A 263287-nucleotide genomic window follows, 5' to 3' on the forward strand; every position below is an offset into this window, starting at 1 on the left:
ACTCGACAGGCTTTTGAAGTTGGAATAGCCACTGAAGGAATCAGGCAGGATAATCTAATCTGTAATCTCTACTTTTAACAGCAAATAAAACCATTGCAATGCAACCAATTAAAATGGTGATTCAAGCATGGGATTCACCAGAAGTCTCCTTCTGAGGCTTTCTTTATGTCTACTGACAAACTTGACAACTCTCAATCATTTTCAGTGATATCATTAGTCATTTCTGGACAAAATACAAACTTTTATGCATTAAATTCTTAAATATGTTGTAATATAATCACTGAAAATTTCACTGAAATTTTGAAACTTTCAATAACCCTAATGCCTCATCCATGAGCTTTTGAAAAGCTTTCATTCCGTCTGTCAGTTTCATGTGAGATTCAGTGTCGGCTTCTGTTTACAATGGTTTTTCTTAGAAGGTAAGTGTAATTTGAAGAATTTTAATAACTTAAACATAAAACAACTCTAAAGGAATCTTTATCTTTAGCTGTTTAAAATATTAATTGCAGAAACAATTCGAAAATTGACTTTTCTTTAGAGCTCGGTTTTCTAACCCCACTTTTTTGTTTTTAGACTTCCATGGAATCTAATTGGTTCATGGAACAGACAATATGTTGCACCTTCCCGGAGGATTCACACAAATTTCGTGTATCTCAAACGAAGGAAGACAGCTGAAGAAAGGGTAGGGAAGTCTTGATGTTTAATATATAGCTAAGTAATTAAATTACTTTTGGTTTTGATGCAGAAATCCCAGCGAATAATTGAATATTCCCCGAAAAAGTCCAATAAGATCACACTGTCCGGGACTGTGGATGTTTGGCGCAACATGACCGTTGAGGAATTGGCTAAGTCTGCTCAAAAGTCGCTGGAGCACATTCAGGAGGTCATGCTATACGTCCCAGGGGCAGATGATTTAGAATCAGAAACAAGATTGCAAGATTTGAAGGTTATCAAGGAGATTGTGGAGAAATGTGGCATGAAAATGAAGATTGTGGCTCCTCCAGATAGTTCTGAGGTAATTGTCAAAGATAAGGATGTGCAGCCACGACCTCCAGCAGATCCTGAAGACATGGAGCCTCGTCATCCGATTGTCACTGTAATGGGTCACGTGGATCACGGAAAGACAACGCTCCTGGACACACTCAGGGGTGCTTCTGTGGCTGCTGGAGAGGCCGGTGGTATCACACAGCATATTGGAGCTTTTACAGTGGAATTGGAAAGTGGGGAAAAGGTTACTTTCCTGGACACTCCCGGACATGCGGCATTCAGCGCAATGCGAGCTCGAGGAGCCAATTGCACGGACATTATTGTCCTGGTCGTGGCTGCTGATGATGGAGTGATGCAGCAGACCAAGGAGGTCGTGCGTCTGGCCGAAGAGGCCAAAGTAGCAGTCATTGTGGCTGTTAATAAAATCGACAAGCCAGAAGCGGATATTGAGAGGACAAAACAAGGACTGATGCAGCTAGGATTGACGCTCGAAGGACACGGAGGGGATATCCAAGTGGTGCCAATTTCTGCGCTCAAAGGAACGAATCTCACCGAACTCACGGAAACCATCAGCGCTCAGGTTAGTTTTACCTTTAAAATCACTTTTCCTCTTCGTTCTCTGAGTTCTCTGACTAATAAAAACAAATTTTCTTAACGATTATTAACATTGCAACAAAATGATCAAGTAAAAAGAACTCTACATTCACTGATTATTGAGAAAAAATTAGATTTTTATGATGATGCGTCATCTACCTCACCATACTAGTATTACACTATTCCGGAAATCCATAAATCAAGATGGCGTAGTGAATATCGTGAAGCTAGCTGCGCATGGGTATAGAAAAATTAAATGTTTAGAACGCAACGGATTATGAGAACAGAAGACATCTAAAGAAAGTTACAAAAAAGTTCAATTATCTGTTTTTTTTACATTAATTCTCATTGTTTTGATCTCTAATTTATAATTCATTAAAAAATAGGAAAACTCTTTACTCTTTAGAAAGAATAAATACCCATCAGAAGTCACGTTTTTCATAAATAATTCTCATGAGACATACGAATCATTATCGTCCTGAAGTGAGGTAAAATTCACCCGAAAAATTATTTGTGGCTTGGTTAGACCAAAAGGCTTACCATCCGAAAAATGGTGAGTGTCTTGACTAACACAATAGACCTATCATCCGAAAAATGGTTGCTGCCATGGCTATATGTCGTTGATCACAGCGGCTGGCCCGAAAAAAATTATTTAAGAAGTAAGAAAGTGAGCCCAAATAGAAGTAGATGATTCTCCAATAGTGTCTTGCATAAAAGGTAAATTCAACTCTATTTGCACAAAAAGTTGTTGATTTTTGAACACTTCAAATTCAATTTCGAATTTTCATAAATTTTCGAACAGGGTGGGGGGGGGAACATTTATCAAATTACACTAAAAAGCTGGCAAAAGATTTACACAGTGATTATGGAGTGATTAAATAATGGAATAAGAACAGTAAGCTTCGTTGTTCTGTCTTTTTCCTCACAGCAAAGTGAAGACCAACACATTTTAACACTTGAGCACTTCGAAATTCGAACAAGATGTACCTCAGCCACCTTGCGGAATTATCAAGAAGTAAGAAAGTCTCTTTTTTGACTTTTTAAATAGATTTTCGAATGGCTTTTCTCTTTACCAAACTTTACTTCTGTACGGAAAGAATAGGTTTTACATAAAATAAATTATTTATTATGAAATTTTGGGTAGAATAAATACATTAGATCAGGGGTTAACAAGAACCGTTTGAAACAGAATAAACGTCAAAATAAATTTTTTTCAGGTAGCATTGTGACTATTGACGTATAATGTTTATCTGACGTTTGTTCGGTTTCAAACAGTTTTAGCTCACCTCTACATTAGATTAAGTCTTTCAGTTGGAATAATTTCCTTTTTGAGCAAGTCTCTGTTATAAGCGACATACAGGAAGTTCGCTTTGAAAGAATTTTTCTGGACCGATAAAAAGCCCGCGAATTAATTCCAGTGACACAGTAAAATTGCTTACCTTTAGTAGGAGATATCTTTGGAATAGCTTACAAGAACGTCATGATCTACAATTTTCAGCCTATTTTCAATGTAAACGATTCATAAGAAGTGCATTTAACTGTGGTGTCACATATAAGATTATAAGAAAATCCAGAAAGAAAGGTATATAGTATACAAAATTTTAAAAAGAAAATCCCGTGTGTTAGAAAGAGTCCACACTCTAGTGGAGTAATACGATGACTAAGATATTACTGTTCGTATCAATTGCTTTCTGAATCGTATTACAGGTAATTCGAGCAATTTGCCATACGTGCCAACTGCGATTCGGTCAGTTTTCGAGCGAGAGAGAGGCAAGATAAAGCACTTGCTATCTTTTTCGCCATTCTCGCAGTTCAAAAAGTATTAATCTTAATATTAATCTTATATATGACATGGTCATCAAATTTACCGCGTGAAAAATTTTTACATACATTTGGAAGAATTTTAAAAATGTACTTTTTTATAAATTAGCCCCAATAGTGGGCAATTCACATCAAATTATTTCAGTCCAGTTTACTCTTAAGCCGGAACTCCTTGTATCGTCAGAGTAGTAATTTCTTTGTAAGGTAAGTTATTTGGGCTAGCCAAGACACAAACCATTTTTCGGGTAATAGCTTTCCGGGTGAGACGAGACACTAACTTTTTCAGGTGGATTTCGGCTCAAATTATTTTCAAAGCCAAGTCAATGTTTGATAACAAGAGACCAAGCGATCCTTAGCAATTTTTGCATATCATTATAGCCAGCCATTAAAAATAATTCGGAACAGAAATGAAGTGTAAATCTTTAAACTTTCTAAACTCCACCTCTGAACAACACGAGAGTATTTTAACCACGGAATTATACGTTGCATAACAGTCATCTGTTTGTGTCTCGGCTAATTATTTTTTTTCTAGTTTGACAATTATTTATCTAAATGTGAGCCTAAAAAATAATTTGCTCTCAATTATGCAATAAATAATAAGCATTCTGTAAGCTTCCATAATTTGAGAGTTCCTTGCAAATTTTGGTTTAGTTAAAATAATTAAAGCTTTACCGATTCGAAGGTATACAAAAAACTCATCTTTGCTAATCTAAAAAAGAAGAAAATAAACACAAAGTCACCAATAACAAAAAATGTGTAATAGATCTCTTAAAAAAAATAATTTGTGAAAGTTATTAAGAAAATACCGAAAAAACGAAAACCTCTAATGGTTTCTACACACCAGAAGCAATTTTCGTCAAAAATTGCCTTTTTTAGAAAATTATGACATTTCTGCCTACAAGGATAGGGGAAATTTTCTTTAAGGACATTTTTTAAAGAAACTTCAGCTAGTGTGTAGAGGCCTTAACCCTTTAAAGACGAGAAGGTCAAAAATTAAGGGTCAGAAAAATCATTTATTGTAACTTTTTATAGCAAAATACAACTTTAGAAGGCCATAGGAAAAGTTTCATTTTTGGGTCATCGGTGACCCAATCGTCCTTAAAGGGTTGAGTGAATACTCTGTCAATTATCAAAAAATCGAAAGCAAGATCGAAGGTTTTAACAGAAACTGTCAGCTCTCAAACAGAGAGTTTAAGTTCCACTGTTGTGGACTTCCGGTGGATCTTCGAATATCCAGTTTAATTTCATTTTTTCGAATATTCGAAAATTACATATTATATGAACTTAATCTTTTGCCATAATTTACCTTCATATTGAATCTTATGCATCATCTGAATTTTGCAAACTCTGTATAGATTCGATCTTATGGAAAATATCGGAAATCATAATAATCTCACAATCTTCTGAAAAGTTTTAAAAATATTCATTATTACTTCTAGTACGAGAAACTATTCCTGTAAAATGAATTTCTTAAATATTTTCTAATGAAAATTCGGAGTTAAAGTCATAAGAATCAGTTTAATCACTCCACCTTGTATTCAAATACACATTTTGAGCTGGAAACAATTAAATTCATCATATTTTGAAGTAGAAGAGTATGATTCTGATGCGATATGGAACGGATACGGAGTCATATCTAAAAATTCTTTACACACGCTCCCTGAGAGATAAAAGTTGCCACAGAGTCTTGACCAAGTTTCAAGATTCTCCCATTAAATTTCCTTTAAGGCCACAATGATGGGGCTCAAGGCGGACTTCAAGGGATTCGTGGAGGGCATTGTGATTGAGTCGCGAATTGACAAATTCCGTGGAAAATTGTCCACGACAATCGTGACACGAGGAACTCTCCGAAAGGGAGCAATTCTCGTGAGCGGAGTGGCTTTTGCAAAGGTCAGGGGTTTATTTGATCACACGGGAAAACCCCTGGAGAAAGCGACTCCAGGAACGCCTGTTGAGATTCTGGGCTGGAGAGATCTCCCATTGGCTGGAGAGCAAGTTCTCGAGGTGGAGAGTGAAAAGAAAGCCGGTTCAGTTTTGAGATTCCGGAAAAATAAGCAAATGGAAGAGAAGGCTGAAGGGGATCGTGAGGCTATTCTCAAGAAGGAGCTTGAGCATCTAGAGAAGTATCGAGCAGAACGGGATGCAAGGAGGAAGGCAGGTTACTTCCGGAGCCGACAAAAGGGTCCGCGACAGAAAGAAATTCCTGACGATGATCCTACTCCCTGTGTCAATGTCATCCTTAAAGGGGATGTTCATGGATCCGTGGAAGCGATCCTCAATGTCCTAGACTCGTATGATGACTTTGAGAAGTGCAGGCTCAACATTGTCCACTACGGAGTTGGAAATGTCTCCGAAGGGGATGTTGAGCTATCCAAGACATTCAATGCGATCATCTATGCCTTCTCTGTGGACTCTTTCGTGGCTGCGAAGAGCAGAGTGCCTGTTCGGGACTTCAATGTGATCTATCATTTGGTCAATGATCTCAAGGAAGAGATCAGCAGCAAACTACCTCCTCTGGAAGTGGAGGAAGTTATTGGAGAAGCGAGTATTCTGCAAATATTCAAGATAACGGAAGGGAAAAAGGAGGTAACGGTCCTGGGATGTCGCTGTACTAAAGGAGTTTTGAAGAAAAAGCTGCAGTACAAGATAGTGAGGCAGAACGAAGTCATCTACACAGGTACGAAATTTTCATAATTAAACTTATATTTTAAACATTTTAACATATTTTTCACTTTACTTTAAAATCGCATAATGGTTTTAATTTGAAATTTCGAATAGTCTAATTTTAAATTCTAAACTTTTCAAATATTTTAACAGTCGATTGTCACGCCATCTCCATTGTCCATGCAAACGAAACTGATCCTTTTCCACAAAAAAAATTAATCTCCTGCTATTGTTTTCTTGAAATAGTTTTTCCAAACAATTTTAACCTGTCAAAGTACAACTGGAAAATCATTTTGATAACTTAAAATCATGGAAATGTTGACGTAAAAAAATTTATGCTATGATCAAGACTAGTTTAATTTTCTTCTTTTGAACATCACGCCAAATTCAATTTATAGTTCAATCTAATTTTAATTGTTTTGATTCCATTAAATTTAAATTCGAAATTCGAAGTGCCACTTATACAACAATTTACATTTGTCTGTCTTCCAGCGCATAAAATCTCCTCTTTTTCATCAGAAAAGTAAAACTATCTGATCGGTTTAACTTTTAAATTTCGAAACAATAAAAATTCCCTCATACATTACAGCGCTTCGAAAGAACATAGAAAGTATTCTACTCATTTTTAGCCAAAACATACTTGAGGAACAGTTTTTCCAAGACTCATTGATATAGGAGAACAGGAGATAGCTTTTAAAAAAATCTTTGTTTGAACAAGCTTATAAAAATCTATTAATCTTCAACTGTTTTTCATGAAATGAGACTTACGCTGCCTACGCTCATAAAACGTTTTTATGTGAAATATTTTTGAATAGTTCTGCATGTCAGGATCCACTATTAATCCTTACTTTCAGTTATTATCCTTTTGGATTTGAAAGATTTCCCCAGTTGACGTTTATCATGTACCGATTCGAAGGTATGTCAGAGGGAATTTAAAAAAAAACCCTTGGAAATTTGAAAATTTATACCTACGACGAGTTGGACAAAAGTTAATAAGTTCTTGAAAAGGAAACTTATTTTATACAAATAGAAATTCAAACGTCCTACCATCCTAAAATTCCACAAAAATTATCGAAAATTCCCAGTCATCGCCGAAGCGGCAAATAATGTACTTGCACTTCAGATTTACAATCCATTTATGGAATAGGTTTAACTTGGCATTGAAGTGGTTTTTTCTCTTCGAATTGATGGAATCAATAAGACAAACGGTGAATTGTGGAAAGGGGGACACTTAAGAAAAAGTTCAATTTGAAATGCATTTTTAAGCCGAATAAATATTTATTTTTTTCATGAGATCCTTTGTATCATGAAGATTCCTTGTAAAATATTCTAACAGTTCTTAACAGTTTAAATATCTTGACAGTTTTATTAGAAATTTCAAACAAATATATTGGAATATTCAATCAAATTAGAAAACAACACATTTTGAAAAGATGGACAAAATTTTGGAAAGTGGGACAAAAACTTTTGGAAAGATAGACATATTGATATTAATGACAAACTATTATACGAAATACGTGGAAAATCAAATATTGAGGTTTTTCTACGTATACTTGCACATTGGATAGTTATGCTAATGCCTCCTTTATGTCCGGGTAACGCTTGAGGAATCCCAATTAACAAGAACTTTTAAATTGTATTCTCGGTCTTTTATGGATAATTTTGAGTCAAGAAACACGGTATAGACCTTTTTATCATCATTCTGCGTCAAACCGTCCAAATGGTGACATCGTCCCAGAAAGTGTTTTATGAAGTCCAGGTGTATGTAATTGTTCAAGTAATTCCCCAGAAACCTGATAAGAGCTTCCCCATATCTACCCATACCTGAGGAAGGAGACAACCAATCTCCGAAACGTCGTAGCAGGAGGAAATAGAGAAGTTTTTAAAAAGGTCTATACCGTGTTTCTTGACTCAAAAGAACTTTTAACTTTAATATTTCACAAATATTTTTTATTCACCTTTTAAATGGATATATGTCCTGCGATTTTTACTGCAGACTTAATAACATATCACAAATTATGCCGAAAAATCAAGCAAAACACTTTAACATTTTCCTAGCAACTTTCATAAGAAACAGAGAAAATGTCAACTATCGTGTGAAGGTTATGAATATCACGCATGCATTACATTTTTAAAATTCTTCTTGCAAGTCACTCTTTGATTCTTTTATAACGATTTTTGCATTTTTAACTTCTCAAATAATCACAAAATTAGGTTTAATAATCTTTTTATCGTCTTTATCGAAAATTGAAATACTTAATTGATTTATTGTCAAGTTTTATGGAGGTGTCCCACATTCCACACTGCTTGGTCCCACTTTCCAAACTGTCTCGCTTTCCAAATTTTACCCTAAGAAATTAGAGTTTAATAAACATGTTAGCACAGAATACTTCAGAGAAAGGGGATTTTGTGCAATGTGAACATTTTCATCCTTAAATTTATTACCTTTTAAGTTATTTTAATTTATGAAACAATTAGTTTATTAATGTATAATATTAATTTATTACTATTTTAATTAAATTTATATTAACAAAACACATTTTAACAAAATTTTTCAAGATTTCGAAGAATTGACAGTGCCCTTGGCTTCGCATTTTAGACGAGTTGCGCCTTATGATGTTCTTTCATTGAAAAATGAACATGTTTTTCAGCACTTACTGTTCCCAAGTGTTTCTGCATTATAGACCTTCCTTTGAGTTGGTTCCTATCTTTACTGTTTTGTGTTTCGAAAACATGGCGAAGACGAGGATTGAGGAAATCATTCGAGACAGAAACCAACACGAAAAAGTCGATAATGCAGGATCACTTGAGAACAGTAAAGTGCAGATAAACATGTGGATTTTGTATTGGAAAAGCACCGATATTATTAAAAGAATTTCAGTTCAACGTGCTGCGCTTGCCGCCGACTTTGATAATAGTGTCCTACTGCGAGCACATCTCTTTTCAAAGTAAAGCTGTCTAATTTATTTCCAGAGTATTAGCCCATTATTATTATTATTTCCAGATTCCCATTATTTCCAGAGACTAGAACTAGATGATTTTGCATAATTTATTGAATTGAAATTGAAATTCCAAGACTCATCGGTGCATAGAACAGTTGGGTGTATTTCGAAATATTTCCCTGATCTCCCTATAAACGAGGCCTTATTTAGTTAATGAAAACGTATTTTAAAAGAATTTGGTTAATCAATTTATATTAATTTTCTGATATTTGGAGGTAATTATCATATTTTATTAAAGTTTAAATTCATACAAAACGGTCTTCAATTGGCTTTAACGGCCTTAAGTTTTTGAATAGTGAAGCATTATGCTTCGTGTAACTAGCGCCACGGAGGTGATCACGTGAAACACCAATATTCCCAGAAGTTTGAAAAAGGTATTTCTGTGCTCAGAAATGTCACAATGAACTTGTATGAACTTCCAGGAGTCCTGGATTCCATGAGGCACCTAAAGAACGAAGTGGACTCCGTCAAAAATGACACTGAATGCGGCCTGAAGCCCAGAGATTTGTCTTGCGAAGTCCAACCTGGAGATGTTGTTCAGTGCTTTACTGTCAACGAAAAGACACAAACAACATCTTGGGATCCTGGATTCTGATCCATTTAACGTCTGTGATTGCTGTAGAACAATTTCTAGCAATAGTAAGTATCACTTCTGTTCCGTGCTAAAAAAAAAAGAGTATTTCTGGAAGTTTGATGGGGAAGAAACAAGAAAAAAAATTGAAATTGTGTCAGAGAGGTCGAGGAGGAGAATCTCATTGAACGGATGTTGTGTTATCGGGTTGGAGATTTGTGGAGACCAGAATGAGAGGCTCATTGAGGAGTTTCACTGCTCCAATTTGGCTGTGAATGAAAATTTATTTCCATGGAGAGTATCAAGGCATGACAAATGGTTCAATGTTGCCTTCTCTCATAGAATTATGCTTTTGCTCTACTTTTGGCTTCTTTTCCTTTCGCATAAAAATTCTCCGTTTTTGCAGAGAGAGAGAAGAAGAAAAAAAAGCGGTCTCTAATCAGGGGATACGGAAGAAAAGCTACCAAGACTCTAATCGTGCTTAATTCTAAATTTGGATCTAAAATGTGTGAATGTAAGCTGATGATTGAAGAGAGAAACGCACATCTTGGGGAGGACTTTGGGAAGTTGTAAGTCGATAAAACTTGCTCTTTATCGCTATGTTTCCTGAAGCTTTTTCATCTCTTTTTTTTCTTTCGTCTTGTTCCTCTCGCGAGGAAAAGTTTTACATAATTTCTGCTACAGCTGTAGCTCAAATAAATACCAGAACTATTTGCTAAATAAAACAAATTCAATTAGGAAAATTTTAACTTTGTCGAATTAAACTTTTTCTGAAGATTTCATCGATTTCAGCAAAAACAATTTCGTTGAAAATTGAAAAACGACAGATTTTACAAGTTTAGTAAATTGCCAAGAAATCCCCAAGATTTCTCTAATTATTTTAAAATCATTTGTAACTTGAGTGTACGAAAAATTGCCATTATTAAAACATATCACACTCTATGAAAATATTTTATCAGCGTAATTCCGGTTTCTAAACTTGTGGCATTTTATTGTATGATTAAATTCATCCTCACTTCCATTAATGCTTCCTCTCTCATTTCCACAGGTTTTTTTCTGGATGTTTCGTCAACGAAAGTTTTTCCTTGCTTCTGAGGACCATTCAAATGAATTTTATTTATTTGCTCTATGTATAATTTAAGTTGAATAAAATAATAAAGAAAAAAGAGTTTTTTATTGAAAACATACTGGTAAGTATGAAATTTGTAAGGGCTAATGGTGATCTTCCAATGAAAAATGAACATGTTTTTTAGCAATTTACTGTTCTCAAGTGTCCCTGCATTATCGATTTGTCGTTGTTGGTTCCTGTCACGACTGTTTTGTGGTTTTAGTACACAGCGAGAACTATGAAAAACCGTCGAAATAGGAACCAACAGAAAAAAGTCGATAATGCAAAAGCACTTGAGAACAGTAAAGTGCAGAAAAACATGTGGATATTGTATTGGTAAAGCATCGGTATTATTAAAAGAATTTCAGTTCAACGTGCTGCGTTTGCCGCCGACTTTAAAAATAGTGTCATATTGAGAGCACATCTCTCTTCAAAGTAAAGCTGTCTAATTTCTTTTCAGAGTATTAGCCCATTCGCACTAGAACTAGATGATTTTGCATAATTTATTTTCGTAAAATAAAATGAATAGAATTTTAGTTGCTGTAAATCCTATATTAACATGGGACAAACAGCCCAGTATTACAGTGAGTGTCAATAGTTTGTTGCCTAATGCATGTTTGAGAAAACAAGTGAAAAAAATGATAGAATTTTTTTTTAATTTTTCTTTTTGCAGATGAGTTCCCTGTAATCCGTAGATATTATTTATATTTTTCAAAAAGAATTTATCAATTTTATTCCATATCAAAAATAATTGTTTTCCAAAAGTTGGTCATTTTTGAAAAATCAAAAGTTTGTTGCCTCATTTAAAAAACTAATTCAAAATGGTCAAAACATGCAACCAACTTAATGTAAACCGGTTACATTTTGAGTGTATGTCATTTGAGAGGCAATTGGTGGATTTGTACATTTTTAAAGTTGTCAATGGTAAAAATATGTGTATAAGATTGATGATAAATAACAAGAAATAATCTGTTTTTGATAATTTATAATTTAAGTTAAAAATGGCAAATTAGAAAAAGTTAAAAGGTGGCAAATCGTCCAGAGATACTGTTGGAATAAATCGGTGTCATTCAATTGCCAAATTTTATGGAAACTGACGAAAGGTTATACATATAATGGTCAAATATCATAATGATGAGGCACGAGTACATCTAAAAAACGCTACTGGTAGACACAGGATTTCGACTCAGAGATTCGATAACCGCATTGTAAGTATTACTAATAGTAACCCCATGATGTCTGCTCCAAAAATTATTAGTATTAAGACATCAACTAGGTTTTGGAAGGCAATAAATTTGGTTGTTATTTAAGATTTCGAAATTTTTGAAAACTGGTCTAAACCTTTAGTCTGAAACCCGTGTAATACGGGCTTCAGACCTAAGGTTTAGCCATATGACTTATCATCTCTAATTTTTTATCAGTCAAGATTTTTTGGAAAATTATCACTTAAGATTGGACAATATAAGCCAGCGATCCATTAAATTTTGAAAAACCAATAAACTTGGTTGCTATTTTGAATTTCGAGATCTTTGGAAACTGGGCTTAACCTTAGGTCTGAAGCCAGCATAACGGTCTCTAGGTCTAAGTCAGAGGTGTGCAAGAACCATTTGAAACCGAAAAAACGTCAAATAAAGCTTGTTTGTCAATGGTCAAAACGCTACTATAACAAACTTATTTTGACGTTAATTCGGTTTCAACGGTTTTTGCACACCTCTGGTCTAAGTGGTAAGACTAGAATGTTCTGCACCTTCTGCTCATACGATAAAAAATACGTAGTCAATACTTCTTCATCACCTCTCCTAGAACACTTGTCGGCATAGCTAATGCTGCCGAGAAAATGAGATTTATAGTAAATGAGATAAAAATGAAATACCCTTAACCCTTTATGGACGAGAAGGTCAAAAATCGAGGGTCAGAAAAAATCACTTTTCCTAACTTTTTAGGGCAAAGCATAACTTTAGAAGATTGTATGAAAAATTTCATTTTTGGGTCACCGGTGACCCAATCGTTCTTAAAGGGTTAAACCCAAGGGTTTTCGAAAAATAGTTTCAGTTCCAAAGTTTCTGAAAAAATCCATGGGTCTCCAAGAATTCCCTTATGTTCTCTGTTAGTTCTGACAGGTTTTCAGGATGTTTAAATGAATTTATAGAATTATTTTAACTATCTGGATCGTATACTTTGCAATGAGTTATACACTGAGAGAAATCCGAAAAAGTTAAAATAACATTCCGGAAATGTTAATTTTACCCTGCAGTATTGATCCGAAATCGGTGTTAATATTATGCTTTTTCGGTGCATTAGGGATTAAAGTTACATTTTTCCATGTTATTTTTACCATCAAAAAGGTGTAAAATTAACATTAAAAAATCTTGATATATTTTTACACCTAAAAAGTGTTAAAGTTATGAGAAAAAAAAGTTAATCGCATCCCTATTTTCTTCTCAGTCAGTGTAGTAATAGGAATTAGCATAAGCTTAATTTTTTATTTAGAAATATGCTCATATCTTTTTGTATTTTTCATATTTAAGATATTCATCGTTACATTTTATATACAGTTTAATTTTTACATGATCATTGGTGTGTAATTGATCTCAAATGTCTCTATCCTAGACTTGTAATCGAGCAGATCTTCATTGAAATCAAAAGTTAAATGCTATCTTAATGGAATCTTTCATCCCAGAGAAATTCCTTCTCTCTACAGTCCACTGCACAAACGTGATCTTGACCAAAAAGCACCTTACTTTAATGTGCAAGATCGTCAGCGGATAATGAAGGATCGCTGAATGGAGAAGCAAGAAATTTCCTCTGGAATTAGCATCAATTAGCATGATCTATCCGATGATCAGTTGATGTTGCGTGTGTCCTTTTTTCAGTGAATGGAAAAGATAAAAGTGATCTTCAGCGTGAAATGAAAACGATGAACCTGACGGTTGGGATCTCACAATAGTGTATCATTGACAAAGTATTTCAATGGGTAAATATTTGTAAAATGTGTGTTAGAAATTCTCTTTGGGTGAGAGTGAGGTGTTTTTTTTCTTTTCTTTTTTTGAAGACTGGGCACACTTCAGAGGTAAACAGACAGTGGCTCTGTTGAGATTTCGCAAAAGCCTTGTTACCCAGCTGAAGAGAGGTCTTCAGTTCCATAGAGTTCCATGACAATCACATTAATCATGCATCTGGTGCGATCGTGTGACAAATTTTCTATCATCTAACGATTTTCCCATGATGTTCCCAGCATTTGATCATCTCCTTTTTGTCTCTCAAGTGCCTTCTGTGGGAGAGACTGTCGTAGGGAAATTAGGTGAGATTCTTAACAATCTCACCTACTATAATCCTAACAAAATTTCATGTCGTCCGATCGACCTCAAACTTGGCCAAAATGTGTTTCAGCACTTCCTGATCACGAATATATATGTGGCTATTTTACGTTCCCGGCCGGCCGGCTGGCCGGCCGGCCGGCCGGCCGGCCGGCCGCTCTTTGGAGCTTAATAGCTCCTAAACTAAAAAAGATATCGACTTGCGGTTTTCGGCAAAGGTTATATATCGGGTGAAAATTGCAACTTGGTGCATTGACCCCCCACCCTCCACCCCTCCTTCCGCCATTTTGAAGACCCCCCTTTTTTTGTATTCTCAATAGCTTCGCCCCTATGGCATCGAGCAGGCTCAAATTTTAGTATGTTATAGCTGGACCTTAGAGCTTTCCATCAATACCAAACTTAAGGTCCCCCGACCCCCCTGACCCGAGCTATAAGGGTCCAAAAAAAATTTCTTAAAATGGCCATAACTCCGGTTCTAATTGTCATAATTTAAAAAGTGAGGGCTTTTTGGAAAGCTCTCGTGAAATGCCACCTCCCCTTCTAACATCGCAAGTTCATAAAACCACCGCTAGGGGCGCTATTATTAAAAAGAAAATTTTTAAATCTTATAAGTTAAATAACTCAAAAATTCCATTGTGCATCGGGCTGAAATTTTAGTATGTTGTAGCCGTTGATTATACCTATCAAACAAAAAAAACCTTAAGTCGATCCATAACCCCTGACCCGAGCTATAAGGGGTCAAAGTTCGAACATTGACCGGCCTCTATCTCCGGTTCTAACTAACATAGCGACCTAAATTTTACCTTTTTGGTTTCGTCTCAATGAGCACTTTCAGATGGAAGTTCAAAAAGTCACCATAGGTGGCGCTGTGATAGCGTCAAAATTCATCGAAATTCAAAGTCACTTTTATCAAAAACGGCATTGTGCAAGTTAATGAAATTTTAGTAGGTTGTAGTCCAGTCTAGGACGTTTCCAAAATGGTGCGTATGTGCGCTGTGGTTTCAATAGAACCGGAGATATGAGGGGTCAAAGTTCACAAAATTCAAAAAATCATATCTCCGGTTCTATGTGACCGATTTTGATGAATGAAGGCTTAAACGAAAGATCTCACCAAATACTACAACTTTCTAAAATATTTGAACTTCGTGGGACCAACACCAGGGGCGCCACAGTCGAAAAACCAATTTCAATATCACATAACCTCAATTATCTCGACTGTCGCTGAACCGATTTTGATGATTACTTCGACATAATTGTAGAGCAGATTTGTCTCTACATTTCGTCCATACATCATTTTCCACTCAGACTACGCTATCACTCCGATTTTGCCGTTTAAGTGTGAAAAAATTTATTTTTCCCATAATAACGCGTTTGAAATCACTCAGATGCCAATTTGACTGCCTCTACTCCACCAAGACACTTAAAATATGGTTTTAAATGGAAAGTCCCACAAAAGACAACAATTCTTTGATATAGTTGAAGTTCAACAAATGACTACTTGGGGAACTCTGGATAAAAAAACAAGTTAAGAAACAAAAAACCTCGCTTATCTTGACTTCTGAGTAATCGATGAGATCATGTTCTATGGGAAAATTATAGAGAACATTCTGGTCTACATTTCACCCATATATTACTTTTGTGCCAGTTCATCCAAATCCTTGATATTTTGGTTTAAATACAAAATTTGTATAATTTCACGAATTTGATTCAAGATAACTGAATGGCGTCTCCCAACTTCAGCTCCAAATCGAATTTGCATGCATTCCGAGTTAGCTCACGTTAAGAATCTCACCTACATAAGCCGGTTAGGATTATCTGTCCCTTTATGTCGATGCATGAGATGATCTCCTTCGAAGACAGCTTCGATGACTTGGTTCTTTTTTCATTGGGATTTTCTAAAATCGCACAGCTTCTGTGATCTGAGGTGAAACTCAATTCCATGATCGTTAGCAAATTCGAGAAATATTCTTTGACACTCAAAAGTACACTGTGAGAAAACAAAATGCAACTTTTTCCTTGCAACTTTAACACTTTTTAGGTGTAAAAATATATCAACATTTTTAATGTTAATTTTACACCTCTTTCAGGGTAAAATTAACATGAAAGAGGGTTACTTAAACCCCTAATATACCTAAAAATTGTAGGGTAAAATAAACATTTCCGGAATGTTATTTTAACTTTTTCGGATTTCTCTCACTCAGTGTACGATATTCTATCAAAATCGGTTATATTCGGTCACTTGTCACTTGTCACTGAGGTAAAGCTGTGAGATCTTTACTTTAAAAAGAAATTTCGAATCAAATTAATCTGTTTTAAATGGGTTTCAATATTCTCAAATTTCCAAAAATATTTCTAAAACCTAATTTTATAAATCTATATCACATTTAAGGAAATTACGTTTACAAAAAAAAAGCAAAATTCTATCAAATTTTGCTTTAGATTTTACTTATCGTTAAGACGGATAAGGACACGGGATAAGATAAATTCAATGAAAATCGTAAAATTTGCAAAATCAATAGATTAGGAGATTTTTTAGACCAGGAAAATAATCATAAAGTCGAAATTCGAATTCCTATCTTTCCCAAACGCTTTGCATAACTTTATTCACTTTTTTCGCTAAAAAGTTAATAAAAGTTTGTATTTTGCAAAAACCTTGTTCGTAACATGACCACTGACAACTTGACGAGCATTTTTTGTTCTGTTACAAACATGTGTTCGTACATTTTTCTTTTGGCAAAACTTTACAAACAAATTACAAAATTTGACGAACTTTTTTCTGAGTGTTTACGAACATTTCCGGACAAAGTAAAAAGACAAAAAGTGCTCATTAAGTGATCATGTGCAAACAATGTTTTAAAAAAAGAGTACAAACCTTTACAAATTTGTTTGTGAGTTCTCAAACATTAGCAAACAATTTTACGAAATATATTTTTTCTATGTAAGGCAACGTATTATTCTACTTAATCACCTTGAAATATTTATTAAAAATAAAGAGAACAATGGTCGAGAGCATGGCTAACGCATGTAAAGATGCTAATCTTTTTACCTTTGACAAACACTTATATTTAGGGGAGACTGGGGCAAAAAGTCACAAATTTAAAATTCAAAATTCAATATCTTCCAAGGTAAAAAGATAGCGGCTCAATTTTTCTTTCTATAGATAGCCTCCATAGACCTTCTTCAATGTCGTAAGTTTCTTAGAATTCGAACAAGGAATTTATAAAATAAAAAATATCAAAATTTTTAGCCCTATTTTTGAAATATTTTCCTTGCAGAAGATAACAATTATTACCTATTTATTTTCCAAAATTTATGCACTGGTGAATGTTTTCTAAATAATTTGGATTCTTGGAATACGAATCCGCTATCTATTTTAGAATTTCACAAAAGTTCTTTTCACCAGAAATCCTCTTATAAAAAAGACCACTTGGGGTAAAAAGTAACAAAAGGTATAGAGCAAAAAGTAACAAAAAAGCGAAGAAATTTCTGATGTCTCACGGAGAAAAGAAACGTCATTATCATGTCTCGCTGCTTGTTGTTTGCATTGGTCAAATGATTTGCAGTCTTTTGTGTGTGTTTTTTTTTTCTAAAATAGCTTGAAAAGCGCTTTTCTCGTTTTCTCACTTTTCTCGCAGAGAAAACGGTGTTTTACAAAGGTGTAGATGAATAAATTTTCTATGAAAATATGTCCTCTAGATGAAAAAACAAGAAGATGAATGAAGTGAATCAAAATATGATAATACCCAATATCTGGTACTGTTTGCCCCAGCATTTTTGAGAATAGTCACAAAATTACCTTTTAGAAATCTGCTCGATAAACGTACTTCCTTACAAAATAGAGGAATATTATTTTCGCAAAGTTGTAGAGTGATAAATTTCCTATAAAACTGCGCTAATTAGAAAGTTTTTAAACGCTCGAGTAGCTTGTAGAAAAATAAAATATCCGTTTTGTGACTTTTTGCCCCAGTGTCCCCTATTGAAAATTTTGCAATGTAAAAATTAACAGAGAACTTTTATAATTATAACCTATATGAGCAAATAACAAAATCAAAAATTCAGTAATCTGTATAATGGGTATAGTATGATATCCAAGTGTTGACATTAATGGAGTATTAATGCATTTTCAAAATTTGAAAGTCTAATATTTCAAAATCTACATAAACGTTTTTAATAAAACTTTAGTATGTTGTAGTACACCCCAAGACCTTTCCACTAATAGGTTGGTCCTCACCCTCGTAATATCCTGATCCGAGATATTAGAGTTCAGGGCTCATAATTTTTTAGGCTAAGCTAAGAATTGAGTTTGGTCGCATTCCCAGGTCGCCTGTTAAGAATCCCAACTACCAGAAGTTCATCAATGTTTATCAGTGGTGCTTTAGGCCTTGTTGAGCTCTTTCTTATCCATGTACTATATCCCGTGTGTCAGGGGACGATTTTCAGCAAGAGTTGGTGATCTTTTATGTCCCTGTGAGTGTGCTCATGCATTTTTGACTTTGTAAGATTACATGCAAGTTGCGTGGTGTCTTTCGGGTTTTGTACCATTGTAAAAATGTTTATGAGAGAGTCTGGTGAGAAAGAGAGAAGATGCCCCATCTAGTGATTTTTCTCCTTCAATGATGTCTTTTTTTTTTCTTCTGTCTCTGTAAACCTCTGCCTCCCGACCATCTCTATGGCCGGCTCTTCATTGAAAAATATGATGATCGGTTTTGGTCTCGCCACCAGTTAAGTTTTGTCAGTCCTTCTGCAGACGCCTGAGCATTGAGGCATTTTTGCAAGAAAGTTCGGACCACTGCGGGGTTTTCTCCTCTTTTATTAGTTTCCTATGTGATCTTCATCTCCGCTTTGGTTAATTATCAAATAAAAACGGACGCCAAGAGGAGGAAGAAAAGAAGAGAATTCGTTTTTCAGCGAAGGAGAAACTTGGGAATAAGTTTCTCTTCCTCCATTCAGTCGCGAGTGTTCCAATGGTGCGATCCAATTATTAGAACATTTTATTGAGGAAATTTCAAACTCAAGCAGTCAGTTTCGGTTTGGCTGTCGGCAGGACAGCACGGATTTTTTTTTTTGAAGTGATCTCCGCAGTTTCTGGCTAATCTTCAGCAATTTAAACTTGGATATTTACTAGTTCTTGGAATTGGATATGCAATTCAGTGAATTAATTCAGTGGTAACGAACACAAGGAGTTACAATTAAAATACCCCGTTTTAATATTTGATCACCAATCTGTGGATTATTATAACATAATTCAAGTTTTACAAGGATTTGTGTGAAAGAGGATTTTTCCATCATCTACAAAATAATTTTATGGTCCAACAATAAGGATGGGCCCATCAAGGCAATTTCAGTGAGTGAATAGTTTATTTTTTCTTAATGATCTTATGATGATCTTTATTGTTGAAACTCATGCGATGGCTACAAAAGTCTCAGGCAGAAAAAAATCTCTTGGGAAGTGCATTTTAGTCTGAATAAAATCTCTCATTCTCTACTAAATGGTTTCAAGTGGTTGATGAATAATTAACATGAAAGTTTATTGATAAAAACTCATACAATTTCAATAAAGTTCTCAGAGGAGCAGAATATTAAGTGATTGGCGGTGTCGTTTGAGTGTTTTCTGTGATAAAACACTTCTTCCCTCCAGACTAGACCAAAGGGATAATGAGAAAAATGTCGTATAATTTTTATGAGAGCTCAGAAAAAAAACTTCTGAAATTTCTGATGGAGGAATTTTAAGAAATATTTTCTCAAAGATCAAGTGGAAAGATCACTCAAAGATCGAATGAAAAAAATGTCCTTTTAGTGTGATCTCTTGCTTGAGAACTAGTGATGTTTGCTTTTAAAAAGAAAATGTGAAATATGTTGCGCAATTTTTATGAATTTTTGTTATTTTATAAAAATTAGATGGATCAAAATTTTTTATTTTTTTAATTGAAGGCTCAAAATCAGCGTAATAATAATTTTTTGAAAAACATCTATAAGACTGGTTTTGAATTTATTTCTTAATGGTCTTCTGGACAATTTCAGAAGTTTGATATTTATACAAATTTATTTAAAATTTAATGGTCGATTAGGGATATAATAAAATTTATAAGAAATAAGAAAATAATTAAATTGTTCGCAAAATTAGAAAAAGTGAAGATTAGTGAATAAAATTATTATTTAGTTTTCTAAATTAATTATATAACTATGATCAAAAAGTTTAACTTTTTCACCAGGGTCAGTAAAATTATTTGAAAAATAAAAAGAAATATCTGTTTTCAAATTTTAAAAACATTGGATCATTTAAGATCACTGAATTTTAAATCAAATGATAAAGATCACTAGTATTTTTATAATTTATTTGTTTTAATAATTGTTTTATTAATTTAATTTATTTTTCAATCCTAAACGTTTGTGTTATTTGTAATTTTTTGATAATACAAGTACAATCAAAATCAGTGATTAAATTTTTCTTCTCGCTTTATAATTGATTCAGTTAACGATATACTGAAAGTCAAGGGATTTTTTTTAAGTATCAACCAACAGAGCTCACTAGAAAGTGATAAAATCTTATAAAAAATTATTTCTGTAAGTTTTGAAAAAAATGTAGAACAAATAATATCACTGTGGTCAACCTCAAATCTATAAAAGATCAAAGAAAAGATCTTGATCTTGTGGAAACATTTGAAAAAGACGTCTAAGTTCCAAGATTGAATACTAAAAGTCTGAGTTGTGAAGAGAAGTCGAAATTATAATGAAGCTTTTCGGTAATTTATAAAAAATGCAAGATCAGTCAGATTTGAAATATTTTCAGATGACAAGTATAAGATCGAATATTATATTTTTTAATCATAAATATTTAAATTAGGATTTCAAAAAAATAAATGAAAAAAATTTTTTTTCACAAAACTTTGATAAAATGAGTTCCCATCCAACTGAAAAAAGAAAAATTTTTCAAACGTAAATTAAACTCTATTTTTTCAATTTTATAATGTAACTTTTCATGTAAGTATATAAGATCGGTAATATTTTTATTTTAAGTCTTCAAAGCGGTTATCATAAAAAAAGCAAAACTGTATAATCTTCTTTTATGCTGTATAAAGAAAAAGTAAATCTTTACAAATAAAATGAAAAAATAAAACTATTTTTAAATAATAATAAAATTTAACAAAATTTACACAAACCTTAGAATCGTGTTTTAAATTTTTTAAATGTTTTAGTAAATTCTTGAGCCATTTTTTTGCAGATTTTGCTCACATTTTTTATCAAATAAGACAATTAACTATGTCTTAGAATAAAATCAGGAATAAGGGAATGCTTTCAGGCTTCGCACACACTCTGGCTTGGAACATTTATATTTTTTCCATATTCTTTTAATGAATCTGACCTAATTTTTCAGGAAATATTTGACTTGATACTAGCTCTTTATATTGCCATATATCGGTCAGGTTGATTAAAAGTCAGAAAGCCTTCCCGTAGCAGGGGCAAGCGCGCTACATTTCGATGACTCAAGCTTAGATTTTTTTTCAATAAATTTTTAATGAATTTAACCCAGTATATTTTTATGTTTGAATAGCTAATTGAATGCCTCAAATATCCTTAAAAGAGCCATGGGTCAAATCAATTGAGGATGTAGAAAAAATTGTGATGTCTGAAGCTTAAGTCGTCCAAAGGTAGCAATTTCCCCTAAGAGTTTTTAACCTTATCAAAGACATTTTTTTAGTAGTCTATTTTGAATAGATATTTTAATAATCTTTCGGAAAATATATATTTTTATCTAAATTTGTAACTGTCTTGAATGATCCTTTAGTAAGCCTTGACTTTGAACCCCCTACTTACAAAGCAATTTATAAAAAATAAAAAAGACTATTTCTCTGAAAATATAAAAATAAAATTGCTTTTAACAGCTTCTCAATACTAGGATTTGTTGAAATGTTCCATATTAGTTTTGTTTTTCAGTGATTGCAAATTAAAAAAAAAATACAGATGATCGCTCAACAAGATCACCAATAAAATTCCCTTCAAGTGATCTTATGCAATAAAATTGACGTGTTAATTCGTAGACAAGTGTGTTACACGAAAATTAAAAAGAAAATTTAGGATTTTGTGGGTTTATTTCCCTAATGAGTTGTTTTAACCTTCGAAAAAATTTTGAAAAAAAATCATATAGAGTTTTTAGTTCAATATTTACACTCAAAAATTCTTTAATCAAATAATCAGCAATTGAAAATTACATCATTCATCTCACTTGTTCACTGTAAACTCCATACCATCGTCTGCAATATGCGATGAATTCGTTGGATGTGGCGTGATCCTCTGATGATCTCTGGTGGGATTGAGAATCCCTTAATGGATATTTGAGAGGTACTCACCTCACTTTTTGATGATGTTCAATGGCTAAAGAATAAGGGGAGGATGGTTTAGGAATGGAAATTGCATAGTATTTTAGCAAAATGAATTAATAATTGTTATAATGACGCTCCCTCAAAGGGCACCTCAAAATTACCTTATTTCTTTTGTCCATCTCTTCGATGATCTTCGCGTGCCATTTGAAAGATCGATCTTGAAGGGAGTTTAACTTTGATTGAAATGAGAACAATCCTTGTGGCGATTTTAGGGGCTTCTTTTCTCAGACTTTCCTGTTCCATCTTTCTGCCAAGACTTTTGTATGTGTCTCAATGGAAAAGATGGGCAGTGCAAAGAGATATGAGGAGAAGAATAAGCCAAAAAAAAGAAGTAACAGTCTAAGATAATCGTTTAAGAGATTGTCTGGACTCTCTCTCCAGAATGTGCAACATATGAAACAAAGTCGAGGGAATGTAAAAAAGTCCAAAAAACTTGTGCATTTCATTGTCTGGTGGAACCTTTTAAGCTATAATATGGCTTATATTAGTTTTATAGGTAGAAAGGAATAAGAGAGATAGACAATGCACTTGGAAGAAGGTTAAATACACATGAGATACAGCGAACAATGATTTTGTGCACTTTTTTTCTGAGTACCAAACCAAGCCTTCCCAATCTCTCTCTGTTTGCTCCTTCTGTCCAAATAACAATCACAAGCCCTTCCGAAAAAGAATGCCAAAAATGTGCCAGTCACATGTGATTCTTCTCATCTTTACAATTTATTTAAATTTTTCCACCATCTCTTTAAAACATCTTTCGCTTGCACTGCCCAGTGACCAATTCTACCCAAGATCTTTCTCACATTCAAGTGGAGAGAATTCAGCAATTAGAAGGGTGATTTAAAAAGTTCAGAATACCTCTTAAAAAAAATAGGAAAATTTGAATTATACGCAAAATTAAGCTCAAGATTTGCATATAATTGATTTTTAAATAATTACTTTTTTCTTGCTTTTCATGAAATTATTTAAAGGTAGCATTTTCTATTTTAACTAACTCAAAAGTGCTAAATTGTTTTTAAATAATGGACAAGAACAGGAATAACTCAATGATTTTAAATAATTACCTCATATGTTAAAACTGTTCCGAGGTCAAATCCGTTTTAGGTCACCAGGGATTTTTCTGGCACTAAAAAGCTTAAAATTGCATTCAGTGAGCTTTACAATCCCAACTGCACCATCCTAACCTAATAATTATCCAAAAATCCTGATTGAAAGCAACTAGAGTGTCCGTTTCCTCTATGTGATCTTATGCCAAATATTGATTAGTATATTTATATCATATTTTGAATATATTTTTTAAGTATAAAACAATTTCACTAATAATTCTTTATTTCGTAAACACTTTCCAATCCCAAGTGATAAAAGATGATTTTAAAGATTAGAGGAAACCGGGGAAGTTAGGGACACTTTTTCATGTTTTGACTTTACGGTTAAAAGAGCCAAGAAATTGTTTAAGACTTTTGTATATTCCAGAGTATACTCACAGGCATTGACTTTTATAAAAGAATTCGATAAAGCACCAGTGATCAGCAGTGTTCCTAGGATCATCAAGTTATTATCATATTGTTACTCCGAAATAAAATGATTTTTTCAATTATTCCGTACTTTTTGCCATATATCTCTCAAAAGAATGCATTGCATTAGCTCAGATTTATTTTATAAAACTGTGATACACTTGATTAAATTCATGACGATCTGTGGTAGGGGAAGTGCTCATAATTTTGGACACTTTGAGGATAAAATTGGACACTAATAGTAAATTAATTAGTATTACGGAACTTTGTTTGAATATTTGATGAATTATGTATTCTATCTAAATGTTTATTCCTTTTAAAAGATTTTAACACTAAATTCATTAAATTTTGAATATGATTTGAGTTAAAATTGCTTTTTTGAAATTTCAGTGTGAGCATTTGCTTACGAAAAATATGACAGAATTTCGTATTTTCCTCAGTCTTATTCAGTTGTGGTGAACTAACAATTTTTCCTCGCTTCTTTGAGTGATATTATTAAATATTCATTGAATATTGTATTGATTCACGCTAATGGTGATTTGTACATTTGACCTGAAGTGAGATTTGCTTTGTGAATTATACGTTTTTCGTATGAAAAATGGTCAATTTTCTCAGAGATTCACCAGTAAGGTGATACTTCTTATTTTGGACAGGTGTTTTTTTTCTCGAAATGTTGTAAAGTTTTAGCCTTTGTGATGACTAGATTGTATAAATACCTGGTGATACAAAGGAGCATCATCTCCTCCTCAGGACATGTAGTGAGAAAAACCTTAAAAGGCTCCCGGAAAGGCCAGGGGGTCGCGCTCACTTGGAGTATTGAAGTCAATTCGATTGATAAGATAGGTTTTTGAAATGAAGAACAATGGGTATCCTATTGAAGCGGATTAGCTGTCCAAAATTATAAGCAAAGTGTCCGAAATTACAATCAAGGTGTCTAAAATTACAGTCAAACTTACCTCTACATATAATGTCATTTTTAAAGGTATTAAGAATAATTTTAGTAAAAACAAAGACGATAAACAGCTTGCCAAATTTCTAAACAACCCTACTGAAAAGAGAGTAACAAAAAGATCAATTAGTATTGAAGATGTCACACTTCAAACCTAGAACATTGATGCTTATAATCAACCTGTCCAAAATTATGAGCCTTCCCCTAACTTAAAAAGTTGTAGGAAGAAAAATTCGATTGGTACACAGGTGTTCTAATCGTAATAAAGGGTTAATATGGCTTCAGATCTAAGATCTAGCCTTCCTTATAGCCTAACTGCTGTAATTTCTCAATACGCAATATTTTTAAGAAATTTTTTACTGAATATTGTACATTTGTAGCAATTATTCTGAGAAAGATTGAAAAGTTATTGCAATTGCTTGTTACAGGGCATCTAAGACCTTAGGAAACTGGGTTAAGCCTCTAATTTGAAGACCGCTTCAGACGCTAAAACAGCGTTCTAACGGATTATACATAAAAAAGAGTATCGAACTTAAAATATAAATCTTGATTAACCCTTAAATGTTGCAAATCGTTCCATATCTATCCAGGACATATCCAAAAAAGTATTATGACCCCATTTTAGACCAATTTGCACGGTCCTTTAAGACTTCCAAAATCGTAAATCACTTTCCAAAGTGGAAGTTTCGCGTACCCGAACCTCCCAAGTGACCCAAAAATGTATCTTAGGAGAGAAGATTGGCGGAAAAGATCGTCTGGCAACCGCTAATTTACTCGATAAACTCACACCCGAAACTCTTGCACATCTTTTCAAATCCCAAACGATCGCCTTTAATTCACTTCCATTGCTGAACACTTTTCATGTCCATCCTCCAAAATAGCTTTTTTTTTATAACATTGCCGTTTATTAACACGGTGATTTTCAGTGGTGTTTATATTATTGTGTTTTCGCAAAATATTCGCGAGTTTTTTTCTTAGCATGATATTGATCATGGCACAATTTTTCATCTGGAGCAAAAATCAGAAATATAATTCAAAGCACGTGCTTTTGCTCCATGAATTGTGGGTTTTTTTCTGGGGATCTTTTTATAGCTTGATTCCTCGATTAAATCCAGCTACTGTCTGGCTGAAGGATCACACAAAAGTTCCCGAGAATCATTCAACTCCGTTCTCTTGCATTAGTTTGCAAAAAATGTTCAAAGGGAGTTTTTTAGTCGCAATTCGCGGGGTGTTTAATGAATGCCGCGGGGTTTCTTTTGGAGGTTTTTTTTTATAAAGTTCTACTGCAAATTATCACGCAAGAAACATCACAATATATAATGTCTGAAATGATCTCTGAAAAAGTCTATTGATCAATTTGTTTTGAGTGGCTTTCAACAGTTGGTAGATTTATGTTTCTAGCTATCGGAAATTTTTAATGAGTCTGGAAAGATCTTCCTTGTACATCCAAAAAATTGATGGGTCTATTGAGTTACTCCTAAGATAGAAAACTCTCTAAGTTCATTAATAATATTCCAGTGGATAACATCTGTCGTGGAATTTCTCGTTGCTGGGAAATCTCTGTCTCCTCTATCCATCCACGATGAGAAATATGAGTTCAAGACACAGAAAAAAAGGAACAAGATTAAACCAGAGAAATAAAATCCCTTCTGTGGTTATTCTCTGTCCTATCACTTTTTATTTTTTTCTTCCTCATCATGTTGTCCTAAATGTTGTGTCACCCAAGAACATGAAATTGGGTCTGGGATAGGCAGAACACAAGGGACTTTATATCCACCCATGAGGCATCTTCATTATCTATTTAGTACGAAATCGTTGAGAAAAACAGGTTGCTTTTAGTGACTTCTGAGAAATCCCGAAAGGAAGAGGAGAGGCTTCTCTTCTGTGGCGTGTGTTGATGGTTTTATTTTCTTGTTAGTTGGATGAGCATGATAAAGAACTTGAGGAGCGACACCAAAATCCCAAATAACACTGAAGAGATGCATTTTAATTCTTTATTCAATCCACTGCATATGGTGCATTTAGCATTAATTCAATTTAACTTGCCTCCAAGTTGCCACTTGGTACACTGTTAGAAATCAAATGATAAAATTTCTACAAAAATAAATTTTAGGAAAATTATTCATAAAATGGAGCGTTAAGTCACATAAAAAAGTTTTAAGATTGATTGCATTTACTGAAAACATATGACCTTCAATACTTTTGGACAAGCACTAAAGAAGTTTAAGTTCTCAATTGTTTAATCTATTTCTTTTTTTTATATTTTAAAAATATAGCAATATTCTTATTGTATTTATGATTAATTTTTACATTTTGTATTACAAAAATCAAAATTTATTTTTTTTTTTAAAAAAACTAGAGACCCTTTTGGATATACTTAAGAACTAATACAGTAATAAAATCAGGCACAAGATCTTCGAGGTCTGAAAACATGAAAACCGATTCAGAAATGGATTTCTAATTGAAAAAAACGAATTCATGAGCATAAAAAATACTTTCATTATGAAATTAGTAATTTTAATCACATGTTTATGTCTTAAATCTGCTATTCTAAGCGTGTATATTTCAAAAAAGTTTGTTACTTATAAGGATAACAGATTTCAAGAACTGCATACCCTATAAAACATTTCAAAAACAATATTAGGGGAGACCGGGGCACAACTAGTCATGGATAGATTTCATCAGTGATGTGTAATAGTTTTCCTTAAAAAGATTATCGAGAAAACTCCTATTTATTTAGAGTAATTAACTTCCTCCCTCTTTTTTGAAGTATTTATCGATCTGACTCAAACAATTTTTTTCACAAAAAAATAACCAAAGAAAAATTTTATTTTCTGGCTAACTCTACTCCAGTTTCCGCTACCGAATTAAAAATTTCGCGAAAGAAAAAAATTAGGACAATTTAAGTGAGTGTTTTGAACAGACTTCTGTTCGCATAGTACGTAATTCCAATTCCATTCTTCAAATTTCATACAAGTAGTTAATTTGACATAATTTAAGAATTCTAAAATTAATTTCTAAAATTTCTAAAATTAATTTTCAGATTTTTAAATTTAAATTTAATTTTTAGAAGCCAATCTGTGAGAGATATCGACTTCCAGTTTTAGGTGATCCCTTCATAAAGGAAGTATCTCGAGGGAGACTTGTTATTTCTTTATCTAATCCATTTTAAATCATCTAATTTTGTGTTATCAAATCACTTAGGGTAAGTGTGCCAAATTTCGGCATAGTTGCATGCAAGCGCCAAAGTCTCAAGTTTGAAATGTAATATTTTTAATACAAATTGAATTTCTGTGTTACTTTTTTATAATGAGTGTTGCTTGGAACCTTGTAGACAATTTATTGTCTTTATTTTCTCTAAAATCATTCTTATACATTTTAAAATGAATAAAAATGTAGACATAGCATTGGTGGCCTATTCCGGCCACCTTCATTTTCATAGTTCTTTCCTTTCCGGAATTCTTCCAATGCATATTTCAGATCATCTTGCTCATCGAAGCGATATTTTTTGTTATTTTTTGCATTGTACAATCTCCAGAGTTTGCAAAAATTAAAAATTCATGGAAATTTGAGGAAGAAAAAATGTGGCCGGAATTGCAAACTGGCCGGAATTTGGTACACTTACCCTATATTGACCTATTTCATAATGTTCATAAAAATTTTCATTCTGTGTGCAATAATTTCTAACAGTGTATGACCTTTGTGAAGAGGATTTGCCAAGATGTTCTTTCAAGAAGTAGCAACTGGACTCGGCTGTCTTCTGTATGACATTTGGAATTAAAATCTCGTAATAAAACTTAAGCATAAATATCAAACATTAGAATCTCTCTCTCAGCAAAGATGCAATAAGATGAACGACCATTGAGAAGTATTTTACATAATAAATTGTGATTATTAATATAAGATATTTCTCAATAGTACCCCATTAATGGGCTACCGAGTGAAGGAGTGATAGAAAAAAGCCAAATTTCAGCTCTGCCTTTATTTATTTTACGTGATTTTAATTTTTGAAGAACACCTTCACAAATTCCCGATAAATTGAAAGAAAAGGGGAGAAGATGGAAAACAAATTGACTGGAGAGGGACTTTTGAACATATTTAGAAAATTTATATTTTTAGGTGCATTGGAGGAAAATGCATGAGTGATATTTGGTCTTCAGTAAATATTAATTCACTTGTAAAATCACTCAATTATCGCTGAAATGGTACATTTTACTTTAGGAATTTTTGCTTAGACGATTGTTTGATTATTTGGACTCCGTGGCAAATTTATAATCGATATATCGGATGTTCAATTTTTTTTTATCAGAAAGAAATCGAGATTTTTCTCACTCACAAGCACAACATGGAATAATCATTGAAACATGAATAGCACACAGAGTGAATTTTGTTAAAATAAACATTAGTCCAAAAAGTGCTAAGACTCCTCCACACTATGGACACCTTGTACTTCTCACACCGAATTCTTCAATATTTTTTCATCAACTTCTTAAATGTTTACCAAAAAAGGGTCTGTAGTGCACGATTATTGCGCACTGAAGACATATAGTTATATGCAAATATTTACAATTGGTATTATTATCAAATTTCTGAATGATTGTGCCATACGCGCCACTCTTTTCTGCGATGGCACATGAACACGCGCCAAAATCATCACAAATGGATGCTTCTTTTTGTCTTCTCTTTGCAATTCCAGCTAATTTTGGAATTTAATTACACACTAGCACTATTCTCTTTTTGGTAAGTTAAACATAGATCTTGTCGTTCAATGCTGATGTGACGATTGTAGAAATAATTCAGACATATTAAGTATATTTTCCGCATTCTCAACTGACTGGATATTCACTTAATGTTCCATAAAATACTCTTTGGAATAGTTTTAGTCTAAATGGATTTATGTAAAAAAATCACGGTAGATGGATTAAATTTAAAATGATCCAGTGACTAATAAATGATGCCTGATCCGTATAAGCGGACGACTTTGCATCCCTGCTTTTCGTAAGCTTTCCTATATTTTTAGGATTTAAGAATGTTCCAGTGTCCATTAAGGGCATTTAAGGATAGTCTAAAGATCATCCTCAAAAGCTAGAATTAAAGATAAGCTTAAGAAGAACTTATGGCCTCTACACATTGGAAGCAATTTTTGTCAAAAATTGCTTTTTTGAAGGAAATTCCCTGCAGCGTTGTAGGGAGAAACGTCAAATTTCTGTCAAAAACGCAATTTTTGACGAAAATTGATCCCAATGTGTAGACGCCTTTAGAGTACAAGTCAAATTACATTTAGAAATAATCATCATCATAATTTTCAACCCATTATCCCTATTGGGGTCGCGGGTTTAGGACGTCTACTAAGTTACCAACCTACGCCTGCCGATCCTTTTACTAAAGTATTCACAGTAAATCTCAAGGCTCTCCAAGGTAAGATCCTGAAATTGATTCAGTCACCTTGTCCTAGATTTTCTCCGAAGTCGAGACCTCTTCACAATGCTTTGCACCTTTTCTGGGGGATCTTCTCTTCAAGAAGCAGTAAGACCAAAAGCAAAATTTTGAAAATCTTTCAGTAGGGAAAACCGGGGTAAAATTAGCCACGTATATATTAGTATCTTATCACACAGATAGTAGTATCTTATAGTTTGCCTTCGAAGGAATATTGAGGAAACCACTCTTTATTCCAAATATATACTTCCCTTACTATTCATTGAAATATGTATCAGCCTCATACAAATATTTTTTGTACAAATTATAAGCAATTAATAATTTCATTTGGTGGCTAATTCTACCCCGATCTCCCCTAAGAAAATTCTGTTGAGGAATCCATCCCTAGAAGTATTCATTGCCAAATGGAAATTTATTTCTAACCTTGGTTTATTCTTTCGAAGCACCCCCAGGGGTCGACTGCACAAAAAGGTATAACAGTAGACTCTCGCTAATCCGTGGATTCTTTAACCGGGTGACATAAAAAAGTCCGTGAGACAGTTGAATTTTAAAAATTTTGTTGACATTGTAACCGTTTCGGGTTTTTTTCGGTTTTTTTGTTACAGCAAATGTGCTCTATCTACTGTAAATCTTCCTCACTGTAACTTTTTTTGGATAGTACGCATGTTTAGAGAGAATGTTGATTCAGTTAGGTCAGGATTCACTCCACAAATTTCCAATGTAAACAAAAAAATCGTTGGATTTCAAACAATCTGATGTGTATCAATCTAAAAATCCATTTGACATTTCGGTCCCGCTCTCACGGATAAGCGAGTCTACTATACTACCTTAAGAACTAATAACTTCAGACTCTTGAAAGGATGTTATTAAAGGCCGTTGAAAAACAGCCAGATAGCTAGATAGTTCACGCCAGAGTTCTTCCCCTAGCTTCGGCTTGACAACTGCTTCAAGCCGAAACATAACCGGAAAAAATCAAACTTAATCTGTAAAAAAGGGGTGGCAAAGCGTCCCAGGCTTTGCGAAATGCTCAAATTCATGACTTAGATGTTATACCGCAAAAGTACTTTCGCATCATTTACCGTTTACCGGTCCTCAACCGATTTGAACCGATTCATAAATCTCTCAAAAGATACCCCAAAATAGTTTTAATAGGATTGATTTTCAGATAAAAATTTTTATAGATTATAAACCGGTTCATTACCGATTCAAAACCGATTGGAACCGGTTCTGTTTTGTCGGAAATTCCAAACCTTTCCAACGACCCCAAACATGATCCAATTTGCTTGATAAATGCGCATTCTAGTGCCTTTTTAAATCTCTTAACGCAAAATCTAAAAGTTCATGGAAATTCGAGGAACAAAAAAGGTGGCCGAAATTGCAAGCTGACCGGAATTTGGCACTTACTCTATCACCTCACTGGTAAATGTCTTAAAAAATTTCCCATTTTTCACACGAAAAATCTAATTCACTAAGCAAATCTCATTTCAGGTAAAATGCACAAATCACCACTAACATGAATCAACACAATATTCAATGAATATTTAATAATATCACTCAAAATAGCAAAGAAACATTGTTAGTACTTCACCACAGCTAAATAAGACTAAAGTAAACACGAAGATCTGCCATATTTCTCGTAAGCAATTTCTCACAGTGAAATTTCAAAAAAGCTATTTTAACTCAAATCATATTCAAAATTTAATGAATTTAGTGTTAGAATCTTTTAAAAAGAATAAACATTTAGATAGAACACATAATTCATTAAATATTCAAACAAAGTTGCGTAATTTTAATCAATTTAATATTAGTGTCCAATTTTATCCTCAAAGTGTCCAAAATAAGAAACTGGACAAAATTATAAGCCTTTCCCCTAAATGTCTTACAAAAAACACAAGAAATTCATATTATTCGAAGGCATGAACGTTCAAAGGGAGAGCACTTTCCTCTACTTGTAGGAAAAAGTTCCAATGCTTCATGCGATCACAATCTTCGTTATTACTACTTTTTTCCTATTTTTCTCAATAAATGTTACTCTGCAATACATTTTAAAAACTGGGCATTTTCCTCTAGTCTTTAAAATATGAGTGCGATGAGTCACATTTATTGAGAAACATAAGAAGAAAATCTACTCATTACAAAGCTTGGGATCGTCCGAAACACTTCCTCTAGTTTTAAAAACTCCTCCACATTTAATGACATACGTGCATATGTATGATCACAAAATATACAACTTGAGAAGGGATTTTTCATCGTTTTCATCCCGGAGTAGGTTGGAATCGACACTAAGACGGCGATGGCTGCACGGGCGGTAGATCAAAAAATAGAGAGATGATAATAAATAAATAACATTATAAGGAAAATAGAAATAAAACTGAACAATTGGGTGATGTTAGGACAAAATCTGGGATTTTTGCGTCATAAAGTTCTTAATTGGTATGTAGTGCTACCGCATACAAAAAACAGAACGCTTAAAAATTTGACAGTTCTCAAAATACGCACTAGAGCTTGACACCTGTCAAAATGTCAATCAAACATATTAAAAGTAGTAGGAGTGTATGTAATGGGTGTAATGTGTTTATTTACATTAAAAATACACATCAAGACAAACGAATAGGACATAGACTTGAATATTATTCATACCTTTTTTGCATCAGAGTTGCAAAAAATGTTGATTTTTATAAACTATCCAATCCTCCCCTATTTACAAATTCAAATAAAGAGAATCTAACAAGGTCGTTAATTTTTAGTGTTATTCAGAAAATAGAAAAATCTAAAATTAAGCAAAGATTAAGACATAAGAAACATAAATTTTATCGATGTCTCACGGCAATTTTATTGATTGCCTGGAAGCAATAAAATGCTACATATTTCTTGGCATTTTTTACATATCACTCGCATATGCAGAAATGTGCAGAGATTTTCAACATGAGTGGAATATAGTTATTCTCATTTAGGGTTCTTTGCCTATTGCAGAAGATGCTCCATCACATGCGTCTGAATAAATTTAGTGGGAAATGAAGAAGTGCACTGAGCGTTTGCGCAAATTTTATTGCATTTTTATGACGATGAAAAGTTAATCATTTGTGTTCTCAAGTCAACATGCAAAAGAACTTATTTAATGCTCTTTTTCACAATCTCTTAGAACTTTGTTTTTTTTCTGCCTTTCAATTAAAAAAAAAATGAACAATGTGGTTTCACACCGTATGTAAACTATTCTATGCCCTGTACCCATTTTGTTACTTGTCGGGGATATTAGTTCAGATTTTATGCCTCATCTCTTGTCATGTTAAATTATTCAAGGAGCTAAGAAAAAGTCTAAGAAATCGCAATAAAAATATCCACAAGTCATCATAAACCGCAGAATTATTGACCAGACTAACGTCTGTAGAGCATTTAAATAAGAACTAAAGAAAAAAGATAATTCCCACAGAAAATTCTGTAAAGCAACCAAACGTCCAATTTAACGAGATTTAATTCATTTGGAATTCTTTTACCTATTTTTACTAATTGAAATGAGGTCGGGTAGCCTTTAATTGGTTAAGATTAGTCTGATTGTTGTACGTTAAACATTGCATTTTCTTCACGTTTGCCTCTCATCTCAATGTTTTTGAAGAACAAAATGTAATGTTGAAATTTGTTTATTGTTATAAACTTTCATCTTGTAATAGTTTTGTGTGAGAAAGTTCAGAAAATGAAGACATTTTCCGCCCTCAGTGTTTCTGATATTACATTTTAATTTTAGAAGAATGCTTATGCGGAGTTCATTGGAAGAATGTTATTGAATTCTTTGCCTATGCGAATTTATGATTTTTCCATTTTGTTTAGTTTAAATGAGCGAATTTATGGAAATTCTTAGAAAAATTTGCTAACATTTGCGATTTCTCTTTTTTGATCCTTGACGGTGAGAAATATTTATAAATACTTTATTTGTATATAAATGAATTCTTTTTCTTTTATTACTCATTTAGTGTAGTCACTAAATTTTCTGCAAACTTAAGAAGTTCTAAGTCAAGGGGTTTCTAAGTTGAAAGAAATTAAATAAAAATTTTCGAACTATTGCTGATAAATATTAAATTTAAAAAAATCAGTTAAATTTGAATTTGAATTTGAATATGATTTTGACAGCTGTCTGTAGAAATAAAACTTCGAGAAGAGCTTTAGGCTATTTGGTCCGACATCCATAACATAAACCGGAAAAAGAGAAGAATAAGCCATATTCTAAAAGAATAAGTCTAATGAGATTGAAAACTATCATTATGACAGAAAAGACTTTCGAAAAATACCTTTCATGTTAAAGCAATGCAAGCAAGCCATTGTGAGGAGGCATCGATCTCGAAGCAGACCTACGACAAGGTAGCTGAATGAAATTCAGAACCTTGCCTTGGGATCTTGGGATCGAATCCGAATATCTTCCTGAAGTGGAGGAGGATCGACAAGCGTGGGCTGCTAAATTGGATGTCATGGGCCCGCAACCCCAATAGGGATAAACGGTTAAAAATGATGATGATAGAAAATGATATCCTTTCATATTATGTTTTTTTTTCATTTTACTGCTTAAACTGAAATAGAAAGCAGTATATATAATCAGCTTTTTTTCAACTTGTTAGAACCTAAGCTTTAAACAATGAGAGATAACAGTTCCGTGCATCGGTAAAAAAAAACATTATTATCCTCAGACATTTTTTCCTTCTCTCTCACATTCCTTCTATCCTCGCCAAAACTATGTTTTTTTGGAAAAAAAAGAAAAGTCATACCTAATATAATTGACAGATATCATTAATATTCAGTGACAGCTGTCAAATTGACAGCAAAACAGTTTGACGAAAATAGATGACATACTGTATTTTGATCGGAATGTATTATTCAGCTGTTACAATTTTAATGTGCAAGCTTAGTGAGAAATTAAACATATCTAATTAATTAATTTGACTTATGTCTATGTGGCACACTTATAGCTATCACAATGAAAGAAATGTTTATGTACTTCAAATTGCAACATTGGAAATTTCAGTACCCTTAAGTCCTTTACACATTGAAAGCATTCTTTGCCAAAAATTACATTTTTGACAGAATTTTGACGTTTTAACATACAACAGAGTTTTTAGCAAGCTCTTGACACACTGTCAATTAAATCTGCGATTTACATATAACAATATAATAATACAGAGATTATACGAAAATAACTGATTTAGATGACAAGATCTCTTTTTTCAGGGATGTTTGATTTAACAAAAACATTTTACCAAGAAAACTTGGCGTGGAAATTCAAATTGAATTTAACACCTATCACTATGGCAGTGACAGCAAAAATGTTGTAAAATCTTCAGCATAAACTTTCTTGTCATTTTACATATGAGATTTTTTTATTGTAAAAAAATATGTGCAAAAATTGAGGTACGCATTTAATCTTTACATTATATCACAGCTGTCATTATGAATAAGTAACGGGAGACAATATGAGAGCAACCGCTCAAAAAAAAGCTCGAGAAAATTTTCAACAAAAATAACGAAAAAAATTAATTTCTCTGTAAGTGACAACCATTAAAAGTGACAGCAAAAATGGTTTACTTAGGTAAATAAATTGCCACTGGAGAAAAACTGTAGAAATTCCAATTATAAAGCGGAGGTGTGCAAGAACCGTTGAAACCGAATAAACGTCAAAATAAGTTTGTTCAAGTAGCGTTTTGACCACTGACATACAAGTTTCTTTTGACGTTTTTTCAGTTTCAAACGGTTCTTGCACACCTCTGTTATAAAGTATCATTGTCGTAATAATTATCAATAACAAATATTCCAGTGACAGTTCGAACATCTTAAGTGACAGTTGTCAGTTGGCAGTGACAGTTGACAGAGAGTTGAAGGAATTAACAGCCTCTCCCACAATGAATCGATAAACATTAAACTTTCACTGAAAAAATGGCGTACAAATTAAAATAATGAAAAATGACAATTGTCAATATCAGCTTTGACAGATCGTTTGTTGCATCGATCGTTGTCGTATCTGCATTTGTTTTGTGTGTGCATTTGATACAAGCTACGATACAGACATCGTCTCTTGTGTGAAATACTGACACAAGAAAAACACAAATACGACAACGATTGATGCAACGGACGATATATTCCCTTGACAGTTTAATTACCTGACAGCTGTCAAAGCGATAGGGACAGAAAAGTTTTTAATCAGACCTTTAGCCGTGCCATTTGCTCTCGAAGTTTGCTCACTCTGATAAACAAAATTTCGAATCAATTATGCAAAGAAATTCATAATTCGTGATATTTAACTTGGGAGCTGTCATTATTTCAACGACAGATGATCCTTTGACAGATATTTTAGATTGCGTTCTATTTCACTAAAAAATTCACAACTTCTTATAAACAATCAAAAAATATTGAAAAAAAAACATCCCAGTCAAAGAATCAACCTAAAAATGTAAATAAGTTTGACAGCTGTCACAGTGACAGTGACAACGTGACAAGAAAAATTTAGAATAGGTGCCCCATTCAAATATTTTACCTTCTTAAACTGATTTACTTAACAAAACATTTCATTCAATTTTTTTTATTGAATGTATCATCCATTATGATTCTTGTGATTAATGAATAAGCCCAAAATAATATGAATGAACTGGCATGTTTTGCATAAGTAAGTGTCCCCCTGGGTGGTGATTTCTCATTGAAAGAATATTTACTGTGAGAACTTTTTCTCTGGCACTTCATTGCTAATCACACACATTGGAACGAATAAATACTTTTCATTTTTTACACTTTCATTTATTTTTGTTTCTTCAGAATATTTCACTTTTTTTTCTACATACATTACTCATCTCTCTTGAGCACATAAACGCATATTTTCTCACAAACGCATGAATGGATAAAAGAACTATGTATGAACTCTCCATAACTCTTTGGCTGATTGTTGAAGAAGTTTAGTGGGTAGAAAAAAAGAAATTACAAAGTGCAATATTGTCGTGCAATGGTGAATAGTAAAGTGAAATGAAAGAGTTGAAGCTTAAACATACAAATAAAAGTGCAAAGTTTGTTTTCTCTCCATTCTTCAATTCTTTTCAGTCCTCGCTATGTACAAAAATTTTCAAATGCAACGTCCAATTGAAACTGTGGGATTTTATTAACACTTCCTGCCATCAAAAATCAATCAATCCATCAACCTATAAAATCTATGCAAACGTGAAAATATCGGGAAATTTTTTTTCGCCTTTTCTCTCATTTCATTTTACAGCTTCACTTGCACTATGTTGTATTGTTTTAACCCAATTTTCATTCCACTATTTGGAGAAAAAATACGCACAGAGTTTGTTTCATGGAGAAAAGGGCTCCAAAGATGAAAACATGCAGACTTTTCTCTCAAATGTTAGTTTATTTTGAGTATTTTATCGTCAAATTGTGATTAAGTGATTTATCATTTATCTGCGTGGTTGTTGATGTTGACCAAATGAACACACATAGTGTTGCAGGATGAAAATTTAATTTGGAGAACATGCCGAAAGAGTTTGGAAAAAATAACACTTTGCAATGACGGTTTACAATGCACATTAAACAGTGCTCAAGAGAAGTGTGAAAATATTTGTTGAATAAGACACCCAGAGAGATGAAAATGTGGACACAACACATTAAATCTTTAATGATCTAGATTATATAAAAAAAAGCTTGTCATAAGTTTGTTTAAGCTCATGAAAACTGTGATTCTTAAGAATTCATACATCAGTATATTTCAACACAATACCTAAGTAAAATGCATTTTTATGATTTTAGAATTCACTAAAATTGAAATAATTTTTTTACAGAATTCTTAAGATTCCAGAATGCGAATGCCTATAAGGATCTATAAAATACGATTAAGAAATTGTCATTAATGATTTGTTACTGTTTAGAACCTATTTACACTTCCAAATGATTCCAATACCTTTCTAAGAAATTGGATATAGTCCAAATTAGCTAAAAAATACACTTTCTAAAACAGCCTATCATTTGACCTTGAATATCCATTACAAAAAAATATCCAAAGCGATTGATCTATCAAACACCCGGTAACCTTGATAACATATTTGAAGAGAAAAACTGAGATAAATTTAAAACTATTTTTGTTTATAAAATATAATGTTTTGCAAGAGAAAACAAATACGAATACAATTTTAAAATTAAAAAGATATGTATTACATTTATTTGAAAGCTTTTCATTTTTTTTAATTTAAAAATTAAAAAAAATTAATTTAATTTAATTTAAAATAAAAGTTCTTAAATATACAACATTCAAACTATATTTTCTGAAATTTTTATTTAAAATGTTCAAGATTCAGACTTTGAGTCATGATTTACGGAGACATTTTTAAGAGAATTTACTTAGCCGTGGACAAGATTTCTCGAAGTATATTCATCTGAAATAAAAAAAAAAACAAATATTACCTGTTAGTTAATGAGTTAAACTCGTTACTTGTACAAAACAGTTTTTAATGCAATTTGGATTTTTAAGAGAAATGTATACAAGAATAATTTCTTGCGTGTTTTACACCACGTTTCGTTTTGTCAAATAAGTTGTGATTCAGGTAAAAAAGTTTAAGCGTTCAAATACAATTCTAAATCATTAACTAACAAGAAATTTTTGGTTTTTTTTTTAATTGAAGATGAACTTACTCCGAGAAATCTTGTCCACTGCAAAATAAGTTTCTAGGTGACATATTTTTTAAAGAAAATTTATTCCTCTACGTTTCGTATTCAAAGAGTCCAAATCATTTAGGAAATATTTACCAGTGCATCCATTTTGTAAAATAAGTAGGTCAAAATTGATATCTGCTGTAAGGAAAACATTTTAAAAATAGGGCTAAAAATTTCAATATTTTTTTTTTATTTTCTGAAATCCCTGTTCGAATTCTAAGAAACTTACGACTTTGAAGAAGGTCTATGGAGGCCATCTATGGAAAAAAATTTAAGCCGCTATCTCTTTTATCTTGGAAGATATTAAATTTTCAAATTTACAATTTGTGAATTTTTTCCCCAGTCTCCCCTACTCTACCAGATATCATAGTTTTTTTACAGAAATATCTTATTAAAGTGAAAAGGACCAGTTTGAAGAAAAATCCCAAATATTATTACTTAATGTTTCAAAGTTACTTCATGTCTCCAAGAAAAAAAAATATAAAGACTATTGTAGAATCACTTTTTTTTAAGATCGGGCTTAAATATAACGTTAGGCAAAGCCAAATTAGGACTTTTTTCCAGACAGTAGAGTATCTTTTTCTACTAAATCAGCATAGTAGAATATTATAGGAATTTCAAAATTACAAAATTCTGAATTAAATTCTTAATGATGTTGATCCAAGATTGTTTACGGGACCCACTGCATTGCAGTAGCTGCGATCATGAAAGGATCTCACTGAAGTGCAATATTAATTTTCAAATTAAATTTTCATATCTTCCTCATTTTCTCTTTGAATGCACTTGATTTATTTATCTTGATGCAGTTTATTTTCTTGCATTGTATATTATCAACACTACCGAGAGATAATTGAATGTTTTGCCTTTGCAATTGCTCTGCAAAATTGAACGATGTGTGAGGGTAAGAAACAAAGTAAATAAAAAAAAAGAATTCTTTTGCGTATGCCTTGTTCATTCACTAAATGAAATTGCATTACATATATTTATTTTTTCACTCAAACCACTATATTTGTTGTTGAAATCTCATGAGAGGCAGAGCAAATAAATGGGAAATTGCACAGAGGAAAAATCCACATGGGATGGGACTCTGAAGGCGAGATCTCAAGTTCAGAAACAGGAAGATAATAATTTGTCGCAATTAATGGTGATACGCCCTCGAAGCCACAAAAAAGTGCCACAATGAAAAAGAAGTTGTGCAAAAAAAGTTAGTGCCATCGGAGAGAGTGCCGTGGTTTTTCTTTCAATTTATTGCACAGCCTCTCCACAGTTTGTAATTCCGGATGATATATTGTGTGAAACTGAAAGAGAAACAATAACAATCCATTTGACAACAAGGAAATAACCCTTCATCATTAAAATTCGCAAATTCAGTCAGAGAAAATGGGAATGGACGTTCTTTGTGAATATTTATTCTTTTGATTTTTTGTTATTCAGAACCATTGAGTAGACGAATAATTTATAATGTAATAAATTAGAAATTGTAGATTAATATTAAAAATAAAGATCTACCACAAGATAAAACATTTTAATTATTTGAAATGTGGAACACGAAAAGAATGAGAAAATAAACATGTTTAAATTCTTCGGGAATTGAATGTGACATCCCAAGCAGCACATTATGTTAGTCTTTTTATGAATATCCATATGATCAAGATGAAAAAAAACTTGCAATGCGATTAAGAGCAGATATCTTTCTTTAAACAACGTTTTATGTAATACCACTTTTTTTGAATTCACTGCACAATGTCATTTTTAAGTATGATGTTGGGAATTTCGGGATAAATCTAACGTAAAGTAATCCAGAACAAAATAACTTAAATATTATTCATTACATTTTGTAATCCGACGCTCAGACGACTCGACCGTTATTCGACTTTCTTTGCAATCAAAGGAAGTAAGGGACAGTAGGGATATTTAGAAAAATACTTGTGTCTAAGTAATAATAATAATATTGGTGGCACAACATTCCATAGAGAAACCTAGGCCTTCCCAAAAGGGGAGTTCGGAATATCCACTATTTTTTTTTCTTATTCAGGGATGGGATCGTCAGTAGAATCAAGTGCAATGACACTCACTGGTAAATATAGAGCGAGTGCTCTACCACTTGACTCATTGAATGCCCAAGTAAGTCCCGGTCAAAATCCCAAAAAGCCAAAATCCTGAAAGACAAAATGTCGAAAACCCAAAATTCCGAAAGATAAATCTCGAACGTCAAAATCTCAAAAGAGCCAAAATTCAGAAACCGAAAATCTCAAATTTTTAAAAGTGTCATAGATACTCTTATAATTGCACCCGCGCTTGTTGAAGGCAAAGGGAAATTTTCTGTATTTCTGAAATTAGAGCGTTAGGCTCTTCAGCGATGTAGCCCCGACTCGACTATCACAGTTGTGTGAATTCGAGTCCCGCCCGGTGCGAATTATTGAAGCGTATGAATGGGCAATGTAAAATTCTTAAACTGAACAATAATATATAAAATTGCAGAAATAGCCAAGTAGGGGAAAGTACTCTCCCTTCGAACGTTCATGCCTTCGAATAATGTGAATTTCTCTTACTTTTCCTAAGAGACTTGCATATAATTATCACATAATTATCAATAATAGATAATAAGCTAAGTAATATTTAATAGAAATGTGTAAAGTCTTTTAGGTATACTAAAAGAAAATTCACATTATTCGAAGGCACCCAAATAGCAATTTGGAGTAAGATTACCGTTGGATGTATGTATTTCTGAATTCCAAAATTGGGTCTTATGACGATCGTCAGAGAGTCGAATAACGGAAAGTGGGGAATAATATAACGGTAACGGAAGTCATTTGGCGTCATAATAACTCTGAGATTACTCGCTCACGACTAAAATATGACGCCGACTTCCCGTAACTTTCAATATCCCTATAAAAAATATTCCCCTCTCTGGGTATATCTCAGGGGAAATTTCACTTATCAAATGGCAAATAGATCTATTTGGTGATGTGAATTCCAAAAACAGTTTATATTTTTGCGTGCTTTCTCAACAATATTACAGTGTGCATAATCTTTAGGAAAAGCTCCTCCAGTAGAGATGTATGCCGTAATTCGAAACAGTACAGTGCCGACAGGAATTAAGTAAAAATTAGACAATTTTTTGCATTATAAACACACAAACATTTTTTTTTCGAAAATGAAATTTCGTGGTTCAGTTCAGTTGGTTCAGTTTGCTCCAGTTTCTGTAGTGTCCTTGTGATTAAAATTTTGTGTCGAAACGACCCATTTCGTGAAAATCTTAAAAGATTTTGTAGTGTTCTTGCTATCGAGTTGGAAAATTTTCGACATGTCGGATGGTTCATTCAGCAATAGTCGAACGGCGAAAATCTTCGCAAATGTGAGTAGTGAATTAGGGAAAAATTAGAGAAATTTACATAGCACGTTGTAGAAAACGATAGAAAATGTGATGAATTCTTGAGAAAACGGTAGTAGTGCAAAACAAAGTTGTGAATTTCACTTAATGTCTTCATTCAAAATGCGTACGTCGATCATTTGGAGTCGCTTTTGTTACTGCATGGCAGAGTAAACTTTAGAACCGTAAAATAACGATAATAATACTAATTCAATCTTGAGTAATGCTCTGACCAAAATATGACGCGAATACGACTAATTTTTTAGATTCCAATTAGGAGTAATTTTTTGACCATTTCTTGTACACCAAAAACCAGTCATTTTTGAGTCAGAGTAATTTTTTGTGGATTGGACATGAACGTTCCAAGGGAGAGTACTTTCCCCTACATCAAAAATAAATATAGTTATCCTCTGTTGAATCTCGTCCCTTTCAAGATTTTGATTAGTTGAGATCTTGACCTTCGAGATTTTGGCTTTTCAGGATTTTGACTCATTCGGGATTTTAGCTTTCGAAATTTCGGCCGACACCGGTTCAAAACCAGATGTTTCTTTTTCGAAATAGTTGTGTAAAAAGCTTCAAGTGTTTTAGACATTCCCATTCTCCCCTAAGCACCCAAAGCAAATAGTGTAACGATTTTTTTTCTTAAAATTTTTCGCCCATTAGAACGATTTAAAATTATGCGGGAATTTAGGAACCTTTCAAAAATCCAATTAACCAGATTGAAAAAGAAATACCTGAAAATGTTAGAAGTTTTAATTCAAAATAATTCTTATGTGCTATGCCCTCAAATGGGATATGAAATATCCTTATAACCTTGACGCTTTGAACAGTTTTCCCCTTTCTAAATTTTCCTTTAAAATTTGTCTATGAAAGGGGTAAACAATAAACCTTAAGCGAAATAAGGTAAAGTACTCTTTATTCGACCGGTAGATTTATTTATTCAATTTAATTATATTTGCTATAATATTTTGTGTATGATCTAACATTAATAGGTCAATTATTCTTTAAATAATACGAATCAGTGACAAATTCATAGAAATTGATGAAATTCACCATCAAATATTCAAAAATTGACCCACTGGTCGAATAGAGGAACCCGGTCGAGTAAGGGTACTTTACCTTATAGATTCGAAAGGAGTAAAGGATTAGTAGCCTAAGGTCATACATACGTAACCATTTTCCTTATAAATCCATTGTTTTATTGTATTAGCAGAAAATCATTGAATTCTAGTGGGAACTGAGCCATATCATAATGTAATTTAGCTTCTCAATATGTTTATGCAGGTAAATTATATCACTATAAGGCTCAATTTTATGTAAAAATAGGTATAAATCCCAATTTCAAAAGTTCCCCACTTTCAAAGGTGCCCCACTTCCCCCTACATTTATTGAGAGAGAAAATTTTGTTAAAATTTCGCCTAAGGATTGTTTATTCCGCAGGAAACGAAAAATCGACAAGTGACTATTTAATGCATCCCTCCCCGACTGGCACATCTTGAAAATTGTCCGACATTCTTCGCGACATTTTTTCTCAATGTGTCCTAGAGTAAGACAACTGTAACATTCTGGAATAAGATTTCCTTATCTTATGATTTTTTAGGTTTTCAAATCCCTCCAAACATCTTGCGAAACTGCAATGTCAATAATGATGAAATCGCCTGAAAATAAAATCGATTTTATCTTCGTGCTTTTATTTTTATTTCCAACTGAAAAAAAAATATGAACTTGGATCCTATTTTGCAACATATTCCCTCGAGCTCAAATCCCTTGATTGTAGGAAAATCAATAAAATTCATTCTACAGCACATTTTCATTCACAGACTTTGCAATAAACTTGTAACTTATACAGTCGATAATTTTATGATCAGTGCTCATTGCGAAGGTCTTTGGCATGATTTTTTAGAGTTTGCCGGCAAATTTTAGCTGAAAAAAAAAGACCGGTAATATTTGCAGTGGTAATTTTCTGTATGATTTCAATCTGTTTGTTTTCCACGTGATTGAAATGGATGGGAGAGAGAGAGGCACGGTGCCATTATTATTTGAAATGTGCCGAAAAAAGAATTGACTGTTGGTATTGAGCCTATGAAGCTTTCTTGGGATTTTTTTTTCTTGTTATTATGATTGAACTTGGAAAATTGATTTCATTATGTGTGGTCCATGTTGATTGATTAATAAATCCATCAAAAAGGCGATTGATTTGGGTGAAATTAGTGAAAGATGGGTTGAAATGTATGATTCCACATGTCCAAAAACTAATTGTCTCTGTGTCTGGTGTCAATAATAAAAATGGTAACATATGTAGAATGTGCCCAGAGGATTCTGCCTGATTCACTTGTGTAGCACTTTGTTTACATTGAAATTTATGCTTGAAAAACTCATAACATGGAAGAAAAGCAATAAAAATGTGTTCTTTAGCACTGTTAGATGAACAATTTAATGGTTTTCTCTCGATGAGTTTTATGAATTTGATTATGTGTAGAAGTGCCCCAAAGAATTGTGACAAATTCCCTTGAGCAATATCCAGTATTGAGGATATCCTTTCTTCCACAAAGAACAAATTTCTAAATACGGTTTTTGGAAAAATAAAAGATTAAAGAGACTGAGGGTCCATTAAAAGTTGACATGACTTTTATGAACCAATCTTCTAACATTCTTTCGTAATCTTCTTCCAGAATATTTGCCTTGTTGCTCTGCTTACTGACAACTTCAATCGATGTGACTCAATCCAGGCATGTGAGTACGAAAATATTCTTTCTTTCTTCCTTCAGTTTTCTTGGGACAGAAAAATTTTTTTATGCGAAAATCTTACCCATTTCCCTTCCATGAGTCTCTCAATGTTCTAAAAAGCTTTTACACGGGACCTTACAATGTGAGCAGTCATTAATTTTCTCATGTAAATATTTAGAGGCTGAAGAATGAAATCGAATGATTTCTTAAGAGTTTTTCTAGTGATTCATTGCAGACTCTATTTTCCTGCCCCACGGAATTCTTCACAATTAGTCATGGCATCATTTGTCTGATGTCCTATTTGGCTCTCTGGGATGTTTCTGGGTCAATTTCCTCGCTGAGGAATCTGCTTGGTATCTCTTTCAGTTGACACGAAATCGACACAAACGACAACATGGTGCCAGGCTGTACCTGCCGGCATCGTATGTGATTCCAAACGGCGAGGGAGATTCCGGTGAACGCTGGGGCCCCTGGGGAGCTCCATCCGAATGCTCCAGAACATGTGGCGGAGGTGTCGCCTACCAGACGAGAGAATGCTACGACGTGGGTCATGATGGGTCACAGCGGTGTCGAGGAGGATCCCGAAAGTATTTCTCCTGTAACACGCAGGTGGGTAACCCTTCAACCTTTTACAATTAACTTGTGTCAAGATATGTACACAACGAAGTCAAGACACAGAAATTGCAGAAATGGGTCATCTTAGACTTTCTAAGCAATCTCAAGATTGCAAAATATGCAACCAATGAACAAACCCTTCCAGCGTTTGTCATAAAGATCAATCTTGGACGATTGGATCACTGTCACCCAAAAAAATCTTACGGCTACATCAAAAGTTGTATTTTGCTCTGAAAAGCTCGAAAAATGACTTATATCTGATCCTCAATTTTTGAATCTGTCCTCTTCAAGGGGTAACATCTACCAGAACGCCTAAAATCAATGTTTTTTGTGACTTCGCTGAGAGATTAGAATTAAAGGAGCGCTAGGACTATAGATAGAGATAGATAGAGAAAACTGTTTTAAAAAGGTGGAGAGGAATAAATTTCCTTTGAAAATACATCACCTGTATTTTTTAAATTTGCGAAAGCCTGTAATAAAGCAAATCAAAATATGATAATATCCCATACCTGGTACGCCTGGTATTATTTGCCTCAGCATTTTTAAGAATGGTCACAAAGTTACCTTTCATAAAGCAGCTCGATAACTGTATTTTCTTACAAAATAGAGGAAAATGGCTTTCACAAGGTTGTAGAGCAGTAAATTTCCTATAAAATTGCACTAATTAGAAATTTCTGGGGCGCTAGGGTAACTTGTAAAAAAATAAAATATCCGTTTTGTGACTTTTTGCCCCAGTCTCCCCTATAAATTGAATTACAACGAAATCTTTCCAATTTCACCCTAGCAATTACATTTTTCTGAAGTTTTGCAATCATTTGCATACGATTTAAATCTAGAAAATTTTGCGAAATAGAAATTTCTATCCTGTTTTTCTCATACATTTTGCACATATTCAAATTAACAAAACATTTCTTAAATCTAAATTGAATTTCTTTTGATACTCAAAAGACAACAAAGAGTATAAAAGAACGGGACAGGCAAAACCATAGAGTTCAAGAGAAAAAGAAGTTAAAATTTTAATTCCATAAAAATTTCATGATCCGGAAAAGAGCTAGAAACTAAATTTCTAAAATGTATGGAGTTGAGAAGGTAATTAAAAGGGGCAATGTGATTCAGCTGATCACGAATTTTTACGAAATGAAAGTCAACTTAACTCTCCCTTATTTAGATGATTCGAGATGAACATGTCAGATACATGAAAGTTTTTTTTATTTAAATTTGCCTAATGTTTAACAGATGTCATCCGGATATAGAAAAGCTGGGTTTATTAATAAATGGAGTAGCAAAGTGTTCCAGACTTTGCGAATTGCTCGAACTCGTGACTTAGGTGCTATAACCTCAAAAACACTTTTTCTATCTTTAACCGATTAATAACTAGTTTATTGAAGAGATTGATTCACTCAACAGATCGCCCAAAATAGTTTAGGATTAATATAATTGAATTTCAAATAAAAATTTCTTATCGGTTTATTATCATAGATTTATTACCGGCTCATAACTGACTGGAATCGATACAGTTTTATCAGAAATTCCAAGACCTTTCCAACAAGCCCAAACATAATCCCATTTGGTTGAGAAATACGCTCTCTAGAGCCTTTTTAGCCTTTGACCTTGAACAACTGTTATAAGAAATGATTCAACTGAATTTTCGCATATGGACGAAATGCCCGCCTGGAAATATCCGAAGGGGCGGCAAAGCGTTCCAGGCTTTGCGAAGTACTCGAACTCGTGACTTAGATTCTATTCAAAAGTACTTTTGCATCATTTTCCATTTATCGGCTCTCAACCGATTTAAACCGATTTGTAAATCACTCGATAGTTTTAAGAGTAATAAAATTGATTTTCGGACAAAAATTACTTAACGGTTCATAACTGGTTCATCACCGTTCACAACCGATTAGAACGGATTTATAAATCACTCAAAAGATCTCCCAAAATAACTTAAGAGTAATACAATTGAATTTCGATTAAAAATTATTTATCGGTTATGAACCGGTTCATTACCGATTCAAAACCGATTGGAACCGGTTCAGTTTTGTCTGAAATTCCAAGACCTTTCCAAGAAGCTCAAGCTCAAACACGACCCCATTCGCCTAACAATTGCGCTCGCTAGAGCCTTTTATAACCTTTAACCTTGAAAAAAACATTATCATGCAGAAATGTTTCAACGGTATTTTCACATGTGGTTAATTTTCCGAACGTTTCTTGATTTTCACAATTTTATTCTCTACGACGTTTCGAGGCTGAATATCCTCTTGATCAGGTATCGAATATGGCAGGGAAAATCACATACAGGTGTGAGTTGTTACACTGCACTTGGACTTGGATCACAACTTGGTCCGCAGTGTTCACCATTCGACGTGATTTTCCATGCCATATTCGATACCTGATGAAAATAGGACATTTATTCTCGAAACGTCGTAGAGAATAAAATTGTTTAAATCAAGAAAGGTTCAATGTTTTCGTCTATTTCCTGCTCTGAAACATATCTAAAAACGGAAAAAATCGCACGACGCATTTTCCGGCAATCCCAAAAACATGGTTCTGGAGGGAACGGTATGGGGAAAGGGGAATGAGGGGCATGTTAACAATCCTTAAGTCGACTTATGGGGGGTCACCCTTAGGTCTGAAGTCGCTATCTATAACCGTTTAGCCTCTAGAGCTAGTGATGGCAGTGTGATGGCATTTCTCACAAATCGTCTGAAACGCGAAGATTTGTTAAGAAAAGTGATTTCTGTAGAATGGAAGGTGGAAATTTGGGGGGGGGGGTTAAAAAATTGAGGTAACTGGTCTCTCCGTGGTATTCGGACAGGAAAAATGAAAAAAATCGTGCAACGCGTTTTCGACGAATCTCAAAAAGGGTTTTTTCAGGGGAAAAGGAAGAGTGGAGGAAAAGAAAGGCCATGTTAATGGTCCCAGTGTTGACTTACGTGGGGGATCCTCCGAAAATCCTGAGTCTCTATTTCTCACCGTTTAACCATAAAGCGCGGTAATGACCGAACGAACATATGGACAGATGGATGAACAGCATGACACCAAAAAAAACTCTAAATTTCAGATTTCCAAAATTTGACAAAAATACGACCCATTGGCTCTGTTCAGTAATAATAATCATTCAAAAAGTCAAAGCCACTCCAAAATTTAAGCCAACCCTATTCGAATATCTATCGGAAGCATAAAGTGCAAGTTCACGTATTCGCCGTTTTAGCGCTGATTGTTCTGCCATTTAGAATTTCGGTATTACTGAAAAAAAATCGTCGACAACGTCAACAACAGTGTATAAACGTTTGCTACAAAAAGTAAATTTTTGTGGAACTTCAGAATGGCAGCATGTTTGAATTGCAGTTTCATTAAAATAAATGTTCCTTTCATGAACGTCCCCCTTTTGAGTAACTCGTCGGTTTAAATTTTCGAACCTCCAACTGTTTTTTTTTTGGTAAGTTCTCTCAGATATATCTTCGAATCGGTACAGAAAAAAACCAGTGAGATACGTGAACCAGAGGGTGCTCACAAAGCGGGAAGGTTATTACTGAACGAGAGGATTAGGGTGTAAGGAGTCGAAATATTATATAGCTCAAAATTGAGGGATTTATTTACTGCTCTCTCTATGGTCTTCTAACAGTAAAATGTCAAGGATCATTGCTTACGGATTAAGTGCCATAAAAATTCCAGATATGGAGAAGCATTCAGACCTAAACACGACTGCCTTTCGTCTTTACCAACCAATTCCTTGAGTAAAAGAAAATTTGAAATAAGTAGCCCCTCAATTTTATTTTCAAAATTTCAGCCTAAAAGAATCAAGGTATTATTCCGGATATGATGCCATAGTGTACTTGCTATTTTGATAAATTTTCACTACAAGTAATCTTTCAAAGATCAGACGGTTCAGACACTAATAGACCTATCGTCTGATTTCCAATTTCCGGAATGTTCATTCAAATGGTTTCACACCCAAAAACCAAGTCATCCCATTTGAGGAATGGTGGAATGGAGAAGAGAGCAGGAAAAGATGTGAAAGATCGAGGCCACATTGTTTTCCCAATTCGCGTCCATGATCTCCAAATGTTTTCATGTTGGGAGAGTGTCTGATGAGAAAAAAGAGCGCCCAAGTGCTAACATACAAATTGAAGGAAACTGAATATCATTAGTGAAATGAGAGATCAACATGAATTTTATATCGGGCATGACGTAGTTTCATTGGGATTGCTCGAGGGTGGGTTGGATTTAATAAATTACATCACTTGCTAATCTTAATTATAGACAGATTGCAGAAAAAAAAATGTTATAATGTTTACAATTTACTTGGTCATTTCTCCTTAGTCTCCTCCATCTCATTTACGGCCTTTTCACGGGCCATGGAAATTTATTTTCCTTTTCCCTCTGACACATTTCTTTCGTACACCGGTAATTTCGAGTTTAAACAAATTTGCTGATTTTTCAAATATTTATTTCGCACATGTGGATTAAGTGGGATACGTTTTGCAAAAAACCTGAGCGAATTTTGTGAATGATGGGGTAATTCAATTTTTGCAGGATTGTCCGGATAATGAACCCGATTTCCGGGCACATCAGTGTTCGCACTTTGACACAGTACCCTTCGAGGGGGTCCGCTATGAGTGGGTGCCCTACACAAAAGCCCCAAATCCGTGCGAACTAAACTGTATGCCACGTGGCGAGAGGTTCTACTATCGTCACAAGGCAAAAGTGATTGATGGCACGAGGTGCAATGAAGAATCACTGGACGTTTGTGTGGATGGGGTCTGTCAACCTGTTGGATGTGACATGATGCTGGGATCAAATGCCAAAGAGGACAAGTGCCGAAAGTGCGATGGTGATGGATCCACATGCAAGACAATCTCCGGAGTTCTCGACATGAACAATCTCCAAGTTGGTAAGGAGGCATAATCTTCTATTTCTGGTGCGTTTACCCCAAACATTGACATAATTAGAAAGTAATATTGGATGTGTGGTGAAAAGAAATTCACCTAAATATTTATTCCCAATATTTACCTGTGAAAAGAAATTCTTTCTTTCATGTTTATACCCATTTTTCAATTTACTCCCTCCTTTAGCATCTTCAACAGAAATAAGACGTGATCTAATTTCTTTCTCCAGTTGTTTTTTCGGATAATTGTACTAGTTCGAATTTAGTTTATAAATAGATCATTGAAACTATATTGATAAATTTGAATACATTTTCATTCATTCTTTCAATGTACTCATAGTAGACGTTTGTGGATTTGGTTTCAAACTATCACCGATCGGACATAATAAATCAAAATCGGTTAAGACCAGTTTTAACCGGTCGTTCATGAAATCCTACACTTCTACTAACGAATCAGATCGCTCCTGAACTCCTCGTCCAAACTATCTAAACTTAATATTCCAGGCTACAACGATATCCTGCTTATTCCTGCTGGAGCCACAAATATTGAGATCAAAGAAGTGGCTCCATCCAACAACTACCTAGCCATCCGAAATCTCGTTGGGGCTTACTATCTCAACGGAAACTGGCGGATAGACTTCCCCAGACCAATGACCTACGCCGGTGGCATTTGGCATTACGAACGGAAACCCCAAGGATTCGCCGCACCAGATCACCTGACTAGCATGGGTCCTACGACCGAACCCATTTACTTAGTCTTGTTGTATCAGGATCGCAATGTCGGTATCCGATATGAGTATAGTGTACCCGAAGCAACTGCTAGGCTCCCACAGCATGAAACCTACAATTGGGTCTTCGGACCCTATTCAGAGTGTTCGGCTGCTTGCGGTGGAGGGTTCCAGACCAGGAATGTCACTTGCAACAGTCGAACGACACTTGAACAAGTCGATGACAGTCTCTGTGATGCCACGGAACGAATGGAAGACGCCAGACAGTGCGGTCAAGAGCCTTGTCCACCGCGTTGGACAGAGGGTCCTTGGGGCAAGTGTTCTCTACCATGCGGTAGCGATGGCAAGCAGGAGAGAGAAGTGACTTGCGAAAGGATAGATTCAAGTGGAGTTGCAACAAAAGTTGAGGACTCCGTATGTCTGGAAACTGCAGGAAACAAGCCAGCAACTGTACAAGAATGCAACAAGGGCGTAGTGTGTCCAGAATGGCACACAGGACCCTGGCAACCATGTAATCGCCTCTGCGGAGATGGTGAAAAGAAACGACAAGTGAAATGCTTCCGGAAAGAAGACGGGAAGATCAAAGTCCTTCCGGATAGTGATTGCGTAGATGAGAAACCTGCAGAATCTGAGGTTTGTGTCCTTAGGCCCTGTGAAGGTGTTGATTGGATAACATCAACATGGAGTGGTTGCAGTGCTTGTGGATTGACCAAAGAAACAAGAACAGCACATTGTGCTTCCAAAGCAGGAAAAATCTACAACGACACCTTCTGCGAGAAGAAACCCAAACCCGAACTCGAACGACCATGCACTTCCAAGTCACAATGTGACTTCCAGTGGTTCACATCTCAATGGAGCAAATGTTCTGCTGAGTGCGGCCAGGGAGTGCAAACCCGAACGATAATCTGTGGTGTTTTTGATGGAGAAATGGTTAAGAGAGCACCGGATGAGTCTTCCTGCAACGCTGATGAAAAACCTGAGGATCAACAAGACTGCGAGAGTGAAGAAGAATGTCCTGGTCAATGGTTTGGAGGTCCATGGTCTGAATGTTCAGTTCCCTGTGGAGGAGGTACAAAATATCGAAAGACTTTATGTATGGTTGCTGATCAACCTGCTCCTGTTGAAAAGTGCAGTGGTGATACACTCAAATTCTCAACGGATAGCTGTAATCCCGAACCATGCATCGATGATGAAATGCTTCCTGTTGACAGCACAGCTATGCCAATTTTGGAAGACGATCACGATGACGAGGAATACTGTGACTACGATGAAGATGACTACCCAGAAGTTTCAGGAGAGGAATTAGATTCAGTTGACCTAGGTGCATTCGATGAAACTTCTGGAGGAACTTCTAGTGTATTTGACACAGATTCTAAGAGTACGACAGAATCATCTCTCCTTACTGACGAACTTATGCTTAGTGATTCAACTGGCTTTGAAACTGATGAAACTGATGCAGCTTCTACAGATATACCAGGTACGACATATGAAGGATCAGGAACACAAGAAACAGCTTCTAGTTTACGAGTAGATACTGACGAGACGGGATCTGGGGACTTTGAGAGCAGTCAATCTAGTACAGAAAGTTCAGAAAGTTCATCTCTAAGTGAAAGCATTTCATCTGCGGCATCATCATTATCATCACAAGAATCATCTGCATCCCAGACGAGTGAAAGTGTTGTAGAAACTACAACTGAAGGAGCAACTACAACAACAGAAGGCGCCACTGAAAGTTCCACAGAAAGTTCAACTGAATCTTCAACAGATACTTCAGATTCCTCTTCAGAGACAACAACTGATCTTTCTTCGACGACAGAGAGCGAGTCGTCTTCGGAAACCACAACTGTGTCAATGGAAGAGACAACAACATCACAAGATTCTGAGACAACAACAACGGTTGGAGAAACTACAACAGAAACTGGTGATCTCACAACAACCTCAGGAGGAAGTACAGAATCATCAGTAACATCAACTCTAGAGGACACTGAGTCAACAGTATCTGATGGAACATCAGAAACAGCTACTGCAACTGAAGAATCAACCGTAGGAGGATCAACTGAATCTACTGGTTCTACTGAAACACCTGGTTCTACAGAAACCCCTGATTCCACAGAATCCCCTGGTTCCACAGAGTCTCCTGGTTCCACAGAATCCACAGGCTCCACAGTTACAGAAGAAACCTCATCGACAGGTGAAGACGAAACAACAGAATCCGATGTTGATATTTGGTCTACAACTGAAAAAACCGACGTATCAGACGATGATGACGGTGAAACATCGAAAAGTACACCAAACACTCTTGATGAGATCATTAAGAAAGAGCAAAAGCCACGTAAATGTAAACCCCGTCCAAAGGTTATGGCTTGTGTTACCTCGACATTTGGTTGCTGTTCGGACAATAGCACTGCTGCGAAAGGACCCTTTGAAGAAGGTTGTCCAACACCAAAAACTTGTGCTGACACTAAACATGGTTGCTGTCCTGACAACCTGTCACCGGCTAAAGGACCAAAGAATCGTGGTTGCCCCAAGAGTCAATGTTCACTTAGTCTCTTCGGATGCTGTCCGGATAAGAAGACAGCAGCTGAGGGTAACGACAACGAGGGATGTCCTGTGGTGGAAGTCACCACAGTTGGTGGATGTGCTGCCACTAAATATGGTTGCTGTCCAGATGGCACTACTGCAGCTGAAGGACCTAAACACAAAGGATGCAAAAAAGAAGAAGAGGAATGTACATCAGAGAGCTGCACAACTCCAGAACCTAAAGTTACTGAAGAGTCCGGTGTTACAGAAGCCAAATTCTGTGCTCAATCCACTTATGGATGCTGTCCTGATGGAATTTCCGAAGCAACTGGAGAAAACTTCCATGGCTGCGATATTATTGATGAAGAGGATTGCACCAAGTCATTCTTTGGGTGCTGCCCAGATGGAAGAACCCCGGCTAAAGGAGATAACCAGGAGGGTTGCACAGAATGCATGCGCGAACCATTTGGTTGTTGTCCTGATGGTGAAACTCCAGCTCATGGACCTCGTGGAGAAGGTTGTTGCCTCGAACAGCCTTACGGATGCTGTCCTGATAACATTGTCCCAGCCCGTGGACCTAATCTCGAGGGTTGTGGTTGTGAGCATTCTCCTTACGGTTGCTGTCCCGACAACAAGACCTCAGCTAAAGGTTACGACAATGCCGGATGTGGATGTGAATACACACGATTCGGTTGCTGCCCTGATAAACTCACCGAAGCCACTGGAGAAAACTTCGAAGGGTGCTCTTGCCATACCTTCCAATTTGGTTGTTGTCCGGATGGGGTTACAGTTCCGTCTGGACCACACAACTCTGGTTGCCACTGTTCGCAGTCCGAGCACAAATGCTGTCCAGATGAGGTTACCCCCGCCAAAGGACCCAACTTTGAAGGGTGCACTTGTGCCACGAGTAAACATGGATGCTGTCCAGATGGTGTTACATCAGCTGAAGGAAGAAACTTCGAGGGATGCGATGATATACCGTCGAATCCCCAGAAGGCTTGTGGTCTCACTAGAGATGCTGGACCCTGCAAGAACTTCACTGTCAAGAGCTTCTTTGACGCTGAATACGGTGGATGCTCTAGATTCTGGTATGGCGGCTGCGAGGGTAATGACAACCGTTTCAATTCCATCGAGGAATGCAAAACGGTTTGCGAGGATCCAATGGGCAAAGGTATGGAGAGACAAAAATCTTTGACATTTTAGATGTTACAATTTTCTGAATCAATCCTTATATGTCTTCAGAGGCCTGCTCTCTACCGAAATCTCACGGACCTTGCACGGGATACCTTCCGATGTGGTACTACGACTCGGATCGCAATCAGTGTACACAATTTGTCTACGGTGGTTGCCTTGGAAACAACAATCGCTTTGAGTCTCTAGAAGAGTGTCAGAATGCATGCGTTGTGGACGAATCTGTTCCACCTTGCGAACAGCCCGTTGACCAGGGACCTTGTGGAGGAGTATACGAACGGTGGTATTTTGATGCTGATGCTGACATTTGCAGGCCCTTCATCTACGGCGGCTGCAGGGGCAACAAGAATAACTACGCTTCGGAACATGCTTGCCACTATCACTGCAAAAAGCCGGGAGTTCATCGCGGTAAGTCTAACAATCTCTGCTTTTCTGTTAAACTGTTGTCATTCAGTAAGTGTTCTCAATTAATTTTTGAATTAACTATTTTGAGTGTTTTAGATTTTGTTATTTTGTATTTATGCATGTGAGGTATTTGTAAAATTCTGACAATTTTTGTAGAGTTTTGCAATGCTCCAATTGAAAAGGGTGACTGTCAAGCTAAGTCCGCTAGGTGGGGCTTCTCGTACTCTGATAACAAATGCATGCCTTTCTATTATACTGGTTGCGGTGGAAATAAGAACAATTATCGCTCGGAAGATGAATGTGCAACGGATTGTCCATCTCAGATTGGTACTTATGGTTTACTATTGTTTTTTTGCAGGCTTTCTCAGTTCGATAGATTTTATTTAACAATGAAAATTTTTTGGTTTTTGATCAGCATGCTACATATAATTTTGAAACTAACAAGTTTTGTTAAACATCTATGGAAATGAAGAGCCTTTACTTTTTGTTGTAAACTTGTATTTGATGCGGTTTCCATTTGTTGTTAATTGTGGTTCTTCCCTTCCTTGTATGACTTTTACGTAACGGCAGAGCGTGATCTGTGCGTCCTTCCGACTGAGGTTGGCAATTGCCAGAATTACACTGCTAGGTGGTACTTCGATACCCGGGAATCTCGTTGTCGATCCTTCTACTACGGAGGCTGTGGTGGAAACAAGAACAACTTTGAAACTGAGGATGAATGCGTCAACCGATGCGAGAGGAAACCCACAACAACACCAGCTCCTAGAAGACCTCCCCCAACTCACGATGATGGATTCAGACGTGAATACTGCTTCATCCATCCAGATGCTGGGGATTGCCGTGGCGACGCCATCGTTGCTAGGTGGTACTACAACAAAGATGAAGGCGTATGCGCTCAGTTTGCGTACACAGGTTGTGGTGGAAATCAGAACAATTTCCTTACAGAAGAAGAGTGCGAATCCAGTTGTGGTAATGTTCAGGGTGGGTTTCCTTAATTCCAAGAATCGGTAGTAGGAGTTCTATAAATTCTTTGGATTATTTTGCAGATACTTGCACGCTTCCACCTCTGCGAGGACGCTGCAACGAACGAATCCAGAGATGGTACTTCGATCAGGGCTCCCAGAGATGTCTTCAGTTTGAATTCGGTGGATGCAGAGGAAACAAAAATAACTTCTACACCGAAAGGGAGTGTCAGAATGCCTGTAGACATGCTCCTGAAAGGGTTGAGCAAACACCACCTCCTCATGCAGCAGTATCCATTTGCGAAGAACCTCGTGATCACGGACATTGCAATGGAAATGAACTCAAGTACTACTACAACCGGGATAGAGCATCCTGCGAGGCGTTCTACTACACGGGTTGTGGTGGAAACGGAAACCGTTTCGAATCTCAGGAACAGTGCGAGAGGCAATGTGGTGAACATAGAGGTGTGGACGTGTGCAGTGAACCTGTGGATGCAGGACCTTGTGATAAATGGCAGACAAGATACTACTTCAACTCCACAAGAAGACAGTGTATGCCATTCCATTACAGCGGATGTGAGGGTACGGGTAATCGATTCACAACAGTTCAGGAGTGCGAGACCGTATGTATTGGACATGAGGAGCCACCGCCAGATGACAGGGGTAAGGAACAAGTTTATACTATTACTAGATATCTTTTGATGATTCACCAAAACAACATATCTTGCATTTGAGTAGCAAATTTTTGCATCTCATCGAAAGTTGATACATCTAATTCTAGCATAAGCTGTATAGGATGATACTGAATGCAAAAAAATGCTTCTTTATCACATTTCTCTCCTTCCATTGAAAATATTTCAGCAATATGCAGTCTGCCCGTTGAAGTGGGCAGATGCAGTCACGATGAGGAGAATTCTCACAGACGTTGGTACTACGATGATACTCGCGGAACATGTATCTCTTTCATCTACAGCGGATGCGCAGGGAATCAAAACAATTTCCGCTCTTTTGATTCTTGTGTCGATTTCTGTGTCAGTAAGTGGAGCATTCACATGAATCTAGTGGGGTGGATGTTGAGTAAATAATATGACTCCTCCACCCCAGCTTCAACTGGAACATCGCACGCACTCTATCCCTCTGCACTTCTGCGCTTCCTAATAGGGCTATTGATTTCTGCTCTACAGATGCTTCTCCCTAGATAATAAGACTCGGTTGAATGATCATTCTTAGGTAGTCCTTTGCTTGACCGGTGTTTCTTGGGTTTCTAGGTACGGCACCTGAAGAACCAAGGAGAGAACCATCTGGTGATAAATGTGAAGCTCACACAATTGCTTGTGAGAACCTGCAGTGTCCTTACGGCGTTGAGACGCAGTACAATGAGGACTACTGTCCAGTATGTTCTTGTGAAGATCCCTGCTCAACTGTCCAGTGTCCACCTGACTCCCAATGTTCCATTGACGTGGGTAGAGATGAGACGGGTCAACCGACATTCCTGGGCGTCTGCAGGGAAATCCGCAAAGCGGGAGAGTGTCCCAATCTGGGCGATAATCAACGATGCGACCGCGAATGTTACACAGACGCTGACTGCCGTGGAGACAAGAAGTGCTGCGCTGCAGGATGTGGATGGCTATGTGTCCATCCAGATACTCCAGCAACTAACGTCTCAGAACCATCACGACCCTATTACCCACCCGCTTACTACCCAGGTGCTCATCCACCGGTTCTCGAAGAGAAGGCCCCAGAAGAAGTCAATGTCGTTGCCGAAGAGGGTGGATATGCCGTCTTACATTGCTTTGCTACAGGATATCCTCCACCGACTGTTACTTGGAGGCATGGGGACATCATCCTCAACACCAATCAAGGACGATACTTGCTCACATCTACCGGAGACCTACAGATTGTGCAGCTTCACAGGACAGATAGTGGAATCTACGTTTGCGTTGCTGACAATGGCCTGGGGACACCGGTTAGCAGAGAAGTTGAACTTCAAGTTAATGGTAAGGTCCTATTTAGATTTTTCCTAATCTCTTTCCCTGTGGTGATGGTTTCTTCTGGAATGCTTCAAGGGTGGAAGGAAGTAATTGAAAATAGAATAGTTGTTTCTAGTATCAAGTTGACTCGCACATTTCCCCCTGACTTATCTAATTGACGAGTATCTAAACTCAAAAATTAGATAAACAATATAAAACAATTTGAGAAAAACAATTATGTATATTCAGCTGTTTTAGATGTATATCAAGGGCCTCAGTCAATAATTTTGTATTCCGTGTAAATTTTGATTACAATCCAAATTCTCAATTACACCATTCTCCCTTGTGCATCATGCGGAAATGCTATGCTGCGCTTAGCACCACGATGTTTGTTTGTGTTGTTTACCACTTTAATGCTGAATCACTGTTTATTAATCACGTGCGAAATTGCATGCGTTGTGTGTGAATGTTGTAGATCCTGTAGATATCTTAGAGGCTGACGCTTATATCCTGGGGGATGCAAATTCCACCCAGACCGTCACATTGAATCAGCCAGCGATACTGAGATGCCTTGCTGGTGGATATCCCAAACCCTATGTCAGCTGGTGGCGAGACACTGAACTCCTTCCTCTAAATTCGACACGTTTCGAACTAAGGCGTGACTATTCATTGGTCTTCACGAAGGTCGAACTTTCTGACCTCGGCAAATATACGTGTCAAGCTTATACAGGACGTGGAAAACCAGTATCTGTGTCGATCACCCTACAAACCGTCGGACCAGTGTATGTGAATAATGAGGAAGATGAGAAGTACTTGAAGTATGTTGTGGACCCACCTGTTCAGACAACTACAGTACGGGTGAGACCGGACTGGCCCTATAGACCTACCCCGCCTCCACCACGGGTAATTCCACTACCCCAAGTGCCAGTTGAGCCAACGTATAGTGAGTATTCTATGTGCTTTGCTACTCTTTCTTGCCATTTCCCATCTGCATTGTGACTATTTAAAATCTAAATACTTTTGTAACTAAACCAAGGGTTATTGGTGATAGTGAGAAAATCTTTACTAGCTTTCGTTCTTTGATTCTTTCCATTCTAAGCAACGCTTCGTAAACTTGGATAAATAGATCCTTCTTTAGGATAGTAACACAATTCGTCGCTTATCAATTTCCTTTATTGATTGCGTTAAGTGTATCTGCGGCTTATGTAATTGGACCATATTATTCTTTGTAGAAGTGAATTAATACGTTTACCTGATCGTGATTGAACCGGCTTTGAAGGACCTTTATTTGCAAATCAAACTCTTTTACTTCACAATAAAATCTGACACTCATAAATTCGACTGACTTTCCCTCCCGTATTCATAAGCTTTTCTTTAATTTTAGCACTTACCGATCTGATCTACTATGTCCGATCAGTAAGCACTATTCTTAAGATGTTTCGGAAGACTTTCGGTCCGATGGAATGTAACTGCAGATGAATGGAAATACTTAACTACTCTTGATTGTCGTAATTTTATTCTCAAGCCCAAGTGCAGTGAAACAATTCCCTCCTGTACGAGATTTTCCCTACATTTTTTGATACCTGATGAAGAAAACGCCCAACTGCGAAATATCGTGGAGAATAAAATTGCTAAAATCAAGAGAGATTTAGTGCTTCCGTTCATCTCCTGTTACCATTCTTAAGTGCTAAACTTAAAGTAAAGCTTACGAACAGTAAAGGGAAAAGCCAAGTCATCCACATCTACGGTACAGAAAGAGATAATTTTTGTAGAAAAGAAAAAGGCACCTTTTCTTCACTATTACTCCTTGACAGATGCGTCAGCGTGAAGTTAGCCGAATTTCATGATTTTAGTTTCACGTGCTGACATCTTTTGCAAATATCGTGAAGTTCTCACATTCAAATATGTCGATAACGTTGCACAATTGCCTCGATCATGAAATCATTGCAATGAGTTTCTTTGAATTTTATCGTAAACAACGGTTTTCGATATCCTTACAGCTGAAGTAAAGGCGCGAATTCGTCTTCCGGGAGGCAGGCAATACGCTTTAGGAGCTGATGTTAAACTTGAGTGTATTGTTGAGGGATATCCCGCTCCAAATGTTACCTGGTTCAAGGATGATCGTCAATTGGTACCCACACATAGGGTCCAGATCATTGATCAAACACGCGTAGTAATTTACGGAGCTTCAAGAGAAGATTCTGGCTTTTACAAGTGCGAAGCCAGAAATGGCTACAGCAAATCCTACAACGAGGAGGAAATCGTCGTGGAAGGTGAGTTTGAACATTAAAACATGTTGATGGGAATATTGACATAGTTGATCATAAAATTTCAGGAGTTTTCATACCACCTGAGTGCACAGATAGTCAACACTATGCTGACTGCTCTAAGATTGTTCGTGGAAATTACTGCAGCAATCCCTACTATGCCAAATTCTGCTGTAGATCGTGCACCCTTGCCGGACAATTGACTCACAATCTTCCAAATCTTGTCTAGAGAAGATTCTCATCCTAAATTTACCCTTCTTTCTCGAGCCACTTTTGCACCATTTTCACTGCCAAAAACTCCTCCAATAGATCGATCCAATAAATTACGATGATTTGTTCAATCATCTGAGCCTCTGACATACCTAAAAGTCACTCTTTACTAACATTTTCTTCGTTTTTTCGCGTACCTAATTGATCTGTTAGATGTTTCTATCAAAACGAGTTAAAAATGCTTCTAAAGAAAAATAAATTTATTACTTTTTTATTAGATTTTAATTAACTAATGAACTGCCATAATTTGGAGACATTTTGTGTCTCCTTCTTCAATGTTCTTTCATGTTCTGTGTCCTTCCGACAGAAAGAGTCGAAAAAGAAATGTTTTTAAAGAATATTTTGGTTTAAAAAAAAATTAATTAATAACTATTGTTACCAATTTGTGGCTATTAGAATAATAATGGAAAAAATGATGAAAATGTAATAAGAGCCAGGATTTTCTTATTATGTAATGCAATTGATGAATTATAAAAGTGTAAAAAATAAACTAGAGTGTAAATATACTGAGAAGGTTGTATTTTCTTGATAAAACAAGGGGGAACCTGAGGAAACCGGTAAGTTTTGAATTTTGTTCAAGAATTTGAGGTTATGTTCAGCCTAAGTTCGAACTCAAAAATAAACATTATCCCTTAAAAATTTTTCAAATTTATTTCAATATTTTAATAATATCAGAATAATATCAAAAACTACAAGAATAGAATTGCCAGAATATGTTACGTTATAGCGGTTGGAATTAACATTACAGTAGAATCTCTCTCAATCGGGAATATGGGGAGAAATGTCATCCAGTTTAGCGATATAATTGAGCGTCAAAGCCTTTGTAAATTCCACAAAAAGTGTTCAATTATAAAGAATCACGATAAAATAGGAAGAACTACAGCGAATTTGAGCGAATTAGCTTCATAATTAAACGTGAAAATTGTCAACAAAATTTTGCGCCCGATTGAAAACGAGCCGATTGAGTGAGAGTCTACTGTAAGTGTTTCCGATTGTTGGCGCCACTGCCTCCTCACCAAAGACAGCGACACCAACGGGAATTTCCGACCTCTACCTAACTTCGTGTTGTATGCTCTTAAGCATCATCTCTCTGGCTCCTACACCGCAACACACGCAACATCGTTTTCTGACCAACTCCATAAATTTCTAAAAATATCATATACATCGTTCATCAGAACGCATCCTATCTTAGTTTATCTTGTTAATTAATGGTCTGTGAGTAAAGTGAAATATATAGAAAGGAGAAAACATCAAAAATTGTTCTTTATCGCCGCATCTTTAACCCAATATATATTTCACAGGTATATCTCTTGCCATAATTCTCACGAAAATACTTGAGGTTCAGGATCTCATGCTTTCATTCTTTCGATCATAGGTAAAACCTAACACCGACATTGATGCATCAATGCCAATATCATACGACTATCATTTTGGTCGTAATTGTGGAATTTAAATGAAAAATTAAATGATTTCTTAAACAGCTATTTCATAAAAACTTTTTGTATATTTAAAAGTGAATTAACTCTTTATCTAATAAGGTTTTTAGGTCTTAGAGGAATGTAACCATTCATTAGAAGCTGAGGTTCGAGGGGTTACTCCTTCGGATTAAGAGTTCCTGGAGTTCACAAAAAGAGCATGATCACACCGATGGTATGATCATGGTCACCGCTTGAATGAAGAAAGATTCCCCAGAAAAGCTATATGCAAGTGAGGAGACCTCGACCTCGGGGCAGACCTAGGATAAGGTGGCTGAATTAAATTCAAGATCTTACGGAGCACCCTAGGATCGACCGCGAACATGTTTTTGGAAGTGGCGAAGAATCGACAGAAGTAAAAAAGGCGATGACGATGAGGCTTTTAAGAATATTCGAATTTTTCAATTTTGTCTCTTACATTTTAATTAAATCAAAATTAATTTTAAAAATAATTTTAGGAGAGTCAATTCATCAGAGTATTGACTCATTCTTTAGGTTAGATCTAACATAACCTTTAATCTAATTTAAAACCATTTAAAAAAAAATAAGAAAATGAGGTTCAGTGATCAAAATTCAGAGTCTTGGTTTTAGATTAGAGAATTTAACGAAATAACCTGGAAACATAGGTAAATAACCGAGATTTGTAAGGTGATTGAGATTAATTAAAAAATAAACAGTGATAAGCTCAGAAAAGCTTATGGTAGCTGAGATTCTTTACAGGTGACCGCGAAATTCGTGCAACTTGGGGTACTTGCAACTCGAAATGTGTGAAAATTCGATTGTGAGTTGAATTTTGGGTGTAAACAATCGCGTCTAGCCAATTCAATCCACTTCCATTTCAAGGTCACCTGTAAAGAATCTCAGCTACCATAAGCTTTTCTGGGCTTATTACTGGACTTTTACTTTGGGGGCATTGTTCACCTCCCTCAAAATAAATTTTCATAAATAAAAAGTTTTAAAATTTTGTACACCGAGTACACCTCTTTATGGATTTTAACATTCACAGCCTAAATTACACTCAATCCCGGTATTATGCACATTTTCAGGACCGAAAAAAATGCGCGAAATGGCATTACGCATCGAAAACATTTGCATACCCGTAGGGGCTTTCTTTTGAATAAGTCGATCGTAGAACGAATTTCGCGCGGAGTAAAAGTAATTCAAACAAAAAGATTCAACTGTTTAATAGAAATGCATTAACAAACAGTACTCTTTGGCCAGAGTTCTTCAATAAATGGTTAGAATATTCAAAAAAAAAATTAACCTTTAATAAAAGAAATTAAAGTTTTAATCTGAAAAAGTAGCAAAATGTTATACATTCAGGCGTATTTCAAAAATGATTTCATAAATTGACTCCCAATGGTAGGCAAACTTGAATAATTGTATGTACATAATTCCGTCAGGTGCATAATCCAGAAGAACTTAATGCCGGGACTGTGTGCATTTCTATGTAAGAGGAGTACTTGCTAAAAATTCTTAATCCTATTCAAATAATTTTATTCATCATCTTTAGTAAATTTCTATCGCCGAAGAGGCCGTAGCAAAAAATGAAGAAAATTAATGACCAGAAGCATTTTCTTCATAGTAAAACTACTTTTCTCTTGACTGAAAGGTTGAAAAGATTTTTCTCACTTACCTCGGGCCTGGATGATCATTTGCTACTGCCACTGAAGTCTGCAAGAAAGAAAAAGACCATTATAACTTTCCCGGAAAATCGATCCAAAATTATCAAAGGGATTGTCCAAGAGTCCACAATTATTTTTCAGGGATAAACATAATCTCTTGGTGTTGGGACTCACCAGGCCTTCTGGAGATCCTCGCTGGAGATGCTGGGGAATTCCCACCAACAGCTCCCGATGATCCCAGTTCTGCTCCTCTTCGGTGGGACACAACAGCGATCTCCAAACACTTTTTTATACACATTACACTAAAATTGATTGAACGGGCTTTTACATTTAAGACACATGCCTTCAGGGGACCACAGAATCTTACTTCTGGGTTCCCTAAAATGGTAAAGGATGGCATGAAGGTGAAGGATATCTCTTGCACGTCCTTTCGCGCCGAGTTTTCTCTAACCTCACTTTGGTTATTCACTCCCAGAAAGCCCCCAAAGGTGCTTGCTTTTCTTAATTGAAAACAATTAACGGCACTCGAGATTCGGTTTTTAATCACTAATAAACTACACTTTACCCTGAGCTCCCCACAAACCCATCCACTACAGAATTTTCCAAGAAAAACTGCAATTTACTCACCAGAAACACTTTGCACTCTTTTCACTTAAACACTTTATTTCTTGTATTTATCACCGCTTCCTTCGTAGAAAACACTAAACCCCCACATGCATGAGATGCCCAAGGATCTCCACTCACGAATATCACTAAAAAAAACTAGGAAAATCTCGCGGGAAAACACGAAAAAATGGGAAAAATACAATAGCCAGGAGAAAGCTTCTAAGCTTGTGCTTCCCACAAAGAAAAACTACAGTGCAAAAAATGAAGATGGCGCATCAGAAGGGGAAGAGCACCGTTAACATTTGTTGTGCTTCTCGTCCTTCTCCTTCCTCGATCGAGAAACCTTTCAAAGCCGGTTTGGAGTCTCTTTGAAAAATGAATAACAAAAATTGCGTATAATTTTATTTTTGCACTGGATAATTAGATTTCACATTGTAATTCACATTCACAAGTCTATTGGGGGGATTGGGGGCATTTTCGTGGAAAACAAGTAAGAAAATTGATTAGGCCTAAAATCCCTAAAATATATTAGAAATGACATTTATAAGGATTTTAAGTAAGTGCCAACCTTGAGAAAAAGAGTCTGCGAGGATAGAGGAGATTGGAAATGTCTACTGAAATTTCCTACTACAGAAGTAATTGTAAAAAATTACAAAAACAATTGAAAACAATTATTAAAATTTATGAATGAAACAATGAAAAGAAAATGTATACTTTATGAACGAATGAATAGTATTTTCAATCAATTCTATTAAGTTTTTTTATATTGTCATTTTATACAGAAAAAAATCTATAAGAATAACAAAAATTTTACGCAATTTTTGTTATTCATTTCATCTGCTAAATCTGCCAAATAACTGTCATAATAATACGCATTCAATTTTCAACATTTATCGTAATTTCTTGAGCTCAGAGAAACTAAAAACAAAATTAATTCTAATGATAATATGTTTCTTTTTAATTTGAAATTCGAGAATATTCGAATATTCACTTGAAGATTCTTAAAATGACTGAAGATGACTTTAAAAATTATTCAGGTAAGACGGACCAATTGTCACGGGAAAAGTTGCCATTTTTTAAAGTTCGAGGCTTCCGATATAAATCGCAAAATAAGTTCTCTCTGAAATTTAAATCAACATTCAAAAGAAAGAGGAATAGACTGTTGTACTTGTACCAATATTAAAAGGAAAAGGAAGTCTGCAACATCACCAAACCCGTTTGAGATGCAATTGAAAACAATGCGCTCTAGAGTTCAGTTTCCTGTGGAAAAAAGGACGGATTTAGGTAGCATTTTGGATTTTATTCCAAAAGAAGAGCAGTATTTTTATAAACAAAAATTCTAGAACTGAAACCAATAAAAGATGAAAAATAAGCAACTGAATTTAATTTTCTTTTTTTTTTAAATATTGTCCTCAAGTTAGTCACAGGCATTGTTAAGTTGTGCTGTTAAAATTCGTCGTAACTTCCAAAATCGCAATATATAGAAGTAACGGTGTTATAAACAATGGAAGTTAAGATAAAATTATACTGAGATTCTTCTTACGCATATCTCTATATCTTAGCTTTTAAATCATTTTCAGAGATTTTCTCGTGTTAATTTACAGATTATGAGTGTAAGGTAAAGTATCCTCGAGTCGACCGCCTCTCGTGTCGACCACCCTGGGTTCCTCAAGTCGACCGGTGGAAATATTTATTCAATTTATTTACATTTACAATAATATTTATTGAATGGTTTAACATCATAGGGTCAATTATTTCATAAATTATTCAAATCAGTGAAAATATCATAGAAATTGACCATAAAACACTGAAAAACCATTAAAAAAAAAACGGAGCGTTAAGGTATTTCTTAAATAAAAATTCGCAATTTTTCTTTAAACTATGGCATACTTTTTGATATTCTTGACTTTCTTCTTAAGAAATTATTTTAATGATTACCCTCACAGATTACTTGAGAATTCAAATTTTAAGTCTAATCGCAAGTTGAGGACATAATCTTTATTACTTGTGCAAAAATTTTAGTACCATGACTAAATTAAATAGTAATTTTATGTATTAAAATTGAAAGTGCATTTCAAACAAATTGTTCCTCAATTCGACCGGTCGACGAATCCATAACAAGTGAAGCTTCTTTCACTTGAATGTTGTTCTATACTTCTGAATGAATTCATAAAAATGAGTTTCCCTATTTATTTTAATGATTAACTAAATTTTATTTTTTTTTATGTGTTAAAAGTTAAACAATTCAATGTTAAATCCGTGACTTTTTAGTTATGTGATTTGTTTAATTTTAAGAAAAAATGGGTGGTTGAGTAGAGGAACCTCAGGCGGTCGAGTAGAGGAACACTGATATTGAAGTGTTCGAGTAGAGGAACATTTCGCATTTTTCAAACATTTTAATTTTTTTATAATTCAAAATTATATTATGACTAAATGAAGTTCACAATTAGATAGATAAGGATCTATTATAAAGTTTTAGGTAGAAATCCTATCAAAAAACACAAATTATAACTGTTTTTTCATAAGTTTTTCACAAAATCTATCCTTAATGCCCAACGCACAATAAATTTTGTTTGTAAACATGTTTTCAAAATTTCATATGAGAGAGAACAAGATGACTAGATCTCGGTTTCATTCAATCTCATTGAAATGTCAAAAACATGTTTACAAAACAAAAGTTATTGTGCGCTGGGCATAAGTGGTCGACTTAGGATACTTTACCTTACTATTATTATTGTTTTTATTCAGAAGCATCGCATTCAGGGTTCATTTTTAAGAAAAATAAAGCTGAATTGAAAATTTCGTCTCCTGAAAAATTCGTCAAAAGGAAGTTACGACAAATGCTAATTTAACAGATGAAATGAATAACAAAAAATGCGTCAAATTTCTGTTATTCTTATAAAATTTTTTCTGTACAAAATGACAATAATGTGAGAAAACTTTTTTTTGCAGAAAACCAAGAAAACTATTAAAAAGTATTTATTTTGCTTTTCATTTTCTTAGCGCTAAATTTTAATGATTCTCACTTATTTTTGTAATTTATTACAATTTCTTCAATAATAAGAAATTTCAGTAGACATTTCCAATTCCTCCTTTCCCTTCCAGACTTTTTTTCAAGGGTGAAACTTAAACTTTATAAATGTCATTTCTTAATATTTTAGGCTTAATCAATTTTCTTACTTGTTTTCCACGAAAATGCCCCCAATAGACTTGTGAATGTGAATTACAATTTGAAATCTAATTATCCAGTGTCAAAATAAAAATTATACGCAATTTTTGTTATTCATTTTTCAAAGGGACCTCAAACCGGCTTTGAAAGGTTTCTCGATCGAGGAAGGAGAAGGACGAGAAGCATAACAAATGTTAACGGTGCTTTTCCCCTTCAGATGCGCCATCTTCATTTTTTGCACTGTAGTTTTTCTTTGTGGGAAGCAGGAGCTTAGAAGCTTTCTCGTGGCTCTTGTATTTTCCCATTTTTTCGTGTTTTTCCGCGAGATTTTCCTAGTTTTTTCAGTGATATTCGTGAGTGGAGATCCTTGGGCATCTCATGCATGTGGGGGTTTAGTGTTTTCAACGAAGGAAGTGGTGATAAATGCAAGAAATAAGGTGTTTAAGTGAAAAGAGTGCAAAGTGTTTCTGGTGAATAAATTGCAGTTTTTCTTGGAAAATTCTGTTGTGGATGGGTTTGTGGGGAGCTCAGGGTAAAGTGTAGTTTATTAGTGATTAAAAACCGAATCCCAAGTGCCGTTAATTGTTTCTAAATAAGAAAAGCAATCACCTTTGGGGGTTTTCCGGGAGTGAACAACCAAAGTGAGGTTAGGAAAACTCGGCGGGAAGGACGTGTAAGAGATACCCTCGACCTCCACGCTATCCTTTACCATTTTAGGGACTCCAGAAGTAATATTCTGTGGTCCCCTGAAGGCATGTGTCTCAAATGTAAAAGCCTGTTCAATCAATTTTAGTGTATAATGTGCATAAAAAGTGTCTGGAGACCGCTGTTGTGTGTCGCATCAAGAAGGAGCAGAACCAGGATCATCGGGAGTTGTTGGTGGGAATTCCCCAGCATCTCCAGCGAGGTACTCCAGAAGGCCTGGTGAGTCCCAATACCAAGAGATTATGTTTATCCCTGAAAAATAATTGTGGACTCTTGGACAATCCCTTTGATAATTTTGGATCGATTTTCCGGGAAAGTTATAATGGTCTTTTTCTTTCTTGCAGACTTCAGTGGCAGTAGCAAATGATCATCCAGGCCCGAGGTAAGTGAGAAAAATCTTATTCAACCTTCCGGTCAGGGAAAGTAGTTTTACTATGAAGAAAATGCCTTTGGTCATTGATTTTCTTCATTTTTTTTTTTGGTACGGGGATTAACTCTTTTGTCGCCTTTGGGACTCTGGGTACCCATGGAAACAACAATTTTTTTAGACTATCTAGAATCGATTAAAATCCGATTCTTCTGGATAATTACAAACTATAAGGATGTCCAAATCTGGGATATTTTTTGCAGGATCCTAATTAACTCCTGAGCTTAGATATTTTTGGTCAAAAATCGTGAATTTTCGATTTTCTGCTTCCTTGCAGATATCCTGACTTTTTTTTTATATTTCTATACCAGAATTAGGAAAAACCTCTCGGGGCCAATAAGTATGATAACTAACAATTACAGATTACATAAATTCGAAAAACAATTTTTTCTTAAATTTTTAAAAACTTGCTCAAACTTGATGGGTACTCTCGTATCCAAAAATCTAGAGGTCAAATGTAAGGTTATCCCGCCAATGCCCGCCATTTGCTTTTTGACACCAACCTTGTAAGAAAATTCCGAGCGGGAGCGAAATTTTTGTCAATATGGCCGATAATTTTGACATTTGGCAGCGAGGGAGATTGCTTTCGAGGAAGTTTTTCCTATCCTTCCAGATTTTGGTGAATTCTGATTGTCCAGGAAGTGTTTTTTTGGCTCTTGAGAAAGCTTAATGTGTCTACAATAACATCGTGTTGAGAGAAATGTGTTTTAAAGTGTTATTGTGTGAAATATTTTGAGGAATCTGTTGGCAAGCAGGAACTTGGTGTCTTCTTCACCACTTCCTGGACATCCCACAAAATACTGGTCAATAATTCTTCTTGTTTCAGTGCTCAACATTGTAAAGGAGTCATTTGACACGCAAAAATAATTCACAAAATTGATATTATTGGTTTTTGGAGAATTGAAGTTTGTCTCCTTTTCGTTCTTTTGAGGACGAGAGTACCCATGAGTTTTCCAATTTCCCAGAGGCGGAGAAAATTATTTCTCTACAGAAGTATCATATTTGATCACTAAGACTTACAATAAAGTGAGTTTTACTGAAATTCATTCGCTGGATTTGTTGTGGTCCGGAAAGAGTTAAAACCTTCCATTCCGATTTACGAAAAAACGATTGAAGCCAATATTAATTTTTGATGTTTTGCAATCCTGTTTCTTCTTTCTTTCGATGCTATAAATTCAGTAATGTTATTAATTAATTTATTTTTGTTATTTGGAAAATGAAACAATAAATTTGTGATGCGCAACATGTATTTAAAATGAAACGAAAACATTTTTATCTCGGTTTTTTTTTGGTACAATTTTACAATTATGCCGAAGGCTTCCCTTTGGAGAACCTAGCCTCCTCCATTCGTAGGCGCTTCTGTTCAATTCGGAGGCGTTCCTCTTCAATCGCCAGCCTCCTCTCTTCCAGTTCTAGCCTCCGCTCCTCCAGCATCTGCATCTTCTCATTGTGCTCCAGCATCACCTGAAGGTGCTGCTGGAGCGCCGCGCTGATGTGCCTGTCGTTGTCCATGGATTTGGTGTGGTCCTCGTGGGAATTGTAGTAAGGATGATGTCGCCTGGAAGTGTCCAGCATTGAAGTCTCCAGCATGGATGAGTCAACCATTGAGGTTGCATCATAAGGATCTTCCCCAACATCTTCGATGTGGAACTCAATGTTGCTGGCAGACTCCAGGGATGATGGAGATCTCTTCACGATTGGCGGACTCGGTGGATTGGCGCTCTCATCATTTGGATCAGCTTCATTGTCTGACGCCATGGGATCCATTCCCAGTAATCTCCTCACTCTCCTCTGATTCGCTGTCAGCTCAAGATTTCTCTGCGGAATGCCATGCCTGTTGTTGCTCTTGTACATATTCGACAGCCTTATCTTCTTCCGGGTCTCGAATTTGAAGTCATTCCAAACTTTTCGCCACGTCTTCCAATCACGCACCGGCGGTCCACGGGAATTTAGCTGATCAGCCAAATCCTTCCATGTCTCCCGGACCCCATCCTCATAGAGATTCCCTCGAGCTTTCTGCTTCGCAAAGGCCACATTCTCTTCCATGAACTGGATGAGGACAGCAAATTGGCCAATCGTGGTTCTGTCTCTCCTAACGGACAAACAGCCATTCAAATAATTCATTTAGTTGGAGGAGTTAGTAAAGTATCTAATAAAGCTAATTAAATAATTCTAAAGCCAAGAAATCTGGCTTTATGGGAAAAAAACATAAATATTTACTTGTTATAGAGACGCTCCATTTTGACACTTTGTTTTTCCAGTTCAGAAGCGTGAACGCAATCGAAAAATACTGAACGAAAGCATAGTGTTAGGGATTGAAACTTTCAAAATTTCATGAAATTTTACACTTCACTTTAAAGACTTTTTCTTGGAAGATCGAAACAGGCTTCAACATTTTGAAAATATTAAATTTCGAAACATAAAGTTAAGACTAAAAAAAAACAATTTAATTAAAAAAAAAGCAAAATCTTCATTAAGTAGTAGGTTGTTGTCACTGTTTATTCCTCGAAATGTCAAAAAATGAATGCCGTTTAGTGATACAGTGGCGTAGGATTCATGGTCAGTGGAATAGTGGCGTATGATTCCTCAGATAACGCCATTGTAACACTAAAAACACTCAGGGAAATAATTATACGCCACTTTTATGCTATTTTTGTTCTGCAAGCTTGACAAATACTCAAAATTATGAAAAATATTTCTAACAAAGTTGTTGAGATTATTAAATATAATGAATATTTAATAAATTTCCTATCAGAAAACAGCAATATCTCAAAATTGACAAAAACCAAGATCCGCCGTTGTAATATTCAATGTGCGATATGATTTTAATGATTATTGTGAGAGTTTTTTTGAACAGACTTCTGCTCGCTAGGTACGATTAATGTAATGATTATGAATAATAATTTCTTTTTAGTTAACTTATAAATGATAGATATGATTTTAAATGACAAAACTGCGAACTCACTGCCTAGAAATGTTTATTCCAAATTTCATTAAGCTTACTGAAAACAGAAATAAAATTATTTAACTTTATAATTATTCAAATTTACGCAGATGCACGAATTCAATGTAAAATTATTGAATAAAAAATTTCAGTAAATTTAAAATTTCATAAATATGCATTATACAAAATAGCCTTTCAAAATGTATGATACAACGTACAATGACCTAGTATATAAATAAATATAATTAAATTCCAAATTCGGAATTTATTAATTTTAATAAAATTTAATATTTGGTTACTAAAACAATTTTTTTAAAAGTTACTTGCTTGAATTTTGAAATAAAAAATCAAAATTTCATGTTAAATATAAATTTCATTCGCATCCAAAACCCTTAAACGCATATTCGATGTTTTATTCGATTCAGTTTCGTTAAGTTTCGAACACTTTCATTTTCTATGTTTTACCCCTCGAAGGAAATTTCATGCTGAATTATATTAACGTTAAGTTAGAGTTCCAAGCAAATTGTTTGTTTTAGAGATTATTTTAATGATACAACTAATTTGATAAGTGAATATCAGAATTTTTGTGAAATTATAAATTTCATAAAAGCGCCAAACCCTAAAATTCGATGTCGGACTTTGTAGTGAATTTTCGTTATATTTCGAATGCTTTCGAATTCTATGTTTCCTCCCCTTTTGATAGAATTGCGCTTTGAATTTTCTTGCAATTTTTATTAACAATATTGGCTAGTAATACAATAATAAATGTTACCAGAGAATCACCTGAAAGAGAGCAAAGCTTAATTGCTGCAACAAAAGAGATTTGACAACTTTGTGAGGAATCTATCCTCAGAAGTTGGAGGCACAAGTTCAAGGGTCTGGGAATCCTCATCTTCAGAATTTGATACTGGAAGCTCTTGTATACTGAATGTGTCACTGAAATCTTGCTTTTTGAGGGCTTTGGTATTTGGGAAAAAGGACAGGGATTCTTCATCGTCACTGTGGTCAGATTTGTACTCCACAAGAGGCTGATTTTCCACGTGTCCTGGAATTTGGAGGCGATTTATTGGGATGATGTTTGAGGATTTGGCCTGTAACACAAGACAGTCTTTAGTACTTTTTCAAGCTTATTCAATAAGAAGTTTTACTTGTGGAGAATCTTCAGTCTTGAGGAATTTCTTGTAGGTTCTCTTGGCTCTCTCCACTTTTAATTCCAACTTCCTCTGCATCATCCTGCAACTACTCGTGGGCGGTACATAAGTTGTTTTGCTGGAGGCACTGGGAACTCCTCTGAAGATCACTTCAATTTCCTCTTCGTTGGATGAACTTTCCTCACTTTCCCTAAGTACCATTTTTTCCTGCAATTCCACATCATTTTAATATTTTCCAGGCAACAAGTCCCGCCCATTTTCTTACATTTTTCTCCCCGCTGTCTATTCCACTGTCTTCCATCGCTCCCAGATTCTTCCTGGATCACAGATTGTCGCGAAAACGTCTTTTTCACGAGGTTGATGGGTCAACTGCGAGAAAATCGATTTTCCACAAGTTTTCTCTCCACTGAAATTTTCCAGAAAATCCGCCTCCAAAACTTTCGATGTTTTTACCCGCCGATATTCCTAACGATGTTTTTTGGAGGGGAAATATCGAATGGAATTTGATTTGAATTCACTGAATACCTCAACGGTTTTTCGTGTTTGGTTGAAACCTCATTTGTTATCAAGAGGATCTAATTTTACGATGATTTATCGTGTTTTATGGTTTGGGGTTGTTTTATCTCAATTTATCAAGTATATTGCAATGAATTTGGATTATTATTGTGACAAAGCACATTTTATAGGCCTTTTTACTGCTTTTCAGCAATTTTTGAGCTTTTTATATTCTGAATTATTCTTTATCATTTTCAATTAAATCACGAAAATGGTATATCAATAGCAGGCTCTATAGTACAAATCTTTCGAATTTCTTCGCTTTTCTGTACACATTTCGCTCATTTGTTGCTAAATATTCTATAGTTCAGTGGTGAATTTTTAATCATTTTTTTAAAATAAAATAATATAATAAATTCAGCTATAAAAACTTGTATTTGTGCATGATTTAATTTGTTTCTCTAATAAGAGTTAATTTTATTTTATTTGATGTTTTTCTGTTTACTATGAATTTAATTTTCAAGTTTTATATAATTATTTTTGTGCGGAAATATATTGGATGCCTTATAAAAAATAAATAAAGTCTAATTATTTCACTGAACATTATGTTTTAAATTTCTATTATTAATTATACATTAAATTTACCTTATGTACATTAGAATTAAAGAATTAATAAGAAGAATTACAGAACAAATGTAAAGGGTTTTTTCTGTAAAATAATTAGCCTTTCAATTTAGCAAATTGAAGCATTGTAAAAAATTAATAAGATTTCTAATAAGTTTTTCTTTGATTCCAAAGATTTTCATTGATTCCAGGTATTAAGTATCAATTACTGTATCTTCATCTTCTTTAATATAGAAATTTTTCCTTGGACTTTCATTCAATGTATTGTAATATCCATTTAACGTCCGTTTAAAAAGGATATTTCAATGGAATACCTCTTTTTAAAAATAAAGAAACTTTTATTGTGCTTAACCGTGGTCCAACTTTGCTTACTTTTTAGCGCTTAAAATATTTTAGAAAGTGTTTTATATTCGAAATTACTTTCGAAAAAATATTAAGATGTTTGCCTAAATTTGTCAACATGTTAACATTGCTATGAGGTTAACTTTTTAGGAAACCTAGGTACCACATCCTATCTTCCTTACTTCATACAAGACTTAAAAGAAATAGGAACATAGAATTTCGGACAGTTAGTACTCTAAAGTACGAATAAATTGAGCTAGAATGCAGTTCATACTTACTTAAATTTTATCTAAATTTATATTTCTGTTAATAAAACTCTCCATCCCAAAGCTTTGCAACATTTTGAAATAAAACAGAAAATTTGTCTGACTAAATATTTGTTTTAGCCGAGACACACTGGAGGATTTAAATAGGCGGAAAACATTTATTGTTTTCGGAACGATCACTGGGACATAATTTCCAAGGCTCATATTGGAGCATAGTATAATGTCGCGAATTTTTTAATATCCTCAACGATGCCCTAAGGGAATTTATACAATTTAATTTAAAAATTTTGCATGCCAAATACAAATCATTGTGCTTTACTACACTGACTCTAGGGGAATTCTCTAATTCTTATGCATTTTGTTACACACGTGTGTTTGAAACCCGTAATATGAGTTACAAAATACAATCTATAGACTTTTTTTAACGAAATTATCATTACTTTTACTGATTTGGAAAATACAGTTCATCTTGGTTAAAAAGTTGATGATTTGTTTGCAGTGTGTACACAGTTATAGAATTGCATTCTCGAAAACGCTCTTTACCCTGCTCTTTACTGAGATTTACCCCGATGCATTTCTGCCTATCTTTCGGCGCCCAAACTTGAAAAAGGGCATGACATTTCCTATGTTTCCCATATGTTTCTAGCTCGCCAAAAAAAAAACTTTTGGGTTTATTACCTGTTTTCTGTCTGTGTAGAATAAATTAGCAAAAAATATAAATGCAAAATATAAATGCAAAATAAAATCCAACTTAATATTGAATAGGCAACCGAAAACCCCAAATTGGCAACCTACGTAGTTTTGGAGATACCTTGTGAAATGTGTACGAAAACAGGAAAAAATTTACACTAAAATCGGTCGTATTTTTCAGAGCTAATGTCACCCCCCTGGCTCCAGTAGTTCATATTCGAATATTTATTTTGACATTCTTAGGGTGTTTTTTTTTCTCTTCTAAATTGTTCTTGATAATATTTAGGAAATGCATGTTGCCGCAGTAGTGAGTTATTGATCCGTGAATAATATAATTTTTTAGTTAAATAAATTAAATTATTTTAGTTTTTGAGCATAATATCCCATTATATTTGAGATGAAGGACCATGCAATGTTTTTAAATCTCATACAATTATGATTTTCTTATACAGAGCAGAAAAGGAATCACCTTGCTAGACAGGATTTCACGTAAAAGCATTATTGCTGAAAAGATAATTCAAGGTCTACCATAATTAAAAAAAAATAATTTGTTCACCGAATAACTAAAATTCGAAACCTTTCGAAATAAAATAGAAAATTTACTAAACCTTCTACAGTAGAGTCTCGCTATAGGCCATCGCTCTATAGTCCACAATTTATCGACCGTTGATTTCAAAACACTGATTTTATGTTAGGTTATGTTTTTTGTACGCAACAAGCATAATTATTTTAATATTTTTGGCAAACTTTATTAAGTAGTTGTGATAATTGTGATCCATAATGAAGAGAGCGAGGACAAGTACCACAATCGCAAAGAAAGTGGAAGCCGTCGAGCAATTTCAATACTAAAAATCGTTGATAATTTTAAAAAATTACATGGACTATAGTGCGACCCAAGTGTCAAATTTGAAACCAAATATGGACTATAGCGAGACTCTACTGTATTTTATTTAGTTAGGACACACTTTGGGAATTTATAGGAGAAAGTGGAGAAAATATTTCAGGTACGAACCACTAGGGGAGATTTTCCGAAACTCACCGGTGCATAGCACACTGGGGTGCAATTTTGAAATTCCGCCGTATAGAAGATGCCTAGTTCTAAAAGACTATATTTTAGTCAAGACACATTTAGGGGACTATAGTACACGGCAAGGATATTTATGGTCTCTACACACTAGAGAAATTTATGTCCTTTTTGAAGCAAATTCTCATCGCTTGTGTAGGAATAACTATTCAATGAATATAAATTTCTCTAATGCGTAGTGGCCATTAATCTCACTGGGAGATTTTCTGAAACTCAATAGAATGCAATTAAAAATGCCCCTATTTAACCGATTTTTATCAAAAAATATTTTTTGGGAAATAAGAGTTAAACTTATCATTTTATTATTATCTTTCAATTTTCCTTCAAATCGTGTCTTCTTTTTGATTGAAATGATTTTTTTAAATTATGTAATAAATAATCATTCTTTTTAATATGTTTTTTTTTAAATTATGTAATAAATAATCAAGAGTGAAACGCTCAAAAAATTTTACAAGAGTATATAAAATTTGTTTCCTCAATTTAGTATTTTATTTATATAATATATTTGTTATTTAGTTATTTAGTATGTTTTTGAATGACAAATAAATGTAATTTTCTTATTGAATTAACAATTTTTAGTTCTTATTGAATAGTTCTTATTGAATTAACATATTGCTCAGTAAAGAATTTGAAATTGGTTTTAAAATAAATCGTCTTAAACTACTTTCCCCTCAATTCTGAAATAAAATAATCTTAAAGATTAAAGTTAATTACTTAATGTACCAATTCTAGATTTCTTGACTTAATGGATTTTGATGTTACCTGCTCTAATCTTACCTCAAAGTTTTCTGTAATAAAAGGTTTAAAAGTTCTAGGAACCAACTTTATAATTAGACAGTCTTAAGGAAGCTTAGCATTTCCATTCATATTTTTTTTATTTTTATTTATAAAAGATTGTTTTAGATAATATGATTCAGTTGCGATTTAAATATTTAAAAGCTCAAAGACACTTATAATTCTGGTTAGGTCAAACTTGATAATATTGCTAGTGTTTTTTTAATCAATTCTTCAGAATCCGATTATTCAAATGAGAGAAAAAAATATTCAATTTCCTTGTGTTAAACGACTCTTTGAAACTACTTAATTCAAATTAAAGTTTTTAATTGAAATTGCATATTATTTGCAAGAAATTATAATATTAGCTGTTTTTAAGTGCAAAACTCGAGAGTTTTGTCTTTATGTAAAAACATCTGTATATCTTTCGCTAAAATATTATATGGCAAAATTGATAAATAGATCTGCACTCTGCACTTTTTCCATCGACACCACAAGAAGTTAATCAGTATTCAGAAGAAGACAAACACCCTGAAGAATCCAGAAACTCTCATGAATGTTCGTCTTTAAATCCACTTGAAACTCAAAGCCCTGCTCTCGTTTATCCCGGCGGTTGGAGGTCGTGTACACAGGAGCTTGAAAAATGTTCTGCAAAAGTATTTCAAAAGAGGAAGTGTGGTAGCTTGAGAGTTTGGTAACTTTTGCTATATATATATATATAGAAAAATGTGCATAAAATTTACCTGCAACTTCACCCGATGCTCCTCAATTGGTGTCACGAGGATAACGGGCAATTGTTCTATGAGCACTTTGGGATTCGACTTGGCCAGACAATTGAGAATGGGATCCCATCTGGCGCCTTCAAGGAACAAGCCACTTGTGTAACATCCACAAGACGGGCGTTCCTCTATGTCGTCATCAATGAGAACATCTGTGACCATTGTGAATGTTGTAGATTGCTCAAGAAGCCAATTGTTCTCCCTGGCAGCAATCTATTGAGAATAAATTTAATTCTTAACATCGCGTAAATTTGGGATTCCTTTTAAGCACATTTCAGAGCTAATTGATTTTCCTAGAATATTTCCTTTCATCATTGTCTGCAAAGCCAAATGTTTAGAAACACAAAACCTTGAGAAATTCTCCTTTAGAATCATCTCCAGAGATTCCCTAAGGAATTTCTAGGAGGTTTCTCAAATTAAGAATTAATTTGTTTGTTAGAAAGTCCAGAAGGATGTTCCCGGAAGTGCAAACTAGTTAAATTGACACCAGGAAGCAATTAGGCATCTTACCTGAATTAGGGCAGTGATATAGCTCCTTGGTACATGAAGTCCTGAAAGCCACATTACAAGAGGTTCTCCAGAAAGTGACCAATACTTGTACTGTTGATTACGTCTGAGAAGATGATCAATCCACCCTCCGAGTCTTTTGCATGTCTCCGGAGCATACTTCCGCCACTCATTGGGCAATCTTCCTGCAAATAGGGCATCAACCACATCGTCCAAAACCTCATCCATCTCAGCATCTCCAGCGAGTGCCTGAAATTAAGAACATCAATTAAATAAATTTGTATTTGATTGACTTGAAAAAAAAATTAAAATTAAATTTATTTTTAGTCACTTTGGTGAAAAATGTTAATCAAAATCTGAGTGGAACACAATAAATTGCATATAAAATGATAAAATAAAATGAATCAACTCAATTTGAAGCAGGTCTATCAATTTATATAGTTTAATTAAATTTTAAACAATTCGGAATTATGAATTTAAACCAGATAAAGTGATTTTATAATTTACTCTGATTGTGAGTGGAATATAGGACAACACATTATACAACATTGCCTAATTGGAGTTTCCACACGCAGGTTTTACGATAAAGAGACCATCCTTTGGTTGTCATACCAGAAAATTTCTGATGATCTGGAATGGATACGAGCTTGAAATTAAAATTAAAGATTTTTATTGGAGAAAAGACCTGATTTTTAAGGTCAGGGCGGTGAGGGCAAAGAATTACTCCCTCTGTCCCAAAAAAGTCGTACATTCTTTCATATAAAATGTACTAGCAAACGTACAACTTTTTCGGGACGGAGGGAGTAAAATTTAAAGTTAAACATTTATTTCAAAATAAAGAAAATACATTTTATTTTCTGATACCATTTCCATCATTCATTTCTATTCAAATCAATTTTATTAAACCTAAACGAGAAAATTCTGGTTACGTGTTAGCCTTACCGCAACAATTAATTTTATTATCATACAAATTAGCAGTAAAGAATTCATTCATTCATTTTTAACCGCTTATACGTATCGGGGTCGCGGGCAGTAAAAAAAAAGTAAAAAAAAGCAGTAAAAAATAAAACTTGAGCATGATCCTATTTAGAACTTTAAAAGTTTGTGAAATCTCCATTCAAGTTTCAACTTTATTTGTAATGTTTCCGTTATAATCACTTGCGTCACGATCTCCTCGACTTAATGACCTCTTGTTCCTTAAAGCATTTTCTTTTTATAAACTAAAGATGATTATGGTTCTAGTTAGCGTATTTCTTAATCTATTCAGATAAGATTAGATTTTTTTGATAATTTTTTCCTGAGATTTTTTTTCCTGAATAATTATGAATTGAACATTCTCGAAATCTTGAGTGCGATGCTTTTCTCCAAGTGTACATTTAAATTATTTTAAAGCTGTAAATTATATAATAAGCAATTTTGAGTCTTTCAATACCAAATTAAGGTGTTCGATTCGAACTTGATTCCCAGGCTTTTCCAGACAAGATCCTGACGTTGATTAAGCCATTTTCTGAGATCTAACCCAGGCTAATGCAACTTTGTAGTAGGTTGCAAAAGTCGCAACCTCTTAACACGAAAATGAAGCCTGTCAATTATCTTAGATACTTATGAATGCAAACGTTCCCAATGTTCCTCATTCGATCTTTACGAATGATCCCTTTAACCCAGATGTGAGCAATAACCGTTTGAAACCGAACAAACGTCAATTGAAAATTGTACATCAATGGTCGAAACGCTACCTTGAATTGAATTGAATTGAATTAGCGAAAAGGCGACCCAATTAGTGCATGCTGACTTATTTCAGTATTATCATTATTTTATAAATTTTCTTTAATATTTTTGATATTTCTTTTTATATTATGTTTCTGTACGAAACAGTGAATAATTCTATGGATTTAGAAGAAGTAAAAAGGAATTTCATCAGTCCAAAAATAAGCGTTTAAGTAGCACTCTTCGGAAAACGATCCAGTTACCCCACCTTACTATAATAGAAAACTTGTCAAGACACTTAAATAACTTAAATCGAAAAAATACATATTTTACCATTTATGTCTTACAAGAATTTATATCTCGAAGTAGAATTCTTTCTTCATCAAGTATACGAAAGTACGCTAGTTGCAAATAATTTACAAAAAGTAAAAATCAGAAAATTAAAAAAAAAAACGTTTACAAAATAAAAATTTATTGTTCAGAAATATGGATTATTAAAGTACTTTGAAGCATATTAATTTTGCATGATGATACAGAACTTCATAGTTTTTCTTTTCATCTAGAATATGGGAAAAGCACCAGTGATCGATAGTGTTCCTCGGATCCTCAGGTTTTTATTAGATTGTCACACCAATTCAAATGAATGTTTAAAAATTATTAGCTACTTTTTACAATTTAAATCTAACATGAATGCAATGCATTATAGTTCAGATTTAATTTTTAAAACCAATTATCCGTGAGACTTCTGATTAAATTTGTGACGATCCGTGGTACAGTATAGTTGCAAACATCTATTTTTTATTAACTTGTTGTAAAAATTTAAAATTCAAATACGCAGATTTAGTCGATTGAGTTAAATGGATCATTAATATACCGATCAGCGGACACAAAAATAATAAATAGTATTTTGAGTCTTATATTTTCAATTAAATATCGAGGATGTCTTTTAACATTCCGATCCGGGGTACTCTTTCCTTAGTTCACTATTTTAAAGTACAAAAAAATTATGACTTATACAACTGTTGTTTTTACTGATGGTTTATTTTTACTGAAATAATTGGACTGAATAGCAGCACAATCCTGCGCTGCAAATGTCTAGTAAATAGAATTATTTTTGTGTAAACCAATAAAGAAACGTATTCATTCTCTATAGCTACATATTTGCTGACAATAAAAAAGTTTGATATATTATATATATATTTTTTAATTACGGTTACTGGCAAAAATTTAGCACACACGTAATTACATGACTTTGAATCGCAACTGGTTCAAATCCATATAAACCACCATTATATAATATACTTTAAAAGAAAATTTCTAAGTCATTAAGACAAATTTAATGAACAAATAAATTATTTTATGATCTTTATAGAAACTAGCATACTCTAAGTCAAAAGTTGACTAGGATTTCAGTTCATCATAGACTTTCGTATTAACAAATTTGTGCATAATGAAAGTAGCAGTGATAGGGGCTGGTTGTGGAGGTCTCTGTGCAGCCAAAAACAGCATTGAAGCTGGATTAGATGTTGTTATATTTGAACAAACCGACCAAATAGGCGGGACATGGGTTTATCGTGAAGAAACAACATTAGATCAATTTGGTTTATCAGTCCATTCTTCTATGTATCAGGGATTAACGACGAAATTCCCCAAAGAAATCATGGGATATCCGGATTTCCCGATTATAGAGGGTGAAAAATCGTTCATTTCGTCCAATGAGGTTCAGAAATTCCATCATCGCTATGCTGACCATTTTAATTTGAAGTGAGCAACTCTTTCTTTGTCTTGAGAGTTTATTAACATAAAACTTGGTAAATTTTAGGTCTTATATCAAATTTCATCATCTTGTTACTTTTGTAACGCCTTATGGAGAATCTCAATGGGAAGTTGTTGTGAAAGATCTTTTGACTAACAAGAGTACAACTCTGATATTCAATCTAATATTCGTATGCAACGGCCATTATAGTTCTTCGTTTATACCTAAATATCCTGGCCAGGAGATATTTCGCGGGCGGCAAATACACAGCCATAATTATCGGTCAAAGGACATTTTCAGAGGAGAACGGATCCTTGTAGTCGGAGCAGGAGCTAGTGCATTTGATTTGATTTCCCATGCATCGGGAGTAGCAGCGTTTGTAGCACAGAGTCATCATTTGCAAGAACCTTTGAACTTTTTCTCCAAAAAAAGGCTGATTCAGAGTTATCCGGATATTGTACACTTGACCAAAGACGGAGCAGTCTTCAGTGATGGTAGCCAGGATACCTTCACAATGATTGTCTATTGTACAGGTTACCTCTACTCTTTTCCATTTCTCAGTCCCGATTGTGGCATTTCTATTGAGAATAACTACGTTTCTCCCCTATATAAACATTGCATCAATATTAACCACCCAACGATGGCTTTCATCGGCCTTTGTAAGTTTGTAATGGCATCTCAGTTGATGGATCTTCAAGTTCGGTTTGCTCTAAAATTCTTCATTGGAGCTAAAAAATTTCCTTCTCGCGAAGAAATGCTCTACAGTGAAAAATGTGAGATAAGAAAACGCCTCTGCAGTGGCCTTAGGCTCAGGAAGATCCACGCAATGGGACCCTATTTAGACAATTATCAACAGGATCTAGCAAATTTGGCTGAGATCAAACCTATTAAACCAGTACTACTTCGTGTATTCAAAGAAGTTATTGAAATACTCAAAACGGATAAGGTTGACTTGCGAAAATGCAATTTTAAGATTATAGATGATGAGACATACGTCAAACTATAATAGAACGGTTTTAAGCAAGAAATCTTTAAGTCACACTTTGCTGGTTTGCATTCTCAGGGTTCAAATAGAATAGGGCTGATCCTGGGGAATATTATCCTGTAAAATTTAGCAAAGAGACTTACTCCAAACTGTTATACAATGATGGCTTGATGTAAGTGACCACCCAAGTAAGTAAGTAATCCCTTACTGCCAAATTTTACAGGATAAATTCTTAAGGATCAACCTGAGCCTATTTGGGTCCTAAGATAATCATCTTAAAAGGTCAAACTTAGGGTTAAACCATTTAATTAATTTTAAAATTGGCCACGAGGATCTTCATCTTAAATACGAAAAATTATAATGTTTGATCGTAAGAAAAAACATTAGATAGTGAGCCTGTAGATATTATTAGCCTTGAATCCCTTGAAGACAAATAGGTCATCCATCAGAAAAGATATTAAGTTTTTACTCATACTTTTGCAGAAAAAAAAAAACAGATAAACAGTTAATAAAATTTGATTAACAAATCTAAATTTGATTTTTTACCACTCATTTCTCTTGAAGATCTACTTTCTTTGTTTCTTTTCTTATCCATTACTTTCTTTTAGGAATTAATTGGATTTAATTTGTACTTTTTGAAATTGGTTGGCTTAGATGTCATACACAACCTGCGGATAAGCATTTATATCGTTTGGTCCTGGAGGGTGGTCACCAACGATAAGACGGCGGTGAACGCTAATTGTTTCTTTATGCCTTTATTAACTCTATCTGATCTTTAAAGAGATTTATTCTCAGTACCGCGCATTGTTATTTATAGAGAGCAATGAATAAATATAATAATATTTGATTTTCGTCTTTAAGTATAAAGAAAAAAACACTATTTTCTTAGTAATTGATGGCCCTCTTATCCTTTAAAAGTGAACAGATAATTGGAAATTTTGAACTAATAAATTAAGTTAACCTTCTAACGGGTAAGACCGCCTCCAGGCGGTCTTCACAAAAATCACATTTACAGCGACAATAAAGGTTTTATTTATTTAAAAGTGCTATAGTGTCCTCAGTAATAGTCTTATAAACATCTCTTGAAAGTTTGAACTCATTTTGACTCTTCGTTTTATTGCTATTCCCAGTTTTGTGTGACAGGTCAAAGAAAAAGCAACAAAAAATATTTGTGCAAAAAAAACTCATTTACAATTTCCATAAAAATACCGATTTAAAGTTATCTGACTAAAATAAATTTATTTTTTACTGAAAGATATGTGTAATTCTACTTTGTATATTTTATTTAAAAAATTTTGAAAAAACTAAAAATGTGAATTTTAGAAGCAAAAAGAGTTTCAAAAAATGTTTACATTTTCTCACCTAGCGCCTAAACTAAAAGAGATAATGAAAAATGAATGGTTTTTTCGACTTTATTGGATCATAATTATCCTAGAAAACATTGTTTTAGAACTTTTTTTCGCATATTAAAGAAAACACCGTTAGAGGGTTAAATTCTAAGAAATTTTACTTTCTCGCTTCAGGTTTTGCGTTCTTCTTTGAAACTTTTCACATTATTATGGCTGTAAATGAAAAGTTACACAAGTCATACATGTTCCATAAATTCTAAGCATTATTTTGCACAATTATTTCTGGTTTGTATTTTAAAAACGTGATGTTATAAGTCAATATACAAATTCTTCTTTTAATTCATTTCTAAGAAATTCTTTTCGTGTTTTTGTGGAATTCCCTCTTGACCAAAAAATTTAATATTGTACAATATCTTTATTATAAAATGTTAACCGTGCAATTTACAATTCTTCTTCCACTATCACGGAATTTAGTATTTCTCAAACATTGAAAAATTAAGAGATGTTTTAGAGAAATTCCAGGAATTTTAGTAATTCCATTTTACGAATACGAAAGGTATTCGTTTTCATTTTATGAAAATACTAAACTTTACACTTTTTGGCAATTGAAAATGCACCCAATAAGCATGTTTCGCCAGTCAACTTAAAACGATAGTAGGAAAACGTGAAGAAGATTCTGGAAAGCTTAAGTTCCAAGATAAAAGAAAGCGTGGCTACAATTATTTCCCGATAGCTTTCACGAAACTCCTTACACGTCTTACGTTAAGATAAAGATTCGAAGAAGAAATGTGGAAAAAAAATTATGAAATTTTGAATCCTGTTTTTTTTTATATAAATATTTAATGTATATGAAAACATTGTGTATTTTCGTATTTTCTGAAGAGTTTATCCTTTAAGAATTTTTCTATAGCCTCTTTTTATTTTATAACGATTTTCTTGAATGTTTTTTACATTGTCGATTTTGATAAAATTTGGTGTATAATTCCTAAAATTTTTAAATTAGTCTTGAATTTGCAATTAATATTCAATTTCGAATTCGACTTCAAATCGCCTTTCTTTATTTTATCCCGTTATAGGTCTAGAAGCCAAACAATAAGAGATATCGTTGGCAGGTTCTCGAATTCTGCTTCTGGCTGATCTCCTACCATTCTAAAATCGGTTCGTTTACAGTCATAAATTTGGTTCTCTATTATGGTGTCTACACACTAGAAGCAATTTTCGTCAAAAATTACCTTTTTCAAAAAATTCTGAGGTTCCTGCCTACAAGGATAGAGGAAATTTTCTTTAAAAAGACATTTTTTAAATAAATTTCTTATAGTGTGTAGAGGCCATAATGGCATCTACACACTAGAGAAAATTATGTACATATTTGGCAGTTTTTTCAACACAAGCGTAGGGAATTTGCTTCAATATGGACATAAATTTCTCTAGTGTGTAGGGGGAATAAAAGATAAATGGATTTGCGTTTACACAAAATGTTGCTGTTCGAAAAGTTCAAACAGAACTTCGAATTTTCGTTACTAAACAACCTGAAACCGTTATAAGAATTTATGTAATAACATTCAGAAATACTAAAAGTGATTTGAAAAGCCAAAAAGCAAATTTTTACTTGTTGATAATTCCGTACTTTCTGTTCGAATTTAAAAGTGCTCGATTGGCAAAATGTATCTTCTCTGCTTTATTGTGAAAAACAAAATGAAAAATAAAACAACGAAAGTAAATCTTTTTCCAACTTTTCAGTGTGAAATTTCATTAAATTTCTTCCCCTTGTATGAAAATTGTAGTTCGAAAATTCGAAATTGTGTTTGAATCTTCGAACATCAACCATCGAGTTTCATTTACTTTTTAGTTGCTTTATATTTACTTGTTTACAAGGTTATTTTTCTTAATTTATTGAAAGTACATTTTACATTAATTACATTACATTTTTGCAAATATTGTTCACATTTTGGGCAAGAGAAAATTCATCTGTTTCTTTCAAATGTTCATATTTGAGAAACTTTATTGCAAAAAAGTTTGATAATGTGAATGGAATACTGTAAGCTACTTTGCTTTCATTTTGCCCATAACAAAGTGAAGAATGATTAATGTTGACATACTTGGCATTTCGAAATTCGAACAGAAAATGTTTCAGCCATTACACGGGCGAAACACAGACGGATGCCTTTTTTTTGTCTTTCGAAAACTATCTTCGAATGCCTTTTTCTCTTTTGGAAATATTTACCGAGTTGCGGTTCGGTTCGAGTTCTAACAATTCTGTTCATATCAAAGGATAATTCATTCTTCCCCTTCACAGCTGAATTTTTATCTTCAAAGTGTCTTGGATAAAAAGTAAATGGATCTTTAATTACATTAAATATCGTTAATGTTCGAAGAATTCAAACTCAGTTTCGAATATGCAAATTGAATTTTCACGCAAAGTGAAAAATTCGTAAAATATCATGCTAAGAATTTTACTGAATGTTTATGTGCGGAATTATAATGAAATTCATTTTATTAACTTTGATTTTTCCCATGATGAAGCAAAAGCAGAGACATTTTGGCACTCCAGACACACTTCGAAATTCGAACACGAAGTATTTCGGTCACCATGCGGACGTAACGAGAAGTAAAAATCCATTCTTTGGCTTTCGATCAGGGGCATGACGTCTCTTATGTTTCCCGTATGTTTCTAGTGTGCCGAAAAAACTTTGGAGTTTATTTGGTGTTTTCTGTGTTTGTGGAATGAATTAGCAAAACATACTAATACAAAATAAAAGCCAATTTAATATGGAATGGGCAACCGAAAACCCAAAATTGGCAACCTACGCAGTTTCGGAGATATCTCGTGAAATGTGTACGAAAACAGGGAAAAATTTACACTGAAACTGGTCGCATTTTTCAGAGCTAATGTCACCCACCTACTTTCGATACTAATTTTAAAATTCTCATTTTTGATGACAAGTTTATCCAATTTAAGTGGACAAGTGCAGTTTTTATTATGTCAACTCTTAGTCCTCATATGCATACATAACCAAAAAACTCAAAAAAACAAATTTTATATATCTCAAACACCAAGGTAATTACAACAATTATGCCCGGTTCTAGGAAAAGTGGCAATATTTGTTTGTAAATTGAGTTAATTACAATTGAAATATGGTAAAATATCAGTTCTATTAATAATGATAACGCATGCCGAAATTGTCAATATTTGAATATTTGTTCAAAACGTTTGTCTCTTTATGGTGGAAACCACAAAATCTACTATTTTAAGCACCATTGTTTTCTATGTATAAAATGCCTAGTCATTTTCATCCAATTAATTAGGCAAAAGCATTAATACAATAATGGCGTGTCATTTACAAAAAGCCAATCGTAAGTTCTCTTTTGTTTCCATGGGAAAAAAAAATATTTATTAAATTATTATGGAAAATATTATTTAAAATCTATTGAAAATTGAAAATACCCCCTGGACAACGTAATAAAATAATTAAAATGAAAATGAAAAATCTGGGTGCATTTTTAAATGTGAAAATTTAATGGAAATCACGTGAAGGAAAAATCAATGGAGCTGCTTAATTATAATTTTATCAATAATCTAGTCTATTTAACTATTCAGAGGATTCAGGGTAATGAAATATGTATAGTCACCTGTTTGAGAAGAATTAAGTGATCTTTTATGTGGCATATGAGGGTATTGAAGAGTTCTAGTTCTTGTATTAAGACCACCCCAGTGGCGGTTATGTTAATCTGATAGGCCTTCTTCACCTTCTCGATGTCGTACTGCCTTGGCAATTTTCCCAAAATATCACTGGCAATATCTTCAATAATCCTCTCCCGAGAAGCTCCAATTTCTTCATCTCCATCCCAATCACCTGAAAGAGAAGGAAAAGCCAAGAAAAAAAGTGCGAAAAAGTTCATGATTGCCCACTTTAAGAGTCATTAACTCGCAGTCTTTGTTGCTTTATCTCTTTTTCCCATTTACAAGGTTCAACACTTGGAGCTCTTATTAAAGTAGGAAACAATTAAAAAGTCATAAAAAATCACATATTAATTATTTTCTTCATCTCATCGGATGTCGGGTTCAGTTTCGCTTCACAGCCCCCTGCCCTTTGTGAAAGGATTTAGATGATGCCTGGGTTGTCTGAGGGATTTTCCATTTGCAGGAAAGGTTGAGGGATATAATACGGAGAGGCAGATTTCTCAATTGAGCGTATATTGGGAGAGACAGCGTGTGGTTTTTTTTTTACTGAAAGAAGGAATGTTGCGTTGAAATGAAAAGCCGTGGTTTTAAAAATTTTTCAAATAACTTGGAGAACAAGTATAAAACATCTTTATTATCATGAAAGTTTCACAATAGCAGACACATTAAAGCTTTTCCTGCTATTGCACTGGAAATTTCAGTCGTAACCTCAAATTAGAACTTTCCGACTACAAAGAGTACATATTAAACTTGGCTTTAAAAGCTCAAAGCTCAAAGCTCATTTTATAATTAACTGGTGTCAGAAGTGGCATAAACCGCATGAATTTAAATAAACTTAAGAAACTAGCACTGTGCGAAATATTTCTTAAGTTAACAAGTTATTAATGAGTTTAAATTTTGAATTATAGAACTATCCGAAATTAAAGTATCCGTATCAGCCACTTGAGCGCTGATATAACTTTTTGCTCGAATATTCGATTTCATGTACCTGTCACTTGGAGGCCTTGGGGGTAATGTCATTTGCTTTTTAAATTTTTAGAATTTTGACAAGTGAGAGAATCAGATGCTCACAACCTAAATTTGGTTCTCCAAAAGTGTCTTAGCTAAAAGATAAATAACTTTCTATCTTCAGAAAATAACATTGATGTTCAAAAGATTTAAACAGAGCTTCAAGTTTTTTATATTAAAATAAATGAGAATATTATTCTTGTTGCTTTGGTTTTTCCACTAAAGTTAATTGAGCTAATTTAAAATCTACTCCAAATGGAAATTTTTCGCTACTCCAAATGGAAACGTCATTGTTTTCATGATAAATACAGTACTGAATTACTATATTTATATATTTTCTATACCACAGTTTCATTATTTAGTTAATTTTGCTTCAAATAATGCCAAAATCCATTCATATTCACAAATTTTAATTTGTTTATTTCTCAGAAAAATTACAAGTGTACCTTTTCACCATCGAATTTTTCATCGATCGATCATGTTTTCCAGTGAAAAACACAATGAGGTGATTATTGTTTATTCGTTTTGTTAAAGCGTCCGGAAATGGTTTTGAATTTGAACATTTACCCTAGAGACTAAACAAATTAAGACATTTTGGCATTCAAAGCGTTTCGAAATTTGAGCAGAAGACACTTTAGCCACTACCCGGACTAAATGGGAAGTAAAATGTTTTATTTTGTTTTCTAAACGGATCTTGGAATGAATACTACTGTTTTCATTACTACTATCTATATCTATATCTATATCTATATCTATCTATATCTATATCTACTATAACTACTATACTGTATTCAATGTGAAAACCACTAATCTCTCTTATGGAACTAAGACTTTTAAATATCTTTTTCAAGACGAATTGTCTTTCCGATGAGTATCGGTCAGATGATTAATTCCAAAATTAAAAAAAACTCAACTTTTCATCAGAATTTTCGATACTTAATCCTATCTTCTTACAGTGGCTTATTTATTCTGAAATAATACCAGGATAAATTACTTCACCGTCAGTTCATCTTACCAGAAATTATTAAGCCTTTTACAGAACTTTGACGTTTCTCCCAATTGTGCAGGTGATTCCCTTAAAAAAAAAGTTTCTGCCAATAAATACTCCCAAAGTAAGGGAAATGAGGCAGTTTCGAACAGATGAAGTTTTTCTTAACCCATTTTTCTATTGTGTATGAACAATATTCAAGCTAACTCGGCCAATTTAGTTTCTCCGGAGTGTTGCCTATTTACATACATACCTCATGAAATTTCCCCATTGATTGTTCTTTAATTGGAACCTTTGAGACTTATAACCAAATTCCCTATTTTCAAGGCTGTTTTGTCTATATATCTATCAGGCCTTAAATATATTTTTAAAAAAATTTATATAACAAATATTTAAATAAATATTTCCGATGAATCAAATAGATGATGAATCAAATAGAATTTCGAATGGTTTTGTATCTTAAAACTTTATCTAAAATGAATCTTGAATTTTTATTCTTTTTAAGTATTTGCAAAGTTCGTCCAGCTAAGATATCTCCAAATGCCTCTAATAAAAACTGACTTAAGGTAAAGTACCCTTACTCGACCGGGTTCCTCTATTCGACCGGTGCGCGGTGGGTCAATTTTTGAATATTTGATGGTGAATTTCATCAATTTCTATTAATTTGTCACTGATTCGTATTATTTAAAGAATAATTGACCTATTAATGTTAGATCATACACAAAATATTATAGCAAATATAATTAAATTGAATAAATAAATCTACCGGTCGAATAGAGGAACCGGTCGAATAAAGGGTACTTTACCTTATTGTAATTTCATCTTTGATCTCGAATTGATGAACCCTTTAAGAACGATAGGGACACTGATGTCCCTTTCGTCCTATAGTGATCCTATAGTGATTCTTTGTGACCCCCAGTTTTTGGCTGTCTCGTCCTTAAAAGGTTAAATATTTAATAACTGGAGAATATCAGAGTCATTTTTTTATACTCGTAAATTATACTGATAAAATTAAATAACTTTGAATAGTGAGAAAATATGAAAAGTTATTGTTTTAAGCTATTAATCCTTGCTCATGTTCCTTCAAAACTATTAATAATGGAAGAGATGTTATGCAAAAATATGTGCACCACTTTTCGGACTTTCTCTTGGAACTATTTTTAATTTTAGTTCGCCAGAACTTTCACTCAAATTTTGATATCTTATCATGCTATCACACTAGGATTTTTTCAATTTGTAAATTCAATTTAATTTTCAGATGAATTGTTCCTATGCGTTATTTTGCATTAAAAATCATTTGAATTGATAGATTTTCGCTTATTTATTGATAAAAACTAATACTTGGCCCATAAAAATATGTTTAAACATGCTAAAATAACATAAATGTGGTTGCTCAATTAAATTTGAATTCAGCGAATTAAAATGCTAAAATTGGTCATTAATTTCAATTTTATTGCAATTAAATAAGTATTCTTTTGAACCAAATTGTTCTTATTAAATTTATTTACTCGTAATTAATTATTATTTGTGGCCGAAAAATAAGATAAGTACAGTAACTTAGTGAAAAACTCGAAAAACTTGCACGCGAGTGAAGCATCAATATCTGGAGTAATTTGCTAATTCCCTCCAAAGCCATTATTGTGCCAAGAAATCTCCTCTTTTTCACACAGATTTTCAACAAGATGTATGAGAGTCGCTTCATCAGCCCTTTCCCTACAAATATTTCTTCTGGCTTTGGGTATCCTTCTGAATATCAGATAAGTGACTTATAAGACATTTTAAGTACTATCACATATTTTCCGGAGTCATTCACAATTAAAAATCTCTCGGCAATATTTAAAATTGAGCAAATTTCTTGCAAAAAGTGTCCTGGCTGTGAGAATTTTCAAGTAAATTCTAGAAATCTTATAATGCTCAATTGGCTCAATTGAATTTAAATTTAAATAGTGAAAATCCTAGTGTGATAGCACCGTTACATGAAGTCAGATTGGGGTTTTAGCCCTGTTCTGGAATGTCACCAAATCTTCAGTAACAATCAATATGAGTACGTTATCAAAATTCAATGGATCATTTGCGCTTAATAATCAATACTTAAAATCAGGCCCCTACTATGTTGAATTTTTTATAAATTGATCTCGAACTCACCTGACAGTGCTCTAAAGGAAAATGTATTTAAACAGAAATTTATTTTAAACAGAATCCTATAATACGAAAAAACTTCTCAGTTTTAAGATTTTTTGCGTAATATGGGCTTCAGACCTAAGGCTTAGCCATCTGGCTTAACTTTTCTAATTTCTTATCAAACATGATTTTTTAAAGAATTGTTGTTTAGGATTAAATATTAAGGGCAAAATATCCATTAGATTTTAAAAATCAATAAAATTGCTTGTTTAGACTTTTGAGACCTTCGGGAACTGGGGTAAGCCTCCAGTCTGACGCCGGCATAACGGTCGCGAGCGCAACTTTATTCCCATACAAATTTAACTGGAAGTATGAAAAAGTAGCTTCAACTTTCTTAAAATCAAAATCCCAAAACTTTTCCGAATTAGAAATCAATAAATTAAGCCATATTCAAAAGAAAAGAGAAGAGTGATAACGAGTAGGATAGACATGCAAAGTGTGCCAAAGCCATAAAAAAATCAAATTTATTCAGTTAAAAATGCAAATTTAATCAGTTGAAACAATTTCGTTTCGTACACTAGTTAATTTAATTTACAAAAAACAAACAACCTAATTAGTTATTAATTTAAAACAGGAAGTTAAAAAAAAATACAATTTAAATAAAGAAAATTTCATCATTCACATCCTTTCTTCTTAATACGTTTTGCATAAATCTATTTTACTCATTATGGTAGGGTAAAGTGATATAATTTGGAATTAGTGTTACAAGTTAGACAACTCACCGCTACAAGTTGGACATGGCTTTTTTCTTGATAAATACAGTACAAAATTTGTTTTTAAGCACAAGGAACCAAATTATAAAACTAAAGCATTAAAAATATACAAATAAAAATGAAGTACTAAATTTATCAAGACAAAAAGCCCTGTCCAAATTGTACCATTGTCCAATTTGTACCACAACTTGTACCACTTTACCCTACTCAAATTGAATTCAACTAAATTGAAATTATTTCGATGATGTTAGAAAAAAGAATAAGAAGAATTTGAAAGAGTGAGACTGACATGCAATATATGTGAGAAAGAAAAGGATGTGAATTTAGATTCCATTCACTAGGTGTGACAGAGGCATAAACAAAATTGAATTTGGTCAGGTAAAAATCTTATTGTTTTTAATCAAAATAAAGCTTTTTTTACTCAGTTAAGAACAAATGTTTAAATCAATGAAAAACTTAAATTTAGTAAATCAATTTTTATGTTCGATCAGTAAAAGATTAAGATTCACGTTTTGCATCCCAAAATCTATTTTTGACGGACAAAATTTCATCAAAATCGGTTTTCGTGACCAAATTGAATTTTATACTGACTTTTTTTTTAATTTAAAATACTGAGTAAATGTTTTTCTCTTATTAAAATTCTGAATCCTAATTTAAATGAATGGGCTGTACGTCTAAAACTAAAATTACTGAATTTGAGAAGAGATAAACAGAATTTTGATGAACAGAACGTAAGAAATTAAATTCACTATACTGAATTAATCAAAAGATAAGATGTAAAATCATAATAATAGTATTAGAGAAAAATGTTTATAATTTCCAGATAGTATAAATTTTACCAATAAAAATTTAATGAGTAATAAATACATAATAGTCATTTAAATATTAATTTATATTATATCAAAATAGTGCAAAAAAATCGATTGAGTAGTAAAAAATTAAACTTGGTTATTAAAAAAAAATAATTTGTCAATAAAAATATAAAAATTTTGTTGATAAAACAATAAATTTTATTTCGATAAATGCCTAAGTGTTTTTAAATTGAGCGGGTAAAATGAAAAGAAAAAAACTTTATTTGTAACTTATAAATTTAATTTTTTACTGATCAAATTTATTTTTTATATAAGTTTTTTTTTAATTCAATATTTTGCATAAAATTATGCATAATTTATTCATAAAGCATTTGCAATCAAAATTTATTCTCTCTCTCTTCTATGGAAAAACTATAATGACTATGAAAACTCAAGAGACTGCCCTACTTCTATTTTCCATACTTTTTTCTTAATGTCTATTGAGTTGAACTATTGAAAAATCAACAGAAGTAATTTTTCAAATTAATTGCGTTTTGCTATTTTCTCGTTCTTTCATTATCATCAACTCCACGGGAATGAAGAAAAACAATGAAAGGATGAACGGGGTAGATTCCGACGGTGGGAAAAATGAAAATTTTAGAGTTAAATGGTATAAAAGGAGAAAGGACAGTTCGGTGAGAGGAAGATAGGGGTGAAATGAAAAAGAAGTGCTACACACGTTATACGTTTTATAATTGAATTTTTGTCTCATTCCGTGAAAGAATTTAAATTCAATTTACTCACTCGAAAGGTGCTGCCATAAAATCACTGGTAGGGTACGGTATAATGTCGTATTTATTATTTTTCCATATGTATCCGATCGCCCAGAGGTCGGAAGGATGTACGAGGTTAGGAAGAATTAAGAGCATGGGGAGAGAGAAAAAAAAGAACCAGAGATAAGCAGAAAAGTAATGAAAATTGAAACCAATTTTAAATGATACATTTTCTCTTTTAAATAAATATAATTGCAAGAATATTAGGGAAAATAAGTAGAATTTCAGTAGGGGAAGGATTTCAGGCTTTGCACATATTCTGGCTTCGAATAATTCATATTTTCCCATATTACTTTAATCAATCTGACTTATTTATGGAAGTATATTTTATTTTGAAATAAAAAATTAGGTCAGATACATTAAAGGAATATGGGAAAAATATAAAGTATTCGTAGCCAGAGCGCGAGCAAAACCTGAAATCCTTCTCCTAAATATCAAATTTTCCTTCATAATTCACCTTCTCTTGGTTGATATTTTCTCATTTTTCCCAGCATTTCTCCAATTAAAGCTTCGTAGTAATTGATCTCTGCATTTGTATGAAGACCTAGGAGTTCTGGTGATGTTATTAGTGGAAGTCCATCGATAACATCTAATTAGAAAGTAATTTTGGGAAATCCATAATTAGTTATAAAACTAACGATTAATGGTGAACTATCAATTTGGTCAGTTTAATGTTGTATATTGAGAAATATGAACGTGTCCCTAATACCTCCAATTAACTGTTTTACACCTAAACACAAATCCTCACACAGTATTTCCACTAATTGTCGCAGAATTATGTTCATTTGAATTTGAGTAATTGCATTTGTTTATTACAATAATGTTATACATTTCCTGTACAAGGCAATCCATTTGCGGGAAATGTGATTAACATACGATAGAAATTTATATTTCATAGCAAATTTTCCCAATATATTATTCTCAAATTGCATTACATTTGCTTTTATTATTCATATTGGTGTTATTATTATTTAATTTTATCCCCAAAAGAGAATGAGAACGAGAGAAAATATGAAATTATTCTCTACATTTTTTTTTTCAATTTCACTTCAAATGAAGTTTTAACCACATTTACGAATATATTACGATGCATAAATGTTAATTAGAAATAAGGAAATCAAATGAGAAAAATACTAATGGAAATATCTCATCACGTATTATATTATAACTAGTTAAGTATATAAAATGATCTCTAGAAAACGAGATAGAGACAATATTTTTTTTTTATAATTTTCACCAAATAAAAAATGTGGAGACGACCGAGGCAGAATTAGCCATCAAATGAAAAACTAAAACACTAGAAAACAAGAAAACTAAAACACTCAACTATTTAATTCTACTGCTGGCTATTTCTGCTCCGGTATTCCCTAAATAGAATTATTAAAAAATGATCATTATGTTCTTGTATTAAGTTTTTCGAGTACTTGTTCAGATGATGGAGGCCATTTACACAAAAACGCAATATATAGTAATTTTTCCAAAACTAAATATTAAACAACTTTTGAATGGTTCCTTTTTCAATGAATTTTGTTAGGGTTAGACGTGGGGGAAATTGCCGTTCAGCCTCAGTGGAAATTTTCGGAGGGAAGGTCCGTCCGGACGCGGCAACACAATCTGTAGAGTCTTCAACCTTAAGATCAAAAAACTCACTCTTCTACCAGAGCTTTCGACACGCTCCGTGTCTTCCTCAGTGGTCGAGTGATGTCAAAGATCACTGGGTTTTGTTATTTGGGGGATGTTACAGACTTGGCGGGAGGGTTCCAGGGTACTCACACAAAGATCTCGGAGACACATCACCAGACACTCTTCAATCATCAGGAGACAACTGAACTTTTTGGGGGACAATGGACCAGTTAAGATTAGATTTAATTGAAAGGTTTTGACTTGACATTTTTAAGAAACTTCAATCGGTAACAAATCGCCAATAAGTTTATAAATTTATCATGGATCCGTTATAAACTTTTGGTGGCCGCTATATAATGGAAAGTATTTCGGTAAAAATGGTCACTGAAAAAACCAAGTTCAATCAGTAAAAAAACGCAATTTTTATAGGTGAAAAAATTATTTTGATGAGTAAAAACTTCAACCATGTCAGTTCGTAATTTAAAATGATCAGTAGACAGACTTTTGTCATTTAATGGCTGCTGAATTCCTTTTTGATCAAGAAACTTCATGAAATCAAAATTTTCGTCCTTACCTATTCCTTAAATGAATTTCATGTCTCTTTTCTGCTACATATGTCAATTTTTTGTATTAAAAATATGATAGAAATTAAATATGCGATATAATGCGCGAGTCCCGGTCAAAATTCCGTAAGCCAAAATCCCGATAGCCAAAATCCCGATAGCCAAAATCCCGAATGAGTCAAAATTCCGAAAACCAAACTCCCAAATTCTTAAAAGTGTCATAGTTGCTCCCACGATTACACCCACGCTTGCTGGAGGCAAAGGAAAATTTTCCGTGTCTTGGGAAATTATTCTACGCATTATCCTCCATATAATTTCATCCCTTTCACGACTTTAATCAATTGGGATTTTGACGTTCGGAATTTGGTTTCCAAATTTTGGCTTTTGGGATTTTGGCTCTTTCGGGATTTTGGCTTTCGGGATTTTGGCTGCTTCTGTTGCACTTTAGTTTAAAAAGGTAAGGAAATTTTGATTTTATTTTTTTTAGATCTAAACGCTGTGCTGTAAGGTCAAAAATCAATTTTATTTTTTAAAAATATGAAATTTTTTTTATTTATTAGAAACGGGAAAAATTTAGTCATTACGAAGCTTGGGATCATATGAAGTATGGACACTTTTTCCTACTTGACAAAATATTATTTTGAACTGATAAATTATTTTGCATTGGAGTTTTATTACCAAAACTTATTTTTCACTGACTATACTTACTATATTTTTATACTTTTAATTATCTAACTATTTTTTTTACTATTTTTTATTTACTGACGAATTGATTTTTTTTGTATTTCTTTTTACTAATCTATGCACAAATGTTCTACCCTATTCAAGTGTATCTTTAAAATTATCTTCATAGAATACTTTTGGTATTTTTCGAAAGACAGAGTGAGTAAGACAAGGGATGAGACTAATACCTTTCGATTAAATTTTACAGAAGTAATTTATTTAAAAAAAAAAAAAAACAAAAACAAAACAAAAAGAGGAAACATTATCTAAATGGCTTACAAATCTGGTTAAATTAATTTCTTAAACCTCTCAAACAATATTTTTTTACTGCTCCAACTCTACGGAGAGAGCAGTATATTCCTCCGATTTTTTCACCCCTCCAAATTTACACCTTCCACCCCCCGGAGACCACTTTTGTCAACAAATCTTCACGTTTCAGACGATTTCTGAGAACTGTCGTCACGCTGTTTGTCCGTCTGTCCGTCTGTCCGTCCGGCAGTCATCAGCTCTAGAGGTCAAACGGTTAGAGATAGCGACTTGAGACCTAAGGGGGACCCACCATAAGTTGACCCAAGGATTGTTAAAATGCCCCTCATTTTCCTCCCACCCCTTCCCTTCCCCACCAAAACCATGTTTCTTTGGGATTGCTCGAAAACGCGTCGTGCGATTTTTTTCATTTTTGGATATGTTTTAGACATTACCCAGGCCGTTTAGAGATCACCCAGGCCCGTTCAATCATCCCTAATAACGGTTTTTCAAGGTCAAAGGTTAAAAAGACACTAGAGAGCGCATTTATCAAGCGAATGGGGTCAAGTTTGGGCTCGTTGGAAAGGTCTTGGAATTTCCGACAAAACTGAATCGGTTCCAAACAAAAAAAAATATCTGAAAATCAATCCTCTTACTTTTAAGACTATTTTGGGGGATCTATTGAGTGATTTATGAATCGATTTAAGTCGGTTGAGTACCGGTAAACGGTAAATGATGCGAAAGTACTTTTGAGGTATAGCATCTAAATCACGAGTTCCAGCATTTTGCAAAGTCTGTTGAAAGTAAATCGTCGCTGGGATCAGCAATTATGTTAAATCCCTTAGAATTTATGAGAACTTTTATTTATTTCTTTTTTTTCTAAATTTTTCAAATTATATTTAAATAATTTTATTATGGTCATAAACGTTTTTATATTAATTTGATAATTTTAGCGTTTTTACGAAGCACGAATGTACAATCTTTATCCGTACGTCCTATATATGTTATTTTCGGAGAAAAATGGTAAGAGATAGCGACTTAGGGTCTCCTTGGGACAATCCAAAAATCATTAGTTTCAAAACAAAATTCAGGCTGACATCTCCCTATATTCGTAATATAGCATTTTGCAATTATTTTGAATGTTTTTAGGAATCAAAGTTTCTAAAGGTACATTAAGCATATTCTGAACCGATGTTGCCATATTTAAATTCACTTTAAAGGTTTTGGAGTTGAAAAGATGGAAAAGATAATGAGTTGTTTGAAAGTAAATACTATTTAAAAATTTATGATTGATATATTTTAATTAATTGAAATTTTCAATTTCGTTGGTTGTATATCTGTAGGGCAAAATTTAAATTTATTTTATTTTTACATTTAAAAAATATTTATAGAGAATGAGTGGTACTTTTTGGTTTATTTAATTAGGGATTACTAACCATGCCCGCTATAGAATTTAATAATTTTTATTCTGTTGTCTGCTACTCGACTTTTCACCTTAACTTCTTCATTTCTTTTCCCTTGCATTAAATTTGAACTTTAATTTTCACCTTTGAGAGACTTTCTGTCTTAAGATTTCTTAAAGTAACCTCTCATTTACCTTGATCAAACATTGGCTTTTAGCGTCCATTAGAAGCGAGGCTTTTATGAGTATTCCTGGTACATTATGAATGAAATTGATTTATGAGACTCCAAAGAGTGATTTGTGAATAAATTAGTTGGCTTTTTTCGCTTAATTTCCTGAGAGCTTTTCTTTTGAAGAGCTTTTTTTTGCAACGGAAACGTGTAATGAGGATTTAGCAATACTGATTGTATGGGATAAAGGCTGAAATAGAGAGATGGGTATCAGAGACTCACCCACAAATTGCTGCTTTGTGGCCGAAATGGGAAAGGTGTAGTGCACGTTAAAGTCATCAGCAAAGTGAAATGGCTGGAAGGTGTCAAAGAGGAAGTTACCAAAATATTCATTCATATAGCATGATACCACTCGATTGTCGTATTCATCAAATACCCTTCCTCCGTACACGACATCACCTATGAGGCACTTGAGAATGTCCCAAGAGATCCTTGATTGTCGGGACGTGAGAGCTTTAGTGAGGTAGAGGCAGAGGATTTGCAGGGAAATGCTAAAGTCTGTGTCATTAAATTCGTATGGAATGTTCCAGCCAATTTTTCCGTATTTTCTCCTCTCCTGCATCACACCATGGAAGAAGGTTAGAACAAAAATGAGTGGCTTGAGTGCTGGATGGTCAAATGCTTCAAGTGTCTCAAATTCAATTCGACTGATGGTAGATTTGAGATTGTACTTGAGTCCCTTTGGGATTTCCGTGACAATTTTCACAGATTTCTCCAGCAATCCTGGGGGAAATGCATCACTTTCGCTCATTGTTATCCATAGACGGAAGTTCTCATCAGCATCCCATGCTTGATGGAAATGTTGTTCAACATGCCTCATAAATTTCGGCAGATTGTGGGCATTTTCATACAAAAGCCACTGTCCATTTTCAGCACATTCCTCCAGCATTTTCCATGCTGTCGTCTCCTGACCCTCTCCCAGTGAGATCATCCGCACTTGTTCCGGTGTCGTTGAGAACCTCACAATATCCTCAGTTGGATTTGTGCCTGGACCAACCACAAAAATTACCGGAATAGATGAGGAAGTTCTGGCATAGATTTCGCGATAATTTAGTACAATGGGTGCCACAAATTCCTCCCCAAGTTCACTGATAACAAACTTGTGGATGGCTCGATAGAGACGATCTCGTCTGAAGCATCGCAATACCATTAATTTCTCAAAATTATTCAAATGCGGCATCAATGGAACGGATAAATCTTCAGGTGCATCTGAGTAGCACCACTCTTCCCACAAATCACACTGCATTTCAATATTTGCCACAAGCGTGGAAAATTTCTCTGGGAATTCTTTCATCAACCTCTGTGCATCAGCCATTCCATTCACTGTCATGAATTTTAATTGGGCCACTGGTTCATCCCAACCATCGTATCTCCTATCAGAGCTGAAAGATTACGTGAAATATATTGCTTTTTTTCAGATAGCACAAAGAAAAGCTCTGAAAAATAATCCCATGAAAGTTTTGATAAAGTTGACTTAGCTTTATTGGATTTATTTTAAGTCTAAAATGAGTTAAGAAATTCGGACAAAACAATTCAAAATTCGGACAACTCTCTTAACATTTAGAAAAAATCGATAATCGAAATCAAATAGATTTTTCCGGAATTACAAATTTTAAACTTTTATGAACTTCAGACTGAGTCCTTTCAGAAACTTTTCAGAATGGACCTTGTCCTGAAATGACGAAACACTTTCCTGAAATGCTAGAAGAGGTAAGACGTACGAAAATAGTCCAGGTATCCTAAGTTGCCGACCCCGTTAGGGACAAGTAAAAGAGAAAAAAAAGTAACAAACGAAGATGTCAACGTTTCCATATGGCCAAGTCGTAAACCTTAATGGTCTTCAGACCTATGGCTTATCCGTATGACTTAACTGGTCTAATTTTCCAATAAACAAAATCTTTTGAGAAAATTCTTAATCAGGATTGAATATTATGGTCAATTAATCCATAGGATTTTGGAAAATTACCACAATTGGTTGTACACAGTTGTTGTTTATAAATTCAAGGCCTATAAGAACTGAACTAAACCTCTAGTCTGAAGACTTCTTTAAGAAGTTTAACCTGGTAACCAAAAACCAATATATAATAATTCAGAAATAAGTTTAGAATCCACTAAACTTTCTTCGAAATATTGCAGTAAACAAAACGTTTAGCAAGTGAAACACAGGCTCAAATACGATAAAATGTACTTCCTAAATTTATTCGAACCCGTTCCCTATATACATCTCGAACAAAACAGAATGAGTAGCATTAATGTTTAAATCTTAATCGTTATATAAATATTATAAGCGGTACAACCAATATAAGTCTAGATCTTATAAATGGATAAGATATACACGCGTTAGGATCCATACCGGGGTAACTTATCGGTCAATATTATTACACAGCTCTGTCGAATATTCAAGTGATGGTTGTGAATCGCGTGAGAAAGACAAAAAAAAACCCTCCTTATTGCTATCCGTCATTTTCGGTTCCAAACAGTCGAATATCGGAAAGCTCAGTCTACAGTGTTAAGGTTTGTTTGAAGACAAGTTCTTAAACATTGGGATTCTGGTTCAATCATAATTGATATACAGTCCTGTAAAGTTTGTTAGCCATTTATATGAAAAAAAATAAAATTAAGAAAGTTCAGGGTCCATAAATTGATACCCACAGTGAACAGGCTTTATGGAGATTGGCCACCTTGTTCGAATGAAAATGAACGTAATAAGCAATTCGTCGTGAAAAGACTTAAAGGTAAACTTTACTTCGGTAGACATAAACCCGGAGGTAATTCAGATAGGGCCCTGAACTGAAATAGAGCAATGCCAGGGGTGACATGATAACTTATTTTCGATACTATCGACTGTCGATTCTGCAAAATTTAAACGATAGCCGGACTTCCTGTAACTTATATAGATATTTATCAACAGTAATATTCTTTTAAGAATGTCACAATGAATGGCCCAACAATGCGTAAAAAGTCAATATTCGCTTAATCTAACAGACATAGATTTATCGATAGTATCGATTCGATAATGTCGAAAAGTTATCATTCCACCTCAGGTTTCGGAAATGTACAACTCATAAATTCGTTCTCAGAGATTTCGCCTACTTAATGCTCGTAATTGCTTAATAAAGTTTTTAAATATTCTGAATTCTGTACAAAGTACATTTTATTCGGATTAATCGCTTTTCGAAATTTTGAAGACTATATTAAGTCATTCTCTTCAGTTTTTCATGTACATTTTCTGATGGTCTTTGTTTACAATTCACTAAAAAAGAAGTCTAGTCTATATTAAAGACTTATTTACTGACGGGGTTGACGGGTACCCGTTACTAGTATGTTACGGATACTTAACGAATAATACGGCATACCCAGCGAGCACAGTTAGCTAAAGGTAGTGCTTTCAGCATACTTTTGCTAAAAACGCTGCCTTTTTTAGCTAACTGTGCTCGCTGGGTAAGGAGTTTTCAATTTTCGATTTTAAGTCTTATAAAGAAGCACTATAACTTTGAGGTTGTAGATTACTTCGTCTACCTTAAATCAGCCATTCAATCGTATGATAATATCTATCTGCCATAGCTGCTAAAAGTTTATCAAGAGAACGCTGGTTAAGAAGTTTGAGTATAAAAATAAAATCAATAAATAATTTTACCAAACAAGATATTCGGGTTCTGGTTAAGAGAACTTCGTTTTCGTAAAGAAGTATTCACTTCTGAAATTTAAGGTCCGCAAGTAAGAGAGAACGGTACCGTAGAATGAGTAACTGTATGGTTTAGATCCGTAGATGAGTAAATGTGGTCAAGTAAATATGACAAAATAGAATTTACAAGAATGGTCATTTGTTTTGCAATGATGAGGACGATTGAGCACGGAAAGTCTTTAGAGATAGACTCTATGCATCTAGAAGACAAGGCCGACTTAGTCTTCTATTAGCAGATCACGTGAACAAAGATACCAGTCTGTAAGGATTGACGAACTGTCCTTCCGCTGAGCGTTCGTCGGTCTTATTGAATGCAATCCATAAGGAGGACTTTTATTATAATACTATTTTCTTAATTAAAAAGGATATTGAACTTTACAACTTTAAGGGAACTTTTTTTTCTTCCCAGAGCTTTTGTTGCTTTACGTAGGTTTTTCAATGATCAAAAGTGTTTTTATTCTGAGCTGAACTTGCACCCATCCGACGACCATAGGACTTTTTCTTTGAATTAATACCTACGTCGGTATTTTTTATATCTCTTATGCTAATCGATATCCTTAATTTTAATCAGTTATAATCTATAAGATCGTATTGAAATCATTCATGACCGTTTACTAAAATAACTACCGTAAGAACAGTTGACTTTCTCATCTGTGTGTGGCTTTGATACCCTCTTGTTCGTAAGCTTTTCCTTAATTCTAATGTTTAAGAACGGTTCTCAACGATCAGACATGGTGGATAGGATCGGTAAAGACCATCCTTAAGTTTTAGAAGTTAAGAAAAGCTTACAATCAGGAGGGTGTCAAAATCACTCGCACTTACTGTACCGAAGTCCAAAGAAAAAAATAAAAACTTTCATGGAAATTTTCAGCAAAAGTATTGAACTTTTAAGCTTTATGTGCCGTACCTATCGTCATCCGTTTGGTTGGTGTTCATGGATGAACCACCAAAAAGAAAATCAATTTGACGTTGATGCAAATCACCTCGCTGAACACTCAATTTGAGCACTATGCCGAATGTGAAGAGCAATTGATCTCGCTGAAAAATTCCAATACTGCACCAATTGTAGGTATTCCTCAGGAGATTATTTTTGATGATGGCAACTTTAGTCTCGAAGGTGACTTCTTCGGGAGCTGTCTTGAGTGCTTGACGGAAGAGGTTGATAAAAGTCCCCAATGAATACTGATATATTTGATTAACTTTTGCCATATCAGACATTGCAAGGAATATGCATGCACCATAGCTAGCAATATCACGATACTGGCTGCGCATTCTATCATTGTTCTCCATCATACGGGCTACATCGTGGAGATGCTGGCAAATGTCCACATATTTGGCATTGGATGTCTCGAGGGTTGTGATTAGATCAATATTGTCGAGTATGTTGCCCATTGTAGTGGATAATTCATGCAGAATGAATATTTCTTGCTCCCTCAGCAGCTGCCTCTTTGCCACAATTTCACTGGCCAGTCCATCAAGCTCCTCCTCGACATCGGGACGCTCCATGGACACAGATATCGTGAGCAATTTCTGTTCCAGTCCACTGTGAATCATTGTGAAATTGATAACGCTCGCCTTGCTGAATATTACCGATGATAAATGTGGATTGGACATCTTTGTCACCAGATAGAGTCGAAAGTTCACATTGAAAGTCACTTGACGATTGCCCACCATGACAAATTGATGTCCATCCTCATGCTCAATAATATTCTTCACCAGAACATTTTCAATTATCAAATCCACATAGTCATCGATGTCCTCGAATACAATTGGTCGACCACATTCAATCGCACCCTCGAGGTACTCTAGAAAATTTGTGTCACCAAAATTTGTGACTTTAACATCATTTTTCTCCTCCATGGACTTTATCCACTCCAATGCTTGTTGCTGTGGATCAATGCACAATGGAAAGTGCATTGAATAGAGTGTGAGAATTGCATTTTGTTGAGAGAAATCATCATTTGGTAGACCCTCTCTGGTCCATCTACAAGTTAAGAAGTAGAGATATAGAAAGGGAAGGAAAACGAATCTGCCAAATGATAAAGTACATTTCACTCATTTGATGACCTAGTGGCATAAGTTAATAGTTCAAACATATAAAAGAGGATATTTTGATTCGAAATCCCCGTTTTGAAAACAAAAATCCGGATATGAACTATACTCCTTATCAATAGCTGAACCTGTGAAGCACTTTAAGTACTAAAGATATTAGTAAATCCTGCATTAGGGCTCAAATGAATACCAATCTATGGTATTCAATTTAAAAATAGCTAGGTTTACTTTAGAAGTCAAATCTTGCCCGATTTTAGGAAATAAATTGAAAATGATAAAGCGAGTATGAAACTTTAAAATTAAGATAAGTAGTAAACTGAGATATCTCTAGTTCTTTGAATGTTTACTCAAGACGGAAATTTTTGGGAAGTTGTGTCCCCTGCGCGTACAAGATATTAAGGGAATTGCACCAAATTTCGACCAGCTTACAATTTCGGGCACTTTCTTTGTTTTTCAAAATTCCATAGATGGATAGAGGAAAATTCACAAACATTACGACCTTGGCAGCTCAGAAAAATTGAACATTGCAGCTTCGTGAAAACATCTGTTTAAAGTTTAAACTATTGACCACTGACTTTATGAATTCTTCACTGTTTTTAGTCACATTATTCACGCCGCCCTGGAATATTTGACTATCCAGAGATTTAATTGAATAAGTTCTCAAGAAAATTGGGATACTAAACATTTTTCACGAAAAATTTGAGAAAACACGCATTTCCTCGGAAAAGTGAGACTTCATCAGATGCTGTTGTTCTACTTCTGTCAAATCAAGCAGTCAGCTTGAATGATTTTTCATAATCAATTCTGTGAATTTTGAATACTTCCTTTCCAATTTGCCTTGTTTTTAAGTGGATTTTTTCACATATCACTTTAAATTTTTGTTTTTGTCATTTTCGGATTCATTGATGTTCAAAACATGTTTTGTAAGACAGATGCAAGTGTTAGAGAAAATCTTCTGATTACAATAGATCAGATGTGATTGGGAGATAATCATACTTAATTTTCTGTCAGAATGCAGTGTAATGGTTTTCCAAGTTTCACAAAAACATGTCCTATTGAAATATCATAAAATTGATTTTTAACGCATGATACCTCCTAAAAACGATTAAAGCAAGTAGCTGAAAGTTCCGTCTAAACGCTGATGTGCAAATTTTTGTATCCGGTGTAATGTTTACGGTGAAAATGACGCGTATAAAGGTGGCCAAATTTGGTTCGTAGCTGACCAAACCGGAGCGACTTCGAAAAAATCGCCACTAAATTTTAATTTTAGGAATTTTGTAAATTTTGTACATTACGAACTTTATAAGGAAGAGATTTTTTGACATAGGGTGCAGTAACCACTTATGGCCACTTTTAGGAAAAAAAGAAATTAACTGTATAATAACTTTCGATCCCTTACTATCTGATTACTTAAATTTAACACAAAGCTACTTAGATATATTGGCTCTAGATTCGTCAAAACAAAAGTCCAAAAATTTAATGCGCGAGTATCTAACAAACTGATTTTTACCAACAATGCAAAAATAACCACTTCGTCGCCACTTTTTACCACTTTTCGCCAGTTCTGCAACCACTTCTCGCCACCTCACTTAAAAAAGTTCAAACTCGATTATTTTGGGAAATATTATGCAAAGAATACATTCAGTATTTCTTTTTCCTCATGATCACCCTATTATTACTCACTTTAAATGATTTTTCTTCACTTTTATTTGAGAAATAAAATTATTAGACTATTGTAGAAAGTAAACAAAGCAGATTTGACAACTGAAAATCTATGAAGTAAATTTAGCGTCGCCTATTGAAAAGCAATGGCGACAGGTAGTGAATCAATTTTAGAATATTGCCACTTTCCGCCATGGCTCATTTTTACATAAAAATAATATAAAATGAAACATTAACCAACTAAATACAAATTTTATGTATTCGCCGAATGTAATTAATTGTTCAATAGATAAATTATTTATTCAAAATCGTAAATATTGTTCGATAGAAGTTTCCTGACACTTTCTATATTTGGTAAAAATATTTCATTCGATGCACTTGATTAAAATATTCCTTTAAAAATGCTCAAACATTTAAATTCAGCACAAAAATTAGTGTTTTTCGACTCTATAAAGTAACAGCAGTGGAGATACAAATAATTTTACGGCTAATTTATTTCACAAATAATGGAAAAATTGTGATTTCAATATAAATGGCGAAAAGAGGAGTACTGGCGAAAAGTGGTGATTCCACCCTAGTGGTTTACGTTCGGCTTCTGTGGCATTCAGTAAAAAAAAATCTTTAAACTTGGACATCATTTTCCGTACGAAGCTGCACAAGTTTCCCCTCTATGCAACTATGTCGAAATTTGGTGCAGTTGCTCTAATTGCTAATTTTCAAAGATTTAAAATTTAAATTGATAGTCAACATTTTGTGAATTTGGGACATAGCTTCATGGAATATCGTAGTTAAACATTTTGCAGATAGTTCTTAATTGGGCTTCATGATCGTAAGATCATTGATTCGATTCTGTGAATTCGATTATTGTGAAAATATATATCAAGCCCGGTTGGGGAGCGTATTGAGCCCTAATTAACGCGCCCTAATGGTCATTGAATTTGAATTGTTTACAGCAAACCCCTACAAATATTATTTAGTTATATTGTGTATCAATCTAAGAAAAGAATTTACTACTCTGAATTCGAATCTTGAAAGGAAATTTAGGAAAATTTTATCAAAATCTACGCAATGTCAAAATTTCCGTGAAACTTCTTAAATTTACTTTAAAATCCATCTTTAATTTGCTTTTGATGTTTCTTTTTTTTTAAGGAAAACTCGCTCAAATATTAAGTTTTCTATCGCTCACACTTGCACGCTTTTGACCTACATTAAGCATCATCAATATATGTATTTAAAGGGAAAGCGATAAAATTTCCTTTATAGCTTATGCCACTATTCATACAATGAACGACATTCAAACCTCTACATTTTGCCAACGAGAAATCGAACAATGTAGAGGATGAAAAGCATATAAAAAGGGCGATAAACTCACAAAATTATATCGCTGTCATCCGTTAAAAGGAAATTTTGGATTTTAAATGGAGTATTGATGGGAATCTCCTTGGCAAGTATATCCAAGTACCAATCGTCATACACGATAGATTTGCGAAAGTTGAAAGAAAAAGGTCCAGCATAGGACAAAAACGATGCTGAGAGCAAACAATTGCCAACAACTTTCGATTTATCCACTTCTAACTTATTTAAATCACTTGACCATTTCTCCAGTTGAGACTTTAAGCCGATCATCAGTCTATCAGATGTGAACTGAATAGAAAGAAGAGAAGAGAAGGAGAATACTTTTTAAGTTTATTTTTGTTAAATGCTTGAATAAAAAAAAAATCTAGGACAAAACATTGGGAATTGTGTTAAATTGAGTGAAATTGAAATAACAATGGTTGATTGAGCAGATGGAGGCAGTTTTGGGAGTAAAAGTACTTACTAATCGTCTTTCTCCTTGTTCCAGCATTTCTTGCAGTATTTGCTTCTCGTCGATTAGTGTTTGATATTGGGTTGAGTAATTGGTCAATTCGTCTTGAGTCAATTTTACTTGGTCCTTCATACCATCTACCATTGCCACCTCATCAGACAGCTCCTGCTCTAATTTCTTAACTCTCTCCTGCATGGGTTTCACCTCCCTCAGTATCTCACAGTATTGAATTACAGCCTTAAGGAACTGGAGCAATCCATATCCTGTCTTCGATATCGCCTTCATGTCTTCCATTTTGGTGGTTTTCTGCAAAACAACCCACCCACATTCGAAACATATTCAAATTCCCAACTTTGCATGCATTGACATAATTGAAAAAAGCTGTGATAAACTTGTATTAGCTTATGAATGTTGTGATTTTTTAAAATAAACTTGCGATTTTTCAACAAAATCAAATGATGTATCAGTAATTTATCCCAAAATTTATGTATTTTAAGCTTTAAGAAAGATCTCACGTATGCCTCTATCGTCACACAGAGAAGTGATTTTGAGAAAGCGGTGTTGAATTTGGGGTTGAATTTGGTGTTGGTGTTGCTTGAACACCAAACGTAGTAGCATTCACACCAAATTAACACCTAGTTTTGAATCAATGGTGTTCTATGAAATGCTTTGGCGGTGTTGTATTAACTCCGCCACAGAAATCTCTGAAATGGTGCAAAAGTAACACCATCAATTTTCTAAACAGTGCTGTTGCAACGCCAAACGGTGTTCGTCGCTCACCATCGACCACACACACAGAAAAATGAAAAATTCTTAAACAGAAACACCCAGGAATTTAATTTCAAATCCCATCCAATGAATGCCAATGCCCTAATTCTAAATCCTTGATCATTTAGTTTTAGTTGCAAATCTGTAATTCTAATTGTAATCTCTAATTTTGGAATATCGTGTGTGCCGATGCAAGGGTTCCCGATATGCTTTGAATACATTATAGGAGTTCGTGGCGCAGCTGGAAGATGCTCGACTGTCATCACAAAGGTCGCGTGTTCAAATCTCGGCGCAGGCTTAAATGTTGGAAAAAGATTTTCACGCACCAAATGGCTTTGAAATACAGAGAATATCATCCAGGGAGGGCCCCAAGCCCTCAAACAATGGTCAAAAATTAATAAAAATCACGCAGAAAAATGGAAAATTCTTAAATAGAAACACCCAGGAATTTAATTTCAAATCCCATCCAATGAATGCCAATGCCCTAATTCTAAATCCTTTGATCATTTAGTTTTAGTTGCAAATCTGTAGACATTTTTCATTTATTGGTGTAAAAGGAACACCTATATTTTCTTGAGATGGTGTGATACAAAATCCACAATGGTGTTCCAACAACGCTAAATTTGGTGTTAATAATTGGTGTAAAATTGGTGTAATCAGAAACCCAAAGCCGGTGTTAGTTACTTTGTGGCACCACTTGGTGTATTCTGAACACCGAATTGGGGTTAGTTGATTTTGGGGTTGAGGTTGGTGTGTCTGACAACACCATTTGGAGTTGTTATGCCACTAAAATTTCTCTGTGTGTACCAAAAAACCAAAAGGAAATTGTTGCGGATTGAAACGGATTTAAATGAATGGTTCACCATTTTACAGATTTGGTTCGATAATTGTAAATAGATCGTACTTTTTTGGTCCTTCGAGCCGGATCTGTACAATCGAAACCAAAATTACAGACGTAAGTTCAAGTACGAGAAAATATTGAAAAAAATTACTAAGTATGTTTTTCATTTATTACAAACGAAAGGTATGAGAATTTTTTCCAAAATACAATTTTAAAAATGGAAAACACCATTTTAACTCATTTGTTTGTTTTTGTTTTTGTAATTCCTAACGCACAATCACCTTTGTTTTGTAAACATGTTTTTCACATTTCAGTGAGAGTGAATGAGATCTAGTCATCTCGCTCTCTCTCATAGAAAATTTTGAAAACATGTTTACAAACAAAAGTTATTGCGTGTTGGGTATAAACATTTCACCTTGAATCAATGTAACAACAAATAATACTTTTGAAAAATTTAATAAAAAAAATTTCCTAAAAGGAAATTTATTTTAATTTCCTTAAACATATTTTAATTTTAAACTTATTTTAATTTCGAAATTACAAAAAATTTTAATCAAAAATACTTAAGAAATTTTCAGATTTGATTCAATATTTGGGTAAAAGCAATAAAAAAATACTTAAAAAAATTGAAAATTCGAAATTGAGGAAATTCAAAATTCGAAATCCAATTCAAAATCGAGAACCTCATAGTTTCCTGGAGGGGGAATTCTGTAACGCTCTAGCAATGCCATATGACAAATTGGGTTTGAATCTCAGGAGAGCTTTTTCGAGAATGCGATTCTGTAGCCGTGGCATTGCCTTTATAGCTCCCGTGGCATTGCCATTTCAGCTCCCGTGACATTGTCAGAAGTTACATATATAAGATTTCTGGCAATTAAAATTACAACAAATGTTGTTAAACAAATCAACCAAGACAGATTGTATTTGCATAATATAACTAAGTAAAGGCATTTCATTAAAAAATCAGCGAATTGCATTTTCGAACTCATATGATATGACAAAAAAAAAAGCTGGATTGGCAACGTCAGGTTTCGAAATCACGCGTGACAATGTTACGAAAATTACAGAATTCCCCTACTGGACATGTTTAGCGAAACCCTAAAATTTCGGGATTTTGGCATTTTAAGATTTTGACTCATTCGCGATTGTGACCCATTCGGAATTTCGACCCATTTGGGGTTTTGACCCATTCGGAATTTTGGCTTTCGGCTCTTTGACCGGGACTCATATTGTTCACCTCTCGAAAAATTTTATAAGACTTTAAAAATAATTGTCGAGATATCTGTTTCCAAATTCAAATAATAGTGCACTTATTTTTTAGAAGTCCAATTCTTACATAAGACTTTCAAAAAACAAAAAACGGTTCCTTGGATTTGTAATATGTCTGCATTTCGGAAATGTCTCACGTAAGCTCTATAAAACACTTAAACCGAATCAAAATTCTATAAAAGTTTAAAAATTCAAATCAAACATCACAAGAATTTAAATAAGAACGAAAAGAAATGTGTCTAAATATTAATTGATTTATCTGGATTTTTCCCCAAAATTAAAATTGTACCGCGTTATCCGAAGCAGATAATACTCCTCAAAAAATAAAATTTATATCATAAAATTGATGGCTATTACGATTTTTAAACAAGGAATCGTTTTGTAAATATATCAACCTATAAAGACACTGTTTCCGGGTCTATAACATATCAAAAACCGTTTTCAATTAGAGGGAAGTAGGGCACTTTTGAAATAGGGCTTTCTTCTCCTATCTAGAAATGGAATGAAATCTTACAAATCAATTGCGAAGCTAAATCAAATTAGGCTAAAGCTCAGTTTAACTTGAAAATAGGATGGAAAAGCCGATTTTCAAAGGTATTCCTTATGAAAAGTGCCCGGCTTCCCCCTACTTAATAATTTTGAGTTCAAGATTAAATTTCATATCAAGAAAATTTACAGATTTTCTTATTCCGAAATCAGAAATTGAACAAAAATAGACCAAATCTTGGATTTTGTAATTCGGACAGTAAGGACAAAACCGTAAAATTGCATCATGACCGCATACCGGACCGGCCTGCCGATTCAACTGATCTTAACCCATGTTACTCAAAATAGGGTCAATTAAAACATGGATTTTATAAATCTGAGCTCAATCTCAGCTGTTTGACTAAAACCTTCAGCTCGACAATAGCTGCGATGAGAAAAGAAGTCACAACCAAAATACGGAAACATAAGCCAAAAACAACTGTGGAAATACATAGTCTAGAGGGGCCGGAAAACAGATATGGCCCCTAATACCTTCATATGATTTTTCACTGCTGTCAATTGTTTCTGACTAATTGTGTCACAATTCATCTCTTGCAAGTTCTTCAAGAAGTCTGCCTCAGCCATAACTGTCCTGGCTGCCTTCCAAGAAACATCTTTGGCGCCTTTCAATATTAAAAGACACTCGCACAGCACCTAAAAAAAAGGAAGCAGGAGACGGAGAAAAGATACTTTGTGTGAGATTCTCAGACTACCAACAGAAAGATGAGGTTTCTGGGGTTTGAGGAGAAAAGGATAAATGGGACTTTACATAGATGGTTGAGCGGTATAGTTGAAATGTGCTACATTTTCCCCATAACATTGTACGAAACATAGTATAGCACCCTCAACAGCAAAAACGGAATAATGTGGGCTGAAACTTGAGTTTAAAATCAATAACCCTATCGAAAATGCATCGATATTCATACAAAATTCCCCTCAAAGTGGATTACTTCTGGAGCTGTCGTATTTATAACAGATACATCATAAAAGATTTATTTCATCAATTTCGTATTTTACACTCGTCTAATTCAAGCCAGCATTAGAAACATCTGAATAAAGCGCTTGGGGCTGAAAGTGCTTGAAATATGCAGAAGTACTTTGATTGCATAATCACTTCCAAACTCATTTAACAATTCTAGAATTATTGAACTTTATCGTATAGGAATGGTTTGTCTTCAAATCCAATGCAAACTTAAATAAAATGAAATTTGTATGGGTTTGGTCAAAGTGATTAAACTACTTGGTATTAGGGAAGACCGGGGAGGTTTGGGACACTTTTCATGTTTTGACTTTGAGACAGTATTCCAAAAAATCGATAGTGTATTACATTTTTATGCGGTCTATAGGATAGGGGAGACTGGGGCAAAAAGTCACAAAACGGATGTTTCATTTTTTTTACAAGCTACTCGAGCGTTTCAAAAATTTCTAATTAGCGCAATTTTATAGGAAATTTACCGCTCTACAACTTTGTGAAAGTAATTTTCCTGTATATTGTAAGGAAGTACGTTAATCTAGCCAATTTCTCAAAGGTAATTTTGTGACTATTCTCAAAAATGCTGGGGAAAATAGTACCAGACATTGGGTATTATCATATTTTGATTTGCGATTTGTGACTTTTTGCCCCAGTGTCTCCTACTTATGGGTATTAACTTTTTAAAAAGTACTCGATAGAACTTGGAAAACAAATGATTTTTCTTGAAGAACATAAAACATTAAACTTGACGCTTTGTCCCAAACCTCCCCGATGTGGGGCAGTATGGGACGCAAAAGGGGATGTTTGGGACACGTTTTTTCTCGCATAATTTGCATTATTGGAGCACTTAAATTAATTTTTAATACTAGATTAAAAATATTTCTAATAGAAATAAGAATGTTTAATCTTTTATTTCATACTTAGAAATTAATATCAATTTTATTTGTACAGTAGAATCATTTATTGTCAATAAAATATTAAAAAACATTCTTCTTATATTCCATCTACCTTTCTTTGCTTTTTTATTCGAAATATTGCAATCATGATCATCAAATTCCACAGGCGAAGTAGATTTTCTTGCAACTTTTAGTTTTGAACTCATTGACGGATTCCTGTTTGATTTTACGATAACTGCATGGTACCTGTTTTTTCCTTATTTCTTTGAATTAGCTCTCGCCTTGCCTTTTATGGAGGACTTGTGAGAATTGTAGATTATATTACTCGAGAAATTTTCGAGAAAATAGTTTTTAACGGGACTGGGCAAAGGTCGAATATCCTATGAATAAGAAATTATTAATTCCCAAGACAATGATGGTTTAATTGTCTCTGTAGTTAGAGACATCTGCTTCAATGGTAAAGTTTGCACATGAGGGAGATTTCCAGTGGAAACTGGGCATTACTCTCTATTTTGACAATAAAAAATTGCATGTCACCTACAATCTTGTCGAAAATCAACGTCCCATTCATCCCCTTTCAGGTGTCCCAAACATCTCCGCGTGTAGTTTTGATATTTAAAACCTTCAAGTTAAAAACAAGAGCGTAATCTCTGAAATATTTATAAAAATATGTTCCCGGATTATACTGCTAGATAATGAAATGTAAAAGTTTTGATTATATATATAGCTCATATAAAATACAAAGAGCAAAACTGAGAAATCAAAAATATACTATTTTTATCAATTTAAAAAAAAATCATAGAATTAAAACAATAAAACTGAGGATGTCCATTCTTTTAGTCAAGATACATCTTAATATTGCCTACAAGTGACTAGTGATAAAATCCCATTTATTTAAAAAATTAATAAAAAAATCGCCTTGTCCCACACTACTTCTGTCCCAAACCTCCCAGGTCTCCCCTACCTCTGTATATCTCTGAATCTTTTTCCAGTAAACTCAAGCAGAATGATATATTATTGAAGATATGGCTAGTGTACCTTAAATTAATTGAAGAAACCAGATATATGTGACGAAATCGATCTGGATACAATTACGGAAAGCACTTTTCGAATGATATCAATCAATATAAGTTTAACATTTAACAGCAAAACAAGAATGAAACAAAAACTTCAGTTAATTTCTTACATGGAAATTATTCTACTTTTTTATCAACATCAATTTTTGATCTGAAATATTTTAATATGAGTAGGCTTAGGAGACCCCACAAGAGAATATAAATTATTTTTAATTTGAACCCAGTGTTTATGTAACAAATGTTTGAAGATATCGACTTTCAGTATTCGGGGAACCCCACTATAGAACGAATCTCGTGGCTATAACTTATCAAACAGAAAATTCATTCAAATTATTACATTGCAAAATGGCGTGAATTATATTCTTTCTGATTTATTATTACTATTAATATTACTTTGCTGACAATTGAGGCGTATATAGCACAAAAATTGAATAAAATTTTCCCAAATACGAAAGAGTTTCAGTACTAACATAAGGGCAAATTTTATAATTTTCCTAACTTATCCCAAAATCATGTAATGAAATAGTTTAGTACTATCCTGCACTATTGTAATTTCACTAAAATATGTATTTTTAAATGTTTCCTAAAAATATAAGAAGTAGATTAATCTGTAATTTCGAACTAGGATTCACTCAGACCTATAAGAAAAATTAATCTCATAATCGGTTTTTAATACTCTGATTTAAATAGAGGTATTAAGTTCCTGTAACGAACATATTCTAGTACTATCAAGTACCCTAAGCTAAAATATTTTTTGTGTATTATTATTATATTTAAATGACATATCTTAATTTTCAAAAGCATTTTAATAATTATTGAGGGCTTAAGGGTTTAGTTTTTCATTTTGTTTGAATTTTGAAAACCATTTTTTTTTATAACATTAAGACTAACATTTAGGACTAATTTAAAATTGTGATTATTCGATTATTTGAGAAATCACAGAATAATCCATATCGACACACTTTTATTGATCAAAAACAAGAAATATAATTTTTTAAATTTTTTTTCTAAACAATTTCTCTGTTTTGAACTCAATCTGTTAGTAAATAAATTTATTGCAAATTGGACTCTAAAGTAATGAGTGTTATTTGCGAATTGAAAACCTAACGTACTAAAAGTTTCTTAGAAGGATTTATATGAGCTAAAATGAAACAGCTCCATCGTTTTGATCTTTAGATAGATTATCGATACTGAGATGTTGATAGCCGTATGAGTGCTGTAAATAGTCGCATTATAAATTGGAATAAATAATGATGGTACTATTTCAATGAAAAATGAATAGATAAATCTTTTTTTTGATTTTTTTAGTACTTGACTGTACTAATGTGTTTCTAGGTTATCGATTTTTCTCCGTATTGATTCGTGTCACGACTGTTTGACTATTTTAGAACACGAACAGGATTGGGGAAAGCAGTCTGTGTAGGAACCACCGCAAGGAAAAGTTGATTATATAGAATCACTTGAAAACAGTAGGGAAAGATGAGGCCATTTGGAATTAATACTAATTCGGAACTTTGAGATTTCCTAACAATTTTAGATGACAAAAGGAAAAAACAACAAAGAAGTATTTTCAAATGTAAAACGTTGTACTTTTTCGTGGTTTTCTTTTTCCCTTTGCCCATTTGAAACAGTGGAAAAATCTTAAAATTCCAAAATAGACATGATTCTGAATTACCCATCTTACCCTAAAGTTAAAAAAAAATTTCGTGCTGATTTTTTAGTACATAACTGCTCTCATGTGCTTCTGCGTTAACGGCTTTTCTCCAGGTTGGTGCCTGTCGCGACTGTTTTTCCCAGTCCCCGTTGTGTTCTAAAAACCAGCAAACAAGTCGTGACAGAAACCCACAAAGAAAAGTCGATAATACAGAAGCACATGAAAGCAGCCATGTACTAAAAAATGTTTAGAGGAAAGATTTCCCTTTCATTTTTAATTGGAATAGGACCATAATTGTATTTTTACGGCTTTTCCTATGTTCTAAATTGTCGTGAATATTCTAAAAGTACTGTATAGGGAAGACCGAGGTAGATTTAGTCAGTATTTTTTTGTGAAAAAAAAATGTTTGTACCGGAAAGATATTATTTCAATAAATAGGAAGAGAAGAATTTACTTGGAATATATACACAGTAAAAAATGTGTAAAATTTTACTACTATAATAGTGCAAAATCGAACATTTTAGTTGTTTAATTTAAAAATGTTTAAAAAATGCACAACATTTTGGTAAGTTATTGTCATGTGATTGAAAATTACCACTATTATAGTTGAAAAATTTCAACAATGTTGTTTAATTTGAAAATGTGTAAAATTTTAACACTATATTAGTGTGAAATCGGATAAAATAATTATTTAATTGCGATCTGTGTAAAATTTCTCACTGTTATAATCATAAAAATTTTTTAATAACGTTTCGTGATTTAAAACTGTCTGACAAATTCTAAAAATTACCACTATTATAGTATGATTACAGTTTTTCACATTATTATTGTCTAAAAAAATACACAACTTTATGGTATTTTTCGTCACATGATCAAAAATTAACACTATTATAGTTTTATTATAATTTTTAACACTATTATAGTGTGAAGCCTTGTGTATTTCAACCAAATTTGTTGAATTTTTAAACAAAAGTTTTGTAAAAATTGTTGAATTTCCATTTAAGACTTATACTTCAGTCGAGATGCTTTTCATTGGGTAAAAGTCATATGGAACATCAAATATTTATATGCATAATAAGTATATCGTGGCATTTCGTGCCATTATCGTAGCAAGGCATTTCTTGTCGATAATTTCTTTAGTACATGTCTGTGCTAAATTTTTAATTCCCTCAAAGAATCATTTAATTAAATCACAACCATAAATTATCGTACTTTCTCTTTCGACTCTAAGCTCATTTTAAGTGTTTTTGAGATGAAACAATTTTCACAGAAACTTACTTCATCTTATATCATATGTGAATTTATGGCAGATTTTGTCACGAAATCTTCTGTTGCTTTAATAGAACATTAAAGTGCAATAATTCTTGAGTCAACTAAAAGTATCATGTCTGTATGTTAAAACTTTAGCGTATTGCATATAAAAGTTTCAGTATTGTTGAAGTTTGGTACCTATATATATACATTTAAATTTAATGAAAGTAAATTGATATTATGATTGTCAATATAATCAGTTATTAAAATGTAATAGCAACATTGTAATAGAACTATCAATCAAAATCGATATGTTTGAACATACAATTGTTCATGGTAAATTGAGTGGAGTTGAGAGTTTTAATTAAACTTTCAAACAGTTAACTTTGTATAAAATAGTCATCAATTTATCGGTCATTGAATACGAAAGCTATCGAAAGAAATTTATCGATTAATTGATACAACCTTGCTCCATGTCTATATGCAGGAGATACCCCAGAAAGGTTTTACCGGAGGATGAGCTAAATATTTTTCAAGTGAAGGAATTTTGCCTGAGTCTCAAGTATAAGAATCTTGTAGAATGTGTACTTTATGTTGGTATAGAGATATTTTCTTATTGGATGAAATGCTCTTTTCTCTTTGGTATCTCCTGCGGAAAATCTCCTCCATCTGGTTATAGCAATAATTCCTATAAATTTATTTCACATTTCTCTTGTAACCTTTTATCCCTCCAGCCCCTCGCACTTTATTAGCTGATCTCTTAGGATGGGCGGAAAAGGTATATTTTCACGACATCTCAGGGTGGATATAAAGGTGAATGCGAAAGAAAAGAGCAAAATGATACTAAAAAAGCGTTTTACAAATTACCTGAACCGCTTCCGGCGGTGTAGCAAAACTTCTGATTTCCGTTATATCTGATTTCTCAAGATCACCAAGGGCTAGACGTGCCTTCTCCAATAATGGAATTGCAGCCATTAAAACTTCCTCTGCTGTTATTTTTTCCAATTCAATTTGTTTTGTCCTTTCTTTTACATCAATTGATTTCAATGATATTTCAGTTTGTTTCAAATTTATCTTCTCCTTCACTGAAAAATATAACAAGGACCTCCAGTGAATGATGGGGTATATGTGCGAAGGGGGTGAGTTGGGATGGAGAGGATGGGAATTGGAGTGGATTCAGTAAACAAATAAGTCCCCCAGAATATAAAACAACAAGAACAGACTTTGTATAAAATATTTGAAAAGGGAGAAAAGTCTCGGATAAGTTCTTGGGGACAATGGAAGGATTCTGATGGAGTTCAGTGCTGGCTGGAAAATGGAATGGGTAACATTTTCATTCCAATCTCCTCTTACCATTTGATGCCAACACATGACAATCAATGAAGATTTAAGCCATAAAACTCTAAATACTAAATGACTTACAATCTTCGATATTTCTCTGCACTGATGCACATTTCTCCGTCGAGGCTACAACATTCTTCTTCTGCTCCTCCACCATCATTTTCAATTGGTCTATTTGCTCAACAGCTTCTGTCACTCGATTTATACCCTCCAAAAGTTTATTGTGCTGATTCGTCATAGACAATTGATGTTTTTCTGGATGTAATTGACAAGATTGAAATTGAGAATTCGGATGAATCTAGGGCAAAAGTTAAGGAAAGAGACTATATAAAGGTTTTATGTTATTTGTCTCACTCATGACCTTTACCCGGATATTAAACCTTAATGCCTCCGGCACACTTTCAAAGCAGTAAAATTTCATGATATCAAAATTCACATCATACTCTTTCGCACTCTTCTTTTTCTTGTGAACATAACTTCAAATTCATTTTAGATTTGAGTACGAAAAACCGAGATGAATATATACAAAATCTTTGCGGAAAAATATTTTGATATCATAAATTAAGGTGTCTACACATTGAGAACAATTTTCGTCAAAAAATGCCTTTTTGAAGGAAATTAGCTGCAGTGCTGTAGGAAGAAACGTCAAAATTCTGTCAAAAATGCATTTTTTGACAAAAATTGCTCCCAATGTGTGGAGGCCTTTAATTGTGATCTAAAAGATTTTAGGTTTTGGCAACATCCCTGATCTAATTTTGCTTGAGATTTTTTTTCTAAAGAGAAATTGTATTTAGGATTAATCTTGAATTTTGGGCTTTATATTCATATTAAAGACTTTCCCTTTTGAGGTAAGTATTAACACTAAACTTACCAAGACTGATCAAATTGATCGATTTAAAACATTTAAAATTAATGCATATTTAAACGGTAAAACTTCATGAATTGATAGGCGACTCTCCGGTGGTGGCCAGTGGATTTGAAGTCACTTCACAAAGGAAAACACTTCTTCAATCTTTCCCAGAGCTTTCGGTCCTGGATGTGGACCTTCTTTAGTGGTCGACTAAACTATGTTTTTTGTACTTTATGAGGATCGTTATTTTGTGTGGGATTGGGCAATATAATCACTTTCAGTTCATCAATTGGGAAGACTTTTTTAGGAAATTGTTTTCACTGATTTTCAACTTTTGAGGAATTGAAGAATGATGTGTCATATCAGTACGTAAAGAAAAATTCCTCAAATCAGTGAAAACAATTGCTTTTGGGAAAGATTGAAGAAGTGTTTTTCTTTGTGAAGTGACTTCAAATCCACTGGCCACCACCGGATAGTCCCCTATCAATACACATAATGCCAGTTCTTCATCCAATTATAAACTTCATGAATTTCTTAAAATATGTATGTAATATATCTTTCAGGGTTCAAATTATATTTTTTCCTCCTCTCTAAGAAAAATTGTTGAATATCCTATCCTATCACGGTCTGTCATTTGACCGAACGTGCTAGGAAAAACGCCCAAAAACGGTCGATAGGTTTAGTGTTAAGTCTAATTCAATTGAAAATTACTTCACTAAAAATTCAAATTTGGCTATTCAGATTTAACTCAATTTACATAAAATCTAAAGCAAAAAGTTGAAGTTGCTCTACACCGTTTATCTAATCTTTTGTTCAATTTGCATTAGTCGAAAACAATTTCTTAAAGTAAACACTGTCGTTAGAAAATTAAAATAAGGTTTGTAAACCGAAAATGAAAATACTGAAAACGAAAATCCCGCACACCAAAATTTCGAATGGTTCGAAATCGCGCGAAGTGCCAAAATCAGGATCTTGACGCATTTAAAAATTGAGATTTTCAGGACTCTGGCTAATCGAGAATTTGACTTATTCTGGATTTTGATCCATTTTTATTTTTTCGAGATTTTGATTCTTTGAAAACCGAACGTTTCGGGATTTTAGAATATCCAAGATTTTGGCTCTTTCAATATTAATCTCTTTTCTGGATTTTGATTCTTCGGGACCAGGACCTCATTCGGGTTTTTCTTTTTTTCTGGATTTTGACCCATTCGAGATTTTAACTCTTCTGGACTTGGACCTTATTCAGAATTTTAACTCTTTCAGGATTCAGGATTTTAACTTTTTTGGAGTCTAATTCTTTGGGACTTTAAACTTATTCTGGATTTTGTCTCATTCAGGATTTTGACCCATTTGGGATTTGAACTTTCTGGGATTTTAATTCATCGGAATTTGGATCTTATAAGGATTTTGTCTCTTTCTGGATTTTGATACATTCGTGATTTTGACTTTTCGAAATTTTGATTCTTCTGGATTTGGACCTTATTCAGAATTTTATCTCTTTCAGGATAATGACCCATTCGAGATTTGAACTAATTAACGAGATTCTGATACTCCGGGACTAGAAACTTATTCAGGATGTTGTCTCATTCAGAATTTTGACCCATTTGGGATTTGAACTTTTCGGGATTTAAATTCATCGGAATTTGGATCTTATTAGGAATTTGTCTCTCTCAGGATTTTGACTCATACGGTAGTGTGACTTCAGGGTTTAACTTCGCTAGGGTTTGAGCATTATTCAGGATTTTAATCTATACGGGATTTTAAACCATTCCCGATTATGACCCATTCGAGATTTTAACTCTTTTGGGATTTTCACTCTTTGGGATTTTGAACCATTTTCAATTTTGTCTTATTCTGAATTTTGGCACTTCGGTCCATGCGGGATTTGACTTATCAGGATTTCGATCTTATTCGAGATTTGGGTTCTTTCAGGATTTTGACCCATTCTGGATTTTGATTTTTCAGCATTTCGATTCTTTCAGGATCTCGGCTTTGTCTCTTTCCTGATTGTAACCCATTCTAAATTATGATCCATTTGAGATTTTATCTCTTTCGAAATTATGATCCATTTAAGATTTTGACTCTTCGGGATTTAGAATATTCAGAATTTTATTTCTTTCCGGATTTTGACCAATTTGGGATATAGATTCTTCGGGACTGTGTTTGTTAATAATTTTGGCTCTTCGTGATCTTTACTCATTTGGGATTTTGACCTGTTCGAAATTTTGACTCTTTGGGATTTTGATTCTTCAGAATTTTGAATCTTCATTTAAATCAAAAAATTTAAATCAATTGAATCTAATGTAATTTTCATAAGGTACTATTTTGCATCATTGGAAAGGTCTGAAAATGTGTAAATATTGTGGTATTTGAAAACTATCTCCCTTAACTCTAATGAAAAAATTCTTTGTGGAAGGTTGTTGCCAAAAAGCCAAAGTATTTATGCTCGAGGAAGGAAACTAGAGTGAAAATGCCAGAAAGAGATTTTCCAAAGTGGAGAAATGGCATAAAAAGAGAAAATACATGAGAAATTTCCACATACCAATTAAATTGAGAAACATATGCAAAAAATTCAAATAATGTTTCGGAGTCACATAGAATCTTCGGTGAAACTTCTTGAGATACTCTCTTGCATAATGTACAATTGTCTTCTGGACATGAACAACGTGTGTTATTATATTCTCTCGGTGTATTTCAGGAATCTAGAGAAAATGTTTAGCCATTATAGATCTGAGTTATTTGAAACTATTCAAGTTTCTCTATTTTGCAAGTGATGTTAGAAAATTTATTAGAATATATATTACCTGAGGATGTTCAGCAAGAAAAACTCGTGCAACTGTGAAGAGTGCTTGTTCTGGCCAGGGAAAAATCCAATTGATTGTGGTATTTCCAATTAAACTTGGAAAATATCTACATCGCCTTCTGAATTTGTCACCAACAGGTGACATACAAAGGACAAAGTGCAAATTATCCATGCATCTCTCCAGGAACTTTGACCAAAGCTCTCGACTGAAAGACAAAAAGGAGCATAAATCATTCCGGATGAAAGAATATAATCACTTTTGAGCAATAAATTGCACTTGACACAATCATTTTCAATTTTCATTTAATAAAATGCGTTTTCAAAGCACTCATTGCCATCAATAGAATTTTTTTCAGCTTCCTTTCGAATTTTTAGATGGGAAGTGGAATTTATGTTCACGAAATATATTCATTTCATATCGCATAAATGTAGGATACATCATCATGCAAGAGGATAACCATGTCTTCTGGTGAACGTGACCAAATATAGAATTTTCTTTGATGTTCTCAAATGTTCTTTGTCACATCATATTCACCCCAAGACAGCATCTTCATGGTGGAAAATACCTCATACCCCCTAGCCCCAAAATCTCTATGTGGAATTTTCTTCTGCACATATTTTGAGGGCAGTGAAATGAAATATTTCTCTCCACAAATATTCTCTTATCATCGAATCATTCGACCATAATCTTGTGTCAATGTGAAAACAATGGAATTGCAGCTTCTGAAACGTATTTACATCAACTGAAGTGATCAACAACATCAACTTACTTTTGTATTAATGCAATTTGCAAGTATTTTCTAACTGAAGAGGTTTCTAAGCAAACAACTGCAATGATGCATATCTCAAGATATTTTGTTGTTTGAATTCTGCACAGAACCAAATAAATTTATACTAGTTTCTCAATTTCTTGATAAGTCTAAATTTACTCCTTCTACTCCAACCCCTTTTAATTCTTCGTATAATTGAATTTAAATTCATCTACTACATTCAGGCGACTACAGCGACTCTCGCGACTCTGCTTTTGATTTCTCAAATTTTGCTTGTTCCCGAAAGTTGTCTGCAGCTATCAAATTGTCTACACCTGTATAAAGTATCGTAATCTTTCCTTTTCTGCCTATAAGGGTAAAATCACTGAGAGAAATCCGAAAAAGTTAAAATAACTTTCCGGAAATGTTTATTTTACCCTGCAGTAGTGATCCGAAATCGGTGTAAATATTATGCTTTTTAGGTGTATTAGGGGTTAAAGTTACTCTTTTTCATGTTAATTTTACCCTTAAAAATGTGTAAAATTAACATTAAAAATCTTGATATATTTTTACACCTAAAAAGTGTTAAAGTTACAAGGGAAAAAAATTAATCGCACCCTCTTTTTCTCTCAGTGATCAGATGAACAGATACAGAGCTACGATCAATTAAATACCAAAATTTAGTGAATGTAGGGGAAAGTGACCATGCTTGATACGATCCAAGCTTGATAATAACTATTTTTTTTTCCTATGTTAATCAATAGTTACGACTCATCGCAATATATTTCAATAGCTGGTGCTAAGCCTCACATTTCCTAAAAAAATTAGGATCCTAGCTCTTTTTCCCTAGATTCAGGAAGCAAAAATCAAAAATAGGCGCAAAACTGTAATTTCGATACATGATATTTCATAAGTATTTCTTAATTAATGTCGTTGTTCACGAAAACTACTGTCATAGGCACATAGAGGGTTCATCAGTACTAATATTTATGCAAAAATATTTTTACTTGGTGGACACTGTTTTTGTGGGTGGTAACAAATTCATAAATTCTACTTGTGTCCATCCTATATTTTAAGAAGGGTCCATGAATGATAATTTTAATGTGGCAACTCTATCATTAGATGTGATTCTTTCATAATTACACATATTGCAATCCGCCAATTTTATCGACAATTGACATAATCTTCAACCCTGTTGCCTGAATTTTAAGGTTGCAGAATGACATTTTCATGGACTCAAAGTGAAAAAATGGTTTTCGCTAGCGCCCTAATGTCATAAAAACATGGCTTAGAAAAATTACATAAAAGTGATTTTAAAACTAATAACCAGTCATATAAACGATTTAAGCAGATAGATTAGAGCTCCGTCTAAATATTGACGTGCAATTTTTTGTATCCGGTGAATTTTTTGCAGTGAAAATGGGCCTCCGAATTGTCGAATCAATTATTATACAGGAAGGCCCCGGACCCAACTTGTATAAAAATCGCTACTGAATTTCTATTTTCTTTTTGAGGAAAATCTAAGGATTTCCAGGAACTATTTGAGGTTGGATTATGAATCTAATAAGTGAAACATTTTTTTGTCATAGTGCAAGAGTCGCTTCGGTTTGTGTGTTAATCAGAAAATAATGACAAATCTTGGAGATCATTTTACAGTATCAAGCATGGTCACTTTCCCCTAGTTTTGCCTATATTACAGGAGTAGGGGAAAGTGACCATGCTTGATACGATCCAAGCTTGATAATAACTATTTTTTTCTTGTGTTAATCAATAGTTGTGACTCTTCGCAATATATTTTAATAGCTGGTCCTAAGTCTCACACTTCTTGAAAAAATTAGGAACCTAGCTCTTTTTTCCTAGTTTCAGGAAGCAAAAATCAAAAATAGGTCCAAAACTGTAATTTCAATACTTGATATTTCATAAGTTTTTCTTAATTAATGTCGCTGTTCAGGAAAACTGCTATCATAGGCACATAGAGAGTTCATCAGTATTAATATTTATGTAAAAATATTTTTACTTGGGAACACTGTTTTTGTGGGTGGTGACAAATTCATAAATTCTACCTGTGTCCATCCTATATTTTAAAAAGGGTCCATGAATGATAATTTAATTGTGGCAACTCTATCATTAGATGTGATTCTTTCATAATTACACCTATTGTAATCCGCCAATTTTATCGACAATTGACATAACCTTCAACCCTGTTGCCTGAATTTTAAGGTTGCAAAGTGAAATTTTCTTGGACTCAAAGTGAAAAAATGGTTTTCGCTAGTGCCCTAATGTCATAAAAACATGGCTTAGAAAAAATTACATAAAAGTGATTTTAAAACTAAAAACCAGTCGTACAAACGATTTAAGCAGATAGATTAGAGTTCCGTCTAAATATTGATGTACAATTTTTTGTATTCGGTGAAATTTTTACAGTGAAAATGGGCCTCCGAATTGTCGAATCAATTATTATACAGGAAGGCCCCGGACCCAACTTGCATAAAAATCGCCACTGAATTTCCATTTTCTTCTTGAGGAAAATCTAAGGTTTTTCAGGAACTATTTGAGGTGGGATTATGAACCTAATATGTGAGACATTTTTTATCATAGTGGAAGAAACGCTTCGGTTTGTGTGGTAATCAGAAAATAATCACAAACCTTGGAAATCATTTTGCAGTATAAAGCATGGTCACTTTCCCCTAGCAGGAAACTGCAAAGAAACGTTGATACATTTTTAGACGATTAAAGTTAACGATTAGGTGACTAGAACTAAAACTGTTTTTTCGAAAGATTTTTTGTTTTTGTATTGGATTATTTTACCTGATTTTGTTCATTAAGAGATTTATAAACAAAACGCGTGAGAGATCACCGACTTGGGATATTTTTAGAACCGCCAATAATTCGACTCTCTATTATCGTTATTATTATTTGTACTTGAGTCGTTATACATATACAAAAATAGTTTCACAAGTAACATTTTCTAAACGACTTTATTAAAAGGATGTAAAGGTGAGCAAGAACCGTTTGAAACCGAAAAAACGTCAAATGAAAATTGTATGTCAATCATCAAAACGCTAACTGGGCAAACTGATTTTGGGGTTTATTCGGTTTGAAACGGTTCTTGCTCAAGCTTCGGTTAGAGTGTCCATCGCCGTCTTGGAGTGGGTGAGTTACCTCCAGAGCAAAACGATGAAAAAGCTCTTTCTAGAATTATACATGTCAATCTGCAATATGAATGTAAGAATTTACAAATTTATGAGATTTTAATATGTTTAAAATTTTCATCATTTACATATTCATTGAATCAATTCGTTCAATAAAAAATAATTTGATATAAAACCACGTCTATATATATGTGGAGAATTACCTGTGGTAAACAATAATTTCTCTGTGATAGGATTCTGTGATATCTAATACCCTCTTCTTCCTGCCCAGATTACCTATAAATATATTGTGGTGTTATAAATCTGTCAGGGACTGTGTGTTTCTTGGGCTTCCTTCTACCGTTTGTGATATTCACGTACCTGGAAATATATATTCCTTTATTAAATATCTTCAACAGTGATCCGGAACGTAGGCGGCTGGATTTTCCAGAAGACGTTTCCTCGATGACCGCCAAATGCCCTTCTCCAAATCCACTGAGGCAGTGAAACACAATTATCACCTTCACCAATTATTTATTTACACCAATTTCTCCACTACTAGACTGAACACAGTTTAACTCTACGTCACTGTCGTTTTTCTGTAGTTTGAACTAATATTTAATTTATAATTCACAAAATAAACTTATAACTTTTTCTCCTCACGTCTCTTTGCAAAAATCAAGTCTTACGTAACGCCCATACTCGTTCCCCTTATTCCCCTACTTTCTTTCCAGCTGATCTCATTCACCACTTTTTCCTCTTTCTCTCTCCCTCCATGCATGTTCAAAATCCAACCGTCTTTTGTCTCTTATTTTTAAGAGGACTTATAGAATGGAAATTCTATACATATATGTACAGTCCACCACATAGTCGCCATCTACGCCCATTTATTGTACGTAACGTCCCGATTCAAACCACAGATTAACTTGAGGATCTTGAGATCCTTGAAGTCTTGAGCTTCTTTAGTTTTATTAGCTATCTCTAAAGATGGTTAAGAATTCTAAAAGACTCAAAAGGAAACATAAAGAAAATCTGACAGTATTATGCTTACTCATAAGTTATGCCTAATTGTTAAATAATGTAACACTATATTAGGTTAAATCTCTACTATTCTACTATAAATTCTCCAAACGTCGATTTTTAGCAATAAAACTTTAGTAAATTAAATCTTTTTTAAAGAATTCTTTCAACAACTTAAGCTTAGACCAATGGATTAAAGATAAAGAAATCGTTATTCATAGTAAGTTCATAGAGGCCATTAACACCGTCGCATTAGATTGAGATTTTTTTTTAATTTGATTGACGTAAACGGTATATACAATACGACTCCTGTTATCATAATGGATTAGATTTAACCTGTCGTATTTGTCCCAAAACATTTTAGGAGCGCCCGAAAAGGGATTCGGAGCAACTTTTGACGTTCAATCTAATATTTAATATTTTTAAATATTTTTTATACTAACTGGCAATACTTTAGCTGATATATTACACCGAGTTACTAGCAACTAAAGAAGCATTCCATTTAGATGTTTGAAATAAAATTTCCAATATTTCTTAGATTATGGGACACTTTAATCTCAATCTAATACTACGGTGTAAATTGTCTTATAGATTGTGATTCAATAGTCCTAAAATCCGAATCTAATTTTACGGTGCTTAGATCGTAATGTATAAATTTAATTTGATTTCGGAATATATTTCGGAACTATTACGGAATATATTTCGGATCACCAAAGTTTGAATATCCAAAATGATTTCCAATTACTTTGTTTGAAATTTAAAATTTTAAACTTACTAGTTTTATATAATATCTTAAGATATTCAGGTTTCGTTTTGTTAATCGATTTAAAACTGTTTCGGAAAGATCTGACTTTGAAGCAAATACAGTAAGGATTTTGCAATTGTCGATAAAGATTTAACGGACAATGTGTTTCTACCTTAACCTCCTCAAAGTTAAACTACATTTCCCAAAACCAATTCTGTGACCAAAGTGGAAAAATACGGATATCAACAATTTGGTAACAATTGATAAAAGTTAAACCAATAGTTTGGCATACAATATTGCACTCCATGAACATTATTAGTTAGAGTTAGGCAATAAATTTCAGAAAACTTTCCTTACCGAACCGCTTGATAATCGGACTGTTGTTCAACTTGTTGATGATATCCAATTAGCACATTTTTTTCATCCTCACTAAACAACGTTGGAATATTGCCAGTTGTTAGAATATTGTGAACATGCTCAAGGAATGTGTCATCAAGAATCTGTAGAAGAGAAAACAGAGAAATTAATTCTTTTTACAGTTCCTTCTTCTTCATTACACCGAGAAAAAATATCATGGGTGATTTTCAATGAGATTCTTCGGCAAATCGAATACATTTAACATTAGAATTAAAACATTTTAATTGTTTAAATCAAAATAAATCCATTTAGACTTTTTTTCAATATTTCTTCATTTTATTTTAAGATGTTAAGTATTATATTTTTTTTATTTATAGAATTCAGAATTCCAATAAATAAATTTACGTTATTTTTTTTATTTTAAATATATTTTAATTATCTTGTAATACCCTTCAAACAAACCCATCAAATGCTAAGAAAATTTGAAAATTATCGAGGAGTTTTCTTTACTCTCATTTTCCAATTTGAAATTTTGTCTATTTCGTAAATTAAAAAAAATATCCTTTAAAACCTTTCAATGCAAGAACATGTCAAGTATACAAGAATAAGTTTTTTTCTTCTAATTTGTACGTTAATCTATTTTCCTGGATTTAAAAAATATTGTACTATCTTTTACATTTATGAACCGACTTAATAAGTCAAGTATTCGCCGAAAAACTGACAAAACTCTTCTAAAGATAAGAATATTTCAAAGTATCAAACCGGTTTATTCAGTTTTTTTTTTAATTTGGACATATTTTTATTTCCTGAACTTTAAAAAAATCAAAACATTTTCATTTATCAAAAGAATTTTAAAATAATATATATGCACCTGAAAGGTGTTAAAAAACACTTTCAACACTAAGAACAATTCAGTTTCGCAGAAAACCTCCTTAGTTTTATTTTTGAATTTAATATCTATCTATTTCTTGGATTTTTAAAGATATAACTTCTCCATTGATGGACATATTTTAAAAATTAAAAATTTACTAAAGAGCTCTTCCTAAACTCAATCAATGCTAGGAACACTTCAAAATGTTAAGGCTAGTGCTTCAGTCTTATTTTTTTATTTGAACTTTAATCTATTTCCTAGATTTAAAAAATTATAACTATTCTGTTTATAGTCGGATTTTTAAATTTAAATATTCGCTAGAAAAGTCTTGAATAACTCTTGATATTAGGAACATTTCAAAGTAGCAAACCCTTTTATTCTGTCTTATTTTTAAATTCAAACGCTTATCTATTCCCTAGATTTAAAAAAAAAAAAGATAACTTTTCTTTTATTGATGGATATTTAACATCAAATATTCCAAGTAAAAGTCTCATAAAAATCTTTTTTTTTATTTAGTTATATTTGTTACGGATTTCCGCAGGTAAAATCTAAAACTTCTAGTTTTTTTTTGAATATTTTAAGCCGTATATTTGTATTAAAAGGCATGCCAGTATTTTGCCCAAAATCTTTTAAATATTATTTGATTCAAATAATTCAATCTCATTTTCTCAGTGTGCTTGTAGAATATTGGGAAAGTTTTGTTTGATTGGTTAGGGTTTGGGAGGTAGGTGGTGACCTATATGTGTGTTAATTTAAGTGTAACCTCATTTTCCGACAGGATAAAGACTGTCTTGTTCCCCTTGGTGGCCAATTGGTGGTAAAGTCGCTTTAAATCACTTCGGAATGTGACCTCAGAGTAGTTGCGGTTGATAACAATCTTGAATAAATCACATTCGGCTGCAAAAGCTGCCAATTTGGCCATACTCTGCCTCCCAAAGCCATCAAGACCTACAAGTGTCGCATGGCCCCTATTCATTCGCAAAAGACGATGGAGCCGTGTTAAATGCTCAAGGCAGTCCTCAAAGAGTACCAAATCCAATTTTCTCAGTCGATTCTGCTGTTGGTACTCATCGAGGATCTCTTGGAAGAGGAAGTAAATGGCTTCGTAGTCAAGGAGGTCTTCGTAGTACCTCTGTTTAGTATCATTCACTGTATTGCGATAATCACCAAAGAGAAGTGGATCTCGAAGAATATATTCATGCATTGGTATATCTTTTGTCAGCTCCTGATTCAATGGTAACCTATTGTCACCACCTTCATCAGACGAATGTACAGTTGATGAAGTGTCACCCATTTGTCTGAGGTGCATCTCACCACCCTCTCTTCCTGTTCCCGGAACACTTTCGCATGGAACTGGCGGAAAATAGTGTTCAACTTGACTTGTGAGGTGCTTTGTAAATATATTTTCATCCTAAAATGAAACATTGGAACATTTAAAAGCACCAAATTCATCACTCCACATCTGAAATGTTTTCATGTGCATTTTGCTTTGTGTCAGGTGCAGTAGAAAGTGCGGAAATCCAATTTAGTTGAAATCTTTATCATTTTATCACCTTTTTGGATATAAAACGGTCAGCTACGACTCTAGTAAATTCATTGCGCCAGAGTCTTATAACTTGGCGTGATTCCTTGAACAAATCCGGTTGAGCGAGCAGAATCCCATTGCAAATCCGGGATATATCCTTCATGTTGAAGATATAGTGAAAACGCCCTGGGGTAGGGGGTAGATCTTGACGAATTAACTAGAAGTGAATCAAAAATAAATCGAATATTGTAGCACAGAGCTTATAATGCTAAACTCGTCTGTCTGTAAGATCCTATTAATTTTAGAGAGTGAGGAAAGCATAAATAAAACATTTCAAGGGGTACTTCATTTCATACCCAGATTTCATTAAAAATAAAGAGTTGGAATTCTTGTAAAATCTCTAATGATTTTTAGATTTAGTGAAACGTTTTATTTATGCTTTCAAATTTCCTTCGCATTTCAGAAGAATTAATTATGATTTGAACGTATAAAGGCCTTCATTTTTTGAAGAGGATATCCAGAAATCGCCTGAAAGAAAAGAAACTAACATAGTGCTTCAAGTTCGAAAGATAGTCATTCAATTTGAAACCTAAAATCACAAAAGCCGAAATGTCGAAGAGCGAAAATCTCAAATGGGTCGAAATCCCGAGACGCCAAAAATTCTGAAAAGCCAAAATCCCGAAAAGCGAAACTCCCTAATCGGTGAAAATCCTGAAGAGCTAATATCCCAAAAGGTTCTGAACGTAAACATTCTGAATGGGTCAAAATCCCGAAAACAAAAAGACCTAAAAACCAAAATCGCGAAAATTCTGAAATCCCGAAAAGCCAAAATACCGAATGTGTCAAAATCTAGATATCCGAAATCTCACAAAACCAAAATCCCGAAAAGTGAGAATCCCGAATGGGTCAAAATATTGAAAAGCTAAAATCTCAAAAAGCCAAAATCCCGAAAAGTGAGAATCCCGAATGGGTCAAAATATTGAAAAGCTAAAATCTCAAAAAGCCAAAATTCCGAAAAGGTAAAATCCCGAAAAGACGAAAGTTCAGAAGGCCATTGGGTCAAAATTCCAAAAACAAAAATACCGAAAAGACAAAGTAGCGAAAATTCCAAAATTTTGAATTGGTCAAAATCTTGAAAAGTCAAAATCGCAAAAATCCGAATGGGTCAAAATTCCAAAAAGCTAAAATTGCGAAAAGCGAAAATGACTAATTGATCAAATTTCAGTAAAACGAAAATCCTGAAAAGGGTAAAGTTCCGAAAGCCAAAATTCTGAATGGGTAGAAATCGCGAAAGCCAAAATCCTTTGAAAGTATTATAGCTACTCCTCCGATTGTACCCGAGAGCTTGGTGGAGGTAAAACGGAATTTTCTGTATTTTGGGAAATTATTTTTTTTTGTTTTTTTTTTCTATTTCTATATATTATCTTCTCTATAATTTCGTGCCTTTCGGGGTACTGATCATTCGCGACTATGCACCTTTAAAGATTTTAGCGTTCGAGATTTTGACTTTCCGGATTTTAACTGGTACCGCTCTATTCATATTTGTTTAAGGGTAATTTATTTCGTACATTTACCATTAAAACAAATAATATAACTTTTCTTTTAAGATTATCTTAAGAATGAAGTGAAATCGTGAGAAAACATTAAAGTTTTATTACCTCGAGGGTTTTAGGAATTCGAAAGTAGATTATTAGTAATTTTCTTATGTTTCTATGCTAAAGTTACATATAAGGTAGACTAGATCGTAGGGGCATATTCACAAAAATTTAACAAAATTGTTATGAGATAAGATATGCGTATCTTTAGCAACATTCAAAAATCCAAAGTGACTAATTCCGCTAATTCCAAAGTGTAACAAATTATTTACTACCAGGAACTGCATTAAAATCGTTTATTCGAAAACTCTCAATTTTATTTTCGATTTTTCTCTACAAATTCTGTCCCATTTGAGGAAATCGCACTACCTTCGGACCAGGGCATGACATTTCCTAGGTTTCCCATATGTTCCTAGCGAGCCAAAAAAAACTTTTTAGTTTATTAACTGTATTTTGTCATTGTAAAATGAATTAGCAAAAATACTAATACAAAACAAAAGCCAATTTAAGAACGCAGAGGCAACCGAAAACCCTAAATTGGCAACCTACGTAGTTTTGGAGATATCTCGTGAAATGTGTACGAAAACAGGAAAAAATTACACTAAAACAGGTCGCATTTTTCAGAGCTAATGTCACCCCCTGCTTCGGACGATTCAAGTTTCGAACAACTATTTTTTCAATTTTTTTAATCAATTTAACTAATTATAATATTTATTAGCTAGTTCCATGCCTCAAATTTTCTGAAATGAGCCTTTGAAAAAAAAATAGTTATCCTATGCTTGAATCTTCCGAAGGTAGCGCACTCTCCCCTACTTAGGATCAAAATATCCAGAGGAATTACAGGCTTCGCATATACTCTGCCTTTGAATACTTCATAGTTTTCCCATATTCCTTTAATGAATCTGACCTAATCTTTTCAGGAAATATGTGACTTAAGACTAGGATATTAAAATATGCCATAGCTAGGTAAGATTCATTAACCTTTTAAGGGCGAATATGACACCGGTCCCGGAGTTCCAAAAACTAAAACGGTTTTTTTCTGACTATTTAAAAAGCAACATAATTTTCTTTAATCAGAAAAGTTGTTTTTGTATTTGGGATACCAGTGTCCCATTCGTCCTTAAAGGGTTAAAGGTATATATGGGAAAAAAATATGAAGTATTCGAAGCCAGTAGTGTATGTGATGCTTGACAGCCTTACCCTAGTTTTTGAATCTCAATCCAATTCATTGAATATATTTCCCGCAATTAAATTCAAGAATAAGCCATTATAGTCTCTAAACTGTTACCACTCAATAAATCTCCTTCTGTCTTGAATATTCTCAGCATGAAACCTAACCCAGTCAAATCCATGTCAAAACGTTTCTGTTGAGACGCCGCTTCAAAAGCTGTCCCAACATCTCGGTTGAAACTGTGAAAGCTCCTGTCATCAACCAAGACTTGTGTCTAACCAAATGTTTAAAGGTATGACGGATCATGAGAATCTAATCTCTAATTCTGCCTCATCCATCTCAAAACTAATAGTAAAATGCAAGCTGAAAATCTCCTTTCCACATTGAAGCTCTCCTTTTGACTGGAGGAGCCCCAGTATATTGAGAGTTGGAATGGAGTTCAACAGAGCGCAACATTTTCATATCTTTCATGTTATAGAGAAGGAGAAGTTCGATATCCTACCCTTAAGAGATTCAGTGTCATTTGAATAATGACGTCAGTGATGAGCTGTATGGCTGGAGTGAATTCAGCAAAGTGCCCTCGGAGGATGGAGGTATAGATGTATTTGAGGATGAGGTCACTGGGTGGTGGGATGTAGAGAATAAAGAATTTTGAGAGGAATCGCCGATCAATGTCATTTCGTCCTCCTCCAGGACTTCCCATCGCTGCATAGAAACTTAAGTCACGAATAAATTTCCATCGAAGATCATTGACACGGTCAAAGAGTCCTACAAATTCAAATAGCTGCTTCAGAAGTGCAATTGGCTCCTGACTCCCATACCTGTCCCCGTGAAAAAAAGGGATACTTCACTTTAGAAACTCTTCCTGCTACCCTACACCCTAAAAAAAAACGGATCAACAAAATAGTTTTAATACTCATCAACATGCGGCATATTCATGTCATCAATGAACACCGATACGTTTTTTCCCGCTGCTGGTCCATATATGAACTTTGTGCGTTTCTCTATCATTCCCTCAATGGCACTCTGCACATCGACTGATTTGGTTCGATATGAAAAATTTAAATTGAGTCTCACCTACATGGTGTAGTCACACACAAAAATCACCATTTCATTTCGGTATGGACACCCCCCAATGAAAAAAAAATTGCAGTTGAATGATAAAAAATTATGCAAGTTAATTAAAAAAGCATAGTATGAATGTAACTGACAAGATAGCTGAAGTGTGTTTTGTTGATGGGGATGAGTTGAGTGAATTAAACATAAAAAAAAAACTTACGTATTTTTTGCAATCCTGCTGCATGAGAAAATTATTAATGAGGGTAGTTTTTGCCGTTCCAACGTCACCAATCACCACAATGGGTCGATTAATTTTATTTATGCGACTGAAGAGATAATCAATTTGAATGGTGTCGACAGTTGGCACAAGGATATCCTGGAATAAGGAAATAGAAGATGGGATTGTTTCACTGAAAATTACCAAAGAGACAATTTAATTAATTTTATATTCTTAATTTTACGGTAGGGAGAAATGGGGCACCTTTGAATTCGGGCATCCTTGGAATTGAGCTTTTTTCTCTTATTTTTAAAAGGCATTGAGCCTTATCGTGATGTAATTTAGCTTGTAATTTTATTTGTGGAGCTAAATTATATCATAATAAGGTCCAATTTCATTTTAAAAAAAATGTAGGGTAAATGTCCTAATTCAAAATCATTTCCAGATGCTTTAACTTTGTGAGAAGATTCATCACATTAAGTAAATAGGGGAAATTGGGGCACCACCAAAAACGGGGTACCACCAAACAGTAATTTTTATTTCTAAACTACTTGGACTATCTCGACCATTCCTTCAGTGGACAAGCATCCCTATAGTGCCTATAAATTTCTATCGGTTTTGTCCTCTGATATCCAATATTCCATTAAAAAATCGCAGTGTTTGGTGTTACCCCGTGTTTGGTGGTGCCCCAGTTTCCCCTATTTTTCTGAAGAAAATTACATAAATTTGCTCCTTGACTCTTCTACAATGTTATTGTTTAGTTAAAATTCTTTAGATATAATTTGAAAACTTCTTAAATACAAGAAAAATACACCAGTGCAAAATGCTTCTATTGGAAACAAATTAATCCAAATGGAGAAAAGAGAATTTTTCTAATTGGAGACAAACAGTGTAAGTGAAACCGCGACTAAAAGCTTCCAAAACCTTGTTGAATTGCTCTTAAGTGGAGGATTTGTTCTTATTCCTGGTCTTTTCTCCTTTCCCATCTGAAATACTGTAAATATGAAAAAATCATATTTCCGGTATTTCCAATTTAAGCACTTGCAGACACTTCAGAAAAACTCTTTTTGTTCACGAAATAGGTAATTATTGCATTTGAAAATTTCACGTACCATTAACAATAGAGATTAGCACTTAATTTCACATAATTCTGCCAAAAATATTATATAAGGAAAAAAAGTAATAAAGAATAATCACCCTAATATGTTTTTCATTAGAAAACATGGTCGATCGATGAAAAATTCGATGGTGAAAAGGTACACTTTTAATTTTTCTGAGAAATAAACAAATTAAAATTTGTGAATATGAATGGATTTTCGCTTTATTTGGAGCAAAATTAACTAAATAATGAAACTGCGGTATAGAAAATATATAAATAAAAATTTAATACTGTATTTATCACGGAAAAAATATGTTTCTATTTGGAGTAGTGAAAAGTTTCCATTTGAAACAGGTTTTGAATTAGCTTAATTTACACTCTAGGAAAAAAAAACAATTTCAAAGCTGACTTAATTCGGATGCCCCACAAAACAAAAAAAAATAGAAAAAAAAACTATTTGTTAATGGAGTGTTATTTGTTTGAGAATTTGATGAACTTTTAACCCTCTTAGCTAAACTTTACAAAAAAAGTGTTGCAAAGCGTCCCAGGCTTTTCAAAGTTCTCGAATCGTGACTTTAGATGTTATTAAACACATAATTTCGCATCATTCACCGTTAACAGTTCTCAACCGATTTGAGACTATTCATCAATGACTCAAAAGATCACCCAAAATAGCTTAGGAGTAATAAAAGAAAGGTTATGAACCGGTTCAAATTCAAAGACCTTTACAATAAGTCTAACTATGATACCATTCGATTGATAAAATATGACTCCTTAAAATCTTTTAAGATACATATATTGCTCTTCTGTGGAGATTGAGCAGTAAAATATTTTCAATAAAGTATAGGCCCTCGCAGTCATTCCCAATTATTCAGTAATTAATGATAATAATTAAACGGCATATTTCTGATAATAAAGCAAAATTTTTTTTAGAACGCTTGAATTTTTGAAATAGTACAATCAATGAATTAGCCTTCCTCGTTAATCTCTTTGGTACGTAACTACTGATTCATTAACTCAAACTCAATTGAACTAGTTAGGAAATCATCAAAAACCAAGAGGTAACACATAAGCAATAAGAATGATACGAGCTTCCAGTACCCCAAAATTATATATGGTAATATATCGGTGACGTATCGCTTCATGGCGCTTGTAACAAATGTAGACACGGTAGGCACAAAGCAAATCCAGTTAGCACAGTTGCTAATTCAACCGACGCTATATGGATTATCCGGATTACCTAAAAAAAATTATGAGTTCACTATTAAATGAATGGGTGCCCTAAATACCCTGTGGGTTTTCTATAACTTCCCAGAGTTCTCCATGAGTTTTCTGAAAATTGTATGGACTCTCTGGGTTGCCTGAAAGAATGTATAGGTTCTCCGGTTGTTTTTTTTTTAAGATGTATATGAGATCAAGGGCTTCTTCGTAGGTTTTCGGTCAAAAACCCGAATGCCGAAGATCCGAAAAAGCCAAAATCCCGAATGAACCGAAACCCCGACTAGCCAAAACCCAGAAATTTTGGATTTCGGGATTTTGGCCCGTTCGAGATATTGATCCAATCGCGATTTTGAATTATTCACGATTTTGGCTTTTTGGGACTTTGGCTTGTCGCGATTTGGACTTTTTGGAATTTTGACCCATTCGCGATTTTGGCTATGAAGATTTTGGCTTTCAGGATTTTAGCATTCGGGATTTTAGCCAGCACCGCCTGGATTTCCTATTGTTTTCCGATCTAGAATGGTAGGAAATCTCTGATATGATTTACACCTGTCTGAAGCTCTTCCCGAGATAGAAGTTAAATTAAGAAATGAACACTTTAGAATACTTTAACTATAACTTAAAAACAATTTTAGTATTGGTAGCATTGATACCGATATAATTTTATATGGATTTGATATTACTTGACATTATTAGAAAGCATTTGAAGGAGTGGAAGGAGTAATTGAAGGTTACTGATATTATAAGGACAAAATTTTAGAAAGAAACAAAAAGCTTGGTTTTAGAACGAGGTCATTAGTGAAGGTCACTAAAAATCACGTGTGAATATCTCATACCTCATGGCTTCTGGCCATTATAATATAAACGAAAAGTTAATAGAAATATTCCAAGAAAATTAATTCGGAATTTTAAACATGTAACTCCTATACAAGAGCTTTTCCTGGCTTTTCCACCCTTTACTTTCAAGGTATGAAGGCAGCTTCAGGATGGGAATGAACGCAATAAGCTATATTATCTGAAGTATTAACCACTAAAACAAACCTTCCTCATTTAAATTTTGCTCACTTCAAGTAGAGTACAGATCTTTGTATAAAAGTCCTACTTTAAATTCAATGTTGGTCAACATCGACACAAGTTTAGAAACATTTCAAAAATTTCAATATAAGCCCAGAAAAGCTCACCTGAAACCTCTTAATGCATTCCATTTTGAGGGTAAATTCTGGAACAATCCACTCCCAAGCGATCCATAAATTTTTCTCAGGATCAAAGAAATAGTCATAGAGGGTCTTCCTGCCGATGGGCACTTGTGTGGCATTTGCGGGATTTTCCTTTGTGTCAACGAAGGTGTTTCTATTGATTTTCATTTTGACAAATTGGTCAAATTTCTCTCGATGGCCCTCAACAACTGTGGCACCCAAGGAGAGATAGAGGCAGCATATGAAGTGACACTCAAGAACATCTGCGGTGTAGGATGAAGTGGTGGGACAGAAGGTGGAAAGTATGTCACAGAACTGTATCACCAGGCTCAAGTCACTCCTCTCAATGACCATTGAGATGTTAGCTGTGTCCTCCTGAGCATCGTGCAATGAAGATGGACTTTGGTTGAGAATTTTCAATGTTGGCACGATGTATCGGTCAAAGAGTTTTATTAATTGTTGCTTTTCCCCATTATTTTCATATTCGTCCACCCATTTCCGCCAATATGGCACAAAGCCCAGATTTATAGGATCAATATAAATCACAGCACAACGTGAAATTGTTGCTGGACTGGCATATTTTAGATGACCAATTTCAAAGAGCAACGTACAGTGATTCTGGAGTTGGATACGTTCACCATTTGTGAGAATAAGTAATTTATTGTTATCCAACACACTGTTCATATTCTCTATCCAATGTGGATCAACATCTCCATCGAAACAGATAAATCTACGTTCGTTCATCCTCATCCCGCACGTATTTATCTCACGGAATATCTTGGAGATGAGACCATCGTGCCAACGGTCCAATGCAAAATATCCATATAGTTCAGCAATTGTGTACGCCTTTGGATTCAACGTAATGGACTTTGTGGTCCAATTCAGGTGACAATTGAGTGCCTGGAGAAGTACCTTCAGTACAGTACTCTTTCCACCACCAGAACCACCCAGGAGCATCACACTATGATGACTTGTGATTGTTTCCCAAAGTTGCCGTACTTTAATTTCCTGTTCTCCCACCAGTGTATATTTGAGTGCCTGATAGCTAGCAGTAATGGCATTGTTGATTTGTATGTCACCACACTGGCTCTCCATACTCTCACCCGGAAATAGATCCTTGATTAAATTTAGAAAAATTCTCACATCATCCGGTATCAGTTTGATGAAGTTTACATCACGCAATACCCGTACGACAATTGTTGACTCAACACAACTATCCGGATGATGGCGTTTCATCTCACCAACCTGCCGCAGGATGGTCATCAGTGACCGGATACCCCAGTCATAATGATTCTGACGCGAGAGCTGACTCCGTGCTAATTTATACAGCGTCGTCATCTTGCGAGCCAGCAATTTGGCCGTGGTGAAGCCGTCAGAAATCAGGGAAATCAGACAGATAGCCTCGTAATCCGGTGCCAAGCACGTTACTGGCCGAAAAAGGGACTTAATTGATTGCGAGAGCTCAATGCGACCCAAATAGGCTGGATGGATGGTCACGAAGATACCAACTTTTCTGTCCAATTGAATTTCGCGGTTGTCAAACTGCAAAATGGGGTTCATGTGAATCAGCATTTCAATATGTTGAAGGATTCAAACGATGAGAGATAAAACGAAAAGGGATGTGCGCTAAAGTTGAGGATAATAGAATAAAGGCATACTGAATCAAAGAGATAGTCTCGAAATTTATAGAATTGAAAATTGAAATTAAAATGCTGCTGTTGTGCAGCTCAAGGATAATGTTAATATGTATGTCACATGCGGGACTAATGCATGAAATGTACAGCAAACCATATTAAAATAGATTGTATGCACACTATTGCAAATTTTTGCATTTAAACTTATAATTACTATTCATTATTAGTATTATTATTGTTATTACTAAATATTTAACGACGAAACACATTTAGCGTTTTGTTAAGTGGATTTTTTTGAAGTTTATATTTCATGTAGGGGGGGGGGGGGGGCCGTGGTGCAATTGGTAAGAGCGTTCGGCTCTTGGGCGGTGTGACCCCCGGCTCGACTGTCACAGTTGTGAGTTCGAGTCCCGCCCGGTGCAAATGACTGAAGCGTCTGAATGGACATATTTCTCATACACAATGTAATCTGAATAAAAATTTGTAAACCGAAAAATATACAAAATGGCAAAAAGCCCGGTACATCAAAATAAATAAATAATAATATTTCATGTAGGAGAAAGTGGGGCACGTTTGAAATAGGGCAGCTTCAAAATAGAACTTTCTTATCCTATTTTTAAATTAAACTGGACCTTAGCTCAATGAACTTATTGTGGATCTAAATTACTTTATGATAAGGCTGAATTCTATTTAAAATATATGAGAAAAAATCCCAATTTAAAAGGGCCTCACTTCCCTCTACTATTTTAAATTTGTCGGTCAATTAGGGCAATCCATCGAAATTGGTAGTTTAATAATTTTTTTTAATTAAATTTAGCAACTGTTAATGTGTTGTAAGTAAACGCACTTAAAAAAAATAAAATTTAGTACAATAAAGTAATATTTAGATAATTACTGCTCATTCTTTCTATGAAAACAATTGTTTCAGACAAGTTGTGCTAGACAAAAAATATAAGCCATGCTCATAGGTTCATTCTCCAGAAATTATGACCAAGCATAGTTATTCTGATTAGGTATTTTGATAAAGTATTGTTGAGAAGGTAACCTCGCACTTTTATTCCAAAAAAAAGTAATAAAAATAGTATTCTCCACGCAATATTATTTATTCCTTCTTGAAAAATATTTTTAATATGTATTTAATACAGGACAACTGATAAATTTATATGTTTGAAAGGTAAAGTTTTCTACAACATCACGCCATAGTTTCAATTTTTAATTTTCACGTCTTTAGTGGAGCAAAATTAAATATTTAGGTCAGTTTAATATGCATTACGGTTTTATCACACTTACACATTAAAATTTAAATGTGATTTACATTAATTGTTGCTGGTGAGCGTCCAAGTATGTGTGATTTATGTCTCTGAATCACTTTGGGGATTACGTGGGTCACGAAGACTAAAGAACATCATATTTTCTATAAATTATTTTCAACACAATAAAAAAATATATATTTATTTCAAGCTCTCCAGTATACTACATTTAATTTATGATTTTTTAAATTTGCATTTGAAAATTTTAAAAATTTAGCCGTTGACACATGATTATTGATAGACAAGATTACTCAAATTATAGATTCATTTGAAGTCAAGAAATCAAATATTTCGCTAAGAAGAAGAATTAAGTTCGTATACTTGTACCAATATTTTCTTCTTTCCTTGGTCGCAATTAATCTGACGTGGGGTGAAACAGAACAAAAATGATACTTTTGTTTTTGAATTATCATTTTAATTATCATTAAAAATTAATAAAAAGTTTTTTTTTAATCTTTCATTCAAGTACGAGTTGATGTCAAAAATCAGGCTCAAACTGCTGATTTTTTAAAATGTTTGAAGGAAAATTTCAGAAAATATAGTTCATAGGTCTTCGACTTGAAGTCCGCCGTTTTTTAATCAAAGTAACATGAAAATTTTCAGAATAAAATCCAATAATAATAATTTATTCAAAGAATCGGTACGGTATTCGCTAGACATACTTATTTCCATTTCTTTGGCAATAAATGGATTCCGGAAGATATAATGGGACATTTTTCGATCAAAATTAATCATACACAAAAAAATTCACATTTTACAAATTTTTAGCAAAGTGTTTCTTGACCAGAACGTGTGTATGTGTAATCGACCAAAACAAGAGATTATCGATAAGGGCTAAGTTTAGGGAATACAACGGATGCAGTAATACATCCCAATTCCACCCTTTAATATTGACCTGGTACATAGAAGTGCAATACCCAAATACCACTGAACGTAGGCATGTTACAATATCACTCGCTGCTGTTATGGCCGTTTTTCGAGCAATGCATGATTCAACTCAATCATAAGCTTTTTGGTAACCATTTACACTAGATCCCGGCATTATGCACATTTTCGGGACCGAAAAAAACGCGCGAAATGGCATTATGCATCGAGAAAATTTGCATACCTACAGGGGCTTTCTTTTGAATAAATTGACCGTTGAACGAATTTCGCGCAGAGTAAAAGTAGTTCAAACAAAAAGATTCAAATGTTTCAACTAATTCAACAATATAAATGCATTAACAAACAGTACATGGCCAGAGTTCTTCAATAAATGGTTAGAATAATAAAAAAAATACCTTAAAAAAAGAAATTAAAATTTTGTTCTGAAAAAGTAGCAAAATGTTTTCAAATTTCCCGCGTCGCACCATAGTATGCATTCAGGCGTATTTCAAAAATGATTTCATAAATTGACTCCCGATGGTAGGCAAATTTGCATAATTGTGTGTGCATAATTCCGTCAGGTGCATAATCCCGAAGGACTTAATGCCGGGACTGAGTGTATATTGATAGTTTCATTCAACTTTTGCAACTCATAATACATAATTCTTTGTTGCCGATTTTGATCCTTCACCAGGAAAAATTTACAACATTTTGGATTTAGGACATTCGATCAATAGCCATTTTTGATCGCCTGTACCACTTCGATTCCGGAAAATATTTCTTTAATACCACAAAGACACAATTTCAGAAATGGATTTTTGAATTTCTGCCTGTTTCAACTGCTTGAACTCCAAGAGAGAGCAGTTTTAACAATCGTGCTCTCTCTTGAGACCTTGATTTGACCTGGCTGCCAAACGGTAAGAGATATTAACTTCCGGTGTTCGGTGATCCCCCCACATGTCAAAATTCTCTATCGAACTAACTTACCCAAATTACCCACCACCGCTTTTATCCCCTCCAAAATTTTAGTTATTTTAACTTTATTTATATAAGTTATTTTGACTTTGCAAAAAATGGGCCCTGACGATTTCGTTCATTTTTTTTTTTGGATATGTTTTGGAGGTGAACATTTCGTCCTGAGACACCTATCACCGGAAAAATCGCCATCTTGAATTATTCAAGGTCAAAGGTCAACCACCCTGGAGGGCCTAATTTTCAACGGATTTAGTTAAATTTGGACTTTTTTGAAAGGCCTTTTAATTCTGAACTCGACTGCATCGGTCATAATCGATGATAGATCGGAAAAGTAACGGTAATAGCTCTATTTTAAAAATACTGTTTTTCACACTTGTTCAGTCTTTTAACCCATATAAAATTCAAACGGTAAGAGATATCAACTTCCGGTCTGTGATGACCTCTCCCCAAATGATATTGCCTCGAACCCAACCTTTTTAGTTTTCCCCCCTTCCGTTGCATGCGTTCCCTAACCCCCAAAAATAGATCATTCTTTATTGGCGGAAATCTTGACATTATCTTAGTTAGAATTTTTTTTAAATTGCGGTATCTGTCGGTATTGTAAGTGGGTATTTTTGGTGGATGATTATCTTATTAAAGAAACACAACATTACACAGGTGGGCCAGCTACTTGTGTAGCTAGCATCATCCACCTGTGGACAATGGATTTCACAGCTTAAGAGCTTGAATTAAAATAATCTGTTATGCTGAAAAAAAATGGAGATAATATGATATTTTCTGTCTTCAAAAAATTCTCGCGATTCGTATAACCCCTCAAAAAGTTAGTAAAAGTTTTTACCTTTTTACAAAAATTGTTCGTAATAATATGTTCACTTGACGATCATTTTTTTCAATTCATTTATTCATATAGGTATATTCGTGTTTTGGTAATGTATTATCATTTCTTTCGTGTATTTTTGTTTGTTTGGAAAGACTTTACGAACAAATAGATAGTCAGTATGTAAGTTTACCGTTATTACCCAAGATTTAAGAACAAGTTTGTAAAACAACAAAAGTGTTCGGGAAGTCACAAAGATTTTTTTTATTTATATATTTGTTTATTTGACTTTTTTGACACAATTTCTTAGAAGCATAGTTTAATAGTATAGGAAAGTGTAGGAAAATGACATGCGTCCACCGCCGTCTTAGCGTTGGTGACAAACCTTTAGAGCAAAACGGGCGGTGAGAAAGCTGTCTCCCACGGAATATTTATGAAAGAAGTACGTACACAGAAGAAATTAATTTCATAAAATTGTTCGTAAATGTTTATGAATAGGACTAGGAATGTGCGAAATGCTATTAAAATGTATAACCCATTAATAAGTTCGTAAAACTTTGTATTTTTCCACCAACATTGTTCGTAACATGATCTTTTTACGAGCACGTATTGTTATTGTTCAACAACATTTGTTTGTTAATGTTCATAAAAACACAGAAAATGTTCTCAAAATTTCAAAATTTGTTCGTAAAGCTTTACCAGAAGAAAATGTATGAGCAAATGTTTGTAAATATTTTTCAAATGGTTTGTCCCACAGAGGTTACCTTTCTTTAAAAAATAAATTTAAGTAAAATTTATTTCACCCTGTGTTAGTTCAATAATTTATCTTGTGTATTGTCTTACCGTAAAAGCAAAAGCATATTTTCTAGATATTTATTAATTAACCTAATGTTTTCTGAAATCTTTCTTGTACGAAACTCTTCTCTATTCTCTCTGAAATTCCTGTCTGTTTTAATAACAAATATTGTGTCTTCATTGCACATTGTTCTCATTTAATTATTCACCGAGTGGGTGGCGTTCCTCTACCCAACCAGAACAGAGGAAATTATCGTCTAGTGATAATATCATTTCAAAGCTCTCCAGCTATTCTAGAAACTATACGTGACTTTTCTAGTCTTAGTAAAATTAATTCGTTTTTGTCAATTGTTCGATTCTACATTATAAAAAGTTAATTATGCATAAATTGTTTGAATGAACAATATTTATTTAACTATAAATTCAATTCAGTTTTTTTTGAGTTGCTTTATTAAGTAATTCAAAAGATGTTATTCATTTTCTATATACGCTAAAAATCTTATAAAATGAATATTATTAAAGCTCGGGTATAATGCTACACTTGTCGAGACTACGGACATTATCGATAAGAGTGTCGCATAGTGAACGTAATGTGAAAATTGTGCAGAAGGTCATACATTAGTGCATTATTAGAAAATCATTGCACTATTCATATCGTTTGATCTTTAAAAGCAAGAAAATAAATCCGAACTAACAACAATAAAGCTATTAATAAGTTCTATTGAAAGTAATGCTCAATTTCTCAAATGTATATCCAATCTATCGAATACGTATTATATGTAGAAGATGCCATGAAGATTTTTGAATTGATACTATTTTCAGTATTAATTAAGATATTGAATTCAACTTGTGATGTATTAGTTTCATAGGAAGACCTAAAAGGGGGTTAAGAAATTGTGTTAAGATGAGCTTTGTGGACATGAACGTGTGCAATTTATCTCTAGTGAGTGCCTCTGAATGAGACCATGTTATTTATGGATGGGGGTGGGTATTTACTGAATGTGAAGGACTAGAGGTGGTTGGGTATGAGGACTTGTGTGCAGATAATAATAATGAAGATTGCAGAAACTTACAATCAAGTGAAAGGTCTTCATAACTAATGCACTTCTAATTGCTTGCAGTCTGGTTGATAGTACATTGAGTAGGGCGATGTCAATGCGATTGAATTCATCGAAGCATCCCCATACACCACACTGCACCAATCCACACAGGATGGCTGTAAATGCAGGATAATCGAGACCATGGCCACAATTTGTTACGACACACAGCAACGCCATCGTTTTCGCCAAATCCTTGATAATTTCCGTTTTACCCGTACCAGCTCCACCCTCCAATGCCACACTCAAATTCAACGTAAGTGCCTGGGTGATGGCCAAGTAAATCCGATCTGTCTGTGGAGTCATTACTAATCGGCTAGTGAGGCCGACATACTCGTAGCCATACATGAAACGTCCACCGCACTGAACAACGACAATATTATCGAACTCTTTGAGCCAGTAGAAGCGCAATTGACGCTCCCACTTAAACTCCTGACTGTCGCACACGCCATCCTGGACGAAGCCGTCAATGGTGTCACGAGCATGAATATCAATTATCGTGAGAATTTTCAACTTGTGACGTTCACGTGGTGTCAATTCACCCCTTATCAAAGCTACTATTGCCTCCAGTTGGGTATTATGGGTCTCCAGATACTCTTTCATGGCATCCCTATTGCCTCCTTCAATCTTAGCAAAAACCTGGAATTCACAAGAAAAAACTTACACTGTGAATCAAAAAGGTAAAATATCTTCTTTAGTGCTACAATTGTAGAGCGTACGGCCTATTCGACACATGCTAACCCAATCAACAGCCGAATCCACCAACCAAAATCCTTTATTCCTTCGGCACGCGCCCAACCTCTGCCATCTTTATGGTTTCTGAAAGGTTGTTTAGAGGCTCTTATCGTTAGATAACTGTCCTCACCTTTTGGCATCAGTCACCGTGGACTGTTGATGGTTCACACTTGCGAATTGAGTGTGAAGGTGTCACCTTCACTTCTCCAGTCTCCTTCAGTAAGTATATTATAATTATTTAGTTGAGTCCCGTCGGTCCCATCAGACTTTACAAAAAAAGATAACCAGTAGGGTAAAGTGGTACAAGTTGGACAGGGCTTTTTTCTTGATAAATTAAGTACTTCATTTTTATTTGTAGGGTCGGAGGAACGTCTGTTCGACAGGGAACCCCTATTGACACTTTCGTCAAAATGTTGAAAATTATTTAATGTATCTAGGTAAAATACAAGTAATATAATGTTTTTTCTGTAATATATATTTTACTATAAACAAAGATGTTCAAATTTCATATCCCAAATTGTACAGAGTAGGGTGTCAATAGGTGCTGACACGACTTCTTAAAGTGTCAATAGACGTTCCTTTCACCCTATATTTTTAATGCTTTAGTTCTATAATTTGGTTCCTTGTGCTTAACAAGTTTAGTTTTAAGGAGCATCTAAACGGGGGGATTATATATCGAAACCGCCACTTTGAAACAAAAATCCCCCACTGAGCTTTAGACCGGTGCATTTTTGCCGCTTTTGGCGCTTAAAATCTCCCTCTTCGAAAGCTCCATTTGTTTATGTTCGTATATTTTGACATTTCAAGCGCTTTTAATAATTGTTTTTTTTTTGTTTTTCAAGAGATGTTTCTCTCGTGAACTATTTTCAAAGTTATCAAGAGTCAAAAAGCAGGTGAAATAGGTATCGATCACTCTTCTGAATGTATCATTTAACCTTCATTAGAATATGGTCGAATTGTTAAATAGACATCTTTAAATAGAAATAAAGAAATAGTTAAATAGAATAAAGTTGATTTATAGAAAAATAAAAACTTAGGATACTTTCTTAATTCAGCAACAATATTAGCTTAAAATCCTGCGGTAGGACGGTTTTGATATATGGGATGGGTGCCCCATCTCCTCTTCCTTATAAAGTGTTCGTCACCAGGCATAAATATTAACTTTATCACTCTTTAACAAGTTCTTTGATTGTAAAACACTGCGTGATTGACGTTCGAAACGTTTCGAAATAAAATAGAAAGTCTGCCAAACTATCTATTTTAGTTAGAGCACACTTGGAGAATTTATAACAGGGTGGGTGGAAAAAATTTATCTCAGGAATGAACCATTGGGGGAGATTTCCCGAGACTCACCTGTGCATAGCACAGTGGGGTGCATTTCGAAATCCCCCCGTATAGAAGACGCCATAGTTTCGTAAAGGCTAAATAAAGATAACTGATACTTCATTTAATATAAACAAAGCGGAAGTCTGAACTTACATTCTAAAAATCGGTTACCGTAACATAAGTTCAAATCGTTAACAGATATAATGACTTATTTTGCAATGGTGAGCGTAATCAATTGTTGTTAGTCATTTTGACCGTTTTATTTACCTAAATTGATATTCCGAAAAAAATCGGTTTAAAGTTTAAATTTTTAAAATTTCAATGAACAATATTGAATAAGGTAAATGTACCAGCGATCGTCAGTGTTCCTCGGATCGGAAGGTTGTCCCGCGTATCGGCACCCCAAAATAAAATGTACTTTTGAAAATTATTCACTGTATTTTAGTATTTTTCTTTAGCAAGATGCATCACGTTAGTTCATATTTAATCTACAGAACCAATTTTGTCGTCGAGTTTCAAACAAAATTGCTATTATTTGCCTAATTTATTGAATCACTATATCAGAGTCTTAGCAAAAAATCCGCCATTCATCACTTTCTTAATATTTCACGCGAGAATTTGTCTGCAAGAATATGAGGAATTAGGTTTGATTAAAATGATTTACAAATTTGTGTTAATTAAAAAATGAATATTCAGTGACTCTAATTTCACTATCAATATACCTTTTTAATTATTTCGGCAAGGAATATTGAAAATAAATTATTTTTTGCGAACAAGTACGTTTTCTTTCATCTGTTCCTCGAATCGCCACATTTTTTTCGTGGAAAATTGCGCTCAACTCGCTCAGCTGTCATCTTCACAGCCATTATTACATGTTTTTGTTGTGATAGAACAATTTACCAGTAAAAGTTTCATTAAATTTAACAATTTTAGAAGTTGTATCATGTGAATACACAGTGCACAGTGTAAGGATGACAAAGAAGCTTCAGAAGCCTTGTAGAGTGATTTAGATGCCAAGAAAGCAGGAGAATCCTCATCAAAAACATCTGCCGATCCGTGGCTCACCCCTTCCGATCCGTGGAACACCTGATTAAATTCCTTCCGATCCGCGGAACACATTGCATCCTTACAATTACACATATATATTATTAATCTCCGTAATTAGAAAAAGTGTCAATACACGAAAATGATTAAATGGATCACTAATATATCAATTGGCGTGTAAAAAATTACCAAATAGTGTTTTGGAACTCATATATTCAACTAAATATGGAGCATGTCTCTTAACATTCCGATCCGTGGTACACTTCCCTTATCTCGAAAAGGGTGAACTACACCTTTTCTGATTCACAGTCCATATGAACTATATTATGTAATGTATACTTGGAGATGACACAACACATTAAATTCAAGAGGTACGTGAAGAGGAATTGCATCTTTCGCATCGTTTCTCTTTCTGACACCCAACTCTTTCCACACTTGGTTCTAAACCCACACAACACCTGAGTCAATTTTCATCTGATGCAGGTGAAAAGAGTACGGAAATCCTCCAGTGAAGTGTAAACTTTTACCTCTATCTCATTGTTAATCCCACGGATTAGAAGACAGTAATTTCTAATATTTTAGCTTAGTATTGGGTAAGTTTTATAAATTTAATTCGTGCTAAAACAGAAAAAGAAAGCTTTAGCTGCAAAACCAATATTATGGTTCATTAAATTAGAAATAGATTTAAGTATAATCTTACGGATGGTAAAATGGTAATACTCGATAAATTAAAAAAAAATCCATCCATTGACTTATCTTATTTTCACCTCAAATCACACGGATACTTAAAAGTTATTAATACTCTAGTATGTACTGTATCTTAATTCTTTTCTTGAATAACTTTGCTAACTATATCTTAAAATCTCATTTGTAATAAGGTTAATATTGAAATTATTAATAAAAATGCACTAAATAGTAAGCAATATTATTTAGTATTACTTGGGATCGAGAAAGAAATCTCCACTTGTTTTAGTATTACTTGGGATCGAGAAAGAAATCTCCACTTGTGTTTAAAGTTAAATCGGTGCTCCTGAACAAGCTTACGGATTCAGTAATCCTTCCACGACGAGATTGAATAAATTTATAATAATAGTATTACTTGAATTAATTAAGCTCCGCCCACAAATAATATTAAGTTACACCAACTCTGGAAATAATTATGCAGGAGTTCACATTTTCGATCATGAAAATATAAAAAGCTTCCTTTACATTTGAACCTAGGAATACGACAATGACTTTGACCAATTTTCAATTGGAAAATTAGCTACGCCCCCATCAACAAAGCTTCTTATGAAATAAAAAAATTGTGCAATTCTTCAAAACGCAATGTTCTTAAGACAATTTCTTTTATAGTGACTCGTAACTTGTTAGTAAGCTTTTTTTCTTTAATTCAAATTAGATATTTCGTCTTACTCTTTCTATAGGTTATCTCAAAAATGGAATGGGAAATGCCTTTTTTGAAACCCTCTTCTTAAACAATTTTCAACTTCAAGCTGGTTTTGAGGTAATTTATAGACAAATTTAATTCGACAATAATTTTTATAAGTAAGTAGATCTTCGAACTTCCATAAATAAAATTATGAAGATGAATAGTAATTCACTATTAAATGCTGAATATTAAAAGAGACACAATTTAGACAGTTGTGAACATAAAAGGAGGCGTAGTCTAAAATATCAGAGGGCGGAGCTTAGTTAGTACGTAAAAAAACACTTTTACTTTAAATACTCTGCTTTAATAAACAGAGATATTGGGTTAAGTTTTCAAACGTATTTTTGAAGTTCTTTTCAATGGAGAATTTTACGTAGGATGGGGGGGGGGGGAGTTGTCGAAAATCGGAAGTAATCACCAGTCCTTTTCATTTATAACTGAGATTTTTCATATGTCCATTGAATACTGTTAAAGATCTAAAGACCAAATTACTAAATATTAAATTATTTCCAAAGAAATATGAAATTTAAACTTCTGTGTAATTTGATTTAATAAATAAGCCCCGCCCATGTGTATTTTTAAGTTACGCCCCTTCAAAAAGAATATAAAATGTAGAATATTTTAGTGAATTTCTTTCTGTCTTCGCACCACATACTTTACGTGATATCTCTAAAAGTCAGGTGGTCAACATTTTAAGAGCTTTGATTAACTGCTCAAAATTACCCGCAAAATTGTTTTCTATTTGTATTTCTTGCTAATTTTCGTGCTTCTCAATGTAATTTTTAGTTCACATAGAATTTCTCGAGCAATGACGAGGATTTTTCAAAATGAGTCACCATTTGATAAAATTCAAATGCCAAATTCCGGCCAGCTTGCAATTCCGGCCACCTTTTTTGTTCCTCAAATTTTCATGATTTTTTAGTTTTTACATAATCCAGAAATTATACAATGCAAAAGAATAACAAAAAATGTAACTTCGATAAACGAGATGACGTGAAAAAGACATTGGAAGAATTCCCTATGGACAAAGAACTATGAGAATGAAGGTGGCCGAAATAGACCACCAAAGCTATGTTTACATTTTTATTCATTTTAAAATGTATTAAGAATGATTTTAAAGTAAATAAAGACGATAAACTGTCTACAAGGTTCTAAGCGACACTCCTTAAATAGAAGGAATGAAAAAAATCAATTTTTATTAAAGATATTACATTTCAAACTTGAGACTTTGGTGCTTGCATGCAACTATGCCGAAATTTGGCACACTTACCCTAGTTCTTTTCAAATTAAAAAACTGAAATATAATTACAAAAATTTGCTTTCTATTAATGGATTTTAATTTTTTTCCAATTTTTCTCGTTCTTTAAGTATTAAATGCCTTGATGAACACTTATCTCTTTATAAAATGCTCTTTATAAAAAAAAAATTATTAAAAATTGTGTCCAATTTTGAATAATAATTGCTTGCAAAACTCTATCATACGTAATTAACTCACAAATATCAATGAATACTACATAATGTACATATTTTATGGAATTTCTCGAAATTTAGCGCAAATTATTCTATAAATAATACAATTCACAATATGCATTGCTAATAGGCAAAATTAGCCGTATTTTCTGCAATTATTTTAGAACAAATGACACAGACTCTAAAAATGTTCAAATAGCATATTTTGTCAGTTTCATCAGCAAATCGTGTATAATTAAAAGGGAAATAGGGAGATTATACGAGAATAGCAGATGGAGGCAATGATTTGTTGATGGTTAAAATTTCTAACACTTTGTTATGCCAATCTATGCAATAAATATGCAATCTTGTTTACAAAATGTACAATCAAATTGGTATTTCAGGGTGATAGTCCCCACGATAATATCTAACCATAGATGCTATCAAGTGTTATTGCATGCTTTTGGCATTGACTACAGTCCAACCAGGAATTTCAGAAATATTCCACAATACGATGAATTCATAATTTTGGCAAAAACAGTAATCTGTACATTTGATTATGGTGGGGTGGTGGGTGTGAGGATTGGAATATGTGCTTGATATGTTTCTATTTTCAAGAGCTCCGTGAACTGATTGCTTTTTTCCAGTTTTTTTTCCTAAAGTTTTGTAAGACTTTTGATTTATCGTGTGAAAAAAAAATTGTAATTGAAGGATTTGGTGTTTTGTGATCCGATAAATTGTAATACAAGTTATTTTACCTCAAATTTACAGCACAAATTTTAAATGAAAATTCAGTATAATGAAATGCTGCATTCTTAGAAATTCATATAACCATAATTTTCCAATAAAATTTTAACAATGTAAGTATTAGTATACTTGCATATAAATTCAGTGAAATGGAATTGAATAACAGCATATCGAGCATATCCTAATGGGCTTTTAAATTCAATTTATATTTTACTCGGAATTTATTTCAAATTAACGAGCTGTATGAATTCAAACGAAATATAGAGAATATAACATGATAGAACAAATTTACTAATTTATATAAAACTAAATTAATAATTTGATACGAAACCTCGTTACGGTTTTACTAATGTTACAGGAAGCCGAGCTCCACCCGCCCATAATAATTTAGGTTACACATTTTTCGAAAAAAATCTTGTCTTTTTTGCTTTATGCACTAGACACACATACGGCTTAAGCCGAGAGACATAATCAAAATAATGATTAAATTACATTTCCATCAGTTGGTTGACTAATCCGTCTTTCGGCTTAGGCCAAGAAACAGTTTAGTTAGAGAATTTAGTCAATTAATTATTTCGATTATAATTAATTTAAGCTGTCCCTCGGCTTAAGGCGTAAGTGTATCTTGGGCGTTAGATTGCCTTGGGCGTGGCCTGCTAACCTATAAGTGTACTAATCTCTGCGACCTCGATTAGGAAACAAAGTTGTAAATGATTGAAACGAGTCCTACTGTACTAAAACCTGAAATAAAGAGAGAAGCTTTCAAAGGGTTATCATCGTTTAATTTGCGTTTACTAATATTTTATCTTTCGGTTGAAAATTAAAGAAATGGGCGTGGCTTATTGTTCACAGATAATGCCTTTTGAATTTTAAACGAGATTGAAATGTTGATTTTTTTTGCTCCAACTACACTAACTACTAAAGATAATAACTATGAACTTATTATTTGAAATTGAATTTGAAAAATGGTTATTCTTATTAATTATTGGCGGAGCTTAAGCAAAATGTCAAATACAATAGTCACGTTGTAATTTTTTAGAATAGTCGTCAGAGTTGAAATTTCCCTTTTTGTTCGAAAGCTTTTTTTTAATTCTAGCACTTATTTATGGTCTTTCTCAATCGAACATGGTGAACCGGATCAGTGGAGATCATCCTTAAATGGTATAATTAAAGAAAAGCCTACGAATAGCCGGAAGGAGTGCAAACTCACCAGGATATGCGGTATAAAAAAAACAATTAAACCATAGTAAAGTATAAAGTTTCCTTGAGAATAATTGGGTACCACTTTTTACGACATATTTTTGCGTTTCAAATGATTTCTGAGAAGTGATGTCATGCTGTTTGTCTATTTGTCCGTCTATCTTTCCGTCCGTCCGTCCGTCTATCCGTCCGTTTGTGTCGCCGTTATTACGTCTATAGCCCAAACGGTTAGCGTTAGAGACTTGGAATCTTCAAGGTACACCCCGCCCCCACAAGTCGACCCTGGAACCATTAATCTGCCCCTTATGTTCACCCCACCTTTCCCTCCAAAACCATGTTTTTGGGATTGCTTGGAAACACTTCGTATGATTTTTTTTTTCATTTTTTGGAATATATTTTGGAGATTACCTAGGCGGACATTTTGTTCATATACGAAAATGTCTTTGAGTCATTCCTAATAATGGTTTCACAAGGTCAAAAGTTAAAAAAGCCCTAGAGAGCGCATTTCTCAACCGAATGGTTGGACTCATAGGAAAAGTCTTGAAATTCCTGATAAGCCTTCCAATCGGTTAAACCGGCAATGAAACTGTTCGAAACCGATAACTAATTGAATAATTTAATCCAATATTCAATTATATTACTCCTATGCCATTTAGGACGATTTTTTGAGTGATTTATAAATCGGTATATGGGTATGGGTTGAAAGCCGGTAAAAGATAAATGATGCGAAAGTACGTTTGAAGTATAGCCATTTTATTTGCACATATTTAGCCATTTTGGATAATATTTTTAATTATTTATAAATCAGTTCAAATCTGTTGAGAACCGGTAAACGGTTGGACGCTTTGGATGCTTTTCCATCCCCTTTCAATAGTGCTATGTTCATAAGACAAACTACTAATCAAAAAATATTAAAAGTTTCCATGTTAAAATATTTTGAATTAATTTTTACAAAATGACAAAAGCATAAGATAGTAATACGGGCTTCAGACCTAAGGCTTAGCCCTATGGCTTAACTTCTCTAATATCTTATCAGTCAAGATTTTTTGGAAAATTTTGACTTAGGATTGGATTATTAAGGGCAAATGACCTATTACATTTGGAAAAATCAATAAAATTGATTGTTGTTTAAGGTTTTGAGACCGTCGGGAACTGGACTAAACCTCTAGTCTGAAGACGGTCTAAGATTTATTTGATTAAAAGAAAAATTTTGACAGTTAAAATTTTAAAAATTGGAGGCTATTTTATATTAATATTAAGTGCCTTATTTGTTCTCAGAATTATCTTTGAAAATGTTCTTTTTCATTGCATAAAAATATTGAAATTTTTGGAATAATCTAAAACTGTTTGTTTCACTTGGTTTGCTGGATACTGCAGGATTTGTTAACCGGATTCTACCGTGTCCCGGTATATAAGAAAAATATATTTATTAGGTTTGAGGTAGTTCGCAAAATCTAACCAAATGGCTTCAGCGAAAATGGTTCAATAAAAATGGTCAGTAATGTCTTCATTACAGCTTTAGATCAGCAAAATTTCAAGAAATCAAAATTTATGACCCCGCTCTTTAAATGCTTTTTAACTCTTCTTCTTTTGAACATCAAACTTATTTCAATTTAGGGCAACTCAAACACTTGAAAAGGAATTTAGATATCAAAAAAAATTTCTGTCATAAGAGCTAGGTCGAAAGTATAAATGAATACATTTGGTCAGTGTTAATCAAAATAGAAGTCGTAAATTGTAAATGCCTAGAAATAAAGAAATATTCCTGGTAAAAAGAAAATGAGAAGGTTATGACCCAGACCCAGACCCAAGGAGGTTATGTTGTTAAATCAAAATTCGCATTCTGTTCTATTTCGAATAGCTTAAATATGTTTATGCAACTCTTTCGCATCCTTTTTATTAAATCAAATTCTGACCGCCAGAGGAATAGGATAGTAATATGCAAAACATTTTTAAAGAAAAGGTATGTGAATTTTGTTTTTACGAAATCTGTGTAATCCAAATTGAATTTTGAATAGCCATTTTGAATAATTTACTGACAAATCCCAGTGAGCATGAAATGTAAACCGATTTCAATTCTGCTCAAGACATGTGCATTTTCAGCTGAATTCTGCTAACCTTATAATACATATTTGGTTAGCACTTTTTCTTCAAAAACTGCTGACCGTTCAACATATTTTTCCTAATCGACTCAGCAAAAATATTCTTAAAACGCTGCTTTTTGAACTAACTGCATTCGCTTGGATCTGCAAATATACTGATCAAAAATGTTTTTTCCGAAACAAACTAACGATGCCCAGAACTGAACCTATTTCAAATTACCCTCTTTGACCATATCTTAGCTTTTGTATATAATAATCTATTCTCGTAACTTTTCCAAAGTAACAAAACGCCTAACGAGGGTTAGGCAGCAGGAGCCAAATGGGATTTTACACTCACCTCTTCCACTTGTGCCGTCCACCAAATTTGATTCGCCACAACAACAACCATGGTGGGATAGGACTGGATCCAAGAATGCCTGGAGCACTCTTTGTGGATGCCAAAGTCATAAATTGCCTTCTTAGATATGTATCGATTTGACAATTGCATCTCGCTCAGTATAGTGTTCATCCATTCTTCCACACCACCATTAAGGTCCACAGAATTCCGGAAGTTGAGCAGTTCACCATTCTCAGCTATCATTCCCACCACAGACATTAGCTCCCGCCTCAACTTGGATTCTGTCGATTGGAATTGAGAGCCAGAGGAAGATGTCAGGTGCTGCTGGCTACCGGTTGATGCATCATCTAACTGAGAGATTTTCAGTGCTCTAACATTGTCGAACATTTTTATTATGTGACACTCAATGGTTAGTGGATTTTCTCGTGTACGGCCCAGAATTGATAGCAATTCATCCGATGATATAAAATAGAATCGTGGGAATTTTTGGCGTTTTTTCTCCAAAAAGTCATCCAGTGCCTTCTGACACTCTTCCATTCCCACGTTGAGCCTCTTAAATTTTTCCAATCGATTTGACACCATGCACATGGGAATCACTTTTAGCTTTTCAGCACAGTTTTGCATAATCTGCAGAGATAATTTGACAAATTTCAGCACAACCATTGTAAATGTCTCTACACTTCATTAATATCCTATTCTACAGCAATAAAAAAAAAGTTATAACACCAATTCTGACCAATGATTTTATATGATTGAATGTTAACCCTTCACTACGCTTGCAAATGTAGAGTGTGATCTACTGATAGGAGTGGCCTGAAGGAACAAATATTCTAATAGGTACTCTTCCTTTGCAAATTAGTTATATAATTACATTACATCTTTTAAAATTTTCAAAATAAAAAATCTTCATAAGGTTTGAAGTTTCCTCGTTGGAAGTTCTATTTAAAAAAATTATACCACGCCCATTATTTGTGTTATCCCACTACAAAACCAATTTCTATCAATTTCCACTTAAGGTCTAGTAAGAGTTGAGAAAGATACACATTTTTGGTAATTATGCACAGAATTAGTGAAAACTTTTATTACACTGTCCACAAACAGAAGAAGGGGCGTGGTCTATTTTGTAAGAAAATAATTTTAGTTTCCACAGTTGACTATCGTGGTGTTTCTGTGCTCTGAATTTTATGAATAGGCCGTATTAAAAATCCCTTGTGATCCGATTTATCCCATTTACACTAAACAGTAAAAAAAATGTGTAAAATTTTACGACTATAATAGTGCAAAATCGACCATTTTAGTTGTTTAATTTAAAAATGTTTAAAAAATGCACAATAATTCGATAATTTATTATCACGTGATTGAAAATTACCACTATTATAGTTAAAAATTTTCAACAACGTTATTAAATTTGAAAATGTGTAAAAATTTAACACTATAATAGTGTGAAATCGGATAAATTAATTATTTAATTGCTATCTGTGTAAAATTTCTTACTATTATAGTCATAAAAAATTTTCAACAATGTTTTGTAATTCAAACCTGTTGAAAAATTCTAAAAATTACCACTATTATAGTATGATTATAGTTTTTCACATTATTATAGTGTGAAAAACAACACAACTTTATAGTATTTTTTGTCACATGATCAAAAATTAACACTATTATAGTTTAATCATAATTTTTCACACTATTATAGTGTGAAGCCTTGTGTATTTCAACCAAAGTTGTTGAATTTTTAAACAAAAGTTGTGTAAAAATTGTTGAAGTTCTATTTAAGACATATACTTCAGTCGAGATGTTTTTCATTGTGGAAAAGTCATATAGAACATCAAATATTTATATGCATAATATGTAGATCGTGAAGATCCGAGCATCAGATGTAATTATCTCGCATTAGGGAGGATTCCGAGTACAGGAAAAAACATTACAAATGTCCAAAAAGACAAAAAAACTAAAATAAACGAAATGAAATGAAAATTTAACAATTTTTGAGATTACACACAAAAATTCAACAATATTTAAATTCAACAACTTTAAATTAAGGAATTTTAAATTAAACAATTTTAAATTAAACACGTTTTTTTTCCAAATTTAACACTATAATAGTGGTGTGAAAGATTACACACATAATAGTGGTAATTTTTTTACTGTGCAGTTAAAAAGTGTATAAATCTAATCCCAGGTCGTAATCCATATTTAAATCCTCATTAATGATTTTAAGCACCGCCTACGAGAAATATAGAAAAAAATTGGCTTCCCGCTCCCGCTTTTAACCAAACGGAAAAGAAATGCAATGAAAAAGAAGAGTCCTCCAGAAGAAGAAAACTTAAGCTCCACCCAATTCTGATTTTAAGACACGCCCCTTTTGAATATATAGCCAAGTAAAATATATCAAGCGAATTTAACTATGCCATTGTAATAAATGTATACCATAAACCATTCCTGAGTTAATTTTCACCATTGAAGGATTGGAAGGGATTTAAAGTGATCATCCCATGATATAATAGGCCACGCCCCTATGGGACTTTTAATTTTAAATTTTATTTTTTCATAAAGCAATGTTTTTTTACTGACCAAGACGCATATAAAATTGCTTTGCAATCATTTTTGCCGAGATTTCCAAGCATCATTTGATTATACTTTTCATGTAAAATATTTTGTCGTCTATTAAAAAAAAAATAATTATATAAAATGCTAAACCTATACACAGGGTTATGATTTCAAAAGCAGATTTAAAAAAAAAAAACAGAATACGCATTCACCATACGCATTAAAGCTTAAACAAATTAAGTTATTAACTTTGATTTTTTCGACTGCACTGAAAAAATCCCGGTCCAATTCCCATAAAAAAATTAAAAAAAAAATAAACTGGGATAAAGAGCTACATCTCCCACTCATTGTGATTACTGGTTGAATAATTTACCCGAGAATACCATATGATTCAGGCATATTATGTGCACGGAATTATACGCTACTCTTTCAATTCCCCAAAAACTCATACCTTCATGTCAATTGGAATAGTAAATTTATTTGCGTTGGGCAATTCATAGAGGATTTCTGAGAGATTTTCGCAAAATATAGCCAATGAACAAGCGTAAAATGAAATGATTCAAATTACTTTGTAAATTGTTCGGAGGTGCCCTTATGGCTTAATCTCCCTTTTCAATAAATATATCTCATTTTAATTTATCTATTGAAGAGGAGATTTAAATTTATTTCCAATTGATGAAACTATAGAATTATTGTAAATCGATTTAAATTTTATTTTTGCTTTTTTTCCCTTTTAGCAGGTCTTCAGCCTCCACTGAAAAAGAACTCCACAAAATATTGCCTTTAAAGTTTTGCTGTAAACATCAACCAAAGTCAAATGTTTTTCAATTAATCTCTGATGGAGCCATACCAGCTTTTAAAATGATTGATTCCCGAATTTGTATGATTACATGTGGTTTTTATTCATCGCAAATTCTAACACAAATATTTGTTGTTTTTCTGTTCGAGAGAACGATAAATTCACTGGTGTTCACCACTTAAAATAAACACTGAAAATTTCACATGAAAAAATCCTTTATACTTTTCATTGAATTGAAAATAAACTCTGCAGAAACCGTTCAAAAGTACTATCTGTCGATATGCCTAAAGAGCTTTATATAATTTTCAGTGAATTGTTTAAAAAGAGAATTTAACTTTACTACGGATAAGTAACCACCTTGATGCCATTATAGTAAGTTCTTTTGTACACTTAGAAAAAATCCATAGGGGAGAGTGCACATGCTTCGTACAATCCCAAGCTTCGTAATATGCCTAAACGTTTTCTATATTTTTCAATAAATGTGCCTAATCGCACTTATATTTTAAAAACTAGGGGAAAGTACCTAGCTTTTAAAAATACATTTCAGTGTCACATTTGTTCAGAAGCATGGAGAAGTTTAGTTATTGCGAAGCTGGGGATTATACGAAGCATAGACACTTTCCTCTATAGTCGAAACAACTCTATTGCCGAATTGAATTAACTCGAATGATATCGATGTAATTGTTTCTCTTTTCCGACATAAAATTTCATCTCGACTAAAGTATATGTTTAATTGTTTTTTTTTAATTTAAAAATATACTTCAGGCTAGATAATTTTAGTTTGGCAAAGTTCATTGTAGAACACCAAATAGGAATATGCCAAACAGTGTTTCATGTTTCGTGCATCATATATACATCATATGCGAGTATCTCCCAACAAGGGGACCTCGAGATAAAAAAAAAACATTAAATAAAATGATAAGAGATGAAAACAAAAAAAAAATTATAAAATAGAAAACTCTATCCATTCTGCTATTTGAAAAATATTTATTTTAACTCGTAACCATTTAGGACGACAGGGGCAAAAATTGGAGGTCAGAAATAATTATCTGACCTTAGAGCAAATCACAACGTTATATGGCCGTACGAAAAAATTCATTTTTGAGTCACCGGTGACCCAATCGTCCTCAAAGTGTTAAAATGATTTATTTTCTAAAGGCCTGAGAACAGTGAAGTGCCAAAAAATATGTTCAAGAGATCGATTTTCTCTTTAAATTTTTCATTGGAATTGCATTATCACTTAACCATTTTTCCGTTTTCTGAAACACTGCTAAAGAATTGTAAAAAAAGCAAAAATGTTAATTGAAAAGTTATTAACAGTCAATAAACACGATTTTTTATTTATTTTTTAATTATACTTCAAAGATTTAACTGCTAGAAATGCCTGTTAAAAAAGTTTAAAGTTACTTCTGGAAAAATTACTGTCCTATTTAAATTTAATTAAATAAATTAAGTGTTTTTATTTAAATTTTCACTAACAGTAGTTGCATTTCATAGAGCTCTTATCACCTCTTTCTGCGTATTAGTCGAAACCCATAGAAACCATTGGAATGACTTGAACATTTTGATATAGTTTGCAAATTACCTCTTGATAACTTCTGTCGATACTGTCGAATTTCTGTGCTTCATTGCACAATTCATCTCTAATATTTGTCCCAATGAAGATTCCTTCTAAATACATCCATTTGCTTTGGACACTAATCCAGGCATCAATAATTTCAGATACCAGAGACAATTTCTTCTCCCACTCTTTGACATCACTCAGGAATGGACTAATAACCCTGGAAATATTTTCACAAAATACAGGACGTATCTTTGTTACACAGCCAGGGATTTAAAGAATTTCGAAACTCACGGTGAGAATGACATTGATTGGAGCTTCACAAAATTATCCTCCAGAGCTTGAGTGATGTAGTCTATATTTCCCAGGATGAATCTGAAATAAGGTTAAATAAACTGACTGTATTATTACATATTGATCGGAATATTTTACCATTCATAAAAGCAACGTATATGATATAGAATGCAAAACAGTCAAATAATGTCATAATGAATAATGCCACGGAAGCTTAAGTGATCCGCAACGAAGAATAATGCATAAAAAATTGCTTGCACTCTTGCACTATGTAAATGCACTTTTAGGGAGGGTTGGGTACTTTCAAACAGAGATTATTTCACAAAATATGTGTTTTTCCAACTCCCTGGGGAGAAATTGAAATAAAGTAAGAGTAGTATATGTTTTCCGAAAAAAAAACATGTTCGCTTAAATTATTGACTTCATAGTTAATTAATCTGCGGTTAATTTTACAAAATTGTATTTTTTAAATTTAAATATATAATCCTCAATATTCAGAAACCAAGATTCTATCCAAAAATTAAAGTATGACAATAAATCTCTTTAAATCAATTCAAAAATACCAAGATCAATCTCTAAACGATTTCTTTGTAGGTAAACTGTGCCAAATTTCGGACAGCTTGCAATATCAGACACGTTTTTATTATAAGGAAATCCATAGATTTTGCATTTTTTTTCAATGTCTATAGAAAGTAGAATGCCAAAAAATAAACAGCCGTAGTAAAATCCTGGGAAGATTTCCGGAAGATTAAAGGACTTCGAGAAACGTGGTGTCCGATATAGCATACAAAGCAATATTTATATTTTAATTCAATTTTTAAGTGTATTAAAAATGATTTAAAAAAAGTGATAAGCTATTTTTAGGTCTCATGCAATACTCCTGGTAAAATTACCAAAAAAAACTAAAGTTTTTAAACTTATTGAATTTCAAATTTAAGACATTGGGACCTATATGCAAAATGTCCGGAATTTGCACAGTTCTTCTATATATTTTGAATTTTAAATTAATAAGTAGAATATTTTAAACCAGGAAATGGGATTACTACACGATTATTTTACAAACTCTATGATATTTATTTGGAATTAAACAGCAACTTCACTAGTTGCCGGATTGTCAGTTAAATTAATAAATAATATTAGTTTATGAATATTTACTTAAGGATGCTACAAAATATTCAAGGTTTTGATATTTTCTTAAATTCCTTATAACTCCAAAAAATATAGTAATTACTACTGTCATTGCTTTTGCGTTTTCTATATCATATTATATACGAAAATATCGTTGAATCATTCCAACTCTGAAAAAAGAAAAGTTTTGTTAAATTAACAAGAAAAGTTTATCAAAGGGATGTTTTTCTTTGTAAAATGAGAGAAGAAGTATTGTCAAAGGTGAATAATACGCTCTTGACAAAATTTGAACAATCTCTATTTGAGCGTTTAACAAGATTGTTTTCAGAGTAGCAACGGTTTTCAAGGTTAAAAATTAAAAAAGGTTCTAGAAAGTGTAATTCTCGACCAAATTGTAGAATATTTGGGCTCTTTGGAAAGGTTTTGGAATTTCTAATAAGTATTACCTGGCTTTGAATCGGATCTGGATCGGTTAATATCCGATAACTAATTTTTATTCGAAAAAAAAAAACAGAAAGCAAATGCAATGGGAATGCATTCATATGAGAATTTCGGCAAATTTAGTTTGCAATATCGTACACTTTTGTTTTTAAAAAAATCCATAAATTTTTAGCACAATGAAAAAAATCAAGAGTGTCACCTCAGTAAACAATTGCCGCAGAGGAATTCTAGAAAAAGTTTGATAAATTTAAAGACCTTCAAGAAAACTGATGTCCGATATAACACGCAAAGTAATTATTTATCATTTTAAATTCACTGAGAACAATAATAATAATTTTACAGAAAACAAAGACGATAAACTACTCTACAATGTTCCTAACAATAATTTTGAATAATAACTTGTTTTTTTTTAATTTTAAGTAAAATATTATATTTGAACATTAGATAATAATGTTTATTAACAACATGTACGAAATTTGGCACAGTTTCCTTATGTGTTTTAGGAATAATGAATAGGGAAAAGCGCGCTATCTTCGAACGGCTCAAGCTGAAAATGAGTAAAATTAATTTAAAACATATTCAAAAAATGAATTATTCAAAGCTTGAAGCGTCCAAAAGTAGGGCGCTTTCCCCTATAGCATTTTAAAGCTAAAATATGAGAATAAAATATAACTGCCCCTCAATCTTTATAGTATTTAAAATTGGTAATTAAACAGCGACTTCAATAATGTAAACTTGTAAAAACCAGGGTCCTTTATATCAACGACGACGGCTCATAAACTATGTCAACCGAAAGGACATTGGGACTGTTTATTTCCCAGGAAAATTGTTTATAAATGTATTTTATGGAAATAATCGATATTACTTACTTAAAGTTGCTGGTCAAAATATTACAGATTTTTCATAGGGTGAAGTATACACTTATTGCCATATTTAGGAAAAGTGAAAGTCATTTTATTACAACTTTTGAACCCGTGTTGCAAGATAACTCAAATTTGAAACAAAGTTACTTAGATGCGTTGGCTCTAGATACGTGAAAACAATAATCCTACAATTTAACGCTAGACTATTTAAAAAACTGATTCTTATTAATAATCCAAAAATAACCACTTCGTCGCCACTTTTTACCACCTTTCGCCAGTTTTGTAACCACTTCTCGCCACCCACTTGAAAAGGACCAAACTCTATTATTTTAGGCAATGTTATAAAAAGAATACATTCAGCATTTCTTTTTTCTCATGATCACCTTATTATTACTCACTTAAAAAAAATTTTCTTCACTTTTATTTGAGAAATCAAATTATTGGGCTATTGCAGAAAGTAAAGCAGATTTGACAACTGAGAATCTACGAAGTGAAGTTAACGTCGCCTATTGAAAAGAGATGGCGACAGGTGGTAAAATCATTTTAAAATATTACCACTTTTCGCCATGCCTAATTTTTTATAAATATAATATAAAATGAAATATTAATTAACTTATTTACAAATTTCATCTATTTCACAAGGGTAATTAAATATTCAATATACGAATTATTTATCTAAAAAGTCTAAGAAGGCATTTTTGGCTTGATGAAAATTTGATGACACTTTTAGTGTAGAGTAACATGTAGTATTTCTGGACAAGGTGCTTTTCGAAACATAATATCGACCACTCAGAATATAATACGACTAACTCGCGAATGGCCAACTTTACAGGAGAGTGATTTAAAGCTGAGATTTTACATGCTGATCATAGGATTTTTAAGTATCGGAAACGATATAACTTTGAGAATAATTAACTTTTCGGTATAATATTCACAGGGAAGGTAGAGGGTGTCACGGAGTACCCGAAAAGCGAAAAAAACGAATTTTGCAAAAAATCGAGTTAGTCGCATTATATTCTGAGTGGTCGATATGGATATTTTGGGACACATCAAAAATCCTATAAATATTTGTTTTCTAATAATTTTTAAATCCTATATGCAATATTAAGCTCTGTACGTATCAGATAAATATAAAATTTCTGAAATTTTATTTTACACTTCACTTTGTCACACGTCACATTTCACTTTTTACAAGACTTTCAGTGTGGTCAATTTTGCAGATGTCAACACAAACAAAGCTTAGTTTTTTTTGATTTAAGTCACTTTACAAGTGAAACTTAAATAAAATTTTCATGAAAGAGTGAAGTTTAGACCTTCTACTTAAAGGTAAATAATCAGGCTCGGTGACATTTATTTGCATAATAGCGACTTCTGTCTGTCCCGAAATACCCAACTGTCCCGAAATATACCACTTTTACTTCGTTACATTTTTTGCTGTTCTGTATAAAAAATCATGCATTTTACAACATTTTTCGGTAAGAATCTTATTCTGGATAGACTAAGGAACATAAATATTTGTATCAACGAAGGAAAAAAAATAATTTAAGAAGCCATGAAGCTGTTTGAAATTTGAAAGTGCTAAAAAGGGTCCCGAAATACCACACGTTACCCTATTTGGTAAGAATATTGGATTCGATGCACTTGCTTAAAATATTGCTCTAAAAATTCTCAATATCGTAAATCCAAGACGAATAATTATTATTTTTCGACTCTATGCGTAGCAGCAGAAAAAATCCAAATAACTTTCCGGCTCATTTATTTCATAAATCGCGGAAAATATCGATTTCAATATAAGCGGCGAAAAGTGAGGCACTGACCAGAAGTGCTGATTCCACCCTATTCTTTTAAATTTTTTATAACTCTAAAAATAATACTCTTCAGGTACTAACTCTTTCTTTTGATAAAGAGTTTCATAGTTCAGGAATTATTTGGGTTCCTGCAAAAAAATATCCTAGATTTGAATATTCTTATAGTTTGCAATCATTCACAAAAATCAAATAGAATTTTATTGAATTTTTGTGGACTGTAGAGTCCCAGAAGATAAACAGAGCAGGAGTTAAAGAAATAATATAAAATTTTCTACTTCTTACTACACTTACAGTGAAGGAATTAACTTTCACATTTCTTCAAGGGGTAAACAAAAATGGCCAGTATGTGAATTATGAGTGGCAGATCGACTGATCGATGTCGATCAATCCATCAGTCACTCTAGCTGGCTGATCGGCAGCCATATTGTACCGTGTGAGATGGAGCCTGGTTTGCTCTAGCATTTTTTTATTTAATTTGCACAACTACAATCGCACTATATTTAAGTAATTTAAATTGCAAAAGACACGAATGTAGTGGACATTACTCTCCCTTCGAACGTTCATGCCCTCGAATATTGTGAATTTTCTTTTAATTCTCCTAAGAGAGTTTCACATTTTTATTAGATATCATTTAGCTTATCATGATTTATTGCTAATTACGTGATAATTATGTGTAAGTCTCTTAAGAAAATAAAAGAAAATTCACATTATTCGAAGGTATGAACGTTCGAAGGGAGAGTACTTTCCCCTATGAATTATCCAACCTTTCATCTTAGAGGTTAGAGTAAATATAAAGACGGCAATAGACGCATTAGTATGGAGACAATTTCATCCAAAACTAAATACACTAAATTGAATTAAAAATTGAAGGTATTATCAAAAGCACTATATGCTGGTTTAGAAATCCAGAATTATCCCAAATTGTCCATCAAGCATATTCAATTATACAAAAATTTGCATTTCTGGAGCTTTGAGAGATAACAGAGACAAGCCCCTTGGGAGGTTAATATATATGTTTTATTTGTGCTTAGCATAGCCAAGATGCAGATTGTTGCATAATGTGATTTTGAGGAAAACAATTTAATTGTCCCTACCCTCTCTGCTGTCCATCTTTGAAGTGTTCAATGACAGTAAAGGACATTTCATTCCATGTTGTCTCAATGATAAGCATAGCATTTTCAATGGAAAGTTCCTTAACAGCCGTAGCTAGTATCTCATTGACTGTGTCCCGGTGCTTGTAGAGTTTCATGGCAAAGATATTCTCAAGAAGAACTTTTTCCCCACTTTCATGGTCAAACATGCAATTTGTCTCAGTCATAAGACGTTGCCAGTGTCGTCGTCTTAAGGCGTCATTCTTGAGCGCCAGCATTAGTGGTATGGACTCCTTGAAGTGCTCCATCTTCCTCCTTAGTGTCTGTGCCACCGGAATTTCTTGTATCTTCTGTGGCCACATTCGAAACTCTTGCATATAATTCTCCATACCATTTGTCAACGTATTAGGATTCATGTGATTCCACATCGTTTTTGACCAATTCTCCTTTGCATTCCGCTGATGGCGATATAATTTGTAAATCTACAAAATTCCAAAGAGATGGAATATTAATGATTTGCGTGGATTACGGTGAATTCTATATTTTTCAAATTTTTAGAATTTGCATGGTGCATTTGTCATTTGGTGACAATTTTATGTGTTTTCCAACACAAACTGAAAAAGTTTGGTTTGCCATAAAAAAATCTATTACCATTCTCAAATTTTCAAAATCCTTCTTTGCATGTAAAAATTCCGTGTAGTCTGTTAGTGGCATATCGAAAAGTTTTTCAGCATTCACTGTGAAATATATTGCAAAAGTTATTAGAAAATTAGCATGTATATCCATATAAAGTAGTTATACCCAAGGGGGATTTATCTGGAATATTTTACATAGAAAATATGAAAGGTAAAAATTGTACAGGTTATATGGGATCCTCGAAGAATTCTCACCTTACTGATATCCATACTGATACCTCACTGATATCTTTAAATAGTCGCATAAATTTCTAAAATCTTACCTCTTAAGCTTTATATCAGATTATCAGATTATCAGTAATTATTGATCAGGTTATCAGATTTACAAGTAATCATTGAAATCCAAAACTTTTTCAAAGTTCGATATCTAATAAAAATTGCATTTTACTATAAACGTAAACATATAAGAATTAGCAAGATTGAAATTAAAGTCTGATATTTTATTTATTCAGTTATTACTAAATACTGCTTTCCCTGCAATTTAATTCTTTTCAAAAATCTTTTTTTTTTATTCGAAAGCTTATGACACGGCTAGAAGCCAAATGGTAAAAGATATCGACAAACATTTCCATATCAAATTTTTGGAAGGAAACCGTGGATAGAAAAACCGACTTTATATGAATAACACTTATGCTCTCGACACACTTTCGACTTAAGCCGAGAGACGACTTAATCGAAAGTGATTTAAATGAAGTCTAACCATTATTTCGAATATAATTACGCTAAGCCATCTCTCGGCTAATCCTCAGGTCTGTCAAAGCCCTTAGATAGATAGGTTCAATAATAACGGACTTTGATACCTAGGCTAGAACCTAAGCTTTGTATGTTCCGTGTGCCATTCCATGAGTTTTACACCCAGTCGGTACCTTGAACAAATCCGAACATATACTTTTACAACTCTCCACGAATCGACAACACTCCAAGAATCTCCTTTGCTTCGGTAGAATATTTACTAAAATTCAAATAGATTCACTGCTCTAATTTTGCGATTGCGTGATTCTTTACCCTCAAAATTCAATTCACTATCGAATTTTCACGCATTTCAAGTTGTAAACACTACGAGTTGCACGCATTTTAAGGTCACATGTAAAGAATCTCAGCTACCATAAGCTTATCTGGGCTTATCACTAGTCATTTTCTATTTTAAATAGTGTGAGTGGGGAAGATCAACAAAAAATTGAAATCAGTTAATAAACATTAGAAATAGAGTCCTGTACATTTGAATATATAAGGGTCAGGTCAGGATATAATATGGGTTGGTGTAGAGACGAATGGGACCTATCGTTAGAAAGACTTCGCTTTCAGATACAATATATAAACACCGAAAATATGGTGTGGTCAAAACATTTCCGATTATAGGTCAGGTCAGAGAACTTCGAGGGAGGGGTGCGACCCATAGTTGGAAAGGTCTTGATCTCAGCTACAACATACGGAAATTTAAAGGAATTTAAAAGTCTTACTTTCTATTAAATCGAATGAAATTGGGGTGTCACAAGGGATATAGTACTCAACTAGAGCTCTCCAAAACACGATTTTTTTTTAATTCTGATAATTAAAACTAGATAAATTACCATTTGAAAATTTAATTTTTAGCACATTTCACATTTAATCACAAAAGCTGGATTTTTAACCCTCTAACGGGTAAAACCGCCTTCAGGCGGTCTTCACAAAAATCACATTAACTGCGATTACAAAGTTTTTATTTACTTAAAAGTACTATAGTGTCCTCGGTAATAGTCTTATAAACATCTCTTGAAAGTTTAAACTCATTTTGACTCTTCATTTTGTTGCTATTCCCAGTTTTGTGTGACAAGTCAGAGAAAAAGAAACAAAAAATATTTGTGCAAAAAAACTCATTTCCAATTTCCATAAAAATAGCGATTTAAAGTTATCTGACTAAAATAAATTTATTTTTTACTGAAAGATATGTCATTCTACTTTGTATATTTTATTCAAAAAATTTGAAAAACTAAAAATGTGAATTTTAGAAGCAAAAAGAATTTTAGAAGCAATTTTTTATATTTTTTCACCTAGCGCCTAAACTAAAAGAGATAATGAAGAATGGATGGTTTTTTCGACTTTATTGGATCATAATTATCCTAGAAAACATTGTTTTAGAACTTTTTTTCGCATATTAAAGAAACACCGTTAGAGGGTTAAAGAATCTCACTCAGCTAAAATTACAGCAATTGATATTCTGTCTACAATATCGAGACTTTCCCCAACTAAAACTAAACGGACTAAAACTCTGGTCTGAAGACCGTTTTATAGGTTTTATAGAAAAAAAGCTCTTCAAGCTTAAAGCTCTCATGAAGTTCCCAAGTTGCTAACTATAACCGTTGGGCATTTATTCCTAATAACGCCAAAAAAACAGTGATAAACCCAGATAAGCTTATGGTAGCTGAGATTCTTTACCGGTGACCTCGGAGTGCTTGCAACTCGGAATGCGTGAAAATTTGACTGTGAGTTGAATTTTGAAGGTAAAGAATCGTGTCGAGACAATTTCGTTCATTTCGGCCACCAAAAACAGTTTGCCAAAACCGCTTGCCGATATCTCTTTCCGTTCTCTCGCCAGAAGCGTTTGTACTACACAGAATCGGCCGGTCGGACGGCCAGACGTCCACGAAAATCGTTTTTTGGCGGGTATGATATTCGTGGACTGTGAGAGTCAAAACGTGTACATGCACATTTTGAGGCCGATCTGACGAGGTCGCATTTCACCTTGGACCACAGAAGCTGAGATTGTAAAGAATCTCACCTAATAATCCTAAGATTCTAATCCAAAATTCGCTATTCTGCATTAAAATTTTTATTGAGATTAATCCTCCTTGGGGAAAGCTACATGGTGAAAATTGTGGGAAAACCTAGAGAGTATTTACGCTGTTGATATATCCTGATGGATTTTAGCATAGAAAATAAGGTTTCAAACACAGAGGTGCAAGTAAAAACAAGGAAGATATTGCAATTGAATTGAAAGCGCTTGGAGTTGAAATTTAAAAAAAAAATAATAAAAATATTTGACCTCATTAAAAAGCAATTTCAAATTTTCTACCACCATGGTAAATTATGAAAATTTATACAACATAAAGGTTACATACCTAGTTCTAATCTTTGTGCGTCGTATGTGTCAAAGAGAGAGTCAAATGTATCCATCAACTCAAGTCCTTGATTCATGTCGTCACCAACAGAACCTGGCCCCATGTCGTTAAACTTTTTAATGAATTCATCCAACTGCAATGTGTGGAGTATTCTGTTAGAAATGCCATATACATATTGAAACTTACAAACTATTAAAGGAGCAATTTCTGAATGGATGGGAACTTTTTGGACCATGTATGACAAAAACATAATCTAAGATTATTCAAATTACTTCCACACAAATTTTCCTTCAACCCCTCTATTGTCACATTAACGTACAGCCAAACAATATAAAACGAATTAAATGACACATTAACTTACATTTAGCGTAAACGAGCTAATTTCCACTGATGTGAGAGCTGCAAATTTCACTTTAACCATTTCCAATGTAGCTGAACGATATAGTGATGATTTATACAGTTTTTTCCATCTCTTCTCCAATTCATACGACATTAGCATATCGGTAAAGGAAAACTGCAAGCAGAATCGCAGCTGTACAATCATCGTAAAGTCGAGGAAAAAAAATGAATAAATCAAAATAGCTTTTAAGCTTCACCGTACTCTAATGCAGTGCTCTTCCAAGATGCTAAAAATCTCCTGCATTTCTTTCACTTGAATTTCCACCGTTAGTGTTGTGGATTGGATGATGCTAATTGTCTGCATTACTGTCTTAAAATCCACCAAACCATTTATATTGCGATCTAAATCACGCTTAAGCATCTGAAATTACACAAGGATAATTAATTACTCACCCACATTCACTCCAACAACGATTTGATTTTTGCCCTCACATGGGATTTTCTACAAAACTCTGCTTACTCTCCATTTCAAATTAATTACTGGCAAAATAAACATTGAACTTTAATTCAAAGTGATACTGGGAGAGCGCAAAGTTTAGTAAATTCGTTCATGATTTAAATTTGACTTTTTTTGCATCTTGAAGCTCAATGTACAACAAAAGTTTAGGTCAAAACCGTGATTAAGTTGTGATTTATAATTACAGATCGATAGGAGAAAGTGGGACACCTTTAAAATGGGGCACTTTCGAAGTTGAGCTTTTATCTCTTATTTCTAAACGAAATTGAGCTCTATCATGAAGTAATTTAGCTTGAAAATTGGTTGATCGTGGTGAATTATATCACGTCAAAGCTCAATTCCTTTTAAAGATACTATAAAAGAGCTCAATTTCAAAGGTGCCCCATTTTCGTCTAATAGTCAACCCAAATAGTAAAATAAAGTTAGTATGACATCATTTATACGATCTGGGCACGTATCCTCCACTTTGTGAGAGAAGATTTTACGCGAGCTTCTCTCCGTGACATTTTCTCCTATTTTTCCCACCTGCCCGCTCTCCGTATCCACGAATATCGGAGAGAATCAGGTGAGATTTTCGTGTGGAACTTTTTGTGGAAATCGTTTTTTGACATTCGGCGCGCTGTTTTTGGTCGCAAAAAACACTGAATATTGAAGTAATTATAAATTCAATGAATGAATAAACAATTAAATAACATTGTTAGAAGCTTTTATTTATTCATCGCGACTCCTCTTTATCACTTAAATGACTGCAAAGGCATTTCATGCCAAATTTCTCTTTTTAATATTTTACTACATTAAAAAATTAAAAAACGCCCTTTGCATTTGCACCAGTTCAATTATAAATACGAATTTATACGTATAAAGATTTTCTCATTTTCTTGTGGTTTTGTATAAATTTTCTGAAAATTGTCAAATAATGCTGAATTGAATTTTCAGAGATTTTTGTAACAACAAACCAATTTGCATTGAATTTTGTCTTTTTTTTTTAGCAATTTGACAAGGATTATTGGATTCATATCAATATATACCCGTAAAATTTAAAAATTCCCATTCATAATTTGCGCTTTTTTCGAAAATAATTGCAAATAGTTTTTCAATAGAGAAGTTACGATTTTTTCTTAGATTGCGTCGAATAAAAAAGAATAATAAAGATGTGAATATCAAGAATCTCACTTAATATTTTTTTTCTAATTTAAGGAAGAATACGTAACTACAAGATTTTTAAATATTTGTTCAATTATTATTCATTTACTAATTCTATAATAACTGGTATTATTTTCCTGCTTAAAATATTTGTTTTGTTGGTTCTCGAGATCTAACAATTTCGACTCACTAAAAAGAACCTTTTCACGATAAACTTCCTATAAATTATACGATTTAATAATTTTCAGGTTTTAGAAAAAACAAAAATCAAGAGTTTTAAAGAGTTCACGGCCAAGTAAACTGCTAAAAATCTGTTCAATTCCGTATTTATTAAGAATATAAATAATTTAATCAAAGATCTAATCATTAAATGGCCACAACCGTTTTCTTATTTACGAGAGCTGAAACAAAATAATATTAAAATAATAAAAAAATTGAAAAATTATTGGTATCAAACTCAAAAAAAAATAGAAAATTATAAGAGATAATAAGAAAAAAGTTCGAAATTCCTGCACAGTTTATTAAGAAAAAACTTCATTGAAATTTATTATAAATATAAGGAAATTGTATTTATTAAGTGAAATAATCATTTAAAAACCATTTAAAACTTAAAAAAAAACGCGGTATTTTAATTTATTTGCTTATTAGGTGAGATTCTTAACAATCTCACCTACTATAATCCTAACAAAATTTCATGTCCTCCGATCGCGCTCAAACTTGGCCAAAATGCGTTTCAGCACTTCCTGATCACGAATATATGGGGGGCTAAGTTACGTTCCCGGCCGGCCGGCCGGCCGTCCGGCCGCTCTTTGGAGCTTAATAGCTCCTAAACTAAAAAAGATATCGACTTGCGGTTTTCGGCAAAGGTTAAATATCGTATGAAAATTGCAACATGGTGCATTGACCCCCCACCCCCCACCCCTCCTTCCGCCATTTTGAAGACCCCCCTTTTTTTGTTTTCTCAATAGATCCGCCCCTATGGCATCGAGCGGGCTCAAATTTTAGTATGTTATAGCTGGGCCTTAGAGCTTTCCATCAATACCAAACTTAAGGTCCCCCGACCCCCCTGACCCGAGCTATAATGGTCCAAAAGAAATTTCTTAAAATGGCCATAACTCCGGTTCTAATTGTCAGAATTTAAAAAGTGAGGGCTTTTTGGAAAGCTCTCGTGAAATGCCACTTCCCCTTCTAACATCGCAAGTTCATAAAACCACCGCTAGGGGCGCTATTATTAAAAAGAAAATTTTTAAATCTTAAAAGTTAAATAACTCAAAAATTCCTTATGCAATCGGGCTGAAATTTTAGTATGTTGTAGCCGTTGATTATACCTATCAAACAAAAAAAAACCTTAAGTCGATCCATAACCCCTGACCCGAGCTATAAGGGGTCAAAGTTCGAACATTGACCGGCCTCTATCTCCGGTTCTAATTAACTTATCGACATAAATTTTACCTTTTTGGTTTCGTCTCGATGAGCACTTTCAGATGGAAGTTCAAAAAGTCACTACAGGTGGCGCTGTGATAGCGTCAAAATTCATCGAAATTCAAAGTCACTTTTCTCAAAAACGGCATTGTGCAAGTTAATGAAATTTTAGTATGTTGTAGTCCAGTCTAGGACGTTTCCAAAATGGTGCGTATGTGCGCTGTGGTTTCAATAGAACCAGAGATATGAGGGGTCAAAGTTCACGAAATTTAAAAAATCATATCTCCGGTTCTATGTGACCGATTTTGATGAATGAGGGCTTAAACGAAAGATCTCACCAAATATTACAACTTTCTAGAACATTTGAACTTCGTGGGACCAACACCAGGGGCGCCACAGTCAAAAAACGAATTTCAATATCACATAACCTCAATTATCTCGACTGTCGCTGAACCGATTTTGATGATTACTTCGACATAATTGTAGAGGACATTTGTCTCTACATTTCGTCCATACATCATTTTCCGGTCAGACTACGCTATCACTCCAATTTTGCCGTTTAAGTGTGAAAAAATAGATTTTTCCCATAATAACGCTTTGAAATCACTCAGATGCCAATCTGACTGCCTCTACTCCACAAAGACACTTAAAATAGGGTTTTAAATGGAAAGTCCCACAAAATACAACAATTCCTTGATATAGTTGAAGTTCAACAAATGACTACTTGGGGAACTCTGGATGAAAAAACGAGTTAAGAAACAAAAAACCTCGATTATCTTGGCTTCTGAGTAATCGATGAGATCATTTTCTATGGAAAAATTATAGAGAACATTCTGGTCTACATTTCACCCATATATCACTTTTCTGTCAGTTCATCCCAATCCTTGATATTTTGGTTTAAATACAAAATTTGTATAATTTCACGAATTTGATTCAAGATAACTGAATGGCGTCTCCCAACTTCAGCTCTAAATCGAATTTGCATGCACTCCGAGTTAGCTCACGTTAAGAATCTCACCTACATAAGCCGGTTAGGATTATCTGTCCCTTTTCTATGTAAATTAATCAAACTCTCACCGGGAATACCACTCAAGAATACTCCCAGGTTTTGATGAGAAAATTTCCAATCGAAAATTTCGTGGATACCGAATTGGCGGGTTCCACACGGAGAATTGACTTTTCCCACAAAATCAAACTCTCACATCTGGAGGATACGGTCCCTGGTAGTTTCGTCCCCTCCCATATATATAATCTGCATTAAATGTAAACGATTATGCAAACGTTGCCTCTTGTAATGAAAAGCTGACACAAAAGTAACGCAGATACGACAACAGTGACTAATGGTATAGATAGGTAAAACAACAATCCTGAAGCTACTTCATGTCCTAATACGAGCTTCAGCAGACCTAAGGTTTAGCCACATGGCTTAACTGCTCTAATTTCTTATGCGTCAAGATTTTTTGGAAAAATTTAACTAAGGATTAGACGATCAAGGGCAAGATTTATTCGATACTGAAACATCAATAAAATTGGTTACTATAGGGGTTTTTGAGACCTTTGGAAACTGGGCTAAACATCTAGTCTGAAGACCGCTTAACGCCTTAAGAAATTAAAAAAGAAAATTCTGGGATATTGTCCTCATTTAGGTGATAAAATATAACTGGATAATTTTCGGCTACAATAATGTATTAAATTTGTAGTAAATAAAATGCAGTAGTGATCTTTGGTTTCTTTTTTTTGGTTTTTTTTTTTCTACTTATTAGCACTTATTAGTGCTTTTTGGACAATTTTCACACGACACCATCCTCACCCGATCTTCAAGAAAGACTCGTTGACCATACCTAAAGAAAGAGGAAAGCCTCTTCGAAACGTCCTTATTGAGAAATTATAAAGGAGAAGAAACGAGGAAACCAAAGGTCATTTCCGTATTTTATTCACTATAAAACATGACTTAAATAATGATGTTTATAATTGACTGCATATAAAAAAAAATTTCGTGAACAGCTTGTAAATGTTTCTGAATTCTCACTGGAGACTAACGAAAAGTTTCTAAAACGTACAATCTACAAAAAAGTTCGTAAAAATTTGCACTTTTTTACAAATATAGTTCATAACATGTTCACTTGATGAGCATTTATTGTCCCTTTACAAATACATGCTCGTATACATTTTCGTTTATCTGGCAAAACTTTACGAACAAATGACAAAATTTTACGAATATTTTTATGTGTGTTTATGAACATTTGTGAACAAATATTTGTAAAAGGAGCAAAAATGGTTGTTGTGTGATCATGTTACGAACTCTTACGAACTTGTTTGTGGGTTATACTATTTATAAACATTTCGTAAGTCCCCAGTGGAAATTTAAAAATAGGGGAAAGTAGGGTACCGGCAGCCTTAAAATAGAACTTTTTCTCCTATTTTTATATGAAACTGAACCTTACCATGATACAATTTAGCTCTACAGACTAATGGTGCTATTCCAATGAAAAAGTGACCATGTTTTTTTAGCACATTACTGTCCTCAAGTACTAGAAAAGACCACGTCTGTTCCCATACGTCATTTCAAGGAAAATAATGAGAAGAGAATATTAATGCTGCTCGCCGACTTTTCATCAATGAGAATTCACGGAAAAACTCGTGGAAAACCTGCGAAAACCCGCGATTGAGGCTAAAGTTGCCAACTCCTGGCCATCCAACTGCATAACGCCACCAAGCTGACATGACAGGTTACTCCACACTGACTGAATTGCAGATGGAATTGTGGTGAACAGGTGAAAACTTGCTCGGAGGGAATATTCGAATTCGGATTTCGGTTAAACTTTTCTTTTGTATCGGTTTCTGTTATGACTATTTCGTGATTTTGAAACACAAAGAGGACTGGGGAAAATATGAAGTTTTTGTGTAGAGAGAAGAACCTTACATCTTGTCAATCGTGATAAAGAAAATGTAGAAAATGCTATGAAAGTGAAAACATTAAATTAATCTTGTCGATTTCCCAACCGAAATTCGAATTCGAATATTCCCGCCGAAAAAGCTTTCACCCGGTCACAATGCCACCTGACATTAATAGAAATAACATGTGGGAACAGTCATGGTCTTTTTAGTACTTGAGAACAGTAATGTGCTAAATAAACATGCTCATTTTTTCATTGGAATAGCACCATAATTGTGAAGCTAAAATAAATCACAAGGCCCTATTAGGTGAGATTCTTAACAATCTCACCTACTATAATCCTAACAAAATTTCATGTCGTCCGATCGAGCTCAAACTTGGCCAAAACGTGTTTCAGCACTTCCTGATCACGAATATATATGTGGCTAATTTACGTTCCCGGCCGGCCGCTCTTTGGAGCTTAATAGCTCCTAAACTAAAAAAGATATCGACTTGCGGTTTTCGGTAAAGGTTATATATCGGGTGAAAATTGCAACTTGGTGCATAGACCCCCCACCCCCCACCCCTCCTTCCGCCATTTTGAAGACCCCCCTTTTTTTGTTTTCTCAATAGCTCCGCCCCTATGGCATCGAGCGGGCTCAAATTTTAGTATGTTATAGCTGGGCCTTAGAGCTTTCCATCAATACCAAACTTAAGATTCCCCGACCCCCCTGACCCGAGCTATAATGGTCCAAAAAAAATTTCTTAAAATGGCCATAACTCCGGTTCTAATTGTCATAATTTAAAAAGTGAGGGCTTTTTGGAAAGCTCTCGTGAAATGCCACTTCCCCTTCTAACATCGGAAGTTCATAAAACCACCGCTAGGGGCGCTATTATTAAAAAGAAAATTTTTAAATCTTATAAGTTAAATAACTCAAAAATTCCATTGTGCATCGGGCTGAAATTTTAGTATGTTATAGCCGTTGATTATACCTATCAAACAAAAAAAAACCTTAAGTCGATCTAAAACCCCTGACCCGAGCTATAAGGGGTCAAAGTTCGAACATTGACCGGCCTCTATCTCCGGTTCTAACTAACATAGCGACATAAATTTTACCTTTTTGGTTTCGTCTCGATGAGCACTTTCAGATGGAAGTTCAAAAAGTCACCACAGGTGGCGCTGTGATAGCGTCAAAATTCATTGAAATTCAAAGTCACTTTTCTCAAAAACGGCATTGTGCAAGTTAATGAAATTTTAGTATGTTGTAGTCCAGTCTAGGACGTTTCCAAAATGGTGCAAATGTGCGCTGTGGTTAAAACAGAACCGGAGATATGAGGGGTCAAAGTTCACAAAATTCGAAAAATCATATCTCCGGTTCTATGTGACCGATTTTGATAAATGAGGGCTTAAACGAAAGATCTCACCAAATGCTACAAGTTTCTAGAATATTTGATCTTCGTGGGACCAACACCAGGGGCGCCACAGTCGAAAAACCATTTTCAATATCACATAACCTCAATTATCTCGACTGTCGCTGAACCGATTTTGATGATTACTTCGACATAATTGTAGAGCACATTTGTCTCTACATTTCGTCCATACATCATTTTCCGCTCAGACTACGCTATCACTCCGATTTTGCCGTTTAAGTGTGAAAAAATTGATTTTTCCCATAATAACGCTTTGAAATCACTCAGATGCCAATTTGATTGCCTCTACTCCACAAAGACACTTAAAATAGGGTTTTAAATGGAAAGTCCCACAAAATACAACAATTCTTTGATATAGTTGAAGTTCAACAAATCACTACTTGGGGCACTCTGGATGAAAAAACAAGTTAAGAAACAAAAAACCTCGCTTATCTTGGCTTCTGAGTAATCGATGAGATCATGTTCTATAGGAAAATTATAGAGTACATTCTGGTCTACATTTCACCCATATATCACTTTTGTGCCAGTTCATCCAAATCCTTGATATTTTGGGTAAATACAAAATTTGTATAATTTCACGAATTTGATTCAAGATAACTGAATGGCGACTCACAATTTCAGTTCTAAATCGAATTTGCATGCACTTCGAGTTAGCTCACGTTAAGAATCTCACCTAAATAAGCCGGTTAGGATTATCTGTCCCTTTTATAATAGTAGCAAAAAGCCCAATTTCATAGCTCGCATTGAAAGATGCCCCACTTTTCTCTATTTATAAACAATTTTACAAAACATTTTTTATTCGTGTAGAGGGCAGTTGGAGTCGACGGTCGACCCTGAGTGAAATGTTACGTTACAATAGTGGGGATTTTCTGTCTAAAATCGTAACAATATTCTATCTGGAAAGCTCCTCTAATTAGTCAGAACTTAAAAGCATTTAAAACTTTAACCAATCAAAAGAACATGATGGAACTAAAAAATTTAATTATATATGGATAATACTTAACTGCCCTTTTCATCTTTGCCCTGTATAATTTTATGTTAATGTGTTTTCTCTGTTCGTTGGATAAACCTAATTATAGAAAGTATATTTTGAAAGAATACTCCTCACAATGGGAAATGAAAAACTTTTGCATTATTTTGCAAAATAATGCAAATTGTCAACATGCTATGAAGAAACTTTCCAGCAGGGAAGTTAATGAAGTGGTAAATATTTGGTAGTTAAAGTCACAAGAAAGTCACTGTAAGATTTTTGGGATAAAATTCTGTATCTTATTTGTGCTAATTTGCAAATTTTGCCAGTGGAAAATCACTGTCATTTCAATTAGTACAAATCCCCCGAAGTATTTCCGCTTCTCAAGATTAGACTGAATGTTTTTTACGAGACTCCATATGAGTTTTGTCTAAATGGCATGAAGCAATTGAGAATCTGGAATATTCTAGGATGAGTTGGAAATTCCTATGGTGCAAGTTATGCAGTTAATAAGTGAATACATAAATGAATTTTAGACACTTATGTTTACCTTAATTTGATTCCTCAGTTGAAACATATTATTACGAGTACGTTCAGCTAGAATATTTCCAAGAGTATTTTTCCATTCTATTGCATGACTCTTAATGCTGTCTATTAATGGACGAAGGTTAATTCTGAAAAAGGAAATTCCAATTCAATTAAAAGTTCAATATATGTTGTGTGTAAATTTCCATCTAAACGTTGGCTATGTGGCCAGAAGATTTGTTCAGGGAGGGTGCTATAGAGGGCTTCTGGTTGGTATGCTCAAAAGGCGAGGAATATGGCTTGCAGAAACATATGTGCAAAAGTTACAAATCAACCAATACTTGTTCACTTCTCTCCTGATTTAATGAAACTTTTAGGCTAAATTTATTCTCAGATTCCATCCAGATTCCATGCTGGCCCTTACACAGCCACCCTTATCCCAAACATGTGTATAAGCTTTAGTCAACCACAATTTAGAGCAATATTCAGACACAATATCTTACCTAATCGCTTTAACATCGTAATAGGGGTTATGCTTTGAAAGATCCGAAACAATTTGCATGTAGAAGAGAAATTTCTCATCTAATCGAATCAATGGCATTCCTTTATTTAAAAACTTCTCACATATTGCCGCCTTATCGAACATCCACAAACTTTTGTATTTTTTCCAACTTCATTAAATACATACCAAATTTTTTTTATCCGGTCCAGCCAAAACAAGAAAGAGAGAAAAAAAGTTAAAGAAAATTAATGGTAAATTCATAAAAAAGTTAAGTTTGAAAGTGCACTAAAAAATAAAGCGATGGTTATTGGCAAAATTTTGCAATGGCTCTATTTTTTTGAGACACTTCTAGGTCAAATGATCTCGAAACAGTATCATCCATTATGATGGAGAAAATTGAGCATAAACCATTTCCCATCCCGCTATTGGTTTTTTTTAGTTTTTTTTTATGTAACAAATAACACGTTTTAATTTATGACACTTCAAATTATCACCCTCTGTGGACTTTGCCCACTTCAATTTACCATAAATTATATTTAAAATTACAAATATGCAGGAGCGAAAGGAGTATATAGAAATACAAATAAACTATATACTTTACATACACAGAAAAAAAAATATTTTGTAAAATTGTTCCTAAATGTTTGCGAAATCCTATGGCAGACTTACGAAATGCTCGTGAATCGTATAACCCACAAACAAGGTCGTAAAATTTTGTACTTTTTTTCACAAACACTGTTCGTAAAATGATCATCTGACGAACATTTTTTGTACTTTTACAAACATTTGTTCGTAAATGTTCGTAAACACACAAAAAATGTTCGTAAATTTTTGCCAGACAAACAAAAATTTACGAACAAATACGAATAAATGACAAAATTTTACGAACATTTTTTGGTGTGTTTACGAACATTTACGAACAAATGTTTGTAAAAGTACAAAAAATGTTCGTCAAATGATCATTTTACGAACAATGTTTGTGAAAAAAGTACAAAATTTTACGAACTTGTTTGTGGGTTATATGATTTAAAACTTTAACCAATCAAACTAAAATATTTAATTATATCTGGATAATACTTAACTGCTTTTCTCATCTTTGCCCTATAATTTTATGTTAATGTGTTTTTTTTCGTAAGTCCTCCATAGGATTTCACAAACATTTACGAACAATTTTACAAAATATTTTTTTTGTGTACATAAAATACGGATTTAATAATTATGTCAAGAATTAGCAAATTTTACAAAAAACGTCAGGTAAATTAATTCATATGATTTCATTTCGTACTAAAATAAACTAAAACTATAATTTTTTTACTGTCGAATTTTTACATATTTATTTATTAGTGTAGGGGAGACCGGGGAGGTTTGGGACAGGGGTAGTGTGGGACAAGGCGATTTTTTCAATTAATTTTTATAATAAATGGGATTTAACCATTACTGTATCGTAGGCAATATTAAGATGTATCTTGACTAAAAGAATGGATATCCTCAGTTTTATCGTTTTAATTCTATGAACATTTTTTTAAAAATTGATAAAAATCGTATATTTTGACGTCTCAGTTTTCCTTTTTGTATTTTATATCAGCGATATATAATCAAATTTTTTTTATCTCATTAGGTAGCAGTGTAATCTGGGAACATATTTTTATAAAAGTTTCAGAGATTATACGCTCTTGTTTTTTACATAAAGGTTTTAAATACCAAAACTACACGTGGGGATGTTTGGGACACCTGAATGGGGATGAATGGGACGTTGATTTTCGACAAGATTGTAGGTGGCATGCAATTGTTTATTGTCAAAATGAAGAGTAATGCCCAGTTTCTACTGGAAATCTCCCTCTTGTGCAAAATTTACCAGTGGAGCAGATTTCTCTAACTACAGGGTCAATTAAACCATCAATGTCTTGGGAATCAATAATTCCTTCTCAGAGGATATTCGATCTTTGCCCAATCTAGTTAAAAACGATTTTTTTCGAAAATTTCTCGAACAAGTTCTCCAGAAAAGGCAAGGCGAGAGCTAATTCAGAGAAATAATGAGAAAACAGGTACAATGCAGTTGTCGTAAAATAAAACAGGAATCCGTCAATGAGTTCAAAACTAAGAGTTGCAAGAAAATCTACTCGCCTGAGGAATTTGATAATCATGATTGCAATATTTAGAATAAAAAAAAAGAAAAGAAAGGTAGATGAAAAATAAGAGGAAAATACTTTAAATAATTGATTGACAATAAATGACTCTACTGTACAAATAAAATTGATATTAATTTCAAAGTGTAAATAAAAGATGAAACATTTTTATTTCTATCAGAAATATTTTTAATCTGGTATTTAAAATTAATTAACGTGTTCTAGTAATACAAATTATTCGAGAAAAAACGCGTCCCAAACATCCCCTTTTGTGTCCCATACTGCCCCACATCGGGGAGGTTTGGGACAAAGCGTCAAGTAAAATGTTTTATCTTCTCCAAGAAAACTCAGTTGTTTTCCAAGTTCTATCGAGTACTTTTTATAAAGTCAATACCCATAAGTATCCTATAGACCACATAAAATTGTAATACACTATCGTGGTTTTTTGGAATAGTGTCTCAAAGTCAAAACATGAAAAAGTGTCCCAAACCTCCCCGGTCTCCCCTATATTTAATTATTAGTACAAAATTTTATTAGTGGATCTGTTAAAACTGTAAATCAGATTAATCTCTACAATTTTTTTTTAATACTTATTGACCTAAATTTAAAGTTTTGGAAGCTGAAAAGTTATTTCTGATTTTATAAACCACAAAAAAATTTAATCGCCAAAATTTAGGTGACCATTTAACTCTTTTTAAAATTTTACATTGAATACAGATTAAATTTGATTTCTTATTGACCAAATTTTAATTTTTCCCTGCTTATTTATACAGTGCTATACTAAAATTGAGTAATTAAAGAGTCAAGGTAGAGTACTCGCTATATGATGGAAGTGCCCTGAGTTCGAACTTCTTTTATGTCACTAGGAAAATTTTCGGACATTAACGGCATTAATATTTCATGAAGTAAACTTCTTTATATTTCACTCCCAGATTCATGGGATTGATAAACCTATCCCTATAGAAATATCATTTGAGAAAAAGCCATTATTATTATTTTAGCATTATTATAAATACCAAAATGATCAAAATCAATATAAAAATGCTTAAAATTTTATGTCGAAATACACTAAAATATAATCCAAAATGATGTTATATAAAATTTATGCCAAGGCTTCTAATTCTTTTTTCCAAAATGATCTAAAATCAAGTGACAAATATTATTTAAAATCAGTTCTAAAATGTTGTAAAATCAATTATTCTGAAATTATTTAAAATCAGTGCCACAGTATTCTAAAAAACAATGTTAAAATTCTCAAAAATCAATAGCAAATTGTACTAAAATCAGTGCCAAAGTGTACTAAAACCATGACAGAAATGATCTAAAATCTAAAAATATTTATAGTAAAAACTAATACCAAAGGATTTAAAGTCTATGCTTAAATAATCCAAAATCAGTGGCAAGATATTTTAAAATCAATATCGAAATTATCCAAAAATTACTATTACAATGTTCTAGTAAGCAATGCTAAAATGTACCAAAATCGAGACCGGACGGAATTCTCTAAAATCAATATCACAATGCAATGTACTAAAACTAAATGCCCAAAGTTTTAATATGAATGCGAAAATGCTCTAAAATCAATGCAACAGTGATCTAGAAATCAATACCAAATGGGTCTAAAATCAATAGCGAAAGGCTTTAAAAAGAATGCTAAAAGGTTCTAAGATTAATATTAGAGTATTCTGTAAATTGCCAAAATTCTCTGAAATCCATATCAAAGTGTACTAATAAAAGTACTAATAAAAACACAAAAACCCTATAAATTCAATGCGAAAATAATCTGGAGTCAGTATTGAAATTATCTAAGATTAATTTCACTAAGGTCACCAATGTATAATACTAAAAAAATTAATGCTAAAAGACCTTAAACTTTTTGCAAAATAGTTCTATGAAAGAGTCCAAAATACTCTTAAAACAATCAGTGCCTAAATGCACTAAAATCGATGCCAAAATGTACTAAAACCAATGCCAAAAGATTCTAAATTCAGTGCCAAAATGATCTAAAATCAGTATACCATAATTTTCTTGTAATCAATAACAAAATGTTTATAAAAAGCAAGAAAGATATAATCTAAACTTAATGTTGCAATTTACTAAAAATCGCTGCCAAAAGCTCTAAAATCCATGCCAAAATAATCTAAATAAGATCAGTGTCATAATGTTTTAAAATCAATCTCGAAATTATCCAAAATTAATGTTACAATTTTCTGGGAATCAATGCCAAAATGTACTAAAATCAAGACTGAAATTATCTAAAATAGAAGTAACAATACTGTGTACTACAAATAAATGCTAGAGGCTTTCAAAACACTGTAAAAGTGTTCTAAAATTAACGCCAAAAGACCATAAAAACAATGCCGAAATAATCTACGATCAATACTAAAATTAATATCACAATATATAATTTTAAAATCCATTGCGTTTTCGCAAAGGCTTTAAAATTCTTGCCAAAATAATTTTGAGAATAGATTTAAATTGAGTCCGAAATTCTCTTAAAACAGTTAATGGCTAAATGCTCTAAAATTGATGTAAAATGTACTAAAATGAAAATGGTGCTATCTGTGGTCTGTGGACTTCTAGGTTCTATTTGAGCCCATTATATCTAACTAAAAATCCTTACTCCAATTCCTTTAAAAACTAGCTGAACTGCCAGAATGTTAGTTGCAGCATTTCTTTCTTAAAGTTCTCAATTCTCCGGCGTGAGAATTTGGAACAATCATATAAAATCTGTTATACTGTTTCCAGACTCTCTCCATAACCCCTGAAAGTTACGGTAACGTCTACACCCAATTTTGAAAGATGTGAATTTAGCCAATATCCCGTGTAACTATCCACGAATTTCTCTCAAGTTTCCCTATTAAAATTTAACAGGAGTTAATATCTTTTAAACCTAATTCATTTATTACGGATTTTGCGAAACTATAGCCTTTCACTTTACTCCAAAGTGCTATATGCCCTATTCCTGTAATGTATTGAAAACATTGAAGGTAATCTTACCGTAATTCTTTTCCAACTTTAAGACTGGTTCAGGGCCTATCTATAAAGTCCTGGAGTGAAATGATAAATTTTTGACACTATCGATAAATTTATATCGGTTACATTAAGTAAATGTCGAATTTTTACGCATTGTTGGGCCAATTATTGTAAAATGCTTAAGAGAGTGTGACTGTTCATAAATATCTATATAAGTTACAGGAAGTGCAGGTATCGTTTAAATTTTTTAGATTCGACAGTCGATAGTATCGTAAATAAGTTATCATGTCACCCCTCATGTGCACCAATCTTCCCGAGTTTATCTGCTATTTGGTCACCTATAATATCGTTATTACTAGGACACCACAGTAGAATAATATTATCCTGGGGTGGAATGATAACTTTTCGACACTATCGAATCGATAGTATCGATAAATCTTTATCTGTTAGATTAAGTGAATGTTGACTTTTTACGGATTGTTGGGCCATTCATTGTGAGATTCTTAAAAGAATGAGTCTGTTAATAAATATCTAAATTTGTTACAGGAAGTGCATCTATCATTTTTATTTCTTAGAATCGACAGTCGATAGTATCGAAAATAAGTTATCATGTCACCCCTGATATGGCGCACAAAGCCTCTTTTTACTATCAGAGATAATTTTTTTTGATTTGGATTTTTGTTCACAAAATATCCTGCTGTGAACTTTCCCATACAGATATAAACTTTATTGCCTGTCAAAGTGCTCTAAAATCGATGCTAAATTCTCTATAACCCACGCCATAAGGCTCTAAAATTTTGCCAAATGCTCCAAAAGCAATGTCACAATGCATCGGCAAACTACTAAAATAAAAGATAAATATTTAATTCAAAGCCAAGAATTATTTATTATGTTTATTGGTGTTTATTGCTCTTTCACATACCATAAATAGCGCAAAAGTGCATTGAGTTTGGAGAAATTATGCATTCTGTGTATTAGTCTATGAATAAAATATAGGTATGGAACTCCTAGGTGCATCTTGATCCAAATGGGCAAACAATTACTCCGACTCAAAAATGACTGAATTTTGTTATACAAGAAATGGTCAAAAAATTACTCCTAATTGAAATCTTAAAAATTAGTCGTATTCGCGTCGAATTTGAGTCAGAGCATTACTCAAAATTAAGTTAGTAATACATTAGTTATTTTACGGGTTTAAAATTTACTCTAACATGAAGTAATAAAAGCTGCTCCATAGGGACGGTCGTTTTCCGTAAGAAAAAATGACGCGCCAAAAACAGTGTACTTGCCGTCCTTCTCTACCGCATATGTACGAAATCGACGTACGTACTCTCAATGGAGAAGTCAAATGCACTTCACCATTTTGTGCTATACTATCACCTTAGACACTGTTTTCTCAATAATTTTTCACATCTTTCATTGTTTTTTGTTACGTTCTATGTAAATTTCTCAATTTTTTCCCTCTTTCACTACTCACATTTGCGAATATTTTTGTCGTTCGACTATTGCTGAATGAGTCGTCCGACATGTCGAAAATATTCCAGCTGGATGGCAACACACAGAAATCTTTTAAAATTTTCACTAAATAGGTCTTTCAGACACAAGATTTTTATCACACAATACTCCTGAGACAGGAGCAAACAGCTGAATAACAAAATTTAATTTTCCAAAAAAATTGTCCCGGTATTTATCAAGCAAAAGCACTGTCTTTTTCTAAATCACAACACATTTCTCTACCGGAGGAACTTTTCCACCTTAATGTACACTATAATATTATTGAGAAAATACGTGAAATTACTCAACTTTGTGAATTCACAGCACTGAATAGTTCTATTTGCCATTTGACAAGTGAAATTTTCCCTCAGACATACCCAGCGAGGGGAAGATTTTTTATAGGGACACTCGAAGTCATTGGAAGAGCACATTTTGGCGCGTCATATTTTAGTCGTGGGCAAGTAATCTCAGAGTTATTACGACGTCAAGTAACTTTCATAACAACCGTCATATTATTCCCCACTTTCCGTCATTCGACTCTCTGACGACCGTCACAGGACTCGTTTTTGGAATCCAGAATACATACATCTAGCAGTAATCTTCCTCAAAATTGGCGTTCGGGAATAACAAATGAAAAATTATAGTGTTCAGAACTGACCCTGTGTAGATCAATCTAAGTTTCTATAAATCAAATTTTTGAACTTTTATGACTTCAATTGTTCTTTCATTTTTACTATTACTTTTATCAACTACATTTAAGTGTAGAGAATGCGGTGCAATTCCACACAGCTTTTTCATGATTTTTTGTTGAGCTGATTAATTTAACTGTTGATTTTATTACTGGGTATAGTTCATAAAAAATAATTAGTTCATTATTGATTTAATCTAAAAAGGTGTACTACTGATGATTAGGGGAAAGTGGGGCACCACCGAACATGATGTAGCACTAAAAACTGATTTTTATTTCTAAACTTTTTGGACTGTGACAATTAATTCTTCAGTGGACAAGTATACCTAGTATCCCGCCTACTCGGGGTACTCCAGTTTCCCCTGCCCCTTATCCACGGTGAAGGTATAGGGTAAAGTGACACAAGTTGGACAGTGTTACAAATTGGACAATTCGCCGGTACAAGTTGGACATGGTTTTTTTCTTGATAAATACAGCACAAAATTTGTTTTTAAGCACAACGAACTAAATTATAAAACCAAAGCATTAAAAATATACAAATAAAAATGAAGTACTAAATTTATCAAGAATAAAAACCCTGTCAAACTTGTACCCTTGTCCAACATATACCACTTTACCCTAATGCAACAAAAACAAAAGAATATACAAAGAACTCAATGTCAAAATTATACTTTTTAGGTGAAAAGCAGTTTTCAACAAAGTTCTAAATACATAAATATGATACATGTATCTTCAACTTTGAATATTAATAATTTTTAAAAGGATGACTTTGATGCAAAAGCGAATCGAGAAATTTGATAATATGGCTCAGTGTTGCGAAAATTGTATGAGAGATTTGATGAAACCGCAGAACATGAAAATTGGAGTGATTTACCTCGTTCTAGGAAGCACTCAAATAATCCCATGCAGCAAGTACATGGTAATGAGATGAATCTAAAGTTTCTTACTGAGTCGACGAGACGTATTATTCAATTTTGGGATGCACAAAGCACAGACATGGAACATGAATGGAGAAAAATGTAGCATAACATGCAAGTCTGTGCATACAATTTGCATAGTAACAATGCCCTAATAATCTCTAATGTTGTGACAATTTCTCATTATGATTTTCTAAATGTTCAACATAGGGTAAAAGAATGATATATGTATTCAGATTATTCTATTAGGGATGGGGGAGAACCTTGTAACCAAGAAACTGAATTTTCTTCACTCTTGCTATACTCAACTTGCTTTCCGTTTTAAGATGAAAACATGTAATTTTCCTAAGAACATGTACTGTTCTTTGGGAAAATCTCTTGTGACTATATGTCTATAACTCTTGGAGTAGAGAGACTGTGGGGAAGTTCAACGTTAGTTCCCAGCTTGAGTTCAAAGTGCACAGTGACGAAACTTTGATATTTAACATGCAAATAAAATCAATCATTTTGGGTTTATTTCGTTTCACCTCAGATATTGAGGTTTCAGGAAATCTTCCGTTATTTTAATTTTTCTATTTGCAATATTTTATATATATTTTTTTCAATTAGTTTTCTTGCATTTAATGGCTTTGAAATGGCTTTTGTATGCTCAAAGGCCTCTTGGGAGAAAACCTCTCTAGGATGCTTGAGAGAATTTAGTTTTCTGTTAAACATTCATTTTGCAATCTCCCGCTGAAGTATTCAATTTTGCTGTAAACAACCTTCTTCCGACATCTAACCGCATGTCAATCATTCATGAATTTCTCATTCAACATCTCAGAGAGAGAGTGGAAGGACTTTCTAATTAAGTTGAATGGCAAATTACGGGGTCAGAGTAGCGCGCGTTCAATCGTGAAATTTTACCATTTAGTTGGGGGAGGTGCATACCCAACCATTTCGGTTGTGTTTAAGGGACTAAATTCCCTAAATTTACTGTGAGAAACTTATTAAATATCCGTAAGGAAATTTTAGCAGAAATGCAAAGAGACATAAGGGAAACTGGGGCATCACCGAACACGAGGTAGAACCGAACACTGCGATTTTTTTAATTAGATATCAGACTTCAGAGGACGAGTCCTCAAAGAATTCATAGATTATTACAAAAACATAAGGGCTCTATGTAGACTAATTTTAATAAGGATTGACTTTAGTAAAGTACAGTTTGTAACTCTCTTAAATAAAAAGAAAAAGTAGATTTCTGGAGATAAATTTGCTCTGGGGGTTGGTCACCAACGCTAAGACTGCGATGCACGTTGAAAACTACGCGGGATTTCATTAATACGAAACTGTACACAACTGTCACAATCAGCTAAAGCTTTCCATGGCTTTCATTTAGGGTGGAACTACCCGTCTTGATTAAACGTCGAGATATCTCTCTCAGGTGAAAATTCCGAAGATCCGTCGAATCCCCCTGAAAGAATAGATGCCTCCTACGGTGCGGAGGAATCGTTTCCTTTTAGCAGTAGCTCTTGGTGTCTTACTCTTATGGGATTGACTTAGAAAGTTCCTTTAACAGAGCCAGTCGTTCCCTCACAGCCTATTGTAGCTAGAGTTCTCCGACAATAATCAAACATCCTCTACTCTTCTTAGGGGTCTCCTCCGAGACAGTCCTAACACCTCACTCAACGTATACAAATAAACTACCCATCATAAGAGGAAAGACACTAAGTCCTCTTGATGGGAGAAAATTGATGAGTGGAAAATGGAATAATACACGTACAAATGAACGCATCAATGGTGATTCTAATCATTCTATTCTCGATGTCCCAATAATCGATATTTTATGGGGAGTACATAGAATATTTAAAAAAAATTAACATTTTCCTTACTTCCTCCCTCACAACCCTCTTCTTCTCTTCTAGAAGCACGTTTTTAAGAATATCTTGAAATTGGGTTGCATAAATACACTTCTGTATGATATTTGGGAACTTATCCAAGTATGCATTTTGTTCAAACTTGCCAATAACCTTGGAATATTCCTTCATTTCTTTTCAAAATCAGAGGTATTAATCTTTAAAGATATCTCTTTGCCAATAAATTATACTTCATTATAGGATATTTTAAATACATACTTCTGTAAAAGGAGTTATCTTATATTAGATGAGATCATATATTCTGTCACTAGAAGAGGTTGAAAGTTTGGAGTGGTATATCTCAGCCCCTGATGAACATAATTGGATGAGTGAACTATTGTTGGAAAGCTCGGTTCATTAGCTTTTAGAATCTGGTATACTTAATCTGCTATGGATAAACCATGGTCATCCAGAACCATTTATGTTGAAGAAAACACTTTTTGCAACGTCTTTTTTGGCCATCTACTTCTGGGACCAGGAGTGACCCACTTTTCTCGCACAATGACTATTTGTTAGAGGAACTCAAATGGTACAATTTGTGGTAGAAACTTTTTTTTTTGGACATCTTACTTTTTTTTATTCATCGACTTTTGCAAGAATTTTGAAGTGTTAAACGCAAGGAAAAAATTACAGAAATCCTAAAAGAGTGGTTTCTGGAGGGGAAAGATAGACGTGGGGTTGAAACTGATGTGATATTTGGATTCCTTGGATCAACTTATGGGGGAGTACTTAGAACATTCCAAGTCGATATCTTCATTAGTTTGTCCAGAAAATGAGATAGAAGGATTTCTGTCATTTTTTTCTATGCGTGTAAAATGTTAAAATTCTTGCAAAAGTGGATGAATAAAAAAAAGTAAGATGTCCAAAAAAAAGTTTCTTCCACAAATTGTGCCTTTTGAGTTCCTCCAACAAACAGTCCATGTGCGAGAAAAGTGGGTCACTCCTGGTCCCAGAAGTAGATGGCCAAAAAAGACGTTGCAAAATGTGTCTTCCTCGACATAAATGGTTCTGGATGACCATGGTTTTTCCATAGCAGATTAAGTATACCAGATTCTAAAAGCTTATGAACCAAGCTTTTCAACAATAGTTCACTCATCGAATTATGTTCATCAGGAGCTGAGATATACCACTCCAAACTTTCAACTTCTTCTAGTGACAGAATATATGATCTCATCCAATATATATCTTATTGGTTCTCCAGGTCGACTTACGAGGAAGGGGGTGGGGATTCGACAACATTCCAAACCTCTATCTCTCACTCTACATACACACCCAACTTTGTTGTACGGGGCAAATAACAATTGTTAGATCCGTTTGCAAATCTGTAAGGACGGAGCCCTGAAGTCAGTCGCATAGATGAATCCCGTGGTCGTCAGAGGTTTCTCCAGAGAACCCTCAGCATTCCTCCTAACACTCTACACCTTAAAATGATCCAACATGGACTAATTCTCAATACTAATTATCCCTACGATAGTGACCTACGGCCTAAGGGCCCAAATAGACTCACGCTGATCCTCGAGAATATTTAGCCTGTAAAATTTGACAGTAAAGATTTATCCCAAATTTTCATACACTGAGGGCTCAGGATAATCGATTAGAAGTCCTTAGCATAAATTTCCTTTATCTAATCCTTTACTGCCAAATTTTATAGGCTAAGTATTCTCGAGGATCAGCCTGAGTCTATTTATGCCCTAAGACCGGCTTCAGACCTAAGACTTAACCACCTGGCTTAACTCCCCTAATTCCTAATCAGGCAGGATTTTCTAAAAAATTGTTGTTTATGATTGGATTATAAGGGCAAACGATTCATTAGATTTTGAAAAATAAATAAAATTGCTTGTTATTTAGATTTTTGAAACCTTCGGGAACTAGGCTAAACCTCCAGTCTGAAGCCGGCATAAGGGCCTAAATAGACTCAGACTGATCCTCGAGAATATTTAGCCAGTTAAATTTGGCATTAAAGGACTAGGTAAAAGAAATTTATCCAAGAGACCTCTAATTGATTATTTTAAGACCTCAATGTATGACTATTTAGGATAAATTTTTACTACCATATTTTACAGGCTAAATATTCTCAAGGATCAGCCTGAGTCTATTTGAGCCCTAACACTAGGAACGCGCTTAGGAGAAATTGGCACCGCTTAATATCAATGAATTGCTTGAGTACGTATTATGGTGGGTCCCGGTCAAAATCCCGAAAGCCAAAATCTCGAAAGCCAAAATCCCGAACGCCAAAATCCCGAACGCCAAAATTTCGAATGCGCCGAAATCCCGAAAACCAAAATCCCGAATTCTTGAAAGTGTCATAGTTACTCCCACGATTGCACACGCGCTTTCTGGAGGCAAAGGGATATCTACTGTGTCTTAGAAAATTATTCTAAACATTTTCCCCTATATAATTTTATCCCTTTCAGGATTTTGAACATTCGGGATTTTGGCTTTCGGGATTTTGGCCTTTCCGGGATTTTGGCGTTCGGGATTTTGGCGTTCGGAATTTTGGCTTTCGGGATTTTGGCTCTCGGGATTTTGGCTGCCACCAATTATGGGATATACACAGTTTCACAGAAAATTCTATTTGGAGGACTCAAAAGAATTCTTCCTAAATAAGTTCTTGTACAAATCTTGGAATTAATCGATAAATATCTTAACGTAATTGAATTCGAAATCATGGTAAAGTAATTTCCGTCAATTTAACACCAAGATATCTCTAGGCTTATCCCCTGTTATATACAGGCTCTAAGTTTTTTTTAAACGAATAAATGCCTCTTAGGTAAGATGAAAGTGTCTGCCTTACCGTGTTAAGTACTTCTTGATGTCTGCAATTGATTGTGCAATAATATTTTCAATCTGCCTGATTGAGTTTCCAATGGCCGGATTCTGTATGATGTCCTCGAAGAAGGAAACACTGGGTGGTGCATCTGGAGGTGCATCGAGACAATTTCCACCTGCAGTGTTGTGCTCTACTTTAACCGAAGATGAGCATGGGATGCAACTACCCTGCATCCATCTTGTAAATGTCTTGGTGCGATTGAGAAAATCATTTGCCGAGTGCAGGACAATGTTGTAAATCTCCTTAGCGGTTGGTCGCAAAATAATTTCCGTTATTGATAGTGTAGCATCTACTTGAAAAATTGGCTCATCACCGAGCACCGTCACAAATTGATTGAGATTATTCTGGGTGAATTTCACAAGAGCACGAAATATTTCACACTGCCAGTGTTCATAGTATTCACACATCTTCTCTGAGTCACCTGTATATGTTCCAAGTACCAAGGATTCTAGTTTTATCAACTGTGGCCCAATTGATTCATATTGACGCTGGAGTATATTCATTTTTTCATTGCGTCGATTATTGAGTTCACGAAAGTACTCGTGACAGGGCAAAATTGAATTTTGCCCCACAATCGTTACACGTGAGTCACGTTTTGAAGATTTACGAGTGGTGAACTCCTTGCTGAACTTCCGTAATGAGCTTTTTCGCATTTCATGCCCTGCCTCACCACGTCCAAATATCTCATTTCCCAGAATCATCAAGGAGAAATTTTCAATACGCGACACTCGTTCTTTTACATCATTGGCAATATAGTGGATTTGCAGTACAACGGCTGACAAATGTTTCAGGAGCTTTGGAGAAAATAGTTTAAAAGAAAAAAAATAAAATACTGCAATAAGTCGCATGGAAGTATTTCAACTGTTAATATGAATATTCGTGGAAATACAATAATATGGAATAAGGAATTATCAAAAAAAAAGATAGTTCTAATATGAGAATAGCTCATTACGCTGTCAAAAACTTAAAGTTTATAAAAGTATTGATTTTAACATTTAGTATCAAATATGATATGTACATATTTTATTTAAGTGTCATGGTTATCGTATTTTATGGATTTTTCAGAATTTATATCTCATATTAAATCATTAAAATATAACAATTTGGACTCTACATAAAAAAATATGGTATTTTACCGATTCACTACCGGAGTCGGATTCAAAATTTCAATACCTTTCCAAAAACTCCATAAATTTAAGCAAATCGGTTGAGAAATAGGGCTCTCCAAAGCGATTAAACCTTGACTTCGAAAAATTCGATATTGAAAGATTTTTTTTTTCATAGTAATTCATCCGAAATGTTTGTATGGACTACGAGATTATTTCATTATAAAATTTTCCAAACCCTCTTCACATGACCTGACCAAAATTTAAGGGTTAATTAATTTATTAACAATGAACTTGGCAGTGGGTCAAATTAAGCAATATATAACAACTAAATGAACAAAACAGTGACATTAAAATCAAGTTCATTTAACCTTGTCACTCTGATGGGATACACTAACCTCAACAATTGATTTTTATGAAGGTGTAAAACCGTGACACACAATTTTAAATTAGTTTTTCATTGCTTGATTAAAACAGGGACGCCATACAATACCGTAATAAATAGTTTTACCCACTAGTTGCAACAACTGCGTATGAAAGAACCTCATTAGCTTTATTTATATTTAAATAATGGACTATTTTATACGTTATTTTCCATAAGTTACAATAAATGAATGGGACACATATAGTTATGAAACACATATTTCTTCTTTTTAAACTTTTTTTTCACAATAAATAATGAACATCAAGGAAATTTTTTTTTTGATGTCTAACATTTATGAGGTTGCCTAGAAATCGTTCTTTTGAATGACAGGGAGCCAAGCTTCGATATTTGTATTATAGAAGGCTTCGAACACACTCTGTATTCGAACACTTAATATTTTCCCATATTCCTTTAATGAATCTGACCTTTTTTTCTGTAAATAAGTGACACTTAATACTAGCTTAAAAATACACCATCGATGGGTCCCGGTCAAAATCCCGAAAGCCAAAATCCCGAATGTGCCAAAATCCCGAAAGCCAAAATTCCGAATTCTTAATGGTGTCATAGCGGCTTCCACGATTGCACCCACGCTTGCTGGAGGCAAAGGAAAATTTTCTGTACCTTGCGAAATTATTCTACACATATAATTTCATCCCTTTCAGGATATTTAACTCATATTGAGTTAGCCCCCGGATAATTTCCAAAAACTGTATTTTATCGATACACGAAAATATGCAGATATTTAAAACGAATCTAGAGAGTTTATCGCTGAACCAATTCGAATATCTATGGGAGTATTTCAAAGGTCTTTGAGGTCAGTATAAGGCTAAAACAATTTCAACTCTTAATGAACTAAAAATTTATCTATAATTATTTTTTCACTGTAGAAAATTGAGGCTACTTTTTAAATTTTTATTTGTAGAAAATCTTTGACGGTAGAATAGTCTTTGACGGTAACCTTTGTCGGTAAAATAAATTTCTGGAATCAAGTAATTCAGTGCAATGATTATGTTATTTAAATTAGATAAAATAGGTATTTTTTCTGTTAAATTATACGCTTAATTATTCAATGTGAATGTATTTTTTAAATAAATGTTTGAGTAAATAATAGGTTAAGCAAAGTAGAGTTGAAAATTTAAAGAATAGCTCCAAAATTTCTTATTCACAAATTGATTTTCTCGGAAATTGTCTGAAATAAAAATATCGAATTTCGATAAGTATAGGAAAATCGATTTCGATTAGTAATGGCCCGGCACACCTTTCAAAACAGGAATATTTCATCAAATCAAAATTTAGATCCCCTTTTTTCTCATTTGTTTTCCATATTTCTATCGCACTCTTTCGGGCTACATATTGTTCCTTTTTCTCTTCTTTTCTTATACGGTAAAACAAATTCAGTTTAGTTTACGCAATTTCGAGTGTAAAAGAATAGGCTAGACATACGTAAAACGTTTAAGAAACAGGGAATGTGAATTTTGATTACATGAAATTTTCCTTATCTAAAGGTCGTGAAACTCGGAGACATAATAAAATCAAAATATAGGGGAGGTGGAGCTACATTGATATACGCAAGGATATACAATTTTTTCCGCATATTTCTAAAGAAAATTGGGAATTAACATAATGCAATTTAGATAGACAAAACAATTGTGGATCAAAATAAAATAATTATAAGGTCCTGCTTCCTTTAGAAATATGTCAAAAAATCGTATATCAATGTAGACCCACAGCTCAAAGTAGCCCCACCTTCCCCTAATGCTATTTTGTTAATCAAAATTTGATTTTTACTCATCAGTTTAATCAAAATACTGCACATTCAGCTGCTGCATATATCTGTATGAAACTTGGCATTTTCACCCGTGTTGAAAATTATATAATTTGCGGTTTCACGGAAAAGTGAATTTAGTTGTTTAAACTATATTAATCTACAACATTTTAAAGAGTTCATGTAGCGTAATAAAGTGTGCTTCTTATGGCTTCTTAAATACTTCTTTTGAGGTTATGTAATTTCAATATAAACTTCCACTTTGAAATTAACCTTTAAGTCCTCTCCCTCAATATTTTTTTCAAGGGAAAAAAATCTTCCTATGAATTTTTCTTAACCCCATACGATCTTTTCGCTTAGTTTTTTCTTACTTCACTTAATTTTCTCACCATTTTACATCGGGCGCAATAAGTGGTAATATTAAATGCCTGCCACGTATATCTGCCAAGTCCAGCTTGAATAATTGATTCTATTTCATGTAGAAGATCCTTCAGGAAAAATATCTGTGAAGTAAAATGGAAATTTTAATACATCACTTTATCATTCAATTCAACTCTCATTTCTTGCATCATCTCTCATATGCCAACATGAACTACTAATAAAGTATCGCGCACTCCATCCAACCCCCTCCCTCTCCCCTCAAAAGCTCTTCTTTTGAGAATTTTTGCAAAAGATATTCATGCTGATTTGATTGGGAGGGTTTTTTCGTTTTTCTTCTTCTATCACGGATAAAAAGGAAAATCGAGATATTCTCAAGAGTACTCAATGGTGACATTATTACTTCACCCTATGTCTGATAGATAAAAAGATTTTTGTATGACATATTTTAGATGCAATTGTACTGACAAAGTATTTCATAAAGCTATGTGAAACTTTTATGAGTTGTGCCTGAAGATGAATATATCCACTTTGTTTGTAGAACATTTCTTTCAGTACCACTTTTTTTTATCAATCCTCCCGAGAAAAATATCATCCATTGTAGAACTTTTAACCCGGAAATGAAACACTAATATTTGAAATGTTAAACAAATACGGTATATATTAGAATTGAATTTCAATGAATTATTCATTCTTTTAGTAGCAATAACACGTTAAACTGTTAGAAAGAACTATGAAATAAAAATAATCGATCATCTATTTGAAAAGCTTTGCGAAAAGCTTTTATACGCAAAACCACTTATTCTACTCACTTCTGTAAATAAATATTACCATTTTATATATTGCGGTTATATAAAAATATAAACCTATGAATAACCAATAAACTATTATTTTCTCTTATTTGACACTTTATTGATAAATGTGAAACAAAAAACTACCACAATTGAGGATTAAACATATTTACCAATAAATAAAAATTATTTTCACAAACTACATAATCCATATAGCAACGTCCATATAACAACGGCACAACGTTCCAGACGAACTTAGGCCTTCCTGCAAGGTAGTTCGGAACATCCATTATTATTTTTTCTTATACAAGGATGGGATTATCAGTCCCATGCTCCGTGGAATCAAGTGCACTGAAACTCGCTGGATGCAATCCGAACTCCGAACACCTTTAACGCCAGAAAAATTCCTGGTGACCTAAAGGGGATTCGAACCCGGGGCATTTGCATCAATGAGCGATTGCTCTACTTTTTGACCCATTGAGTTCCCCACATAATCCATATACTATAACCTTAGTTCAGGATTTAGTAAAATTCGTGATTTATAGCTAATAATCACATAACTGAGTCTCACCTAAAAGATAAGAATCAGATTTTAAAGCATTGTAGAAAGATTCATAGCTAGAGAAAAATTCTCATCACTAAATCCAACTGAGCCCTTTTAAGTACAGTGGAACCTCGATAGAGTCAACAGCTATATTTTTACTCTACGGAATCCGATAGAGTCAACTTGGACCCAAATTGACTCCGATAGAGCCAACTTTTCCATTATTATTGAACTAATAATGATGTATGACTTTTTCGAAATTAAAATCAGTGTTTTGGTGTATCAATGTAACGTTTTCAACACAAGAAGAACAATATTATGATAAAATTCGTATATTAACCGTGTAATCAATTTTCGACAAAATAATTTTCTTTTCGTGATTTTAAGCGCTTTGACCAATTAAAAGTTCTTTGTCTTTTCTCTCTCTTGTCTTAAGATTTCTTAATTAAGCCATATGATCCCTTATGATGTGTTTTCCTGTAAGCACAAAAAAGACATTTTGCCGGTGAAGGGGAGATGTAGGGAGAAAATGAGGGTCATAATAATAATCCACAGGTTGACTTATTAGGGGTCATCTGAAAACTCCAAGTAGATATCTCTAACCATTTAGCGCCCATTTTTCAGAACAAGAAGAAAATGAGGAAAATTGGTTTTATTGCTCTTTTGGTGAGGTTTAGAGCCATAGTTATGTCATAACGAAAAGAATAACAATACAATAAAAATTTAAAATTAATTCTAATTAATAACGTTAATTGCATCAGAATTTTCAACAATTAAATATCTACCGGAGGTCTTCTAAAAAAATTGGAAAAAGGAATCTTTAAGACACCATTTCCTTATCTTAACATCGTGAACGGACCTCAATATTATCACATGGATATTAATTTTTACTTAAGATACTTACTAATAATAAAAATATTCTGTAAAATCATTCCTTAATCCCCAACTTTTGCCTAAATATACAAATTTTTTGGGCCAGATGGTGTAGAATTTATGGATTAATTAAATAAAATATTCTACTATCGTGTTAAATTTATCAATTATCTAGTACAAACATAAAATAATACCCATTTATATCAAAATTTCACATTTTAATTGATTTTTTTCGGACTGCGATAGAGTCACCGAATCCAATGGAGTCAACAGGCCTGGAAATAATTAGTCGACTCTATCGAGGTCTCACTGTAATTTTAAACTCTAAAAAATATCCTAATTCAGGCATAACCTAATGCCCTAGATACACTTACGACTTAAGCCGAGATGTGACTTGATGTAATTATAATCAAAATAATGATTTGACTAAATTCCCATGAGTTTCCCAATAACTAAACCGTTTCTCAGCTTAAGTCTTAAGTGTGTTCAGGGCATTATATTTCGTACTAAGCGGATACGCATGTTTCAGCTTGTGATTGCCTCTAGGTATATCTTTATATATATAACGAGCATCAACTTTTCATGTTTTTTTTTAAGTGAAACTCGGTTTTAATAGGAATTTTCAAGCGCTAGTCGTTAGATGACGCTATCTAAATTTATTTGCATCAGGAAATACACTTCATAATCGTTTAACGCGATCATTAGGGCTAAAACTCCTAAAACTGTGTCATTCCACTGAAATATTAAGAAAACTTTGATATTTACTATGCTAAAATTGTAAGTGATTTCCGTGAGACTGTTTAGACCGTTTAGACACACAGTTTAGACTTCGTAGCGGATAACACCGGAACTAAAAAAAAGCGATATCAAAACATCCCAGCTTTGCAGAATGCTCAAACTCACGAGATAGAGCTCTCCTTGTATTATTTTTTTCATGATCCTTTAGTGCTTACTGGACTACTATCGATTAAATTAATTCACTAATCACAAGAGTATTTCAAAATCAAAAATTAGTAAAGTAATGATCATTCTAGAATGTGCTGGCATGAGTCACTACATATGAACAATAAAAATTGTATATACGAGAAAAATAATCATTTACAGATATTTAACCGATCCATCACTGATTTTAAGACCTTTCTAAAAAATCAATTTTAATCAAATCTGATGAAAACAAGAAGCCCTTTGGGGTAATTAAAATTTGTCCTTCAAAAATTCAAAATGGAGATTTTTGTAGATCAGTCTGTCTGTCTGTAATATCAGAGAGATAAAAGAAGCTAACGTTGTAGTTCACAACACCGCCTATGCTATTAAAAAACGCTTGTAAAAATCTTGCAAAATCTTGTTACATCACATAGAAAACTAACAAGATGTTCAGTTCCCCACTGTCACCAAGTGTTTTGTGAAATCTTCATTATTCTCAACAAGATATCTTGTTGAAATCGGATTCACTTAAATTTTTGCACTTCCTATATCTTCCAAAAATTTTGTCAAAGTTATATTTTTTATTTTTTATCATTCTAACCCAAATTTAAGAGACTGTTATAAGAATCTTTTGCCATAATCTTAGTGGATAACAGGGATCTTACAAAAATCCCTATGGCTACAGGTACAGCCAAATATCTTGTTACTTCTCCATAAAAACCATCTTATTTTACAAGATTTTTGCAAGCCTATTGCTTTCAGAGTATCATGTAAATTTAACAAATGCCGATGGAATAATTACAAGGGTTATTTTGAAGTATATTCCCTACAATGTTTTTATTGCACATTTTCAACACTTGCCTCGTGTTGAAAAACTATTTGAACTTAAATTCTTGGTGTTGAATTTACACTCAAATTTAAAATTTAAAAAAAAAAACACTTTTCTGGGTCTTTTTGAAACCATTTCTGTGGGTATCAAATCAACTGTCAACCAAGGGCAATTGATGAATTTCAGCATATTTGAAGGAGAAATCTCCGCAATGTGAGTAAAGAGATACAACAAAGTAATTTTGCAGCATTGTAATTCTTATACATATTGTAAATCTGTTAAAGACTACTTGGAACCGCTCAAGTGCGATGCCTTATTCCACTCAACAAATTCACCAGATATTGTTCCCTTTGATCAGCATTTCTTATGATCAATGAATCGTGACATGGAGGACCAGCATTTGCATACTTATAAAGAAACCAAAACCTAGGAGAACTTTTGGACTGAGTCTGAGGTATTGGGTACAATGGGATTATTGTTGTGAACAGAATCTGAATTTTAATTTTGAGATTTCCTCAGAAAAACAGGACCACGAAGAAATGTACAAGCCCTACGAAGAACACTTCTCCATGGTCTTATACGCTCTTGTTTAATTGAAGTAGAAAGAAAAATTCAAAATGGAAATTTTCTCGAAATAGTGAGTTTCTAATGAACCCCATCTAACTCTGCAACGAACGACAAGAATATTACGGTCAATGTGATTTTGCCTTAAACCCAAAAATTCAATTATATTTTAAATTTCACTTTGCCATTTTTTTAAATTACTTTTCGTGCAATTTTGTTTTTATTCATTCCCTACCCAAACGGCAATTTTGAGGAAGATTACTGTTGGATGTATGTATTTTGGATCCAAAAATGGGTCCTGTGACGGTCGTCAGAGCGTCGAATGACGGAAAGTGGGGAATAATATGACGGTTATTATGAAAGTCACTTGGCGTCGTAATAACTCTGAGATTACTCGCCCACGACTAAAATATGACGCGCCAAAATGGGCTCTTCCAGTGACTTCCAGTGTCCCTATAAATAATCTTCCCCTCGCTGGGTATGTCTGAGGGGAAATTTCACTTGTCAAATGGCAAATAGAATTATTCAGTGCTGTGAATTCGCAAAGTAGTTGGCAATTTCGCGTGTTTTCTCAATAATATTATAGTGTAACATCAGGAGGAAAAGCTCCTCCAGTAGAGAAATGTGTTGTGATTTAAAAAAAGGCAGTGCCGACAAAAATTAAGCAAAAATTAGGCAGTGTTTTGGTTGATAAATACCCGGACAATTTTTATGGAAAATTAAATTTCGTTATTCAGGTGTTTGCTCCTGTCTCAGGAGTATTGTGTGATAAGAATCTTGTGTCTAAAAGTCCTATTTAGTGAAAATTTTAAAAGATTTTTGTGTGTTGTTGCCATCCAGCTGGAATATTTTCGACATGTCGGGCAGCTCATTCAGCAATAGTCGAATGAGAAAAAGATTCGCAAATGTGAGTAGTGAAATTGGAAAAAATTGACCAAAATTCCATAAAAAGTAGCAAAAAACAATAAAATAAGTGAAGAATTAATGAGAAAACGGTATCTAAGGTGATAGTATAGTACAAAATTGTGGAGTGCATTTGACTTTTGTTATTGAGAGTACGTACGTCGATTTTGTACATATGTGGTAGAGCAGGACGGCAAGTGCACTGTTTTTGGCGCGTCATTCTTTCGTACGGAAAAGGACCGTCCCTTGGAGTCGCTTTTATTACTTCATGTTTGAGTAAATTTTAAGCCCGTAAAATAACTAATGTATTACTAACTCAATTTTGAGTAATGTATTTGACGCGAATACGACTAGTTTTTGATATTCCAATTAGGAGTAATTTTTTGACCATTTCTTGTACAACAAAACCTAGTCATTTTTGAGTCGGAGTAATTATTTGCCCATTGGGTAGTTATTCACATGCATTTAAAAAAAAAGTCAACTAACAACTGTGAAAACAGTTTTCAATAATTTCTATATTTCAGTAGGTTTTGATTGAAAAATGCATTCCACCGGGAGATTTTAATTAAAATTTCTTTTGTTACAACTCTGTCAACAATTTTTCCGTACTCTTTTCAACAAATTATTCTGAATGTTTTGCGAAAGTGGAAACTTTAAAATCTCTCCTTTCCCATGGAAAACTTCCCCGTGGCATACAGAAAAAAAATCTTTGAGAGATGAATTGAGAAATGAAATGGTGGGAAAATAGCAAAAATATTTTGGGGAGATTATTGAAAGGAATTTGAGGAGAAAAATAAGTTTGTCTGGGATATCTTACCTCAGCTATCGAGAGCTTTTCGATGATTTCATTGTACCTCCTAATAATACCACGAACAGCAATCAGATCGAGATAGAGGGTGTCTTTTCTCATAATTGCCATCCGTATTACGGGCTTCATTTTATAGTCCAAATATTCAAATTGATGGCCCTCGGCAATAACGTTGAAAATGTCATGTGAAAAATTCACTGTGAATTTCACATTAAATTTTACGAGAATTTCATTCCCAATTACTTCAGTCCAAGTTGGAATTTTCACTTGATTCGTTGCTGTTATTAGAAATTTTGCCTCTTTTACTTGCGAATGGCACTTTACATCTTTATACGCCCCCTTAATGTATTCATTGGCTTTCACTAAATCCAAATTTGATGCTTCAGGACGACAAAAGAGCCATTTCAGTGTGTTTGCTGTTGAGATGAACTTTCTGATTGCCTTTGACTTTGTATTAATCACACGACGTTTTTTCTTTACGTGCACACAGTTCAAAAATACCAATGGGAAAATGAAAGAGACACTTTTATTAAATTGCACTTGGAAAGTTGGAGAAAAAACGCCATTAAATTGGAAATTGTGCTAAAGAACTTACCAAAGTGAATGTCTGCCTCTCGTCGAACTTATTGATTGATCTCTGAGCGACTGCAATGATAAAAGGAAATTTATTGTCTTAAGAATCACAATTTTGAGACTAATCACATCTTACTGCAATCAAAAAACCAACATCTAATTTCACATAAAATTCAATATCACGTTCTAAAGTGAATATGGAATTTCTGTGAATTTCAAATTTCACATCGAGATGTAAAATCGTTCGCTATACGAATATCCTGTTTATCATTCTCAGTGCATTCGAATTGAAATAATTTCACCCAGAGTCTGCAATACTTTCACGTTCCATTTGCAAAGTTACCCCAGATATTCCTGTATCATATTCAACCTAAAGAGGTAGCAGGATGTAGCTTAAGAAAATTTTTGAAAGATATTAACAACAAAAGTAAGACAGTCAATTTTTCAAATGCCTCCAGGATTGCAAAAACTTCCTACCAATGTTCCGCGCTCAATCAAAAGAGCGAATAAAACTTTGCAAGGATGTACGTACAAGGCTTCAAGGATGTAGGTTTGTTTTTGTTCTTCTCATCTTTAAATTCACCAGCTTTTATGATAAGAATTCAGATATTCATCAAAGGCTGAAATTAAAACAAAATAATGCATATTTGAGGAAAATTTTCGAGACAGACGTTTTAAGGCTGTATCACACTGATCGTCAAACCCTTAAACGGTCTTCAGACAAAAGGTTTAAACAGGGCTTAATCTTCTAATTCAGCAAGTGTTTGGGAAAATTACGACTCGGGATTATATAGAGGTAGGTAGGGCTACTTTGAGCTTTGAAGCTACATTGATACACGATTTTCTTGCATATTTTTAAAGAAACTGGGCTTTAACGTAATGTAATAGCTCTACAAAATAATTATGGAAATAGATTAAATTAGGATAAGACCCCACTTCCTAAAGGACAGATAGTCTATTTAATTAAAAAAAAAACTATTGCTTGATTTTTATGGATTTTGAGACATTCGATAACTGGGTTAAACTTCGAGAATGAAAATCGTATTACACCGGGTTCAGGGGTAGGCTTAAAGTCTATTCTCATTCCTGAAAATCAAACATTCCTATAAACATCTAGCAATATACTTTATTACAGTAAGGGAAAGTACACAAGATTTTCACGGTCCCAAGCTTCATAATGACCAAATTTTTCCTATGTTTTTCAATAAATGTGAGCCATTGCACCCGTATTTTAAAAACTTCGGCAAAGTAATTCAGTTTAGGTAAGACACAAACTACGAGTATTACTATTTTGTCTTCTGCTTTTTTTGTAAATATGTATATTACTATATCAGAATATTCGATCGGTAATTTTGAAGTAATTTTGTTAATTTTGAGATAAACGCTAAAGATAAGGATTTGACGATTAATGTGATTCGGACTTTAAGGCAAAATCACATAGCTTTGTTAAATATAACTTCTCTACCTAAAATTTTCTTAAGATAATTTTCTTTTGTTCCAGAAGCATGAGTAAATTGGTAGAATGCATAAGTAAAAATTAGCATTACCAAATATTTCTTTCTATACGAAAAAGTTTCGGATGCAGAGTCTCAAAATAAACGCAAACTTCTGATTTTAATCCTTTTAAACTAATAAAGAAAACATAACAAATACTATAGAGGATATCAAATTAATTTTGAAAACTACACACTCACCGTGCTAAGATGGAATCCTTCGATTTAAAAACCGAAGAAAGTTTCACAAAAAAAAAAAAAAACAATTGGAATGTCAAATTTAAATAAACAAAATTAGATTCTTTAATACTTTCAACCTGAAGGAAGTTTTAAATTAAAAACAAAATTATAATATTAATATCAACATCAAGACTCTAGAAAATAGCATGATCTTATTCCTTCAAATGAAATAAAAAATAAATTATTATGCGCTGGGCATAAGTCACAAAAGTCAAAAAATAATATAAAAGCAAAATATTTTTATTGAAAACTGTCGCTTTTATACTTTTTACGAAAGTGAAATAGGGGAAGTGGAGCATTTTTGAAAGTGGGGTACCTTTGAAATTCGGATTTTTCACCTATTTTTAATTAAAATTGAGCCTTATCGTGATATAATTTAGATGCACAAACAGAAGAGAAGCTAAATTACATTATGATATGGCTCAGTTCCACTTAAACAGTAGAAAAATAGCAATTTCAAATATGACCCACTTTCAAAGGTCCCCCACTTCCCCTACTATTTTTTTGTAATCGTAATGCTCTAGGAAAACTTACGACCTAAGCCGAGAGGCTGCTTAGTGGGAAACTAATGGCACTGTAGTCTGATCATTGTTTTCATTGTAACACTACGGTAAGTTGCGTAAGTTGTAAATGTGTCCATATTAGGGGTCTGTTCAAATAACTCAATTTCGAAATGTAAACCTTCTTTGCTGCTGTTCACTACTACTAAGTTCTTACTACTAGCTGATTCGTTTTTTAAACAAGTGCTGCAGATGCTGATGATTTTGAAATCAGCCAGTGACTGCCCTACCACTGTTCGAAAATTTTATCTTTAATTCTTCTTTGTAAGAATGGTCCTCACCGATCAGACATAGTAGATAAGATCGATAAAGACCGACCATCCTTAAGTGCCAGAAATTAAAAAAAAACGCTTATGAACAGGAGGGGGCAAGGTCACCCTCATCTACGGTACTGCATTCACAGCTGGACTTAAAAAATTCAAAAATTGATTTCGAAAACCAAAGACATTTTTACTTTTCGTTTCGACCGAGTAGTAGCCGAAATACTTTCTGTTCGACTTTCAAAACAATGACGCATACAATATTCTTGTTCAATTATAATTCCTCTCATATCTACTAAATAATTTTTTAACAGCTTTTTAGCCTGATATGTCGCTAATTTTCTCAATCATGTGCCAAAATTTAGTGTGAAGATTCAAAACTAAGTTCAAATTCTTCGAGTATCAACGACTCTTCGTGTAAATAGAATTCATTTACATTTTATCCAAGACACTACTGTGGAATCAAACTACAGCTGTGAGTGGGGCGAAAATTTCACTACCGTCTGTTACAATCTCATACAAAGGTGTCTCGGCTAAAATAAAATGTTTCAAAGTATATTTTATCTACATAAATTGAAATAAGAGTGAGCATTTCGGTTTAAACAACATTCACATATTTGATAAGAGGTAGGGGATACTGGGGCAAAACTTGTCAAAACGCATATTTAATTCTTTCACGAGCTCTGAGAAAACTTAAATGTTTTATAATGAGCATATTCTTATAGGAAATTTACTGTTCTACAACATTGCAGAAGACTATTTTCCACTATCGAAAGAAATGTGATTTTCGAATCATTTTCTAAAAGTCGATTTTGTGGAGATTCTCAAAATTGCTGGGGCAAATTTTGTCAGTCTTCGGATAATTTGTGACGATTTACTCTCGCAAACGTAAAAAATATCAAAGGAAATTTATTACTGTACAACTTTGTCGAAGATAATTTTTCTCTATCTTAACGAGAAATGTGCTTAAATTGAGCTAATCAGTAGTGATATTTTCTGTAAGCCAAATATTCCAAAAATAGGGCTCAAAATTCCATTAATTTTTATTTTACAAAATCCTTCGTCGAATCTCTTGAAACTTTGTAAGTTTAAGAAGGTTCATGAAGGTTATCTATGATAAAAATTTCAAGCCTCAGTCTGTTTTATTTTAGAAAATAGTGAATATTGAAATTTTCGATTTGACAAATTTTGCCCCAGTCTCCCCTACATGTGTTATATACCAAGTGAGTTGAGAAATAAATGTGCTAAAAATCCTTAATCCCTGATTTTTTCCCAAACGCACGACTTTTTATGAACAGAGAAAAACTTAATATATAGCAGAAAAATTTTATAAGGAAGAGAAGACAAGGTATATCTGTCGTTTGAACAAAATTCTTCCAACACCGGAAGGATTTTGTGCTTACTTTCTCCTTAATTTCAGTAAATTTCTTAGTTTTATTGTCCTTTTAATAGTTTCCTGCTTGTAATAAATTCAGTCACAATATATTATGCAATATTCAAGATTTTAAAAATTACTTCAATCGTGATGCTTGGTAGAAGAGATTAATTACGCCAAAATATAAACAAATTTGAATTAAGGTAAAGCTCAGGAGGGAATTTTTAAAGCCTTCTTTAGAAGGTATCTGTGTAGAATATGCCGTATATGAACATTTAAAACAGGGTATTTTCATTCGAACTTACTTCTTTCAAAATAAAAACCACTATTCACTTCACAATCGCTTATTTTTGTCTATTTTCCTGTGCTTAATATTTCTTTTTAAAAAACCAAGTAAAAAGCCGTGTAATAGACATATTTTAGAAAATCTATGCTTTTCAGGATTAAATATTTCTCAGAAAACAGAGGTTTTATGTGGCGAAAATTTTAACCGAGACAGTTTTTTTCCTTAATTCTTTGAGCTGTAAATGGAGCATTGCTTAATTATTCAAAGTAAGGCAACTTCTAGTTCTCCTCCCAGTTAAATTTGTTCGTTTATCATTTCATGAGAGTGCCATATCCTCTCATTATCAAACAGTGATTATTAAAATTTAAGATTGTAGTTAAGCATAAATTCATAAGTGGGCGACCTCGGACAGACCTAGATCAAGGTGGCTGAATCAATTTCAGGATCTTGCCTTGGAGCCCCTTAGAATCGACCGCGAACATCTTCCTGAAATGGTAAAGGATCGACAAGCATGGGCTGCTAACCTGGGAATCCTAGGCCCGTAACCCCGATAGGGATAAGTCGTTGAAAATGGGTAAATGAATAACAAAGTCCGAAATAAAATATCTACTATATAAATCTACTTGCTTTTCTATTTAAGTCGAGACACACTTGGGGGATTATAACAGTTAAAAATGGAAATTTTATCTGAGAAATAAATTACTTTATGATATTTTCCAAGACGAACAGGTGCATTGCATACATTACACAGAAATGTGCATTTCATCAGACCCTATTTATATAAGGCTTCGGTCAGGGGAAAACCCCAATAAATTTTTTACTTCTCAAAAAGGAATCAATTTTGTTTTTAAAACGCTTTGTTATATAAAATCAATTTAAATTTGAAATTCAAAAGCTATATTGCAACCTCTGTAGAGTATCGGGTTAAAATATGTCTGGAAACTTTGTGCAATAACTTACAGTGAGTAGAATCAATAAACTCCAGTTTCAGAATATTCCCTTGCAAAATTCTGTTTACGGTGTAAATGGCTTTCTGTTCGAATTGGCTGAAGAATTGCTTTTCGTAGTTCAACATTTTCTGTGTCAGTTCAAAGTACTGTGTCATTGCAATCTGACTTAAGTATGTCTTTGCCACTTTTGGATCTGCCTCAATCAACTGAAATGCCACCACGGACTTCCGCAAATGTTGATATAGCAATCTCTCCCAGATTATTGTTCCTGCACAGTGAGGCTGTTCCCTCAAGAGTGGTGGACTGGATATATTTTTCTGCAAATTGAAAATATACACGAACTTCAAACTGGGTCACTTTTTCTAAACTGCTAACTTTCTATTACCACAAATTCATTTTCAACCAAAGTGATTTCACTGAGAAATTTCTTTAGGACACTCTCGTACTTCCTCTGCATGTGTTCTATAAAAATATTTCGGGTTTCGATAGTGGGAAGGTCTGCAATCAATTCCAGGCCAAATTCTGCAGAACGCAGGGAATCGATACAGTTATCTAGCACAAATTTTCCCTGAGTCTCACACATCTGAATTTTCCTCCTAAACAGATCCAGAGTGGCCATCCAATTCTCGAGATTGCCACTGCGAAAGACATCATAGTCAATTTGGACAATCAAATCAATGAGGCTGTATACACGTTTCATGATATTGTCCACCTCCTCGGGGTCTGTAATAATTGATTTGAGACGAGCATTGAACATATTCTCAAATTCAATAAATATCCGAGATATCTCTGCAATGTCCTGACTTATATGTGCAATATGATCAACGTCCTGGAACAAAAGGCTCCTATCGAACTCCCAGCGGGAACTAATGTTGGACACCTCAATGAATGTCCTAGTATCGATGTAAGCCTTCTTCCAGGAGTTCAGCAAATTGGCCGATTCAGTGGCGCGATTATTGATAAAAACTGCAGGATTTGAGAATAACATCTTCAGTGTCATGATCTCCTTGATCTTCTCCGTGAAGACAAAGGATATCTTCTGCAGAAGCACCAACATATTGCTATCCTGACCATAGTAGCTAGACATTGTCCAGATATGACGAAGTGCAAGCATCAAATTCGGCAAGAGTGTATGGATGAGTTGAAAATTTTCACTCGTTTTAATTGTCTGCAGACAAAAACACGAGAGGAAATTAATCAAAGTGATTTCAAACTTTTCAGCAGGATTGTAAATGTACTTGGTTTCATTTAAAGTTCACAAATTTCAGTGAATTTTTAACACAAGGGGCATTTCACCGAGGTTAAATAAGTGTTTTTTGCACTCATTTATGTCGAATCTTTGATAAAAATGTGTAAAATCTTAGAAAATATTTATTATATAATATTTACAATATTTGCAATTTTCGAAAAATATAGCAAAATATTCGTAGTATTTTCTGTTATCTTACAATGTATTCTCAATATTTACAATATTCGTGGCATTCACAAAATATTTTTAGAATGCAAAAAATATTAAAAATATTCGCTATGTTCGCCAAATATTCGCAATTCTTTCTTGGGTTCTTACTAAATATTCGCAAACATTCACAAAATATTCAATTGAAATGAAATGAAATTCAAATGGAATTTAATTGAATTGAAATTGAATATTCGCAATATTTTCTATATTCTTACAAAATATCCTTAATATTCACAATATTCGTAATATACGCAAAATATTCAAAATGCTCACAATGTCCGTTCAGTATAATAACCTTACGAAGAGACAAAACCACTCCAAAGCCAAGCCAAACCTATTCGAAGAGCCGCTTAAGCTCTGATTCTTCCATTTCGAATTTCGGTATTCTTGATACTTCAATCGCCAACAATATCAACAACACTGTGTAAAGGTTATTTGCAAAAAGTGATTTTTGTGGAATTTTAGGATGACAGATCGTTGAATTGCAATTTCACTAAAATAAGTGTTCCTCTCATGAACTTACTCAATTTTGTGGAGCTCGTCGGTTTAAACTTTCGAATTTCCAACGGGTTTTTAGGTTTGTTCTCTCTGATATACTTTCGAATCGGTACATAAAAAACCTCAACCGGAGAGAGTTCTCTAATCGGGAAAGTTATTACTGAACGAGAGGAATATTAGTAAAGTATTGGCTGAATACAAGATATTCTCAAAAAACCTAAGATATTCACAAAATTTTGTAATTATTTATATACCAGTAAAGCACCCCTTGTTCACATACTGTTCAAACATGTAGAACTAGTACAAATCCCAATGTATTAAGTGCATTATACTATTCGAAAAGTTATCAAACAAACAAACAAAGCTTTATTTATTTACTGTAAATGAATTTGTACGAAATGAGTAATCATCAAATTGAAATAGAAATTAGATAATATAGGGAGAATTTGTTAATTTACTTTACAAATTTACTGTGAAGAAGGATGAGACAAATTTCTTTAAATAACAAGCAATTTTATTGATTTTTCAAAATCTAATGAATCATTTGCCCCTATAATCCAATCCTAAACAACAATTTTCTAAAAAAATGTGCCTGATTAGGAATTAGAGGAGTTAAGCCAGATGGCTAAGTCTTAGGTCTGAAGCTCGTATTAGATGCTATACCCCAAAAGTACTTTCGAATCATTTACCATTTACCGATTCTCAACCCATTTGAACCGATTCATAAATCATTCAAAAGATCTTCCAAAATTGCTTTAAAAGTAATAGAATTGATTTTCAGATCAAAATTAGTTATCGGTTATGAACCGGATCATGACCAGTTCATAACCGGTTAGAACCGGTTCTATTTTATAAGAAATTCCAAGACCTTTCCAACGAGCTCAAAAATGATCCAATTTGCTTGATAAATGCGCTCTCTAGTGTCTTTTTCACCTTTGACCTTGAAAAATCGTTGTAAGGAATTATTGAACTTTATTAACAAATTAAGATTTCGCCCTTCTTTGTAGCTACTATTTCTTTATAGGTATAGGTCCCTTTTTTATAGGGACTATGATCTCTATATTCACGAATTTATTTTCAGGTTTGTCTTTCGGCTTAAACCTTAAGTCTGTCTACGGTACAAGGACCGAAATAGACTCGGACTGATTCTCGGGAACACTTAGCCTATAAAATTTAGCAGTAAAGGAATAGGGAAGGGAAATTTATGTAAAAGACTTCTAATCGATGATCCTATGCCCGCAGTGTATGACAGTTAGGGATGAATTTTTATCAGTTTGAGCAAGGCTTTTCAAAATCCAATGGATCATTTTTACTTAATGTAAGGTAAGTGTGCCAAATTTCAGCATAGTTGTATGTAAGCGCCAAAGTCTCAAGTTTGAAATGTAATATTTTTAATATAAATTGATTTTTTTATTCCTTCATCTTAAGCAGCACAGTAAAAAAAATTAACACTATTATAGTGTGTAATCTTTCACACCACTATTATAGTGTTAAATTTGGAAAAACATGTTCAATTTCAAATTGTTTAAATAAAAGTCGTTGAATTTCAAGTTGTTGAATTTGGAGTTGTTGAAGTTAAAAATTGTTGAATTTTCATTTCGTTTTTTTTTAAGTTTTTTTTGCCTTTTTAGATATTTGAAATGTTGGAAATATTTTTTCCTGTACTCGGGATCCTCCCTAATGCGAGATAATTACATCTGATTCTCGGATCTTCACGATATAGTTATTATGCATATAAATATTTGATGTTCTATATGACTTTTGCCTAATGAAAAGCATCTCGACTGAAGTATATGTCTTAAATGGAAATTCAACAATTTTTACACAACTTTTGTTTAAAAATTAAATAACTTTTGTTTGAAAATTCAACAACTTTTGTTTAAAAATTCAAAAAAAAATTGGTTGAAATACACAAGGCTTCACACTGTAATAGTGCGAAAAATTATGATCAAACTATAATGGTGTTAATTTTTGATCATATGACAAAAAATAGCATAAAGTTGTGTGTTTTTCACACTATAATGCCAAGCGCACAATAACATTTGTTTGTAAACATGTTTTCATAATTTTCTATGAGAGTGAGCGAGATGACTAGATTTAGGTTTTTTCCTCTCTCACTAAAGTGATGAAAAAGTGATAAACAAATGTTATTGTGCGTTGGGCATAATGACCAGCGCACAATCAAGATGTTTCAAGTATAAGGTGGGCCAAATGGAACTGCCAGTGACGTAGATACTTTTACCCGACTGGTACAGTGTTGACAACTCAGATTTGTCAAACATTTGTAATAGAAAAATAAGAATCGAATAATTTTGCAAAGATTAATTAATTTTCTTCATAAATGAAAATATATTTATTGTTCCTCGACTAATGAACTTCAAATAAGTATAATATAATAAATTTTGATTACAAAAAAACACCTTTTTAGTAATATGACCACATTGGATATGATATTAAAATTGCCTAGGATAAAATATCGTCCATATATGCCATTAACACTTCGTAGAACTTTATGGAATTTTACAAAATATTTTGATACTTTTATTTATATTTTAACATTCGGAGCTTTAGTCAATTCTTTTCTGGTATCTGAATCAGAAATTTCATCTCTTTGGTTACTGTATCTAAAGATTTCTAACCATTCAATATTTTCATTTTTATCAGAATCATAGATTAATGCTTTTTCATCGAACATTTCACGGTCAAAGTAATTCACCGAATTTACATTATTTTTCTTCTCAATAATTTGCAAAAACACTTTCAAACTGTTCTTTTAAGGCTTTTATACATTAACAATCAAGAAAATTTCATTTGCTCAAACTCCCACATAAAATGCATATGGCAGCAACTGCCACTTGGTTCTTCCGAGTATAGTCTGTTGTTTTTGCAATATATTTACATTAATATTTAATTTTTATTAAAAATTTTATAACGCAAAAATAGCCAGATAAATTCTGTGCGCATTCAATCAGGCCTCCATGCGAAATATTCTTCATCATAAAAAATTAAATAGAAAACAAAATTGGCAGCGGCTGCCACCAGGGTCCTTCCAAGTGTTAAACTCAATAATTTCCTTAAATCGATTTTCCATTGTTAAATTTTAAACACTTTTTCATTTTACACTTCTTAATCAATTTTCAATTTTATAAAGTTTTTTGAAAAATTATAGACTACTCAGAAAAAAATTCACAGCGTTCTAGGCAAGGCTAGCCTTACTGGCCAAACTAATATATGGGGTTTTGGAGCACCACATTTCTCTTTTTTACATCGCGTTTTATATTTTCCATATCGATAAAATGGTTTTTCCAACAATTTTATTTCCAAGGGAAAAGTAACACTTCAGAAAAAATGATTTTTTTTGATAGGTTTTTTGACTACAATAATAGTTCCAATTAGGCCTCAGGCTTATAAATAATACCTCGTTTGATGTTTCGACAGCAATATTTTCAGAAACTGTTCTAGATTCAGAGGCATGTAGCTTCACATTTAAAGGCAAAATTGTACAATATGTCTTGGAACAAATCGATATTGCTTTTTTATTTGTTTTGTAACAAGAAATTAAGAACTTTTAACACTAAATGAGGTAAGCATTGGATCTTAATGAATTACAGATTTTTTTGTGCAGTAACAATTAAGATTTATTTTCGATTTTCCCGAAAAAAGATGGTAAAGTCTGAACTGCAGAGAGTACTTTTCCCTTGTATAGAATATTATATTAACTTTCTCTTTGTGAAAAAAATTATTTGATACCATTTTTATGATTTAAATTTAAAAAAAATAGGCCAAGAATCAGAACATTGGGATATCATTCCAAAGTGCAGTAAAGTGCCATAAAGTGCAATATTTTTTATACAGAGTATAACATCATAAATGAATGAACAATTGAATGGGTTTTACCACAATTAAGACTACAATGATCAAAAAAGGTCACGTTTTAATCCAGAATAGAAATTATGAGAATACCGCGATTGATTCTCAAAAATTCCGAATATCGTAAATATTTATTTCTTAAGTATTGAAATATTTAAAAAAAAATCCCAATTAATATTTCCTTTTTGTTGAAAATGTCTGAACTTGGCATTTTATATCAATTTGATATTCTACGTAATTTTTATGCTTTGAATTCCATGTTATTTTACTTATTCTTAGTTTTTCCAAAATATATTAGTATTGAATGTTCTGACACATTTGTGATTTGCTTATACGATGTATGGTCTGCCGGGTTTTGTGGAAATAATTTTTGTCCAGTGGAATTTTGTGGCAAAAAAGTATGAGAAAAACTGAAACTACATCAAATATTAGTTTAATTTATAAAAATAGTCTTTATTATTAACAATTAAACTAATTATTTTGATATATTCCCAACATTTTATAGAAATGTATTCGCATGAGATTTTGGCGCGAGTCACGAACAGCTGATTTTTGACATAACCACCAAAAAGTATCTACGTCATCACCAGCCCGATCTGGCCCACCTTATTACTTTGTTATTTGTTTTTATTCATCTTGGCGCACAATAACTTTTGTTTGTAAACATGTTTTCAAAATTTCCCATGAGAATGAGCGAGTTGACTAGATCTAGATCTCACTCACTCTCATTGAAATGTCAAAAACATGTTTACTAAACAAAAGTTATTGTGCGTTGGGCCTAATAATATGAAAAACTATAATCATACTAAAATAGTGGTAATTTTTAGAATTTTTCAATAGTTTTAAATTACAAAACATTGTCGAAAATTTTTTATGACTATAATAGTGAGAAATTTTACACAGACCGCAATTAAATAAATTAATTTATACGATTTCACACTATTATAGTGTTAAAATTTTACACATTTTCAAATTAAACAACGTTGTTGAAAATTTTTCAACTATAATAGTGGTAATTTTCAATCACGTGACAATGAATTACCAAATTATTGTGCATTTTTTAAACATTTTTAAATTGAACAACTAAAATAGCCGATTTTGCAGTAGTAAAATTTTACACATTTTTTACTATGAGTGTTGCTTGGAACCTTGTAGACAGTTTACCGTCTTTATTTGCTTTAAAATCATTCTTAATACATTTTAGAATGAATAAAAATGTAGACATAACTTTGGTGGCCTATTTCGGCCACCTTTATTCTCATAGATTTTTGCCTTTCGGGAATTCTCCCAAAGCCTTTTTCATGTCATCTCGTTTGTCGACGATATATTTTTTTGTTATTTTTTTGCATTGTATAATCTCTAGAGTATGTAAAAACTAAAAATTCATGGAAATTTGAGGAACATAAAAGGTGACCGGAATTTGGCACACTTACCCTATAATCTTGGTAAGAATTTGAAACTTTAAGCTATAAGACTAAACATTAGTTAAATCTAGCTGCTGAAATAACTCAGAATGATCTATTTATTATTTCTAAATTCGACAATATTTACTTTTGCAAATCAATCACATAATCTGTTAGACATTTTAAAATTCTAGGTGACGCTGTAGTTGAATGAGAGTTGCACAGAGCAAATATTTGAATTTAAATATCGAATATGTTATACTTTTTTGTTATACTTTTAGTTTCAAAAGTATCAATTACCAAAGTACTGAAATAAACTATTTCAAAATGCGGAGATTGATATCCTAAACACCTAAAGTATCAAGTTTAAACTCTTTCTTACTATTATATGTTAACGTCTAACCGATTCATCTCTGTAGTGCAATATAATTTAATTTTCTATTCCATTAAATGTCAATCTGGACTTTATAAAAAAAATAATTAGTTTTTTTTGTCATGTATCAAAAACTTACCATTAGATATTTTTGCAAAGTACTGAGGTACTCTGAATTTTCTCTGGCCAATAAATATGCTGATTTTAGTGATTCCAAACACGGTGACCATAAATTCTCAATGTCTGATTTGAATTCATTGAGTTTGGCTGTTGGACGTGAAAACAACGATAGAAAATTATAGTTTGAGCTTCAATTATATTTGAAAGGACTCTATATGCAAGCACAGAATTGCGGGTCAATTTAGCAGTTAAATTGGCAAGAAAAGGAATAAAATTGAGAGGCGAGGAGGACGAACGCAAAAAAAACGGATATGGTTGTAAAATGGGAAAATTTCTCACCAAGAACAGAAGCAACAAAAGTGTGATTGAGTTGCTCGAGGAGATTGTTGAATTCCTTCTCCCGCTCCTGCCACAAATTGTACTCGGCAATTGGACTAAAAGTGTCTGGCTCCTTTTCGTTGTACATCTTTATAAACTTGTTGGTATATCTCATCCAGCCATTGACAACATCCTCGAGTTGCAGCTGGGTGTAATTGTCCAAATTGCAATTTTCCGGATCGATGGCAATTTTTATTTTATCCTCATCGAATGTTATGTACTCTTGTCCAGCTTGATTGTACGCCGTTGGTAGGGTAAAGTGGGATGTGACACAAGAAATTGTCCATTCCAGTTGTTTGTCCATAATTTCAATGCTCCTGAGGAGCATCTTGCGAACAAGTGGCTCCACATTTTCCACCCTCTTTGGCGCCTTAGAATCCAGCAGAAATGTCTCAGGTATCACCTGTGGGGTTAGAGACAATTTCCTCGTAGACTCCAAGTGGCTGTCATCACCGCTAGCTGAAAATCTTTTTTGGTGTATGAAGAAAATTCATATGATAAGAACATTCACTCTCTCTCTTTCCCTTCTTTGTCCTTTTTAGGAAAAGCAAACAAGGTGAAAATTGTGCAATTAGCCTCACCCTGCTCGTTTTGCTGTGATTGCAACATTCCAGTACTCAGAGGGTCTTGTCAGGTCTAATTTGTCCTCTTTCCCATCCTCCTCAGGCCCATCTAAACCAAATACAATTGTGGCATGTTAATGATTTTTGAATGGGCACCTCTTAAGGCTGATAAATTGAGCACATCAAATTAAATTTCAGCGGAAATTTTCACGAATTCTCGTCATACTTAATCACTCAACTTTTCACCTCACGGGAAATTGTCTTTTTCGCACCAGAGAAAATCATCCCAATGTTTCAGGAGTGAATTTTAGCAAGTTTTCCAAGCTTTTCGTCTTCTTGAAAATTTTTGATCGAAGACAAAAAACAAATGGAATAAATTCTACATTTGTTATCTTGATTTATTTAGAAAAAAAATAGTTAAATTTCCCGGAATAATAGGGAGAGCCCTATGTTACATTATACTGGTAAGGTTAGGTTTCGAAGGTTCGTATTAAAAAAGGAGTCAAAGATTTAAGATTTTTTACTGAATGCCACACACACCGAATCAATTATATCACCATATCAAAAAAAATCTCTTACTTATTGGGTTCATAATTCTGCCTCAGGCTTCCAAGTTTGTCAGGAAATGTAAGACGTAGGACTAACTTTTAGATTATATGTCCATGGATGAAATTAATTTAGTAACTTGGAAAAAATCAACTTTTACGAAGCTGCAACATTACGAAAGTGCAAAACTTTCCCCTAATTCTCGATTTTAGATTATATTAGAGAATATGAGAACCATGTTTTCTATAAATTCGTGTACAGTGTGTGAAATTTTTCTACCCAAATATTTATCACAAAATAGTAGATAATATCATCGCCGATTGGAAATTTTTACTGCATTTGATTTTTTTCATTTATTTTTAACGTAAAACCAGTAGAAAATTAATACGAAAAAATTATGATAATGAATTAAATAAGAATAAAATCATCAGGGGGATTATGTGAGCCATGAACACGAAAAAACAGCAGGAACCTGTTTTTCGGAAAACTTTTTGGAAAAGAAACTGACTTTTCGGTGGACATATTCAGAGTAAGTTCGTCTGAAGTCAAAAAAAACTAAAAATTTTCTATTAGTAATTGAATAAAACTCATATTTGGGCGTAGGATTTTAATCACAATTAATTTTACAATACGAAACGTGGTGTAAAATACGCTAAAACTGGTAATTTTTGTAAAAAATTCTCAAAAAAATACAAATTCATTTTTTTTGTAAATAATCCTTCGTTTCAGTACGAGTCTAATTCATCTGTTATATTTTTTTAATTCACTTCTGGTGTATCTACACTAAGTAATCTTGTCAATAAAATTTTGTCCGTAATTTTTTGGAAAGCAATTTTCAAATAATATTGTTCAAATGTTGAACTTTTCTATGCGTAAGAGCTCGAATATTGTTGAATTAAATACTTTTTTTAAACTGAGAAGAATTAGAAAATATTTGATGTTTTTTTTAATATTCGTAACCTACATAACCCCTTAATTACTGTTTCATTAGCATAACCAGTAAGCAGTATAGGGAAAGTCTGATACGTGTGATACCTTTGGACAAATCATGCTTCAGACAATCTTAAACTACTTAATAAATCTAACCCATGGCAATATACATTTTAATAGCTAGTCCAGTGCCTTACATATTCTAAAGAGAATTAGGGCACACAGTAAAAAATTTTTGGTTGCTTTACCATGATTTTCATTGTAAGTTTTACATTAAACATGTAATCGTGTGTACTAATACACATTTGTGTAATTTGTACACATTTTATCTGAAAACTGTGTAATTTTACACGAAATATGTTAGAAAATATACAAAACTGTGTATTCTTTCCCAGTTAATTACCCGGTTTACAATTACATAAAATTTAAATTACACATTTTCAGATTACACGTTTTGTTGAAATACATAATTTGTGTAACTTTACAAGAATAATCGTGGTAAAAAAAATTTTTACGATTATCCTTGTAATTTTTTTACTGTGCAAAATTGGCAATAAAATGCTCGCCGTAGCCTCACAGTAATTCGTTATTTTACGCATTTTTATTGCAAATCTTACACACATTCTCAATTACCGTATTACCTTATCTCATACTCGGTGGCATTAGGTGAAAATAATATAAGAAAATGGAGGAAATAAAACGAAAATTCGATAAACGCAGTAAAAAAAACTACGATTAATTTCTCATACAGTTTTTTTGGTTACCGTTTATCGAATTTTCGTTTTATTTCTTCAGTTTTTTTATATTAATTTCATCTAGTGCCATCGAGTATGAGGTAAGGTAACACGGTAATTGAGAATTTGCGTAAGAATTGCAATGAAAATGCGTAAATTAACGAAATACAGTGAGCATTTTACTGTCAATGTGATTCTGCCCTTAGGTCAAATTCATTAAGAATATAGCAAAGTATTTTGCTGGGAAAGCGCGCTACCTTCGGACTACTCAAGCTTCGGAAAATTAAATTTTTTCTCTGTGTTTCTTGCGAATTTTACCCAGTGATCTTTTCTGAAAATTTGAGGCATTGGACCAGCTATTAAAATATAATATTATAATGGTCCAAATTCATTTATAACACATCGAAAAAATGATTTGTGCGATGCATAAATCGTCCGAAGGTAGCGCGCTTTCCCCTATTTGAGCTATATTTTGTTATATTTGAGTTGACCAAAGTTTGAATCGTCTGAGGGTACCGTACTTTTCCCTATGCATAATTTCTAAAGATTTATAATCTAAAAGTACGTATTTTTTCATTATTTATTTTAATTTCAAGAACTGTCTTTAGAAGTTAGTATTTTCCTTAAAAATGTAAAACGTACGACTATTAACTTTTTTTTTGAATTTTTGGAAATTTGATCTTCTGAACCAATTTTTGTATAGTACAAGTTCGCTAAAATCGAAAACGTTTGCGATAAACTTAGTGGATGGGGCCAGAATTTCCCTAAAAATGTTCATAAAAATGAAATTTGATTTGATTTATAATCATCTTTTTTCACATCATACTGCTGCCGCCGTCTTAGCGTCGATTCCAACCTAGGGCATGAATGCGATGGAAAATCCCTTCATTGGTTATATCTTTAGTGCCTGAACCGCCCGAACATATTTATGCATGTAAGTCCATCTGATGGGTAATGGGTATGCTCCCCGAGGGAGAGCATATGAAAACCTAGGTATTGAGGCTGTTTGGCTTGCAGTTGGTGCTTGCTTGACTAACTAAAGTGCTTAACACGTAGGACACGTAGCACTGAAGTGCAGTTAATTGTGTGAATTGGCAGAATTTAAAACACTCTTTAATGAGTACATATAAATAAAACAGGTATTATAAATTGTAAATGGCCAATCTATGAACTATTTTGGCAACTTTAGCTTACTTACTGATCAAAATTGAATTTTTAATTATTATTTTGAATCATCTATTGACCGATTTGAATTTTTTTGATGACTCACTTGCCAAATTAACATACTAAAGGCATTTATTCCGTAATTTATTAATCTTCTTTTGTCTTTCTATCTAGCTTGACGGCTTCGCATACACATTGCTTGCGAACATTTCATATTTACCTATATTCCTTTATTTGATCTGGCATTCTTTTTTAAGTAAATATTAAATATATCTTAGGACTAGCTATTACAACATAGTGCCAGATATAGGTCAGATTCATTAAAGAACTGTGGGAAAAATACGCAGTGTTCGAAGCCAGACTGTGTTCAAAACCTGAAAGCCTTCCACTATCTCCCTGTGTGTCTTTCACCGTCTTAGCATTCCCTCCAACCTCAGGGACAAAACGATTAAAATTTGAGAATAACCCATAATAATCGTAAATCCAACTGTAACTCACAAGATAAGGGAGTGTGCCCATGCTTCGTACGATTCGTGATGACCAAACTTTTCCGATTTTTCCTATATTTCTCATTAAATGTAACTAATGTTTTTTTTTTAAACTAGGCACTCTTAATTTTTAAAATATTATATGTGTGCAATGATTCGCATTTATCGAGAAACAGGAAAATTCAGCAATTACGGAGCTTGGGATCGTACGAAGCATGAGCCCGTATAGTAAATTTTGCTTATGTTTATCATTCATTCCTGAAACAACCCAACCTACCCCCTAGATTTAAATTAACCCTTTGAAAATGATTTATATTATTTAAGTGTAAATTTTAATCATGAAAGCTCTTGCCACATACAATCATAAGTCTTCTGGTTATCCCGCATTTTCTCGTTATATTCCCAATAATTTGTACAGAGAATTCCTTTAGGAAATATACAAATTTTGAGTGTATCAGCATGCACTTTACACCCAAGAGAGTTGTCGTCCCGTCAAGATTTTCTGTTATTATGTGAATATTCATGCAAAATGCATGAAAGCAACGTCAATTTGTGTATTTTTTGACCCCCTAAGGTGGTTTTATATTGAATTTCGTAGAGATTTCTATTCTAAAACGTTTGAGTACATGGAGTTATATTAAATTTCCCGCAACTGTTTAATTCTCTTGGGAAACTATCCATTTTTCCTGGTGAATGTTTAAAAAGTTTAATACATTTTCTTGCAAGTATATCCATTAAATGGCAAGAAGATAGTGTCAGGTGGATATGAGAGAAAAATTAGCGTTCTTAAGAATTGAGATAAATCAAAAATTTCCATCATGAATCTGCCTCATCTTTCTTGTGCCCCCGAACCCATTCCATTGGACTTTTGCTAATGAATAAGTTATAAAGTTTTTCCCATGGAGGATTATTTATCTTACCTGGTGATAGTCTTCCAGAGTCACCTTCGTGCGAATCCTCAATGGTGGTACGTTTCTCGAGTGCTGGTTCGCGAAAATGATAATTTGCTGTACCGTGGAAAATATTCACGAGGAGATTTCTCACAGTGAGAAAGGCGATTCCCTTTAATGAGCCAACAATAAAGTTGAGAGGCATTTCCGCATTGCAGTCTTCCAGCGATGTGAATCGTTCTATAATGAATTCGTGGATGGTTTGTTGCTGCTCTTACCATTATAAATAAAACTAGTGAAAACCAGTAGAAGCAAAAATCTCCCAGGAGGTGTGAACAATCTCACCCTCTCCTGTCCCGTACAGCAAATGTTAGACAATCGCGGAATTGTGTGGTTTCAGTGGTTTTGGACCACGGAGATTGCCACATGATGATGAGGATTAAAATGCAAATGTTTTATATACAGTCACCAGCAGAGAGATAAAGTCCTTCTGCTCTTATACCGTGCACCATCCCCAGGACTTTTTGGCCCAAACGGTGTATATTTTTTTGTCCATCTCACCATCTCTTGCAGCCCCTTTCTCACCCCATCCCGGGAAAATGCTATAGCCCCCAAAAAAATTTATGAGACAAAAGTGTTTGTCTTGCAGAAACAATAATATTGCGGCATATCCTTCTCCATTGAAAAATGCCTCATGGTGCCTTTTAGAGAAATTTTTATCTGTCTCACACATCGGTTCTGCTTAGCTTCCTCCAAAACTTTGGGGGATTTTAGGGCGAGAGATTAATCTATGTGCAACACCATCTCAAAAACCAATAAGGATAAAAAAACCTACGGCAAGAACTCAAGATGTTTCCAGCTTACCAACGGGAAAAGGATTCTTGCGAATCAGGAAGATGTAATTGATGGTCTTGTCGAAGGATTCCAGGGGAATGCGGCCAAAATAGCAATTGAGAATTGGCGTCTTCACGTAATTCTGGATAATTTTCTTAACCTCCACGTAATCCACTTCTGGTTCTGCAGAAACTTCCTCTTCGATGTCCGCTGAAAGTTCATTTTTAAACAGATATCAGTTAAACCTAAGTCGTAGGGTAAGATGGGGCAATTTGGGAACATATGTAATTTGGAACTTTGAGATTTTCTACCAGTAAAGTATTGTACTTCTTCGTGGTTTTCTTTTTCTCTTTGACCACTTTAAACAGTGAGAAAATGGAGAAAATAGGGGAATCAGTGGCGCAATAGGCAAGACCGTTGGCTCTTGGCCGGATCAATTCCCCGGCTCGACTTACTGTTTTGAGTTCGAGTCCCGCCCGGTGCAAAGATCTGAATGTCTAATTCAGACAATTTCCATATGTTAATAACGTAATATAATGCACCGCCTACGCCCAACAACTCCGGGAGCATGGAACAAGCATCCACAATGCGGGGAAGGCGCTTCTGGGCGAGTCTAAAAACGGACTAGCAGATTCTTCTAACACGGAATATGGACATTGTAAAAATGATTACCTTTGTAATGAATATATCTCGATATGATTAAATAGTGAGAAAATCTCAAAACTCCAAAATAGACATGATTTCGAATTACCCCATCTTACCCTACGGGCAGACACCAAGGACATTAAGGGGTTACTGGATTACCGTCGTTGCGGGTGACTTTGCACTCGGGAGGTGACTTTGCACTCTGCTGTTCGTGAGACTTTGAACAATTCTAGCACTTATTGATAGTCTTCGCCGATCCGGTCTACCATGTCAAAGTATATAGGGATATGTTATGTACCAAGTAAGGTACAATGATCCCCAAAAGGATTCTTGTAGTTTTAGTAATAGTCAATTAAATGCTAATATAGGTATTTTGTCAAAAAACGCCTCCGTGAAAAAGTTATTTGAAGGTACAATTCCAAAATCGATTTCAGAGTAGTAAATTGTCCAAATCCAATCTAAATTTATCTGGCTAGAATAATCCACTTCGATTTTGTTGATTATTTTTATTAAAATATTTTTTTCCCTATTATCTTCCTAAGAACGCATGATTTATGTTATAAAATTGCATATAATGATCTTTCTAAAACTTTATTATAGAAGTATTTGGATAAAAATTATCCAATTTTGTGGGAACTTAAGATAAAATGACCGAGATCTACAAGATGGAATGGTCGCCATCTTGATTTGACGTTTTTATCCGCCATTTTGAATAACTGTCAAAACAAAAATCTCATCCGATTGAGCTGAAATTTTAGTATGTTCTAGCTGATACCAAGGCCTTTTCAGAACATATATAAAATCCGACCTAGGTTAAATGATTGTCTGGATATAGGGGCTCCAAGTTCAAAATTTTCACATTTTTATGAATACAGAACTACAGGGAGCGTCTTTTATCGAAACCATCAGAAAAAAAACAGCGCTATCGTTAGGCGATGAGATCTAACAAACAAACAAAAAGAATAGTAATGTTTTTGTTTATAACAGCGCATTATTTGAGAATCTTATAAACTCTTTTCGCAAAGATGAAAAATAAAAAAAACTAATTAAATGTACTTTTCGTTTATTTATTTTTTAAATTATGTTAAAGTAAATAAATATATAAAATAAAAGTCTCAACCATTTTTAATGGTTACTGAGGCATTTCGTTTAGGTTTCAAATATTGAAGATTAAAAAATAAAGACCGCCAAAATATGAGTATTGCAAAATTTTTAAATGTGAGCCTCTGTATCTAGGTAAATACTTGACGTAGACTGGAACATAGATACGTTTTGAAAAGGCCTTGACATCAGCTACAACATACTAAAATTTCAACCCAATCGGATCAGTTTTAGGGTTTGACAGTTATTCAAAATGGCGGACAAAAACGTTAAATCAAGATGGCGACCACTTCATCTTGTTGATCTCGTGCATCTTACCCTTAGATGTGAAGATCTTCATTGTCGTTTATTATCAGAAAATGTTGATTTTTTAGTATTTATTAAAAAGTGCAAAGTCACCCGCACCTTATCCCAAGTGCAAGCCTTTTTTCTTGATTTTTTTTAACATAGTAAAATTTTATAAAATAAATGTTAGTGGCACAAAATCCATTCATTAACAACTGAATACAAATAATTTTATCCAATAACCCCCCTCCCTTCACTTTAACTATCCACTTTTAGAGGGTAAAGTTGAAAAACAGCGAAAAAACGTGCAAAGTCACTCGCAACGACGGTACGCAACATATTTTCTTTACATCTTTTTTCGACAAAATAAAAAAAATTAATTAGAGCTCTTAGGCACAGAAAAGCAAAATATTTTTACTATATTTTCTAAAATTTTCATTTCGACATTTTCAAAATTCAACTGTCTATTCAACAGACGTCAAAAAGCTAAATATTTTTTGTGAGCTGATGAGTTAAAATCGTATTTGAACGGTACATAATTTTTAACAGAATTTTGTACAAAAATTTAGTTTCCTGGCATCAGATGAAGTACTCCGAGAAATTTTGACTACCGCAAAGTACTTAGGGGAGACCGAGGCAGAATTAACCACGTATAGTATTACATAGTGGTATTTTAAAATTTTCCTTCGAAGAAATATTGAAGAAACCACTCTGTATTCTAAATATATATTTCCCTTCTTATTCATTGAAATATTTTTCAGTCTGGTACAATTATTTTTTATACAAATTATACTCAATGAAAAATGTCATTTAGTGGCTAATTCTACCCCAGTCTCCCCTATGTTTTTTTTTTTCAAAAAAGGTCTCCGAAACCCAGGTCCCAACGGTTGGATTTTTAAGATTTTCAAATGAAAATTTTCAAAAAAAAAGTATATAATTTAAATATTACAATCATATATGCTTAAAAATTTGTTAAAAAAATTATTATATGTTAAGAAAATATGGGGTTTTTCAGTCTTTTTAACCCACATAACTCCTTAAGATCAAAACTTGTGTACAGTTTACTCAAATAAAGAATACTATGCAAATATTGAAAGTGATATAAATGTATTTTGAACCCTCTAGGATAGTAAACCTTATTGTTATTTCATTGTATATTAAGTAAAATTTATTTACTTATGAAGTCGAATATGAATAAAGTCGAAAAATTGGAATAATTACTATTCCACTGCATATGCATATGTACTTTCCCATCGAATTTTAATGCTCTTTTTGAATAAAATTACCATTGTGAACACCCACATCTGCATTCATCCCAATAAAATGTGCCACAGACTTCAAAGTTTACTAAACCTTTTAAAAATTTAAATAAAATTAAATGAACTAGTTGAACACAGTCAACCACTGGAAAATTAGAAAAATTAGCATCTAAAAGTTCATGAAAATTCTATTCGAAATTTCGTTGAAGAAAGTTTCAACATCATTCTCTCCTTTAAAAATTATTAATTATAATTAGATTATTTCCACAAAGAAAAACATCTTACGCCTTACGACAACCACAAACGATAAATAGGGTTCCACGGAAAGCAATAAGATTTTTTATACGTAAATTTGATCCTTCTTAAGGTAAGTGAAGCAAGTATCGACCATGAAGGTTTTACCGTCGTTTGAAATTATATGCCGTTGTAAATGAAATATGTTTTCGATTCTAATGAAATACACTTTGCAAATTAATTAGTAGAAATCAACTAATAATTTACAAAAAAAATTATTTTGTGATAACTATCCAATCAAGATGGTCGGTGCTTCGATTACCATCTCAAGAAATTTCAAAGTATACCCTAAATTATACTCAATCCGTTTCGAAAAATGCTGGAAATTTAAGGAAAATTAAGGAATTAAGAAATAATTTTAGAAAATTGTTTTATATTTTAATATTTTATACTTAAATCTTTTCAAACACAGTGCAGGCCAAAATATGAAAAAAAAACAAAACCCCGAATGAGTCAAGGTCCCGAAGAGCCATCAGAAAACTTCCTCTAACCCCAGCAGCAAAACTAATAATTAAAGAGCTTGATGTTCGACTTAAAAAAAACTCAGACTCGATGTGCATATTGGTCTCAGCCTTATAATGTTGCACTTCTATTTATTTAATTGTTTGTACTTATGTAGAATGTACTTTGGAACTTTTACTATTTGGGATATTGGCCCATTCTGGATTTTGGTTTTTAGGAATTTACACTCATTAGGGATTTTGACTTTTTATAATTTTAATTTTTCTGGATTTTGGCATTTTGCGATTTTGACTTTTCGGGATTTCGAGTCACTCGGGATTTTGACATTTCGAAATTTTGACTTTTCAGGATTTCGACCCATTCGAGATTTCGACTTTCCGAAATCGTGACTTTTCGGGATTTTGGCGTTTTTTGAATTTGACTTTTTGGGATTTTGACCTATTAAGGATTTTTATATTACTAAGTAATTTGACGCTTACACGTAAAATGAAAACTTTCCCTTTGCCAAAAGTTTCATTAAAAAAATCACTGCCTTTAAGTACTGGTACTGGTCACAAAGGTGATTTCTTATTGAGGGAAGTGGGGCACCTTTTAAAGTGGGGCACTTTTGAAATTGGAATTTTTCTCCTATTTTTAAATTGATATGAGCACTATCATAACGTAATTTAGCTTCTCAATCTGTTTGTGCAGCTAAATTATATCACGATAAGGCTCAATTTTATTTAAAAATAGGTAAAAATATCAATTTCAAAGGTACCCCACTTTCAAAGGTGCCCCACTTCCCCCTACATAGCTAATATTTTTTTCATAAATTTTAATCACTAAACTGTTTCATGTTACGGTTTAATATTTTCTGATATTAAAAATAAATATATTTCATTGATTTGAACGTTCCTAAATCTTTTAATTATTTTATTTTATTTTTAAGTGAATTTACTTCGATTTTCTTTAAGATATTTACTATAGTACTGGAAATGAAGGTAGTTTTAATTAATTTATTCAATATTGACCTTTTCATGTGGGAAAGAGTTAGGAAATTTGACACTGTATTATGTAAAATATTAGTCAATTTATAAATGAATTAGAGAGTTTTTCTTTAAATTTACCATTAATTCAAGAATAATTTGTACTCTCTATTGAACAATTGATAATATTTGTGAATATCCAATTTTAGTTATACTATTTTTATAATTTCAACAGATATAAGAAATTCTATACTCCAATTATGTCAATTTAATTCAATTTTCTGTTACAATTCGATTTTTCTCACATTTCCCTCCCTGAAAACAGCTCGTATTTCCGTCCAGGCGTGATTTAATATGAGAGTGAAAATATAATAGGTAAGGGCTATTGTATATTCAAGTACTATGTTTAATTTTACTGGCACTAGAGCAATTTTGAACGGTATAAAACTGACGTAAATGGAATTTCCTGTGAAAATTCTCACCTTTCTTTTTGCTGGACCTCCTCTTCTTTTTGATCCCTTAAATATCGAAAGGGATGAAAGGGACAATGAGGTCGATTATTGAAGATGGGGCGTGGTTGGAAGAAGAGAAAAAAGAGACAATTTCTTGCTTAATAATTTCTCTGGCAGGTGCCATACTTGACTCTTTTCTAATACCTTCTTCTTCGTCAACTTTTCCTTTTTCTGCAAAAAAAAAGGAGATAGGTGCGTGGGTGAAAAAAGCGTAAAATCCATTTCAATAGTGTCTTGGGTATATATTTTTTTCTCATCTCTGTGCGAGATGAAAGTGTGAAGAAAATTTCGAAAAAAAACTCCCACACTTTGAGGAGAAAAATGAAAAATCTCTTTGTACCATCTTTCTCCGTTGATTTTGCAGCATCTGGTCGATCTAATAAATAATCATGATCGAGTTTAACTTCTGCATCTTCCTCCTTAAGGTCCTTGCCTTTCTTCTCCTTCCCCTTGCCTTTGCGTTTCTTCTCTTTGATGGGTTCGGGTTCTGGTGTCTGAACGTGTGGAACTGGCAAAATTGCGTTTTAATTGAGAAATTGCACTAACAATTTTGTTTGAAATTTCCCCTCGAAAGAAGAGAAATACCATTCTGAGGAAATTAATGCATCTTCTCAGCTTGATTGTTGCATACCTTCTTCCAGAACTGTGATTTCCGTCTCAACCAAGCGATTGTAGAATGTACGGTAAATAAATATTGCTCTATTCTCGATATTCCATGTACCAGTAATTTCCGCATCGAAAAATTCCGTGATAGCTTCAAAGTTATCATTTAGCAAGATGTCAATACGTTCGTAGTCTGAGACACCAAAGAAGTGAGATAGTTTCTGTCGAAGCCAGACAAATCTCGCATCCATGCTTCTTCTATATTTCCTATATATTCACTGTCCAACTTTCCTAGCCATCCACATCACTTTCAGCACAAAAAAGCACTATTTCAACTAGAGTGTTTTATAAGAACCACCCGGAAATTCTTTGAAGCCAAACATTCCCTCCTGGCGAATCTTTGTTTTCCGCTGTCACAACAAACGCTTTAACGTTACCTTAGAAACTTCCATATAATGCGTTGCCTATGGCTAAATTATTTGGCCATGGTCGAAGGATACAAGGTATATAAATAAAATCAATCCAAAAGCAAATTTCTCTTTAAGTTGCATGGAAAGAGCTTATTTAATCCCTTTGATTTAACGTACCTAAGGAATCTTGAAGCTGTTATAGATTTAGCATTCGGATTAACACAAGAGTCATAAAAGTCGTTGGATTAGTGTATGACTAAATTACGGTTTAAAATCCTTGAATTTATGTCTTGATTTTTAACCAAATGAATGGGTATAAACCAAATGGTCAGTATGTTATTTCAGTCATTAAAAATATAAAAGTTTGCATAAATCATTGTAATTAATAAAATTAGCTTTTGCAATGTTCGCATCGAAGATCAGGAGGAAGTAGTTTACACATTTATCGTACATGTTCCTCAGGAACGTATTTTTTGCGATTTGACAAAAATCTCAATATAAATGTATTCCCAAAAGGGACAGATAATCCTAACCGGCTTATGTAGGTGAGATTCTTAACGTGAGCTAACTCGGAGTGCATGCAAATTCGATTTAGAGCTGAAGTTGGGAGACGCCATTCAGTTATCTTGAATCAAATTCGTGAAATTATACAAATTTTGTATTTAAACCAAAATATCAAGGATTTGGATGAACTGATAGAAAAGTGATATATGGATGAAATGTAGACCAGAATGTTCTCTATAATTTTCCCATAGAACATGATCTCATCGATTACTCAGAAGCCAAGATAAGCGAGGTTTTTTGTTTCTTAACTCGTTTTTTCATCCAGAGTGCCCCAAGTAGTCATTTGTTGAGCTTCAACTATTTCAAAGAATTGTTGTATTTTGTGGGACTTTCCATTTAAAACCCTATTTTAAGTGTCTTGGTGGAGTAGAGGCAGTCAAATTGGCATCTGAGTGATTTCAAAGCGTTTTTATGGGAAAAATCATTTTTTTCACACTTAAACGGCAAAATCGGAGTGATAGCGTAGTCTGAGCGGAAAATGATGTATGGACGAAATGTAGAGACAAATGTGTTCTACAATTGTGTCGAAGTAATCATCAAAATCGGTTTAGCGACAGTCGAGATAATTGAGGTTATGTGATATTGAAATTGGTTTTTCGACTGTGGCGCCCCTGGTGTTGGTCCCACGAAGTTCAAATATTCTAGAAAGTTGTAGCATTTGGTGAGATCTTTCGTTTAAGCCCTCACTCATCAAAATCGGTCACATAGAACCGGAGATATGATTTTTTGAATTTCGTGAACTTTGACCCCTCATATCTCCGGTTCTGTTTTAACCACAGCGCGCATACGCACCATTTTGGAAACGTCCTAGACTGGACTACAACATACTAAAATTTCATTAACTTGCACAATGCCGTTTTTGAGAAAAGTGACTTTGAATTTCGATGAATTTTGACGCTATCACAGCGCCACCTGTGGTGACTTTTTGAACTTCCATCTGAAATTGCTCATCGAGACGAAACCAAAAAGGTAAAATTTAGGTCGCTATGTTAATTAGAACCGGAGATAGAGGCCGGTCAATGTTCGAACTTTGACCCCTTATAGCTCGGGTCAGGGGTAATGGATCGACTTAAGGTTTTTTTTGTTTGATAGGTATAATCAACGGCTACAACATACTAAATTTTCAGCCCGATGCACAATGGAATTTTTGAGTTATTTAACTTTTAAGATTTAAAAATTTTCTTTTTAAAAAAAGCGCCCCTAGCGGTGGTTTTATGAACTTGCGATGTTAGAAGGGGAAGTGGCATTTCACGAGAGCTTTCCAAAAAGCCCTCACTTTTTAAATTCTGACAATTAGAACCGGAGTTATGGCCATTTTAAGAAATTTTTTTTGGACCCTTATAGCTCGGGTCAGGGGGGTCGGGGGACCTTAAGTTTGGTATTGATGGAAAGCTCTAAGGCCCAGCTATAACATACTAAAATTTGAGTCCGCTGAATGCCATAGGGGCGGAGCTATTGAGAAAACAAAAAAAGGGGGGTCTTCAAAATGGCGGAAGGAGGGGTGGGGGGTGGGGGGTCTATGCACCAAGTTGCAATTTTCACCCGATATATAACCTTTGCCGAAAACCGCAAGTCGATATCTTTTTTAGTTTAGGAGCTATTAAGCTCCAAAGAGCGGCCGGCCGGCCGGCCGGCCGGCCGGCCGGCCGGGAACGTAACTTAGCCACATATATATTCGGAATCAGGAAGTGGCGAAACACATTTTGGCCAAATTTGAGGTCGATCGGACGACATGAAATTTTGTTAGGATTATAGTAGGTGAGATTTTGTTAAGAATCTCACCTAATATGCAAAGTAAACTCAGTTAGTTAACGGGAGAGTGAGACAGTTTCTGGCAGGTGTAGTATCCTTTTTTGAGGCTCATTGGAGAAAATTATATAAACTATATTCAAGATAATTAAGTTTAGCTGTATTGTAGCTGTTTTACTACTAGAACTCAATTAGAGGAGGTAATCCACTTTTCTTTTTAATTTATCAGCGTCCTGGAGCACGATCGGTAAGAGATATCGATTTCGGGACTTCAGCGATCCCCCTCCATAAAATGAAGAATATTTTCTGGATTTTTTCTTTTTCCTCCACGTCAGCTACCGCTTTAAACCCATGTCTTTTTTTCTTTTATTTCGAATAATACTCCTAGTTGTTTTTTAATCTAATTTTTGGATATGATTTAAAAAGTGTCTAAAATTATTTCAGAAATAACATGTTTATATTTTAAATAGAGAGATGGGCCGACGGTGGATGATACTCTTATTTCGTTTACGTTTTGAGGTTGCTTTAAAGTATATGGTCAAGGCATTAAAAATTGTGCACTTCTTAAATAAGAATTTTAATTTTGGAAACGGTTTTCTAAAAATTCATTAACAAACTTAAATCCTTAATAAATCAGTAAGGCACTCAAAACTAGAAAAAAAAAATTACGAAGAGCTCTATCTCGTGATTTCGAGCATTCCGCAAAGTTGAGATGCTTTAAAGACGGAAATTACAGATCTTAAGGAACTCTGTTAAACTTCAAGTCTCATGTCTTGAAGATCGTGTTTTTTACCACCCTCCGCTCCCCTTACCAATCCCTTAACTCTTTCGCGTCCCACTTTTATTCAGCAGATGAATTCATGTAAAATTGAGTTTTTCCTTATTTATGATTTATGATCAAATATAATAGTTCAGAGAGGAAAAAAAAATTCAATTCCTCGGAAAAACCCCGGGTCATATATGACCCTATTGTCGGTAAGGGAAGTATACTTACATACCATTTTCAAAATCTATATCACAGGCTTTTTAAGAGTTTTTTTTTGCTTGAAGTTATTAATTTGGCCAAAACCATGGCAAACTGGATTGTTTTGATGAACACTGTACTCCTGGTGTTCAAGGAATCTTCCTGGTAATCCCTTGAACAGTCACTGTCACAATATTTTGAGTGGTATTTGGCAAAAATAAACTTATCCACATATTTATTCACACACAATACAATTGCACAATATGAGACGCTTGCAGAATACTCTAAAATACTGCAAAATATGTTATAATTCATCAGATATAAGATGAAATGTCCAGGAGCAAGATATTTTCCATCTTTATTTTACAAAGAAAAACAATGTCCCAACTGTCTCAACTACATTGTTGCACGAAAATACTTTCATAAACTTTTACCCTTGCCGACAATAGGGTCATATATGACCCGGAAAATTCTACACGCTTTTCTGGAAAATTGAAAGTAGTTTATTATATCAAAATATGCAATATACAATCTTTGGATATTCTATTTTGTGTTCTAAAGAACTTTTTGGTGAAAAAAAAATTAATATAAAAAATTTTGAAAAAGAAAAGTCATTTCACAAAGTTGGATATTAGTGATTTTTGATCTCAAATATTTTCTTTTCCTGAATATCTGGAGTCTTGAGAAAATTAGCCAAGAATCTTACATCCTTCTATTATGATGTCGTGCATAAACCGATTAATTTCAATTAATGTAAGTAATCAAAAAAAAAATGTTTTTTCCCCGGGTCATATATGACCCTAATGACGCGAAGGAGTTAACCAGAGTCTTAGGCCTTAAGGCCTATTTTGACCAATAAGTACATGTTGAAAATCCTATAAAAAAATACCTCAATAAAAATAAATACTGAAATCAACAATCGATAAAATTAAAATTTTGTCAAATGGTAAGGTAAGGTATATAAACAATAAATAAACAAAAAGGGAGTCCCCACCTCACACATTAACACTTTCTAGAATAGCGGGACGGGTGGGACACCTGTGTCTCAAAAACAAAAATATTTTTTCTGACTAGAGGACAAAATAACTTTCCATAGTAAAAAAAATTGTTTTTGTTTTTGGGACATCCGTGCTTCTTAAAGAACCGTAATGTTAAAGGGATTGCGTAACATAGAAAAATAAATTAAATATATAAGCAATAATTGGTTTTATAATATTCAAAAGGCTGAGTTTATGCCCAAAAAATCAATAGACCAAAATTTGAGATGCTGAATTTTCTCACAAAATTTTGTTACTACATTTGAAATGTAAATGGGTAATTTTCATGTCATTAAAATTACCTATAATTGACAAAATTCTTACTACGTGAATCTTACATTTTTATCACGTCAGTAACTTACATTAGAACTTAATTCACTCAATAACGTAGGTTTTTTGTAACACTTCTTTTCTAAATACTCGCCTAATTCACAAGATGTGCCGAAAACAGTAATGACAAAGAGACATACATAAATTTTTCGGAACATACCCCATTCTCGTTTTATTTCATGCAATTTTCGAAAATATTTTCGCTGATTAACATTATTTTTTTTAATTATAAATTCTAATTTTTCTGATTAAAGCAGATAAAAAAATACTAAAGTTTTTCTCAAAAACCTAACAGGAAAGTGAAAAGATTTAGTGTCTGCAAAACTTCCACATAGTTCTTAAATTCTTTCTTTAAGTGGGTGTAATAAAATACAACGTAATATATAAAAAAAACCCCTATCGCAAACCTACCAGACCTATTAAACCATGTAAAGTTAACCCACAAAAATGTAAATTATTTGTGGTATTTGCGATAATGGAGAAACAAGTTTGAAAAAGAATCTTCCCTTCCATTCAACCCACTTGAAAATTTTCATTTGAACTGTCAAATTAACTCAATTCATTGATTTTTCCGCATAACCTCTCAATGAATCTCTGCTTTCATCATCCTCACCCACATCCTTTTGTCTTGTCTTTCCCGGAATAGTAGCATCGAGAGTTCAAAGAAATTTTCCCAACGAGTACTGCAGCTAAATTCAAAAGAATTTCTATCATCACTCTAACGCATGTAGTTTTTCCTCTTTCAGCTCAATCCAATTAGAAAATTGTTTTAAAACACAAAATGCATGAGTTCTACTGAATTGAGAAGTCTGTCTAATGACTTTTCCAGTATATATGTCTGGCACAGTTGTTCAGACTATTGTGCATGGACAAAGTTGCCACACATGAGACAAATATTTTGAGATTGTTTGGATTTTTTTTTTACTTTAATTAAATGCACTTTATGCAAAAATTTTCAATTGAAATAAATGTATCTAAATGGACATTTCAATGAACTTTCTTTTAGAAAGAATCATTCTTCGACATTTAGAGCAGAATCATCAGAGTTGAAAGATTTTTAACAAGTGAATTAGATCTCGAAAATTCATCGTTATGACTCATAAATTATAAATAGCAGATCAATAAAAAAAATATCTTTTTTTCTGTATATTTATTAAGTATTTCGTATAGTAAGTGCATTAATTAATGAAAGCTTTCTCAATTAAAAGAATAATATTGATAATGATGTCTAAAAATAAGAAGACTATGACGCTGCTGCACATCTCTGGATAAGTCCATATATTCTAAGTCCTCTTCTTAGTAAAAAGCATAAGAATAATCACTTTATACGATTTTCTAAAGCTTCCAATTTCCTTGAGGTTTTTATTTCAAATTTCCAAAAATAGAATATCACATTCTTACTCTGTTTTCTTTGCTATGTACATGCACAATCCCATGGAAAAATCTGAGGTAAACAAACTCGTATCAGTGTACAGAAGCGTGAGGACTTTAATGTATTTCCATAGACCCATACTTACCAGTGTTTTCCTCTTATTTTCGACAAAACAGACAATTCACCAAAAATAAGAAATGAATACGTTTAATGTTCTAGACAAAAATCAACCAAAAAGCGTAAATTTACCTTGGTGTTGTGTTTTTGTTAGATAAAGCGCTTCGCACAAATCATATTGTGCACAATGAAGAAAAAGTTTTTTATAAGCAAATTTTAGATATTAGATTCTAAAATTCATATTGTAAAATTTTTATCAATTCTTTGTTAATAAATTGAAAATCATGTTTAAAAAATTAAAATTGAATTGCCTAATATGGCTACTCCAATGAAAAATGAGAAAGGGAAATCTTTCTCATGAACATTTTTTTAGTACATGACGGTTGTGAAGTGCTTCTGCTTATCGACTTTTCTTTGTGTTGGGTCCTGTTTAGACTGTTTGTCCCAGTCCACATAGCGTTACAAAATTGCCAAATAGTCGTGACAGAAACCAACGTAAGGAGAATTCGACAACGCAGAAGCACATAAGGACAGCCCTGTACTAAAAAAGATTTTCAGAAGAGTTCCCCTTCTCATTTTTCATTGAAATAGCACCATGACGGTTGATAAATTTTAAACTACGGAAATAAAATCTATCGATAAGTTATTAGAGCCTGATATTAAGATTACCAAGTAGTTTTTCCCCTTGTGTTATATTAGATCGAAGTACTAAAAATTCATTAGTACAATATATGATAGCTCATAGTACGATAGATTAATTGATTGATATAAGTACAATATATTCAATCAATATTAGCATACAATAGATAATATATTAGTACAATGTACTAATATATTATCTTCTATTATTAGATATGTTTGTTTTATTTATTTTGCCGTAAAATTGATGGATATTACTATTACTACATTACACTATTGTGTATTGATTAAACGTACTTACATCAATTAATTAAACTATCGTAATAATAAGTTATTATATATTGTACTAATATATTTTTAGTACATTGTACTAATATTACATGAAGTGAATGACTGCTTTGCAATTAAAGCTCTAATATCTTGCTGTTGCTGGACTATGTTTGGTAAATTCAAATTTTAAAGTTTTTTTATTAAAGGTCTATCTGGAAGATGATTGCCCCGAAATTTTAAAGTTGAGAAAGTTATCTCTACTATTTCTTTTATTTAATGGTGAAATAATTTTATATGATAAATATTTTTCTTGTCGATCCTCCTTTTCTCCGTTCAACAACAAATGTTTTATCTCGCATGAATACTGCATTCATTCAATCGGATAACAACAACCTTCAATTTCGATCACTCAAATGTCCTATAAATGGAAATTTACATTCAGAATATTTTTAGAAAAACAAATGTGAGATGCCCTTAAATGTGCTCCTAATAAAAAACGAATTTTCCAATTCAATTTTATTACTGATGAAGTTTAGTTTGGAGAATTTGAGTTATTTAACAAAAGGGAAACCAGAAAAAAGTACACAAAAACGATGACTAAGAAGTATTTTAGCGCTCATGTCTAATCGCAACATTAGCGCCTCATACCCTCTTGAACCTAATTCCTCATTATTGATTTGTGAGACATGGGGTTGATTGCTGAAGGAGAAAGGGCTGGAGTGGCTTTTGAGGTTGCTGTTGAAGCGTTGGAGACACAGACCTAAGTTTGATCGAAAATTTCATACAAGACAAGGAACATGCGGGATGGAGAGGGTTTGGGTTTTGGACAAGAATCCCTCATTCACAGTGCTTACATTATTTAATATAACACTTTTCTGCTCCTCAGTGACATGTTGAATATTATATCAGCGATAAATGATGCCACGTTGTTAGTAATCCCACCAAGACCTGTGAGAGGAGGAGGAGCAGGGATTCCTTGGGGAGATGATGTGATTGCTGAGAACTGGGTTCATCTGAAATGAAAGACAGAGCGTGAGATGGTTCCGCAATTAACCAACTTTGCCCATCCATGGTGTATAAGAAAAGAACCTTCACATCGCCACCCATCCTCAGACTCATAGGGAAATTCTTCCTTGCACGTGCAAACCAGCTGACCTTTGCAGTATGCCCTCATTATACAATGACTATCATACATGCACCGCTTCCCAATGCCTGGCAAAAGTTTTATTCCCAGCGGAAATACAAAGTCAAGGAGTCACGATGAAGAAAATTGAAATTAGCATATATGACTCTTATTCACTGTCTTTCAATTTGCAAATTGTTGAAAATTCTAATTGGATCACCTCACTCACCCCCAACACAGGTCTCGTTGGTGGAATCAGGACGATAGCCTAGGGCACATTCGCACAATCCATCGACACAGTTGTAGGCCAGAGCACGACAATCACGTGTAAAGTGGCACTGTTGACGAAATTCTGCAACATAACACATCAACGACATTATAGAGATGGGAAGGCAACAACATAAGATACTTGGTAAACATGAAATGTGTCGTCCCAATTCTTCTTGGCCTCCAGGGCAAAATTTGCTCAACATGAAACTTCCCCATGCCACAAACATAATCGCCCTGATGGAAGTTTGAGAAAACGCATTATCGGAAATTTGTGTGAAAATTTGTTAAATTGCCTTTAAGCTCCAAGAAATATACTATAATATTATACAAACAAAGAGATATTAAATGTAAATGATATGAAAATTCTAGATAATAAAACAAATTAAAATAATTCGCATAGAACTTGTGGTAAAGCTATTGTAAACTAATTGAATTAGAAAGTATTTAAACCTGTGTGAAACCTGCCTAGGATCCTCAAACTGAATTTTACAAAGGTTCACCGAAAATCTTTCAGTGGAAAGGTTTAAAAAAAATTGCTATTTTACTCTACTTGAAAGAAATAGAAAGAAAAATAAAGAAAATTAAAGTAAAGCAAAGAATTAAAGACGATATTTCCGAGGGGTAAGTCATTTCGGGGAACTCGAGCTACTCAAGTCACCCAAGCTGGCGAAGTCATGAAAAATTCGAAGAATCCATGAAGAACCCGGAACACCCATACATTTTTTTTTAGAAAACCTAACACTAAACTTACAAATACCGGTCAAATTGACCGATTAAAAACTTTGTAAAATTAACACATATGTACACTGAGAAAAATTCGAGAAAGTTAAAATAACATTCCTGAAATGTTAATTTTACCCTGCAGTATTGATCCAAAATCGGTGTAAATAGTACCCTTTTTAAGTGTATTAGGGGTTAAAGTTATCCTTTTTCATGTTAATTTTACCTTTAAAAAGGTGTAAAATTAACATTAAAAAATGTTGATATATTTTTACACCTAGAAAGTGTTAAAGTTATGAGGAAAAAAAGTTAATCGCACCCTCTTTTTTTCCTCAGTGTAAAGCGTAAAATATCGCTATCAAAATTCATGAATTTCTTAAAATATGCATGTAATATATTTTTTAGGGTTTAAATTTTATTTTTTTCTACTTTTCCAAGAAAAATTTGTTGAGTATCCTACCTCCGCGGTATGTCGTTTGACCGAGCGGTAGGTCGATAGTTTTAGTGTTAAGAAACCTAAGCCAGAGAGTAAACAAGTCTGCCACTCACGGTTCATTTTGGGTGTCGATCAGTACGATCCTGTAGACTGATTGCGCGATCAGCGTGATCCTGGAGACTGATCGTACTATCATGCTATCGTACTATCATCGTACTATCATGTTTGGAGACTGATTGTCGCGATCAGCGCAATCTTGGCAACTGATTGGCGCGATCTGCCGATATGCTACTCACTGTTCACTCGCTGGCTATTCTTGTTAACTCCTTGACCTAAGCCTTTCTATAATGAAAGCCGAGAAATCATTTTTTTTTAGAAAACTTGAGAAATGCATGCATATTTTATCAACACTGAGAGAAATCAAAAAAAGTTAAAATAACATTCCGGAAATGTTTATTTTATGCTGCAGTATTGATCCGAAATCAGTGTAAATATTATGCTTTTTAGGTGTATTAGTGGTTAAAGTTACCCTTTTTCATGTTAATTTTGTCCTTAAAAAGGTGTAAAATTAACATCACTCTTAGAAAAAATTAGTTCGTTCATATGCAGTTATTATAAATATAAAATATAGTAAATATAGACCCAACTATATATTTAGTTTGGGTAACTAAATGAAATAGTTGACCACAGTTATTTAAAGTATCCTTTTCATTTAGTTATCACAACTAAATCAATATAGTAATGGGTACTATAACATATTAGTTCCAATTACTAAATAAATGGGGTTGATACCCATCTTATTGGCTGTAATAACTATATCATATTAGTTGTGGTTACTATATAGCATTCATTGTGATGCACATTTCTTATTAGTTGCTTAAAATTCGAAAGAGCTTCAACGCATTACTAAAATAAAAACCACTCTTTACTATTGGAAAAGTAGTCATAACTTTATGAAAATATAGGCCCATCTATTTACATTGGTTGTGAGAAGTAAAAGGAATTAGTGACCAATATTAGTTGGGATAATGATTTCATTTAATTAACACAAGCAAATATAATTGTATGAAAGCATTATGAAATAATTGCCGCAACTTATCCACGTAAATATTGTCTTACATTCTCACTACTAATAAATTTATTATGAGTATAATGTTTTAAGAATATAAGAACTATTTTAAATAGATTTGATAATAATCGCCCGAACAACTAATTTTCATTAGTAATCACATCTAAACTTTTCTAAGAGTGATTAAAAATGTTGATATATTTTTACACCTAAAAAGTGATAAAGTTATGAGGAAAAAGGTTAATTGCACCCCCGTTTTTTTCTCAGTGAAGGAATCCGGAAAACCTTCACATTTTCCGGGGAACCTACGGGAATCGTGGGGACCTATACATTGTTTAAAGAAACCGGGAAATCTTTTGATTTTTTTCTCAAACCCCTTGGAAAACTTGAGGGAAACTATCTGGAATTTTGGATTTGTATTAGAGATACAGAAAACGAGAAAAGCTATTTTTTTTTTCAGAAAATCCATACACTTTTCAATAAACCGGTAATCTATATTATTTTCAGGAAATACGCAAAACCCATATATATTTTTCTGAGATCCCGGGATCACAAATTTTATCGAGAATCTCATATATTTTTCAAAAACCCCGCGGGAAATCCTTATTTTTTCGGAGAACGAATCTATATTATTATTAATCTATATTATATTCAGGAAACTCCGGAAATTCATACATTTTTAAGGAAGCCGGGATTCCACATTTTCCAAGAAACCCATTTATTTTTTTCAGAACCCAGGAACTTGGTGATCCATACATTTTTTCACAGAATATAGAAAACTCGTTTTTTCTACGAAATCTAAGAGGAATTAATGAAACCCATACATTTTTCAAGGAACCCGAGAATCTGTCTTATTTTCGGAAAATCTGTATTACTCATATATTTAAAAAAAAAAAAAATACCTGGAAACCCTTAATTTTTCCGAGAACCCATGGGGAAGTCAGAGATCTAAACATTTTAATGGGCATTCGGGGAAGCTATATAATTGTACTAGTGATCCCTAAAAACTCATACATTTCTTTCGAAAACTCTATTAGAAATTCGAGAAAGCTATTCATTTTCCAGTGAACCCAGGAATCTATGTTATTTTCCGGAAACCCATAATCTTTTCAGGAAACCCCGAGATCCCACATTTTTCCAAGAAACCCATATATTTTTCAATAAATCCGGGAATCTATATTACTTCAGGAAATCCGAAAACCCAGTAAACCCATACAATTTTTCAAGAGAACCTGTTTCCGATTTTTTCCTGAAAACCCGGAAAAGCTTTATATTTCTTTAAATAACCCGAAAGGACTGTGACTGTGGCGTTTTTCATGAAAGCTGGGAGACCCATGCATTTTATAAGGAATCTAGGGGATCCAGAAGAACTTGGACGACCCATTTAACAAGTAATCGGGGAACCATAAGGGAAAGATAATGGAAAGTGAAACCAAACCAATCAACAAGTATAATTTTTCAATAAACCAAATTTGTAAAATCCTTTTGAATTACACAGAAAAGTATTTATTAACTTCAAGTCAAAATAGAACAATCCCTTGCTCAATATCTGCTATTCAAAAAAAAATGTAAAACACGTCAATCTAATTATCAATCGCGCAATTAAAACTTGAAATTTTCATGGACTTTATTGCATTTGACATGTGAATTCATTCGATTATTGTAGCAGGTTTATTTATGATCAACTTTTTAAATAAAACAATTTTTATTCTTTATTAATGTCAACACTGCCCACAAAATCCATTCAATGATTCAAATAGGATTTGGCAATGTTTTTATCAATAAATGGATAAATTAAAAATGAAAACAAAATCATATAATATGTCGCTTTGATATGCAAAAGTAAACAAGGAAAAAAAGTGTTTTCATGATTAAATATTTCAATAATTTTACCTCTGTTTATATGATTTCGAATATTTTTTTGCAGTACATCCAATTTTTCATTATTGCTAATTATGACTGGATTGGAAAGCTTACACAAATATCCTGTGATAATGATAAACAACACCGAACACATCCAAATTGAATTATTCATTATAGCAGCCTAATTATTTATTATTATTTCCCGCACTTTCACGCTGTGACCGACTTTAAAATATTACAAACGCTCTGTATAAATTAATCTGAAATATTTAAATTTTAATTAAGTTGCAACCAGGAAAAAACATGAAAATCATATCAATGATTCACTATTTACGAAGTAATTTTTTTGCAATGTTATTGTGCAATTACATTGGAATTTTCGTGAATTTTCACATCTTGCTTCGAATGGAAATTACCACGGAATGTCCAGATGAATTAGAGCGATAAGACTTTACACTTGTGTGAACGGCTGTAGTGAGCTTTTCGGACTAAATGGAAAGCACGGGGGAATTGCTGGTGAATACCCAGGGAGGAAGCTCGAATTTACAGCTGTTGGGATAGTAATTTGTAATACAACTTTTTTTTCCCACTTCCTTCCCCAAGTGCACTCAATTCATCTTTTTCCCGCCAACCCAAAGAAGTGCCACAAAGTCCGTGGTTCTGTCTCTTTTCCATAAACTTCATCAATCATCGTCTGGCTAAAATGTGGAAAATGAAAAGTCATACAATTTCTTTTTCCGCACTTCGAGCAATATTTTTTTACAACACTTTTTTTCTACAATTTTTTTTTTCTGAATGGAAGAACTGTACTCTGTTGCTGTTCCCATTTAATGGCATTTAAATTACTTCAAGAATTTTATTAATGAATGGACTTTTTGACAAACGAGACTTCTTCCTGACAATTTACTCTTAAACCTGAATGAGGAAGCGTGTTCGAAGACTTTAAAAGCAGTTTAATATGTAGGGAAAATGTTAAGTAAAAATCAAATAGGGGAGACCGGGGTACCTTTATCCTGCAAATTTGTGAAAATATGATAAGATTTATCTAATATTTTTATGTTTCATAAATAGCATTAGGATATTGGCTGTATAAAACCGTGTAGTTCAAAGCTCTAAAATCCTTGACCTTTTCTAGAGAAAGATAATGAAAAAAGTATGACACATTGGCTACATGTGCCCCGGCCTGGGTAAATATAGCCACTTTTGGGGTACTAATTGCCACCAGTTTTCCAGACGAAATTTTAAACTGGAGATATCAAATATTGTTTCGCTTGATACATTAAAGCGCACTGATGCTAAATCACAGCGAACAGACTAGGCTTTTCTACATGGTCATTGCTTTTTTACGCCTTCATTGCTTTTTTACACGTGGAAAAAAATCAAAAAATTGCGGCACCAAACCAATTTTTGGTTTAGTGATTTATTAGTAAAATTTTCCGATTATAAGTACATTGAGAAAAAAGCAAAAATCAATTGACCGGTCAATTGCTTTTTGCTCTTGATTCGAAATGTTTAGATTTGGCAAATTTTACTAATAAATCATTTTCTTTTTAAAGAATATTGTCTCAGAGAACGGAAAAACATCAAATTGATGCAAAAATTGGTTTGGTGCCGCAATTTTTTGAGTATCTTTTTCACATGTAAAAAAGCAATGAAGGCGTAAAAAAGCAATGACCATGTAGATAAGCCCAGTCTGTTCGCTGTAAAGCTAAAGAAAAAGGCTTTAGACGACTTTTTTAAGACATTTTTGTAATTGCGGCAAAATTGATGCAAACATCCTGAAAAAATCTATTTCACAAATTGCTCATCCGAATGGCAATATTGCTTGGAATATTAATAGTACTTTTTCATCTAACAATTATCCATGTATTAGTCAAAAATTATCAATAGTTTTATCCCGCCACGGAAAAGTGGCTATATCTGCCCCGAGGGCTGTTTCAGTCAGTACTTATCATCTTATATAAAAAAGTAGATAATTATTTTCCAAGTGAAAATATCTTTCAATTAACTTTGTTAAACCAGAAACAAAGTAAAACCATGAGATTTTGACTAACAACTTAGAAAACCAAATCCTGGGCCAAAACTGTAACATCAAAATTACAATTTTATACCCATTTTATAAAAAATACTTTTAAATTGTAGGATAACAGGATCAGACTTATAAATATTTCTGGGAATATGGGGATGTGTTCCTACTTTCATTAAAAAATACTTTGCTCAATGTACATTTTAAGGGATATGAGAAAAATCCACTGTCTACTTGTACCTTTGGCTAATTGTACCCCGGTCTCCCCTACAATTTACAAGCACTCACAGTTAGTTTGATTTCTCAGAAAAGTGTCTCTACTAAAAAGTAGACACCATTAGGGTAAGTGTGCCAAATTTCGGCATGGTTGCATGCAAGTGCCAAAGTCTAAAGTTTGAAATGTAATATTTTAAATTCAAATTGATTTTCTTTATTCTTTCTTCTTAAAGAGTGTTTCTTGGAACCTTGTAAGAAGTTTACCGTCTTTATTTATTCTAAAATTATTCTTAATATATTTTAAAATGAATAAAAATATAGACATAGCTTTGGTGCCCTATTTCGGCCACCTTCATTCTCATAGTTCCTTGCCCTTCGGGAATTATTCCAATATCTTTTTCGCGTCATCTCGTTTGTCGAAGCTTCATTTTTTGTTATTCTTTTGCATTGTGAAATCTCTAGAGTATGTAAAATCTAAAAGTTCATGGAAATTCGAGGAACAAAAAGGGTGGCCGAAATTGCAAGCTGGCCGGAATTTGGCACACTTGCCCTATCAAACAAAATATCATTGATACTCAGAAAATTCAAACTCATCTTCCAAAATTTTCAAAATATTATAAGATCGATTTCGAAAATCAAAGAAAAGCGCTTTTACAGTAGACTCTCGCTAATTCGGCTCTTATAAGATCGGACTACTTTTTAATTCGGGCGGCAGTTAAATTCGAAGAATGTTTGTTGACATTTTTAAGTTTAATTTGATTATCGAACGAAGCAAATATCCTTAAATTTGCCATGGTTTGACTTAGTTATGATGTGATTTTGCATTATTTAGAAGTTTTAATGCAATTCATAATAAGTATGAGTATCTAATCTTAATATGTGCATGCAGATGAACAAAAATCGTTGCATTTCAAACAATTTGACGCCCGAATTTCTCTCTAATTCGGGTGACATTTCGGCCCAAATGCCTGAATTTGAGTGAGTCTACTGTACTTTTCTTTCGCTTTCGAATTTCGAAATGTTTCGAGTGTCAGCATTGGCTCCGTTCAGTAATAACCTTTCGAAGAGACAAAGCCACTCCAAAGCCAAGTCAAACCTATTCGAAAATCTACCGGAAGCCTAAAATGCAAGTTCATATACCAGCCGCTATATTCCACTAAGCCGCTTTTATTCTTCGACAACGTTTCGAAGATTGCTAATTCGCATTCGATACCTGATAAAGAGGACACAAACCTTGAAGCCCTTGAAACGATTGTAAGCCCCAGACCTGCCGACTGCCAAACCTGGCGGGCTTTTGACCATTTGACATCTTTAGATGTTACCTTTTCTTCCATGGAAGTATAACATTTTAAGTATATTTTCTGAAATTTTCATTTGAAAATTTTAAAACCTGATTTTTGGAGACGCTTTTTTGAAAAAAAAAATGGAACACTTTTTGATGGACAAGATTTCTCAGAGCGTATTCGTCTGAGGTCAAAAAAAACTAAATATTTCCTATTAACTGATGAGTTAAACTCGTACTTGAAGGGTAGATTTTTTGATCTTTATCAAAAGTTATTTTAGAAGACAAAACGTGGTGCGAAATAAGCTGAAAATTGTATGTTTTGTCAAAAAGCCAAATTTCATTTAAAAAAATTCTACCGTTCAAGTACGAGTTTAATTTATCAGCTAACAGGAAATATTTAGTTTTTTTTTTTAAATTCTGATCAATATACTCTGAGAAACGCGATTAACTTTTTTTCCTCATAACTTTAACATTTTTAGGTGTCAATCATTTTTAGGTGTCATCAACATTTTTTAATGTTAATTTTACACCTTTTTAAGGGTAAAATTAACATGAAAAAGGGTAACTTTAACCCCTAATACACCTAAAAAGCATAATATTTACACCGATTTCGGATCAATACTGCAGGGTAAAATAATAAACATTTCCGGAATGTTAATTTAACTTTTTCGGATTTCTCATCTTTTTTGAAAATAACTTTTCGAAAATCAGGTCGCAAAGGCTGAATTTTAAAAATTTTTAAGTTAGAATTTCAGAAAATATAGTTTAAGTGTTGTACTTTTATATGCACAAGAACTTAAATTAAAATAATTTTTTATGTCGAAAAAAAATTAGAGAAAATATGGTGTTTTTTCCAGTCTTTTAGACCCACGTAACCCCTTAAGCTGAATTATTCTGGGTTTTATTGTATATTGCATTGTATTTATTTAGTGCGAAAAATATTTGAAATAGTGAAAATATAGTTTAAATGTTGTACTTTCATGTTCTTAATATATCGAATTAACTTTTTTTTATTATTTTGATATAATTCACAGAAATTCTTTTGTTATGTAAATTCTCGTTACTCACGAAACCCCACGCCTTAAAAAAAACTTAGACATAAAAGTGAATAAATTAATTACTAACTAAATTTATTATTATAACCATATCAAAGAAAATATTTTTATAAAAATTGTAAGTAACGCTTGAATATTACGTTAATTTTTTACTACGATAGCAAAAGAAAAACTTTTTCATGGAAAAACTAACAAATGCAAATCAATTCACAATGAAAAATCTTCCATCGCTCTAATTGATGGAAAACCACCAAGTTTTTTTCTGACTTTTCACCTCAAAATGTAATTTTTGGATGACCTAGTTTAATTGTTTCCAATTCCCATTGTACTTTTGTCAAATATTCAACATATATAGACAGTATTAGTAAAAAGGAACTTTTCGCGCACATTCAATTTTCCCATACAAGTTTCACAATGTAAGAAAAATAGGTTGCCTTATGTTCACAGGAAAATCATGAATTTTTCTGGAAAGTCAGGGAAAGAGGAAGGCATTATTATCATAAGAAAGCACAATTTTTTTTCTGAAATATCACTAGAGCAGGAGTCACTCTAGGCTAGAGTTTATGCAGTGTGAACCAAAATTGTTGTAAGAGATAATAAATTAATTTAATTAAGTGACTCAGGGGCTAGATGAGAGAAAATGGTCAATTTATGAAAGTGCTTTAAACGTATTTTTCACTTCTATATGAGTTTCCTCAGGCAATATCCTAAACCAGCGCCATTGAGTTGATATTTGTTTGTTGATTCTCTTGCAGGGTGTTTTAAATCTCCATCCACCCTGAATTCTTCAAATTTCCACCTCATGTGAACTCCATTATGTGCAAATAATTGAATTAGTCTTGTTTGGATGGATGGAGGTGGTTAGAATGGGAAGAATACCATCCACTAAATAGCTTCGTAAGCTCACTAGTCTACAGAACGTGTGATAAAGTGAATGAGGAAAATAAAGGAGTAAAATATCTTTGGGAAAAAATAGAAAATTTTATCGCAATTCTTTGAGGAGAGGCAGATATTTTTTTTTATTATTGTAAACATAAAAGAATAATATGGGAGAAAATGATACAAATTATACTTTGTCTCCTTTCTTCATGTGAATTTTCTTTTAGCTGAAAAAAGCCTGAAGTATTTTTTTGATGTCTTTTACAACGCAAAAGTTCTTTTTTTGTTATATCTTTTTAGTCATTTATTTTTATTTCTATATTATTTATTTATACTTTCTCACTGACACAAAGTGAAAGCACCGCAAAATCTCGACTTGCCACCCAAAAATCTTTCATGTAGTCCATCTCTTAGACTAAGTAAGTTGCACAAATAGAAAAGGTTCCCTAACAAAAAACGCATTGGGAAATTTCTTGAAAGAAAAATCACCGAAACATCTTTTCATGAATGCATCAATTGATTATAAGACCTTCACAGTAGATTGATTTACTCAGTACATAATATATTTTCTCTTTGATGTCTCCCGACTTTCACTGACGATGTCGAGGGAATTTCAAAATGGGAAAAGAAAAAAAAAACTAGAGGAATTTTGTGATAAGAGAAAATGAAAATTGTTGTCATGGTTAGAGAGAATTTTCAGTCCCTAAGGGTGAATTACATTTTCATCCATTCAACATGTAACCAATGTGAGGAAAATTCACTGCACAGATTTTCTGGCTTCGAGGTCTGAACAAAAAAAAACCAATTGATTTTCCTCAAAATCCAGTATATTTCCACGTCAACTGGATTTAGTGCTATTTACCGCTCTAAAGAGAAACTCGGAATAGAAAACAACTAATACGAGCAAAACATCTAAATTCATCTCAACAAATAAGTTGAAATATTTCCTTGTTGACTAGAAGGTGAAAAGAACTACAAGAAAGAGGTCATATATTCATGTTTTTCTTAATTTTAATTTAGAAAGAAACATCCTTTGTGTTAGAAAGGTAATGAAATTTTACTGTTCCCGGAAAATTTTATTGTTCACAGAAAATTATATTCTTCGCAGAAAATTTTATCCTTCACATAACATTTCACTGTTCTCAGAAAAGTTTATTGTTCTCAAAAAATTTTACTATTAGCAGAAATTTTTGCTGTACTCAGATAATTTTACTGTTTTATAAAAAATGTTGCTTTTCTGCAAAACTCTAATGTTCTCAAAACAGTTTACTGTTTGTAAAGAATTTTACTGTTTGCAGGGTAAATAATACTTTACTGTTCTCAAGATATTTTACTGTTCACAGGATATTTTATTCTTCGTATACAATTTTAATATTTGCAAAAAAAACTTGTGTGCATTAAATTTTGTTCTTACAAAACTTTTCTCTTTGCAGGAAAAGTAAAATTTTACTGTTCTCAGAAAAAATAAAATACTACTGTTCGCAGAAAGAGTAAGACTTTTCCTTTCTCAGAATAAATCTTACTGTTGATAAGTAGAGTAAAATTGAATTCTTGGAGAAAGAATAAAACTTTCCTGTTCCTGCTATAAAAATTACTGCGTACATTAAATTACCTGTTCTCACAAAATTTATCTGTTCGTTTTTCTGTTCACAGGAAGAGTAAACCCTTACAATTTTCAGAAAGTTTTAATATTTTCAGAAAATTTAAATGTACTCAAAATAGTTTCATGTACGCAGGATGAGCAAAATTTTACTGTTCTCACAAAATTTTCTGTTCGCTCGAAGAATAAAATTTTACTATTCTTAGAAAATTATAATGTTCGCGTGAAGAGTAAAACTCTTCTGTTCTCAAGAGATTCTACTGTTCTCAGATAATTCACTGTGTGCAAGAAATTTTACTATTCTAATAAGACTTTATTATTCGCAGGAAGAGTAAAATATTGTCTTACTGTTCTCAAAAAACAACTAGTGTAAGTGTGCCAAATTTCGGCATAGTTGCATATAAGCACCGAAGTCCTAAGTTTGAAATGCAATATTTGTAATTCATATTGATATTTTTTGTTACTTCCTTTTCGGGAGGGTTGTATGGAACCTTGAAGACTAGTTTATCATCTTTGTTTTCTTTAAATCACTTCCCAAAATATTAAAATAAAACTAATAATAATATGGACATTGCTTTGGGTAGTATTCCGGCCACTTTGTGTGAAATACCGGCCACCTTGTTTGTGACCACCTTTTGTGACGCAACTGATAGAAAATTTCAAAACGTCAAACGGAACGAGTTTAATAATTAGTTTAATATGTTTATATGACCCACAAGCCCTGAGATCTTCCGTGTAATTTGTCCTGAAGACCTGAAGAGTAACACCTCAAATTTACGCGCAGATTCCGGCAGAAATTTGCCCTTCCTGAACTCTTCCAATGCCTTTTCCACATCATCTTTTTCATAGAAGCGATAGTTTTTTCTCTGGACATTGTAGAACTCAGAAATTAAAGAACAAACATAAAATGAATAAGAAATTTAGGAAAGCAAAGGATGTTGCCGGAATAGGCAACACTACCTCACCGGAGAGACTCTCACAAAGTATACATTTTTTTACGCGAAATACAGGATCCAGCTGAGAAATTTTACCCGAAATTTAAAGATTGTTTCACTATTAATAGAAACAGAAACAATATTTAATGAAAACTAATCAATTTCTAATGACTCTTTTCACACTGAGTTTTTACAACGCAATTTAAATTCAAATTATACCTAAAATCTAACGGTCATTGTGTTAATATATCCTAAAATGAAGAAATATTTAAAAGCAAAATGAATTCATTGACTATTCGAAGATTACATACATAATTTTAATTAAGTTATTTGCATGGCCGAAATTACGCTCAAAGTGGCCGAAATTAGAAGCTGGCCGAAATTTGGCACACTTCCCCTATTCACAAATACTTTATCTTAATTCTCTTTCCTGAGAAAGAAGCAAAATTACCTCCCAGAGACGCCAATCTTAGAGGCTTCTTATTAGAGGCAGAGGGGTTCAATTCCAGAAGGTTACCGATGATGTTCTGGTGTGGAGTTTGTAGCATGCATGCTACAAGTTTACTAGAGATAACAGTTTTGCGACACTCATTAAAAATATGATTCGGGACCATCGTTTCTTTGTTCACTTCCAAGGCAAAGATGGCAGATGGAAAGAACAAAGGCACGAACTCCCTCAGTCCCGTGGAATCACGTGAAGTAAAGCTCAGTGGATGCAATTCGATTACCTTTAACGCCAGAAAAATTCCTGGTGACCTAAAGGGGATTCGAATTTGGGACACTTGCATCATAGAGCGACTGCTCTACCACTTGACTCATTGAGTGCCCATGCCCAACTTTAAGTAAAAGCCAGTCATTTATTTAAGCGGATGATCTTGCCTTGACGACAAAGGCAGGCCTCTAGCTTTGTGGAGGTAGAGCGTTATCTAAGTATAGGTTTTGTCAAAATTTCTACTTAGGTACTTACTATAATGTGAACCTGAACCAATTGAAACCAAACCCTGCAAAAACACAAGTACCTTGTTTCGATCTCAGAAAAAGAGATGCGAAGTATATCAAGGGGAAATCAGAACTAATTTAAAGCGTGTCCATGGTGAAATTTTCCCAAGGGAAATGTTTCAAAAACAAAAACTTCATATTGTAAATTAGGGTAAAATGGTACAAGTTGGACAATGCAATGGTACAAGTGGGACAGGGCTTTTTTTCTTGATAAATTTAGTACTTCATTTTTATTTGTATATTTTTAATGCTTTAATTTTATAATTTGGTTCCTTGTGCTTAAAAACAAATTTTGTACTGTATTTATCAAGAAAAAAGCCATGTCCAACTTGTACCGGCCAATTGTCCAACTTGTAGCACTATGTTAAACTTATATCACTTTACCCTACTTTAGATACTCTGGGTTTTTTATTACGTTCTTAATTAGCAAAATTTCACAGTTCCTTTTTGATTCCTCCCATCAAGGTCTTCACAAGATCATCATCCCGATTCTTGATAATTTTATTTCACGTGTTCTTGAAGTCCTCGATGTTCTGGCCGGATTTGGTGTTCTTCAGGTTCTTTTTGATAATAGCACATTATCTCTCAATAAGCCGATTATTAGCGGTGTTTGGTGAGTTCATATTATTGGTTACGTAACGGACATCATTTTCCGCGTACCTGATGACGAGGATAATGACACGAGGTGAGTAATAACACCAAGTTTGGCCTGAAGTTTGGGGGCATGTTAAGGCAATAGGCATATTTGGAGACAATCCATCATAGACAGTTCATGGTGCTCTGCATGAAGAATGCCTTGCCCTGACGTCCATATGTACAGATGACCATCCAAACCATGAATTTCAATAGACTTTGTGATATTGCAGTCTTGGTAATTACTTGAAGTCTTATTTCATGTATGTTTCATCATCCATCAAGATGAACCCTACAAAACCATCAATTATCTTATCGTTCAACCTTTGAACTCGTGTTTTTGCCATCGGACTTTGTGCATCCGGGCGATAGAGGACTAAATGGGCTTTATAGGTCCTCAGTCTATTCCGTGATACATTTTGTCTACAATACTGTGAGAACACTTCATTTTTTTTTTAGAGAAATCCCTTACCAAGCTTACCGATGACGAAGAATTGTCCATCATCTTTTCATCAAGTTTTCTACGGTCGAAGGTTTGTTTTCGAAAGAGGGGTCTTGATCCCGATGAATCAACCTTGTGTGAATGCGGACAGCAACAAACCGTAGAGCATCTCTACAGCTGTCCGCCATGTCCGACGAGTTGGATGCTTTAGACGTGGCCCAGTTCTGAGCTAATGTCTTAGACATGCTTATACTTACGACTTAAGACGAAAGACGGTTTTATATTTTGAGAGGGATTTTCCGGTGTTCGCCAGTGAAAAAGGGTCACCCTAAGATGAAAACACTTTTTTCGTCTTGCCCAGAGCTTTCGGTGCCGATGTGGACCTTCTTCAGTGGTCGACTAAATAATGTTCTCGCAATTTATTTATTTAATATTTGTTGTATATTTATTATTTATTATATATTATAATTATTTAGTCGACCACTGAAGAAGGTCTACATCGGGACCGAAAGCTCTGGGCAAGACGAAAAAAGTGTTTTCATCTTAAGGTGACCCTTTTTCACTGGCGAACACCGGAAAGTCCCTCTTAAAGTACATTGCACCAGTTCATCATCATTAATTAGACGGCTTTATAAATATAATCAAAATAATGATCAGTAGGGGAATTCTGTAATTTTCGTGGCATTGTCACGCGTGAGTTCGAAATTTGACAATGCCATTCGAGTTTTTTTTATCAAATCGTATGAGTTCGAAAATGCAATTCATTGAATTTTTAATGAAATCCCTTTACTTGATGATTTTATGAAAATATAGTACGTCTTGGTTGATTTATTTAACAAAATTTATTGTCATTTTAATTGCCAGAAATCTCAAATATGTAACTTCTGACAATGCCACGTGAGCTGAAATGGCAATATCACGGCTACAGAATCGCATTTTCGAAAAAACTCTCCTAAGAATCGAACCCAATTTGTCATATAGCATTGCTAGAGAGTTATAGAATTCCCCTCCAGACTACATTCCCATTAGTTTCTGACTAATTGGTCTCCCGGTTTAGGCCAAGAAACGGCTTAGTTAGTGGATAACTAATGGGATTTAGTCAAATCATTATTTTCATTATAAGTACGTTAAACCCTCTCCCGGCTTAAGTCGTAAGTGTGTATAGGGCATAAGACAATATAGTATTTCGACACGACGATGAAGACCATGAATACCGTTTAAAACAAATTTTACAATATAGGTTAAACGGCCCAGTGGGCACTTTATCGTTTCTATGTAACGCACTATACTGGGAAAGCAATAAAAAGTCATGAAATGTCTGAACTGAAATTGTTAGATAGAACATCCATAAATAGGCAATTTTCAGATTTTATGAGAAACTATAAATTTATACCTATCCTTTGAAGTACAAAGTACATTCAGTATTAATGTTGTAGAAGTTTGACGAAATGTATATGAAATTGTAAAACTGATGGCATGATAGCTACACATCCCGCACAGGAAACATCCTTTTTTTTCAAATATCCACTTTATGAAGTTGAGTTTACTCATGAAATTGACAATTTCTTCCATGTAGTAACCCCCTCCAACGTCGATATCCATTAATGATTGAAATTTACATACAAATATATACACGCGAAATTGAAAATAATCTATTTTTTTTGCTTTACCCCGCATGCATCTGTTTAAATATAGAATGGGAAAATATAAATACACAGCTCCGGGCTAAATAATCTGATGTGCTGCGATAACTGGGGGAAGGATCCAGCAGTAATGTGTGATGGGGGAAAAATAATTTGGAATAGGCAAACAATATAAAATGATACGATTATATCATTTTATGCGATGGAATTTAATGTAAGACATCTCTCGAAAGTTCTTGCAGAGGTATTGAATTTACCTTGTGCTATGATATCCTACGCAATTCCTTGGATATTGACTTGCATTCCACTGAGAAATTCATCTTTTGTACATTTCGAGAAAGCTTTCTTGGATTTCCAATTCTCACATATCAACAATTACACCTTATGTCAGACCACAATGTGCTTCTCCTTCAGACTCCGAATTCATATTTTTTTTCATTAACTCTGAGAGAGAAACTCTAGTTAAGTTTCTTTGATATAGGAGGGCATTAATTATTGTTTCTTCGTTTGGCATTAACACGAGTTTTGCAAGAAGATTAAATTTTTCCTTCAAACTTTCCTCCAGTATTACCATTGAGTAAGAAATTAAATAGGTTGAGGAGAAGAAACACGTGGAAATGGTGGAAACCTGAGGAAAAGAATACCAGAGAAAAAAATATTTCACAAGTATTCTAGGTAAGTAAAGCTTTCTTCTTTCGAACTTTGCGATCGCTGATTGTGATGAATTTTCTACTTTTCTTTTCACACTTCACTCCAAACTCTCCAATTGTGGGGTGAATTTTTCAAGAAAAACTTTTTAAAAAACAGTTTATTAAATAGCCATACACTACAGAAAACACGGTTTGAAACTTGCAAACCAGAGAAATGTAATAAATTCAGGTATCTTTTTTTCTAATTTCAATGCCGTCACTTTTAATTTTAGATCCAAACACAACATTCTAAGTAGAAAAAAAGTTCCATCATGCCATTTCTATCCGTTGCAGTGTTGAAATTAAATTAGCACCTCAGAAAGTTTAGCAAGTTAAAATTGAATCATGCGGAAATTCAGACAATTTTGCGAGAAAAAGAAAAAAATCATCGTGCTTCCGTATAAATTTATTTTTACCCTCTGCACTACGGAAGAGTTTAAGGTTAATTCTTTTTATTTGCCAAACAAAGTTACAATTTGTATTATTTAAAATTCTGATGAGACCAAATGAAATTGTAGAGTCAAAGAAAATTGAGATTAAGTACAGTGTGATGTGAATTTAATTATCAAAGGAGAAGAAGTTGCATGAATAAGTGAAAAATTATGTGGCTAATTTAGGATGATAATATGAATAAATCATCTACACTCACACTGTGTGAAATAGATTTATCAAAAATTTAATTTCGAAATATCCCTTTCGAAATGAAAGTCCCCGTAAGCTTGACTCTGATCCAATATGCCTATTTTTCGGCGCTTAATCAGCTTTCAGCTGATTCAAAAAATATATATTATTTGAAAATTAGCGCATTTCAGAATCAACTGCTAATTAATCATAATCAAGGCTGTATGAAAATAAAAAATAAATAAAAGTAAACTTTAGAAAATCATTTAGATTTTTTACCTAGCCAAGACACACTTGGCAGGGTTGAATAGTCATTTCCTGAGACTCTCCAATGAGATATACATAGTGAAATTGTTTAAAAAATATCCACCTTTAATCATTCAAGCCTGCATCTAATCGAGGGTATTTTGAAAATGCACCCCACTGTGCTACATACCAATGAATTTTGGATAGTCTCCCCTTGCGGTTTATGTCTGAATAAAATCCCTCAGTTAACTGTTATAATACTCCTATTTGTGCCTCGACTGAATAGAGAATCCGACAGGCTTTCTATTTTATTTCGAAACGTTTCGAATTTATTTCAGGTACATGGTTTGGTATATTGGTATTAAAAATTTCTTAATGGAAGTCTAAAGGATACCAAGTGAATACCTTTGGTTCCTATAGTTAATTATGGACAAGTGAAAAGTAAAAGGAGACGCCGTGAGGAACTAACTTGTTAAACTCGTCCTACGAGTGCTAATGTTGTCAGGAATTAAAAAGAAACATCGTAAGTTGCTTTAGAATTACAGCTCATATGTAATTTTTCTTTAAGCTGAAAACATTTATTTTCACTTTACAGCTGATCAGCTAATTTCACAAGTGATCACTATCATTAACCCATTTCCTCCTGAATTTTTGAAGTTGGTTGGTTGATTTATTTGAGAGATCTCCATCGGCCATTTCAGTTAAATATTTTTTTTGGGTGTCGGTTTTTTAGGATCATCTTAAAACCTGCGTATTTATGCCCATATAAACATACTTTCTAACATGATTAAAACAACTGATTCCTTGAAAGCTTAGATGTTCAACATATTAAATACAACACTGTTGATTGATCTTTCGAAGAGAGTTTTTTGTGCGCCAAAATATAGGTTATTGTCACTGGGAAAAACTTCAGTGAGATACTTAGTGGACCTGTATGGGAATTCTGTAATTTTTGTGGCATTGTCACGCGTGAGTTCGAAACCTGACAATGCCAATCGAGCTTTTTTGTCATATCATATGAGTTCGAAAATGCAATTTATTGATTTTTAAATGAAATCTCTTTACTTGATGATTTTATGAAAATACAGTACGTCTTGGTTGATTTGTTGAATAAAATTCATTGTTATTTGAATTGCCAGAAATCTCAAATATGTGACTTCTGACAATGCCACGTGAGCTGAAATGGCAATGTCACGGCTACAGAATCGCATTTTCGAAAAAAGCTCTCCTAAGATTCAAACCCAATTTATCATATGGCATTGCCAGAGCGTTACAGAATTCCCCTCCTGGTAGTGGACAAAATGACACTCCGAAAAAGCTCAGTGAGCTTAAAATGGCCATAACTCCGGTTCTAATTATCAAAATTTAAAAAGTGAGGGCTTTTTGGAAAGCTCTCGTGAAATTCCACTTCCCCTTCTAACATTACAAGTTCATAAAACCACCGCTAGGGGCGCTATTTTTAAATAGAAGATTTTTCAATTTTCTAAGTTAAATAACTCAGAAATTCCTTAGTGCATCGAGCTGAAATTTTAGTATGTTGTAGCCGTTGATTATACCTATCAAACAAACAAAACCTTAAGTCGATCTGAAACCCCTGACCCGAGCTATAAGGGGTCAAAATTCGAACATTGACCGGCCTCTATCTCCGGTTCTAACTAACATAGCGACCTAAATTTTACCTTTTTGGTTTCGTCTCGATGAGCACTTTCAGATGGAAGTTCAAAAAGTCACCACAGGTGGCGCTGCGATAGCGTCAAAATTCATCGAAATTCAAACTCATTTTTCCCAAAAACGGCATTCCCGTCTGACACAGGGTAAGGGGGCCCAGCGTTGAGCCATTAAATTAACACCCATCTATAGGAACTATTTTAGCCCTAATCAACAAGATCCGAGTGGTAGGCACAAATTAAGGACTGAATCTTGCCACGGATATCAATGGCGGTGGAATGAAACTGTCAATTGCACATCCTGATTTCACCTTCGAATTTTATACAAATGACAAAAGCTACAAAGATATGGATATGTTTTATTGAACCACGATGAACGATTTAACACTTTAGAAAAGCAAAAACTATTCTGAAAAAAATTGTCTCCTAAAAAATACCCCTGTTAGGAAATAAAAACACGTATTTCAAGGTTGGAAATTTGTTTATAGTTACCACGACACTTTTCTCTACACGAAACGCACTCACGCACATTTATTATTATTATTAAAAAACACTAAAAACACTGAGAATCTTTGTGATAATTTTAAAAACAAATGAAATGTTTTGGAAAATATTCCATCTTGTCACTGACAGCCGAGCAACACGGCCGGCACCATAATTTTCGTAGTTCCGCTGCTCACCACCATGAACGCAAAACAGTGTCCTTCACATATATTTAGTAAGGGGTATTTTGTATGGGAGCTTCTTAAAAGTAAGGTATGAAAGATAGGGGTTAATTGAGGCTGTAATCCACGCTTACCTGGTCAGACGGGTTGTGCAAGTCAATCAAATTTTAGTACGTTGTAGTCGAATCTAGGACGTTTCCAAAATGGGGCGTAAGTGCGCTGTGGTTATAATAGAACCGGAGATATGAGGGGTCAAAGTTCATGAAATTCAAAAAATCATATCTCCGGTTCTATGTGACCGATTTTGATGGGTGAGGGCTTAAACGAAAGATCTCATCAAATGCTACAACTTTATAGAACATTTGAACTTCGTGGGACCAACACCAGGGGCGCTACAGTCAAAAAATAAATTTCAATATCACATAACCTCAATTATCCCGACACGTGCTTAACCGATTTTGATGATTACTTCGACATAATTGTAGAGGACATTTGTCTCTACATTTCGTCCATCCATCATTTTTCGATCAGATAATGCGATCTGTCCGATTTTGCCGTTTAAGTGTGAAAAAATTGATTTTTCCCATAATAACGCTTTGAAATCACTCGGATGCCAATTTGACTGCCTCTACTCCACCAAAACACTTAAAATAGGATTTTAAATGGAAAGTCTCACAAAATACAACAATTCTTTGATATAGTTGAAGTTCACCAAATGAACACTTGGGGGGATCTGGTTGAAAAAACGAGTTAAGAAACAAGAAACCTCGATTATCGCGGCTTCTGAGTAATTGATGAGATCAAGTTCTACGGCAAAATTATAGAGAACATTCTGGCCTACATTTCACCCATATATCACTTTTCTGTCAGTCCATCCAAATCTTTGATATTTTGCTTTAAATACAAAATTTGAATAATTTCACGCATTTGATTCAATATAATTGAATCGCGCCCCCCAACTTCAGCTCTAAATCGAATTTACATGCATTCCGAGTTAGCTCACATTAAGAATCTCACCTACATAAGCCGGTTAGGATTATCTGTCCCTTTCGAAATACCCTCATAAGAAAGCTCAAGGCCCATTTAACCTTGCATTTAACAGAAAATATTTCAAAAGATTAGGTTTGGATCAGAGAACCTAATTTAGAAGTAAGAGAAGATTTATGGCCTCAATTCTGAGACCTAGATCAAGATAAAAATTTCAAGCTGTCAAATATTTCCAATTATAGACGTTACCATTGAAAAAATGTCCCACATTACTCCTATTCCATTTGAATGTAAACGAGGATCATATCTCCCCTTATCGTTCCTCTTTCCTCTGTATCGAGTGACTGTGCTACTGTTTCAAACCGGTGTCCATAATTCCGGTAAAACCGGTAATTCCGATCATTGATGAGATGGGATGTGGTTTCACAAAAGTCTTTACAGGTCCTGTCCATCATACGTCTTCTTATGCCACACAAGATCAAGATTTCATATTTTGATGCCACGAATTTATTCAATTAGTTATAGGTTATAAATCGGTTCCTAACCGATAACTAATTTTTATCCTAAATTCAATTATATTACTCCTTAGGTGTTTTGCATAATGTTTTAAGTGATTTATAAATCGGTTTAAATCGGTAATGAACCTGTTATAATATAAATATTTTTTGTACGAAAATCAATTTCATTTCCTTTAAAACTATATTTGGCGATCTTTTGAGTGATTTCCAAATCGGTTTTATTCGACTGAGAACCGTTAAACTGCAAACGGTATGGAAATACTTTTGAGGTATAGCATCTAAGTCACGAGTTCGAGCACTTTGCAAAGCCTCGGACACTTTGCCACTTCTTTTTTCCTTGCAAACGAATATGATCATAAACTTCAGCATAACCTAATTTTGTGATAATACAACAATGTCTCAAAAAGCTCAGCTTTCATTTGTTATAAAAAAAAGTATGAAGGAATTAATGAAATGAGAAATTCTTTAGCTTAAATTCAGTAACTCTAATCTTCTTTTTGGCAATTCATGAGATTGAAAAAGAACGATGTGGCATTTTTCTTTAATTTTCTAAGAATAATGAAAATCTTTTTACGACTCACGAGAAATCCAACAAAGTATAGATAAAATGCTAAAAGATCCACCAAGCTCTGTGAATAATGTATGAGACTATAGAATTTCTCTCTTTATTCATTCTATCACTGTGCATAAATCTATTCATAAATTATGAAATGAGGAATTAATTATGTGACAAAGACGACATGGTGAGTGAATGAGTGGGTGGAAATTGATGATGATTTTATAGGAGAGGCGTTGTTCTTCTTCTTGTTTGGGATAAAGTCATCCTGGAAAAGAAGGATTGTGTGAAAAAGTTAAATGCTAGAGAGTGAAAAAACATCTTTGCCTCAGCTATTTTGGAATGATTTCAACAAAAGACGGTGGAATCGGGATCAGATGAAAAACACATATCCGTCAAGAGCATTCCACACCAACATTCCTCATGCCGTTCACTTTGAACTTTCAATCGGGGTAAGACTTACATGAGAGATCGTATTTGATGTCTGCGGCAGTAGCAGCTTAATTAATTAATTCCACCATCCGGAGATGAAATTCCAACTGAAGCACAAAATATTCCCCATAGAAAAGGGAAAATGCGGAAAAGTCTGACAATATGGGAAATTGAATTTTTGCACATAATCCATCTACAGTGTACATAATCATTATTAATCAGACCATACCTTGCTTCATATACAACATATCTCTTTAACATGAACTAGAAAGAGGGAATGAAATGTATATCATTATCATTGGCATACAATGTATGAAAGCAGAGGACAAAGTAACATCTCGTCGGTTGCATCAAAAACCGTTGTATAAAGTTTCTACATACTTTTCTATTTTCAATGTACAAATTTCTCAAAAGGTGTAATATAGTAAAAATAAAATAAAAGGAAAATAATTTTAATGAACTTACCTTTGTTATTGCTTTAATGTAGGGCTTCAAAAGCTTTTCATAAACTTCCAATGTCTTCAACAAGTAGCTTCTAAAAGTTCTCTGTTCTTAGAATACTTTAATTATATTCGAAATTAACTTTTACTAAAACTTTCCAAATGTAAGAGTCGGAAAAGCTTTAGTAAAGCCTTTTAAAACCTTTAACAAAGAAGAAACATCAACAAAAGGTTATAAATAAATTTTTCTTGATTCAATATAAATTTTGTTTTTAAAAGAAAATTCCTTAATATTGATTTATTTAATCACTTTGCTGTTACGCTATTAAGTTTATAAACATTTATCATCATTATTCACAACCGCTTATCCCTATTGTGGTCACGGGTCCATGCATAACGTCAAGGTTAACAGCCTACGTCTGTCGATCCTCCGCCACTTTAGGAAGATGTTCGGGTTGAATCCCGACCAAGGCACTCCAAGGAATGATCCTGAATTTGATTCATCCACCTCGTCCTAGGTCTGCCCAGAGGTCACGGTCTCCTCTCATTGACTTGAGCTTTTCTAGGGAATCATAAATATTTATAATATTTATTGTTTATAATGTAAATGTGAGAAATGTTCCTTAATGGTGCTATTCCAATGACAATTGAACACTCTTTTGTAGCACTTCACTGTTCTTAAGCGCTTCTACATAATCGATTTTTCTCTGTGTTGGTTTCTGTCACGAATGTTGATAGTTTAGAACACAGAAAGTTCGTCGAGAAACCAACACAAAGAAAAGTCGATAATGCAGAAGCGTTTGAGAACAGTAAAGTGCTAAAAACATGTTCATTTTCCTGCCCTGGACTTTGAGATATTCAATTTATCCACCTTATCAGACCCAAGACACGGAGCGCGTTGCATCCTGTTCTTCGCTCCAACCAAGACTGACTTCCCCTCATTATTTTTAGTACATGACTGTTTTCATGTGCTACTGCATAATCGACTTTTCCCTGTGTTAGTTTCTGTCACGAATGTTTGGTGTTTCAGTCCTCATCCTGTTCCAAAACCATCAAATAGTCGTGACAAGAACCACCAAGAAAATCGATTATGCAGAAATACTTAAGAACAGTCATGTACTAAAAAAATGCTAAGGAGATTCTTCTTTTCATTCTCCATTGGAATACCACCATAATGTAGAAGATTTTTCAGTCAGATCACGGCAAAGTACCCGTCAAATCATTGCTCTACCTGCCGATTTTACTCGGAGGTTTTTTGAATTGTAACGGTATATTCTAGTACATTCAGAGAAATTCTGTAGATTTTCGGCAGAATTTCTGCATAAGAAATCTGCATAGTCTCCATTGTCTCAACAAAATATTGTTGATTTATCAAGAAACTGTAGAAGTTACAAAGAAAATGGTATGCTCTGCTTAACAAGCATTACCGATTAAACATTTTAGATAACTAAAAAGATGCGAGCGAAAATACAAATTTCTTAAAAATCGCCAATCGAATGATATAAAAACACGAAATTTAGGTCGACACTTTGTTTAAAGTTATCACTTCACTATTCTCTACTTATAACACGGCGTCGCAGAATTCTTTATTTTATATAAACTTTGTGATGTCACCAAGAATAACTCAGACACAGGTGTCTGGAATGTAGAAAAATCTACAGAAAATCGGCAAAATATCTACAGAAATTCGTCAGAGTATGCACCAGGATTCGTCAGAAAATCTGCAAACATTTCTGACGACTTTTGTCCCAAGCTCAAATAAAATTCGTAGGAATATCTACAGATTTCTCGGCAGATTTTCGGCAGAGGTGTAGATATTCTCTGCAAAAATATTAAAGATATCTGACGAAATTATTTGACGGGTAGTGATTATGTCGTTACTCTCCTCGCCGTTGGCAATCTTAAGGTTACCTACCTGACCTGCTTCAGAGTGAGTGGTATGTCGCCGGTAGGAAATTAATTTAATATGGTGTGATGTTCAAAAGAAGAAGAAGAAGAAGAGTGCCAAAGAGTAGGACAGACATATCCAAAGCTTTTAAGACAGAAAAGGACGTGAATTTTGACTTTATGATTTTTTCTAATCTAAAAGACGTACCGGAGACATAAGAAATCGAATTTTGATAGGTACAAAAAATGAAACCTTCATTAAAATTAAACTGATTTAGAGAATTTAGAATTCAAAATGG

At 33.5% G+C, this 263287-nt stretch overlaps 6 protein-coding genes across 7 annotated transcripts; 2 read left to right on the plus strand and 4 right to left on the minus strand.

Annotated features, from left to right (window-relative positions):
• The first annotated feature begins 349 nt into the window (after positions 1 to 349).
• On the plus strand, positions 350 to 9707 carry LOC129798324 (translation initiation factor IF-2, mitochondrial). The gene is made up of 5 exons (XM_055841431.1): positions 350 to 419; positions 574 to 682; positions 746 to 1567; positions 5131 to 6079; positions 9491 to 9707. The coding sequence occupies exons 1-5, from the start codon at positions 403 to 405 to the stop codon at positions 9661 to 9663; spliced, it is 2070 nt and encodes a 689-aa protein (XP_055697406.1). The 5' UTR covers positions 350 to 402; the 3' UTR covers positions 9664 to 9707.
• A 9377-nt stretch (positions 9708 to 19084) lies between these two features.
• On the plus strand, positions 19085 to 61437 carry LOC129798325 (papilin). The gene is made up of 14 exons (XM_055841432.1): positions 19085 to 19408; positions 45057 to 45117; positions 45478 to 45720; positions 50260 to 50617; positions 51116 to 55030; positions 55102 to 55458; positions 55612 to 55782; positions 56026 to 56436; positions 56502 to 57080; positions 57279 to 57452; positions 57686 to 58414; positions 58863 to 59330; positions 60388 to 60660; positions 60723 to 61437. The coding sequence occupies exons 1-14, from the start codon at positions 19386 to 19388 to the stop codon at positions 60881 to 60883; spliced, it is 7923 nt and encodes a 2640-aa protein (XP_055697407.1). The 5' UTR covers positions 19085 to 19385; the 3' UTR covers positions 60884 to 61437.
• An 8723-nt stretch (positions 61438 to 70160) lies between these two features.
• Positions 70161 to 71222, minus strand: LOC129798326 (uncharacterized). Its single transcript, XM_055841433.1, has 2 exons — positions 71152 to 71222; positions 70161 to 71023 (listed from the first exon to the last, which is right to left on the minus strand). The coding sequence occupies exons 1-2, from the start codon at positions 71169 to 71171 to the stop codon at positions 70237 to 70239; spliced, it is 807 nt and encodes a 268-aa protein (XP_055697408.1). The 5' UTR covers positions 71172 to 71222; the 3' UTR covers positions 70161 to 70236.
• A 1330-nt stretch (positions 71223 to 72552) lies between these two features.
• LOC129798327 (uncharacterized) lies at positions 72553 to 73437 on the minus strand. The gene is made up of 3 exons (XM_055841434.1): positions 73292 to 73437; positions 73024 to 73233; positions 72553 to 72966 (listed from the first exon to the last, which is right to left on the minus strand). The coding sequence occupies exons 1-3, from the start codon at positions 73325 to 73327 to the stop codon at positions 72676 to 72678; spliced, it is 537 nt and encodes a 178-aa protein (XP_055697409.1). The 5' UTR covers positions 73328 to 73437; the 3' UTR covers positions 72553 to 72675.
• A 4296-nt stretch (positions 73438 to 77733) lies between these two features.
• Positions 77734 to 210345, minus strand: LOC129799814 (dynein axonemal heavy chain 10). The gene is made up of 39 exons (XM_055844041.1): positions 209644 to 210345; positions 209269 to 209575; positions 204117 to 204166; positions 203531 to 203995; positions 197297 to 197410; positions 193577 to 194406; positions 180691 to 180858; positions 180213 to 180336; positions 171567 to 171725; positions 171327 to 171479; positions 170966 to 171098; positions 167824 to 167909; positions 167176 to 167654; positions 161842 to 161922; positions 161572 to 161767; positions 156638 to 157264; positions 146245 to 146907; positions 138762 to 140318; positions 135264 to 135419; positions 134901 to 135061; positions 134487 to 134805; positions 131247 to 131435; positions 130457 to 131104; positions 128823 to 128965; positions 122822 to 123026; positions 122560 to 122719; positions 119249 to 119422; positions 118694 to 118911; positions 112469 to 112630; positions 108586 to 108879; positions 108139 to 108410; positions 103960 to 105036; positions 99590 to 100749; positions 95038 to 95169; positions 94552 to 94575; positions 88015 to 88238; positions 78591 to 78836; positions 78045 to 78293; positions 77734 to 77949 (listed from the first exon to the last, which is right to left on the minus strand). Exons 1-39 carry the CDS (start codon positions 210343 to 210345, stop codon positions 77803 to 77805), a joined length of 13254 nt encoding a protein of 4417 aa, XP_055700016.1. The 3' UTR covers positions 77734 to 77802.
• A 27255-nt stretch (positions 210346 to 237600) lies between these two features.
• On the minus strand, positions 237601 to 243048 carry LOC129798328 (uncharacterized). 2 transcript variants are annotated; one of them, XM_055841436.1, is made up of 5 exons: positions 242598 to 243048; positions 238439 to 238561; positions 238176 to 238298; positions 237941 to 238099; positions 237601 to 237846 (listed from the first exon to the last, which is right to left on the minus strand). In XM_055841436.1, the coding sequence occupies exons 1-4, from the start codon at positions 242737 to 242739 to the stop codon at positions 237987 to 237989; spliced, it is 501 nt and encodes a 166-aa protein (XP_055697411.1). In that variant the 5' UTR covers positions 242740 to 243048; the 3' UTR covers positions 237601 to 237846; positions 237941 to 237986. The 2 variants fall into 2 exon arrangements, with proteins under 2 accessions (XP_055697411.1, XP_055697410.1); XM_055841435.1 differs by having other exon boundaries at positions 237601 to 238099.
• Positions 243049 to 263287: the final 20239 nt, after the last annotated feature.

Source organism: Phlebotomus papatasi, chromosome 1, assembly GCF_024763615.1.
Source record: "Phlebotomus papatasi isolate M1 chromosome 1, Ppap_2.1, whole genome shotgun sequence".
Classification (NCBI taxonomy): domain Eukaryota; kingdom Metazoa; phylum Arthropoda; class Insecta; order Diptera; family Psychodidae; genus Phlebotomus; species Phlebotomus papatasi.

Bases quoted from the DNA above. Each gene is read 5' to 3' on its own strand.
- LOC129799814 (XM_055844041.1), bottom strand. From the start codon at position 210,345: ATGTCTAGCTACTATGGTCAGGATAGCAATATGTTGGTGCTTCTGCAG. The intron at 118,912-119,248 runs GTAAGTCATTTA...TATATTTTTCAG, and splicing joins GCAGAGAAATATCGAAGATT to TGAAGGAGAAGATAAATTTG. The intron at 112,631-118,693 runs GTAATTTGTAAA...CCTTTTTTTTAG, and splicing joins CACCGCCGGAAGCGGTTCAG to GTGCTGTGCGAGTGTCTTTT.
- LOC129798327 (XM_055841434.1), bottom strand. From the start codon at position 73,327: ATGGAAGACAGTGGAATAGACAGCGGGGAGAAAAAT. The intron at 73,234-73,291 runs GTAAGAAAATGG...GTGGAATTGCAG, and splicing joins TAGACAGCGGGGAGAAAAAT to GAAAAAATGGTACTTAGGGA. The intron at 72,967-73,023 runs GTAAAACTTCTT...CTTGTGTTACAG, and splicing joins AGACTGAAGATTCTCCACAA to GCCAAATCCTCAAACATCAT.
- LOC129798328 (XM_055841436.1), bottom strand. From the start codon at position 242,739: ATGAATAATTCAATTTGGATGTGTTCGGTGTTGTTTATCATTATCACA. The intron at 238,299-238,438 runs GTGAGTGAGGTG...AACTTTTGCCAG, and splicing joins CAACGAGACCTGTGTTGGGG to GCATTGGGAAGCGGTGCATG. The intron at 238,100-238,175 runs GTTCTTTTCTTA...CTTTCATTTCAG, and splicing joins GGATGGGTGGCGATGTGAAG to ATGAACCCAGTTCTCAGCAA.
- LOC129798325 (XM_055841432.1), top strand. From the start codon at position 19,386: ATGGGCCCATCAAGGCAATTTCA. The intron at 58,415-58,862 runs GTAAGGTCCTAT...TGAATGTTGTAG, and splicing joins AGTTGAACTTCAAGTTAATG to ATCCTGTAGATATCTTAGAG. The intron at 59,331-60,387 runs GTGAGTATTCTA...ATATCCTTACAG, and splicing joins GCCAGTTGAGCCAACGTATA to CTGAAGTAAAGGCGCGAATT.
- LOC129798324 (XM_055841431.1), top strand. The intron at 683-745 runs GTAGGGAAGTCT...GTTTTGATGCAG, and splicing joins GGAAGACAGCTGAAGAAAGG to AAATCCCAGCGAATAATTGA. The intron at 6,080-9,490 runs GTACGAAATTTT...ATGAACTTCCAG, and splicing joins GAACGAAGTCATCTACACAG to GAGTCCTGGATTCCATGAGG.
- LOC129798326 (XM_055841433.1), bottom strand. From the start codon at position 71,171: ATGGAGCGTCTCTATAACAA. The intron at 71,024-71,151 runs GTAAATATTTAT...TTTGTCCGTTAG, and splicing joins ATGGAGCGTCTCTATAACAA to GAGAGACAGAACCACGATTG.